Source organism: Ixodes scapularis, unplaced genomic scaffold (genome assembly GCF_016920785.2).
Source record: "Ixodes scapularis isolate PalLabHiFi unplaced genomic scaffold, ASM1692078v2 PGA_scaffold1__304_contigs__length_218370807, whole genome shotgun sequence".
NCBI lineage: Eukaryota > Metazoa > Arthropoda > Arachnida > Ixodida > Ixodidae > Ixodes > Ixodes scapularis.
Genome location: NW_024609846.1, coordinates 203,594,435 through 203,882,792, shown reverse-complemented (window position 1 = coordinate 203,882,792; position 288,358 = coordinate 203,594,435). Strand labels below are relative to the sequence as shown.

Here is a 288,358-nt window from a genome sequence, read left to right as displayed (position 1 = left end):
CCTTGCACGGACCCGCAGACTTGGCGTCTCGTGCTTCAGATTCCGGCTTACCTTCCGTGTTTTGGACACGCAGTTTCGAGACGATGACGGCTACGGCAGCGCTCGCTTCGTCGGCGTCCTCGACACTAATCGCAGTAGCGATGAGAGTGATCGTTACCGAGAGATGCTGGAGTCTGGTCATTTTGATTTCGACCCGCTGGCGACCGCTCCAGCGACGACGACGGCATGGTCACGGACGAACTCGCCATCGTCCGCGACAATCTCGCACGTGCTTGCAGGGTGGAAGGTCAAAGGGCAAGCGAGTGAAAGTGAGAGCAGCATTGGGAGTAGCCGAGCAGCGCGAGAGTGTGCGATGGTAGATTAGCGAGGCGAGCTTGGGAGAGCATGGGGATGCCTAGAATCACAGGACGCACTAGTAAATATGATGATCACGTGGTTTATGGGCAAGGGTGTGACTTACTTAAGCAGTGTTGCCTAGTTGCCAGACCGTAATGATCAACATTCGTAAATCGGTTATTGCAATTAATAGAGATTAAAAATCACGCAACTTCGTATACACACTAAGTCGCGTATGAGCATTTCATTTCAAGAAAAATCTTCCTATTAAATTTTCGTGTTCTAAGGCTTTTTAATGATTTTTAGACGGGTTTGGAATTTATGCTAAGACGGAGGTCTTCGAGCGTTGAAACACGGAGGTAAAACATTTTTTTTTTATTTGTAAATACGGTTCATTTTGGCCGTTATAAGCAAATTAAGATTGCAAAAACAATCAAATCGTTTTAGCTCCGTGGCGTATTACAGCGAAGCTGTTTATGGCTTCGGTTACGTGGATTTTTAGTGTACAGTGACTAAAAACTCCACGCTCGCACCGCCGCTCGCGCACGCCTTCTTCGTATAAAACATTCGAAGGAAATAGCCAAAATCAAGCGTTGACGAACGCGCGTGCAAGGTGCATTTGTTTTTGGCTTTTGCTTTAAAACAGTTACTGCTGCAGACGCCGGCACGTGCGGCACGCATAACACCATTCGCAGCATTCTCCTTGATGCTTGGGTGCCTATTGATAACTAATCTACTGAATAGACCTACAGCTAAGTTAGCTGTAGGTCTATTCAGTAGATTAGTTATCAATAGGCACCATTTTCAAGATCAGTAGACTCTCACGTAAAAAAATGAAGGTTTCTTAAAGATTTGACGCTGTGCGACCCGCGTCGGCCATGTCTACGCTCGCACCGCCCTCTTTTTGTCGTCGTTCCAAGACCTTCCCTGCCTGAATTCCGTTCCTTCCCCTCTCCCGGGGTGGCAGTCCCGTCGCGCGTGTCTACTTTCCGCCAGGTGGCTGTCCCGTCGCGCGTGTCTAGTCTCCTCCGGCCCCTCGGGGCTGGTCTGTGTCGTGTGCTAAACAGCTTCGCTGGTCATCCACCTTGACAGAGTGCAATGGCGCGTGATTTTTATGAACAATTCGTTGAATCGACGGTTGGAGCCAACGTTACCAGAATACTCAGTTGTGGAACTGCTATAGGCGCCTGCTTTGAAAAAGGGGCTTCGATCCGTACTCGAGAAGCGAAATAAACGTGATAGCAACGCCGCCATTTCTCCCGCAGCGGCCACTCCGAGTACTGCACGGTTGCACTTACTGGTTCCGTCAAGTTGCGATATGGCCGCTGGCGCAACCTCGCAGCACCATCTCACAGTAGCTATATAAAGCAACTTTTCGAGTTTTGGCTCATTCGGGTTTCAAGGGTCAGTTTTCCAACTTGGTGTTTTAGTAACGTTGGTTGGAGCGAAGCGGCTGCGGGGTTAGGCTCATGCCTGCCGCGCCAAGGAATAGTAGGCATCGTCCCCATAGCACCTTTGCATGGTTGTGGATTCAGGCTCAGAGAGTGATCGTGGCAACGTCGTGAAATACGGCCCCGCCGCACTGACAAGAGCCTGGCCAAGCTGAGTCCAAGGCGGTCTAGCGCGCACTGCTCCATATATCTCTCCGCTTCCGCTGATCGGTACCCGTACGATGGGTGTCGTCGAAGCAGGGATTCGGATAGGGGTCAGCTGCACCGTAATATGTTCAAAGAATAAGAAAATGATGGGGTCAATAAGTTCAAATAAGTATTTATTTTCGCCCGAATGTCACACGAGTGTCGCCTGAAAAACATCAGAATAGCGCTCCCGTCGAAGTCGCTCGGCAGGAATCCGCCGGCCGGCATTTGGTTATTTTATTTTTAATTTATGTAGTGAATAGTGCAGACCCAAGTGGGTACAGGTAGGAGTTGGGTACAAATCGAGAATGAGAAAGAAACACCATAAAAAACACGGCTAGCTAAACAGAAGTGTCAGGGATCTTGTATAAATACTCTGAATTTTTGTATTATTTGTAAGAGTAGTATTTTTGGATAATTCAACATCATTTTTCAAAGATCGCACCATCACATAATTGCAAGGTGTGATCTAATATGGCCTCCAAGTTTGTCTGCTCTTTGCGCACCTCGTGCTTTTGTTTCCCCCGAACTCAACCAATGGCGTCGCTTCCGATGCGCCATAGACGTATCTTGGAACACTTGCTCGCCGTATAAAACCTGATCCGACCTCGACATTACCTAATATAGTACAATCATCTGCCAAACGACGTAAGTTAACACCTCCATCAATGACTGATGCACTATCATTTATGTATGCTAAAAATAAAAGCGGGCCTAAAATGCTCCCCTGAGGGCAGATCTGGAGAAGCTCTACTCCCGACGGTGACAGATTCCGTTCGATGAGATGAGTGGGCGCCGACCCGGTTAACAAATCCAAGTGGCAGACCAAGTGTTTCCAGATTAAAAGCAGGCCTTGCTAAAATCTAAAGACAGGACGTCAATTTAGTTGCCTTTGTCGAGAGTTTGTGCGAACTCGTGAGTTGTCGTGGCAAGTTGGGTTGTAGTAGATAGGCCCTCACGAAAACATGCTGGAACGGAGTTAGGAAATTCCGATTATCTAGGAGCTGACTAACATGGCCGCAAATATTGTGCTCCCTCAATTTGCATGGCGTGGAAGTTAGCGAAATGGGAAGGTAGTTCTCAAGAGCTAAGCGATTTCCTTTCTTTTTGCACAGGAACTACCGTAGCAGTCCGCCAGAACAAAAGCATGCTTGAAAGATGATTAAAAAAAAATGGGCATAGAAACATGTTTGGAATCTGGTCGGGCCCAATACTAGATTTGGTTTTAGTGATAACAGCATGGACACTATGGAAGGAAAAGATCGAAATAGGGATTTTTCCGTTTATGATGAAACTCTAAGAGAGACTGCATTTTTATCTTCACAATTGTGTCCGTAAAAGAGCGATCCCGGAACTTTTTTCACGGGAGATGTTCTCGCTATTATTTGTGCTACAAAGAATTGCTGATGCCTGTTGTGGCTTACGACCACGGTGCTTACGACAAGAGACAGGACGAGGTGCAGCCGATGTAGCTTCCAGAGCCAAACGGTTTTAATGTCCCGTGCATTCGTTTCGTCTCCCAGGCGCGCGCTCACTTCTTTGCCCGCCGCCTCGCGCTATTTATTGAAACAATACTCAAACACAACACTCCTTCCCCATCAATGTTTTGGCTGAATCACACAAGAATACCTCTCCGGTGGCCTACGTTGTCGTATGCTACTTCGAAGCACTGGTGTGGTCGGTACCGCTGTCTCGGAAAAAGGCTCCATATCGAGGGCAGCAGGCTCTGTCATGTTGTCTCGAGAACCACCGGACGCCCTTCGTGGTGTTGCAGCCGGAGTGTCGACATTTCTTCTCTGTGCAGACGAATCTTCGAAGTGTCTCGGACGGACATCATCCACGTGCACATACCGATGCTGATCTTGCACTATCACGACATAGGTTGATGCACTTACTTTCTTCATAACACGTCCCACCAACCATGCAGGATCTGTCGGACGTGATCCCCGGACGAGGACTTGGTCGCCTTCTTCGAAAGTTCGCCAAGAGCCTCTTCTCATGTCGGCGGCTGTCTTGATTTGTTGCTGGCGATCTTTCATGCGTCTCTCCATTTCAGGATGAAGGAAGCTCAGACGGGTCCTAGGCTTCCAAGAGAGAAACAGCTCGGCTGGAGTTCTGTCGGTCGTACCAGTTGGGGTGTTTCTGTATGCAAACAGGAACTGGTCGACTCGATGTTGCATCGATTTCGGTACACCCGTCCGTTGCTCGTCGATTACCTGCCTCAGGAGGTCCCGCTTGACGGTTTGCACACACCGTTCCGCGCTTCCGTTTGAGGCGGGATGGTACGGAGGACTTTTCGTGTGGCGTACCCCATTCATCGACAGAAACTCTACGAACTCTGTCGCCACAAACTGGGGTCCATTGTCTGTCACTACCTCTTCTGGTAGTCCAAACGCGGCGAAAACACTTCGCAATCTTTCGATAGTACATTTTGTCGTAGTGGAACTCATTAGAAACACCTCTACCCACTTTGAATGAGCATCTACGACAATCAAAAACGAGTTCTGATCCCGGTATGCAAAATCAAGATGCACCCTTTGCCATCTGCGCGTTGGCCAACCCCACGTTAATAATGGAACACGTGGTGGCGCGTTCTGCGTTAGTTGACAAGTACTACAGTTTTTGACAGTGTTTTCGACATCATATGTTATCAAAGGCCACCACACGTGACTACGTGATAGCATTTTCATTCTGGTAATGCCTGGATGTCCCTCGTGCAACAGGGACAACACTTTTTCCCTAAACACTTCGGGAATGATCACTCGATTTCCCCATGTTACACACCCTTGGTCAACCGACAATTCGTGACGGCGCACAAAGTACGGTTGCAATGCCTCATTATCCACATGTGAAGGCCATCCGTTCAGTGTGAAAAACAACACTCTTTTCATCACACTATCCTTTTCAGTTTCTCTCCTAATTTCACGAGCTGACAATGGCACTTCGTCCACCGCCGAAAAGAAACTGACGTAGTCTGAGCTATCGTTCACGTTGGGCAAAGGCAGACGTGACAACGCATCAGCATTCTGAATCTGGCTACCCTTCCGATAAACCCACTTGTAACTGTAGGCAGCAAGTAAGAGAGCCCACCTCTGCATCCTGGCTGCTGACATCGCCGGAATTTGTTTTTCATGACCTAACAGCCCTGCCAACGGCTGGTGATCCGAATAGATGCTGAAATTTCTGCCATACAGATACTTGTGAAACTTTTTCAACCCAAAAACAACTGCTAGGGCCTCTTTTTCAATTTGGGCGTAACCCTTTTCAGCCTTGCTCAGAGTTCGTGATGCATAAGCAATCGGTTTCTCATCATTCCCAACTCTGTGAAAAAGAACCGCTCCCACTCCGTACGCTGAAGCGTCACATACAAGCCCCAATTCCTTTTTTGGGTCATAGAACGTTAAGACGTTTTCATGCGTAAGCCACGCCTTACTTCTGTTGAATGCGTTGTCTTCTGCCCTTGACCAACGCCATTTTGTGCCCTTCTGTAATAAGTCATACAACGGCTTCAGCTCGGTTGACATGTTCAGCACAAACTTGCCATAAAAGTTAATCATGCCCAAGTAGGCGCGCAGTTCTGATTCATTTTTGGGGCATGGGGCCTCCCGTATGGCCTTTACTTTCTCTTCCGATGGTCGAACCCCATGTTGATCTATCACATGTCCCAAATAATGAACAGACGTCTGAAAAAATCTACATTTTTCTTTCTTTAGTCTGATGCCTTGTTGGCTGAACCGTGCCAGCACGCTTTCCACCTTTTTGTAGCAGTCCTCATAAGTTTCGCCCGCTATTAGTACATCGTCTAGATAGCACGCGACATTTCTCAGCCCTTCCAGTACTTTGTCCATGACGGACTGAAAAATTGCAGGAGCACTAGTGATGCCGTAAGGCAATCTCGTGGACTTAAACAAGCCGAGGTGTGTGTTCACAGTGACCAAATCTTGTGACTCCGGATGCAATTCCAGCTGCTGGTAGGCTGTAGACAGATCAAGTACGGTAAAGTACTTACAACCACTCAGTAAAACGAACAAGTCTTCCATGAGCGGGAGAGGGTAGTGATCCGTCCGACAGACTGGGTTTAAGGTCACTTTGTAATCTCCACACAACCGGACCTGTTTGTTTGGTTTAGGTACCACTACCAAAGGTGTCGCCCACTCACTTTGCAACACTGGTACCAATATTCCTTTTGTTACTAATGATTGAATTTCCTGCTCCACAGCTTCTCTTAGCGCATAGGGCACAGGTCGCGGTTTGCAGTAGACAGGGGTGCTTTGTTCCTTCAAAACCAGTTTGACCTGTTGTCCTTTTATCAAACCCACACCTTCTCCAAAAAGTTCAGCGTACTTCTCAAGGAGCCTTGCTTCCTTTTCTTCTCTTACACTGTTTACGCATGACCAGTCTAGCCTCAGCTCTTCTAGCCAGTCTCGACCAAGCAGCAGGGTTACGTTGCCCCCTGTTGCCTTAACTACAATAAGAGGAAGTGTCTTTCTCTGTCCATTGTGCTCGACTGGTACTGACAACTTCCCAGTCACCGTGAGAAAATTCCCCCCATACGTTCTCAATTTAAGGTTGCATGGCTCCTTAGGAATGTTTGCCCAGTATTTCACACACCACGATTCTGGCACTACCGACACGGACGCTCCAGTGTCTATCTGCATTCTTACGAGCTTGTCGGCTACTTTAACATCTACTTCATAGTTACGCCTTCCCGTTTCACACGCGTACACTGTGTAAAGCTGCATATCATCAGCTCCCTCACTTGCGACGTGTTTAACGGAGTCTGTTTTGAACCTACAAACTTTTGCCAGGTGTCCGACCTTTTTACAGACATGACATTTGTACTTGCGGTACTTGCAGGGCTGTCCAGTGTGTACCTGTCCGCAGTAGGAACATGAAGACGTGGTGTCTCCCGTATGCCCGGATGTCTGTTTAGTCGTGGAAGCTCGTGGACCCTTATTTGACTTGCGCCACGGTTCCCTTTTCTGTTGCCGAACCGCATTCACGTCGTCTTCTTCTCGTTGGCTAGACGACCTATGACGGCCTGCAGTAGGCTGAAACGTGATGGTTTCCTTGCGTGCGAGCTCGATGCTTTTAGCAATGTCACACGCGGCACCAAACGTCAACGTCGTCTTCTTCAACAAGTCGGACTGTGTTTTCTTGTCTTTTAATCCCGCGACGAACCTGTCGCGCAAAGCATCATCCAAGAAACTGCCGAACTCGCAAGTCGACGCGAGCCTCTTCAGCTCCACTGAAAAAGTGGCTACCGTCTCCTCTTCCTTTTGGTAGCGACGGTTAAACTTAAACCGCTCTGCTATCACCATCAACCTCGGAGCGTAATGACCTTTCAGAACCGCCACCAACTCCTCCCAGCTTTTCTCTTCTGGTTTGACCGGATGGAGTAAAGTCTTAAGAGTCTTGTACGGTTTCTGGCCAATTGCGGTGACAAAAGCAGAGAGCCTTAGGGCTTCGCTTACCTTTGTAGCCTTTAGGTAGTGTTCGAATCTTTCGACGTAAGATTCAAAATCTTCGTCACCATCTTCCACAAATGGATCGAACCTTCCCAACCCTGCCATGTTCGTTCGTCCTTGCCGTGGCCCGGTGGATTCCTTCTACGATGCCCGTTGCAGTCGTGATGGACGTTCCATACCTCGTCGCCAATTATGTTGTGGCTTACGACCACGGTGCTTACGACAAGAGACAGGACGAGGTGCAGCCGATGTAGCTTCCAGAGCCAAACGGTTTTAATGTCCCGTGCATTCGTTTCGTCTCCCAGGCGCGCGCTCACTTCTTTGCCCGCCGCCTCGCGCTATTTATTGAAACAATACTCAAACACAACAATGCCAAAGCTACAACGCGGGGAACTTCGTCGTTTAAAGAGGCCCAACAAAATGCAAAAATCAATGTCGCTACACAGGCGCTAGAGGTAGTGGAGATCCTTTATGGGATCCCACAAGGTTCAATAAAAAAAAACTGTATTGGATGGGGGATGACTTCATGACATGTTAAAGGAAAGAGAAAAAGAAACCGCCCCCCAAAACTATTTACATACCAACACATTTAAGTTGCTTACGGAAGCCTTTTCCTTTAAGTGCGCAGAGCCCGGTTTCTACCATAGAAAATGTATATAAATATACCCGTGGCAGGACGCATCCTGAAAAGAAGAAAACTCGAACGCGTAAACGCGGGAGTACATCCAAAGTCAAGTAGGCCGTTCAGCCCGGCATGAAGCTCGGCTGCTTTAAAAGGGACGACATCAATAACGGCGGCACATAAACAACCCCAAAACGAAACAGGATGAAAAGAAAGACACAATAGCGGTAACAACAAAAACTTCAACGGCCAGCATGGACATAGACTACGAACGAGTCACAGTACGCGGTCCGTAGGGACGTCCGGGGACCACCGCCGGTAGAGGCTGAGCTGTTTAAAGACCCCTTTACCGCGACGGGAATTAAAACTAATGGCGGGTCACCGACGGGGGTCGGCGAATGGGCCACAGCGAGCGTCTGGGTGAACGTCTACAAGGAGGACAGAATCGACGGGGTGCAGAGGCCAATCCGTGTAGATAGGTACGACATAAAAACTACTACCGCACCACCGCCGTCAAGGATTTTGTTTTTCTCCCTTTTTGCTGCGTTTGTGGCCTGCCTTGTTGCTGCCTCGGCCGCCTTGTTGCCCGACACGAACACGACATTTATACGCTCGACGCAAATAAGATTAGCGGTTCGCCGCAGCAACCTGCCTCAGCGTTCGTGATCGAAGCGGTCAAGAAGTACACCTTCAGAAAAGAGAATCCAAAGAGGAGGATTATCTATATTCGTAAACGCACGTCCCCCCAATAGAATCCTTTCTTTTAGACGTTCGGTTGGTTGCGACTGTCTTTTTCTTTTTTTTCATCGTCTTATTTCTCGATCCCCGCGTATCTCGGAGAAAAGGAACCTGACCTTTGGGTCTTGGGGGACGCGCATACAACCAGGGTCGCTTTCGAACTGGAGATTTTATGAGCATGCCGCCATATTTCAGACTCGTTCAAGTTCGCGTTGTCCATTGCCTTTCTTCATTTCTTTCCGATTTCTGTCTTAAACGGGGAGGTCATATGATACCCGAACTACAGGGCGAGTGTGTTTATGTGCCAGCAGGCAACACTCAAATAACTCAGATCGGTCTATAAGCAGCCTTGTGGCTGGATTCTCTTCTTTTTTTCTTTTATTTTCGTTTTTTTATGTCTAGATCTTCCCGCGGAGGCTCCAGCGTATGTCGCGGGCTGTCTTTTTGGGGGGCTGCTAAGTAGCCCGATATCGTGCCCAGGTCAACGACAAAATAAATCAGAACGAAGGCAGCACAGGCGTCAGCAGGCCGCTAACCCCTGATCCTTAACCTCTCAGAGTAGCATAACAACGAGCCTTCTTTTTTTTTTTTACGTATCCGGCATTGGGATAAATAGACTGCTGTCTGATTCCTCGGTGTGTTATGCTGTGAATTTTCCTGCTGTCAAGATTTACGGGGTGACAACTATACGAATGCTAAAGAATCCCAATGCTATATAGGGCAAACATTGTAAAGGCGTTTTACTTTTAAATTTTAGAGCATACCAGGTGCTACACTTGTGTATAAACATATGTACAAGGCCTTTAAGTTTATTTTGAACAGATAATAAAAAAATTAATAAAATATACATTAATGCGTTTTGTGCATGTGAGATAGGCGGGCTGGGGATATAATACAATGCGCTAATCCTCCCAATAGGTCGTCACATAAACGAAGATCTCGGCATTGAATTTTAGTAGGGGAAAATAAACGAATGGTCTTATTTAGTAATTTTCTGAGCGTCATCAAAATCGCTAATTACAGCTTGCTTAGTAAGTAATATGTTTGTTAGTGATCTCACTAGTCGCATTGATTACTTATGGTTATGAATGGTTATACCCCAGGCGGTATAACTCATGTTCACAAACCGCATTAGTGTAACCTTCCCGGATGCTTTAAAATATATATGTCGGAATTAAAATCAAACGCACTGTATATAAAATACTTTGAAGATCGAGCATTCTATGATGAATAATGTGCTCATTTGTGAACAATCTAACAAAAGCCCCTCCGTTGTAATGCATGTTCAATTCACAAAACACGCGGCAAACTATTTCCAATATCATTAAGCGTGGCACACCTCCTTACCCCGGCTTTAAGAAACGCGCGCTTGCGTTCTTAAAAATAGAAACACTTTATAAAGGGGCTCTTAAACGCTACTAATTCAACAATTAATCATCTGCGTTGCCAGTTACCGAGTTTAAAGAAAAAAGTTTTCTTATAATACATGGTGACTTACCTGAGTTACAGTGGCACTCGTGAGAAAAAACCTGCCAACCCGGAACCAGTTTTTTTTTTTTTTTTTTTTCAATTTTAGAAGCACACGGAACTATATTTCGAAGTGAAGTTTAATACACGGCTGCCATACGGTAAGGTTTCATGTTACTTCCAGTGACTGACATTAAGGGATCAGCGAATCAGATCGCGATCCTGACCACGGGCGTCGCGCGTGCACCGTATACTGCGCCAGGAGTGGCGCCCGCTGATTGGTCATCAGATAGTGCCAGTAGCTGGAATGGACAGATCGTAGCCTCCTCTATACTCACAAAGCCTGGCAGTTCGACGACATAGCGATAGAGTGCCCGGTCGCAGATTTGGAGCGCGAAGATCTGGTAGCACAGAGCGTCAAAGAGCCATTTCTCGCTGAACCTGGACGTCAGCGCATATTTTTTGTAGCGGCGAGGACCCGAAACACGCTTGTCTCGCCCGGGAGAAGTGCGTTTCGGCGTCTCGCCGCAGCGGAGAGCCAGTCACGTGGCTCTTCTCTCATCCGTTGTCTGCCGCTCCACCTTTTCCATTTCGGCGGCCACTTCTCGTGGCGATCTGCCAGGCTTTGTCAGCATATAGGAGGCTATGGCAGAATTTTACCGCGAGCCAGGACTTGAACGACCTGCAAGTTCGTCTGCTCTTTGCTCACCCCGTCCGTTTGTTACCCCCCCCCCCCCCCAAAAAAAAAAAAAAAAAAAACACAAACAAACAAACATTACTTTTGTTTCCCCCCGAGCTCAACCAATGACAGTGGGCGCCTAACTGCCTCGTCATAGCGCCTTCGAAGCGCCTTCTCTGTGTTGCCCTGTGATTGGTGTGCTCCTTCTTGCATTCCGGTGAGGAACATTTATCTATATCTACTTTGGGAAAGCCTTTGCCACGTGCCTCACTGAGGAAACGATGAGTCATATGCACTATCATGTTCCGATAGAAACAAAATTGTCCCTACTCCTTGTTTAGTATAGTGCCGCATAATTTGCCGAATTCACAAAACCAATCGAGTTTATACTAAGGGCGAAAAACGAATTAAAACAACGTGAAGCTGAGTTTCAATCGAGGCTCCCCGCGAGGTCTTTTTCTTACCTCATCTAGTTCCTTGTTTTTTCTTCTTTACACAAAGCAGAGAAGGGGAGAGAGAGAAAGAAAGAGAGCACAGATCGCGAGAGGTCAGCGGCAGTTGAATAAACGCCACTCGGAGGCCTCACTTAGATAAGTCTCAGATTGTAGTTCGTGCTTTATTTAGCGGCGCAGCTGAAGCATGTTGTATCAGCCCATCGAAGCCAATTGGAATACTGCAATTCGCAGCGAGTGTCGCCATTTTCCAATTACGGATGGTCACTCGTAGAAAATAAAATTAGGATCCTATTGTGGTAAGCTGAGTGGTTCTTCCTGCGTGACAAATGATTCTAATTACTTTTATTCTCGGAGCTATGCGGAGAAGCTGTTACAGGGGTGATTTATTGGAATGCACCAGTATGGGGCTTCCTTGAGACGTATATGCACTGTACCGTGTTGCGTTGTTCGAGGATTCCAGCGCTATGGCGATATTTCTCCGGTATAATTATCAAATAAGTTGCTAATAGCGAAGGGAATTAAACAGTTTCAAATAAGCGTAGTGTTTATGCATCTATGTAGACATACTGGTGCACCGCGAATGCGAAGACCTGCAAAAAAATATTCTATCTTAAAAAGAAAAGAAAAAAAAAATGAAACCATGCATGCGCGTGTAAAGAAAAACATATTGGCTAAAGGAAGCTTTTGAAAGAGGCGAGGAAACAAAAGAACATCATAACATTAATGAGACGATAGTAATAAGAAGAAGGAAGGAAGGTGGAAGAGAGAAAAAACGGTTGGAATAACAGGCATCGACGTCTAAAGAGAGGGTGCGGGAAACAAGAGCTCGTGGATGAGGAACGGCTTTCCCGGGAAGCGCGTGTCTAACACGCGACTCCCAGGAACAAGGGAAGGGGAAGTGACACTCCCCTGCCTCGCACCGAGGCGGCCGAAAAAGCCCATCCGTAATTGCCGGGGATTCCGCCCACGCCCAAGACGAAGACCCCCCTCTCCATGCTCTCCGTATACAACAGTGAAGAAGATAAACACGGCGTTTGCCATCCAGTATCTTTGTCTGCTTCCAGTTTAGTCGTTTCTTTTTTCGCTTTTCTTTTTTGCTTTTCTTTATTTACGGCAATATGAAAGGAAGCTCATACGATCTGTGTGTTTTTTTTTTTTTAGTTAGATATTTTTTGACACTTGCTCAACCAATGGGATGATGCTATTCGTACGCCAGCAAGATAATGACTTTTCGAGAAAATAAAAAAAAACATACAAAACAAGAAATAACAGTTTAGTTGAATTTCTCTCTCAGGTTTCTTCGTGATTTTTTTTTTTCCGGAGTTCTTCGCGTTGTTTTTTAGTTCGTATATATGTGTGTGTGTGTGTTGAATTGTTTTTCTTATTTTGTTCGGAACGTTACTATCGTTTTTGGAAGTTTGCCATTTTGCTTTTCTATTTCTTGTGAGAGTAGAATGGAGTGAAATGTTTCCCTAATTATTACGCCAAATCTGGTCAGGAACTTACGTTGACCCTACGAATAAGGTCGATATGCACGGAATGGATTTCCGCGGCATTCTTTTGGGGCTTGGAGCGAACTTTGCAGCTTTTTGTTTAAATTTTCTTCGGTTGTAAACATTAAAATTGAAGATGAAAAGGAGAGGCGAGCCCGGGGACATCAGTGAGCCGAGCTCTGGTGGGAATGATTAGTGGGTAGACCTAAAGAGTTATTGTAATGTAGGCTAGAGGTTCAGCCGGCGCTAGTGCGCTGTTGCGAAGTGGAGCATACATCATCATGCTGAAATTTGACTTCCGGTAATGCGTTTCTATGAGAAAAAGGGAGCGCGTTTTCTCCCTCCCCTCGATTATAGGAGCAAATATCACGAATAAATGAAATGTTCGAAGCTACAGCAAATGTTCGAAGCTACAAGGTAGCTTCGAACATTTCTTAGTCACGCGGACGAATATATTCGGCACTTGCGGCGTAAGAGGCACCATACACAGCTTATCATACGCCAGGTTTTTCTCCACTATCCCCCCTCCACTTTTCTGGTCGCCCAGAATTGTGTTTGCAGTTTTATTTGCCTTTCTAGTAAACGGGCTTGTAATCGCTACCATTGCTCGTGTTGGTGCTTGTGGTGCACGCTATGTTCTCCGGTTAAAAACGAGGGTTCACGCCTGGTGGGCTGTGATTTTTGTTGCATGTATGCTGCGAGTTGCAAACATATACGTATTTGTCTATGTTACCGCGCTATCAATACTTCAATTCTTTAAATATAAATCTTTTCTTTTTCACTTTATATTTTCGAGGAGGCATTTCCCGTTGGCATAGTTTTTAACGATCTTGCTGGGAGACGCCGCGCCCTTTGAAAGTGTGTTTCTCGTTTAAGAGCTCTAGATACTCGAAGAAAGCAACATACAAAGATAAATACACGTGCACGCTAATAGCTTGAAAGCAGAGCGGGCCAAGACCTCTTGGACCCCAAGGCTTCTCTGGCAGTCCCGGCCACTCCCCGAAACCTCTCCTTGCCGTCGTTTTGATGAAGCCGCTGTTATTTCAACGTCGGCTTGGTTCTTTCTGTTTAGGCAGGCTTTCCTTGTTCGAGCCTGCGTTGTTCGCTGCCTCGACAGCCTCTTTAGAAAGAACTTTGTTGCATTTTATGTTTGGCTTCCTCTACTTTTCTAGATTTGTTGTCTGTCGTGGTTGTCAGAGTGAAGCATTATTTGCTGCGCTGGTACGAGCGGCTGCCGTGGGTCACAGTCATGTCAATCTGGTAGTCTTGGGTAGTATCGCGTAGCTAGCCTCGCAATACTGTAATTCGTTATTTGTTTCGGTAACTGGTGACTATAAAGATAAACTAATTACTTTTTTTTTTAAGTGACTGAAACGTAACTGCAAATATATTCTTGTCGGGAAAATGGGGGCCCGTTTTTCTAAGCTTACAGAGGGTTTGAGCTTGTCAAGAGTTTGAACCCGACAACAGAAACAAGAAAATAAAACAAGAAATAAAACAACAAATTTGTCTTCGTTGTAAGACGTTCGCACGAACGGCAAACACTCTTTTTTTCTTTTTCTTTTTTTTTATCGCTCGTGTGAACGCATATGTTTTGTTTCAGATTGTTGCGTGCGATTTTGACACTCCCTGTTCCCCGTTTCCTACCTCCTGGAACCCACCCGCCTCCTCCAAAGACCGACAAAAGCCACTATCAACCTTTCAGAGTCTGACGAGGGGACGACGGCCTCTGTCTTGACACGCGTAACTACGCTTTTTTTTTTTTTTTTAGATTTGATGAGGCAAAGCTTTTGCTTTGCGGCTATTCTCATCGCTTCCCTGGTTAAACTAAGCCAAAAACGACGTTTCTCTCGATCGACTCGCCGTCCTGTGCGCCCTCGGCCCCGTGGTCAACTTTTTTTGTTCTGCATTGCATAAAAGGAATTAAAAGGGAAAATCAGAACACAATTCGGAACGGCTGTTTCTGTTTTGGTTAATTTCTTCCTCCAGCTTTGTGTGATACTAACGGTCGTTTGCATCTTCCAGTCCCAAATTATCTGATCCCCTCCCCTGTAATGGACGTTTCTGTTCGTCTGCATGAGAGAAAGATAAAGAGAGTATGGGAGAGGGAGCGTTGGAAGTAAGAATATAAATAGTTTGATGGAAATTTATCGTAATCACGTACAAATGAAATGTCTTTAGGATTGAGGATGGGCTGGGGCGATACCTTGGTAGCGTTATGGAGGGCATTTTGACCCGATTAACTTCAGTGGAAATAACTTCACCGCCTACTGCAAACACTGCACAAAACAAAAATAGTATGCGGCCGGGAGTCATCCAATCTTCGCGAGCACCTCGGGTGAGTTAATAACCCGCGTTTCTGAACAGTGCCGCTAAGCTGCATCGCATCGCTTTTCTTCGTACACTTCATACGCTCGTATAAAAAAATACGAGTGTATCGTTAAACTAACTTTTTTTTTGCAAAAATATGCGGATAAATATATTGAACTCGATCGAATGGAACAAAGGTTACGAAGTCGCCGAAAGGCAAATCTTCTTGCGGAGATTATTCGCGAAAGATTGAAGGTATTTGACTCGAGAGCCACTGGTTGCGATCACTTATGAACTATTACGCAGACCACCGCAATCACCGGCTATTCCCTAAAGAATCGCAACTCCCGACTTCTGCTCGGTTTCAGTCGGCAGTAACAGCAGCCCTCGTCGCATTGCAGGGCAAGAGAGGAACGGAGTTTTTTTTACGTCAACTTCTTTTTCCCCCGTAATCACGGCCATCTTTCTTCATTCGCCCTTATCTCCCGCGCACACTTTTGTCTGCTCCTTTTCTTTTTTTAGGAGTCTGGTGTTTTCTTTGATCCGTCGCTCCTCTCCGCCCTTCCGTTTTCCAGCCGCATCGCATCCATCACCCGAGCGCGACATTGCAATCAGAGCGGCCGCCGCTGTCCCGCCGAGCTAGGCGGAGCACCCAAGGCCCCCATCGGATCTGGACCGCCGTGCTCCTGTTTTGCTGCGCCTATAATACCGAGACACGCCGGCAACTCAACCTCGTTCGGTACGCGGAGTGACTGACACAGGGTGCACCAGGGGTCACGTGTCGGAGGCACGTGACCCCCACAGCGACGTCGCGAGCCTGACGTTAAGGGGGGTCCCGGAACCTTTGGTCTGGCGATGCCTCTGGCTCACATGCACTGGCGCTACTGCAAAACACTCACTCCCGACTGTACAGTCTCACCAATGAGATGAGGGGCTTTTATCAAATAGGGGAGGGGGGGGGGGGGGGGTGCGCGAGATCTTTGAGTTGCTAGTTTGACTTCCTGTTTTTGCTTCGAGCACGGACTGAACCTCTAACGACCTAAGGTGTTTAAAAATACTACGTTCCCAAATTCTAAAGGGCACGTTTGCGTGGAAGTTTTATTCTATGCGTAAAGTCATTCACATCGCAGGTTAGAGGTAAAGATTTTGCCTAGTTTCTTGAAAGAAAACAGGCCGAGGTCTAGGCTTCAGCATAAAGTTTAAAAAAGTATACAGATATTTTTTACGAGATGCTGACCCTGTAAAATTTCCTGTGGAAATTCAGAAGTAAGACAGCGTACTCATATTGAGCGAGGTCACGGGTGACTATTAAATTGTAAGATGGCCCAGTTGACTATTAGCTCACTGCCAGCTGTCTATACATTGAGAAGAAAGGACGGAGTGCTTGCTACTACGTCGATAGTGGGGGCCTTAAAAACGAATCTCGCTTCCTTGTGTACGCATGCAGTTATCGGGCAGGGCACTTCTTTTAGCCTTCCCGCCCACACACACACGTCAGCTGGCACCTCTGTTTCGAACCTCTCGCGCGTCTCTTTCTTCCAGGCTCGCGGCGGGGCCTACTTGCGAATTCTTCGTTCGGCCCACGAGAGTGGTGCGCACAAAGATGCAATCGTACCAGGATAAAGGTCAGGCGAGAAGTCAGAAACAAAGTCAAAGGCGACGACGAACGCTTCCCATGGAGGTAACGCGTATAAGCCCTCTGATTGCTGCCCACGAACTTTCTTACGTCCAGCCCACGCCTCTTCGCGGGGTCTTTGGTGGCGCCAGGAAACCCGGGCACGGGAACTTCAGAGAAAGAGAAAGAAATACACTCTCGGTATCATTCTGTCAGCCTCAGAAGAAAAAAAAAAAAAACGCTGCAGCGAAGGAAGGATAACTTTCCCGCAATACTCGGAGCAAGCGGTGTTGTGGTGCTGCGCCAGACTTTGGCGCTTGTTTAATTTTTGTTTGTCGCCCTTCCGCAATGCACCCAGCCCGAAAGGTGAAAGGAGAAGTTGCTCGTAACACGCCGGTAAGGTTAAATAACCCGTACGTCCACCGAGCCTGCTTTATAAGCGATGCCGCCTGCCCACGCCATTCGTCTCGGACATTTCCGCACGCTGACGGTGGGCGCCGATGGCGCTTTGCAACAGCTCGGCCCATCTTAGGCTGGAGCCTTCACCAGACTGCTTGTTACAACAGGAAGGGCCGAGAGGCCACATTACAAAACGCCGACTCGGCGTTACTACGCCTCATTCCGCTTCGTATATTCCCGACCAGGGCGCGGCTGGGCACAGCAAACTACTAAATGCATCCCTCGTTCGCCCGCGTACCTTCTTGTACTTTTGCGAGACGCGAAGAGGGTGCCCCCCTCCGTTCTCTTCCAAATTTCTTTTTCTATACTCCATTCGACTTCACAATGAACCAGAGTAGACGCTGTGAGCCATCCCAACCAATCTAACGCTGTGAACGTAACATACGACTAGTTGCCCGCGCGTTGCTGCGCCTTTCCCGAAGGTCAGTGGACACCGCATTGGATTGGGGCTCCGTTGGCTCGTAACGTCCTTTACGCTTCATCTCAAGTTGAAGCGGAGTGTAGCATCCGACCGTTGAGTCGAGCAGACAACAAGGTGCAACTCTCCGTACAGCCGGCAGCGAGCGGCACTGCCCTGCATGTCACGTGCGGGGTGGTGGGTGGGGCTTACACGGGGTCTTTGCAGGAGGGAGCGGCACTGACCCCTGACTTCCGAGGCGTCCTTGCCCCGTTTCCACCCCGCAGCGCTCGTCGACTGACGCCCACTGCTCCTTCTGGTCTCTCTCTCTCTCTCTCGGTCTCGTGTAAGGTCGTCGTTTGCTTGGCTGACGTCCTTGCTCTTTGCTTGTGTTCGTCTGATTGTGGCGCGAGATGCTGTCGGGCTGTACTGCGTTCGCCCCGTAAACTTGTAGTGCGGTGGGAGCTAGGCGCTCACGGTACACATCAACCACCTCCTTTTCACCGCGTGATCCCGCTTCCTGCGCTTAGGTATGGGAGGAAGCGCGACCACGTGGCAGCAGATAGACGTACGGCCGGTTCAACGAGTACGCGGCTTCCACTACACTTTCAGCTTTAGCGGTTAACAGGAGTGTATGCTCGCTGCTGTCGAGTTTTGCCTGCGTGGAAGGCGGATGTCTGCCGAGAGAGAGCCTCTTTTCGCTTATTTTTCTTCGCGAGTTGATTTGTCTGGGGGGAAAGGGGTCCCGACAGTAACGACTCCTTTCCTCGGAACCCGAAGGTGAAAGGTCGCTTCTCGCGGCGAAAATGAAGCGTGACAGGTTGAATGAAAGTGCAAAGATGCGAGCTCTCGCTGGTTTCGATCAGAAAATCCAGCTGTTGTAATCAACGTAATGGTTAGGCCCGAAAAAGGGTGTCTCATTTCTTACCAGACTCGCAGAGGCTGATCCCACTTAACATCGACGTTGTCCGTTCTCATTTCTTTCCTCTTTTGTCTCTACCATTGTGTGTTTTCTCCCTCCGCCTGTCGCAGGTTTCACCGTCACCGTGAGTTTACAGCATCTCGCCTGCACTTTGACTATATGAACTCTGATGATGAATCTTTCATTCGGGCTTTCCGTTCCCCGGATGCCTGATGATAGGAACAAAAGTGAGACGTCTTGAGATAACATGTGCTGCATCTATGACAAGGAAAGCGCGGGACACCGACAGTCTTTGTAGACTTTCGGTGTCCCGCGTTTACAATGAAGACACTACTTGCCTTGAGAGGAGCATAATGCAACTTAGTGCGCATTTGCTTTGTTCTATATGTATATAGCTGGTTGCTTACGCCCTTTATCTCTTTCTGTCCTACTCTCTCTCTATGTACAGGGTGTCACAAAAGAAAATTTACGCGGTCTTTTTTACCGCAAAAATGAACTAGGCATCGCCGAACTCTCATTCTCCGCCCAAAGGTAGAGCTAGAGGTCACAAGCAGATGCCAAAGTTTCAGCCCGATCCGATAACTTAATCAAAAGTTATTAGTGATTTTCTGAAAATTTCAATGGGAAAATGGAGCCCATTTTTGCCCGTTTTCGGTTTCTGGTGCCATAGAGCCTTATGTGTCTGAAAATTCCGTCGGCCGCCATTTTCCCATTGAAATTTTCAGAAAATCACTTATAACTTTTGATTAAGTTATCGGATCGGGCTGAAACTTTGGCATCTGGTTGTGACCTCTAGCGCTACCTTTGGACAGAGAATGAGCGTTCGGCGATGTCTAGTTCATTTTTGCGGTAAAAAAGACCGTGTAAATTTTCTTTTGTGACACCCTGTATATATCTTTGTTTCGCTATTCAGTGACATTTTGTCTGTACTGTTAATTTTGTATATATATTATTTTTTACCGCGTTTACACTGCTGACTTGTAAGGGTGGCGAGGCCCGTCAAGCAGTGGGCGACACTGCTTTTTTCTTGCCACCCTCAGTTTGTATATCAAGCTGAAATAAACGCTGATTGATTGATTGATGTTGTTTCTTCAACTCCTTCTTTTAAACAAGTACTGACCACTGAACGGTTTGAATTTTGTTCGTAGTCTTTTCTAGCGTTCCTCGTCTCGTAAAGTCGGGGACGCAGGAAAGACGGAAACAAGCGCCGCGCGGCTGTTCCCATAGCAACCCATCGCGGCTGCTGTGACGTGGCGGCATTGCGTAGGTTCACGCACGTCACAGCGTCCACGGTTCTTGCTAGAAAAAATGGCTGCGCGGCGCCCATTTTTGATCGTTCTTGTGTCTCCTGTTTAAGTCGATTCAAATCAAACTACTGCCTTTCGGATCTTGCTAGCTTGACGATTCCTGCAAATTTCGTGCTATACGGAAATAATGCGGGGCCGACACAACCGTGTTAATAACAACCGTGCAACAACACGCCACCGTGTTAATAACAAACCCAGAGAAACTTGTCGAAAACGTTGCCGTTCCTTTCAATCTGCTGTAAACAATATCTTAACATCGCTTACATTTCACTCTAGTTAATGATGTTATTGCTGCACTATTTGTGCCCAATTTTGACCCCTGCTACATCTTACTAGATTTAGTCAAAACGGAAGGAATTCCCTGCCACATTACACCGAAAGTCAATTTCACGTAATCAATGCGGAAACTAATAGCTCAGTCGTCGCCGTACTGACAAATCGTTACGGTACGCCTCTGTGAATATTCATAACCTTCGATTATTGCTTCGGATACCGTCCTGTTATATTTTTTCTCATAGAGCACTAACTGTAGTCGAAATTGCCGCAGGTCATCGTACGCGGTCTTCTTCGGGCGGCCTGATTTGCTCCGTTGAGCGCGCTTCTCCCCACACACTGGTGCTCTAGGAAAAAGCCACAATTTTGCAGTGGACATCGTTGTTTTTGATTTCTCGCTTCGCTGTCGCTCCGCTAGAGCGAGGTGAAATGGTGCATGCACAAGGATCAAGTATATATGTGAGAATTCTCGCAGTAAACTTTTCAAAATACGCCCACCTCTTTAACGTATGATATACTGCGATCGACGTCCTGATGCGTGGCGTGTATCAATATTCGTAATTTATTTCAGGATTCGAGGTTAAAGAGCTGGGGCATTGAGTGAAAATCTCTAAACAGCCGTGATTGGGTGTAACTGCACTGCACCTAATCACGTTTAATTTTCACGTTAAATCGCTGGTTTAATTGCCATATCTATACTGCCCTCCAATTAGAGGGAAAAGCCGATGAACTTTAAATTAAAACCGGACGATCTGTAAGAGGAAACACATTGAAGATTAATCTCAGTGAGTTTAACAGAATGTTTAAGACATATTTATCGCCCTCATGTTGATTTAGCATCATCCTAAGATGCTGCTCGTCTAACGCTTTTCAAGCTCAAACAGTATGACACACGCTTCACTATAAGCTAAAATACAAGTCTTCACAGTTGTATTGTAACTGTCGGAATTGGGAGCAAGCATCCAATATTCTATTTCAGCATTAGTTCAGTAAAATTATATTTGTGTTTATTTGATTTTATGCCTCAATGACCATTCACAGATGTTCTTCTGTCCTCCATCATTCCCCAAGTACCTTTAAGAGTGTTTACCGCAATGATATTTGAAAAAAAGAAAAGTAATTACGCCTGTCACAGCTTTCCTGTTTGTGTATCCGGTACTTTTAAGCCTAACTAAATAGCTAGTTGAGTATTTGAGGGAGGATTCAATTTTGCTGTAAAAGCGATGTTAATTAATGGTTAAATGGGAGAGGAAAACAAGGGAACGGTTTTAAGCAAATGTATGCAGGCGAGCTAGTCAGGGAACATTTTAGAGAAAACCCTACGTTAATAAGTAATAAATGAATGTCATTTTATTTCTTCGTGTCACATGGTTTGGGTGATGGTGATTGACAAATATGCTAGTGCTATAATTTTTTTTTTTTTTTTACTTTCTTGAAATACACTTTTGGCTGCTCAAGAGAAGGCTCAAATACAACTCGGACCAATCTCATCACTGCAAACTATGCTCTATTTCTTTTCTGTGTGTTTGCTTTGTTTTTGAGCATTCATGTGAGTGAAGTTTAGTGACGCCATATATATCCCCATCGCGAGTTTTGTGCCGTCGATCGGGTGTCATAAGGAAGCAAATAAAAAAAGGGGTCATTAATGTGTTTTTCTCCGTCAGTTCGTCATCCTCTTTTCGATTAGAATAACGCAGGCGGAACCCTGCGGTGACGTCAGAAAATGGCGATTACAAAACTTCCCGCGTTATTAAACGTATAACAGCATAATCGACCTGTGTGGTACATAGAACAAGGTTTTCCGAGTATTTTGGAAACAAGGACGTAGGCTGCCGAAAATACTTAGTTTACGAAGCTCCAAAAGCATGGCGAGGTAAATAAGTTCAAAAGGCATATCAGAGAGTGAGAAATAGGGGTACATACAGTGTTAGCTGACGTAAAATTTTCACTTAGTTGAAAATGATTCCGCGTGTAAATCTCGAGGGACAGAAATATGCTAAGTTGATGGAAGATGCAGTCGTAATCTTATGTTATCTCGAACTACTTTCCGCCATCGAGTTAAAGAGAGGCGACCAGTTCGCGCTTCCCACTTTTCCCCCCGCTTCCCTCTCTCCCCCGTGTACCCTGTGCAGCGTTTCCTGTTTGCTCCTCCCCCATGGCAAGGAGGATCTTCTGCCTTGCGGAATCTCGAATCTGGTCATCGGCATTCAAAGACGTCTTAGAGGCGCTTTATATACCACGTAATCAATACAATGCGAACTATTTTGGTGGTATTGTTGTTATGAATACCAAAAACAAAACAAAAACCTTGTCACTTTATTTTTTATTTTTTTAATGGAGGGAGGTGTACGTATTCTCTATGTGACGGCTTAACTTATTTTTGTTTTATGTTTTCTTAAGATCGAGGTATCAATATCTCTGTATGATTGGCGTGCGTTAAAAACCTAGATTTACAACTGCAATGGCATCTGTTTGTTGAATACTTATTCAAATATTTTGAAACAATATTTACACGTATGGGGCGAAGGCGGTTTGTGGATATACAAAATTATTTTAAAAAATCAGTGAGCAATTGACACATTGGTTGGCGTGATCCTCCCTAAATTACTTGTTCTTAGAAAACGCATCTTCGTAAGTGCTTTTGTGCTGTCCTTTACTAAAGTTGGCTAAAACGGTGATCCGCGCCAATGTGTAAAGCCATAGCTAACATAATGTTCAGAGCACGGCGGCGATGGCTAGCACGAGTGATGAACAATTTTTCTTATTTTTCCCTCACGACTGAGCGACTGTTATCACAACTTGAACAGCGGAATGTGTGAACCTGGGGCACCAACTTAGGTAACATCGTTTGGAAGTCGTCTCCACCTTGTGTCTGCAAAATGCGAAACTTCACTGATACCATGCTCGCGCTAACAGCGTCGCGCGCAGTACACATTGATCATTAATTAAAAACTTTCCAACAAACCAACAAACTAATTATGGGTTCGTCCACAGCAGGCACCAAACCGCCACCATACGCCAGTATAGTGGTGTATGGTGGCGTATGGTGGCCATACGCCAGTATCAAACAAACTGAGAAATGTCGATCAAACACCTTGTGCTTGATTGTATTTAAATCGCGAATATTACGCCGCCTTATTCGGACCTGTCTGCTCGGTGCATGGTAGCCGTTTTTCTTAAACTCAGTAATACATAATGGCTTTTTCTACATGCCGCTAACGGTCGTTTGCTGTCCAAGTTAATGACCCTAGGTCGTTGCGTTTATTTTTTCGGATGTCTCAAAACAAAAACTGGCCGACGTTCCGTAATCGGTTACTGCCTCCACTTTTAAATTACCTCAGTGACGCTAGACAACCTACCTCTGCCGTTAAACCTGCAAACTCACGCCCTTCTCTCCTTCAAATCGGGAGTCATGAAGATGAAAACCCCGTAACGACGTATGCCCGTGAACGAGAGCTCGTTGAGACACCTTAATGATCCGGCGTTCGTTACAACGCCAGATTTGCAAAATCCTTAAAAACAGTAAGCGCCGAACTTGGCATACGAGTTTGCAAAAAAAGCACGAAATAAAAACAGCAACAACGAGAGGAAAAGAAAATGGGGGGGGGGGGGGGGGGGGGTTCTAAAAAAAACGAGCCGTTTCACGCCTGCAGCCTCCTCGCCAAAGCGCACCCGAGAGCGGGGATGAGAGTTCACCGGCTTCTATAGAAAACTCGGTTTTACGGTGGACCGAGTACGACGCCATGAGCCGTCAAAGCCAACCCAGAGCCTCGCAAGTGTCACATGACCCTCGGCAGAGAAAGAGAGCAGCAAAGTGCCGGGCGTTGCGTAGTCACGTGATACTGCAACAGGGTGGGTAGCTGGACCAGTTAATTCGTATCAATCTCTAGAAAAGATGACACAATCATTCGCGAAAATTGTTCTACATATGCCCAAACCTGACTGCAGATGTATTTTGTATTATACAGGGCAGGAAGAAACCTGACTCAGACTCTGTCCACAGAGTGCTTCTCGTACGATACCAGTGCGACCTCGGCTTTCCCTTGTTCCGTTCAACTTGTCTCTTCCGGCACCTTTTGTATACGCATCACGTGATATGTCCGCAGCGCTCGATTAGCCGGGATGGCTGGTAGGGTTCCCTGCGGTTCATCGCGTAGGAGCGGCGACCCGTCTGAACTACGGCCCCCTCCTCCGGCGTCTCTCCTAACCGAAGTCTCGGCATTAACCCAGATCTGGTTCGTCGAACCCCGCTCGAAGCTCTACGCGTAGCGGGCAGGCCAGAGGAGGCGTTAATGAGAACCCCCAGGCCTCATTAGAGCCTCCGGATTCTTGAGGCATGGCCCAGCGAGATTAACATAAAAATCGTTAAGGGGGTCAAAGTATGCGCCGACCCTTTTGAAATTTGTCTGAGCGCGTATATATCTTGCCAGTTCGCCGCCTCGTGAGCCGTTATAGGTTCCCAGCTCCCGTGCTGCTGAAGAACGTGCCGAAAAACAACAGAAACTATGACAGCAACTGCTGCGCGCGCACAAACAAGACGTCACACGCAGAGAGAAGAAAGAGAGATGGAGGGAGGATCGATGGGGGTGTCTTTTGAAAAGAGTCTCACGCCCGAGGTATTCGAAATATTGCGAGACAATTTGCGGCTCTGGTCCGTTTGCTGCAGTTGACTAAACCGTGAGGAATTTAGCTTCGTCTTTTGGAGATAACACCGTTCATCGTCTGCTAAAAACGACGACTCTGACAACTTGCGGAGTAGCAGGTGCATTTGCATGTCGTCACTACTAGAGGCACTAAATGCTCTACGCTTCCAAGGAACCACACTTCAGCCATCTTGTTGCTTAAAATTATTGTTACCAGTTATCTTAACTTTATCTAGAAACGGAGGAACCTCTAAGATATAAAAGCAGCTCGGCATAGCCTGAGCTTCTTCACACTGTATTTAATTTCGAGAGGTCGCAGTATCGAAGCTTAGCTACCGCCAATAGCGACCTCTCTGCGCTAGACGAGAAAATGGCGGCGTGCACACGACACTCGGGGAATGGAATGTCATGATTAAAACTTAAAACAGCGCAAGGACACGGACAAGAACAAGAAGGTACACGAACAAGGTGCTGACTTACAACTAAAGTTTATTCGTGCTAACATCAAGTATAAATACTGTAACGCCATAACAAACAAACAAAGATAAAATACAAGTAATGGAGGCCACGTGCTTATCCGAAAAGGAATGTTTCTTTTTAGGCACACTGTGACAGCGCATAACGGTGGCTAAGGAGCACGTGGCCTCCATTATTTGTATTTTATCTTTGTTTGTTTGTTATGGCGTTATAGTATTTATACTTGATGTTAGCACGAATAAACTTCAGTTGTAAGTCAGCGCCTTGTTCGTCTACCTTCTTGCTCTTGTCCGTGTCCTTGCGCGGTTTTAATATTTAATCATGAAATATTAACTAGCCCAAATTTCTACGTTAGTCAACTTCATGTAATGTCAATACGCTAAGCGTAGCTTATTAAGTGGCTAAATTACAAATAGCGTTAAGACAAGGACAGACGAAGGAGTGGACAAGGCAGGCGCTAACTCACAACTGACAGTTTTATATACAAGTGGCTCAAGTCATTTCGTCATTTTAAAATTATTGTCATTTGTTTTTGTGAATTGTCTGTCTTGTTAACAAAATGCTCGCCAGTATGCCATGACTGAATATCTTCCAGAAAAATAATTGAGAGGGAAGGAAGGGTTTAACGTTTCACCTCACTTTGAAACATCAGTAGGTTCAGTGTTGCCCTTCCAAACTCTGGTGCTCGCCTACAGTTTAGGATGTGGTGCCGAAAGAAGTACGTTTTACATGCCGTAGGATTTATGGCGACCCGCCTGGAGCTCCGCCGATGAAGCAAATGTTCAAAAGCGCACCTACCATTCGCAGACATCGGCTCGAACTTTCTGTAAACAGAACAGCAGTATGTTGGAACGAGAAGGTTAAGTAACGCATTCGATAAGCGATAAAATAGTGATACGGCTTTGCGAATGACAAGTCGAATAATTCGCCTCAGTTTTGCTGTGTATCATTCACGTCGATGGCTCTCCACCTTCTATTCCAGGATATTTGTCTTGAACTCTCATAGGCCTCTTTCTATCTATAAATTCTCGAGCGATACTATGGACTCTACCGAAGCTACTTTGAATGCATTTTACTCGCACATGTGTCCAGGAAATGTATTAGCAAGTAAACGGCGAAAGAACTTTCTAAACATAGTTATAACTCTTCAAAGGAGTATTATTGAGCATTTTGTAGCTCCCTACTCCCGCCTAAATTACTGACGAGGCAATTTGCCACACTCTTGTGTCCGACAAGCTTCATATGCGACTCCTTTATTACACATATCTAGACTTCCACTTTCTAAGTGCACATCAGATAATTAAAGATCACAACTTTCTATAACTTCAAACATTTAAAAAAAATTATAAAAGCGTAGCCTCCCAAATATTTTTTTATCTAGCGCGTGCCTATTAAGTTTCTGCAGCTGTTAGTTCAATATGCAGCGGTTATCATTGCCGTTGGTCCGATCTAAAGAGAGTTTCTGTAACCCGAATGTTGATGTAGAAGAAATTGTATATTCATGACACCACCTGGAAAAAGCCCCTTAATCATATTATCTACTTCGCTATGGATTGTAACCACGGGAGTTAAACATTGTTCGAGGGAAATGCAAATATCTAGGGAATATTATAGCAGTGTTTGTTTTTGTTGAACTACTTTTTGGTGCTAGAATCGAGTTAGCAATAAAGATTCGACGAGCCTTAAAGCTTTGGTTCTGTCGAGCAATTCATGACGTCGGTATACTTCCTAAAGAATCGGTGGCCCATTGTGTTGATGCGGATTGTAGCCCGGAGCACTTGGAGCGAAAAGTATCATTGCAAACTCCAGGGGGTCCCGGATTCACATCCATGCCCGTCTCAATGTGGATGAGCTTCGTACCTGCATACAGTCGTGTACTTACTACAGCGTGAGGCACGTCACAGACGCCAAAGTATAGAGGTCGCACTGGTCTGGCTAAATTTGTATCTGGGTAATGAACTACTGTCGCCATAGTATGGCAGACCGACCTAACGTTGTCTAGACATATAACGTCTAATCTGCTTCACTCCTTTTCACTCTATCACATATTGCTTAATTGCTGGCACTTTTGAGTTGAAATTAAATAAATTCATCCGATGCGTATATCAAAGCTAACGCAGAAGCGGAAGGCTCCTCAAAATGGGCACTGAGTTTTCCGAACCACCAAGTACGTACCTGCGTCATGCAGAGCGACCCTGCGCGGATACTTGTAGGCCGTGAGAGTACCCAGAACAAAACACAAAGACCTATCGGTGTAGCCGAGAGCATACTCCGCTGCCCCCAAAATAAAGAAACAATATTAAAAAGAGCTTCCATCCACGGCGTGTGGACCTAGTAGACTTCGTAACAGGTAATTACGGTTATAAATATATCTCCGCCGCCCCAAATGGGGCTTTGAGAAAGACGTGATGACGTTATTTGCTTCGAGCACCTGTTCATTTTTATTTTGCGTCTGCCTCGTACATATCGTAGAATACATTTTGATGTTTTGCTTCGTTGCGTTATCTGGCTCGTCTTCTGGCTTCCTTTTTTTACATTCCTTCTTCTTTGCAACATTATTTCGGATAGCTTTCAAAGTTGATACCATTTCAACGCACGACGTATATATATATATATATATTTTAAAGATAGTCGTGCTTTAGGGCTGCCATTCAACGGTTTCTGGCATCAACGACATTAGACGGCCCTCTCCGTTTTAACCTCGTTGTTCGCGTTTCTTTTTTGGTTGTTCCACGCGTCTCTCCTCGCGTGTTTTGTGTGCGTGAGATGGGCGGGGCCCTGGCTCCATCCGAACGGCGCTTCTTTTAAAGCCCTTAGAAGCGAGCGCTTCCCCCACGCGCAGTTTACTTTTACAGACGACCTTGTCGTTTTTACCGTGCGCTCCCTTCAGCGCCCAGGTACCAACTGGGAGGGTCCAGGATGATGATCCGATTGTTTTCCCGCGCGCAAGGCTACGCGCGATTGTTCGCAGCACGAGCAGGAGATAGTAAGCACTGCGACGCCCGCGACCCGCGCAAAAAGAAAATGGTCGTTACAGTTTCGGTCATAAGACGTAGGCAAGAAAAAGAGCGCTCGCGTGGTGTGTACGCTCGGAGCACGAGGGGCAGTAGCGGCTTCGGCGGCGTGCAAAAAGCGCACTCACACCTCTAACCTCTTGAACTTTTCTCCAAATCGGGAATAGAGCGGAACATTGGCCGTCCTATGTTTATCGTTCCCCAAACTTTCTGGCTGATCGCTTGCGCCGCTCTCCTCCGGTTTGCGAGGAACAATGAGATTCGATGCTGCCACACCCCGAAGCTGGCTTCGTTCTGTGCCCCGTTTGTACGCGCGTGCGTTTGCTTCCTTTGGCTGCGCAGCCCCGTCGCAGAAATTGTATTGTATTGTATTGAGACACTGTAAAGCCGAAGTTGATGTTTTGTTTCGTCAAAATGAGGAAGGAATGAAAACACGCGACGGGATGGGGTTAGTACCGCGGTCATCTCCTAGGGGCCGTCCTTGCAGGCGATGCTTCCCCTCCTTTGTTCGTTCTGACCTCTGAGCACGCTCTTAGTAATTCATAAAAACAAAACAAAAAAATAAGCACTGTCAATGCTACTGGCACTAGAATCAGTACGGCCGGGTTCGGACCTGATGTGACGATAAATATTCCTCTTTGACCTGCGAATACACAGGGATACTGCGAAATGCTTTAGGCAGGCTAACTACGATTCACAGTTTTTGCTTGCAAAAAACACGGTCCAGAGCTGCCCCCTTTCTGATTCAACTGGGAAGACTTCATCTTGACCGGCGTCTCGCTGTTCCTGATGGGACTCGTTTGTTGTCGTCTGCTTGTCGCCCAGTCATCGACAGGAATTATTTTGTGCGATTTTAAAAGTTGTCTAAACGAGTCCGAAGGCCTTTAGCGTTTGCAGCGGGCTGTCGGCGACCTTGCTGCCTCCCGAGTGACAACCGTTTTTGGTGGTTTAAAGACTTTAGAAGAGGTGGAAGTTCATTGAAAAGCAAGGATAGTGCTGGGCGATCGCCGACAGCATTCAATAAGAAAACGTCGCCACTATGAGAAACATTTACGCGAAAACAATTGGGTAAGATTTAAGGACATTGAAGCTGCTCTACAGATTGGATCGCAGGCAGTGTAAACAATCCAGCACGATAATCTTATATTACAAAACATTTCATACCGATAGGTGCCTCACGTCTTGACAGTGAGTAAACGAGCCATGTTGAATGAAGCGAAAAAGATGCTGGTCAGATTCGACGGACGCAACGCTATGGTTTTGAGATCCTTATGGGTGAGGAGACCTGGATCTACCAGTTTGATCCGGAAAATAAGCATCAATCAACACTACCGATGTTTCCCGATGAGGATACACCAACAAACGTGAAGCGTTCCTGAAGTGTCGAGCGAAAATGGTAGCGACATTTTTCGGCTGAAATGGCCATGCCGCAACTATTCCTCTGAAAGAAAAGAGGACTGTTACTGCTCGGTGGTACACAGCTGTAGGCCCACCAGAAGGTTTCGGCAAGCTGCAAGAACGGAGGCCAAGGACAGGACTGAGGACGATCCTCTTTCACCGTGACAATCCGTCCGCGCACACCGCCAACATCACCATTCGGTTGCTGGAGTCCACAAGGTTGAACTTATGACTCTCCCGCCTTACAGTTATGACCTGATCTCGAGTGTTCATTTCCTGTTTCCTGCAGTAAAAAATTGCATGCGCGGTAAGAGGTTCTCAAACCAATTGGAAGAAGTGGTTCATGACTACGAGAGTGAGCTTGCAGCACTCGAAGAAAATGAGTGGAAGGAGTGTGTTTTCCATAATGGTTTACTAGAATCCAAGAGCGCATGTAATTTCATTTCGATTATTTTGAAAAATATAATATTCAAAAAAGATTTCGCACTTGTTTTTTTTAATTTTTGTGCTACTTAAAACTTTTGTAATGACCCTTCCGCCTTAGATTTCACTTCACAGAAAAGTAAATTATTAATGTTGTAGTTGATATTAAATTGCATTCTCCAATTTCAACATGATTGTAACCTGAAGACTGGGAAAGAACGGAGTTAAAACCGTGTGCTGTTCATTTTGTTACTTTTGAAACGAAAACTTACTGGTGTGTTCTTCCCTAGCGTCAGTCAGGGTTACCGTCATGGTCAATATATACCAGCCTGCCTGCACTCTGACTGTTTTTTTTTTTTTTTTTTAATAAAATTCTTATATATTCTTATATACTACCGTACCACAAATATTTATTCAGATATGCACCGAGCAACGTCAAAGGTTCGGAAGCAACGCATTTAGGTTGCTTCCGCTCTCTTTGCTGTTTTGGATCTACCCACAGTCGAGTTAGCATGGACTTGTATTTGTGCTTCAAGATGGTAACTACGCTAGAACGTTTTCATACAAATGAAAAGTTCAGTGCTACAGATAAAGTTTGTACTCTGAGAAAAACAGGCATTCGGACATGCTAAAATTGCGAACGACACTGCAGCCATCGTGAGGATTTCGGACGAACCTTTTCGGAGGGGTGGGTTCGTGGCGAGCGTTTGAATTTGAACTCTCAGGTCTCGACGCATTATATTTTCCGTGATTCCGGCAATCTGTTTTCCAGCCATCATGCTAGCCTTACGGAGGAAACTTAGGTGTAACGTACTTTCGGTGAACTTTGTTGTCTAGACCAGTGGTTCTCAAACGGCGGTCAGCGGAGCCCTGCGTCATCAGTCAAGCCATTCAACAAATGTCGCCTTTTTTCAGATCGGGAAGAAAATTTTCAATTTTCGGGTGAGTTTTCTGTGTATATGTTAATAAGAGAAGTCTGATTCACACTAGCCCTTAGTTATATTCATTTCGTTATATCAATACTATATTTAACCAGCACCTTTCCCCTCCCCTCACCACAAACGGGGTCTTTCATCATCTCCGCCGATCCACAAGGGGTCCGCGAAACATCGATGGTTGAAGACCACTGGTCTAGACGTTCCAAGTATAGGACGTCGTCGGCGCTTGTCAGCTTCTAATCTACTCATTTGTTTTAAGTACGTAAAGTACGAAGGAACTGCGGAGGGACGAAATGAACGCGTGATAATGCGAGGAACGCTGCCTCCTTTGTCACCCAGCGAATGGTATGACCGGCGATAAACGCCGCTTAAGCATATGAAGCCGTCTTTTCTTTTTTTTTTTTCATTTTGAATACGAGGTTACCATGTGGCGGTACTATCCTGCCTAGATGATTTGGATTGTGTTTAAGTCACTGAGGCGCGCGGCATGGCAGGTCCCTAGCGTTCTAATATTCCTCCGCAGCCATGCAATGTGCCCGAGCGAAGAACGAATCACAAATCACAAAAAGCTTAGCAAGCCACGCCCTGCGCTTATTAAGCTATCCATGGGAATGTCGTAATAGCCAGACCAGCTTTGACAGCTAGGACTCATAGACTGCTTTTAAGCTTTACTTATGCTGGACGAAAGGACCGCGTAGTTTGTTGAGCTACTGCTTCTATGTAGTCAGAGCCAACTTCCAATACAAGCTACAAGTTTCATGCGAGTTTGATGCTAAGAGGTCGGAAAAGGAACCTTCATGACGGTAAAGCGGGAACTTCTATGGCCGCTGGCAGCTTAAAAAACGCGGGACATGGCTCCATTTCGTACACGATTCTGACTTTTTAGTTCGGTATTCGACGTTCTTATCGACAAATGTCGCAATATGTATTATTTACTGCGAAGCGATCCTAAGATGTGATGCGCGTGACTTATCCGGCTGGGCGCTTGTTAAGCTATCCATGGGAATGTCGTAATAGTGTGAAGTGCGCACAAACTGGGGACCTTCCCCGAGAACAACTTTGGTGGATTATCCGTGACCGGACGTGGGGACACCGTGGCTAATCTTAATCCTCAGCGCGCCCTCAGCTTCCTTACTACGGCACACTCGAGAACTACAGGGAGGAGCTTGAACTTCGTCTGCGGGTGTCTCATGAGCTGGCTCGCGAGGTCTCCTCCATGGCAGCAGAGAGTCGGAAGGGGCAATATGACAAGCGCTCGGCAGATGCCGATTTCGAGGTTGGAGAAAGAGTTTACCTTCGCGTGGAGCAAACCGGTCAGGGCCTGTCCCGAAAACTTGCCCCAAAGTGGAAAGGTCCTTATCGGGTGGTGGAACAGTTGAGCTCAGTTGTCTACCGTTTGAGGTGTAGTAACGGGGGAAGGGGTACATTCACCGTTCACGCCAACAGGTTAAAGAGAATGATGTATGAGGGCCCGTACCCTCAGGCCGACGGAGAAGCGCCGGCGGCCGACCGGCCAAGAACAAGGCAGCTAGATTTTCAGCGGGAACAGCCAACATTACCCGACGAGAGCCCTCCGCGTTCATCAGACCGGGAGTTTTTTGAGGCCGTCGAGGAGTTCGAGCGTGAGCTGCGGCGAGCGCATTTGTCTCAGGAGCAGGGAAGTCCGACGGCGAATCAGACGGAAGGAGCTCCAGAGTCTTTGGAGCAGCCACAGGGTCACGCAGTCGCGATCGATCCGAATGTTTGGGAACTGAGTTATACTCCACAATAGAGAAGTACATGGAGGGTGTCTATGCCCGTTTGCGCATATTCTTCAAGATTCATTACTCGGATGCAGGCATGATAGTTTTATAGAGCATGTTTGTATGTTTAGAGCGTATTTCTTTCTTTTAATGCACCTGACCAAACGTGTTCCTTTTCTTTGGATTCTGAGTCAGACTGGGGACTTTGTGTGTCTCCGCTCTTACAAAAGAAGGGGAAAAACCAGCGAAGCGACGTGCAGTGATGTGTTTTTTTTTTTTTTTGTTGTTGTTGTTACCTGAACAAAAGCTTGACTACACTGTTTAAAAAAAAAAAAAAAAAAAGTGGTGGCGATTGTGAAGTGCGCACAAACTGGGGACCTTCCCCGAGAACAACTTTGGTGGATTATCCGTGACCGGACGTGGGGACACCGTGGCTAATCTTAATCCTCAGCGCGCCCTCCGTTCCAAGGAGACGAGGTATGGGGTCAAGGAGAGGGCTAACTTTCGGCTGTCTGGCGACGCGAGGCTTATTTTTGTCTGGCGCGTTTCCGCGCTTTTTGTGTTGCACGTGCGGATCATCTTCGACGGGTGGCGTCTCCGGGGACTGTAAAAATTGGTGACCCTGACGGGTTTAGAGGTTGGCGTCCGTCAAGGTTCCGGAAGGGGGAAAAGGCTCGAGAACGAGGAGGAGATGAAGAGCGTCACGGAGGTTCCGGAAGGGGAAAAAGGCTCGAGAACGAGGAGGAGATCAAGAGCGTCCCAATCGAGGCCTGCCCCGATTGCCAGGGAGAAAACGAAACGAAGGACTGAAAGGCATCGGCCGTCAGGGCTCGGCGACTGAAGCTTGTCCCGGGACGGACGTCGGCGAGCGACCTGCTGACAAGCAGCCACAGTCAGACCTCACCAGCCCGTGCCTGCTGACAAGGAGCCACAGCCAGACCTCACCAGCCCGTGCCGGGTGACAAGCAGCCACAGTCAGACCTCACCAGCCCGTGCCTGCTGACAAGGAGCCACAGCCAGACCTCACCAGCCCGTGCCGGGTGACAAGCAGCCACAGCCCGACCTCACCAGCCCGTGCCGTGTGACAAGAGGCCACGACACGAGAGAATGACGTGCAACCTGCCAGGTTCCAAGCGCCGGCCCAAGCGGGTGAGCGGACACCTTACGTCCCCAGTCGGACAATAAACGTCCTAATTTAAATCTGAGTCTCGTGGCATTTCTTCTCCTCTCTACCCCAAAAGGGACCCCAAGGGTGGTGTAACCGCTACCTCCGGTAGCGATCATCACAATAGCCAGACCAGCTTTGACAGCTAGGACTCATAGACTGCTTTTAAGCTTTACTTATGCTGGACGAAAGGACCGCGTAGTTTTTTGAGCTACTGCTTCTATGTAGTCAGAGCCAACTTCCAATACAAGCTACAAGTTTCATGCGAGTTTGATGCTAAGATGTCGGAAAAGGAACCTTCATGACGGTAAAGCGGGAACTTCTATGGCCGCTGGCAGCTTAAAAAACGCGGGACATGGCTCCATTTCGTACACGATTCTGACTTTTTAGTTCGGTATTCGACGTTCTTATCGACAAATGTCGCAATATGTATTATTTACTGCGAAGCGATCCTAAGATATGATGCGCGTGACTTATCCGGCTGGGCGCTTGTTAAGCTGTCCCCGAGTATAGTATATGGGCTTCTTGTTTTAAAACCTGCGCGAGCCTTCATCCAGTAAAATCCCTATTTTTGAGTTACGAAGTTACCTTTACAAACTTCGCCACACTGCCGCCGCCATCACTTATACTGAGGAATGTATAGAGCCCACGTGTTGTTGGGCCGAGGATGGGGTGTAAGGAGGACCCTAACAAGACCTACTAACGTCGTTGTAAGCACCCCAAAAACTACGCTTTGCCGAGGAAAAACCCATGGTGGTGCACAGTCCTTCTTTCTTGCTCCCCCACAATCTCCTCGGCGGCACTAGCCGCTCGGTGGTAACTTTCGATGCGGCCGACTCTGCAGCTCTTTCCATCACTCGCTACACTCCCAAATGGCTCTCTAATGCATCCGCCAGGAAATCAAAAAGAATGGAAGAAGGAACAAGCTTCCGGAAGCTCATAATGCAGCGGACCAGACAGTCTTGTCCACACACTTGTTCGGAAGCATGACAGGTACTATACAATCACGGCGGCGCGGCAGAAACAGCATCCGCCGGGCACACGTACACACGCACACACATATTCACTCGAACCTACGAACAAAAACGTGTGCGCGAGGCATAACGCAGGCCCGTAATATACCCTCTCGCGTTGCCGACTCCGGCGGCGTCGGCCCCTCTTGCCCCGATGGGTGGCCCTTTCTCTCCCGGGACTTGTCGCTGCAGGAGCGGGACCCCCTCTCCTGCCGAAAATCGGTGACCATATCTCAGGTAGCTATCGCGCCAGAAAATCGTGAGGCAGCGGCGCAGAAGCCGCGGGTAGCGTAAGCTTTAACCCCGGGCAACCGGTCCCTGATGTGCAGACGTCGTGACCAAGCCGCCACGGGTCAAGATCGAGTCACGACCTTGGCATGGGAAAGGGGAGAGGGGGAAGAGGAGGAGGAGGAACACGATCGTTCCTTGTTCCTCGTTGGAGCTCTGGTGGTTGGTAAGAAGCCATTCGGAAAGACGGGCACCCTTCGTCGATCGCTGTTTGCTATAGAATCGTTGTTTCTGGGTGCACATGACGTGTTCATTGCCTGTGCACTCTGTCACAACGTTGAACTACTGGCGTCAACGCGGTGCTGTAATTCGATGTGACGAGCGCCGCGTTGGTCTATTAAGTCGCACATGAATATCGAACACAAGGATACGGATGAGCATCCGTGTATTGACGCTTAAGTGGAAGGGGGGGGGGGGGGGGGTAGGGGCGGATTGAACGAATCTCAAGTTATTTAGGTTGGGTTGGTAGGCACCCAATATGCCAACATCTTCATAATGGCTTGCAAATATTGAAGAACTAATAAGAAGCGGTACGGGCAGAAAATTGCTCTCGTCCATTCGTTTTTGCTTCAGTTGCGAGACAAGATCGTCCAGTTGCATGTTGCACGGTATGAAACGGGCTAGGATTTTCCGTAAGTGTCAACAAAACGAAGGTTATCCTATCTACGAGCAGGCTGATAAACGAAAATGCTAAAAAATGATCCCTAGTCGAGAGCTCGAAGATGGTTGTCTTTGTTTTTAGCCCTGTTATTGTTTGTATTGTGAAGTGTCACCTAGTATTTAAAGCTTATTTTGAACGTCCGAGTAAAAAGTAGGGAAATAGCAAGGGGTCGCAGTAGGTACGAGGGTCACTACAAGAGTTTCGTGACACGTGTCACTGATCTAAACTATTTTTTACAACTATTACAACTTTTTACAGTATTTCATCTTAGATGTCACAGAACGACCCATCTATCTAAAACTATCCTGGAAATACCGGATGAAGCTCCTGGGTATTATGCACTATATTGAACTACACTTGATAGGCTCATGACGGCATCTTCAGGGGTTGGAAAACCTTGCCCGCGCAGTTTTGTTCTTTTCCATCGAGAACATACTTAACTCGTATGATGTGAGGTCTCGATTGCAGGGCGGATGGATGATCAGTTCCACTGGAGTGTTTTCAAGGAAGTGAGCTTTTATGTTGGCAGATTGGGCTGATGCCTTGTCGTGGTGAAGCTTAATTTCCCTTGAGTCAGGTCTTGGTCGCCTATCCTTTTTTTCTTGAGGATTGCTGACACGTAAAGTCTGGTGTACCATTGTACAGTATTTATGCTTTAGTTTACGAGAGCGACCGTGGTCATGTGTCAGATGGTTGAAAAGAAGGTTGCCACCATTATCTCTTCGACTTGAATTGGCTTCAAGACTTTCAGAAATGGAGTCTCTCCAAAAAAGACCCAAACGATGACTGACATTTTGTTTCAGATTCATGCGGCAGATACAAGTTCACTTGCCCATTACCATGTCGGCTACGCTCCTAGAGTTACAACTTCGGGAACTTTGCGGCATCGTTTAGCATCATTCCACCAGTGATTGCTTCTGAGCTTCTGTTAAATCGTGCGGCACCTAGCAAGATGAAACTTTTCACAAACGAAGATTTTCGCGAAGAATCATCGAAACACATGACACACTAATCTTCAGGGCCTCCTCAATAACAGTGTAACTCAGCTGGATGTCGTGTTTAACGAGTCTCTCCACAGCAGCGAGATTTTCTTCAGTCATCGACGTGGATGGCCTGCCAGAGCGCTTGGTGTCTTTCAAAAAGGTCAAAAAGGTGTGGCCACACCTAAATACACCGAAGCATCAAATAATTTGCTGTGTCTCACAATGCAATATTCACAAAAGCACGGGACAATCGTTCCAATGATTTCGCTTCCTTTCGGAATTTAAAGCTTGATCGCTTGAAAATCCCGTCTCTCGACCTTCTGGCCAGAGCCGAACTAAGGTACGATTCATAATCTGTCGAAGTCCTCACTTGACACCAGGCAGGCTTGTGTTAGCGATAGAGGGATATAATGCTGCAAAGAAAGGGTAAGGCTTCGTGGCTCCACAATGATTTTTGTATCCACCTTTTCTTTTCGCACACATCACAAAACGTTAGTGATCCTCGTATATAATTGCATTGTATAAATATATTTATTTTATTTGGCTCGCATAACCCTCGGCTGCGCAGGCACAATTGCCTACATCATATAGATTTGCACCGCCGCGTCTAGTGAAGACCACGAGAAAATAAACACACACATTACGGCACGACACCGTGTAACAGACATAGTCATTCTGGTCCCGAAGGATGGCATTGGTCGCAAACTGCGAGAAAGGTACAACCTTGTTGCTTATTCTCACGACACATTGACAAACGATGCTCGCTGTAACAGCAGCGAGTACGGCTGGCTGGCGTAAGGCAAACTAACTCACCGAAAGCAATGTTACTTTTCACTCGGATAGAGTGTTTTCGCGAGGAATGGCCCTTGAACGCCTTCCGTAAACAAGCCCTGAAATTGATTACCCTTTCGGACCTATCCTCCGCTTATTGCTCCTACTTTTTGTTGTCTTTCTAAACAAAAAAAAATGTTTAATTGCGTAACTGACCGTTTAGCGCTACCGGCGAGCCCGCTCAATAACTTACCAGTCTGGGCCCCAAGCCGCGCTTTACCCCGGAGTACAAGTTCACAGGGCAGGTTAGTCAGAAAAAAAAAAAGACAGGATGTTCGTGATCAGGCGAACTCTTTCTCTCTGCGAGGAGACAAGTTCCCGGCGCAAATAGAACGTGCTTTGGAGATTCGGAATTCTTACTCTTCCCCGCAGCTCTGGGTTGTATGTAAAAGAAGCAAAGACGCTAGTCGGAAAGCTTCTACAAGACGACTCGGTGACTGCTTACTGCATTTACGTAAAACAAACAGTGATCCTGCAGTGGCAGTGAGTTAAGATATTCGTCGTCATGTAAAGGTCACCCACAGACATGGCTGCAGTCACGTCACCCACAGACATGGCTGCAGTTGTAACCTAAATCTTAAAATATCCGAGTTTTTTTGTTGTTTTTTTTTGCGTCGCCTGTCCTCCGTAATAAGGATTTAAAATTCGAGAAGTACTAGCTGTTCACGGGTTCCATCACCCTGCCGATAAGTGGTATAATTGCTTTGATTTCATGGAGTAGACACTTCTATTCCCGCGTACCCGCCTGTGAAGGCCCATTCACGCGGCAGCGTTTGATTTCAATCGAAAGTTACGGAGGACTGCGTCGAGAATCGACTGTGAGTCATTGCGGCAACCAATTAAGCGACGTCGTCTCCGGAGGTGGCAATCGTACCTTGGCGTAAGTTTCGCAATGTAGTCAAATGTATTTTATAAGCGCTCGCTACTGTACAAACGGGTCTTCAGAAGATCAGAAGACGGACCAAGAAGTCTCATTACTGCGGACACATTACAGCAGCTCAGGAAGCGAGCAGGTAACCAATACTCAATAGACCCTTTCGAATATTGTGCGCCTTTCACTATCATGCGTCTATTATCCGAGGCTGCCATACTTTGGCCATGTACTTTGAGCGCGCATTGTGCGCGAGGCCTGCGCCAGCGCTCGGCGTGAGCTCGGATTTAGTCGCACGCTTCGCGCAGGATGCGATGCATAAAACATGGCGGACGCTATATAGTGTTGCGGGGGGATCGGTATCCGAATGGGGCTCTCTGGAGCACGCCAGCTTGGAGGACGTGGAGCGAAAGCTCGCGCTGCACAACCCAGGGTCATGGGTTCCGTCCCCACCCCTGCCCGTTTCGATCTGGATGAGCATCGCACTCCGCCGTGCGCCCGTGTATCACTACTGCTTGGTGCAAGTTCAATACTCCAGGCTAGCGGTTGTACTGCACTGGCTAAATTGCTCATGTACAGCTGAGAGACAAGTCGCTCGTTGAAGGTAGACTAACATCGAAACTGTGTAAAGATACGAACAATCATTTTTTATAGTGTTGCTTAATAGACTTTTGAAAGGGTCTATTGTAGTTTGCACCTGCGAGCTGCTGAAATAACTAACAGCATGGAGAAGGGCACGAGAAAGTCACTGACATCTTCAGAAATGCAGGGCCTGGTGAGTCTGGAACATCTAATTTTCACCCTTCAGCCAATGGGAGTGCAGCATTACCCGATAAGGATGCCAAAGAACAAATCACCGAGCAAAAATCAATACCATATTGACCATAGAGAAAGCAAATAGAACGAACTTTGTCCCTACCTACCTTTTCTGCCTCCTGCTTTCTTATGCAGTATGTGTTGCTGTTGTTGTTGTTGTTGTTGTTGTTTTTGTGTTGTTTTTTTTTGTGCACCCAGTTTTTTTTGTTTTTTTTTCTCACAATGTTTATGAGGGATAAGATGTGATTGCATAGGTGAGGCCTGCACGCTCGTTGCGATAACAGTTGTTTTTTTTTTGTTTTTTTACCGCTTTTTATCTCCCGATTTCGCAAAAAAATAGCAAATATGCTCTCTTTCGCGCACCTTATCCCATCTTATTTCGCACATTTTATTCTATGACTTAATGAAAGGAGTACATATCGTGCACGCAGTACATTTCAAACCATACGAACCATGAGCAAAGCACGGGCGTTTACCACAATATCACAGCGATGCCACACATACAGCTTTCAATTCTTATCTCTGGCAAAAAAAAAAAAAAAGAAGCAAAGTCACTGGACTGTAGACATGCGCAGCATCCGATGATCGTTACATGAGAGTTACTGCACGTGCTGAGAACGCCTCATAGAAATAAAGATGGAGGCGCGCAAAAGGCGACTGTTGAAATATTCTGCAGCAGAATGTGTGGGTTCTGCGAGCCAAGCGAACGAAGAACGTCTGACACGCCCCAGCGGAGGATTGATGATTGATGTGGACCACCTGGGTATCTTTCCACGTGCAACAGAAAACTCGGTTCCACAGTGCCTTCTCCTCAATCTGGCTCCGTCAGATTGCGGCCGCCTCGACCGGGGTTCGAATCCGCCACCAGGGGTCCGATTTTGGTCGCAGCCAGAGCGAGATCTACTCTGAGTCTCGCGGAGCAGGCGAAGATAGCATTTGTACTCGGTTCGTCTGCTAACGCGAGCGAAGGACACGGTTTGTCTGCTACAAAGCGTCATTCGCAGACGGAAATAAATTAAATAAAACACCGCACGTCATATGATAACAGATTGGGAACTAATACGTTGATCGTCTTCTACAAACCCTGCGCCGCGGCGAAGTGATATCGGACGCAGACTGAAATTGTGATCGTCGGCTATTTCACGTTGAAAAGCATTGACAGCCTTCGCTTAGTTTGCCGTGCACAAGCTGACATCTACCGATAGATGAAGGGACATAGAGAAGGAAGAGGAGAAGCACATCAGGGAACGCGAGACACCTCTCGGTAGTTTTATGTTGGTGAGACGTTCTCGCGCAAATATTGCCCAACTTTAAAATGGCGAACGGGTCAAAAATGTCTCATTGGTTGTTTACGCGCGCGAGCTTTGGCGCCACGCCCAACCAGCAGTCTAAAACGCTCTCGCTCTCGCCTCGACCAAAACCGGACCCAGGTAGCTACCGAGGCGGCTATTTGCGTAATGTCTAAGCACAGCGCGGAAGCATAGCCTCCCATATACTGACAAAGCCTGGCAAGTCCCCACGAGGAGTGGCCGCCGTAATGGAAAAGGTAGAGCGACAGACAACGGATGAGAGACGCATGACTGGCGCCCCGCTGCGGCGAGACGCCGAAACACACTTCTCTCGAGCGAGCAAGTGTGTTTCAGGTCCTCGCCGCTGCAAAAGCTGTGCGCTGACGTCCAGGTTCCCCGAGAAATGGCTCTTTGATGCTCTGGGCTACCAGATCCTCGCACTCCAAATCTGCGACCGGGCACTCTATGGCTCCGTCGTCGAACTGCCAGGCTTTGTGAGTATAGAGGAGGCTATGGCGGAAGAATTGATGGACTTAGAATAAGCTACGTACGAATGCGCTTAATTCCACCGAATGATTCAAATGATTAAAATAATCGTTGAATCATCGAATGATTCGATTAATTAAATTAGCCACATTTCTTAACCAATTTCACCACTATTTTTTCCATACCTGTCACGTGCTACTGCGATGTGCAACGCTGTCTGCTTTATTCGCCATGCAAATTCTATGCGGGACTCTTCTCGCCTATCGGCACTTTCGATCCCCCTTCCTGGCCCACCCGCCGACAGGGTGTCGGAAGGTACACAGATTCTCACCATCACCGCGAAATAAATGTTGGCTACCCCCAAGGTCAGCTCGGACGAGATCGCTCACGAGATGAAGATACAGACACGCGCAGCCACATACATCACGCGTTCGTGCAACCCCCGTAGCTATGTAAAGGTATTATGCCACGTATAACTCACTAGACACCATCGACCGACCTTGAGAATTACGTTTCATCCGCGCCGGCGGCCGATCTGTGGTCGCAGCGATCGTGACCCCGCCGCCAAAGTCACGTTTGGCGACCTTTGGAGCGTGACCCCCGATTCGTGGCGACCTCCGGCTGCCCTTAAGGGTCAACCGTGAGGGCCCGAGCCTCTCTTATTTTCTTTTACGTCGATTCTACTGGGGCTGTTGTACCTATGCGTGTAAAAGAGCTAGAGGGAAGAAAAAAAAGGCTCTGCTGGTCGACGCGAGGCATCACGATTTGCAGAGCTCCCACAATCACGAATTTGTTTCCCTGTTTGTCGGCGCTTTTCGTTCCTGGTTTTTCCGTGTATGTCTTGTTATTTAGGATCTTTTCGCTTGTATCTTTTTTTATCCAAGTTCGTGAAACGGCGTGAGAGATGGATTCAGATGGGGGGATGCTCGAGCTTGCGGTGGCCAAGTTGTCTGCGCCTTGTTTCGTGGGATTAGCGATTGATGGTACTGGGCGTTCCTATCAGGAAAATTATTGAGACCCATTAAAGAAAAAAAGAATTCCTGGAAGTAGAACCTTGTTTCACGCTTTAGATTGGTGCCCCTTGGATAACTTCTCTATGAATTTTTTTTTTTTATATTTTTCTTTATTTACTGACTCCTGGAAGGCCAGCTATACCCACTAATTCAAAATCATGTCTGCGCGCGTCCTGTGATGCAGGGGCAAGTTTTTTTGTTGCTTCTATGTTGTCAGCAGACGTTTTTTTTTGTTTTTTTTATTTGTACCTGGAGATTGTTAATGAATTTTAGTATTCGTGCAATAACATTCGAGCCCATGCAGTGCCTTAATAGGAAGGAATCTGGGCAATTTTAACGTGAATGTATAGCTACCAAAGGTGGCTACTCTGATGTGAATGACTTCCGCATGCTATTACACTGAACGGTGGATTTGTAAGCATTGGAACCATTTGTAGTTTTGTGTATTATACACAAGGTTGTGAAAAGTCTAAGCAGTAGCATGCCGATTATATACGGCCAACGTCCATCATAGCCGCCTGCTGGGGTTGGCAAAGTGCAGGGCACGTTCTGCGATCCAGACGTTGTTATAGTTTGACTATTTTCATTACTAAGGTGACTGAAAAAGAGCTACTACCCGAAGGTTCGCCGACATGCGGATTGTCACAGTCAAAGTCGAGTACAGATGCAGTTCTCATTTCCAGTCCATGTGTTGAATGAGAACGTTTTCGACAAAAATCTGTCTGGTTGGGGAAAGATTAGGTTTAAACGAAAAAGCTCCAACCAAAATGTAAAAAAACAAAAAAAACGGTTCAGCGCGATGTTTCAAAACCTGCTCGGTTTCTTCATCAGAACTAAGAAGAAGATGAAAACTGCGGCTGCTTCTCGCGATTTAGCCACTCCTGATGAAGAAACCGAGCACGTTTTAAAACGTCGGGCTGATCCGTTTTTTTTTGTTTTGTTTTGTTTTTTATTGGAATTTTTTTGTTTAAACGTAATCCATGCGTTGCATTCGACTACCGCCACCAATGGCTAATCCCCATGAATACGTCAACACTGTGATCTCCGTCACCTCGACATCAAATCGTGCTAGAGATACTGAAAGAAATTGTCCTCTTTTATTCTTGAAACTGCACTTCGACGGGCAGGCTCCTGGGTCAGTGCGTTGCGTTGCAAGTACACTTGGGTCACACTGATGGCAATCTGCGTGTACAAAATGAAAAACGTTCCATACCAATTTTGTTACATTAACTGTACAGCGTGTTGGTAAAGTTGACTTGACACAAAAAGAATAAAACTCGGGACAAGGGACGACGAACATATCTCTCAACTCAGAACAGCAATTCGTGTTCTTGCGAGTTGAAAGACATGTTAGTCGTCCCTTGTCCTGAGTTTCTTTTATTCTTTCTTTGTCAAGTGAATAACGATGTACTGCCCCCTTTGTGCGCTTTCTCTATCTTTTTGTTTTCCCATTTTCACAACTTTTCATTTCTGTAAAATTATGCATTGGCCCTAAGAAATATTACTCCAGACTTCTAGAATGAAAGCAATCCGACCTAATGTTCCGCTTGCCGTTCTATTTTTTTTTTTTTGCTGGTGCAGGGACGCAAAGCAGCCAACCTTCGAGCCCTCTGTCCAGAAATTCGGGTACTGGAGCCGAAAACACCGACCGCCTGGACAGCGACATTTCGGACCGACTAAGCAGCAGCATCGCCTCTGGCTCGGAGGAAGAACTCCTTCTCGGTGAGTCAGTTATCTTTCTTCTTCCTTGATGTGGCTGTCATTCGAACGTGTCTGCGATTGCAGTTTCAGCCTTGTTCATATATTTGGGCCCGTTGCGTTTAGAAAAACTCGAACGACAGTGACACCAGGATAAGCGAGAACCGCATGCCTTTGCAACCAGTCCGAAATGTAACTGTGCGAAGCAAGAGGAATGGACCTTCTTTGAGTAACGAGCGTGTTGTCAGGCTGTAAAAAAGCAGCGGATTGATTGGTTCGCCAATTACGTACCTAAAACCTTCGTTTTTAGTTAGCTTTGAACGGAGTTTAAGAGGTACTGGGCTTTTTCTACTATGAGGATAACAGTTCTCATAGAAATCAATTCCTCTTCGCCTGCTTACAGAACATCGCCCTTTTGTTTCTGGCGTGTTTCAGACACGTTCCGAAAGGAGGTGACTCCGCGAGCCCTCGTATTTCCTTGCAACTGGGACCTGATGTCAGACCGGAACGTCTGGTTGATCAAAGCACGTGACGCGGAGCAATCTACGATTCGATAGAGGTGTCCGAATACCGGTGTGAATCTAGTAGCACTGCTTCATTCATAGCTTTAACACTGTAAAGAAAACCGGTTGTCGTGGCTCTGTCTTACACTGTGAATGTTATGAATGATGCAGCGCTATTCAATTCAAACCGGTATTCGCGCACCCCTACGACTCGACAAAAACACGCGACTCATAAAAGGGTTTTTCCAGCTACGCGCCTACACGTACATGTTAAAAAAAACCTGAAGCCTCTACTTTCCCGCGAAGCACTTGGCGGAGTCATCGCTGCCATCTGTAGAAAGAGCTCGGCGAATGACGGGCCTAAACTACGCTTAGACCTTAAAGAAATATGTTTCGGCATTGTCATTCGCTGAGCTGCCTCCGTAAGTTGCGGTGATTGGCTCTCCGAGTGTTGTGCGAAAAAGTAAACGCCCGAGCTTTTTTTTTTTTTTTTTTTTTTTGTGTGTGTGTGTAAGCACGTAAAACGTGATGTTTATTGTCTCAGCGCAGACCTATTTCGTGAGGTCCACATATAACTTGAGTCTTTTCATTCGCCCGGCTTCCTGTATTTGTTTGCAGTAATTGCATCTATCCCAGATGTTTTGGGGGAAAGTAGACGCTCCAAGGTCCTGAGAGTGTCACTGACAGCTTCAGAAACGCAGGGCGTGTCCTGCTGTCATCGTGATTCTGTCTTCGGAGCTCTTATCAGTTGATGTCGCCATGTGATTGGCTGCAAAATGATAATGAGATGTCCGGGACACGTCCTCCGTTTCTTAAGCTCTTAGTGACTATGAGCGACATGTGCGACCAAAAGTGTTACTGTGGTCAAAGTTCGCGATTGGCCGAGCCATAGCTCCCTCTATTATGATTATGCCCACCCAACCGCCGGTTCAGGGCGAGGCACATCCTGCCAATCAGGGCGAGGCGAATCCTGCTCGTGACGTCGCGAAAGGAATCCAGAAAAGGACGCCAGCGAAACACCTCGGCGCAAATAGTCGTCGTTATCTTAATTCGGTGAGATTTTGATAATAGCTGATATGCCTGAAAACTGGTTCAGCGCATCAATAGACGCGGCTAAACTAGTAACCCAAAGTGTCATACAAATATTAGATTTTTATTTGCGAAATTATTGAAATATAAAATCATATTCTGAACGTAGTTTTCTGTTTATAATAAAATGCTTCACTGACTACCTGAAATGTGATGCCAGTTGTAATTTGGACAGCACAGCCTCTTCAAAGAGGGTTACAATAAGTCTCAATAAGTATTCTGAATTGGGATATACGTACTATATAGCATCAAGGCGTCGAGTTGGGCTAGTTAGTTATATATATTGGAGTGGAAAAAACAGCGCAAAAAACGGAAGGCAAGTAGAAGTAAGCACACACACAGGGCTGACTTAGAGCTGAAATTTTACTTCTGACGGAAAATGTAAGTAGTTAATTCGGAATCTTCAAAGAACTGCGGAGTGGCAGATACTGTTCCAGACACGCCTTTCTTAAGCTTCCATTGACTATAGAGCTGCAGAATTCGGGGAGACGGGTCTAGGTGAGGACTTTAAACTTTTAAATCACTAGGTAAACTTTAAAACCACATCGAAAGAAAGGGTAAGGCCAAGAAACACAGCAGCGAAACAAAAGAAGCATGATGCAGCAGCCACCAACGGGAGATCGTCGTCTCGACCCGACTCTCAACCCGTTTTATGAGCTGTAATACGCGAGGGCTTCGCCACGGGGGCCCTTCCCTTTCACGGGGGGCTGGTGGGGAGGTCACGTCGGGGAGGGGACAGGGGTTGGAAGGTCTCGTGTCACGGGGTTAGGGCCTGTGTCGGTCGAGTCCGGCTCGACAGATGGCGGCCGAAGGGGTCACCCGTCGGGGTCAGCGCCGGCGGGAGATTTACAAGCCTGACCTGTGACCCAATTCGAGGGCAAAGAGAGCGGGGGAAGAGGCGGTGCTCGGACGGGATGTGTTGGTGCGCCTTAGTGCCGGTTGTGACCTTTCCATGACTCCTAGGTGACCCTTAGTCTGACCTGTCCCGGAGAGCGTTTGTGTTTTCAATTTTCCGTTTTATTCTCGGAAAGGTCATCGTCAATTCGTCGCGGTCGCCAAAAATAAGGAAGATTCGGATATTTATAAATGGCGGTGTCGTGACTGCGTGTGTGCGTGCGCGTGCGTGTGTTCCGGGGGTTGTCGAACCGCTGCTGCTGCTGCTGCTGCTGCCTGTACCGCCGCTGGTATTCTCTTGTTATGCCCGTTCCTGAAGGCCCTTAGGCACAGTTCCGGACAGCTCGCTCGACAAGGCCTTTCAGAATTCACCTATCGGCGATTGATTGCAAAGTATCCAAGTAGACAATATTGACACAGAAGGCTAATGCGGAAAACCGCACACGATTCCCCGTGTGCCCCGAGGGAAGATGCTTGATAATTCTATGAGCGTTTTTAATAAGTTCGATGTGGTGGTCATTTTTCTCTTTCATTATTTTGGTACCAGTAAACCTTCGAGAGTAGAAAGGTGACGTCATGGTGCTATTTTTGTCCCGAGGCTCTAACTTGTATGCAGTGAAATTGATCGAGTAAAATTAAGAGGCGCTAATATTTCTTGGTTTCGTGTTTTACACTCTATTCTATTTCACAATAGGTGACCGCAGTGGAGGCGACGATTCGATGAAGCCGATCAAGCATAATCAAAAATGAATAGTCATGGCCTTACCTCGGCAAACCTCACTCATGAGGGCCCTCACTCACCCTCATTTTCACAGGTGAGGTGAGGGTGAGTGAGTTTCTGAATCAGGAAAATCCATGAGTATGAGGGTGAGTGAGGGCCGTGAGGGCCGTGAGGGCGGTGAGGGCTGTGAGTGCGTGAGGGCCGTGAGGACGGTGAGGGGTATGAGAGCCATGAGTGCGTGAGGGGCGTGAGGGCGGTGAGTGGCGTGATGGCCATGAGTGCGTGAGGGGTGTGAGGGCGGTGAGGGCCGTGAGTGCGTGAGGGCGGTGAGGGGTATGAGGGCCATGAGTGCGTGAGGGGCGTGAGGACGGTGAATGGCGTGAGGGCCATGAGTGCGTGAGGGGTGTGACGGCGGTGAGGGGTGTAACGGCCATGAGTGCGGGAGGGCAGTGAGTGGCATGAGAGGCGTGAGGGCGGTGAGGGCGGTGAGTGCATGAGGGGTGTGAGGGCCATGAGTGCGTGAGGGGCGTGAGGGCGGTGAGTGCGTGAGGCCCCCTTCAGACGGAGCCTCTTTCTCAGCAACTTTGGTGTTGATGGCAGGTTGTTCTCTAGCTTTCCCTAGATCGACACGAATTGCTGAGATGGGGTCCGGCTGTAAATAATCAAGCAATTCGGAGCAATCCGAAGACGTTTGAAGCGGCAGCATCCAATCAGGGATGCAAAATTTTCACGCGATACCTCGTGCCGGAGATGGTGACACCGAAAGACTTGGGTCTGGTTTGAAATCGATCGTTTTTGGAAATAAACTGTTTCAGAAATGTACATTAGTATTCTCAACGAGATTTAAATGCATAACAACACGTTTATAACCCGTAATTGTGTCTAAATAGTGCAAGCAACATAAAATTTCATGATAATGATGGCAAAGTGCAGCAATTGGTTGCTGCGTGCGATCGCATGCGTCCAGTGTTGCTGGTGTTGCGACGTCCAGTTTCTGGGCGAAATTGTCCCATCTAAAGCTGGCCTGAGTGGCGTGAGGGCCATGAGTGCGTGAGGAGCGTGAGGGCTGTGAGGGCCGCGAGGGCGGTGAGTGCGTGAGGAGCGTGAGGGCGGTGAGTGGCGTGAGGGCCATGAGTGCGTGAGGGCGGTGAGTGCGTGAGGGCGGTGAGTGGCGTGAGGGCGGTGAGTGGCGTGAGGACTAAGTGCGTGAGGGCCGTGAGGGGCGTGAGGGCCATGACTGAGTGAGGGGCGTGAGGACGGTGAGTGGCGTGAGGGCGGCGAGTGGCGTGAGGGCTATGAGTGCGTGAGGGTCGTGAGGGCGGTGAGGGGCGTGAGTGCGTGAGGGCGGTGAGTGGCGTGAGGACTATAAGGGCGGTGAGGGGCGTGAGGGCCATGACTGAGTGAGTGGCGTGAGGGCGGTGAGTGGCGTGAGGGCTATGAGTGCGTGAGGGCCGTGAGGGCGGTGAGGGGTGTGAGGGCCATGAGTGAGTGAGGGGCATGAGGACGGTGAGTGGCGTGAGGGCCCTGAGTGCGTGAGGGCGGTGAGGGGCGGTGAGTGCGTAAGGGGCGTGAGCGCCACGAGTGTGTGAGGGGCGTGAGGTTGAGTGAAGGGCTGAAGGTGAGTGTGACTATGAGGATGAGGGTGAGTGAGGGGCTGAAGGTAAGTGTAGCTGTGAGGGTGAGGGTGAGTGAGGGCCTTAGGTGAGTGTGGCTGTGAGGGTGAGGGTGAGTGAGGGCGACCTAAAATGCCGACCTCTCGTAATGGCGCTCGTCGCCATTTTGCATTTGCTGTCACCGGTTAAACCACTCGCACATGTTTCTGTGTATACAGCCGGAAGTTAGCTGAGAAACAACTGGCGACTTGTCTCCTAGCTGTAGATGAGCACGTTAGCCTGTGCGGTACAGCCGCTGGCCTGGTGTCTTTAACGCGCACCACGCAGTACACGACCGCAGGCCGGTAGGATGCTCATCCAGATTCGAAACGGGCAGGGGTGGGGATTGAGCCCAGGATCTCTGGGTTCTGCAGCACGATCTTCGCTCCGCGTGCTCCGAGCTGCTGTGCGCTAGCCAACTCGGCCACCGACCCCCTTCGCACTCTTTGAACGTGCCGTGATCCTGCGCTTTTGTCTATGCGACGTTCGTTTATCCGGTGATGGAAACCGCACAAAGACGAAGAGCGACTTGGTGTGCATATTTGGAGCCGCTCGATTGTCTCCATCGAATGGTAGCGTGCACCGGAGACGGACTTGGTGCGAAACGGAGCAAGTTGGGATTCGAGTTTACTTAGCATATGGCTTGACGTTTTGCACGATAGAGCAAGACTGCAATACGATCTGGGCTCGGGATGGGGAAGCTGTGGCTTCTTTGCGAGCGCAGAAAAAGTTAAATACTCCGGCAGATTCCTCCAACCCTCAAATAGGATAATCCCCGAATCTAGCAGACTCGCTTTTTCAATGAATAAGGCATCGAATTTTATACCCTAAGAAGATGTTCCTCGTTCTTTCCCCCGATCATGTGTTTCAGCTACTTTTCTATCCAAATGTCGCCTCGTGCTCCACCAAATAGGCGACCACACGATTTAAGTACAAAGCAATTGAAAAAAGACGCTGGGTACTCCTGAAATCAAGTGCCAGAGTTTAATCCTTTTATCGTATAAAGCAATCAGTCCTCGCCAAAACAAAGATCGCTTAGAACTCACCGCGATTACGAACCGAAGCAACACGCTACGGTGACGAGGGTGCCTGGATAAGTCCGAACTTCGTGCATGCGTGAGCGCGGCATAAGCATCGGCTTAAAGATTGGTCTCGTGCTCGCGATTCTTTATCATTTTTTGTTGTTGTTTGGGCTCGTGTTCGCGTGTGTGTCGAGCTGCGTGTTGTCCTTGCCCCCTCGGGATTATTCTTGGTTCAAGGTCGGGTTACGGGACCAGGCTATCTTTCCGGCTTCCCCGTGCCTAATGCCTTCGCGGTCCAGTACGTATTGGAATTCAAATGACGCGGAGATTTTATTCGGGGGTCGTTCGAGTACATGGAGCGAACGGCCTTCGTCCAGAAATGTTGCCATGCTCGAAGAGGATGGTGACAGAGTTCAAGAGTAGGACGCCGAAACTTGTTCGTCCGTGAAGTGAGATTTGCGGCATTTCTTGTCGACGCGGAGGACGTTAGCGTGTATAAATACTTGGCTGAATTATTTGGTTCATGACTGGAACGAGGTTGTAAGAAATTAAGAACGCAGTGCGAAATGAAGAAACCGGAGCAGAGCAGTCTGAAGGCGCGGCTTGCCGAGGAGCTTTCTTTTGAACCTGCTTGTAAGAAACTCTAGTCTCTGAGAGTATGAGGCGGGCCGGGCGCCTCTTTTCGACGCCGTCAGCACACGCACTCGTTGCCTTCCGACCTTCTTTGGCTGCGTATGTACGCACGAGGCCCGCGAGATGTCGAAGCGTGATCATAGCCTCCTACAGTCGGACAAAGCCTGGCAGATCGCCACGAAAGCGGCCGCCCATATGGAAAACATGGGGCAGCAGACAACGGATGAGAGGAGAGCCACGTGATTTGCGCCCCGGTGCGGGGAGACGCCGAAGCACACTTCTTTCGAGCAAACAAGTGTGTTTCGGGTCCTCGCCGCTGCAAAAGCTGTGCGCTGAAGTCCAGGTTCCTCGAGAAATGGCTCTTCGATGCTTGGATCACGCAATGGCGTGATCCAAGGTAGGAATTAAGCTCGCGCTGGAGGAACCCGGGACACCCCTTCCTGTCCTTCTAAGCTTATACCGTTATACTGCTTGCAATGTTTGTACGCCCGCAAACATGCGTGTGCGTCCGTGTTCATTCACGCATCTGTTGTCCGCACCGGGACCTGAGCGGACAAGGTGTAGTGCACACCAATATGTATGCTCAGACCTGTGTGCGTATGTGAGCGCCTGCGTTTTGGGGTGTACTTCTTGGCATCTGCGTGCGCGCATGTCTGTGTACATGTGTTTGTGTGCGCCCATGTCTGTGTGTGTATATGCGCATGCCTGTATGCATGTCTGTGTGTGCGTGTGTGTGTGCGTGTGTGTGCGTGTGTGTGCGCGCGCGTTCGCGCGGTGGTGTGTATGTGTACCATCGGGTTTAAATGAAATGTGAACAGTGACGAAACTTTCAGCCCACTACCGGCGCAGCTCTCAAGAAGGGGTTGTACTTGGCGAGGTTCAAACACATCGGAGTAGGACGCAGGACTTCACATCGTTCGGTTACTGTTCGCATTTCATTCGAACCCGGTGGTACATTACATGACACAGCTAGCTCGAACACGACATTCGCGTTCATTTTTCGTCTATATTACTCATACAGTTCACTCTAATCTACGACCAATTGTACTGCCGTATTTTATTTTATGTCTCACGTGAACACATTGAAGTTCTCGTGACAGTATTTAGCTCTAAGAAAATAATACGGCAAATGAAAAGTCGCTCGTTCATGTTAACTACGTCACTCTCTGTACATGTATGTGTGTTTTGATGTGTGCGACAGTATGCTTGCGTGTCCGTGTTTGTTTGTTCGTGTGTGCACACAGGAATACAAACAAACCTGAGTGTATGCGTCCTTTTCGTTTCTTATGTACACGTGTCCGTGTTTGTACAGTCTGATACCGTGACTTGCACTGAACTAAATAGGCGACAAGATATCCTTTTTTTTTGTATTTTTGTTCTCTATCTCTAAATATCGGATTCGTCGGTCACACCAGGAAAATCTTGCATATTTTCCTTTATTTTTACTTTCTGTCATCCTTGATCTCCGAATACGGAAACATACATTTTTGTAGCTAAATCCCCGTTTATTTTTATTTTTTTTTTGTAATAATATATTGTTTGCATTTCTGAGAGGACGGTTTTGACTGCACCTCAAACCAGAACGAGAAACAACCAAATGCTGCTATTTCGCGTAGAGGAAAACAAACACCAGAGGAGAAAGCTCTTGCATCAGACAAGTCAACTAGTTTCAAAAGCTTTGTTTGGCACATTCAAGAAAAACAACAAATTCAGTGTGAGTCAGATATGTATATTTATACCGCAAAGCTGACAGCGCCCGCAGAATGAACCAGTTGTCACGGCTATAATAATAATAATAATACGAAGAAGAAGAAGAAACCAAAAGGACACTCCATGTAAAAACCATCCGGCCCGTTCGTTTCATTCTTTTAGAAAGAAGCCTCCCATCTCGGCAAACCCCAATCGAAACTAAACTGCGAAAGGAGTTGGGTGAATGGTCTCGGCTCCTCAAACTCCGATCTCGCCACACTGCCCAAAACGACAGACTAGAGACGGACGAAGCGAACCGATATCCGCAGGCTATCATTAGACTTCCCTCGTGGAAAGAAGCCTTTGTCGGACTGCACGAGAGCACATGGTTGAGGTCGCCGCTTTTCGACGCGGAAAGTAGGGCTTTCCAAAGAGTCCGTCCGTCTCTGTGGGCATATATAATACCGTCGCTCAAAGAGCGATGCCAGCCTCGGGATCGCTGTCGAACGCCTTCCTATCATGGATTCGGGCCGTTTGTTAGCTGGACGACCGCAGCTGAAAAGAGAAAAGAAAGTCGGCGGGATGCTGATGCTCTTCGGACGTGGTGGATGCGGCGAACAGCACCGCGATTGCCCGTTTTGAAGAGCGAGCGCGGCATCTGACCTGTTGTCAACTGCCACTGCGCTGATGGCGTGCTTCGCAGGAACCTTTTGCATACGCTTGACGCGCGCTAGCTGGGGGCCACCGAGGAACGTATACCATGACGAAGCGCTTTAGCGCTATTGGCGAGGACTTGCCCTGGCTGTGCCATTTGACGCGGTCCTTTACCCCGACGAAAGTCGTCATGCCTGTCATCCGAGCCCTGTCCCTGACAGCGAAGGTACGCAGAAGAAGAGAAAGAAGCCACGGGACCTTTGGCTTCTGCAGACTTAGAATGCCGTCGCCTTTTCTCTTTTTTTTTTACTCGGTCGGTTACCTACCTCTAACTTGTTTGATGTATGTTTGGGAGACGTTCAGCGCTGCTCTTCCTCTGGTTGGCGTCGGGTATACAAGTAATGGTTCGGGTTTGCGACGTTTGGCAGATCTGATTGCGCCATAGTGGATGTGTTGGATCTGTTCGAATAGACTCCTCAGTGTCTTGTTGTTTCTTCCCCTAGTTGGGATGAAGCGAAGGAAGCTGACAACTTGACCCTTTGATTGGCCCCCAACGTGGCCATTTCGTTTTTGCGATTCATATGTTCCTGCAATGAGTCCGTCTGCGGAAAGACTTTCTTGGTGGGCGGGGTTAGTCACGCAGTTGGTGGCTGTGCGGTTTGCAGTCGTTCGGGTGTGACAACAGGAAGCGAATTTGTGATTAACGTTTCCTCGTTGGAGTTCCAAAGCCGCTCGCAAGCGCGGATCGTGCGTATGTGCCACTTTTTTTGCAGGAAAACAAAAACGTGCCTGCGTTAACGGGATAGAGAAGGTTAGTGCAGCGTTTGGCGAAAAATGGAATGGTATATTCCTATCGTCTGTTGAAGCTACGTAAATGGTATCCTTTCTTTAGAGTAACTTTCAGATGATGTCCACAAAGTCTCGAACAAGGTTAGAACTGCTGACTGGGCTTGTTCATTTTTTTTTTAAATGTTATTTTACGCCTTAAAAAAATTTTAGACATTCACTGTAGGGACTGCTGGTGTTCGGCGCTTTTAAAAAACTGTACTGTGGTAGGCAAGATTCCCAACCAACTCACCAGGAAAATTATAGAAGCAGCAAGCATTGAAAGACGGAATGACAGGAGTGTCAGCAGCCGATCTACAGGGTGATTCAAGGGGACGCCAGGCTCTTTTAATCGACCGCAAAATTCGGTTTCTTAACTTATCGCGCTACGACTTTGTGCAGCGTTGCCCCAGATGGTGCTTTTTTTTTTTTTTTGTAAAATTTGCAAAGAGCGAACTTACCTGAGGAAAAAGTAAAGAAAGAAAAGGGCTTAGCTCCTATGGAAACGCAGCGACGCCACCGGTCTTCAAACAACACGGCGCCGTTTCGCACGGGAGACAAGAGATGGCGCAACGAACGCCGCCATCGAGCGAGCATACGGCGCCGAGAGCCGGCGTCTTTAGCAGACAATCTTTTCGACTCAAAAGCGGCGCGCGTTCCGCAGGCGGTGACAGTCGCAGAAACAAAAACAGGCACGGTAACAACAAGAAACTGAAGTTCCTTGTCTGCTAAAAACGCCGGTTGTCGGCGTCGTATGCCCGTTTGTTGGCGGCAGTTGGCGTCGCGAACGCTTGTGCCATCTCTTGTCTCCCGTGCGAAACGGTGCCGTGTTGTTTGAAGACCGGTGGCGTCGCTGCGTTTCCATAGGAGCTAAGCCTTATATTTCTTTACTTTTTTCCTCGGGTAAGTTCGCTCTTTGCAAATTTCACAAAAAAAAAAAAAAAAACAAGAAAAGCACCATCTTTGGGCAACGCTGCACGAAGTCGTAGCGCGATAGGTTAAGAAACCGAATTTTGCGGCCGACTTAAAGAGCCTGGCGTCTCCTTGAATCACCCGGTATAACTTTCAAAAATAAAACTACAATATTTAGCGAAGAGTTTCTCGGGTAGCAACAGTGAGAATGCTTTAGTATTTTTCAATTTTCAGTTTTAATTTTTGATATCTTATTTTTTTAATTTTTAATATGTTTGTAGGGGAATTTCATCAGTTCAAAAATTTTAAACTTTTGGAATGGCATTTTGTTTTTAGTGTATAGAAATATTCCGAGGGCACCTAAGCAATTCTCATGAGTTGTAAATGCGAAGGCATCACTGGCTCGCTGATGACTGATGCGCCGTTGGTTGAGGTCGCGACGGAAGTACGAAGCTCGGCGCTGTGCGTGAAGAAATCACGTGTGCTCTTATCATCACCATCGCCCTAGCTGCGGGTGCCGGTTGACAACGTTAGACCTCAAAGCCTAACTTTAGGCCTAACGTCAGGCCAGCTCATACCCCCCCCCCCCCCCCTCTCCTTACGTCAAACAGCTGCGCTTACAGGTTGACGACGTTAGACCTCAAAGCGTAAGTATAGCCCAACGTTACTAAAACACTCAGTTGGGAAACTCCCATAGAGACAGCTTTGAAAAAATGGCCCCGATCTGTCTCCGAGCACCGAGCTAATGACGAACACAACGCCACCATTTCTCCCGCAGCGGAGTCACGTGCAGTTCTTCAACTGCACGTGACCTGTAATTTCGCTTTAAGAACAGATACAGACGGTAAAGGGGTGCCACCCCCGTCTCCCCGGCGGGCGCGCCGCGTTCAACTACTGAAGTTAAAATGCACCTAGGGTACCTGAAAGGCCCGCTGAGGCATGGTTGTATGAAAACAATACTAATTGTTCCGCAAAACCCTGCGAACTAAAGATGATAAAAACATCACGCGCCCATCATTTGGTACTAAACTCCAATAAATTTCATACAAAAAGAGTCTTTTCCGTTTGTTTTTACGCAAAAACAGGCTTTCAAAAAGCTCGAGGTGACCATAGTACAGACAAACGAAAAAGAGTGGCGCTGTTGTCGCATTTAGCTCGGTCTCGGTGGACGCCAGCGGCCCAGGTTTCGACGGTGAGTTTCCCAACTGAGTGTTTTAGTAACGTTGGTATAGCCTAACGTTAGGCCTAACGTCGGCCCAGCGCACACTCGCTCTCCCCCCCCCCCCCCCTGTTCCCGCTGCGCCGCCAGCAGTTCGGCTCGCTCCATAGCAACGATGACGCCGTGGCTAGGGGATCACATGAAGCGTCGCAGCCAGGGGAATTTAGGTGCCGTTTATCGCTGCTACAGACAACAATAACGCCGGCTTTACTCAAAAAACGCCATATAGCTCTATGAACCATTTAATGCTTTCGCATTAAAAGGAGTTGTTTATCGTAAGTAAAAAAAGACAACCAATACACACCAAGAGTTGTGAGTCAGCGCTGAGCGACCGTGTAACTTTTTAGTGTGCCTGTGTTTATGACTGTTTCTCTTTTGGTGCACTGTAACGTTAAATGGCTCGAACAAAAGTTCAGTTTGCTGCTGAAGGTTCAAGGCTCGAAGAGCAGACGTGCACGCATTACTAAAAGGAAGTAACTAACAACCGTTACTCGTTTCTCACTCTAAAAGTAACTAAGTACGTTGGTTGTTACTGTGATTCAAAAGCAAAGCATTACTTCAGCTTGAAAGTGACGCGTCATTTTTTTTTTAAATGTGTCCTTTTTATGACGCAGTACCCGCTTTCAATATTTGTAGTCGTTAACAATTCCTAGCTTTTTAACGCGTTCATTCGGGGATACCTTCTGCGCATATTTTGGAGGTCTGTCTAGCAGCAATTCTTGTCATGTAAATTACAGGCGCCACCTTGAGTCAAGACTAAGTTAGGTGCTTGGTCGAAGACGTTTTCTTCCAGAAGTAACTAGACGCTGTTACTCGTCCGTTCAACAAAAAAAAATACCGAAAATAATTTCTGGTTTCTTGTTTTAAAAAGTAATTTTGTGGTTACTTCGTTACTAAAAAAAGTAACTTTATGGTTACTTCGTTAGTAAAAAAGTAACTAGGTACGAGTATTGAGGTACTTGTAAAGCATTAGGGCAAGCTTATTCAAGAGCGGCTCCGTGTCAAATACGGCCACTCAAAATGCTCCGCTCGAGCCACATAGCTAACAAAACTGGTAGGCCATACGCTTTATAGTAACATCTCTCGTTTCAACGAACATCACATAAACTAGCCTACACTATCGACTAACCAAACTGTTTAAAAAAAAGAAAAGAAAAAAAAAAGAGGAAAACTAATATGCTGAGAATACTTTTCTTTCAAAACCTACTTCTTTTATCGCTGTGCATTGTTTTTTTTTTTTTTTCGTGAGCATTATCAGCTTCGATTTTAAGAGTTGTGTCCACTCCACTGCGCATAAAAACTGCGTCCATAAAAAAAAAAGGAAGAAAAAACGTTCAGCCTTTCCACTCTCGTGAAGAAGGAAGACGAGCGGAGCTGTACTCGTACACTGTGTGCTTCTTCTTCGTCGTCGTCTGTTTTTCGCGCTGTTTCCTACGATGAATTCCCACTAACGCGCCCAAATACCCATTCTTCTATTATAGCTGAAAAGGTTGCCGCCATCTACGTGCGACGGCGGAAACCATACCGGTTGTGTGCTTGCCGCCATAGCTTATAGATGGCGGTAGCTGTCCAGGTAGGTTTGTGTCGACATACACGGACACGATTTTGGGGAACCTAGCCCTTAACAGCTCCGCTGCAAAAACATGGAGAAGCAGGAGTCTTTTTGACGCTCTCCAGCAGCTCCCAAAAGATTGCATACACATAAAATGTTCTATACTATATATACAAAACAAAAAGAAGAAGACAGAACGGCGTTTGATGGGAGCGTCATACGTTGTGGTGAGTAGCAAGGCATTTCGCTCAAGCTCTCCTGAAAGCAGTCGGGCCCCACAGCTCAAATCCGGCGCTCTTGGTGCAGAATTCTCCCGTCCACTTATTTTGTGGTAAGTTATTGTATGAATTGTTCTTAAAATTCTTTCATAGATTTATGATTTCTTTTTCCTTTTTTTTCGTTTTGTTGCGTGCTTAGTGTGTTGCCTTTCAGCGCCACTTTGGTTTTGTTCCCCCCTGCTACGATGTCCGCCATCCAGACTTGGAAGTAATCCGTTACAAGTAACGGGATTACTTGTAATTAGTTACTTTTTGAGTAATTTTGTAATTAATCCGTTACTTTTCTAGAAATGTAATTTCTTACGTAATTCCATTACTTTTTTAGTAACGGATTACCACAAGTTACTCGTTACATTATTTTGTTATTTCGATTTTTTTTTTATATTTGAAGCATAATTGTAACAATATGATTTTTGAGTAGCGCCACCGAGTTGGGGCGGAAAGAGGAGGAGGGGGGGGGGGGGCACATAGACTGAACCCAAAAGCTTGTGACGGGATCTCGGTAAAGAAAGAAAGAAGGTGGAAAGAGGGAAACAGAGGGGGGAGTTGACTCTGCTGTCCCCTTAGCACGATAACAAGAGGAGGGCCCCGACGAAAGTAGACAAAGAAAGAAAACGGGAGTTTTCCCACTGCTAAAGAGGTTTCTCAAGACAACCGAAGGGTCGCTTACACGATGCAAAAACATCGCCTTTCGGTCGCCTTTTCTCAAAAAGAGAAGCCCCTTCGGAGCCTCGGGCACTTGATTCGGGGTGGGGCGAAAGAAGAATAGAAGAGTAATGGCCTATAAAAATGTCACATGACACGGATCTCCCAAACCGGAATCGTGGGGTGGGTCTGCTGCGTCTGCTGTTTCTTTTTGCTAAGATCATTATCAAGAAGTTTGTGCGATCCAGTCCCTGCCCGCGCTCCGATTTCAGAAGCGGAAGGACGCGAGTAAAGACATAAGCAACACCCTGTGAATAAGCTCGAAGTTCAACTAATAGCTTTCCTTCGCGTCTTTTTCTTTAAATAAAAACAGTAGCCACTACAACTTCGTGTGCACGGGGGACGGTGGGGAGTCAGCCTCCCCTCCTATTTTTGCTTGTTTGCGTTTTGTGCGGGGGAGGAGTCGAAGTCGCCGTGAGTTCCAAGTACGGGGCTTTACGGGACAAAAGGCCAGATGCCGTCCAGTTCCAAGGACGATTTTAGAACTCCAGTGCCTTCTGATGTTTTTACGTGACATTTTTCTTATATTTTCTTGTTACACGGCAAAAAAAGCATGTCGTTTCCTTCCCGTGTTGGAGACTCTAGTTTTCCAGCTTTCTGGTCAAGTAGAGACAAACACCAGAGCCCTATAGCTCAGCCTACAAGCGAACCTAGTGCCGTCTTGGAGAACGATACTCACAATAGTCACCGCATCCGCTGATGAGTTTTCTGCGATTTTTTTCTGTTTCTCTTGCTTAGCTTTGTTGTTGCTGTTGTTGTTTTTTTTTTTGTCTTTTTTTTTTTTGCAAGAACCTTGCGTTTTTGTCTTCTTAGTAGGGTGTAGCCCTTGCCAATCCTGTCTTTCTCTAAACTCTCTTTTTCTCTTCCTACTTATGTAGGAATGTTTTATCTATATGAATTGTTTTTTTCTGCTGTTAAATATTTTCTACGGAGGTCCCGCCTCTAGCTCGCTGATCCACGGCTAAACATACGCGAGAGGTCCCAGCAGTGAGCATTCAGCATGTCTCTTGCACTGTCGCCATGGCCCTCTTTGGAGGGTCATGGCGACAGTGCGAGAGACATCATGTGACGACAACGCATAATGTAACGGCAACGCCACATTATGAACTGAAAGGCACCAAGGGAACTGCGAATTTAGAGTTTCAGTGCCTACTCTGCCTCCCCGAAAAAGGCGAAGTCCACGAATTCGAACCGACTGAAACACGCAAAGGTAAGCGCTTTTTAATTTTTTTTTTTTTTTTTTTTTTTTGTGGAAACCAGTGATTTAGAAAATAAGATTTTCGTGTAGTTCGTAATGTGGCGTTTGCATCCCCAAATTTACACTCGCAACATTGCCTTTGGTTATTTTTTTCAGCCCGAGTGTATCCGCTGACGTATGGCGTAAAGTACGTTTCGAACAGTTTATAAATATATTGATATTTATTTGAGCTCAGGGGAGCCTCGGCGAGTTGCTGATGGAGTTTACAAAAATTGTATTTTCGCATATCGGCAGCTTATAATACTGCTTCCACGCATACCATTGTGACATGAGCGATATGGGTGTGCAATTTGGTAAAATATTTTATCTTCTAAAACGTACCATACTCGGTTTCCATTTTAAGTGTGAGCGTAGCAGAAGCTATAAAAGCGAGCTCCGGGCTTTCAGTGTCACTGCCAAGCACGCGCGCTCGTGCAGTCCAATCAGGTTGTTCAGGGCCGATCAATTTTCCTCTTTCTCCCGAAAGAGAGGAAAGGTGAACGACCTCAACTTCCAACGCCAACTGCTCTTGATGTGCAATAAATACTAAACACAAAACTTAAATGACTTCTTACATTATTTGATGCTAGTAATATTTGTCTACGCATAGCTAATAAGTTACCTTATTACCGCATACAGGGATAATCTGAAAAATCGCGTTTTTGCATGTATTTCTTAAAGTAATTGAAAAGTAATCGAGTAAAGTAACGAAGTAATTAATCGATTACATTTTAAAGCCAGTAATTTGTAACGGTAATCCTTTACTTTGATGGCCAAGTAATTGTAATTGTAATTAGTTACTTTTTACGAGTAACGGGCACAAGTCTGCCGCCATCTCCCGCTCAAAAAGAAGACTCCAAAAACGTCATGTCTGTTATTCAGTTTGTTTCATTCGTGCAACGATATAGAGCTCCCCTTTCGCCTATAGGAGTCACTCGAAGCACTCCCAACTTGGGGAAGCCGACACACAAACACAACACATAAAATAAACAAAGAAGGAAAAGCTAACCACAAAAAAGAGGCAGACTACTTACAGTGTCTTCCTGGAAAGCACAAACAGCGAAAGAGAGAAGCGCTTTAGAGCCTAAGCTTCCGCGCCCTTTCAGAATGTGAGTACATAACATGAATAACAGCAACAACAAGGCAACAATGCGAGCACCATGAAGACTATACTACAGCGGAAGCATTTACTTTTTTTTTTTTGTTTTGTTATTTAACTACTTGAGAACTAGTGTTAGAGGTTTCAACTATCCGTTGTTTGCTGATTCTGTTCGATGCGCTTTTTGGTTCTTTTTGAGTTTATGGTCGAGTCGATAAGGCTTTCGGCCTAAGCCAGGAATTCAGAAAAACAACGTTTGCAGTTTATTTAGTTTGTTCGTGTATGTGTGTGTTTACACTTCAGCAACCTAATACTTTTAGCGTTTCGTATTGTTACTGGGGCCGCTATAACTTGCCGATAAAAACGCGCTATAAGAAAATGGGCAGAAAATACAATGCGAGGGTAATTTAATCAAATAAAATATAAGCAAGTCGTAAACAACAATAACAACAAACAAGCAAAACATTTGATGGAAAAAACACGAGAACGCCCGGATCTGGTGACGCTGCTTCTCGTAACAACATAAAAAAAGAAGAAAATCTCGACTGACGCTCGCTTCACGGGGGAGTTCGGCGTTGACGTTGACGTATATTTCTGAACACTTTGATGGGTTGAAAAATTCGTTGGAGCGCACGGACAGAGTTCCGAGAAAGATGCCACTCTCTAGCTGCACTACTATTTCCCAATTTATAAATCTGTTGTTTTTTTTTTCAGTCATATACTGAGGAATATATAAAGCATGACTCACCATATATATCCCGCGGCTGAATGAATGTTGTCTGAAGACCGATCCCGAGTTTAGGAGCTAGACTTTTTTCTTCTGTTGTTGTTTTTTTTTCGAAATTTTTGTTGTGGTGTATTCTTTTTTAAACCGTATTTCTTTTTGCTTTTGGTGTTTTTTTTTTCTTTTCTCCGGGGCCCTTTCTGACGCTACGATTTTATTTTACACTTGCGATGAAGTTGTTGGTCGCCCCCAGGAGTGTGTACTGCTGGCGTTCAACGGATGGGCGCAGAGTGAAGTCTTTGAAGCGTACGTCCGCCCGTCAACAACGCCCTCTTTCGACGCGAACACCAACAAGTTCAGAACCGCATCAAAGAGATCAGAAACGGCAGCAGCAACTACAACTTCAACTACAACAACAACAACAACAGCAGTGGCAGCTGCGGGGGGCTCTGATGGACAAAACTTTTGAAGCGGCGGAAACGGTGAAATCGCACTTCCGCAGGAGGCGTAGGATTCCTGAAGCGGCGGTGGATATACGTACACCGCGCCCGTTTGTCGGAACTCGGGAAAGTTTATGGCGTGTCAGAGAGTTACGCGGTGGAACGACGCTTCCAAACGCGGCCAGGTTTGTCACGCTGCCAGGCGCCATCATCGAATTCCGGATATCACCGATGTTTCGAATCGGCGTCGTCTCGTCGATAGGACGGCATTGTTGTAGCGCGACGCCCAACTTACGAGGAGTGGTGGAATATTTTTTTTTTTTTTTTGTGTGCGTTTTGTTTTGTTGGTATTTGTGTATCGATGAATGATCATTTCAAAGATTCAGTGGCTCTGTTTTCTGCTGCGGCCAAACTTTTGTGTGACAGTCGAAATGCCGTTGAAGTATTTTTCTTTCACTTATCTTTGTAGCTGGAAACTTTCCAAAATGCTACAAATAAAATTAAAGTATGTTGAAGCAAAAAAGAGAAAAAAAAAAAAACCAATGCGGAATTCAGTGTTACTTGAGTGACCCGGGAGATAGTCAGGTAAGGGTCTTCGGTACAGATGAGTTTCAACCTAATACTGTCAATCGCATCTCAATTAGATACTCATCACTACAGAACAATGAAGTCAGCGCTTGCTTTCATTGCACCCATTCATCTTCGTGGGAGCCCCCGTTTAAACACGGACCTCCAGCGTCCGCAATGACCCGTCTAGGCTTACCGAGGAGTTGGAGTAAGTCCTGCCGCGTCCCATACCTGTCTGGCTGCCTGGCTGCCACTTCACAGTGCAGCGCTGAAATTAAGGTGCTTAGGGCATTGAGGAGCCGATGGAACAGGATGACCGGCCCAGTATAATGCCTCTTCTTCCATGAGCTATCGTCGTCCTGTGTTTACCTCCGCACAAACTCAGGCACGTCGTGAGCCCGAATAAACGTGTCTTAGCATTCCATCTGTAATGGTAGGCAACACCTACAGTATTGTAAATTTAAGGGAAGTTGCATATTTGAAAATTGCAGTCACTGTATTTTGTCTTGACGTGATGTCGTGAAGTGAGTTTGGCCAACCGAAACCGAAACTTAGTGGCCAGCGGGTTCCCAAGATGCAGTGCGCGGCATTACGGAGTCTAGGATCGCTTCTATTTTGGAAAATGCCTATTCTGTAAAAGCAACGCCGAGGCTACAAGAACGTGTTCCCGTTACCAGGGTTGGGCTGTATATTAAATATGAGTATTTGTGATGCATATTTAAAATACATTGAATTTTTTTTTTCGTATTGAAATTTATATTGAGGTACGCATATGTAAGCAGCATATAAGTTTTTGAAATTTGAATATTCCAAATACATGTAGTTTAAAATCACTTCCAAATATATTTTGGGGTACTGCTCTTCAAAATCAAATGTGATAGCGGGCACTCTTCGCGAATTTAGACATAGGCAAAGAGCATGAACATGCTGCGCTTTGCGTAGAATTAACATGGAAGAAAAACGGATGTGGAGCGCAAGGAACCAATGGGTTGGGTACAAGTATTGAATTTTTGGTTGGGTGATTTAATTTTTTAAACGCGTCCATTTAACGACATGCTTGCAAAGGGTTCGATGCGTCAACTCAGCGTTTTAAATTATTCTTGCACTTAATACATTGTTCTGCGCCTATGAAGTTATGACAAATCAATTTTATCTTTAGAACTGCAACGTTTCTTATAAGCACTCGATTCTTAGCATATATAAACTCCACTCTTTATTTGGTCATAAACTCTTTTTTCTTTTGTCTGGGTTAAATATAATTCTAAGATGTCAGTCTTTGAGAACAAAATGTATTCGAAAATGTATTTGATGATCAAATACGCTCGTTGTATTTCTATCTTTACTTTCCGCTTAAAATGGAATTTGTAATTAAATATATTTTTGTGGAAGTATATTGTATTTCTATTCAAATATATCTGTTCTAAGTATTTTGCCCATTCCTTCTTTGCACTGCACGAGCGGTCGTGCTCCGCTGGGATGTTAAAAGCCGGGAGCTCGCCCTTGTGGCTTCTGATATGCTCGCAGTCAAAGTAAAAGAGAGTACGGAGTTCGTTAAACGCTTTATTGTAAACAACCCTTCCTTTACATTTTAGACTCACGATCTACTTCAAGGGAGAGCTGCCCGAAATTCGTCTCGCGTATTTTCAGTTGGGTGCTTTTTCGGGCGCTCTCTTATCTCGCTAACAGCGTAGTGAGACCTCAAGTATCTTACTGCAGTGGCATAAGAACAGCCACTTGGTACGGGCCGCTTCGTATGCAGTAGCCGCCTGCCATAATGATCCCCATTACAAATGACCCGCAGAATCTATAAGACAAAGGCAGGAGTTACATCATTCAACGCGTTGTGCGCTGCTCGGTTTTCGCAACACCGAAAAGCAACGTCCGCAACGTATACTGCATCGAGCGTGGCATAAATTGCAGCTAGTATGGAGTGTGCCGATCAGGAAAGACCTTAGAGCAATTCGTGGGCAGCGCGTTAAAAAAAAAAAGAAGAAAAAGAAACGGCGCTGGAGAGAAAGAACCAAAAACCGGAATAGCGCCTACAGGTTCACGGAGTTGGGCAAGGCTAACTAACGCGACAACTACTGCTGCGAGACGGCGCGATATCGCGCAGTCAGTTATCCATCACACTTATTGTATACACCCCCCTCGTCGTCGCCGCCGTCGTTCGAGGTGCGCACGAGCTTAGCGCGGCGGGGCAGCGGCGATTGTATCCCCCGAAGAACGACGATTACTCCGAACAACACACTGCCGTTTCTGCAGACCGCCGCTTCGGCAGTGGAGGGGGACTCTATCTGGCCTCGATGCATACAGAGCATTGCACGGGAGACGCTGCGAGGCAAACAATAGTGTGAACGCTCGCACGCGCGCGTGCGAGCTCTCCGAGATTTTTAATTAATTCGCCGGAGAAACAATTACTGCCCGTGCGCTTATGTGCAGGTGGTCGGATCGGGAACGACGGCAGTGTTCTGGCTACTATTGGCTTCGAACGTTTCTAGAAAATGCTTCTTGAATGGTCGGTCCGCTCACGGGATGGAGTCGGGCTTGGGTGCTTCAAAACTTGCACTGAAAACCTACATGCGCGCCGGGGCCCAGAGGCACCTTAACGGGGTTCATCCATTCACCGAAAAGAGAGTTTCCTGAAGCTCGTGCCATACTTTCTCGCTTTCAAAAGTGGACCGTGATCAGCAGAAGCTATACTGGTTACTCGGGAACCTTGTGTGGAACTGTGGGTCACACAGTTTTGTCGGCAACTCTATGTACACTTTCTTTTGTGCGATTTAGTCGCGCGTATTTACATTTCTGTCACTAAATTTCGTGACTTCATCCCTAAAACTCTGGGACACTTATCCCTAGTGCTTCCTTTCAAAGTTCTCAGCAACATGTTGTAAACAATGTTTTCTGCAGAGGGGCATATGTACAACGTAATAGTCTTCTCAGGAATTATAGACGTCAATATTGGAGTTTTAATTAATGCTGGTGAGAAACTCGGTAAAGCTTACTTTTTGTTACTTGGCTCGATTTTTTTTTTTTTTGTACATTGAGTGCCATGGACCACTTTTGGGAGTTATTAAATTTGTCTTCGTACCCCTGTTTCGAAAATGTTTTTCTGACGCTTTGCTGGTTTGTTACGAATGAAGAGACGTGTCTGAAGCAGCGTCATTGCTTTGTACATTTGGCCAGCGACAGTCCTAACTACATAAGACGTCCCTGACATCACGGTTTGAGCTATAGCATGGCGTACTCGGACTTTCACTTAAGTGATGTCCCTATATGGAGGCATTGTCTTTGTTTCATATACGCTTAGAATATTCAAAGGAAACAGCACAAAGACCTAATTTGTCGCCCTGTCTACGCTGCCCAGAACATTTTTTTTTCTAGCTTACTTTTCTAATAAGGGCCAGAAGCTGTCACTATTCTTCCAGTTTCACCTTATAACCTTAAGTGTGCCTTCGTGACGTCGCGTACATAGTTCGCGCATACATATGTAAGCGAGGGTTCTTAGCCGACATCGCAATTAAATGACAAACACACGTGCCTGCATTAGGCCTGAAAGATAATTGTGATAATTGCTGCTGTACATCTTCTCTTAAGTTTTCACGATCGCAACCTTCAAGATGGTCGAGCCAGGAGTGGTTCATTGTTCTCTTGATTTTACCTGACGTCTTCCAGAGAACAATTCATATTGTGATGTGCAATTCACTTCGCCGTGGGGTGCCCCGGCAACTGTTTCAACCGTTTCACTTTACCCTCCTATATACTGACAAAGCCTGGCAGATCGCCACGAGAAGCGGCCGCCGAAATTGAAAAGGTGGAGCGGCAGACAACGGATGAGAGGAGAGCCAGGTGACTGGCTCCCCGCTGCGGCGAGACTCCGAAACATACCTCTCCCGAGCAGACGTCGGCATTTTAGGTCGCCCTCACTCACCCTCACCCTCACAGCCACACTCACCTAAGCCCCTCCCTCACCCTCACCCTCACAGCTACACTCACGTTCAGCCCCTCACTCACCCTCACCCTCTCAGTCACACTCACCTTCAGCCCTTCACTCACCCTCACTGAACCTCACGGCCCTCACGCACTCACCGCCCTCACGGCCCTTACGCCCCTCACCGCCCTCACGGCCCTCACGCCCCTCACTCACTCATGGCCCTCACCGCACTCACGGCCCTCACCGCCCTCACCGCCCTCACGGCCCTCACCACCCTCACCGCCCGGCGCCCTCACGGCCCTCACGCACTCATAGCCCTCACGGCCCTCACTGCCCTCACTGCCCTCACGGCCCTCACGCCACTCACCGCCCTCACGCCACTCACCGCCCTCACGCCACTCACGCACTCATGGCCCTCACGCCACTCAGGCCAGCTTCAAATGGGGCAATTTCGGCCAGAAACTTTACGTCGCAACACCAGCAACACGCGTCGCCCGCGATCACACGCAGCAACCAATTGCTGCAATTTACCATGGTCATCATAAAATTTTATTTTTCTTGCACTATTTAGACACAATTACGCGTTATAAACGTGTTTTTATGCATTTAAATCCCGTTAGGAATACCAATGCACATTTCTGAAACAGTTTATTTCCAAAAAACGATCGATTTCAAACGAGAACCAAGTCTTTCGGTGTCATCATCACCGGCACGAGGTATCACGTAAAAATTTTGCGTCCCTTATTAGATGCAGCCGCTTCAAACGTATTCCAATTACTCCGAGTTGCTTGCTTATTTCGTGCCGGACCCGATCTCAGCAATTCGTGTCGATTATAGGGAAAGCTAGAACAACCCGCCATTAACACCAAAATTGCTGAGAAAGATGCTCGATCTGAAGGGGGCCTCACGCACTCACCGCCCTCACGGCCCTCACACTACCTCATGCACTCACCGCCCTCACGGCCCTCACGCCTCTCATGCCACTCACTGCCCTCACGCCACTCATGGCCCTCACACCCCTCACGCACTCACCGCCCTCGCACCACTCACGCACTCATGGCCCTCACGCCACTCACCGCCCTCACGCCCCTCACACACTCATGGTCCTCACACCACTCATGGCCCTCACGCCACTCACCGCCCTCACGCCCCTCACGCACTCATGGCCCTCATGGCCCTCACGGCCCTCACGGCCCTCACGGCCCTCACGGCCCTCACGGCCCTCACCGCCCTCACCGCCCTCACGGCCCTCACGGCCCTCACGGCCCTCACTCACCCTCACACTCATGAATTTTCCTGGTTCAGAAACTCACTCACCCTCACCTCACCTGTGAAGATGAGGGTGAGTGAGGGTGAGTGAGGGCCCTCATGAGTGAGGTTTGCCGAGGTATGCTCCCGAGCGAACAAGTGTGTTTCGGGTCCTCGCCGCTGCAAAAGCTGTGCGCCGACGTCCAAGTTTTTTGAGAAGTGGCTCTTTGATGCTCTGTGCTACAAGATCCTCTCGCTCCAAATTTGCGACCGGGCACTTTATGACTCCGTCGTCGAACTGCCAGGCTTTGTGCGTATAGAGGAGGGTATGGTTTCACCACTGCTGTATAATCTGTTGCAACTCAAGAACCTAAAGCGCGAAACACATGTACGACGAAACCGTCCGATCCGACGTCCGACCGCGCAATACGACGGTCGGAGGCGAGGGTTTTCAACGCTCTCCGATGCTACGAACACCCTCTCCCCCCAAGGTCATTCCGGCAGTCCGCACGTCGGATCGGAAGGTTTCGTCGTACATGTGTTTCGCGCTTTAGGCGAAGGAAAGGAAGCCTGGGAAGGAGGAAGCAGACGAAACGCTAAAAAGAGAAGGAGGTTTTGCCCTCGCCTCTCCAGCGTTCCGTCTGCTTCATCCTCCCCGGTCTTCCTTTCCCTCGCCCTACCTTCTCGAGTTGCAACGGACTATAGTCTCTGTGGTAACTAGCAGGATGAGAACGGCAGGGCGTGGCCCCATATACACACCACCGCTGTCCATCGGGCTCGATTGTCTCACTGCATAACACGTTGAAGCATGTAGTCTTTTATAAAAGAAACCGTAAAAGCAAAACTGGATGCTGAGTTTGCTCCGAGGCTGACCACACTCCGGGTCGATGACATCAGCCTCCTGCCGGTAGAACTGTACAACATATCATTTTCGCTTGGAATAGCAGAATGCGCAGTGCAGACAACTTAAACCTAAAGTGTAAGGTAAGAAGCACCCACACACATATATATGAATATCCTATCCGTTTTCGTAATATACAATATTTTTTTTTAGGCTTACCAGGTTTGTTTAAAAAGAGTCTTGAAAGCTACACTTGTGTGGTTTGCACAGATGAATTATACGGATAGGGGGACATAATATATGGGGCTAATCGTAACGAACAGTGGGCTAATTAACAGTAATTTGTTAATTAACCCTTTTAATTAGTGAAAATAGACATATGGCTCCATTGAGAAACTTGCTGAGCGTCATCGAGAACCACTAAACGAACTATTTTTTAGAAAGATTACAAGCAGGTGCAGCAGTCTACGGTGTTCTTGAGAAAACGCTCGATTTGGACGCGTTTCTAGGTTTCGGTTTCTTATCGGAGGGCATCTTTGCGACCCCGATCCTGCTCCCGGGTGGTCGCGCGGCACGAATCCCACCACCTCTTCTCCCCCGCAGGATGGGTGAAGTATGGCGCACGTGTGTCGTGCGTATCGGCCGCTGGGGAGCGGGACCGCGAACGCGGAGATGCGCCCCGACAATAAACCGAAACCTAGAAACGCGTCCAAGTAGAGCGTTTTTACGGAACGCCGTAAAATGCTGCCCCTCGCTTGTATCTTTCTAAAAAGAGTTAATATAGTGTTCTTCGATGACGCCCAGTAAGTTTCTAATTGGAACAATATGTCTATTTTTAATAATTAAAAAGTTAGTTAACAACTTTGATTGAGATAACTGACTGATCATTGCGATTAGCCTCCTACATATGTCACCCTGAACGTATAACTCTACCGCACAAAGAGCAGAAGTGTAGCTTTCATGGACATTTTTAAAAAAATGTTAAGCTTAAAAAAAATTCTGCAGAGACACTTAAGACTGCATACGTGTAGGAAGGCGAAAGGGCATTCGTACACGCAGTGCATTCCCACAAGCAGCGCGCCACGTGTTCCTATCGCACACGGCGCTCCGGCGGTGGCATCATGGCTCCTCCACTGCGCAGGCGGGGCGAACCCCGCCGGCCTCACGACGGCTTCCGTGACAAGGCACCTGCGTTGTTTCGCTTTTCGTCTTATTTCCGACGCGCCCGGTTTGACCTTCAGCGACCCTGAGGCTTCCGTGACGAGGCATCTGCGTTGCACTGCTTTTCTTTGTGTTTCATTTCTGAGGAGAGTGCTCGATGACGTTTTTTTATAACCATCTTTCCGGGACAACGCCGCCGCTTTTTTGAGTAATGAAACAACTAAAACTCCGCCCCCCCCCCCCCCCCAAAAAAAAAAAAAAGTTAAGGATGCGAAAAGGACAAAATCGCGATTCGCCATATTTCCCTCTTCGATGGATTCAATAAAGCAGCGCCGAAAATGCATCCTCCTGGTGCTTATCGTCTTTGTGGGTTTGCTTTCTTCGGCTCAACCAATAAGGCACAGGGAATGCGGCGTAATCCTCTCTCTTTTGCACATTATTGGTTGGGCCGGTGGCAGCAGACGCAGAAAAACGACGACCGCCGTGACGATGCACATTTGGCAAAGCATCGCGTTGGCTGCTGTCACATCTAGTGGAAATCGGAGCATAGACACATTGAGGAGGCTGGCCTATGGAGGCGGAAAGCTTCCAAAAGCGGCCTCCGGCTTCGCTCCGGATTCTCTGAGTTGGCTGGCCTGAGCCTGTACTTCACCTGCTCTTCTTCCTACGTTTATGCTGGCGTCCGTTTGTTTTAGACGGATAAATGGGGTCCGGTCGGCCACGATGAAACGCTCGTTGGGCTCGTCTTTTTCGTTAACCCAAGCAGTGGACGTGATTGTGCGCTGCAGTGGTTGGTATTTCTGCGAGGTTTACTCACATTTATTTATCCCCTTTCACCGAGGTTGTGAGGTTGTTACCTTACGCTGGGGAAATGGCATGGTCACTTGCTAAGCGAGGAACAGAAAGGTATCACTTAATTCGCGTGTGAAGACGGGGCCCCCGACTAGTTCAATCGGCGGGAAGCTGGGCACTTCGAAGTGACGTGTTTTAACTTTTGACGTAACAAAAACGAATCTTTTAAGAGACGGCACGAGCTGTATGGTTGCAAATATGACAGTCGTAGGAGAGGACTCACTTCAGTCACTTCAAGTTATTCGGGACCACAAATCCCGAAACTCCGCAACCAGTAAGTTATGGTAGGTTGTCCTTCGTTTCTTTAATCGCTGTTTTAGGTTGCTGCTGCGCCTACCTTCTGGTTAGTAGTATCCGGTTGCCAGACCGAGAACGGAGGATTGCGGCGGAATTTTATTGAAGAACACGGAGCTCTTGTAGTTTCAGATGCCGTTAGATTCGGCATTCGAACTGTGCTTTTAGTCAAACAGTCGGAGCTTATTTCTATAAAATAAACTTTCAACACAACCTGAAATGTAATCTAATAAAGCGCCGCTTTACGGTGCACGTCTGAACGGTGCATGCAGCAGCAGGTGTACTCGTCAGATCGACCCCACTGACAGTAGTTAGACGCACGGTTTAATGACTTTCTATCGTGCTGCTTTTAGCTATCGCACTGAACGTGATTTCGCTGCGTAAATTAAGGTCATGCCGGCCACTCGTAAACTTGGCCACTCCCATGCCCAGATAACTTCCCAATAACCTTCAACCGCAACCTACCTACCGCACTGCAACTCGGAGCGGGTTCCCAATATAGCTTCGACTCGCACGCGCTCCAAAGTGCGTCGTGCATCTTGCTAATAGAAGCAACATCCGCTTTACGATGACTCCACCCGGTTCCCGTTCGGCGTCACACACCGCGGCAGCAACAGCAGCAGATAGCGCTGCTTCCCACACGGCCTCAGCTACCAATAGCCCCGACACCTCGTGTGTGGCACACAACCTGCTGATCCATCCCCGCTGACGCTTATGCCACCAGCCCCGCACGATCCAGTTCGGAGATTTCGAACGCCCGCTTTCCCACAGGAGGGATCCGGCAGCAAGCGCACCGCACGGACGCTGGCAGAAGCCCGAGAAAACAAGCGTCGACGACGAACGGGAGGGGACGCTCCTCGGAGGACCGGTCGGTCGTTAGGCCTAAAAGCCGTCGCGCTCGGTACTTCATTTCCCACGGGACGGCCGGCGATTTGAGGGTCCCATCGCAAGGGCGACCCATGAACTTCCCCCGGTGACCTTGTTTCCTTGGCCGGCCGAGGACCAATGTCAAGTTCGATCGTCGCGTCGTCGAGAGTGTGAACCTCCGCGGGCGCTGAACTTGGGGCCAGGACAGGAATGCAACGGCGGCTCTGCGAAAACCGAACGAGGCAGTCATGAAGGAGGGAGGGCCTCGCTGCCGGCTCTTCTTCGCCCCATTACGCCGCGACCGTGTAATTGGGGACCTCTGCACCGGTAGCGGGTATCTGGAGGTTGACTCGAGAATTGGAGTATAGATGATGAGGTTGCTGGTCTCGTTGTGTGTGTCTGCACGTAAGGGAGAAATGAGCTTTTGAAAGATAAGTGAAGAGGCTCTGTGCGTGGAGCTTTGACAACAATTTAATAATTCAGACTTTATGTAAATAAATAATTCATTCATTCATTCATTCATTCATTTTATTTCATTTTATTATATCTCGAATTAATACGCGATCATTGTCTAAACATATAGACATAAGCTGCGTTTGATTGACCTGCACCGGTGCAGAAAAGTGTAAGGCGGTGTACTTCCGGTCATACCTCAATACACATCCCAGAGGACACTGCCCCACACTTTTCTGCACTGGTGCAGGAGGTGCGGGCACATCGAACGCGGCTATACCCGGGACCTAGAGGTCCCGGGTTCGATACTCGGACCAGGCGGATTTTTTCGGTCGCTCACCGGTCACCTAGCTGTGTTTGGAAATTTGTGTTTGACCTTTGTCCCTCTTGTTCCCCTTCTCCAGGGATTATTTTCGTCATTCTTGTCCAGCTCGCTTGCACCTATGCATTTAATTGCATTAATTATATCATTTACACTTATCAGAATTAGGAGACCACAAAACTTGTGTTAACAAAATACTGAACTTTTTTCTTTATTATTGTTGTTAGGGTTTTGCAGACCCTTAGAGGTTTTGTCTCCATGGGCTTAAGACTCATTATTGCTAGTTTTTGTTTCAGGGAGCAAATACTGTATTTAGCTTTGCTTTGCTCCTTATACTCGTATGTTTGAAGGGTTTCAACAAACCGCACTTATTAACTCGGGGGATTGAAGTTAAATTATAAACGAACGTAATTTTATAGACTGCTTTGTGGCTGATATGAATCATAACAGGTATTTGTTCAGTAGTATCTTCGACTTTTCATAGGCGCAGCCAAAACATTCAAATGTTTTCGCCTTTCTACAATACTCGGAGGCTTTCTTCGAATATAAAGAACCTGTAGTATTATACATTTTCCCAACAGATTTAGTTTTTCTTACAGTCACTACTAGGCAGGAAATTGTTAACGTAACACCACAAGCAGTCGACAATAACATGGCAAACTTCTGGCACCATGTGTTCCTTGACTGGCCAAAGGAATACCCTTTTTGCATTCACCATATTAAAAATATCCAGACAAAAAAAAACAGAAATTGAGATATTATTAGAGTGTAATCTAAACCTAAGGGAAATAGAGTGGAAGGGCGTAAGGGTTAACTATTCTTGTACTTCAAATTTGAAAACTACTCCCTCGGGATTAATTAAGCGCTCCTTCTGTTTCTTCTGACTCACAACGTTATTCGCGACAGATTATGTAAAAAAATTAATAAGAGAAGAATAAAATTAATCGGGACTAATTAGATGTTTGATTTTTCTTGTTATTTGTGTTCCGTCATAGCAATGAAGCGTAGGAATAGAAAAATATTCCAGCCCTCAGACATCCAGGCCACAGACGATTTCATCCACGTCTTCTGCCTTCCGCTCAGTCGTCCAGTCCGCAACCGAAACAGAAGCTGCGCATGCGTGCATCAAAGGGTATGACATGGCAAGAGGAAGAAGTCGATTCGCGCCACTTCCGGCTGCCCTCATGGCCCGACAGGTGGCAGCAAACCACCTGTCGGGGAGCCTTTTTTGTTTCCCCGGTTCCCCGGAAACCGTTTCCCGACTTCCGCTTTTTGACGTCCGGTTTTAACGGGCTCTCAGCGTTGCCCGTAGGTGCCGCTGAAGTCTCGTGGCGTGCGCACGCCACCTCTCTTAGCGCAAGGCTCGTCTGAGAGTTCGAGGAAGGCGGCAATTAGGCAGTTACAGATGCGGCCATTTCCCAAGGAGCAGGGCGAGGAACTGCTGCCGATGCTGAGCAGGTGTGTCGGAACAAAAACCAAGGAGGAAGCAATTATCGCAGCGTAAGAACAGAATGGCAAGAAAGAAGAAAAAAATTCGTGTATGAGTCTAGCTTCATTCGCTGACCCACAAGAAGTAAGCTAATATTTGGCTCCCTTTTCACCAAAATTCTACTTACAAGCTATTTTGGAAGAGTTTACAGGATTCTGCAAATGTCCAGATTTAAGCCGTAGCAAAAGCTGCATCGAAGAGGAAATGGCAAGGTCGGACAAGTAGGACGGAGCAGCTTTTCAGTAAACAAACATTAGATAACTGGCTGAGAGAGAGCAAGATGACATCTCCGAGCGGTGGGTCGTATACTCAACTTGTTCACCTTAGTCGAAACTGTGCATATCTGCGGGCGAAATTCGCTTTCTGCCATGACTCATGAGGGATGTGTTGCCTCCTCCTTTGCGTAATTGTTCGGAAGATTTTTGCGAGAATATAATTATTTCATCTTAAATCGAAAGTACTCAATATAAGCGTCACTTTTGCTTTAAACATCACGCGAAGATTCGGACTAGCAGCAGGCGCTTTGCTCAGAGGCCACGAGAACAAACAGCCAAAAGGAGCTGTTTGTTTTCATGCAAAATAGTTGAATATCCCTTTCTGACTTCCCAATCGATTTCTTTCTCGGTATACGCCTTACAAACTGCTGCTAAATTTACGCTTACATGAGTTTTAGAAAATGTGTCTAACGAAAATATAACAGAAAGAAATCGTTTTCTTTTCGTTTTTTTTTTTCTAATATGCCATTATTTTGGTTAAACTCTGAGGATGAATGTCACGCAGCAAAAATATGTCAGTTTCAATTCAAAGTGCTTGCACTTCCGCTCTTAAACTTCTTCTAGTTTGCACTCATGGCCCACAAGCCACAAACATTTCTCACGAACATGTCAAATATGGAAACAGTTTGTTAGCGTCTTTTTTTTTTTTTTTTGCCTATCATGGAGCGGTTGCAAAACAACATGCTCCTGACTGATCTGAATATCTCAAGATCGCCCAAAAAAGTTTGATGTTCTTTTATGTTGGCCAACCGTATCGGTGGTTCGTGCGAACACTCAGACAATGCAATCGAAGTTCGAATAAAACTCGCTGTGCGATCGTCGATTGAGCAAGAACAACCGTCTTCTGCTAAGTCAGCTTTCCTCTCCCAGGACCAATACTCGTAATAATGAAGAATTCTACGAAACGAAACTTATCTCCAGGTGGTGCACAGTCACATCGCTACAATCACCACACACGTACCATAATTACAGAATTGTTTCCAAGGAGCGGCCGCGACGGTGCTCCCCGCCAGAACAAGGTGCCAAGCCCCAAGAAGGAAACAGACACCTGGCCGCGCTAGAACCAGTTAAAGTCGCAATGCCCATTTCTCTCAATCTCTGCCCTGACCCAAGCAAAATAAATATAATGGAAGGATGTGTCTCTGCGGTGAGAGAACGCCAGTCCTATACGTATTCTGGCTAACACCAAAGAATTGACACCGCTTCGGTTAGAATAGTAATGTGTTTTTCTTGTTGGGCGTACGTGGCCCCTTCGATACGTCTGGACGTTGGCCAAGCGATTGGTTGCTTTGGTTATCTATCGCGTCTGTTATTGATGGTGATTAGTTTGGCGAGAACTCAACAACGAGGGGCTGCTGTATCGTCGGTGTAACAAGGACAGACTAGCTTTGTACTCCACGTAAACGCCAGTGGTGGCTCATTCCGGGTAGTGGCGCCTATCTCTGCGCTATTTTCTTTTTTTTTTTTTGGAGGTGGGGGGGGGGGGGGGGGGGGGGTTCTCTTACACAACCGAAGCTAGCAACACCTGCGGAGGGAGTGGTGGCAGGCGCGTTGAAGCGAGAAATTGTAAATATGACTTTATTACGTAATTTCTTATTCCGTAAGTTGTGAAATCGATGTGTGTTTGTTCAGTTGAATACAATTTTTTCTTTGGTACAAACTTTATAATTGTAGAGCATGCATCGTACACTAATTCTTGAAGTTTGAAATAGCCCGTCGTAAAATTTGGGAACAAACTCCTCTTCAAATAAACATTCATTTGAGCAAATACCAGTTTCTGTGCAGGTTATATGCCGCAGTTGATTTGTCGTCACTTTAAATTGTACCTTTCGATGTTTATGACATATGTCCACACAGGCAGCCGACGAGATATGAACGAGAAAGTGACGGAACTCTGCGGCGTCCTAGCTCGTATTATTGTTCCCATGTGTCTGTGAAATGTGACGGCAAAGCAAGGTTGGAGCTGTACGTACAGCCTTCTAACGCTATACCGCACAAATTTCAAAACGAAGCTATGCGCCGAAAACCTGAGGAAGAGGATGAGACAAGTGCTCGCAGAAACATGATGAGCTCTGATTAGAATGATTAGGGGGTGGGCCTACAGCTATAGCTGTCCTTGTCTCCACTGCGCTTGTCGAACGCGTTTGAATGTGAGAGCCTAACGTCGGACGCTGGTGTTCCGCGTTCTAACGCCTTCGACGAGTGCAAAGGAGACAAGGGCAGCTAGCTTCAAGTCTACCCACTATTCATTCCAACCAGAGCTCAGCCTTCTGGTATCCCCGCGCTTTCTGGTCTCCTCCTCGCCCTTCGTTTCCCTGCTCATTCAATAGAACCAAGGTGAAGATTACTACACTCTGTGAGTGAACACACTACACTCTCTTGCTGTCTCACAATCACACACGCTTGCAGATCAGCGCGTGATCAGCTCCGAACACTTCGCAAGTTCCACAATGGACCAGAGGAAACTAATCGGAATAAACGATAACAACGTATCAACATAATACAAAAAATAAAGTAAACAAAATCAGCAAGGTCGATCTACTCAAAAATTATCTTCATTCTTTCTAACCAGGAAAGGTGGCATACATGTAAACCGAAAACGAACCTTATGATCCGGGACCTCCGAGCGAGCCTCGCTAAACGACGAAAGCGCAGCCATTGCTTCAAACGTACGAGGAACATACACGCATACGACGAACGCTACATGGCAAGGCACGTGGGCGTGTGCAACAGGGATCGTTAAGAAATAGAGGGAGAGGACCTACCTGTCGAATGACCTCGCATCGTTGACACGCCTGCCCGGCGACCTCAAGGTTTCACCTGCGCTCCGCTTATTACAGTGATTAAGAAGGCAAAAGAAGGACTCTCCCGCCAGGCAGACGGACTCAGTCCACCGAGCCTTCTCTTCCTTTACTTCTTCTTTACCGCTGTTGTAGTCTGGGCGGCGATGGCAGCTGGCCAGCACAGCCACAATTAAAGGGACGACCGAACCCATCTGGCCACGCCAATGGATACGCCGTCGTGGGCATATCTGGGCGCACCACACTGCAGCCAAGCCAAGCGAAGCCGAGTGTAGCCAAGCCGAGCCCGTGGAGTGTTTGCCGACAAGGGGGGCATCCGCAGGGCAGCTGACGGCGAAGAAGCGACGACAGAGTTCTAAGTTGCTCAGGAGGATCGAGAGATGTGGCACGGCCGGCTTGACCTCTCGCTGGCCTACCCCCCCTCGTTTTCCTCCCATCGTTCCGCCTCCCGTGCGGTGTGGTGGCGGAAAATTTTGGGGATGGGTCGCCGAGCACGAGACTATAGACCTTGTGGCCGCGGTGACTCTTTTATGCATCATACCCGGAGATATACGTAAACCCTCTTCGTTTGACTATTTTATTTTTTTAATGATAGTTGTGATTTATTACACAGTGTGTCTTGGAGAGTTATTGGATTCTTGTGCGCGTATGCAACAAAAGCGAAGAGGAAGGTTGGGGAGGGCAAGTGCGGTTTGGGGGGGGGGGGGGGGGGGGGGGGGGCTGGGGCTGGGTGGAACATGTTTTATGCATGAGCGTTTGGAAGAGTGCTGCATCTCGGTGCACTCTAGGTCTGTGTTTCATTGGTGGTTGTGGGAGAGAATCTGGCTACATCTGACTTGTGATTTTGTGATAAGACGTGAGCTTTGAACCATTGTAACTATTGCGATTTATCGGCGGGAAGATGATTAAGCCAAAACGTCGAGGCATGGCTGCCCCGCTTTAAAACCATCTAAATACTTCAAAGAACCTGATTTTTCAAGTACTCCTTACCGAAAATCCCGTATAACTTTGTACACTGAACATTGGAGCAGCATCAACTTTGAAATTTGATAAATATTCTCCTGAAGACCTCTTCCTAATGGGCCCGGCTGCATAAAGGCTGCCACAGTGGCTGCTACAGTGAGCCTCTAAACCTATATACTGGACATACTACGTGGGCACCTGTTTTCTAACAAGACATTATTATGGTGATTTTTGACGTGAATGCTACGACTTATAAATTAATCCGCACGTTGAGGAACATGGATTTCGACGGTGAAAGCCTGTTTCCGGTTAAACTGCACTATCTTTACTAAATGCTCGTTGTCTTTGTTGTCGTTTTTTTATTATTATAAAAGTTGCCTGGTATCGTTTTCTATGCTTGGAAAATCAGCAAGGCAAAAAATATCAAGTCCGATGCTTTCATAATCTTAGCACTGTGTTTGTAGGTCTTTTATTTCACACAAGCCCTAGATCTCATAAAATAATGAGTGTTGTTTGGCGCTCTGGGTCCATTAAAAAATTAACTCGACTGATCCCCAGATTCGAACTGACTAATTAATCGAATAATCCGTACCTTATTGGATTCATCTGCAGTCATATTTTAGTTTTTTTAAGTTATTATTCAAACAGACAGTGCCAAAACACGCCATCGTGGTGTTGGTCATGTTTCTGTAGGTTTTCTATCATTGAACCAATCACAAAATAAGGGCCAGTGACTTGCGCTTTTGGCACTGCTTGATTCTTCCCATTAGCTTGTGGCATCGGCCGCGTCTGGACTTGAGCTCAAACGAGGTATTGGCGCAAAGCCATTAATTATTGCACCCATTCTGCTTACCTACAAAATGTTGCCTTTTTTCCCACGAAAACATCCCACTTTAGAAAAACCCCAACGCTCACTCCCTTTGTCACAGTGTTAAAAAAAGCTGTCGCCAAAAAAACGCTGTTACCGTCAATAAATCGCTAATAAGTAACGCAAAAAGAAACGTGGAAAATATTTTAACGGTAACGGTAACGCTTTCCTTTTTATCTTGAGGTAACACAAGTCATGTTTTCCTGAGAGATGACGTCCCTGGCGAACCGTTGCCCGAATCTTTTACCTTGACCGAATATTTGACGTGTCACCAAAGTGTGAATATTTCTTCCAAACGAAGAAAAGCTGGGTTATGCCGTTTTTTCCATAAATGAATGACATTGCCCTCCCCCCCCCCCCCCCCCCCCCCAAATCATCTATGACACATTTTGAGTTAAGCTTTAGGTGCCGTTCAGTGTTGCCAGTATAAAACCTTAAGGCCTCCGTGATATAGCTACCGAACGTTTTGCTGAGTAAATTGCATCGCAGGGTTGGACAGTAATTTGAATATGATTATTTTTAATACTTTCTTGTATTTCTTATTGAATTACATACAGGGAAATGTATTTGTCGATTGTACTTTAATAGGGAAAAAATGTTCAATTTCAAAAACTTGTAGTTCAAATACTGACGAAATACGATTTTGGTCACTGTTCTTCGCGTTCAAAGTCGTTTTTGGCGCTCTTCGTTGCGACAATAAAAAATATTGCGATAATAAATATTAAAACAAAAAATAAGAAAGAGAACAACAAGCTTTAAACGGGGATTGGTATAATCACTTGCTTTTTGGTTTAATGCTCTTATTTTTTAAAGACGTCACATTTACAATGGGCTACTCGAAAATATTCTGTTGCTTGGAATAATCCTTTGAGAGTAAATTCGCACTAAATACATTGTTTGTTTTTTTTCGACGTTGCACTCGCCTATGATAAGCCAAATAACTTTTATTTTTAGAGGCGCAACTTTTTTTGGAGGAACTTGATCTTGGTACATATAAAGTCCACTCTGTATTTGAGCACGTTTTTTTTTTAGCCAGGGTTAAGTTCAAGTTTGATATGTCGAACTATGGGAATAAAATGTACTCGTAAAAGTATTTGAAAATAACTAAATATCCTTCGCTGTATTCGTATAGTGTATTTAAATACTTCCCTGAAAATTGTTATTGGTTGTCCAATTAAATATTTTTTTGCGGAAGTATTCACTATGTTCGCTATTCGTCTTTCGATGCATTTTTGCGAGTATTTATGCTGCATCTCGCCAACGGGTAGTGCTCATACGACCTAGAATAACCGAAGCCCGTCCAATGAGATTTCGACGTCATCCCAGCGAGATGGAGTGCTCACAAACAGATTGAACACGAATGCTGCCTCGGCGCCCGGTGGGGCCTCGTGCCCCAAACGATTCGTCGATGGACGCGCGGCGTCGGGGGACCCAATTGCTCAGTTGGCGTCATCCGACTCCGAGGCTGTTCACGGGCTTCGATTATTCGACGTGGCGTTGGTAATGCCCACTTTACCCCTCATTCTTCGTGACGTTTTGGTAGCTATACTCCTACAGTGCTGGACTCCCGTCATAAAACTCAGATCACGTCTAAGACATTTTAATGAATAGATTCTATATTTACTGCCGTGTCTCGCAATGAAGACTGAAAAACACATTTCTACGAGCAAATATAGATGTCGAACTATGTACCAAAGTAAAAGCGAGGCTGCCAAACGTTTGCGATACAAGAATGCATTTGTATTCCAATTTATATACCACATACCCGTAAATTGAGGCCAACAAACGTATGTAAAGAAAATAACAAGCGTTCTATACTACTTACGCATCAGGTGTCTCGAGTCAGTACCGAAATTCCACCGCATGCCCGAACCCGCACCCCAAGACAATAGACCGATCTCACCAAGCGTTCGGAGCATACGCGAGGCAGCCATAACTTTAGTTCACAGGAGGCAATCGGCAGTGGACGAGACTGTTCGTGCCCTGCACGCGCAGAGCTCCAGCGAGGTTGCCGCCCGTGCTCGATGCATTGCGGCAGCGGTGGCGTAGTCAAACTGGCTGGTGAGATCGGTCTTATAGACCAGCTCGTGGAATACACGGGGTGCTATTATGGAATAAACGATCAATCTCTAATTGCATAGCTCTCTAAAACTTCGATGGTATCGGTGAACATTTTTCTTAATCCTCCCAGGAGCTATACTTGGTGACGTGGAAAACAATTAATAAATCCCTTATAAAAAAAATAAAACACGGCGAAACGTTAATTAAGTCAAAAGGAACTGAAGAATATTGACAATTTAACCCACGGAAGCAGTCACCCGAGAAGCTGGTGGCAGCGATGGCCGACTGCTCATACACAAGCGTCATCCAATCCACGACACATTGTTTCTCTCGGACGTCAGTAGTAATTATTATTGTTGATAAATTGATTCCGTCTGAAACGCCGCCCAGACGATCAGCCGGCCGTTGGAGCCAGCTATATACGTATATGTATAAGAAACTAAAATAGAAATCAAGGGGAAAAAACAAAACAGCCACAACGACGAAAACATGGACGAGGAAGACGCGCGTCTAAAAGGCAAACGCTTAAGACGTGGACGACAAGCGAAGCATCAGAGAGAAAAGAAACATCAACGTAAGCGAAGGGGGACAACGATGCCCTACGAGCGCGGCGCCGGCACAGAGCAGATATCAGCACAGCGATAAACCTGCAGGCAGACTATATATATGTAGCAACCTCTTTTTTTCTAAAACAACGTCTTCATTATTCGCGGCTCCTCCCAGCGGCGATGAATTGCTTAAAAATTGTTCCGCTGGGCAACAGAAGGAGATATATATCTTCACGCGATCGACATTCGTGCGAGAGAATTCTTCATCTAGATTGAGACACGAGTAATTAGCCTGGCTGGCTAGCTAACAGCAATCGCTTCTTCTTCTTCTTTTTTTCTTGAACCCCGTTATAATGTCCCCAAACCGGTTCTATTCCATCATTGCAGTGACAAAATAATAACGGTTCGACGCTTTTGTGTATGCGCGCGCTTGCTGACCCCACTTTCTTTCTTTTCTTTTTTTAACTCCGCGAGCAGCCAACTTTGTGAGTGTGCCTCGGAGCACGGGTAGTATCGAGGATATTCCCGACAGTCACTTTGATTTATCTTGTAACTTGACACAGAAAGAATAAACCAAACTCGGGACAAGGGACGACGAACATATCTTTCATAGATATGTTCGTCGTCCCTTGTCCTTGATTTTTTTTTTTTTTTTTTGTCCAGTCAACTTTGCCAACACGCTTTACAGATACTCATCTGGTACTAGGGACAGTTAGACTATTAGTAGATTGTTTCTTCGCACCGATGAGAACACCCGATACCGGAGTGATCAACTAAAACTAGCGGAGTGGACATTACCTGTCACCATCGCAACACGTTTGTCCTTCCAGGCCCGTGTAAGAGAGCGGTACAACGACACCTGTGACTGGTCTTGGTTGTAACTTTTTACAGCACTCGAGTGGCCTAAAGAGTGCCTCTGTAACTTATAGAAAGCACAAGTATAGACTTGCGAATAGGAGCTCTGGGTTTATCCTGGTTCACGGGAACCTTGCTGCGTTGTCTGGATCGTTTCGACCGGGCATGTGCACACATGCTTGTGTACACTGAACACCGAATACATTTTTCTTTTACGTATGAAAAAGAGAGTGGATGGCCGTAAGAATCATTTTGTCATTCTCGATGCACAAAGTTGTGCCCATTCGAAGCAGCAGGCGATCTAGGCTAGATCTGTTCACATTTACTAAGTCAACGTCTCTGAATTATGGTTAGAATTAATTAGGCTGAGCCTAGCATACGATAGCTTGTTTTGATCCTATTTTTTGAGGGAAATGGCACCAAAAACTAGTGGGTAAACTATTTCTAGATGAACTAAAACCTGGCTAGCTATATATATTTGTTTCCTAAGGGATGCGGAGCATCCGTTTACCCAGTGCACTTGGAGTTCCACAATGCAGTCACCGTAAATATTGCGAACAAGTCCAGTCACTCCGTGTATGTCTTTCTTCGGAAGTAATTTATCGCTATAAAAATAAAAGTCGACACGGTTCCATAATTGCAAAGCAAAAGAGAGATTTCTTCGCAGTGGCAGGTTTGTGGGCAAGGCTTGGAAGGCTGTGAGAGTTTGACGGGTAAGGGAGGTCTGCAGAGGGATTGACTGCACGGACGAGTCTGACGCCACGGGCGAAGCATTCACCCATATCTATTTTATTGACCAAATAACGGCCATTTAGCCAAAAGCTATACATTTCTCCTTTACGGTATTTGAACTTCTTCGTTTTGTTTATGTTACTACCTCATTAGTGGGTCGCGCTACTCAGAGAACGAGTAGTAACCATTAATTATTAGCACATTATACTTTAGTTCCATCGGGCACAGACAGCGCAACGTCTGATTGCGCCGCAGTGTGTTCAAAGCGCGCAGCCGGGGCCGCAGTAGCGACGCTTTAGGATTGACTTTGGGATTGGCAACGTTGGCAAGAGCCGTCAGAATTTCTTTGATGCAGGCTAAATGAAGTGTATCAGTTCGTGAAGTACCGTTATTCTTTCAAAAAGTATTTTTACTTAATAAAAATTTTTTTTAAAAACTTTCAAATGTGCACAAAAAAATAATCAACAAGACGCCTTTTTTCTAACAGCAAAACAACCAAACCGCGCGTTTTTCTTAATTTTTTTTTTTTTTTTGTAGTTGGATTTTGCTTGCGCTTTTTATCAGGCCCGTTTGGGAATCGCCGTTTGGGATGTCAGAACAACGGAACCAGTGCGACGCTTATTTCTGCGATTTGAATCTGCTGCTTTTACCATGTGTGGCTATTCTCATCGGTCCGTTTGATGTCCTCGGGTTTTTGCTTGTTGGTTTTCACATCCGTGCGCTCGATTGAACTCGTCCGCCCGTACCACTGACGTTACTCCGAGAAACTGCGTAGGCCTAGCGAGCCGGACGCGCTTGCCCGGAATGCCGGCAAAAGTTTGAAGCTGGATCGCGGTCAAAAGGTAGAGTTAATTAGATTTCAGGACGACCTCATATATGAGATATATGTACGTTCATGTGATTGCAGTACGCGCCGGCGGCCGTTCCCGCTCGAAACAACAAATGCCAAGCGTCGATTCGTCCAATCAGAAACTGGAAGGCGGGCTCGTGCCAGAGACTTCGACGGGAGCGATATTGTGATCTTTTCCTGCCTACATTTGCGTGACTTTCGGGAGAAAATAAATTCTTATTTAGACCGGTTATCCCCCATCATTTGCTTCTTTTTTGAACATATCACGGTGCTATTAACCCTAGACCCTAACCCCTGCTTCAATTACACCGATTGCATAGATACTCATCAGCGAGAGTGGAAAAAAAATGTGGAGCAGAGCTCGCTGGACCACGCTGGACTCTGTTTGGTCGGGCTCTTCCCAGCGCTGCAGGATCAGCGGCGCCGCGGAATCAGCGCGCCATCCACTACGCATTGTCCATCGTAGTGGGTGATACGGTGCAAGGGGCTATGGCGACTAGTGCCGGGAAATTGGTCGATTAACCTACCCATTAACCGAATAATGCTTTAATCGCGATTAACTTCTTTTGCCAAGATATCAATAAAATCTTGACGGAAAAAAAAATGCAAAGCTTTCGCCGCGCAAACATGAATGTGTGTATACCTTATGAAGGGCAAGCGTTTACGTGGAATTTTTAATCGAGACTAATCTATAAAAGCGATATTTGTAACTTCAGACAGGTACAGAAGGTTTACACTTGTTGCGACCACTTTAGCGTCGGGGAAGCGTTCGTTGTGCACCGCAGAGACTATTGTGAAGATTCATAGAGTCTTCACAATTGCCATAGAGCATCAGCAATCCCATTTACCTCGCGCAGCTGAAGTAAGAATCTGTGGGTGGGAGGGGATTTGAACGATTCTCCACTGTACATCGAAGTTGCTTTATAATCGAAATAGTATACTGCGCCGTTTATCCCATATTCGGCAAAAACCTAAACAAAAAATTTAGAGTCGACGTTTTCTAAAAAGTTTATGCGTGGAAATGAACGAAACGGATCAATCGATTAATGAATCGATTAAAGGGTGGCGACTAATCGGGTTAAAATTTTACAGCGGAGCTGTTAAAGGCTAGTTTCCCCAGGATCGTGTCCGGTACCAAAGAAATGTCGACGCAACACTCTAGTTGCCGCCGTCGCTCATAGATGGCGGTAGCTGTCCAGAGTTGTGTTTGCCGCCGTCGTTCAAAGATCGCGGCAACCTTTCCAGCCTCGGCAACCAGACATCTGGTTGCTGCCGTCGCTCATAGAAGGCGGCAATATTTCTTCGGAGGAAGAAAAGCGGGAACGGAAAGAGCGGCGATGTGCGCAGTAGCGCGAATGGTTCCGCGACCGCCGCGAGGCCGCTATCGCCTAAAGTTCCACTGCGTCGAGCGCTTCAGATTCCCTTGCCAAAGAAGAGCAGATCGCTCGCCTGAAAATTCACGCCGAGAACAGAAGCCACCGCTCCGCTGCTCTTCCTTCTTCATCAGTGTGGGAAGGCTGAAAGTTTTTTAATCGATGCCCAGCCCTAATGGCGAAGATGCGTAGCCGTCTTCGGCGCGGCAGCCACAAACATAGCCCGCAACGAACAGACTTCTTTCAAAAGGCCGAGCCAGCAGCTGTCCGCCATTGTTTGATCTCGTACACTGAGCATTTATTAGACTCGAGGGCTGCGTCCGCGTTCGGCGTCAACTCGGCTCAGCTTGTCTTGAAAACGCGAGGACTCGGATCCAATACGCGCTTCGCGTTTAATGGATGGATGTTAATGGCTATACCCTTTGGAACGGGCGGTAGCTCGCGCCATCTAGCCCAAGTCTAAAAAGCAAGGGCGACCACCAATGTTGCTCGACGGACTTTCGAAGATTGTCTATCGGCCCAACCGGTTCGCTCCAACCTTCCAATCGCTGATTGTTCCCTGATGTGTCACGGAGCGAAAATGTTTCGTTTGTTTCTGTCATTTTAATTTGCTTATAGCTCCCAAAATAATCCGAGTTTCCGGAAAAGAATTTTTCTTTCGTGTTCCTACGTTCGATGAACGCAGTTTAAAAGCAACTTTCGAACCAGTCCAAAAATAATTGGGGGGCACCTTTAGAGAAGCGGTGTATGTCATTTTAGTAAGAAATGCCCAGCCTATTGTGCTTCTTACGCTGATTGATTGGTTGCATTAAGTCGTTGCGTCGGCTGCATCTGGACTTGAGCTGAAACATAGAATAGGGGGGCGCCGTTCCACCCCTTAAATCTGCTCCTGTTTGTTCGTTGAGCGCACACACCTATAGTGGCTGTACCAACGGAAATCCAGTGACACTTTCATTGCGCTTACCTTATATTACCTCCGAAGATCCGCTATAAACAAACCGAGACTGGGTTCAATATTATACTTTACGTCATATCGATGAATACCCCGCCGTCGTGACACTCAACCGATCTTGAGTAACACCGCCCGTGCTTGACTCGCGCTCGTGTCTCGGAAGGTAAACACACCATCGATCCGAACTCTTCCTCGCTCTTCGATACTTCTTTACTTTCCCGAGTTCGAAGGGTCGAAGCGACCACACACAAAGCCTGTCAGGTGTACGAAGAAGAAAAGAACGCGGCTCCCTTGGCTTCTCCAAGCAGACGCATGGTGACTAACAAAACGTCCTGCTACAGGCAGGCAGGGAGAGAGAGAAGGAGCGAAGGAAGGCCCAGCCCAGCCTATCGTCGTGACGATCCCTTCGGACAAGGCGGCGGACGTGCACAAGCAAAACAAACCCATCAGCCCCAGTGATGTGGGAGAGGGAGTGCGGGGAAATTCAGGTAGCCGCAACACCAGTCTTGAGGAGGTCCCCTCGTGGGGTCTCCGACAAAGAAACCGTTGAGGCGGCCACAGCCAACGCCCTTGGCCCTCGGCGAACAATGAAGCAGCCACACAAAGGAAAACGTTCGTTGCTGCGGACACGACAGAAGTAGACTCCAGAGGGACAAGATGGGGGGAATACCAAAGAAAAGAAAAGGACATTTTCTGACGCACACGAGCATCATTCTCGCTCTTGCTGACCCCCACGCTGTACGTTAGGTCCTGGACGCTTGACCCCAATTACATTACTAAATCAAAGGGAAGACAAAAAGAAAAGGGGGGGGGGGGGGTGGGGGTTAGGCGTGACAGCGAACAAAAGGCAAATGGCTGAGAGCAGGAATGCGCGAAGCACCTGACCGACCGTTTTCTTTTTTTTTTTTTTTTTTTTTTTTTTATCTCCCACCACAGTCAAACCGACCTTAAAGAAAGACAAAGCTACGTGGGATCTCTCCTCAAAAAACCGCACACACTACGAGTAATTTCACGCTTTCTACGGTGGAGTCAACCTACTGTAGTTAGATGAACTGACGGGAGAGCAGGGACACCTTCGTGCTTTCGAAGACGAGAGTCGTGGTTCCCTCGCTATTATCGACAGCGTGACCGAGGGACATGTTGCGTTGCCTTCCTTGGATAACTTCATCTGAATGAAGAATACACGCAAGTGCTGCACAAATACACCGCTGACCAGCTTCCTTACAGCGTCACCTCGGTGCATTGCATCCCCTACCGTGCTGCCGTCCAGCCAGTCAACTAGCGAGCTGGAGCTCAGAACCGGGCAGGCCAGCACGTTTCGGCCAGCCAGGCAACTAAGCAAGAGAGCCCTGGATCACGATTTGACATCGGGAGGCGTAATCGCGCCACGGGATCTCACAAAAAAACGTCGTTCGCGCTGTGGCGCCGCCGCGGCAGGAGCTGGCCGACGTCGGTTACGGGTCGCGGAGGTCGCGCGAGAGGTCAAGCGTGCCCGTGGGGTCAGCCTGCCTCCGCCGCCGTGAAGGAACGCCAAGACGACCGTTGCGGCTCCCGGACTGCCCTGCCGTGGTAGTGGTGGTGCTGGGAGCCCTGGAGGTGGCTCTCGCCTGCTTTTTTTTTTTTGCTTCTTAATGGTTTTGCTTTGTTTTGTGCCGCGCATTTTTGTTGTCAGTTCTCGTGATGCTGCTCTCGAACGGATGTTGTTCTTCCCGGGATTGCAAGTGGTTGTTTAGTCAGAGGAGGAGTGCGTGCCTTCTTTCGTTTCTCCCTTTTTTATTTGGTTTGTTCTTTCTCGAAGAGGGGGAGAAGGAGGTGGGGAAACGGTAGACCTGGTTTTCTTGGTGTCCAGCTCGGGGCAGTGAATCACAAGAAAAAGTGGAGGTCCACTTTCGGTGGGAGGAGTTTTGTTTCCGACGGTTTTTTTGCTTCGAGAAGACGAACGCATTCTTGTGGGGGTGAACGGGAACTTCAGTTTGCGTTCGGAGTCGACTCGAAAGAGCTGTGCCTGTGCTAGGGCGAATACGTGGTCGTGTTACCCGGAAAGGTTCTTGCAAAGAAGCGTCAAAATCGAAGAAGGTGGTGAAGCTGCGGTTGATACTCGACAAATCGAAAGAACTAGCGAGATGGTCATCACCGAGAACCACCCTCATCATCATCACCATCTTGTGGAGGATTTCATCTTGTGGGGTTCGTACACCTTGTACCACGAGCTTTTTTATAAGTTATGATTGTAGCATTCTCTCTTGTGTTTCTTGGTATAGTCGCGATTATAAAACGCCTTCGTAAACGTTTTCATGGGGCGGTTCCCGATTACAAAATCTGGATGGCTTGGGAAATCTTAAGCTCTTGCAAGAGGAAAGTAAAAATGAGGGGGCCTTTGTGTCCCACATCTCTTGAGAAGGTAAAAGCTTTGCTGAAGGCTGCCTTTTGTCCTTATGTCTGCATTTTAATACGCACTCTTAAACCGCAGTCCCGCTGCTCATACATCATACAAGATACACAGGGATTCGCAGACAGGATGACAATTATCTGGAGACGCGCCTGCTTGTTTGCTTTATGCATATTTCGAACGTGTCTACAGACAGTTTTTGCATGACCATAGGGACTGTCGTGCAAGGAAGTAATGTCTTCTGCAGACTGTCTTTTAAAGCAGTATGACCGCGGGTTTAGTCATTCTCCTTTGGTTCATCGGTGGTCAAGCAACCTTCTTGTGAAAAAGTTTCAGCTGTACCGCTAATGCTGCAGTACATTTGATTTCGACTTCTAACTAAGGAGATCCGTCGTGCTCGCCGCGGGGGGAGGGGGGGGGGGGGGGGGGGGGGGGCGGGCCGGCGTATTGTGTGTGAAGCCGCGGTCAAACTGCTAACACATTATACAAATCACAATGTGCGGACGCTGTCTAAGGCCGCCCGCGTATAATGGTCCGGTCAAATTGTACCTGGAGATGCTTGAGACATGTTCGCAGGTGTCTGAGATGGCAGCGACGCTTGTCTTCTGAACAATGTATGGTCAGTATGACTGCGGCTTGAGGGGTGTACGAATATCTCTTCTCATGGCTGCGATCGTTTCCTCTCCCTTCGAAACCATAAGGTAGTACACTCAGATATGACAACGCAACACCCGTCTTTTCTGCAGTAAGGCGATGCTAATTAGTACAATATCGCTGGCGCGTATTTCGTCTCTTCCCAGAGCAGACTGGAAACATTCACCGGTACAGGACTGAACATTTCTAAGCCACTTGTGAGAAACAAATTTAAATGAACACGACATAACCTGATTCAACTCCTGTTTTCGGTTGCGCAGCAGGCTCCCCGAGAGTGCGGGTGCGGGCATCGGACGCGTGGCGGCTGTAAATTTCAAAATAGCTTCGAAACGTTCACGTCGGTTTCGCTTTCTGAAGGAGAAAGAGCTGATCAGAGCGAGGGAGCAAAGCATCTGCCAACACTCCGACGATATACTTGCTGACGTGCTTTGCTCACGCAACGCTTCGACGATACATAGCAGGCACGTAGCTAGGGGGGGGGGGGGGGGGGGGAGGAGGCCATGGGGCCCGCCCCCCCCCCCCCCCCCCCCCCCGTAATCTTCCATTTTGCTGGGACCTCCTCACCCCCTCTCCCTCATACAGCATTTTTTCATGGGCGCCCCCCCCCCCCCCCCCCCCCCCCGAACCAAAATTCTGGCTACGTGCCTGATACATAGCGTCTCCCTCCGACGCGCTGATTGGCTCACTGAGGCCATAGCCTTTGACTTTTGTATGATTATTGTGAAACGTGGTATAGTTTCCCCCCTTTTTTTTCCTGAAAGTTCTGCCGCTGAATTCCATTCTAAAAAGCGTTAGATGCGCGAATCGGAAGAGCCGGCACTTCAATCGCCAATACCTCAGGAACACCCGACATTCGAAGCGCTCATCTCGGGCATATCACGTGCGCAGAGAATTCAATTTCGAAACATTGAAATAAGTTCAGCGTAGCGAAACACCGCGGGAAGATAACGTTTACAGTTCGCCAAAGACGCAACAAATAGCCACACCTCCCGCGGTGCGTGCGGTTTCGCGTTTATACGGGCACTTTGAAATGTGGAAATGCCGCCGCACAACTGCAGTGACGACCGTCAAAGTGTTAATTAAGTATGACTCATAGGAGCGTATACGCTAGCAGGCGACCGTCGGCGCGCGCAGCTTGCTCCAAAATGACAAATCTGCCCAGATAATGTGTCGACTTCACGGGCCGGATACTAACGCACCCACGGATAGCGCAGCCGTTGTATGAGGTCAAACTTCGCAGAACAGTGAATAGATAGTATAGCTGGCGCGATAAACTTCCTCTCGTCTGGATAACTCATCATGTAATGTAGTTGCTGTCACCGCCCATAGTGTGAGACGCCTCCCGCATCAAGCAAAACGTTCCCCAATCTGACGTCACTGCCCATTTAAGGCCAACGGTGACGTGACCTCACATACAGGGTGTCCCAGACAACTTACACTTTTACTGGCCATTCAAAGATACTTTTGCTATATAGAGCTATAGCGCGGAGCTTAAGCAATGTAGCAGGCTTAATTTGTTAATTTGCGCATACAAACTGGTGGTGTAAAAAATTTTAAAAAAGTTCATAGTGGCTTATATGTTATCCCTAAGACCTCCTGAAGGCGAAAGTTCATGCTTCAAGAGTTGACACTGTATTTTAGATGACGAATCGTTCCAGATGTGTCGATATATCGAGCTTTTTTCGCTTTTCTACTTTAAATCTGTATTGTCCTTGTCCCTGTGTCTCTTTCGTGCTGCTTTATATTCCTCGTAACATCTAACAGCTCGTCCATCTACCATTCTTGACATTGTCACGGTGTAAGGCGAAGAGACGATAAAAATTCGGCAGAGACACTTAAGACTGCTTGCGTGTAGGAATTCGAAAGCATTCATACCCGCAGCGCATTCCTCCAAGCACGCTCCCCCACTGCGCAGACACGGCGAGCTCCGCCGGCTCCACGGCTTCCGTGACGATACATGTACGTTGCTGTGCTTTTCTTTGTGTTTTATTTCTGAGCGGCGTCCGCTTTGACCTTGAGCGCCCCACGGGCTTCCGTGGCGACGCAGCTGCGTCGTTGTGCTTCTGGCCAATGGGAATTCAGGTGCCGTTTCGCTCAGCCAATCGGGATTTAGGTGCTGTGTTTCGCTGCTACAGACAACGGCTGCAGACAACGCCGGCTTTGCTCCATGGGACAGTTAATGCTTTCGCATTAATAATGAACTGGAAAGAAAGGTTTAATCGGCGAACTTGTGCCAAACAAAATAAAGAACGAGCGTCGAAACAGCAAAAAGGCGAGCGCCGATTTGGCGGCGTAGCAGGAGCCCTGGGGCCCTAATCTGGACACTTGGCGAAGAAGTTTGCGAGGAATCCGGTGGCCGTGATTGGCCGACGCCGCACTTGACATTGGCGCCGGCCCATCAGAGCCACCGGATTTCTCGCCGACGTTTTCGCCAAGTGTCCAGATTAGGGCCTCAGGTGGCTATCGTGAGAGAGAATCATTGAATGAATCGGCAATACGGCGCTCGGCTAGCTCCTCATGTACTATGCTGGTCATCTCGAATATTCGACCGACCAAGAATATTCGGGAACGGGTTAGGGCAAAACTGACTAGGCAAGGCCCATCTGGCCTCATTTTCTTTTACACTCGGGGTAAGTGTGTACGCGAATCTTCTAGATGAACAAAGAAGCGTATCTGCTCGATCATGCAAGCGGCAATATCTACAGTTCCGGATGCCCAGAAAATAGCATACTATTACAAAGCAAAATAAGAGAAGAGGACAGTAGAAAGAATCGAAGATCCAACACTGCAGCTCCATGAGAGATTAGTGCGATTATATGCAATGTTGAGGTAACACGTGACTGATCATGTATAAGCGAAATGGCATTCACTTGTTTTTTTTTTTTTTTTCTTCCTTTCCAAGGCTAGGAACGATCGAATCAGCTCATTTCTCAAACGTGAGGAAATTACCTTTCTGAAGTGCTGACTTGGTCCCACTTCGCCGAGTGGTACCATTTCTTATACCAAAAAGTAATAATGCCTCACGGGTCCTCAAGGAAAATAAATGATGAACAGTATCGTTCGTGTTAGCTTTGTAGACATTCGAGCGCCCGTGGCTTATTGGAGTGTTATTTTGTCGCTTACAATGAAAGAAACACTGTAGGCCTGGTTGTTGCGGCCACCACATTGGTGACATTTCCCCTCTTCTTCATTAATATTGATAGAGCTGTTTTGATGATAATGCAATTAATGCAAAGGTGCAAGCAAGCGAAAAAAACAATAATAATCCATGGAGCAGGGAAGCTCCATCGATTATCCTTTTCCCCTTCTCCAAAAATTATTATCGGTATAAATTGCTTTTACCGCTATTTTTGTTTTAATTCTATTGTTTGTTTGTTTTTTGTTTCTTACTCTTGCCTCTTTACCCCATATTTGGTTAATTCTATTAAATGGAAGCTAAGACGCTCACGATATTAAGACAGCAGCACGTTTGATACCTTGTGGGTATCCGTTATAGTTGTGTTCCCTTAGGAACAGCCGACAATAGTTCCCGTGGATGTCATTTTCAGCCTTCGGGCCTATGGTTTCTTGAAGCGACCAACACGCGAGTGCTGGGTTGTGGAGATACCACGCTGGGCAGTGGATTTGTAAATATTGAAACGGGGTACATAATTGAGGTAATAGCTTCTCTGGACATTGTAAAAACACTATGGATTCTGGTTATATAAATGAGGATATTAGCCGAGCCCCACGTGCTTATTATAAAAGTAGTTCGCTTTGCGCGATGATAGAGACGCATTAAAATGCAGTCGTTGGGAGCAGCGAAAAGATACGCTCAACTGAAACCCATAATCCTAGCGTGCGCATTATGGTCTCTCGCCTTAGCTGCAATCACACGCAACGCACGGGAAGCCTATGTAAGAGCCCTATAGACTCAAAGACCCGCCCCGCAGCCTCGGCCTGACTCACTCAAACGCAAAAGGCCAATGCCATCAATTGGCGAAGGCGTGTACGTCGGCTCTACTGGAAATATTTGGCTCACCACCAAATTGGAGACCTCGGATAGCACGCCAGAAAAGATAAGGAAAAGGTCACTCAGGAAACGGACACCGCGATGATATCGGTGCGATGACCGTGTTCGAAATGCTCGGTGCGGTACACAAGCCCGAGGGGCGAGCAGCCTTCAACCCTGGAGCGCCTTATGCAGCAGTAATGGATGCCAATGGTTCTGACAGGTAAAGGTACCGCCCGCCCCGGCGTGACTTATGGTGTGCCAGCGCGGAAAGCGAGTTTGCCAGCATCGAGCGTAAGTCGGTTGAAACGTACGGATAATGATTAAGAAAAGAATGGATATAAAGCGAGATTCCCATTCCTGGCGAAACCTTTGTTATTCATACTGGTTTTAATTAGCGAAACGCCTGGAGCGTTCCGGTCCAAACGCTCCAGGAGTCGGTGGTAGCGAGAGCCTCGAATCGATTTGTCTGATCAGCCGAAGGCGTGAGAGAAGGTTCTTACTCGTTACTTGTAGCAAATGGACCGACACGTTTTTTTTTTTTTATTAAATATTTGTCACGCTAAAACATTTGTTTGGTGGTGTCAAGGCCCTTTCTCATATGGCGAGCATTCAACCAACATTCTCTAGCAGACATCGCTGGTACCTTTCGTGGTTGCCGTCACTCATGCGGAACCTGTAGATTTCACATTTGGTGAGTGATCTGCACGGCCAGTAAAGCCTCTGTCACACTGCTAATATATCGTAGAAAAGTCGGTGTGCGGACACTTTCTGGTGCGTATTTCTTCCTTGTATGACAGTCCTGTCATATTTGTCATACAATAACTACCCTGGAGACATGTTGGAGGCTATGTATGAAAAAAACATTCTTCGGACATCCGTGAAGCGTATTCGCAGGTAACTCTGTCATCATATCTGTAGCAAACAATGTGTACTTTGTAAGATATATAATTAGTGTAACTCTGACTTAACAGGCGTGAATTGATACACTACATCCGTATCCATTGTCACGAAAACAAGCTAACTCAAAGTGATCATCGGTTTAAGCAGGCGAGACTGAGACAGAAACTCTCCTTTTGTTTTTTTCTACATAGCTCTACCTATTGGACCTGAAGTCAGTAAAATGTATCTCTAGAATGAAATAACTTAGGGAAAACAAAACATAACATCAGTCCTTGCGGTCATCTCTTTCGGATTTTCTATACGAAGATGCCAAAAGGTTACATAATTGAGAAGCCAGTACCAGCTGGCTTACCGGATGTCAGATATTGCACATTCTGCATAAAGTTGGGTGCAAGGGCCGTTTCCACACACAGATTCTTTTTTACGTCTTTTTAAGATGTTTTCCGGCGTCCGAGAAGAACGGAGACTTTCTGCCTATAATCCAACTTGAGGGTAAAAGGTGAACGTCATTAGCTCGGAATTGTCCTTTGGTAGTTGCGAGTTGAATGGATATATACTCTTGGCCTAAACTATTATGCGTAACTTTTTTAATAAGGAGGCATGTAATAGTATTTCTTTTCCTTCTGTATTGTACTTTACGGATTTATGTCTCCGTATCTTCGAAAGCGTTCGCGCGAACAGATTGTTTCTTTCGTCGTGTACCTCGGTGGGAGCTAGAGCTACTATATAAGCTAAGCTTCCGGAACGACATTTCGGAAATCTTGTTTCTTTAAGTAATTCGTTCCAGTTTTCTCAAGCGTTCTTTGAAATTGACGTAACCAGGCTTTTTCGTCCTTCAGAAATGCTAAACGCAGTCCACGAGAGAGCAGAGCGATATTGCTTGAGCTTCCAGGCAATGTCTCTAAAAAGCTCAGAAGGTCGCATCTTCCAAAAACTACCGCCGATTCTTCCCACTCGCATTGGTCAACAAAATAGTGGCGCCCACAAGGCAGTCGGGGAATGAAGTGTCGATATACTCTAACGGCGCGTTCACACTTTCGAATTCGCGGACGATTCTGCGCGGGTGACGAGAGGAATTTGGAGCCGGGTGGCCAAATCCGTTCGCCTGCAGTGGATTTTTTTTTTTTGTGGTATTCGTGGTAAGCATAAAGTATGCGCAAAAAGAGCGTCGTTCAAAAGAGGTCATTCTTCATTTCCCTGGAGGCGTCGCCGCCGATGGTGCTAGGAACACTATTTGTCCGTACCTTCTCGCGTGCGGACGGACAACAGAGAAGAACCGTTTTAGGACGACGCCCTTTCGTAGAGCTTGTCAACTGATAGATCTAAAAACGTTGGTGGAGATCGCATGCTAGGCTTCGTATTTGCAAGTAACGCAACCGTGAATATCCGGTGTATATGAGGCTCTATATTTTCTCGCACGCGCGCGAGCATCTTTGCGAGTGGTCCCAGAGATCGGGGGGTCTGGGAGGGGAGATGGCGCCCGTTCGGCAGCAAAGTCATTGACCAAAAGAGCCAAGCTGACGCGCGAGGTGAGGTTCACACGCCGCCGGAGCACGAACAGCGCCTCCCGCAGAAACGATACATCTCGCGCTGCCACACCCCGGCTTCCTGAAGGACCATTAGACGGAAGAAGGCGGCAGCCTCGCCCGAGTCATCTATTCGCAGCTCCAAAGCTGGCGATTCCACTAGACGGAAAAGACACGAAGAAGAGGAGCGGGGCAGCTATCGCCTATCCAAGCGCGCTGCGTAAACTGGCGCGGCCTGGCGACCGAAATGTGAATTAGAGAAAAACGGTGTGAAATGCGCCGAGTTGGCTGGAGTTGTCAATATTCCCTAGGGCCCGACTGCGGGCGCGACTGGTATGCGCCGTTTTTGCGCATGCAGGTATATTTCCCGTTTAACCTTACGATGTACCCCAACGTAAACCACCGTAAATAATCGCTAGCTCTCAGGGTGTCACGAATCCTTCCGGTTAAACGGGGCAACACGAAGAGCGCCAAGTCACGTGACACTCTCCGAGCTACGGATTGGCTCCGGTAGCTCGCAGCGTCCGCCGTGGTCCATCCTTGAAACTGAGTGCAATGGGCGCGCTTGGAATAACCGAGAGCGGGAAGGGGCTCGTCTTTGGAAGGGTCCGCGACTAATTGAACGAAGCAATCTGGCGATAATAGAGTGAAAGCTGCGATAATAAGCGAATCGTGTAATTCTATATATTTGGGAATCTCAGCGCTGCTTTAGAGTTCGGCAGGTGATCGGAAGGGGGCGTTTATTTATTGAGTGTCCAACCCGCATTCGCCCTGGAGCCCTGGGGCTTGCTCAAATGCCGAACGTTTTCTGTCTGGTTGGTGGAGTGCTGAACGTAAAGGTGCGAACATGCGCGTTCGAAGGATCGAGCGTGTGTACCTTGCATTTGCCGTGATCACCCAAAAATTTACGCGTTCTACTCCAAACAGAAATTCGTAGTGACATTTCATAGTTTTGCGTTTTCCCGAAACTTGGTTCACTGAATCAATACATTGATTCAGGGAACCAAGTTTCATCGGATCTTATTCACTCAGTGATAAAGAGTGATGTCCTCTCGAAACGTGTTGTTGAATGTTATAGTAATAGGAGCTTATAGCAAACCGGTACCGTGGTCACTGAATCACTCGGGCGCGGACATGTAGGAACGCGTTACTATTAAGGAGTTACTTCTACCTAGTTACTTTATTTGGAAACGAATAACGTATTTAGTCACTTTTTTAGAAAAAGAGCGAGTAAGGTACTTAGTTACTTTTAAGGCCAAGTAATGATAAACGGTATTTCATATCGTTTGAGGAATAACGTGCACAATTACGTTTAAACAGCCTCTTTTTTCTTGTAACCTTAGTATGACTCCATTGCGACAGAGGCAGATGGCCTACCCGAAAAACAACTAAACGGTATGACAGAATAGCAACGTGTCTCGACGAACACGTCAGCCGAACTCTACAGTTGGCGATGGCCTTCACCCAGCGAACACAGTAAGGTTCGTTGGTTGAGCCTTCTAGAATCGTGTAGAGACCGAATGTAAACCCGGAGGTGGCCAACACGGGAAGGCACAGAACCCATTGGCAACTTCGAACTTGAGAAGCAGAGAGAACAAAAGGGAGAGGAGAATCCCAGATTCACCAGCCCTTCCTGAAGGACAACACTGCGTTCCTTCGAGCGCATCAGTAAAACAACTCTTCCGCGCCGCCGGGGATTTCTTCTTAAGGAAGCGGGCAAACATAGCCGATGAAAACTGAGAGAGGCAGCTACTGCTTAAAGGCTACCCCGGTGATTTTTCGAGCTGCCCCAACTAAATATATTTCCGGAATCACCGGTCTTTACTCTTTCCGGTATGCTATCTAGTATCGCAAAATTCAGAATAGTTATTCTGAAATCGGCCAGCGAAAATGGTGCCAAAATCCGGAAAGTGGCGGGACGTTAGGGGAAGAAAGGCTTGAAGGGCCGAGTGGCCAGTCTAAAATGGGCGATGCGGAGTGTTTGTTTCGTGCTGCTGCGCGGATACTGGAGCGGGCTTCCAGAGCTTTCATCTGACACCATGAAGCTGCTTGTAATGGAGCAAAGTCTACAGTCCAAAGGGCAAACCCCTGCCTTCCGCTGACGTCACTTTTTCATTGTTGCCAGTAGAGACTTTCACTTTGAAGAACACGGTGAGGACCTTTATTAAAAATAAAATGACTTTGCGAAAAAAAAGTATTTTGGCCCGATATTTTATTACTACTTCAGCGATGTTTGAGGGTGTGTTTACCAAATGTTCAGGCCAATCGGGACTATGAAAAAAAAAACGCCGGAGCACCCCTTTATGTGCAATGACAACTGAAAGGAAAACAAGAGACCATGAAACAAAACCAGTTGTGTATTTAGTCGTCGAAGTAACAAGAAAATAACTCGTTACATTTAAGGTAAAGTAACGCGTTCCTTTTGAGAATGTGTAACGAGTAACGGTATTTAGTTACTTTTGGGGGGGGGGGGGGGGGGGGTAACGTGTACATGTCTGCTTAATCGCGCGCTTAAAGGCACGCGGAACACGGCAACTCTTTACTAAAAGTCCCCAGTATATCGCTCAACCGGTACCTTGGGAACGCACAGCAGTGTAACGAGCTTTTTGAAGGGTAGGAACATGAAAGCATCTCGTCTTGATTAGATTAGGCGAAACTTAATCCACGTATTAATTGGCGTCAAAGCAGACCTGGCATGACTCGCGTATGGCTTTCGACCAGCGTCACCAGCAAGGTTATTGGCGCCACAAAAGCGTCTTTGAAATTCACCGTCAGGCAGCGTGCTCTCGGAGTCTGGCTGGTGCATTTGTCAGCCGTGGAGACTGTAAAACCGGGGTCACACTGCTCATACGTCACACAAAACACATGGTGGTCTCTGCAGGCGTCATGCCAGAAGTATCTGCGGTCACGCCTCAAGCGTATGTTCGAATCGTGTTTACTTCATACAGATGTATGCTTTCGACATGTTTCTAGGCGGTTCTTGTGTGACCAAGGTAACCGTCATACAAGGAAGAAAAATACTCCTCAAACATTGTCTGCCGACTGCGTCTTAAAACCGCCCGAAGGACTGGACGGAACCAGAAATTCAGTGTAAATCTATGTTGCATTCTTATGGACGAAATGGGCAACATCATCTAAAGTTTAAGCATTATCTTTCAGAAATGCTACAAAGAGGCAAGTTTCCCGAATTCCGCGAGTTTGCTCTTTTCAAGGATACCACGGCGCTGCATCCCATTAGTTTTCTTCACGGGCTCGGAGTGACAGGCAGTTAGTTCAACGTGAAGTGGAATGTAGTTTATCCTTCTTCGCATTCTTAAGAGGCGTGCCTTAGGCACAACTGTTCGAGTACCGTACAACATACTTGACGCAGGGGTCATGTATCGGCTCTAAGCCGACGAGCGAGCTGAGGCAGAACAGCCCACACCCGAAGGAATGTACGTTTCTGCCCTGGAGCCGAGTTCCCTATCTGCAGTCTATCGCTACCTCTAGCAGCGCCGTTGAGTCCCGGAGGGCCTATTTTTCGGGCCTAACGAGACTCGGAGGCTAGGCCTAACACGCGCCGGACGTCGCCGCCGTGGCGTCACCACGCACGCGCGGTCTGAGAGAAGGCACCCACCGCGGCCGCCAGGGAGGAGTCCGTGCACTGGGATGGGCACAGGGTTGGGCAAGAGTCCCGCCGGCACGGACCTGCCTAGTAATAATCGACGGCAAAGGGAGGCGGGCCCCACCCGCGGAGCCCGCGCACGCGCCCCCAAATTTCGGGGGGCGCCAGAGCGACCCGAGTCTCCAATTAAGGAAAGCGAGCCTGCCGCGGACGCTTCTCGAGTACGCCTCCGGCCTGCCGCGAGGTCGAGCCCAAGAGGTCACAGTGGTGAGACCCCGGCAGGGTCTGGTCTTGCATCGGACCTTTTATGGTCGCGGCCTCACCTTCTTTGGCTCTCTGCTGAGAGTGGAAACAAAAGCCGCCTGCGTAGCAGACGAATTTACAACGAGAGGCAGGAGTAGTATATGGTAGACAAGGGGCGCCGCAGTCCTCGGAACAAGAGCAGATTTGGGTGTGTCCTAATGGATGGGGAGGGGGGCGCTGCCCTAGCGTGTCTTTGCGTCTGGCGTCCGACGTTCTTTCGGTGTTTATCGGGGGACTCGGACTCCACTCTTGACCTCCGGTGTGGGCGTTTTCCTTGAAGGGAGCAAGGGAAAGGTTACGGTGTGAGGGAGCGGGGGAGAATCGGTCGGCAGGATGAATGATTGCTGCTACACGTAGGTTAGCTTGGCACGTGGTGTTTGAGCAGAATGCGATGATGGCGATTTCTTTGGGTGTGTGTGTTTTCATTATGCTAACAGTCCGAGGTTCGCCTACGCGAGTCTTGAAACTCAGATGTCTATGAATTGAGAATGGGCACACTCGACGCGGAGTTTTGTGATAGCGCAGTTGGCTACTACCAGTGGGAAGATTCCGTGTTTTTTTTTTTTCGGTGAAACATTACTTACACAGCAGACATAACCGTAACGGGTTACTTGTAACGAGTTAATTATTCTTTGTTACTTTTTCCCGGTAGCGAGTAACCTATCTAGTTACTTATCTAAAAAACAAACAAATAACGCACTTAGTTACATACTTTTAAGGCGAAGTAACGAGTAACGGTATTTGTGTACTTTTTGCGAAACAACGTCCATTTAAACAGAATCGCTTTAACTCTAATTTGAGTATGCGTCTATAGCGACAAAGGCAGAACCCAGAAAACAACTAAACAGTATGACAGAAGAGCAACGTTTATCGCTGAGCACGTCAGCCGAACTTTACAGCTTGGAGTGCACTTCACTCAGCGAACTCTACGAAAAAGACGTCAAGGTCGTCTTCTTCTATAGTAGGGTTCGCTGAGTTGGGGCAACGTTTACATGAATGTTACCCGGCTCGTGGTCTACAAGTTGCACAGTATATATGTAATATGTAAGATATTTGTCATTTTTTGATCCCTTCACTAAGCGAAACTCTTGAACTGCCGTGATGAGTTTATACTCCGGATGAGCTCTATTGAGTGACCCCATTATATCGATACTGTTCCCTACTGCAAGCTTAAAAAGGGACGGCCCATCAAAAAAAAAATACTGCCTCTCCCAAAGAAAAACTTTTTTTTTTTTTTTTGAAGGCTGAGTATTGTTAAGAAATCCTGAAAAATGAGCTCTCCGAGGTCTGTGTAACGTGAAAGTGAGACTGAACGTGCGCAGAACCCTAATGCGACGTGACATATTTCATAACCGCGATATTTTATCTGAATTTCCAAAAAGTAATATAGCGCAAAATCGCGATGGCTTTGACAGCGCATGGACTACCCGCGAGCATCGGTGTCGGGTCGCTAGCGGAAGCACGTGCGCTGCTACATTTCTTCTTTGCCTTCAACAAAAAGTAGTTGGCAAAATCTACAGAAACGACGGAATGAATTATTGTTCTGGTATTAGTCACGGCCCCTTCTGCTTGCTGTACCCGTTATTCCTTCGTACTCCGTAATGCAAAACGATTGATATCCAAACGAGATATCACTGATTTCACACTACCGGCTACTCTCCACCAGTTAAGAATGAATTATACTTTACTGGGCTACTGGGCAGTTTTCCCGTTCACGGCGAAGTCGGTTCCCTCTTGTGACAGGTTTGGGTTATGGGCAATGGGTGAATGGCAAAAGACGTGTTTTATCTGGTTAAGAAGCATTAGCGATAACCATTCACTCGGGTTTACAGTTTCATTGCACGGATTCCCGCCGATACGCACCGTTCGTGAAAGGAGGGCGATTGTAAGGCCATTCGTTTAGGTTGCATGGGTCGCGGGAATTGAAAAGAACTCGTTATTCAATTTTGATTTAGTGATACACCTTGGATAGCGCCTCATCAGCGTAATCTTGCAAGACAGATGACTTTTTGGTCTTGATTGTTTTGTTCGAAAGAAAATGCTTTACACAAAATACGATCTTTAATGGATAGGAGAAATCTGAGTTGGCTCGGTACACAGCACATATTTTCGTTTGTTATACGCGAAAAGCATAGCTACATGAATGGTCCAAGAATGCACACGGAGTCGTCTCAGGCAGGCACATAGCCAGAATTTTGTTTCGGGGGGGGGGGGGGGGGGGGGGGGCGCCTACGACAAAATGCTGCATGAGGGGGAGGGGGGAGAGGAGGCCCCAGCAATATAGAAGATTTCGGGGGGAATGTGGGGGATGGGGGGGGGGGGGGGGGGGGCCGGGCCCCATGGGCCCGGCCCCCCCTTCCCCTTTTCATTCTCTGGCTAAGTGCCTGGTCTCAGGTTGGAATGGAAGATCAATTTCCGAACTTCGAAAAACTTCGCTCACACTTTTCTTATCTTAATTCGTGGGATACAGTAAGTAATAATTGCTTAAAGACAATCTCGAAAGTGATACAAAACGTTAGGCCTGCCGCAACATTAAAAAAATATTATTTAGGTAAACATTGGAGATTTAGCTTGACGTCTCATGATGTGCGTATGTAACACAGCCTCACCCTCAGGGTAGAGAAGTTACAGCCGTCTCCACCGAGTCGAGCCCCGTCCATTAGAACCGTTCAACTTGACCAGGGGGCGCGCTGGGGCGATACTAGTGGCGCCGTGCCGTGGCGAAAATTCACCCTAATGTGGTGTTCACTCATCCCGTCGTGCTGCCCGTTGCAATAGTGAGCAGCGCTTTGCAATATGATTGCGGCTTTCTGCTTGTCAAAAAAACAGTATATTTTTTTTAGGGAGCCATATTTTTGCAAAGGAAGGTTGCTTGTGTGCAGACTTGTGCTCGTTACTTGAAAAATGTAATGGATTAATTACAATTACAAATTACTGAGACTGAAATGTTGTAGATTACTGTTACAAATTAATTTCGCTGAAAAGTAACGGTTTCCTTTACTCGTTACAAATTATTTTCAAGGAGCATTTTCCCTACTCTTATCAAGAAGAACTATAAAAACAATTTTAATATTTTAAAAAATGTTCTACAACACACATTTTCATTTCTGATACGTCCGCATTTATGGCAGTTCTTTTAAAAATAAAATATTGTATTTACGAAACATAGAATGTAGGTGCACCCCGTTCACCTGTAAGCGGACAAGGCAGCGAAAGTAGCAACCGCTCCCGCCATCCCCACTTGCTTACGGGGACCGGAAATAATCCCTGGAATGGTGCAGACAACGCGAGTGGTGCGCATGCTCAGTAGCAGCGTCTATCTCCACTAAAGGATCAAGATTTGTCAAGTGCTTCTGGTGATCGGTCATACAAAAAATCGTATTTTCTTTTTGGTTATTTTCCTCTTCGGGATGTTTCTTATTTTTTCGAACTTGCTATCTTTATGCTGCTTAATTGCCTGCTCATATTGTTCCGATTTATGTATCATGCCCATTTTTTTTAAAGTAACCAGCGATTAAAGTAATCCCTTACCAATATTGTAACGAAATTACATTTTAAATTACTGCCGCAAAAAGTAACGTTGCAATTACGAACTTTCTTGAAAAAGTATCGGATTACTTTCCAAGTACGCTTGCCTGCCATGTCTCCGTAGTGGAGGCGGTAATCCAGTGAGAAGAACATTTGTCGACAGCGAAGTACGTCTCGCAAGTTGAAGACAGCGTCGCCTATAACATCCGCTTCAAGATAAATGCTGTTTCTCTTTATGGTTTCGGCCGCTCTTGGAAGTCAGAGCTATTCGGACAAGATGAGGATGCTATACTGCTTAAACCGTATTTTTTGTGTTCAGCTGCACAGTCGCGCACACTTTTTAAGCTCGGTGAAGTGCTCTCGCAAAGTCGGAATTGTTTCCGACTTTGACCTACTGTTTTAACGCAACAGTAGGTCAAGCCCCACGAAAAATCAAACCAGGACGTGAATACGACCACGTCTCCTTTGTCCTGAGGTATTCTGAGCGGGTCGAATAACAAGATAAAATACTCTTACTACACTCCGCGATACCTTGTGGTGTTGGCGCAAATGTAACGCTGCCGTCAGAGCTGTGGAATCGTAATTCACGTTCGTGTGTCAGTAGGCAAGAGCACAAATGATTGCCAGTGCATGGGCCGAAACCGCGCATACCGAAAAGAAGTGAACAAGGTATAGCAAGTCAGCGAGCTACGCACGTTAAAGAGCTGAACCACCGACGTTTCTCATAGACCATCTCCACGGCATTGAAAAGCCTAACAGTTGAAGGCAGCACCTACAGAATGCCCCTTTCTTTTTGTTATTGTTCTTTTAACCTACAAGACTCACAACTCGCGACACTATTAGCTCGAAAACAACAGTCGTGTATTCTTCGCATACCTCGAAACGGTATTGGTGGGCACAAACATTTACCCCTTTGATTAGTGCCCCAAGGGAGCACTTTTCATACCCCTAGTACTCTTTACCAGAATCTCTCGATACTACGAGAAAACACAAACAATTCGTACTCTTGACCAGAACCTCTCGATTCTACACGAAAACAGACTAAAAAATTACAGAAGGACACTTAAACAAGCGGTGCAATGATATTCAGTGGGAATGTTTTTCACTTTACACGAGCTTACTGACACTAGTCTGACACAAGAATACTCGCACTGAACGCCACTGGCCAAGAAACTTCGTTGTTGCTGTGTAATTTCAAGGACAAAAGCGAGCGTTTCCATTCAATCTCTCCTTCGTGACACTTGATGACGTAACTGGAGGATCGCAGTACCTCCCAGTAACGATATTTGAATGCGGCTCATAGATTGGACCCGAGCATTGTGTGGGCACTCGATTTGGGCTCGTGATAATCGATAGCTCGAGAAGCATTCGGGTGGTGGCCCGCGCCCAATCGCTGCAATGACAACAAGAGCCGAAACATAACAATGTCTGGAACTCCGCGCGTGTCCTGCGCTTTGCCAACCTCAGCGCGTGGCTATGATCAACATTGGCGGCATATAATCGGGTCCAGATCGCGTGGCCGCTTAATCTGGCTGCGATTTGAGGGGGTGAACGCTGCTCTTTTTTCTTTTTTTCTGCGACTTTTGGGTGGGGTGAAAAACGAACGCCTGCTTCATGGGTCATTGACGTCAGGGATCCGTTCTATGCGGTATTCGCGCAAAGTGCGAACATCGTTGCATTGGCCCTTTAAGATTGAATGCGCGTAAGAATCTGAAAGCATTCGCACACGCAGTGCATTGCTACAAGCAGCGCGCATCACGGTCCTCTGCAGAGGCCGGCCGGTCTTCGAGGCCTCTCCGGCGGCCACGCGCGCCACCCTCTTCATTTTATTGGCCAGGGGTCGCAGCGTCAGGTAGAGGGCTTCTCTCTGGGGTGGCGTTCCTTGGAACTATTGCGCGTCGCAGCCATTTTAACTACCGTTTCGCCGAAGAATTGAAATTAGGAGCCGTTTTTCGCGGTTGCAAACTTTCGGCTGCGCTCCATGTGACAGTTTTCGGATTAAAAAAGTGGCGATCGCTCGTTCGCTCCAACAGTGTCGCGCGGTGTCCAATCGAAGCAGAGCCGTCCCTGCGTTGAAGGTGTCCTCAGCATGTGCGCTACCGGCTTATATCCCGCGTGAATTAAAGGCGATAATTTTAGCTCCCGTCCGAAAATAGCCGTCGGACAGGTCGCTAACTGTCTCAGCATCGCGCTCTCGCAAGATGTACTGCTACGCGCGCATCGCTTGCGGATGTCCGGAACTCTCGACACTTCGCTTCACCTTACGACGCACCGCGGAGGACGCTACGAGCGATCCGAGCCAACCAAAGGCCGGGTGACCGTCACGTGACCTTAGGAAGAGGACCGGCATTAACTCGCGGGACGCCTAGTCGCGTGCTACGTTCGCAGAGCTGGACTGGTTCGGGGTAGGCTCGTGGCGTGCGCTGCGTTTCATCGCAAACTCGAAGCAGGTATCTCGAGTGACTGCTTTATATCGAAGCTGCCTGCCCGACGCGGCGCTTCGGGGCGACCATCGATGTTTCGTGGGAAAGTTTTTCGGACGGGCTTATGCAAACGAGCGAACGCGGAACCCAGATAAGAAGCGGCCGCGCGTTGCTCGCGTCCCGGCTGCTCCGTCCGCGCACGGCCCCGGCCGTCACATTGATTGCAGGAAGGGAGGCGATCGGACGCCAGATCGCGCTATCGGCCGTGGCCACTCTGGCGCGATCGGGCTTGGGGATTGTTCGAAACACCGCCACGGTGGAATCCCGGACGTCTCGCGGGATTTCGCGGCGATATCGTCCGCACTCCTCTAAACGTTGTTGTTAATTTATGTCGGCACTCGCCGAGGAGACTGTCAATGCCGTGGACACGTAGTACAGTTTCCCACAACGCGAAAGACCCCTTCGTCGAGGCAGTTTATGCGACTGCGCTTCTTACACTTTGGTCAGAGGCTCTTCATTCTTAGAGAGAGGATGATACGAAGATGTATTAATTTCCTGATTCCAGCTAATGTGGGTAACTATAGCGCAGGCGTCTGAAACTGCCTCGTGGAATGGGTCCTTCGTATCGTTGGGGGCTGTACTACTAGCTTTCGTGTACTATACAGTGGTAGGTGGGGGTTTCGTCGTTCTCACGCCTTCGTAACGTCTCGCATGAAAACTGCCCCACTGTGAACTTAATACCCCAATTATCGGTCTTCCGTGCAAGCTTTACCGGCGAACACCCGGTCACTGCGGTCTGTGCACCTGTAGCGCGCGGCTTTGACATGACACCGCTGCGGTGGGGCTGCATGCTTCCGGCACATGCGCAGAAGCTTCAACTCGCACGATTTCTGCGCAGACGCAGTGATCACGGCTCGTGTTCGCGAGCGCGAGATTGTTTTCTAATGAACGTATTGGTCTGTACAGTGAGCTCGGAGAATGAGGAGGGCGAATACATTATTAGACCTCAAAATAAAGTCGAGAAAGCCGCAGTGACACTGCTCATACACTATACAGGCTGTTCGGTGCAAACACGAAGACATTATTATCATTACGCCTCGATCATGTTCGAAACATGTTTTTCATTCGAGTTTCGAACATGCCCGCACATAGTTTGTGTAAGACCAACGTGAGAGGGGACCGTCTTACAAGAAAAAATTACAGACTTTTACGCTCTTCTGTAATGCGAAACTAGAGCGCAGCTCCTGATGTCTTTTCATTGTGCGATATACCGGGGTAGAGGATTTGCAAGCAAAATTTATATGTTAATTGTTTTTTTTTTGTTTTTTTTTGTTTTTAAGGTAGGTCTTCAGGAGAGTACGGTGGGAGACCCATAATGCAACTCGCGCAGTGTTTGTCTTAACGTTAAACGCTTTTTTTGTCAGTTTTCCCGTAAATTTAGCGTCAGTTTTCCCGCTAAATGTAGCGGGGAAACTGAATGCGCATTGATGCATTATGAGACGCGCAGACCTACGCACCAATTCAGTTTTTTGGCCAAATTTACGGGGAATTGAATTGCTGTATAGGTATGTGATGTCCCATATAATGGAAAGCGCGCGGTTACGCCGTCACCGCCATACGCGGAAACGGGCGCCTAAGAGCTGCGCTCTAAAAACACGTCTCATCTGCAGGATGTATATTGTATGATGTATTTACCGCGGATGAATGTAACACCGGGTGTCACGCAAGCACGCCACTTCTTTTTTTAGATGTAAATATATTCTCTGCCATATCATTCGACAAGCTCCATCCATAGATCGCTGTAGCGGAACCTTCCCTCCTAAAGGCGACACCGAGCGCCGGATGCACAGCTGCATCCGATGGATGGGTGCATGCGTAGCACAACCTTTTGAATCGGGCGGGCACCACCGACCAGCCCGCGGAACAAGACCGAACTATACACGCCGACAGTCTGTTATCGCTCTAGTCGCTGACATTTTGTATTGTGGTTCAAGTTTGGCTCTAATGGTTGCATTGAGTTAGCATTTTTTTCCACTGGGTCCACTCTTCGTTCCTGACAACGCGTTATTATCAAAGCGCTTATGTTTGAACGATGAACCGATCCTAAACAGTGCTGCCAGATGGTCCCACCAAAAAACCGCCAAACAGCTGGGAGGTATAGCCCAAATATAGCCAAAGGAATAAAATAAATATAGCCCAAAATAGCCAAGAGTAAAAACAACGATTTTTAAGCCTTTTAGTGACAATTTTCCATACGCGTAAAAAACAACAGGTTACATTCTCTTTTTTAACCCCCAGATGAGCCACTTTTAGTGTACATTAAATCCCTTGATAAAAAAAAAAAAAAAAAAGCTTCAGAAGGATGAAAGTTTGTGAAACAATGACCCATCCTTCGTAGGTTTCCAGAAGTAGAAAACATACATGGACAGCTGTATTGTGAAGCCCGGGAGATATGACCATACAGTAAAAGAACAGAATGCAGAAGCAGAACAGTCAGAACTGAGAATTTCAAACCAGAACCCCCTAGATCTAAGGCTCTTACCAATAACCCACCCGTCTATTTTTCTTTGCGTAGAATATGAGCGTCCCCCGTTCAGGTTCACGCTATTTTTGATCGTGTTTCTTTTCTGAAAGTGGGCGATGCCTAAGAAGTTTCACAATGGGCACCAAAGCTGCGTTTGGAGAGTTCAGTCTACGTCTGGGTAGAAGACGCGCCACCGGGCCTGTGGTAATAGCGCAATCTGTTTGTTTGATTTGTTCCACTGCGCTGTGAGGAGACCGCTTGAACTCTGCTAGCACTACTTATCTGCGCATTGTGAAAACCCCGAAGTTTGTAGAAGTTTGAAGCCATTCTCCTTCCTCTCTCTCCTCTCGACTAGCCAAAAGAGAAATATTTTTTTTTCGAAAATGACTAAAAGTTTGAAAATTAACTAGTCGAACCTCAAAGTTCGACGTCGAACCTGAGGTTCGACAAGAGTTCTCCGCACCCTTAAGAATAGCCCAAAAATAGCCACATAGCCAACCACAAAATTTTGACGCCAACTAGAAAAAAAAATGTAACCCAATTTGGCTATATATAGCCCAATCTGGCAACACTGAATTCCCAAAGGAAAATCATTTCACTCTCTATCGACATCAGACGGATTGAAGCCGTAAAGTGGTGTTCGACTCTCCGACTCATTTCTACGAGCTTGCATAATGCTAGAGCAACTAAATGAGCTGCGCTTAGGGTATCGGCACTCCGTTCCCCGACATTGTTCTGGGCGCCACCATTTTGGGGCTTGTGCAGAGCCGACGCAACTGCCGATCGTCATGATTCAAAACGTGCGACTTCCTCAGCATTAGATTCGGTGTTAGGAGGCTCACGTAACATCGCTTTGCTCTGTCGCGAACTGTATAAACATTTGTGAAGGACGGAAACGCGTTTCCTGTGATTTCAGATCAAGTTTCAGATAACTGGCAGCCATGACTTTAAGCCACAATATGGCCAAGTGTCGTTAGTCTGAAGCGTAGCTTATTTAGTGGCACTACATAATGCTAACTGCAGGACACCGCCCCCTTTCAGAATATCTCGGACTAAAATAGCGAGAAGAAAGAAAACCAAATCTCGTTGAAAGGTTTCTCTGACACATCAAGTATGTGGGACGGGCTACCCGGAAAGGTGTTTAGTCAGCGAGGTCATCTGTACTTTTAGGGTGGTGAACGAAGCACAGGTGTTTGTTCTCTGTTTCAATAATACTTTGACGCTGTTGTACGATTCATAGCCTGGGTATCTTAATATGCACCACGTATTAAATAACAAAATAATTTTCAATACGATTTACTGGCTCCATTTTCTTAGAGGGAGAGAGGGAGGGAAGAAAACCATAGAGCGTTGCTTCACATGGGGGGGTCCCTGACTCCCCTACATACGCATACAGTCATGGCCACGAGCGCTGGGACATTCAGTTTGTTTGCTTAATAAATGAAAGGTTTTTTTTTTTTGTTTTTGTTATTTTCAGAAAAAAAAATTTTTTTTTATTTAGATACGTTCTAGGAGGTTGACGAGATTATAACCATCGAGAATATGTATGTTCTTGATTATGGTGGGCAGTAAATACCAGAAATTTCAAAAATCTTCCACAAACCTATTGCAAAAAAAAAAAGGAAAGTGGATTGGATTTACAAATAAAACGTACAGGTTTCTGACATTCTAGTTAGTACTAATAAATTATATATAACTACCGTCTATGTTTGTTTCGGCGTATATAATAATGTCTGCAGTTTTTAGGTTAAACTAATCTTTTTTTTTACGGCATTTTTCTAAAGGACGAATGTCGAAGACATTTGTCCTTTAGGAAAAGTTTTGTGGCTTTCTCTTCCACTGCGAGAGTTATGAATGACAGGGGTCCATTCCATTCGACCGGGTATTCGCAAGCCCCATAATCTCAGTGATATTTGTTATAGTCTGTGTAGGTGGCAGTGATTTTGATAGCGATCAAAACCGGCATAAAGGAAACTTCGTATCCGCAGTTTCAGCTTGCATTCACCCTGCTGCCAGTTACTGCGTTACATTTTCTTTCGTTCTCGCGTTTTCCGTTTTTGTTTTCCTTGCTTTTTTTTCTTTTGCTTTTTTTCGCTTATTTTTTGTCATTTTCACGCGTCACTCGAATTCTGGAAATTAAAGTATTATGCGCACTAAAAGCGACCACGCCAGAAGCGGACGGGTGCGGCACGTAATATTCATTGCATCTGCCGACACACTGCATAAGTACTTGTGGGAGGGATGACGACGTTCGGAGGAAGAGAGGAGGCCAAAGGTAAGGAGGAACGTGAGGAGGCAGGCCATTCTCAGGGTTTGGGGTGAAAGTCTAAATAATCGCCGGAAATGGTTGTCTTTTTTTATTATTTTTTTTTTTGGGTCATCTGCAGAATAAAAACGCAAAACAGATAAACGTACTCTGTGAGCGGCGAACGACCCTCCTTGAGTTCAGAACACACCCCCACATCTGGTTGTTACCGCAGTACTTGTTTCCCTGTCCGGACGAGCCTCCGGCTAAAACCAACAGATTGATACGCTACCCAACTTACACTTTTCCTCTTGAAGTAACCGTTGCTGCCTCTTTCTTACATAAGGAGAAAATAAGATCGCGGGGCCTTTCGTCGGGGGCAACCGTCAATCATTATCAAATTTGTCCTTTGCTTTTGAGGACTGTTTGAGTCCTTTTACCGAAGCACGCTTTTTTCTGAATCACAGATAAATATAGAAAGACATCATAACGCACATAATTGTATATAAAACAATAAAAATAAATAAACGTAAGGAATACAAGCTTTGTAAGGATTTCTGGGAGTTGGAGATAGACGGTCACGTGATTTGCGGGACGTGACCCGGAGCAGCAGAGAAGCAACGACCACGCAACGAGCTCGAACTGTTGTGGACTGCCGAAAGATTGAACTAGCGGAACCTGGGTGCCGTGAGAGAGAGAGAGAGAGAGAGAACGACTGCACTTGCATGCACTGCTCTTTCACTCCTCCTTTTTCTGTCTCTTTCTGGAAGGAGAGAGTGAATGGATAGGAAAGGGCGTTCTGACCGACCTTGAGCGTGAGGAGTTGTAATTGATGTAGTCGAGAAAACAGATGAGGGAGATACAGTGACGTTACCATGACGACAGAGAGAGAGAGAGGGATTGAAAATTGCTGGGCATTGTTGTGTAGGAGTCTGGACGAAGAAGGGTAGGTGGGAACTGAAGAGAGCCGGCTTCCCAAATTACTACAACAGCGTTTACGCACGAGAAGTATTTCATTGTCTGGGTTCAGCGCGTTTTGCGCCATTTTCTCTCTCTCTCTCTTGAGTTTCCTCTTTAGTGAGTCTGTAAGAAACAACAATGAAGATAGTTTATCCGTGGTCCGGCTTGTTTAATCCTGATTTGGCTGCACGAATTAGAGCGATAACACCTGCATCTCGGCACCTAGGGAGATTAACAAACATTTAAACAGTACACTTTTTTTTTCTCACGGTCGCGACACTTGTGGGCGATTACGGCATTTAATGATTTGCACTCGCGAAAACAGTGCAGACTCCGATGCGTAGGCCTGCATTGAAGTCTTATTATTTTCTATAAGCATGACGATCTGGTCATAAATTGATTCAAAATAGACGAAGCACGATGCTGGACTCGTTTTTGTTTTCCTCCCTATTACGAAACCTTGCGCAGTTCAAGGAATTACAAATTTCCATCATCTGCCATGTTTGTCACATGATCAGCTCAACCCTGAAATTTAAACACTTTACCGGCACGGCGTACACGATACCCGATACTGTTACGCCTTATCTACAAGTTTTCACTAGCATTGGTTAAGCACGACTGCACCTCTTGTCAAACCTAGAGACTCAATAATTCGTAGTATTGCTAATGGATTAAAAACTACGCGAAGAACTGTCGGTCACGTATCTTAAATTTCGTCTCTAATGTTCCTCTTCGTACATAACTCGCAGGTGTCGTTAATGCACCATGCTGTCGGTCATTCCTTCTTGTCCTTACCGAGGTAATTCCGTGGTAAGAAATGCACACTGCAGATGGTACGCGCGCAGCAGCAAGGCCATCGCTAGGGCAGCTGATATGATGTCATGTACTACGTATGATTTCGACACCCGGAAAGCTTCACCCACAGTAAATGTTATTTGGTTTTGTTTCTGTCCAAACATTGGTTTAGCCAGTGGTATCAAAGAACCAACGACCGCCGTTACGACGCAATTTTGCTGCGGATTGATCGGCTTCATCCGACCCTATACCTTTTGGATAGTGCTGCGGGGAAAAGGAGCTTTTAAGAAAATAACCATTCTTCGGAGGTGGTCACCTCTAGCGAGATGCACACCCACGAGAAACCCCCTGGCGTCTCCCGTCGGTGTGCTAAGCGGAAATGACGTCACGATCACCTCCTGACCGTCCCCATCCGGTCCCCCGGAAGTGGGGGCTTGTTTTTTTTCTCACGAGTAAATTCTCTCGGCCCAGGCGCGTCGCTGGTCGTCGCAGCGCGTGGAGACTCCCAGGGTAGGAAGGACGACCCGAAGCGATTGTTTCTCTCCCACAGCGTCCCCCGAGAACAATGGAAACGAGGGGGCGGCGGGGGTCCGGCGAGCGCTCGCGCGTACTGGAGCGAAAAGACGTCCAGGAGGATCTTTAAAGGAAAAAAAAAAAAAAACGAGCCACGTTTACGGAGTTTCGGGCATAAAGCGCACCTCGTTGTGATTGTTGCCGTTTTTTGAGAGAATGGCGTTATCATTGTGTAGGCTTTATTCTTCGTCGTTGCTGGAAAAGGGGAGAGACCGGGGAGGTCATTTTTGGCCGGCGGACTTATCCGGCGGATGTGGGAGACGCCGGGGCTCTCCGCTCGACGTGGCTTAGTTGTTCTGGTTACGCTTGCGCACCCCTGGTTTCCGCTGCCCGCGCACGCGCCCTGCGAAACCGTGTGGGGCTGCGTGACGACGACGTCTCTTGCGTGGGGGGAAGTCGTGGGAAGGGTCTCCCCCTCCGCTGCTCGCTTCTCCTCTTTCTGCAAAAAGCCCACCCCCGAAAACAAAAGGAGAGAAGAAAATACTCCGTAATTTTGGCCAACTTCCTCTTTCGGCTCGGGCCCTTGTTCCTTGGCTCCAGCCTGTTACCGCTGCCACGCAATTCTATATTTTTGTTTTGTTCGGTGTTCATTGTTGCGTCTCTTACGTGAATGGGGGAGTACCCCGCAGTTCGGTCACCGAGCCCCGCTTTATCTGTACGTATATTTATTTTCATTTTTTTTTTGCATGACGTGGTGTCGCGTCGCTACCTGCGTCCGAGCAAGCGGGAAACGTGACTTTGACACGTGACCCTTCGCACGAATTATTATTTTTTCCTTGTATTGTAGGAGCGTGCGTGTAACTGGCGGAACGGAAGCACGGCGCAACTGGTTGACTCTTTCGAATGTTTTATTAATACTTTTTTTTTTTTTCCGGTGTGGGTGGGAAGGGAGCCGAATTAATTGTCGCGGCTACGCTAAGACGCCCACGCCGCCGAGAGTGAGATGAAAGAAGAAAAATATAAAATTAAGGAGGGCAAGGGTGTTGTTGCTGTTTTAAGTTTTAAAGTTGCCTTCCGGCGGATGTAACAGGTCTGGGAAGGTGACGTGATTGACGGAAAGCAAGAAAGAAAGCGGCGTAGTATTTTTCCCTGCTTCTGGAAAATTGGTTTCGGAAGTGCGGGGTCGTGCCGTGTGCGGACTTCCGAACACTGTGCGCAGGTCGAGTTTCTGCGTTTCGGCTGCTTGAACTTTCTGGCTGGGTTGCGCAACTGATGGGCCTGGAGCTTTGAACTCGGAGAGGTAGACACTCTTAACTTTGCGTGTCTCCTACTCATCTGATTCAGGCTGTATATTTTTCAGTATCTACTGTTTGTAGATATTAGAACGTATAATTATAATGATTTGTTTACTCGTAAATTTTATATACCTTCAGAGCGCGAGTCAAAGCTGAGTCACAACAGAAGAAAAAAAGTTATTGCTTTTAATTGCAAAAACACTTGATGGCGAATATTTTTCCTTTTTTTTCTTAGTGGGAATTCAGCTGTGGAGCCGGTTCAACACTTTGGTGGCGCTAGGAATGAAAGGTTTGATAACATTATGTTGAATAATGGAATATTGTTACTCGGTAGGAACCTATATAGACGCATGTAATAATTCCGAATGCTAAATAAGCGCTACGCTCTAGGTGTCTGAAAAGAGAGTGCGTGTTTCCTTTTTTCTGTCAAAATACGGTGGACTTCTGAAGTGTGCACCGAGACATTGATGACGCATGTTAGCAGAATAAAGCTGGAATCGTTCTGTAATTATGATACTTATTATATTCCCGAAAGTGCCTCCGGAACATCCTTCTGATTGCATTTTGTCTCATTAATTATAATTTCCATGGAAAAGAAAATAGTGCTCTGAAGAATCATTACGCTCTTCATTTAATTTAGGGGGGTGGGTGGCCGAGTGGATTATCGCACCTTAGCTCGGAGCACATGTGGCAAAAGCTCGCGCTGCAGAACTCAGGGATCCTGTGCTCAATCCCCAACCCTGTCCGTTTCGATTTAGATGAGCATCCTGCCGGCGTGCAGTCGTGTGCCACTGCCGCGTGGAGCACGTTAAAAACCCCAGGCTAGCAGTTGTACTGCACCAGCTAAGTTTCTCATGTACAGCTGAGACACCAAACACTTATTAAGGCTGTCTAACCACCTGTTGTACAAACATACATAAAACGTAATCATTATTATTTATTCATCACACATTGATTTGAAAAGAAATCACTTGGCCTAGGGCAAAACTCTAAACAACACTAAATTGATGGTCGCGAGCTCGGGCTGCAGAACCCAGGGATTCTGGTTTCGATCCTCTCTCCTGCTCCTTTCGATCTGGGTGAGCATCGTACCGACGGGCGCTCGTGTGATTACTGCTGAGTGAAATACGTGAGGTTAGCAGTCATACACTAGTGGAAAAATGGCTTATGGATAGCAGAAATGCACACCGCCATTGATGGATTACTGTCTAAATTCATGGTGCGTTAAAGGGGCCATGAAACGATATCAGGTTAGAATGTTCATGACTTTGCATAGGCGTACTGGTCCTAGTCTGGCACAACTATACTGGTACAGACCGCCACTGATTCAGAAGCTTCTTTGTCGCGGTGAAATTCCGAGGATAAAAGGAGTCTATTTCTTTCGGTCTTGCCTTCGCAAAGCCTGACGACGTAATTGAGGGATCGAAACCACTCGCCTGACAACAGTCGAGCGCGGCTCATGGATTGGACGCGAGAACTGCGTGAGGGACTCGACTTCGGCTCGTAACAATCAATGCCTCGGCGGACACTCGGGTAGTGGCTCGCGTCCTACCACTGTGTTGATGAGAACAACTGAACTCTAACAATTTATAGAGCTCAACACGCGTTGGCAGCATAGGATAGGCACCAGGCCACGTGGCCTCTTGTCCCGGCTCAGAATGAGTGGGATAAACGATGCTAATATTTCTCGATATTCTTTTTTTCGGCGACTGCCATTTACTAACAAGAACTAAGGCAAGTTTATTCAGTTAGTAACGTTAGAGTGGGATTCTAAGTAGTGTTTAGCGAAAGTAGGAATATCGTTGACATCCAGACATAGGCGAATTCAGAGGAAAACCTGACTGTCGACAGGTGTGTTTCTTTCTTCTCCGGTCACATTGATCATACAAAAACTCTCGGCAGACATCTTCGAAGCTGGTCCGTATTGTTACATTGATGCTCGTTTCATTGAAGCGCATTACGTAGAAAACGTTTCATGGACACACGTTTTGATGAACACACGCTTCGTCGACACTGCGGCGCTTCGCGGAAACTATTACGTGGACAGATGCTCCTATCACGTTTCGTCAAATAAGTGCGTGATAAAATCTAGATGTCTCTAAAGCCTTGAGCGGAATTCGGCAAGGCGTGTTCAATTCAGCCTTTCTTATATGCTTTCACTCCCCCCCCCCCCCCCCCCCGTCCCTTAATAGACCAGGCGAGACGCGAGACGTTTGTCACGAAAACAGTAGGGATGTGTTCGACGATATGTCGCAGCGTACGTTGATGAAACGAACGGGAGAAGCCCTTCGATAAAACGAACTGTCAATGAAACGTCGCATGTCCACGGAACAGCCCGTCGGTGAAAGTTTGTTCAATTAACTGCATCGGGTCGGAGCATGCGTATGTTTGTCACATATGTCTCCGAGCAGACTATAATGGCATGCTCGCTTGATTGTCGCGATATCTGTAGATCTCGCATAATACAACTCAACAGAGTTACGTCAGTTGCATCGAATGATAGTTGACCGATCGTCCCATCGGCGTGCTCCACTCCTGACGCAGACGCCCGCAGTAAGGATGGTGAGCCGATCACCGATCACATAAATAAAATTCGATAAAACTGACATTAACTTTGCCCCGTGACAGGGTATCTTATCGGGCGGCGATGTTAACCCATTTGTTGCTCATTTTATGATGAGATAATTGTCCTGGCCACGCCCTTTGCATATCGTCGCCATTCGACGATAGACGTATCACGCCGAAGCCAGAAGCGGACAAGGGCCGTAAGTGTCTCATAAAGAACGCTAATCTGACAAAGGAATTTTATTACGCGGCGGTCGTGCGGGACTTATCTCCAAAGCAGGAAAATAATCGAGCAACGCCCATGTGAACATGAATCTGGCTTCCTGTCTTTTTTTATGAGTCCTCTCACGTTGTCCGAGCCGAAACATTCGTTTTGTCGTTCTCGAAAGCAAGCGCTGCCGTGGAAGAAAAACGCGTGGTCGTCGGATTACCACCATTCCCGATCACTGACTCACTCGTGCTGGGAAAAAAAAAATTAATAGTAACGGCACGAGGGATTTTTTTTTTTTCTCACTCGTGAGCACGAACAATTGGGCGATAAGGATTACCGTCGAGAGAAATGCGCGTTATCTGAAACGAACATCATTGGTCCCGCTTATCCTATATCAAACTATGGATCGACCGCGTCGCTTCGATTTTATGACCCGATACCTCCGGAAGCTAATTCCGCGGGCACGTTTCCAGAAGGTGTGCACGTCTCTCAAGGTTGTATCGAGGGACACGGAGACAAAGCCGCCGCTTTCCGTTCGAAAAACTTCGTCATGTTTATGCCAAAGTGGTCGATGCAGATCATCGGTAACTCGACAGCAACGGCGTGTACATGTGACGGGAGAGTCATACCTGTTGCACACCACAAATGTTGGCATATTTTTTGTTTTTTTTTTGCTTGCACACATATTGGAATTTTGACATCCAACATTATTAAGGATTAGAAACCAGTTAACTTAAGAGATTCCTGCTTTTAATTTTATTTGTTTTCGTTTTTTTGTACTTTTACAAACATGCGCTCTAACACGAAAACAGCTCATATACGTCGATCGATCAATATGTTGCTCGCTCGGTGGTGAAACCTTAACTTGGAAAATACCCTCTACTGTTTGTCATTTAGTAATATTTCCGATGATGGTATTTCGTGTGTAGGACTTATCCCGATGACGCTGCATTCCCAAAGAAGACTTCCAAGTTCGTCTGCTTCGTGCGCTCGTTTACTCACCAAACGCGACCAGGTGCATTTGTTTCCCCTTCCCCCCCCCCCCCCCGCCCCCCCCCCCCCCCCCCCCCCCCCCGACGTCAACAATGGCGGCACGCAGCTGCCCCGTTATTGCACGTTCCCTGAGTGTCTTCTATTTCGCCCAATGATTGGCTCGCCCCTTATGGCGTCCCGATGCGCCCAAGACGTATCTTGGAACGCTTACCTCGCCGTATAGTCCCCTGACAGCTAAGCAACGTGGCTATTACGATCACGCTTCTTGCATCGTGCTCTTTTATGTTCTTCTCGGTTGATGCCGCAATCCTACACGGAGCGCAAGTTCGTCTGCTTCCTTTGCAGGGGTTGTGGTAACGTCAGAAAAACGTCGAGCTTTGATTGGCTTTGATGGAAAGGACAATGGGTAGGCCTGAATGCTGGATGCCTTGAGCTCTACCCACTATTTTGTTCAATCGGCCATTGAGAGCTCGGCGCTCTGACATCATCGCAACCCCTCTGCAAGAAGCAGACGAATTTGCGCTCCGTATTAGCTGCGGAGCGATCATGCCCCCCCCCCCCCCCCCCATATCTTTTATTACCACAGACAACTGAAGAAACTTAGGGCGTGGCTTCTCTTACGCTCGCGTTTCCTCGCTTCGTTCTTATGGTTGAATGCGCAGTCTGATTGGCCGAATAGCGAGATGTTCTCTAGCCGCCACGCCCCGCATTTCTTAAAATGTCAGGAACGGTAGCGTCACCGACAGCTTAAGAAACGCCTGGCGTTTCTCAAGCTGCCTTTGGTATTCGAGTCACCGAACGTAGAAGGATATATTTATTTCTAATGCTTACGCGATAATCGACTTTCGCTCGTTTTCCTGCACAATAAGATTGGCATTCCGAGTCCCTTATTTAACCATTTTTATGCGCTGAAATGGCGTTCTACCGACAGATCCTGATTTCTTTTAAATCAACTGAGAAATAAGCCGGCGATGGAGATCTCACGCATACACACTTATATAATGCAAAAATAGTACCGTTTTTATTTTGTGTGTGTGTGTGTGTGAACAAAAGTAGAGACAATGTAACGTGCACTAAGCATTTCGATAGTTAATAGTAACTGTAATGCGCTATTATATTTTGAGCGTAAGGAAGGGCGATCGCATGTTCTCGTTATAATCCCCTCAAGTCTTAGCGCACCATGCATGATCCTTGGTAGCCAATCAGGCAGCGGAAAAAGTGCATCGCCACGGCGCGTGCGACGCCTTTCGCTATAAGCTGTTTTAGACGAATCACGCACAAAAGAAAAGTACAGTACGACGGAGCATTCGCCGTTCCTGGTTGCTTTAGCCGGAGATCAAATGTACAAGGACCACAAGGAACGGGACGATACGCTTTGAACGCTGCTTGATTCACTCCCTCGTGGTCCTCTGCGGTCCGGCTTCGAGTGAAATGGAGTTGTCGAGACCGGTTATTACGAAGTCGGTTATAACAAAATAGCGGATATAGCGAAGTGATTTTCGATTCCCGTTGACTTTGCTATAACCGGTCTCGTCGATAGTTGCAAAAACGAATGATAGGCTTCGTTACCTTCTTCTGTAATATTAAATCCATTAAAAAATGAAGCATGCATACATTTCACTCTGGCTTGCGAAATCGCTTCCGTGTTTGTACGTGAGTACACGCAGTCCGGCATAGAATATAACAAATCGGAAGTATTGACCTACGCAAAACTAAATGGATACTATTGATAAGGGTAATGTTTTTTTGTGTTTTTTTTTTTATAACTCGATGTAAAATATACGAGCATAAAGTTTATGCCAGTAAGCATCGAACGAAATTATCCATTTTTACGCGATAATAATAACTCGATTAAATTTCGAGAGACCTCAAAGAACACTGAACGGTCAACCCTCGTGTTTAAAAACGTGCGAATACAAAACAGGCGTGAAGGGAACATCAATGAATTCGGTAATACGGGCGTGCGAGAGGAGAGAAACACAATCTGGTACTCCTAACATTTTAGGGAGTTCAAAAAGCGCCTATACTAACGCCGACAACGATGCTTTTGTGCAAATTGACTGGCGAAGTAAATATCCAAGACGAGTGCCGTAATCCTGCCTTCCGCGAGCTCTATAATGGCCGGATCTCATTGAATCATCCCGAGACAAACATTGTTGCTTATCGCTAAGCTTGCTAACAAGTTCGACCGTTGACTAACTCACAGGGCTCATAGTCATAGAGCATCCAAAAGACACGTTTGGTCGCTCCATAAATTACGAAAATATTTTCCCCGCACTTTGCTTCCTACACCTGCTTGTTTCGGGCATGCAGGCAGACAATATTTGTATGACCAATGGAACGGAACCATTACGCAAGGAAGAAACAAATACTCTCTGCAGATTGCGTTTCGTATGATGTATTAGCGTCTGACCGCGGTTTCAGCTTCCCGTAAACTGCAAGCTTCTAGTAAAACTTGGGTTTGGGCTAGTTGGGCCATTACTGAATAAGAGGTTATATAGGTGACGATGGCGTTAATAAAGAAACAGCTGAGAGTGAAGCGCCTGTCCTGTCGTTCGCGTTTTCTTCGTTATCCCCGTTTGTTCGCGCTTTTTAACCTTTTATACAATCCAAGCTTTTCCATTCGCGATCCGTTTGTTGACGACTTACGTACGGTCTTACGAGTCATCTGTAACACGAGGGGTGGATACAAAAGTCCATTGCTTGCCCTGATTTCTCGCCCCGTAATATAAACTCGCGTTAATTTTGATACATCCGTTCAGTAAAAATAATAATAATAATAATAATAATAAAACATCCTGTGAGTTATTTATAATAACGAGATCTTGTCAATATAGCGGGGTATTGATATTAAGGCGATAGACATTGGAGATACATGGCAATAAAAGTCTGACAAGATGTGACTTGCAATTACTATGCACCAGGCATTTTACTGCCTATTATAGGGACTTCAAGGGCGCGTTTCAAACCTCCAAACTTACAAGAACACTCGCAAAAAAAAAAAAAAAAAAAGGGGGGGGGGGCAAAAGAAAAAAAAAAGAGAGATGTGAAAAGGCAGTATGATTTGTTTGTTATCATTAGCTGCTTGCTCGAGCAACATTCTCTTGTGCGCAGCAAACGAATGCCGCCGTTGAGCGAGTCGCTCAATATTCCTACCTAACGAAAATTAGTCACTCGTAACAATAACTTCGGTATTGGTAACAGCAAATAAAAATCGGTTGTCGATATTTTCTTCTACACACTAACGTACCACGACTCGGCTGGTCGTTGAGGGGCCGGTAAACGTGCGCGGATGAGCACTCCGGGCATAATAATAGCTATCAATTTATTTAAAACATTGTGTTCTTTGTCTATTTGAGGTAGAAGGCGGTGTGCCGGTTGTGATAGGTTTTCCTACCCCCATTATTCAATAAAGCTGCGAGGCACTCTAAGGAGAGGTTCTATGGCGGTCGGTCTGCGAGTCCTTTGGACGAAGTTCACGGCAACGTCCGTAACGCAGCCGAGCACCGGATCCATCAGGTGAATGATTGCGATGCGTGCTCGTGATAGGGATGTGCCTTCTCGCTGGCGCGGCGCCGACGCTGCTCGTCCGAAGCTCGCCTCGTGCCCTCTGCCCATCTGCGTCGTCCGAGAAGCCTATCGCCCGCCGTCATCCACGTAGCGTCGGCAACGCAAAGCCACGCCTTTCTCGCTTCGGGAGCGAGCGCGAGGAAGCAGGCCGAAAGCCGCTGATCAAAGCGGGCCCCCAGCACACAAAAGCCGCCACGGTTAGATGCGAGGACGAGGAGGAACTGGAAAGCGTGCAGCGCGCAGCGCTAAACGAAGAAGAAAAAAAGCGCGCTGGAGGGAGCGGTCAAGGCGAGCGAATTCAAAACCGAAACTCCTCCCCTGCCGCATCGGCTGGGCCGTCCCGCCAGCCCTTTTCGGCGAGCACGCGGGCGCAACACCCCTCAGGTAATGCCCTGCCTGGCCTCCAGATGGCGCCACGGTGTGCGCATGCGCAACGATAGCAGCGCCGCCGCTGCCGCTTCCAGAGCTTCGCGCAGCGGCCGCTCTCCCGTCGTCCCGACTCGCGCGTGCGTAGCAGACGAAAAGAGATCGCGAGCTCGCCCAGCGAAACGTTGCGCGCTGCGTTGTCTCGTTTTAGTTTCGGTTTCGAAACGGAGGAGGCTACCGAGGTGCTGCTCCCCGATGTGTTCGTGTGTCATCTTGTGCCGCTTCGCGCGTCGTGGTTCTTGTGACTGTGCGAGTGAGGAGTGCTGCGGAGGATGCTCAGTGTTGCATGGCTAACATCTCCGCAGATAAACCGGCGAGCACGAGCAGTGGAGCCGGTGGTGGCGGCGGCGGCGTGACGACGGCGAGCCGACGGAAACGCTCGTCGACGGCGTCGCAGCTCCCGGTGAACGGGACGGCGCTGTTGACGCACCCTGCCAACGACATCAAGGTGGAACGGCTGTCGCCGGAGTCCGACACCGCGTCGCCGCAGTCGTCGCCGTCTCCGGCCCGGGTGTTCCCACCGGGCCTGGGGTTCGTGCTCGGGCTGCGGCCGGGCCTGGTGCCGGGGCACCCGTTCCCGCCCGGGGTTACGGCCGCGGCCGCCGCCCAGGCCGCGGTGGACAGACTCACACTCGCCGCGCCGGCGCTCAAGCAGATGGAGATGATGACCAGGAACTACTCGGACTTCATGCGGTCGCTGGCCGCCAAGTACAACAACCCCACTGGACAGGACGGGTGAGTGCTCTCAGCTGGACACTCGCGCTCGGGGTCCATCGATTGGTCGATTTCTTAAGAAATACGAGTTAAACATTCTACGCGTAAAGAAGTAACACTGTTGGCACGAATGTGTATTGTGTGCGTGGCCAAACCTATGTGTTTGAGTTTCACATTCAGTTTTGTACGCTTCAGTAAATAATTTTTGTGAAGGCTCCCCGGTTTACCTCTTTTTCGGTGTTACGCCTCCCTTTTCTTGGTTAAATTTCAGGAGAAAAAGCTATAATGTCTTTCGTGCAAGCTGCCATTCGTCTGCAACAAGCCTAGCATTTCAGTTGTAAACTTGGTGGGATCCAACTTCCGTTGACTCCGAAGCGCCCCGACATATTTTGACCCGACATTCGTTCACGTTCGATGCAGTACCGAGCGCATATATCATAAAATTAGTTCCTTAATATTTGGGGGCACGCAACGGGCAATGTCAGTCTATCTTGTTCATTTTTTCAACTCAAAGCCGCGATGGATATTCTACCAGTCTCGCATGGCCCGTAAAACAGCCCGGCATACTCAGTTTCATGAGAGACACTTGAAAGTGTGTCCATGTTTCCTTTTAAAGAAAATTAGCATGGAAATGCGGATGAAAAATACTTAGTTACCTTCAGGTGTCGACGCTTCGACCATAATCTTGACAATGATGCTGAGCTCACACTATTAGCCTGCCATCTCTATACGTTCACACTGGTTTGAACTGCGTGGAACATGCATTCTTCACAAAGTTTTCCTTGGATGCGTGATCTTGACCTGCTAAGGAAAATCATAGCACAACCCATTTTGTTACCCTAATTACGGATAGTGTGAAATAAAATGATAAAAATCATTCGCTCCTCGTGTCCTCCCGCGCTATTTCTGACGTTAATACTTTGTACACATTGACAGAAAGCGGTATTAACATCATTTCTACCATTACTGCTGCCGCTACTACGAGTAGGAGTAGGAGTACCGCTAGTAATATACATAAACCATTAGCGCAAAGACAACTTTTTTGCTCCGATGTGTTACATTCTTCCAGCACAAGCTTCTAAATTTGATTAAAAACACAAAGACAACTTTTTTGCTCCAACGCGTTACATTCTTGCAGCACAACCTTCTAAATTTGATTCAAAAGTATCCATCAACGGCATTCAGCCTTACCACAGTGATTTTTGAGCTTGTTGCGTAAGAATTATATCGTTCAGACGCTCGTAGTGGCTTACCTGATGGCGGTCTCAGCGTTACCAGGTACGCCTTTTTTGGAGATCACGCCGGATCAACAAAATAGTTGTGTATATATATGTTTCTTAATACTCAATTTAGCTCAGTCTTCATTCGGGGTCGAAAACGAAAGTATCATATGCATTTCGGTTTATGGACGCATAGCTCTTTGGCGCTTCGTTTAGTAACAAAAATACCTTAGCACCTGGACGATGGAGCTGAGGGCCATTTCAGGATCTTGGAAACTTGGTAAAAAGTATTTTCCTGCTCTTTAACGTGATCTTAGCGAGATTAAATGGGCCCTGTTTGACGTGGCAGTGTCTTTCGGTGACGTTCTTGGAGAGCAAAAGCCGGAAAAATAATTCTGCTCACTTAAAGTCCGGCCGTAGGAAATAAAAAAAAAAAATGACAAAGTGCTACCACCGGATGTACCAACCACGTAGAGGAAAAAAGCGCAGGATCGTGGTAAATTCATTCTTCGTGATTGGTTAAGTCGTTGATAGGAAACGCAGAAAGGCGATGAATGCTATGGCGATGCGCTTTTGGTCGCTGCTAGATTGATTCCATCCGATTGTAGCGTCGACGGCGGTCGGACACAAAGTAAAACGCAGCATCGTATCATCCTGGGATTAGCTTTTCCGTCGTGCGGGTGTCATTGAGAAGCGAAAAGATAAGTCGGAATAGTTCCCCAACTTTCATCACCAGACGCCTGCGATTGCTGCGCGCCTGTCTGAGCATCGCTTAATCGCCTTCTGAGACCTGACCCGAGCACTCTTTAAAATCGGTGCTGAGACCGGGCGAGCCTTAAGAATGAACTCCTTGGTGCCATCGCGGTGCCTTTCTCTGCAAAACGGAAAAAAAATGACAACTGAGCGGGCATTGAGGCACCCCTATAGGAACACTAAGGAACACAATTGGATCGACGGACAAGGACGAGTAGAATAGGTGAGCGCGACAGACGCTATGTTTATCCAACTACCCTAATGATTCATTTTGGTGCAGAAGCCAGTATCTAAACCACAGCCTTATGTCATTCGTGACCTACGACGGTCATGTATTCCTCGGGGTTTAGGGAACGACACCTCTATATATTTATTCCTTCGAACGATATTTCTTATGTATTCAGAGAATCGTCGTTCTTGTCTGTATTGCTGCGGTCTTTTATTTACAGCGTTCAACCGTGGTTTAGCTTAAGAGCTATAACCGCGTGTTGAACGATCATTTCTTTCTCACCCTTCTCTCTGTTACCAGCGACACATGTTTTTCATTCTGTATTTTTTCATCGAATGCCCTCTTACACCCACCGTCGTCTTTCTTGGCATAAACAACCGACTGTGTGAACCCCCCCACGCCCCGAAGCAAAAATAATCCAAGTAAGAAAAACAACACCTATGTGTTCCCTCGTGCACTAATTGCTCGGAGCAAACGGCGGCGCCGTCGTCGAGCACTTGCCTTTGGGGGAAACTTATTCCAATCGATTCGACAAAACGGGGCAGAACATCTCTTTCCACTTCGCTCCCTCCTTCCCTCCTTCCGTTTTCGCGCCAGCCTACTCCAGTCCATTTCCAAATCGAACTTGATTATCATGCAGTTCGGCTCACAAAACCTTGATGCCGCAAAAAAAGGCAACAAGAAAACAACAAAACGAGATGTGCACGCTATTTCGAGATAAGCAGGCACACGACGCGACAGTGGCGCACGAACTTCAAAGGGAGGACGAGAGATAGCCGGGGTGGAAAGCGTACGCACAAAACGCGTACGCACGCACGCACAACCCAATATTCGTCCGACCGGGGCCGCCAGCCAATCCATAAAATTCGCATTCGCTCCTTTTTGCCCAGACCTCTCTGCCTGCAGAGCGAGCCTCAGAACAGATGCCGAGTTGGAAAAATCGATTCCAATGACTCGGGTCTTCTTCTTCTCCCTCTCCCCGGTTTTTGTCTCTTTTTTTTTTTCTCAGCTCTTTTCTCGCTTTATCCCAATTCGTCCGCAGCCGTTCCCTACTTGTATTGTTTGTTTTTTTTTTTGTTTTTTTTCGTGTTTTATTTGTTAGGATTTACCGTATTTCACGTACAAGCGCTCAGGCGCATATGCAATTAGGAACTTTTATATATTTCTATCCATGTCGTCACCTCTCGCCCGTTCCAAGTTCGAAGACGATAATAATGATCAGCCCTTCAAAACTGTATCGAGTACCATTTTATGTATTTTTGTATTGTTAAAACATATCTGAGTGTCCGATCCCCCCCCCCCCCCCCCCCTTTTTTTTTTCCGGGGCCCCACAGAAAAAAAGAGCGAAAATTAAAACCGCAGCGTGGTCCGCAAAGTCCAGTTAGCCAAACTTGGCGCACATACTGCACGTTACAACAAGAACGCATCGATCTAGAACCGTAACTGCGCTCTCGCGTGCGAAAAACCATTACCTCGGCGGAGCTGGACGTAAGGATAAAACAGCATCACGCCGCATTCAAATGCTGCACAACCTCCCCTCCGCCCGAAACGCCGAGACCAGACACGGACCCCAGCGCCACCTGTGGGACGAGGCCCCAACTAAAGCGGTAGGCGCGAGATCCGAGAGCGAGGACGGGAGCAGTTTTCCCCGCCCTTCCCGTGTTATCGGAACAACCGTTGTTTCGTCGTATTTATTTATTCTTTTAATAGTCTTTTTTCCCGACAGTTGTCACGTCGCGGTTGCAACCCTAGAAAGAAGAACCCGAGGGGGAGCCTGCGAACAAAGGCAGGCTTTGGACGAGAGCGAAGGGGAGCGCAGCGGAAAAGACACGAGGCAAAGTAAAACAAGTGGTTGACGTCGGGCGCAGTTTCGATTTGCGTTACCAATGGCAACGCCAGACAATTCGCCCCCGGGCTACGAAGGCCCCTTTCTTTTTACTTCGTCGTTTGCTTTCCCGCCTTGGGGCTATACGACAATGCTCCTGTTTACTGCGGCGATAGGTCGGTGCGTGAGTTATGCTGACGTCACTGCCTTTTCCCCATCGATCTCGCGCGTCTCTCTCCTCGGAGGGCCGAGGGATGGAAGCGGGCTCTGCTGAAGTGCGTGGTGGATACCAGGCCCGCAGCGAAGGGTTCTCCGGATTCTGCGGTTCTCCGTTTGCATTGTCAGTTTTGCGCGTTATCTCATGACAGGTTACAAAACGCAGTGGCGTCCTGTTCGCTGCTTCGCGGCTGATTTCGCGTTTTGCTTGTCGGGGAAAGGCTGCGAGCTACAGGGGCTGTACAATTCGCTTTTTAATTACGTTCTGAATGCACGTACTGGTAGTAAGATGCAGTGAAGTTACTTTCCCACTCACGTATCTATCTACATCTAAAGCGTGTTTCACATGCACCGATTTTGGCCCTAGAGCGGCGCGATTTCTGCCGTCGCGGCGCTCGTGCCGCTCAACCGCTGGTGCTGGCCAGAGCGCCGCGACGGCAGAAATCGCGCCGCTCTAGGGCCGAAACCGCTGCATGGGAAACACGCTTCAGGCTCCTCACCAAATTGTTCAAGCCCGCCTAGGCGGGCTGCGATTGCTCACGAAAGGTTTAAGTTATGCATTTAAAATAGCGTACTCACCTTTTATTTGACGCTCCGCTTTCTTAAATATATATATATATATATGTGGAGGCGATTGGGAAGACACCGAGCAGATATTATAGAGTTTTAGCAGAATGTATTCTGCGGAAAGCGGGCCCAGCGTGCGCCTGCTCAGTCCAATGCTTGATATCAGTGAAGGCGCGATCTCCCGTTAGCAAAGCGAAGCAATTAGCGATGTGCGCGGCCAAAAGCGTCGCTGTGGTCAGCATTGCACGATTGGCTAAACCACGGGCATATGAGCACTGTCAGATTGTCAACTTTGGCGGTGTTAGTTTCGGATTGCAATAGCTCCTAGCTTCTACTGTACTTTTTAAACACACCATCGAAGTCGTCGTCGCACCCGATGGTAAGTAGCCAGAATAACAACTGGTGACGTCACGGCGAGGCGAATCCCAGTTGTGACGACACGGAGGGAAACCATAAGAGGGCGCCATCGAAACATCTCGGCGCTAATAGGGAGCATTCACTGGCGGCCATATCTGTGTGCGCGGCTGTTGAGCGCGTGCAAACGGCGAGCTTCCGCAGTTCTTTTGGAGCGAGCATTTAGCACCGTCAGGGTTGCCAGTCTTAGCAAGCTATTACTGTGAGCTCGTTCTGAGCATGCGCTCTAAACATCGCCATCAAATATGGCGTCCAGTGAATACCTCCTATAGAGAGTATTCACTGGACGCCATATTTGTGGGTGCTGTTTAGAGCGCATGTTTAGAACGAGCTCACATCTATAGGCTGCTAAGACCGGCACTCTTGATGGTGCGGATTGCACGTTGCAAAAGAACTGCGGAAGCTCGCCATCAGCACGCGCTCAGCATTCGCGCACACAGCTATGGCCGCCACTGAATACTCCCTATAGTTAAGGCTGATTCACACTGCACCTTTTCCTTGCATTTTCTTAGGCTACGTGCAAGTCACCGAAACATTCGTGTCTCAAATGTCGCCTGCCAGGTTGTTTTTTTGTTTTTTTTTCAACTGGTGGCCACATTTAATATGAAGCACAGATGTTTCGATGACACGTACGTAAGATGTCGTAACGTAACGTAACGTAAGAAAACAGGGTGTGAATTGACCTTAATTGTCCTCTAAAAGCCCCTATGAGCTAAATCGATGCACAATTTAGTGTTCGCCAGTATGTCTTGGAAAGATACGTGTAATTGGACCTAACCAATTTCAAGAGGGTAATCAAGATATAATTACAGTCTTTAGAAATTTCGTTGAAATTAAAAAAAATATAATTATATTTTTTGGTTGCAGTTAGATTCCGTAATTATAGTTACTAGGCACTTTTAGCGTAGCGTGGCCGTACGGAGCGGCATTGGTACACCGTGAGCTCGCGCTGTGTCTTCGAAGCCGGCCGTTCAGCACGCGCCCGGAACCGTGCCATTATCACGTTAGCCCGCGAACGCCCCGCTAAAACTCCGAACAACGGTAACTTGAATATTTTCATCTACTTACTTTACAACTTTACTGCACTCACACTTGGTATGCATTGATTACGAAAGCCCAAACGAAGCACGAGGGTAGCATACGCTGGGTGGAGTATAGCTCCTAAAAAGAGGAATATACTGTAGAGTCGCCGATAGCTTAAAAAGCCCGCAGCCTGTCGTTTGGCGTTTTTATCGGCTATGGCGGACGGAGCGATATTAGCGCGTTTTAGTTTTTGCGTATACGAGCACACGTAAGCAGTGTGCGTTTTCGTTAAGGCTCTTCAACAGATTTGCGTCGACCGCGTTGCGCTGCTTTGCGTCGTGCAGCGCAGCGCCTTCCCATTGGCACGTCGTAAGGGTCGCCATAGCAGCAGCTCGACGCAAGCAGTCTTAACGAAATCAAACGCAGTCAAACTCAACTGTGGGAACGAGCCTTTGGCCTTGCGTGTTCCACATTGCGGGTGTCGAAACTGCGTCTTGGATTTGACTTAAGTTACGACGCACACGCGCAGTGTGGACCACGGACCGCTAACGCAGATGCGTAGCGCTAATGTTTGCTCCTTTCCGGAATACTAAAACTATCTATTCAGATACTCGGTTGACACCGCTTTCTGCTTTTCTTTAATTTGCTCTCGTTAGGGGTAGTGACATATCCTCCTATATTCTGACGAAGCCTGGATATCGCCACGAGAAGCGGCCGCCGAAATGGAAACGGTGGAGCGGCCGACAACGAATGAGACGAGAGCCACGTGACTGGCGCCCCGCTGTGGCGAGACGCCGAAACACACCTCTCCCGAGCGAACAAGCGTGTTTCGGGTCTTCGCCGCTGCAAAAGCTGTGCGCTGACGTCCAGGTTTCCCGAGAAATGGCCCTTTGATGCTCCGTGCTGCCTGATCCTCGCGCTCCAAATCTGCGGCCGGGCACTCTATGCCTCCGTGGTCGAACTGCCAGGCTTTGTGAGTATAGAGGAGGCTACGGTTGTGGATAAAAATAGCACTGTTTAAGCGTTTCTTGGCATTGGTGGGCGTTAAACAAAAAGCAGGCCTCTGGGGGGCGGCTTCTCAGAAAATTCGCGTTCCAGTAATGGCGCCCACGTCGCGCCTCGGGTCTAGTTGACCCTGCTCTAGTCTCAACCCCAGGGTGGTGTCCAAATTGAGACGCTGTAACGATTACCAAAACGTGAAACCCCCCGCCCCCCCCCCCCCCCCCCTTTCCACCCCTTCCTTGCAAAAAATAAATAACTTACAGTATATATTGATAACAAAAAGGCAAAAGAACTGGCTAGCTGGTCGCCTACTACAAAGACGCAATGTTATTAGTTCCCTGTTATTTCAATGTGAGATGTAATGTAGAGTAGTCTCGAGTCTTGAGAAAACCTCAGCAATAATGTACAGGAAGCGGCCGTACATCGGCCACGCGTTGGAAAGTTTGAATCCCAAAAGTACAGTGCGTGTCCCGAAAATTTGTTGACAGTGTTTCTGTCACCGCAAAAATAAACTACGCATCGCCGAACGCTCATTGCCCGACAAAATGTAACCCTAGCGTTCCGAACCAGATGGCAAAGTTTGAGAACAAACCGTTATTGAATTGAAGTTACGTGATTTTGTGAAAATTTCAATGGGAAAATTAGTCCCTTTGCGGTAACTGACGCCATTCAGTTTCACGTATTCAAGGGCTGTGTTAGCCGCCATTTTCCCATTGAAAATGTATATTATATATATATATATATATATATATATATATGTATATATATATATGTATTGTATATATATATATTTCTTTTCCTTATAAGATAACGGTTAGTTTTTAAGCTGTGGCATCCGATGCGGACATCTGTATTTGTACGGAGAATGGGCATTCGGCGATGCGCAGTATAACTTTTTGGTGAAAACGATCCTTTAAAATGTTTTAGTGGACACACTAAAGGCGGTTTTTGGTCCCATTACCTTGATCTTCTTGGCGCATAAAGGTATATTACTAAAGGCTCTGCTACACTCCGAGGTTGAGCGTATGGCGAACGGGGCGTAACGCAGCGCACTCATATGCTTATGGCTCGCAGATATCGAGTAGAACAGATACTTAACTCTCAAGAGGGGCGAAATCTTTACCGTAACTCGTCAGGAAGGACGAGAAAGCGTGACTAAGGGAAGCTGCTCGCCTGAACTTTGGCGGTCACTGACAGTTGAAGAAGCGCAGCAAGTGTCTCGATCGTCTTAGTAGGGCCCCGCATCCAGTAAGATTATAGCCTTCGGTAATAAAAAAAATAATAATACGCCGGAAAACGAATAGCGAAGCAAACGTCGTGAAGATTATAAGCGACTATGGCCTTGGCTGTCAGTGACTTGTGGAGTGTGGCTTTGGGCGCGAGAAGCTCTTTGTTCCCGTCTTCGCGGAAAGGGAGTAAAGCGTAGTCTGGAATTAAGCAATTCAAAACAACGACGAACCCAAGAGCCGAAATTGCTCTTTGAAGCTGGTGCTTCAACACTCCGCCCGTACAAGGTTCCGTCCGTGACGAGTACATAGTTTTGCTATCCTCAAGATGCCGACTGAATTAATAATAGTACCTGCGCGTAAAAATCTCGAAGAACACACAAAAGAAAAAAAATCCCCGAACGACAGTGCCAAGAATACAAGAGAGACACGGTGTTGAACATCTCCGTCTTGACGGAAGGTCACGTGAACGCTCGGCGTTTCATCCGCGTAACTATGCGCGAGCTTTTGTCCCGTTTGTCGCGGTCGCGCGAGGGCAAGCGAGAAGAAGCAAGTTAAAGAATGGCGGCCAATTAGCGCGGGGTGGGCTTACGCCTCGCCACTTAGCGTACGTAACAACGTCAGAGCGCGTTTTGCCCCCCGGTGGGGACCACAACTCTATTGTCTCGCCGAGTCCTTCGTACATTTGGTGGCCTGACCTTACTCTTTTTCTTCTTCTTTTTGTTGGGGGCGACCCTGACGTTTGTTTCAGGGGTTACGGAGGTCAGAAACGTCCGCCATTCGGACTTGTAAATGAGAAGCGTTATTTCCGCAAACTGGCGAGTGCTGCAGGTCGCAGGATGGCGCTAATAAAGACGCGCTTGGCATACCGGCGCCGACTTTAGTACGCGTACGTGAACTTTGGTACGCATATATGGCGAGGGGAGGGCTAAAAAAAGACCGGCTGTGTATACTTGAGGCGTCACGCTGAACTGACTCGAGAGTTTTTGGAACTTGGCCCTGTGTGGCACGAAGGCATCGGTGTGCGAGGGTGCCTGGTTCCTCCATGAGGGATTTGGTTCGAAATTCGGACTATATATCATGAAGGGTTTTTTGTTTTTGGGTTTTATATTTTTCAAAATTCGGAAAGTAAAAATTGGGCGCCTTTTTTCTGGCTGATAATTGGTGAGGAATCGGGTCTTTCTGAAGCCATTAGGAAATCGAGTTCTCCCGAGTCCTATTTTTGAAGGGCAAGTACCTGAAATATCTTATTTACACAAACAAAAGTCAACAAAGCAATGGTGCTCGACCTTACAGTATATTTTCGCCATCTGACTCATTCTGAAGCGAATATATGCAGAAGTAACGCAAATCGAAGAAGTTTGTTACCATCAAACGAGTGATCAAGGAAGCAGCTCTAAAACAAACCCGGAATCGTTCTTTCTTTTCCATGAATTCGGCTGATTTCAAGACCGGTATTCGCGGAGAAATCGGGTTTGACCCGGTTTTCATAAAAAACTGTTCGGGGTCCGAAAATCGCGTAATATGGGGTTTTACCCGAAAACGAAGAGCCCTAATAATATATGCAGTGAATGCCTCGTTAATACGGACTCCTCCGTTCCCTCCCCAAAAGGATCCATAATTTACGAGACAAAAATACGTGAATTTTTCCAGCTTGTCCCCGAAAATGCTGTTCATATAGCCGGGTATCCTATATGCACAAGGTCCATGGTAACCAGACATGACTCTGCATGTTTCACAATGCGTTCATCAATGCATGCATGTTTCACAATGGTGTTGCATCAAGCGTGAACAAGACTCAGATCGAGTACGCGTCCGATCATTCATGTGTGCTATGAGTCCGGAACATTTTCGCAGATTCACGCTGCTGTATATACGGCAAGGGCTCATCAGTGAAGCACCGGTTGAACGGGATTTCGACCGAACGCAGATGCAGCGCGGCATCTTGTGAAGCCCCTCGACGTAAATAGTTATTAATTCACAACGCGAAGAGGTTAATCGGTATAACTGTGTAAGTGGTGATTTGCTACTTCTCGATAAACGAAAAAGGATAGCCTTTAAGGGGAGGGGCTAAGTGGAGAGAGATGGAGTTTGTTTTCTTCCATAAGTAGCGACAAATGGGACAGTGAACGAGGTGCGTGGATCGTGTATACAGTTTTGTGTACGAAGTGGAGACAAGGATGCTCTGAACTGAGCTAGGAAGACGCCATGTTGGTCTCTGATCGCCGTGCGCGTGTCCTGCGCTTTCGCGTAACAATGGTTGTCGATACTCGTGCGAAACGCGAAGCGTGGATTTGATCGAGGGTCGACTAGCGGGTGGTTGTTCCAGGCGAGTCTGAACCTAGTGTCGGTGACTTTTGCTGAACTTTATTTCTTGAAATCCTCTTGTGCACTCGCCATCAATATTTTTCTTCCTCGTTCTTTGTAAAAGGCTGTTGCTACTGCTACCTTGTTTTATGTTCTTCGCTCTTTTCTTTATCTCCCATTTAACTACCGGCTGTTCGTGTTATACTCAAAGAAAATAAATTTAATATTCCTTCTTGTCGCTCAAAAAAGCAAAAAAAAAAAAAAAAAACTGAAGTTGTGTAGTAGTAAAAGTAAACGTCGACTGCCACCTTAGCAGTCTGGTATTCTTTCGCCATAATCCGGTTGGCAGCAAGGAGCAGATACCTGATCGCACCGACTAATAAAAGATGTGTTTTTTTTTTTGTCTTTTTATTGCTTAAAGTTTTGAAATTTTGCAAAGAAGTCAGTGCTTGCTATGTTCGACGTTTCGCTTCTCGCAAAGCACACTGGGTATGTGGGCCGTGAGGGTTCGCAAGTTGATGTTTATGAAGTGTGGGCTCATTTATTCTATGTTTAACGTCAAATAGTCGGTGTATCCAGGTAACCTCGTGCAACTCGATAAGTTTACTAAACACCTCACGTCACTGATACATCTCCTCACGAAACACTAAACAAAGCTTGACACGTAACAGCTGAGTGCTGCGAGGGTACTAAAGAATGACGAAGAAAGGGCGCTGTGACATTGCAAGGAGAATAGAATAAGAACGCGTTGAAGGTTTTAGAGACCATCCTTTTTAGACGGAACACAAACAGATGTTGGAGACAAGAATTTCACGACATTCGCAACGTGCTTGCGTTTCCAAACCAGTAGCTGCATAAGATTCGCGAATAGAGAAACAACTCCGCTAACATTCTTTTCTGTAAAAGCACGCGTAAAAAAAAAAAAAAAAATAGGAAAAAAAAAGATAAGAGTCCAAGGATTGTGTCGCCTCTGCTATGAATCCAGATGTACCGCAGACATCCTTGAAGCCGTTTGTGCTTCAGCGCACGACACAAACCAGCGTCCAAAGACAGACGCAAAAAAATAAAAAAAAAAAGGAAGGAAAGACCGTTTTAAGAGAACATGCAGCCTGCGGAGCACCTGTTCAAATGCATGTTTATTTCATGCTATGTTGTTTTTTCTTTGTTTTTTGTGTTTTTAGATATGCAGCTGCCACTGCTGTGACTTCATACTCGCTGGACCGAACTAGACGGGGCCTTAACGTTATATTTGAATCGTGGTTCCGATCCGTTACTCAAAACATCGCGTGTGCGTACGCGCGCGCGTGTGTGTGTGCGTGCGTGCGTGCGTATCTCCAGCGAGGCTCTCTGTGCGCGACCGTGGCCGTTTGCGGCAGCGCCATCCTATTCCGGCGCCGCCTGCGACAGAAGTCGGCCCACTGTGACAACAATGCAAACAAACAAATGTCGGCTGACGACAATGGATGCGGACGCTAGAATTTCCGGTAGCCGTCCATGACGGCTGTGTTTTAAAAGCTGGGATATTTATATATATTATGTATTTTCCTTGTTTTAAAGTCAATCAGTAGTCTTTTTTTTTTTTTTTTTCATGTTGCTTGATTGTTGTGGTTCGCAGTCTACTCTATCTGCAGCTGGGAGCAACGGTTTCGCTAAGAGAAGGAAATGTGATAAAGAATTCGATAACGATATTACTGCTAAGTTCTAGTAACTTTTATTGGTGAGGATCGAATCATCAAACCAAACTGCAGGAAAGTTTCCTACGTAGTGACAATATTTTGTATAGTCATGATTCCTTCGAATGACTACTTCTCGAGTCGTAAATTTTACAAGCAAAGGAGTCCCTATTTTGAAAAAAATAATAAGTAAATAATCTCGTTTTCGTACGGTACCTTTGTCGGTGTTGAACGGTGCCGGTATCGCCTGTACCGAGTGAATGTAAGTTGTTTTCGCAAGCCCATTAACGCTCCGAGCGCGCGCTCTTCAAAATGCTTTACACTGGGGAATGTTAGTGGACCGCGTTATCGTAGAACCATATTAGTATCAGAATCTTGCAGCGCCACTTCAAAGTGTACTTTCAAAAGCGATTTTCGACAACTTTCTACGGCATTTCGGAAGCACCGACTATTGCGCGCGCACACCTTTGATCGCTGCTCAAGGTGCCGGTAGTTGCGGGCGCCCATAGTTCCGGCATCATTCCCACGGAACGTTGTCACTCAGGCTACCCGAGCGGTTTAGCAGTCTGAGCTCTCGATACTAACACCGTATAAGGAAAACACGATCGGCTAAAATTATTGATTAGGAAGTCACAACCGAACATGTTTTTGTTGAACGTGTTTGTACGTGCAGACGATGTCGTTTCTTCCTATCGCGGACTATTTTCGTATTTCTGCAGGACTGAAAAGCGTTTCCTGCGGTTTTCCATAGTGCTTCAGATATCTGGCAAGCAGTATTTTAATCACCCAGATGGCTCGATTGGCATTACTCTAAAGCGAATCTAGAGCTTGATTCACGTCATGCAGTTTTGCGTACGGTTTCTCAAATTCGTGATTTCGTTCTAATGCGAGGGATAAAAAAAGAAAAACGTGGTGGAGGTTGCGATGCTGGTTGACGTGGCAAGTCTGAAATCGCAGACAAAATATCCCCAGATGAAACATGGCCTTATTTCGTTGCAAGCAGCGGAAGTATTCAGAGCTGGTTAGAAAACATCCTAATCTAAACCCTGAGACACGAAGAAAAGAAATTGAGATTTGGCGTCTTCTTGTCCGTTATTTTATTTCACCGCGTCTCAGGGTTTAGATAATAGTTATTTTCTCGTTCGAGTATTGGCTGTAGCTTGTGCTGTCGTAGAGTAAACGGTGTCCGAAGCTTGCATATGCGAGGTCAGTTCTCAGACAGTCGTCAGACGCGTTAAAAAGAGAGCGAAGAAAGCGTGGTCGTCATCCGGGCACTTCGAGGGGGGTCCCGTGGACTACGAGGAGGCGCGCACGTTACGAGCGCGTGTTGAAGGGGAGCTGCAGGCGAACAGCCCAACCCCGACGAAGCGTTTTGGTGGGGGGGCCCTTTTCGGCCGAGCCGCTCCCGTGCGTTCTTCCAAAGGGTCAAGGCTGCCCCGAACGCGATCCCGGACGCTTGGCCTTTACTGCCGACGAAGCCTCTAATTGGACGGCCGTCGGGTCAGAGCTAGGTGCGCCGTTTCCACCGCCTTCGGAGTTCATGCCCTCGTCGTCTTTCCCGCCGGGCCTTGACGGGCTGCACACCCACGGAACGCTCCCTGCACAGGCGCGCGTTGCCTGTGCGAACCGTCCGCGCTTTGCATAACAGCGCCTGCTCATTTTTTTAAAAATCTTTGTTGTTTCTTTGAGGCTTTTCCAACGACTGACCTTTTCGATGTCGCATGACGCGTACTTACATTTATTCGTATGGAGCAGCTGCGAAATCGGATTGCGATTTCGCAGCGGCGATTTGAGCGCGAGAAACTTATCCACTACGCTTTTCTTCTTTTTTTCCGCTCGAGCGATGCTGCTACTTCGGAATCGCAACTAAATTCGCACCGCGTAAATCAGCCGTCACTTAATTACTGTGCCGTCGGGCGTAGTTCTGTAGTGCGCTCCGTTTATCGGGCCTCATCTACGCTCTCCACGCTTGGACCGTACCCAAGCTCGTATTCTTGTCAACTGCCGCTGTAACGAAAAGTTCGGCTCCTCGCGGGGATTCGCTAATTTGCTCCTTTTTGTGGTGAATTAAGGTATACTTAGGTGCATTTCAGATGAGCTATACATCATTTTTACCAAGACGTACGCAGCATCGTTTCTTTCCTCGACATCCAATGTAATCTTGCAAGAACTATAGTTGGGGTAGTGTACGACCAATGCGCAAAACTGTTTTTCTTTTTCTTCTCTCGGTCTTACAGCGAGCAGAGACGGCTAACCGTCGTGCATTTTAAGACGTGAAATGTTTTCTAACTGTAGTCGCCTCAACCTCCGGCTTAAAAATAAAATACGAATAAGAACATTTATAAGAAACAAAAAAACTTTTGCAAACGTTAGTTTTTGCAGAGTTGGTCTGCAGCCAATCTGGTTTCGCCTGTCGGTCCAGCTGCGTTGTGGCGTCAAGGCGACGCTTCCTCGTCGCGCGTCGAGACGCCTGTCGCTCCAGCTGCGTCGCCCGGTGCGCCCGGAATACCTGTGTCTTAGAACACTGTGACGCCTTAAGCGAATGTGACGTCTATATTGAAAGCATTCCATAATTTTGGCCTAACTCAGTGCCCGAGAAAATGGCCCTAAAGTTTTTTTTTTTATTTTTTTTTTTATTTTGGTTGTTTGTTTGAAGCTTTTCCAAAGACGGGCTTTAATTCAGCGACATAACACGGTGCTGTTATACATGTAAAAGGGAATCGGTCCTCGTACAGGTGTTATAAAAATATCTCCAACAAATCTCTGGTTAAACCGGTTTTTTGCCTAACCACCTGAAAAATTGCTCATCTCATAAAAAATGTCATGAACGTTGCAAGAAGCGGTGCTATGGCGGGGATAGTTTCTCCTCTCGTTTGATCGAAAGTTCGCGTGGACGCAAATTGCAATGTCAGATCAGATCCTTTTATCGCTTTTAAAAAAAAGTGTCCACATGCGCTCCGTTGATATCGCCGCCTCTACGTGATTGACGCTTGTGCCCTGGACGGTTCACCGCTTTGATTGTCTGTCGCACAAACCTGACACGTTGAATGTGTCAGGTGTGTTTGTGATATAGAATTCAACTAATTGAGTGCACAATTTATTGTCAGGTTAAGTTTAATTCACTTGATGCCGAGCCGTAACAGGGCAAGTCGTAGCAGGGCAATTGGTCACGTAGGGGTCTACTGGTCCTAAGCCGGAAGGGGGGATGACATGGAACATATATGTGTGGAAGATAAAGTTTTAAGGACCCCTTTGTTGTACGCCTACGTTTTCTTTTTTTTATATCACTTGCTTTTGTTTTCTAGATTTCCGGGTTGAACCTTGTTTTAAAAGTTCACGATGCTTTATTGAGTTGAAAAGCGTTGAAGACCCTTTTTTGACCGAAGCCTTTTGGTTTCTGTCTGCGATCGGAATTCCCTTTTTTATCCGAGCACTTTCTGGAGTACGTGACTGCTTAGTTTCGATGTTAATTTTATGCGCTTTTGCTATTTAGTGTTTTCTTTTGCATTGTGTTCGGAAAGCTGAGAATGAACTTTTCAAGGTTCCCAAGATTACGTTCGCGAGACCTGTTTGTTATCTACACACAGTTTGTTCTAAAGAGCAATTACTATGAAAATTTCTCCGCTGAGCGCGAATTTCTGTAGTCGCAATGAAAGTCACCAGGACGGAAAGAAGCGGAGAGATGTTAATTTGCGAAGAATTTTTATATACTTTTCACCGAAATTCCTAGTAAAGTGTTTACTGGATATCTCAAGGAGAAAGACCTGAAAAGCTAAAATCACAACTAATTTCTCTAAGCTTCCGCGTGGTTAAGACCACCAATACCTACAAACGCGCTCCAGATCCAACTAAAATCAGCTGTCTCAAGATTTGTTCACAAATGAAGGCTAGCGCAGGTTAGAAGGCATAGTATACTTTCCAGCTCAGTGGGAAATCTACGAAAGTATAGTCACCGTCCATTGCGAAAGTAGAGCATTCCGCCCAGCGCTTTTGCATAAGATACGTAAATAACCAGTGAAGAAAGGACTTGGCTGGTGATTATTCACTTGAGAGCAATAGGCCGGGGTCACACTGCTTTTACACCATACAAAAGACAGTCTGCAAACAGGTTCGAACGCGAATCACCGCGAGACGTGTGCTTCGAATGCCTCAAGGCAATGAGTCCAAGGACAAAACTCGGCACGCGCGCGGCATTCGAACCACGGAGATTACGGTGACTCGTGTTTGCCGACTATATTATGTGTGAGCAGTGTTATCCCCGTCTTTATGCTCGATAAATTACAAACCTCAAGTATGCATTAAACATTTCGCCCATTCGTGCGACGAATTGTCATCGGGACGTACTATCCTATGACGAATTGCCCTCCAATTCAACTGCGACAAATTTTCTTTGGACAAACGGTCCGAATACCGTCCCAGCCTGAAGCGGTTCTTCAGGGAATACGCGTGATAACGTTTTCTAGCTTTCGATGCTTACGTGCCGTATAGAAAAAAGCGGCGAGCGTTGGGATCTCGAGACTGGATCCGGCGTTTATACTAAAGGCCCGTTCACACTCTTGCAACCGAGTACGACCGAGAGAGACCAAACCGGTTTTTAAGCCTCTTGCGATCTCTTAGGACCAGCTCCGCTCAGCGCATCCGGTCTCAAGAAGTCTTTCTCGGTCGTACTCGGTTGCAAGAGTGTGAACGCGCCTTAAGGGCACAGTCGGTGTATCTCTCTACCATACACGCTCCTTTAACCGGTCTCAGATTAGGAATGCGTATCTATCGATCGCACGCGCGGATCTGCCCCCTGAACTACGACCCAGAGCATTGACTGAGAAGGCAAAGCGAAAAGTTTCAGTGCTTCTCAAGTTTACGCTTGGAGCAATAAGCGAGAGCTTCTTGTCACGTGATGAAAATGCCCTCGCTTCTCAGACATTCTAATACCCTTATAGACGATCACCAGCTGGGCATCTGGACGCCGCCATATGTCTCTTCTCGTGCTGGCAATTGCGTGCATTTACAAGCTTGCCAGTGCTACGTTCACGCGCACGCTGCACATGTTTGCACGCGCGGGAAACCAGTCAGGCGCCATGCTTACAATTGTCTATAAGCGAGCCTAATGCAAGCGTACTATTAGAGAAGAGAGCACCAGGTCTGTGTGTGCACTTGTCGGCATAAATACAATAAAAAACACGTTATACAAAAGGGAGAAAAAAGAAACAAGTGACGACGTTATTTCGCCATATACCATTTCGCGACTGGCCCCCTCCTTCTCCGCCACCCTTCAACCTCGCTTCTCAAACTCCTTCAGCCGCATTAATGAAGTTCACGAAGCAACGCTCGCTTCCATTTGTTTATATTTATGCGGGCGTAATTGGACCGAGAGATCGATGCGCGGCGAGATTGATCTCGAACGGACCGAGAGCGATTTCAATCAGGAGAGCGGTATGTGATCAATAATAACCGTCCCAGTTGATATCGCGAAGAAGAAGCAGAACAACTCTAGACTGAAACGAGAAAAATAAAACGATCCAAGGGAAATCGGCCCGTCTAGCCACGACGACGCTCGCAACAAAAAGGAAGTCAACGCGCGCGAGCACGCAACCGGTGGCCGGTCGATCCTGGTTCATTTAGCCGCTGAACAAAAGGAACGCAAAAATGTAGAAGCAGGCCGCGCTCTCCGCGGTCGACTCCGAATCAAATCACGTCCCGAGCGCTACTCCCTGGCGGCGGGGTGATCAATTAAAGCACTCCTTCGCATCCGATTAAAAGCGTCGAGCCCGAGTCCCTCGAACGGCGGCTGGGAGACGCAGTCCCCGCGACCAGGCGTTTCATAAATACGACGACCCCCAGCTGGGCGCCGACTGGCACGAAATCGATTGAACGGGAGCGCCGATGGAGCGCCCTCCCTCGCCGCTCGGCTATGGATGGCTGCGGCGACGGGTTGCCGCCGATAAGCACCTAATGGCCTCCCCCCACTCCAGGAGCGTGGCGTGCACCTCGCCGCAGCGGCACATGGACAATCGCTCGTCACGTCACGCGAGGCTGCGCGCTGTACTTTCCTGGTGACGCGCGGCAGCGTGTTTCGAGACTTCACGCCGCCGCGACAATTGACGGCGAGTCCACCTTGACAGCCAGCCGGTCGCAAATCGGTCTCCCGCCGTAGCCACACACACTCGGGCGCGGACTCTTACGCTTCGCCGAAGGGTCGCCGACTTGCAAACACTGCGCGGGACCCCGTGCAAGACCGACCGACCTGCGCACGGAATGGCAAGGGGTCGGTCGCGCGGGCGAGCAACGCTCCATCGGTTTTTCAAATTCCTTGTTTGGACGACGGACCGGAGAAGAAGGTCTTGTGAGCGCCGAAAATTTTTCCTAACGGGTTCTCGGGGTCCTGCGGTGAACAATGGCGGAGGAAACAAAAAACCAAACAAGAGTCGAACTTCTTCTGCTTCGAGTTGTGCCCTTTTCTTTGTCGTTGTCCGTGAACGGTCGGCTGCGCGCGCAAATTTGTCGGCCGCTGCGGAGATGTCATCGGGCGACATCTGCACACAATGTGAAGCGGCCCTTACTTTGCCTGCCCTGCCTGTCCGGCCCCCGTTGAGGACCGCGGAGGTGTGCCTCACCGGCTTTGCTTATTTGGTGGCCGGCTTGACCTGACCCGGCCTCGCTTGGCTTGGCTTCGCCCGCTTTGTTTGAGTTGGAAGGTGATTTGGGATTTAACTTGTCTCGTCCCGTTTTTTGATTGTCCGCTCCAAACCTAGGGCCGTACGAGACGAAAAAGTATACCGACAATGTTGACTCTGTGCACCGTCTGGGGTTGCGCGATTGAGCTAAGGGCGCCAAGTTTCTTCGGGCTCGCACGCTACGAGGGAGAACACATAATCACCATCGTCGTCATCATCATTATAATCATCATTTCCAAGAAAGGGGGCGGTTGTTCTGTCAGGTCACGTCGAAATAAAAATAAAATAAAAAAAACGTGGATTTGTAAACATTCAATTTGTTACTAAGGTCGTGCGGCCGCACTCTACGATGCGATTGAGGAGAAGAATGACTCGAACCACTGTCTTGGCTTTAGTTATATTTATCTTGCATTCTAGGCACCCACTGACAACTTATTGGCTGCTAAGAACACTGAAGAACTAATCGCGAAGTAGGAGCATATCAAGCCACGCCATTACGCTTCTTTAGCTGTCACTGACTGTAGTAATGACTAGATCTGCCGTATTGTCCGGACTATAGTCCACACCGGGTGTATAGTCCGCGGGTGCAACTTTCGGGTCAAAAATAAAAGTTTTTACTTAGTCCGCACCTGGTGCTGAGTCGACACGAAAATATTCTCAAAGACGGCACACCTTGACAAATGTCTGCTTTCTTAGCTCACAAAGAAGCTTGTATTATACATAAATTATCATTAACATTCTCTTTCATTCACAAAGTCCGTCTCGTCTCGTGATAATCAGCGACATTGAAAAACAAAATTCCTGTATAGTCCGCACGCGTATAGATAGTCCGCACAGCCTAAAATTTCAACTTTTAAAAATGTATAGTACGCAGACTGTAGCCCGGAAAATACGGTACTCGAAATACAACGTTTCAAATTCGCAGCTGGCGTAGACAGAGCGCGTGCAAAGTTCGCACCCTTCACAAAGCCAGGTTACGTCGATGCCGGTGCCGGAACCCATACAGCGAAGCAATCCTCTTCATAGAAAGTGGAGACACCTTACCGGAGCCGAGGTGACAAAAGAAGCGAACAAAGCATAACTGAACCTTTTGCAAACAATGTAGCCTAGAAAGCGAAAGCCCGGCAAGACAACAACGCGGAGGGTCGTGCAACCAGCGTGGAAGGTCAAAGCCAAGAGGGGCGGTGTATCAGGGGGGGGTAGCCAAGCAAGCGAGCGAGGTGACCACGGCGTCTCGCTGGCCCCTAATGCCCTATTGTCCCCGGAGGTGCAGGGATCGGCGCCATCGGCATCGCGCTCTCGCTTGCCCCCCCGTAATGGCGGAGGCCGTGACCAAGCCGTGGAATGTCGTCCGTGAACCTCAAATTACAGAGGGCGGCGCCGCCGGATTCGGTGGCAACTCGGGCAGCGCGAGAGAAGGGCAGCGTCGTCTTCATTCGGTGTGCGTGTAAGCGCGGACGTCACATCTTCACCCCTGGGGTCGTGTCCCTGCCTCCAGGCTTCTAGGCGACGGACGACGCGAGCAGAGACCCCGCAATTAAAAGGGGCTGCGAGCGGACGGTTGAACTTGCATCGATCTTTGTAATTTTTGTCGTGTGCGCGGGGTAGAGCTTGGGCCCCTCCTTGCCCCCCTTCTTCTCCCACTTTCTTTTTTTCTCTCGTACCGTTTGCCGAAAAATGCTGGTTTGAGTTCCAGCCTCCAGCTTTGGGGTGTGTTCGGCAGCGTGGCCTTTTCCCCCGGGGTCGGCTAGGGGATGAAGATGCCTTCTTGGTTTTGTTTGTCCTTTTGGAGGAGAGGGGAAGGGAGGATTACACGAGGAAGCTAAAAATAAATAAAAGGGGGAGGTGGAAGGAACGCAGCTACCGGGCTTTCTTTCTCACGACCTCAGAGGTTAGGCGATCTCACCACCTTCTTTTTTTTTTTATGTACCTGAGGATATAGGGGTTAACCAAGGGCATAACCGGCTTGTGTCATATCCGATTGGGTGCCTGATGTTACTTTAGAGAAATATGGCAGCGAAAGCGCGTTATTTTTTGCGTGCAAAGGGCTCACTTTAATATAAACATTCTGATTAGCGTGCATACATTGTAACTGTCGTTATATTACATCCTATATGATTCGATGCCATATCTATGTCTGGGCACAACAACATGAGGCTGTGGTCAGTAAGGTGTAAGAATGATGAAAAACGGTTATGGTTGTAATTTCATTTAATTAACTAGCAATGTATCTATGAGGAGTACATGTTCTCTGAAACACTCTTTTTGAATATGCTTTCCATGCTCTCAAGCTTATACAGGTAGTGGTTATTTCTGCCTTCTGCTGTAGAGAATTTCGGTTTAGACTTTGTATTGTGAGTAATGATAGCTCTCTAAGAAGACTCACTTTTGAGGAAAAGAAGTTCTCCTCTTTCAGTTTAAAGTTGGAAGAGAGGTGTACCATCTTGTTGAGAGTGTAAAAGTGTACCAGCAATCAAAAAATCAATTAAAACGTTTTCCGCTTTTGTGAAAACCGATATCCGCCTGGAAAATTGAACCTTCGTTGTTTTGGTTTTTGTTATATTTAAAGTCGTTTTGTAGCATGAAGTATTACGGCCTCAAGATATGGCAGATATTTTTTCCCCTTTTCTGGGGCCAGTTGGAGCGTAACTAATGTCGACGCCGACGAAATACCCCGTCGCTTGTCCGATGAACCTGCAGCGAAACAGTCGTACAGATACACGCGTTTTACTGCGCGCATTGGCACGTAATTAGATTGGCCACTCCGAGCTTTCCATTCCGCACAAAGGCTCGAAGTCACCATTTTGAACTGCGCTTTTTTGTTTTTGTCTGTTTTCTGGGCGAAGAGCGCGGTAACGGACTGAGACGACCTCATCCCGGCGCTTCCAGATTACGCTGCTGTGGCAACTCGACAAGTCGTTACCTTCCTCGCAATGCTCAAAAGACTACCAATTACCGCCGGCGGCGTTAAAGAAAATGCAGATTGGCTCGTAAAAATACGCGAAGATCCATCGATGCGCGTTTATGTATACTTCGCGCCAGCAATAAACGTCGAGGTGAATGCGGCAATGCACGTTGAACAGCCGGTTAGCGATTCGTAACAACACGACGACAAGCCACTGACTCTCTCGCTTCATCACGCGCGTAACCACGGTGCGCGTAACCTACCGCCGCATTCCCAGACTCTCTTTTCGCCTCGTGAGAAAAGAAGAAAGCTCGCAGAAGCACCGCGGGGGGTTCGTCATTTCGCGTCGAGTGACGAGCCCTTTAAGTTGGTCGATTACAACTGGGACCCCGGCCGTCGGCGGGAAAGAACGGGGAAGCATCGACTGCTTCTTATTCGTTCTCGTTGCACGTTTCCGACCCTGAGATTGTTTTCTTTTTCTTATTTGCTAGCGCCGAGCGTGAACGCAGTGGGTATACGCGCGGGAATGGGCGACTGTGATGGACGCCGGCGCGCGAGGAGGGCAGCCAGGGTTACACAATCAGTAGCCGACCTTGCCTTTTTCCAATAGCCTTTCTCGTCGGCGCGTTTTGGCCGAGCGCGAGCGCGCGCGCGCAGCGGGGCAATCTAAACCACACCCCTCTTCTGGCCGGGTACGAGTCGTTAAAAAGTCCTCGCCGGCGCAAGAAAAAAAAACGAGCTGCGTGCCTTCTTCTTGCTGGGAGCTCGCGATGGGGGCCGCCTCCAATCGCCATTGGTCATTTGGCTCTAGGCCCCCGAGGTGCACTTTTATCTCTCGCCCATCTGTGTCCTCGCGTCCGGCGTTTTTCGATTTTCTTTCTCTCTACTTCCTCGCACGTTGCGGCCTGTTGTTGTGGCATTGCAGTTTTCTTTTTAACCCGTTCTCGGTATTTGTTGTGCACGGGTTGATTCGATCTGCAAGCATGCAGCCCGTGCTAGTGTGGGTTGTCGCCGTCGGCGTTTTGGATCCGGGCGTAGGTACATTTGGCCTGCCCGTGGACGTTTTGTTTTCCTCTGGAAAGCCAATCCTCGTCTCTAATGGGCAAACCCGAAAAGCACCAACGTTAATTGTTTACTAGAAAGCAGCTAATGTAAATTTCCTGGCTCGCAAAGAAAAAAAAAAGGGTTCTTACACACACATTTGAAGAACCATGCCGAATGAGAGAAAAAAGAGACACGTTTGCGAGAAAGCGAGCTGATTAATCGGAGCTTTAACATCCAAGGTCGTCCACAAGAGTTGGGCCTGTAGGAAGTTGGACTTGGATGGCAATGACACGCTTCCGGCAAGCTATGCCCTTCGGTACACCTGTAGTGCCACTAGACAAACTGCAATAGGTTCTGAACAAGGACACTTAACTGAGCCATCTTGGTGTTAAAATTTTTGAATTAACAGCGCAACTAGCCCACCAGATGATCGTGGCGTTAAAATCACTGTTGCCAGTTCTCTGAAGCCCAATCTGGAGTCGCACGAAACACTTTTGCGTCCTCCAGAAGACGATATCGCGTGAACTTCATCCCATATCCCATCTAAAGCTCAGAAGGCCACATCTTCGAATCGTAACGGTCGCCAGTCGCGACCACTCTGCACTTAAGTCCAATGATGGCGGCGCCCGCCAGGAAGCCGCGAATAGAGTGTCTGCACTCTAAGCGTAACCTTTTCAGTGGCTCCTGGTCGATCCTTGCCACCAGATCCAAATGGTACTGCTGACACGTTAGGATAGCTACCCGCAAGCACCACCCTAGGCATCGTTAAAAACGGTCGAATAAAGTGAGCTGAGTTGTCTGTAGACAACGGACCTTTCTCCACTCTGCGCACGCGTATACTCTCTCCCTAGGCCTATCTTCCCGCTGCCGCCAATTTCAGAGGGCACCGTCCCGCACGACCAACATTGTCAGCGTCTATCTTCGCACGTATTTAATCTATTTTGACACTTTTTTGTTTTCTCTGGTATAGGTAGTATGGAGTATAAAAAGCACCGGAAACCGATACAACGACACGACGCCAATGCCTTCATTTGTAGTTCGCAGACAACTCCCCAGACGGCGCTGCTTACTCTAAAAAGAGAGAGATTTGGAAAGGGGTCATGGTGCCTGGCTTGACTTTTGGAAACGCAGTGCTATGCATGAAATCCGAAGTGCATGCGAGACTAGAAATAAAACAGCGCGGAGTAGGTAGACTGGCTTTGGGGGCACATTGCAAAACGCCAAACCAGGGAGTACAAGGAGACATGGGATGGGCATCATTTGAGAGCAGGGAAGCGGTGAGCAAGGTAGAATTTGAGGATAGGTTGAGGCAAATGGACGGGGAGCAATGGGCACGAAAGGTTTTCAGCTATTTATACATGAGGAGTGTAGACACAAAGTGGAGACAGCGCACTAGGAAATTAAGAGGAAAGTTTTTGGGCTATAGCGAAGATACGGAAGAGCAAGTCTCAGTTAAGAAGAAAGTTAAGGCCACAGAAAGAGATCGGTGGCTAGAGGGAATGCAGACAAAGACGGCTCTGGAAAGCTATAGATTAAACAAAAGAGTTATTGCCAAAGAAAGCATTTATGACAATTCTAGGGGAAGCTCATTGCTGTTTGAGGCAAGAACGGGTGTTCTGCGAACCAGAACATACAGAGTGAAGTACCAGGAAATTGATACAGTGTGCACTGCTTGTGGAGAGGAGGACGAGACGGCTGAGCACTTGATACTCTACTGTAAAGGGCTTCACCCTATGCCTACCGAAGACAACATAGATTTAATAAAGTCATTGGGTTTTAGAGACAGCGAAGGGAGAGTGGATTTCAAGACTGTAGACATTACCAAGCAAAGATTAAGTGAATGGTGGCAGAAATCGAGAGAAAACTAGGTATTTCCTTATCCACCGATGGCAAGGGGGTTTCATAGCCTCACTTTCTTTGCACTGCGGAGTGAATATAGATTTCACATTTAAATATTCTAAGCTTAAATGGTAAAACAAAATGGCTAGGTGGCGTAAGCTACCGCCCGATCCAAAGGGCTCAGCCGTATTCATCCATCCATCCATCCAGACGGAAAAAGTCAATTCCAGGTCTTATCAGCCGGGCAGAAAATGACACGTCTGCTATTGCTCAGAAGAGGGCGGGCTACTGGGCATGCTCGGAAGGCGTTCCACAGTCCAGTAGACAAAGAAGCGTGAAGCGTCTGCGTATGCGCCGACAACAGCGCCATCGCTGCGACGTAACGTCGTTGCCGAGGTTTGCTGCCACTGACAGCCTGGCCTAAAGAACGTTGGGCGTCACATGGGATATTACCGCTCCGTGATTCGTCCATCGCAGTGCTTACTATCTGACCGCCATCTGATTGATTGCGAATCGTTAATAAGATGGACTCACCACGCCCGGCTATTCTTAATCTGTCCCTGCCTGTGAAGACGTACAAGCACATACGCGCAAGCTAGAAGATCATGGCGCCTTCACTGAGCTTGATTGCTTTAGCCGCAGGACTCACACCCGCACGCAAGTATACGACGAACGCCATCACTTGGCATTTTTCGAGCTTTCGGCCCCATGGATTCCTGCAGGCGTTGACTGCGCTCTGACTCCAGGGGAAAACAAGTATCACTTTATCCTTGCGGTAACCGTCGCCGCGCTCTTCTCTCATTGGAACGTGCGCTTCGTGGCGCGTCGGATTTAACTTCGTGTTGCACGCGTTCTGCTACTTGAAACGGCGCCTGCCTGTAGCCTTTGACTTTCCGGAGTTAAAGGTGCAACTGGCGCTCCGGACTCTCGACGCCGTTGCCTTTCTGGGTCGCCAAATTGGTTTTCTCTTTTTTTTCTTTCTATTTTTTGTTTTGTCTAATATGATTTTTATTCGTTCGGCATTCGCATTTGAACTGCGAATTCTGATTTCACCCCGGTCTTCTGGGCTTCGTTTTGTGGATTTTCCCCATTCGTGACTGTGCCGTTCAGCTAACTCGGCAAGCGGAAAGGAAAAAAAAAAAAAAAAGAAATAAAGAGAGAATGTAAAAAGATCGGTGGCTAGATGGGGTTGCGACCGGATCGCCGCCTAATTATTTGAAGCCCCCCCCCCAAAGTCCGAAACGAGCGCGTAATGCCCGGTGGTCTGGAAGGGGCCACGGGAGCATCGAGGAAACGGTTCGGGTGTTGAGAAATGGTCGTTTCGCCTGGCGCGCCAAAGACTTGGGCGATGCTTTCTGCGAGGTTTCCGCTAACCACGCGTGTCTCGTGGTGCTCGTTCACGCACGGGAGGGGAAGAGAGAGGATCCCGCCTTATGTATGCATGACGTGTGTATACATCATTTTAACGAGATCCTCCGGGAGCCCGCAGTGGGAACCCATACGATGTACCTGCTTTTCTGTTCTTCGGTCTATGCGCAGATTGATTCGTATGTTACGGAGAAAATTGAAAACAGTTGAAAATTAAAGCAGTAAAAATGATCAATTGGGGTTTACCTTCGGATAAAATGTTTATATTGAGTCCCGTAATTTACTGATTATATTTGCGCTCATGGCTGATCACGTCCACCATATAACGTGACAGTAATCTCGTCAACTGGCACTGTGTTGCCTTCGCTACCCTTCCGTCTAAACAAAGACTGCGTGGATCTATGCTTCGTCTCACTAAAACCGTGCAGTACAGCCAAAGCTACAAAGGGGAGAGCGTATGCCAACCTGTTCAAAAGGAGGGAAAGGAAAAACCTGAGAGAAGAATCCCCCAATCCTCTTTTCCCTCCTCTTGAACAGGTTGGGATGCACTCTCTCCCCTGTAGCTTTGGCTGTACTGCACGGTTCTAGTGAGACGGAGTATAGAACTACAACTACATAAAATATTAGACACATCTTTCTGATGCGCACTAACACTCGTAAAAGCCCCCCCCTCCCCCTCTTCCTAAAAGAGTATCTCTGCAAAAGCGATATGACAGTACGACCACGCCTGAAGTACCGCTGAGGAATTTATCTATTGCTCATTGCCTCGAGCAAACCAGCTTCGGCCGTAAACGGGTATGCATTAAATTAGATTAAAAAGAAATTTAAAAAAAAGGGGGGAGGGGGAAAGGGAAGGCGCGTGTATGAGAAGAGCAAGGTACAGAAAGAGAGGTATAATCCAATGGCCTGTCAAGCTCGCTGCCGAGAAATTGGTAGTGTTAACGCGCCCAAGCTCCACTACGATGGCACGAAAATGGCGTACAAGTCGACGAGACACTGCTCTCCTCATATCGAGGAAACCTATGCTCCTTTCACCTCTAAGTTGAGGGTGCACCCTCGTGCAGAGCCCGAGGTCAGGTGATGAAAGGGAGGCGCTTCATAGGTTCGGCCGGCTCCTAGCTCCCCACCGCACTGTCAGCTTTTACCGGTGAACAGAGCGAAGATGGCGGCAGGGTACGGCGCTGCGCTGTCCCGATGTTTGCACGGATATGGGACCAAAGGCGACTCTGTCGGCGGCGTCGTCCCACGCTGGGCGCCGCGGGTAACCGCGGCTGCCTTCTGCAAAGGCAAACACGCGTCGCTCACAGACGCACGCAGCGGGAAGCAGCGTCCCCGGCCACGATCAAGTCGGAAGGCTACCGGAAGACCGAACGAAAGTCGGAAAACAAGAGGAAGCTGTTTGTTCCAAGTCGAGTTCATCAAGGTGCGAAAGACGAGGAGCAGGGGAGGCTAACCGACCGGCACCGTGCGAAAGTTCGCGCCGCCGTCAACAGGGGGGGCCACGGCGTTGCGAGGCGGTGCCAGGTGGCGCTCAGCGATCGACGGGCGGTCCGCGAGTGGGCCGCCCGTGGTCGTCGTCGTCAGCAAACCGAACCTCCTCGAACAAAAGAGGCCCACTCATTGAACCCTGAGGTGGTCGAAAACAAACACGATGGCAATAAGTAGTTGTGCAACTTGTCGGGTCTCTTTAAGATATTCGTGTCTTTGCGATTGTTTTTCTGTTTTGTATTTCTTTGTTTCTTTAGTTCTCCTTGGCATGCGCGAAGTAAAAAAAAAATAAAATATGACAATTTTCGAGTCTCTCTGATTGATCGGACACGACAGCGGGAGTTGGCTATATTTTCGACGAACCTTGGGTACACGCGTGCACTATCTCTTCACTCCGTTGACACGTAAGCTGACAGTCCGATGGAAGCTACGTTGTGGCCTGTCGTTCTGAGCTCTGAAGCTGTCGATACCTGCCTATGCGTGAAACTTTGCGCCAGATGTGTTCCTGAAGTCCTGCCTCGCTTACAATAAAGACAACTGTGGCTTCGCATTCGCGATCCCATTCTCAACCACCTCACGCGGTACTTTATTACCTGACGTACTGGAATCAACCACCGTTGAGCCTCTCGCTCGAATTGAAGCCTGCGTCCCACTCATTATCGCTTAGGGCTCCCAGTAAAGGAAATATTTCGATCGAGGTCTTCGGTCGCTCCGTTATACACCTTTTATTTTATTCCGATCTCCGCCAAGAATGCGCAGCCCAACAGATGTCATGCACCGGTCGCAGCACGCGCAAGGTCGCATATTTAATATGCAGTTTTCCTGGGACACCGGCCAAACTAATGCCGAGTCACTGAGGGTCGCATGCTTGACCGTCTTCGCGGAAGAGGGCTACAGCGCAGAACGCCTTCTACATAGCAGTAGACACTACCGCGCAGAAGACGATTATGGGAATCGTCCGAGCTAGTCACACTTTCCCTGACTTCGTTTTGTGTTTAAAAAAACAAACAACAAAACACGATAATCGTTAATTGCGCGCGCTGCGTTTGGTGGGACAGCGGTGGTCGAGCACGCCTGGAAGCCCGCGTCGATGCACGCACGTGCACGCCTGCCTGCCCATTGGTGCGGCGGCGTATACCGTCCGTGACAGTTTCCTCTTTAGGAGCGTTCCATTCGTTCCGCGCGGCTAATATTTCTCCGCGGTCGGCTTCTTCGAGCAGCCTCGGCGAGGATGCGCTCCCAAGCGACACACAAGGCCGGGGAAGGTCGCCCTGCGGAGAATTTCGAATCAGCCGTGCGCCCTCTGTGCGCGTGTACGGCCGCCCCAGACGTGTCCGGGGAAAACGTCCGCCTCCGATGGCGTGTGTGTGGATGTATGCGTGCGATCTCGCGCTGATGTGATGCGGTTGTCCAAATGTGGATGCTGGCACACCGTTGCCCGGGCGGGCGGGCGGGCGCTCTGGAGAGAGAGAGAGCACTTGCTAGCGAGCGTGTACGTGCGGTATTTCGAAATTGTTGTCCTTACGGCCGATGGGTCGGTCAAGACGCGAGACCGAGTTTGAGCAGGAAACAAAACAAGGAACGTGGGTGGATCGGCCGCTACGTCCCCATGTCACGGGTCGCTCGCTACTGCCCGCGTCTCTGCGCTTGGTGTTGTTTTGTTTTGGTTGCGTCTGGTGGCTGTTCTGGACGCACGTGAACGAACTCTGCTCGTGTTTCCCAAATGAAAGACAAGATCAAGGGGAGAAAGAAAGAGAGAGAAAAAAAAAAGGTACGGGAGTACAGTGGCGAATTCGAGATGCTCGGCGGCCGCTTTATTCGGGTCAGTGCGGATGAAGACGGTTATTAAAAATATTCCACGGCATTCGGAGCTACTTTTGTTGCTGCTTTTATTAAATTTCTTCTCGCAAAGGTTCCCTATAGTTTATTTTTGTATCTTTCGTTCTTAATGTTATCTTTCGGCTACCTTAAATGGGGCGATCTTCGCGTGCGCTGGTTGGGTCTTTTTTGATGACCTATTTGGGCGCCGTCCACTTGGTTACATATGCGGTACAGGTAGCTGACGGGGATTAGTATCAGCATTCTGTCACATTAACGCTAGATAGAAACAAATGTGCACCATTCGGTCGGTTATGGAGCACGTATACAGCCGTAACCCCGTCGATCTCTTCGTCCATATGTTTAAACGAGACGTTTTCTGCGGCAATCGTTTTAGTCTAGCCCACCTTTCGTGGCTGTTCGTATTAAAGTGTTTTAGAGAGTGTATTAAAGTGTATATGAGTAAGCGCAAGCGCTGTGCGTTTGAGCGTAGCCTCCTCTCTACTCACAAAGCTTGGCAGTTCGACGACGGAGCCATAGAGTACCCGGTTGCGGATTTGGAGCGCGAGGATCTGGTAGCACAGAGCATCAATGAGCCATTTCTCAAGGAATCTGGACGTCAGCGCACAGCTTTTGCAGCGGCGAGGACCCGAAACACACTTGTTCGCTCGGGAGAAGTCTGTTTCGGCATCTCGCCGCAGCCAGGCGCCAGTCACGTGGCTCTCCTCTCATCCGTTGACTGCCGCTCCACCTTTTCCATTTCGGCGGCCGCTTCTCGTGGCGATCTGCCAGGCTTTGTCAGTATATAGGAGGCTATGGCAATACTAGAACTCGCTATTATTACGTGATTGCGTACAATTGCCTCGCTTACGATGACAGACTCAGTTGTGCGAGACTGCGGCTTCAAGGCGTGGTCACACACTTCCAAGACATCGTGAAAACGACAACCTGTAAACACTGTCTGGGGCTCATGTCTTGCTCCTGTGACAGTCACACTCGTGGGGTACAAAAACTGTCCGCGGACATCCTCGCCGTGTGTGAAAACGCGGTGCAGCGCCAAGCATCTAGTTCGGCGTTGCGTCACATTCCGTGTCGCCGCTGCCTTTGCCGCAAATAGTGGAAGAAAGGGGCGATATTTTATTTTCGATGACGCCCGAACGTTGCCAATGAGGCGCAGCGGTTGAAACATGAAACCTCGGTGACAACTTTATTTTTTTTTTGTAGCCTCAACGCCTGCCATCCGGCAGACATCTGTTCGTGCCCCACAACGCAGCCGTTCCATCGTAGGCGCCAGTTTAACGCTTGTTCAGCAAGGGCAGGGTTGCGTCCGCCATTAAACGAGAGAGCGAGAGAGAGAGAGGGAGAACTTTTTTATTCAAAAACAATTGAGCCCTATGTCCAGGGCGTTCTTTATCGAGTGAAGGGAAATTTCGGACTATACATTTTCGAGCGAATGCAACCGCTGTTTAGTTACAACATAAGGTAATGCGCTTACATACAATTCGTGCAAAAAAAAAAAAAAATTTTTTTGAGGGGGGGGGGGGTTGTTGCATTTTGTTTGATTTGATGTGTTATAGAAACGTAACTAAAAAGTAACGCCGCTACATGTTCAAAGTAACTGTATATGTAACGAGTTACTTTTTGCTTGCGGTAACTGCAACGGTAACATCACTAATTTGTGAAAGATACTGTAAGCGATCACTCCTCGAAAGTAACCTACCGAAGACTACGGTTTGGCATTTCGTACCGTTTCTTGATCTCCTCTTCTTTCGATATCGCCAATCCTTCACAGCGCAGGAAGACGAACTCGTGTTCATTCCGCGCCCTTCTTCGTACCATCTTCTTCCCGGCCCGAGCGGACGCGAGCGATCGCTCGAATGAAGCAGTCCCGGTCTCGGTTCTCACGGCGGACGTAGCGAAGGACCTCGGTGACTATTTAATTCAAACCACTCTTCGCTCGTACACCTTCCCTGATCTATAGAGCGTCCCGCTGGTTCCCGAGAAACCCATCGCTTTTCCGCAGCGGCATTGCGCGTCAGCAAACCGTCCGCACTTTGACCTCTTCCGCCAGCGTGAGCAGAGGAAGAGAAACGGCATCATCGGCGGTACCCGTTCTGATTCATCGTAGACTCCTAGCAGTGGTATCCACGGGGTTTTTCCAATAACCGGAGTACGACGACGCGCCGATTTCCGACTCCCCCGAGTGAGGGTGTGGGCTTTAGGGGGCGACGGGGCTTTCAGCGACCTCTGATGGCCCCAAAAGGTCCGCTTCTCCTCGGCGGGACACGGACCATACATCAGCCTCCCCGCTGAAAACAAGAGACCCGCCCTTCCTTCCTGCGGCTTGGCCCCAGCTGTCCGCTCGTTGCCTTCCACTTTCTCGGGTCCCCTTCCTCTCTCGCGTTCTCGTAACGATCTGTAGTCTTCGTCCACCCCTAAGTGGACAGCGCGGCGAAGGCTACGCATTCGATGGACCAATCGTGGGTCTATCTTTCGCCACGTGATCACGCTGCCGCTCGAACCTATGCTCGGAGAGCGGGGTCCGGTGGTGAAAGGAAGGCGGCCGATTGCTTCGACGATCGCGTTGCTCCACCCCACTGTCAGCTTAGGGGCGATTCAAGTTGCGTCTGTCCGTCGGAAAACCCACACAAACCTCCGCCGTCGCCGTCGCCTCCTCCCCGAGATATCACGGAGAAAGCAGAACAGTGCCACAACAACCGCCACCGCCAGCGCCGCAAGAATCACAACAGCGGAGAGTCTGAGTGAGGGCAGCGGCAGTGAAAACTTTCTTTTTGTCTGCCTTCTCGTTTGGCTGCACCTCGTTGTTAAAGACACAGTTCGATTGCTTGGCCCTGTCTCGTTGTTGTTTTTGTTTCTCTTTCTGCCTGCCTGCTCTTTCTTCTTCTCTGCCCGGTAATAAGAAAGAGGAGCGTGGGAATGCGGCCCGGCCATTCTTCCTGGCTTCTGGACTCCATCTCGGCGTGGTGGCTTGGCTTGGATTGGCTCGCGTTGGGATATCCGGCTATAGACTCGCGGCTCGCCCCTCCTGCGCTATTGATTACGGGGAACCGCTGCTGCCGCAGACGAGACGCGTCGCCCTAACGGACCGACTGCAGGGTTGTAATCGGGGCAAACGTTGCGAAACGAGTGACCCTCTGCACTGCGCGTCTCTCCTGTTCTTTCTGGTCGCGGCGTATCGGGGAAGGGCTCGCAGAGGTTCGACTTTTCTTAATGAGCGGGTGGCGTTTCGCGAAGCCCGTCCGTTTATTAAGCCTAATTGGGGTAACGTCGGGGTACCGAGCGACCGACCAAGAGTGCCGGAAGGGACCGAGGAAGACCGTCCCTTTGATAGGTCCAGCCAGCGGGGTTGATATCCGAGACGGCGCCTTGTTGGACTCTCTTGCATCGATGGTTGACTCCGTCTGTGTTGGTTGTAGTTGTTTCTTCGCGAAAGTAGCTGATGGTTTTCGCGGGACCGACAGGTCACCCATTTCGGGAAAGGCTCTTTCTTTTTTCATTATTATTTCGCCTTACGGTTCTTTGATTGACGATTGCGCGTTGACCCTCTGGTTGCTTCTTTCTCTCTTTCGTCTGGGAATAAACAAAATGGGTTCGTGCCCCCGAGCACCGCGAGGTCAAAGTTGATAGGAGGTTTAAGAAGAAAAAATAGGTAGGCGTGACGTGGAAAGGTTGAAACGCGATGGAATCCATGCATATGATGAGAAAATCGGTTAATTACTTACGTCCTCTCAATGATTGGTAATACGCGACACGCTTTCCGGCTGTTTGCTTTTCTTTAACGTCTGTCGTGCATTCCTTCTCACTCTTTAATCGATTTTTGTTGACGAGCCAATTATCTTTGTTTTTAGTTTTGATTTATTATTATCTTCCTTTAACGAACTCCGGAAAGTACGAAGACATTAACGTTTAGGAAAACGATTATTGGTTCTCTGTCAGTTAAGCTACCACAACTCATGTTTTCCGTATCTTATAATCCAAACACTTGTGGACCGAGCAATTCTGATTCCGCGATGACATTGTGAACGAATAAAATGAACCGTGATCTTCACCTTGTCGTGCTCTCAATGCATGGCTGGCCTCTTGATCTCATCGAAGGAAAGTAATGGTCTTAGTTGACCTCAGGAAAGCGCGGTAGCAAGTCACCTTCATGCTGACCTTATTGAACCTTATTGGTGAGCTCTCCAGCTTGCGATAACCGTCGCTTTGAACGTATGTGAGCCGGTTGCTGCAGCGGTTGTATCGATGGTACACACGTAGAATGAATGAATGGATAAACGCTTGACTCAATCCCGTTTTTCTGTCCCGAGCGAATACCAATTCCTGCACTCTGATGGGGAATTTCCTCGGTGAATTTGGAGCGATACAAAAGAGCCCCATGCTCGCGCCTTTAGTGCGGTTGTTACAAGCGCACTCGCACGCCCAAGGAGATACCCAACAGAAGCGTTCTGAAGCCGCCCGAAATCCAGACAAAACAATTATCCATTAAAAAAAAAAGTATCTGAGTTCACTTTCCTGCAGAATACGGCCACAACCAATCACGGTGAAATCATGTGGATTCCAGTGAATGCCGCGTCTCAAAATACAATTATATCTGAGAAATGTTCACTGCGCACGATGCCTCTTTCGAGTCTAATCTGCGCATATTCATTCTCTGCGATCTTTCTTCTTTTTTTTTTTCCGCCATGTTTTGATATCGTTCGCCGTGAATGGTTTTCGTCATTCTTTTGCCAAAAGTGAATTCGTAATTTTTTTTTTTTGGAGGGAGGGGGGGTGGGGGGGGGGGGGGGGGATTTGCTTGATGTTTGGTATTTCCACCGAAATCAGAAGTTTGAAACGCCAAGCCGGTCTGACATCTGATCCGATGGCGATGCGTCGAGAAAGGTGTCATTGTGGAGGGGAAGATGGTCTGCTTCTTGCAGAGGGGTTGCGATGACGTCAGAACACCAGACTGACCGAAAAAGCGAGTGGGTAGACGTCAAGGCATTGAGGTCTACCCAATCCTTTCGATCAAAGCCAATCAGAGCTCGGCGTCGTTGTGACGTCACCGCAACTCGTCCGCAAGAAGCAGACGACTTGCGCTCCGCATGGGGACTTTTAGTAAACCGTTACCATGTTCCGCGTCCAGCACTACCCGAGCCTTTGAAACATGCTCTTAAGCGCGCGCCCGGGTGATACCGTCGCCGCGGGACGCGCGCTTAAAAGCATATATTGAAGGCTCCGGTTGTGCTGTATCCTGAACACGGTAACGATTAGCTAAAAGTCCCCATTGATGACGCATTGCAGACATGGCGCCAGGAAGATTTACCCTCCGACATGCAACTGCGTTATGCCATCTAACTGGGTGTAAACATTTGCATTAATCCCTTTGCCACTCCTATAGCGCACTGGCTATGTTCGAGTCCGTTCATATAAGCGAATGTCTGTTTTTAAATGCATTTGGAAATGAAGGATTCTTCCCATTCTAGAACTCCCTATTAGAAATGAAACCTCCCTGAACCTTTTGTTTGAGACCTTCGAATTCGGAGAGAAATTTCTTCCGTCTCGGCATATAATATTGAGCAGAAAATGAAATGAATGCGGGATCCTACACTCTAAAAAGACAGCTGTATATCCATTACACCCTTTGTCACATATAATGCACCCGAAAACTTCAGTTCGACGTACAGAGCACTGACCTCGAACTGACGGCCCCAACAACTTTTACGAGAGGACTGACGACAGTGGGAGATAACACATTAAACAGCGTGCACATCAAAGACTACAGACAAAACAAAGACACTTAAGACTGCTAACGTATTAGAATGCGAAAGCATTCGCATATGTAGCGTATTCCTGCAAGCTGCTCACCGCGCTGAGCACGGCCGAGCGACCTTTGCTTAGGCTGCCCGGGCGGGCTCCGAGTCTGGGGCCGGCCGCCACGGCCGCTCTGCAGAGCGCGGCCACCGTCTCCCTACTACCGGCGGCCGGGCCGCTGCGCCATGGACAGGGCTTCTCCGTGGGGTGGCGTTCCTTGGAACTATGCCACGTTCCAGCCAGCCACTAAGAGTTTATTCATCAATTTGCTGCTACGTACTACAGGCTTCGCTCCATGGGACAGGGAATTTAAGTGCCGAATGGCGCGGCTTCAGGAGCTGATATCGTCGATTCGCTTTATTAAACAGTTAATAATAATATTTAAAAAACAAAAAAAAAAAACATTGAGGTTTTGCAGTAGGGCCAAGCAAACCAGCTTACATCCTTTGCAGTCACTCACACGTACTTTGCCCGTTTTAATATTGTTGTACAACTCGGCTATCAAGCCGCTCATGAAAGTTGGTACCGTCAGTTCATATCAGTCCACTGTACGTCGAACTAAAGTTTTGCTGTGTATTATATAGGACATGGGTGCGTATAAGGATATACCCTTTGTTTTCAGTGTGTAGTTTGATCCCGGCGAGTAGTGTCTATAAGTATTCACAAAGGACCTGAGAATTGCGTTCGCGATGAGAAGAAAGTCCAAGATCGCTAGCGACGAATGACGAAAGATGAACTTTGGCTTGGACTGCTCGGACTTCGAAATGAATCCTCTTCGTCTTACGCGTAGTGTCGTTTCTTTTTTCTTTCTTTTTTTTTTTTTTTTCTCAAAGGAACAATTGTACGCAGGTAATATGAAGACACTACGTCAGTCCGCCTGCTAGCGTGCACAAGAAAACGATCCATTTAAAAAGACGGATTGCTATCTTGGGAAAAAGGAAAGGTGGGAGGGTGGAGGCTCAGTTATATTATCTAGTACTTCGGAGGCTTATACAGTATAACCTCAAGCGAATTTTTAACCCTCCTAGAGCTGTCAACACTCATGCTTGAAGGGCACATTTGCATACTTACAAAAGTACTGAGCGATCGTCCCTTTTGTAACCTTGAGCCTGACGTGGTGGTGCGTTTTAAGGGCCATCGAACGTCTTCACGTGAGTGCTTGTCCATTCTTTCAGCGCACACTAGTGACTTGTCTTTCTTTCTCAAAGACACCGCGCTCCATACCTTATACTAAGAAAATAAGGTGACTTCTTTTTACTAGCATAGCCTGAATAGAGACCAGCGAATCTGGCGCGAGATATTCAGATATCCCCCGTCACATTCCCTGTGCGCGCGCAGATATCCCCTGTCGCACGGCGCCTTCGACACGCGCCAAACAGTTCCAAACAACAAAATGGTGGACGAAGTCGCGATAGGTTGTCCTCAGCACCGACTTAGACAAGGGCGCGAACGGTTTGGACAGACGCTGGAATTCATCTGGAGACAAAGCCTTCTGCAGAGTTACGCTCCCGGGTCCCAGGCTAAAAGCGGGAGACATATGTGAGCAACAAACTGAGCGACGCCGCGCCACTGAGCGGCGTACCGCGCGCTGAAAATGGCGGAGTTCTGCGGGGAGAAACTGAGGGGGAGGAGGAGGCGAGAGCATTCAGGACGTCAGAATGCCGAGCTCTGGCTCGAATGAGTAGAGGGTGGACCAAAAGCATAGCCTCCTATATACTGACAAAGCCGAGCAGATCGCCACCAAATGCGGCTTCCGAAATGGAAGAGGCGAAGCGGCAGACAACGGATGAGGGGCGAGCCACGTGACTGGCGCCCCGCTGCGACGAAACGCCAAAACACACTTCTCCTTAACGAGCAAGTGTGTTTGGGGTCCTCGCCGCTGCAAAAGCTGTGCGCTTACGTCAAAGTTCCCCGTATGGCTCCGTGGTCGAACTGCCAGGCTTTCTGAGCATAGAGAAGGCTATAATCCTGACGTCTTCGTTTTCTTTTTTTTTTTTTACCTTTTTGAAATTAGCAAGAGTGCGCGCGCATAGTTCTGATAGGCGCTAAAGATGCGCGGGAGCGGAGATTCCGAGAACCCATTTTATGATGTCACGCTCCGGTGAGGAGAAGCTTCGGTGGTACTTTGAAAATAATTTTGTGCAGCCTCCATGCACCAAATTGAGAAGTAATCGAGATATTCGTGGTCGTAGAGACCAAATTAAGACGATTTGAGTGTTCTTACTCAACACAAAACCAGTTTATTTCTAAAATAATACTACCGTGAAGATACGTTAAAAAAAACTCCTACAAAAATATGGCTTCGACGAATCCCCGTACAAATTTTATGTTTTAGGTTTTTGCTTTAATATAATTATTTACTAGTGCAGAAGCCTTCATGTGCACGGCGTATAACTACACACTTGCAGAACGCTCCTTGTTGCCTGGGTATTGAACGAGGCCTATAGGTTTCAGTGCGCTACAGATTTGATTTTGTCATTTAAATTCTTGGAATGCTCATATTCGGCATCCACCAGACAGTTTATAAAAACAAGATAATGACCGAAATTGCGTGAGTGAATAGTCCGTTGGCAAGACAGAAAAAAGGCTGCTCCGTGTCGTCGTACACCCCCTGATCGTAAACCGAATAATTTTCACGCTGTACAAGTATGGTGTGCCTCAAGCGGACCTTCCGTTGTAAAAGGAGGCGAAAAAATTGGCGCTTGCATGCACGAAGAAAGCTTGAACTTTCACCCAGTGTGCATTGAGCAGGTCACTTTTACCGTGTTAAATTTCCAGGCGGCGCCCTCTTCATGTAAAGAATGAGAGCAAGAACTTACCAAAGTCAAAAATGGGCGCGTTCACAGGCGACCGAGTTAGCGACGCTATTTTCTTGTGACGCCATCTGGCGAGCGGCGCAGCGAGCTGACAACAGATTGTGTCGTCTGCTCGCTAGCACCCGACAACTGAAGCACATCTGAGGTAGTAGCAGGTTATCTTTGAGCCACGGGTGTTGATGTCATAACATATGCACATCTGTCACGCACAGCACATCGACTTTAGAGCGACTAATTACATACCCTCGTTACACGGGCACACTTAACTGCCGTTACGCTAAGTCACACTTGGCACACAATAGTTGCGGACAACATTTTGTGGCTCCGCAGTCGAAGCTGTGGGCGCACGGGCGCTTGAGCTTCTTGAGCACCCATCAAAACAGTGCACGCGTGCGCTCTTCTCTCCTTCTGAAATAGGTGTCCAAGAGTAGAGTGCGGTAACTATGGTGCCGCGTAACGACAGTTAAATGCGAGTTAACTGCGGTTAAAAGTGCCCGGGTAACAGGGGTATTAATGGGCTTTCTTAAAGGCACTGCACTGCCCAATTTCCTTGTGGGCGCCACCATTTAGGTGCTTACTCCAGAGCGTTCGTAATTGCAAAATGCGTCTTCGAGAGCTGTCGAAGTAAGCAAGCTGGAGAGATGCCGTTCTGGTCTGGTACAGACTACTTTAAAGTTCCGGGGGCCAGCAAGATTTTGCAGCAATTTAAGAAACTAGGAATTATGATTTGAAGCACTAATTGATAGTTGAAGTGTCGTTACTCTGAAGCGTAGTAAAGTGGCTCCAGACTGCACTGAAGCCAACTTGCTTAGTCGTCCGACGCAGATTACCGCTTCTTTTTCAGACCTGATATGTATTTCGTTTATTCGTTCATCCGCTTTCTCAAATTGCAAAACTCATCACTAAAAAAAAAAAAGCTAAATTAAGAAAAAAAAAAGAAAAAAAAAAAGAACAGCAACAGCAGTTGTTAGTAGGAAAGCCGCCTTTTTTTTTCTGGAGTTTATATGGTAATATAAATTTGAGAGTCAACCTGGCAAAGGAGGAGAAAGCCCCGAGCGTCAGATAAACTACCATTAAAATTTAAAAGCGAGTGTTCAATGCGAAGGGGCACACCGCCAGCCAGGGGTCAGGTCGCATCTCGAAGTCAAAAGGCCGATAAACACGAGCCGGCGTCGCTCGATGCTTATCCAACTTGAAAGCTTGGACTCATCCCTATCGACCGAACTCTCCCGAGGGTATCTTCCATCAAGCTCGCGTCCCTCCACACATCCGGACCCAGGTTATCAAACTCGCCGCCCGAAGAGACATTCCGGCGTCCCCGAAATTCAAAAGACCGCGCTCTTTTATCTCTCTACGACGATGTCTTGTACGTGTGCACTCTAAAAAAAAAAGGTGTCAAGGGAGAGTAAGTGCCCTAACTTACTCTCCTTTAACTCTATCTGCATGGAAGTTACTCTTTCCCGACCGCTTCTTTCGATGATACTCTTTCGAGAGTAACTGTAACGAGAGTTAGTTTCTCCTCGCGATATCACGGGCTGTCGATAGATGGCGCCGCTATGGGTTCGGCGCAAGTTCGACGCTGTTCGGCGCAGGTATTTTTTTCGTTTTCTCGGGGAAACCTTTTTTTCCTATCCGCTTTTCTTTTTTTTCTTTTTTTTTTTTCTTCTTCTTTTTTCTTTTTTTTTGGGGGGGGGGGGAGGGGGGAGATGGGCAAGGATGTTTTAATAAATGAGTTGGTACAGCCTGCCTTGGCGGGTTTATATTTCAGTATTTATTAACTTAATTATTACCTGCGGCAGGAAGATCATTTGAGCGGGGGACACTCCTTTATCCAAGCAATAGGCAATTAATGTTTTTGCTACACAGATATATTAAACAATAAACATATAGATCAGTGTGTAAACGGGTGTATGAGCGGATGCTGACGCGCGTGTGCGATTATGTTTCGTTACATAAGTGCCTAGGGTTGTTTGTAGCCCAGGGATGTTTTGGGGGCATTGTTATATTTTGGGGGGGTCGTTTCAAGTTACTGCTGAGCCCGACCTCACTGATCGTAGGAACAGGTATATGTATAAAAAAAGTATTTTTTCCACATTCGCATTAAAAGCAAGCAAAGAGGAAAACCTCCCTCCGTGACAGAAGAGGTCGGCTTCGCGCGGTCTATTGCATACGCCACGTGACGACCATTTCATAAAGCGTCGCCCTAAACACGGCGTTCGTTTCGAAGCCATGTATAGGTTCAAAAAACCTATACATGGCGGCAAGCCAGGTTTATGGTACGTGACACTAGGGGCTCCCTTATTTTCACCGCCGTGGAGAAAATAAACGACGGAGCCAGAGCGTTTGGAAAAGTTGTTAGCGATGATTTCCAAACTTGTTATGCGGTCTTTGTTTCGAGTCATTAAATAAACTTGGCTTGACTACTACCTTTTTTTTTCAATATTTACATTTTACTTTCCGAAGCGAGGGAGTCGATTAGTCTTCTGCTCTGTTCAAGAAAAGCTCTGGGGGGTTAAACCTTTAATCCTGCACAGTTTGCTACATCCTTTAACTGTTTTAACCTCACTCTCCGAAGCTCCCTTGACAGGAAGGTTTTCGATATAAGAGAACGTTCAAGATCGCTGCTCTTTTCCGCTGTTCATTTAACAGTTCCTAATGTACAGCGGAAGCACCGTGTAGCATTCCGGATATCGATATTTGTGGTACGGATCTCACTGGCTTTAAATATAGATACATTAGTGTGTATTACAGAAGTCTTATTTCGCTGTCCAACAGAGCCACATTTAAACTGCCATTGACGGGTTCACCTTACGTTCAGTTGATTCTACACAGCAAGCGATAGCTCAATTATTTGGGGGAGAACGTAGACTGCTCTATGTCGCCCTACGATATGTTAAAAAGTATGCTAAGCTTCTTATGTTCAATGTCCCCGAGGTACGAAACACGGACGACAGAAGCTCAGTTAAAATGAATGAGCGAAAATGTCTATATGTTCTTTAACTAGCGGTAGCTTCCTCCATCTAGCATGGCCTTTGAAAAAGCCTGTGTCTAGAGTGCCGTGGTACTCTTGCCAAGCGTTCAAGTGCCCACGTGCGATGGCACTCTAAGCACGCATTGGAGTGCCGTCCGAATGCCCTAAATGGGCTGTACAGAAGACGTGGGTCAGCGCGTCCCGAGAAGCATAGCCTGCCGCATCCGTGAGCTAAAGAAATCCGATTCACAAAAAATATTTCACCATCTGCTTCGGAGGTGAGGGAAGTGTCGCAAGCGGAAATTTAGAGGACCCAGAGGAAATTAAAGAGTAAATAAATTTAGAGGAATTTAGAAGATAAATAAATCTGTCTTTTAGAGACAGCCAAATTTACTTATAAGCTTGGTCTTCGTACCAATCCAGCCAGCTGAAAGTCATGATGTGGAAAGATTGTGAACTTTAATTTGGTCTCCTGTGTTTGTTAGTTACCGAATCGACAACAAACCAGCACCGACCAACCAGCTCTTTTACGACGCAAATATTTTCACAAAAAAACTTAAAAAAAAAAAAAAACTTCGAAAAAACAAATAAATAAACACAAAAAAAGATAGTGTGGAATGGGCATGCTGCGGACACTAAAGTTCGTTAATATTTTTCTCTTATTATTTTTTTTTTTTTTTTTTTTTGTATGGAGCATTAGTGCAAGCTGGGTGCAAGGTGCGCAAGGAACGAGCGAGGCGCCCGTTGAGTCCGGATTCCCTGGATTACCGCCTTCGGAAGCACACGCTGTCCTCAGTTGCCACACAAAGCCTTTAGTCATGGATCGGGGACTTTATCCCCCGTAAGCTGACAGCGCGGTGGAAACTACGTGCTTGTTAGACCGTTTGACTGTCAGTCTCGCACCACGTGATCACCCCTTCTCCGCATATAAACGCGAGGCGAGCGAAATCAAGCGATAGGAGTCAGGCCACTGAATGGTTGGCTAACGCTTAGCTTCACCGCATTGTCAACTTAGAGATGAACGAAATAAGAGCTCACCTCTACAATCAATTTCCGGCCTGTTATCGCCTGACATCACTTTCTGCGCGCGAAACCTCCAACCTTGAAAGCAACAAGATCGTTTTGCCCTCGAGCAAGCTTCCCGGAACTTTAGAACGGATGCCTGCGAACGATGGGGCCTAGGAAGAGTAGCGCTGCCATATATTTTGTTTTTTTTAATTCTGTTTTTGATTTTACGAACGGTTTCGGAATATATGACCGAATACCGTTTTGGCATCTCCACAAAACTAAGATTTAGTGACACTATGAATGTGTCATTGATAGTAGGTATTCCATGCGCAATTATGCATAAATATATAGGACAACGATAATTTATTTGTTCTGTTTGTGAACACGGAAAATACGTAAATGAATGAATTAATATATTTATAAAAGTATCTGTTTCACATTTTTTCTCAAGAAGGTCTTTCTCGCGCGCTTCATGGGTAACAACACAATCATTTAAGTACTGACGTGTGCACTTATATGGCAGAATTTTTTTTTAATTTTTATACAAAAGAACTTTACGTTAATTTGCCTTAATTACTTTTCTCGATTAAATTTTCCCTATAATAAGGGACGTGCTTAAATGCATATATGCTTCTGTGCAACCCTGCTGTCATTGCTGCCAAAGAAAGCAAACATCTTTTTGATAGGACAGGTCAGGAGTGCTTATATTATAAATTTGAAATAAACACCCGTTCCAAAATCACCGGTGCATTTCCAATGAGAGGGGCCGCCATCCCGTGCTCGCCTGGCGTATAAATGATCAGTGACTCGTCATTCGTAATCTATAGATAGTATTTCGGATGAAAACATTATTTCAAAGCAAATGAGGGCGAAATTACTGTCGATGTGCCATAGTGAATCGTTAATTAAACAAGAGTCCCACCTACACCAAATCTATGACGTCGCGCTTAGGCGGTGGTGCAGCCTGTTGAACGGAGCATGGCCGAACGCTTCACACTTCGGAAAATGGGTACATGCAGCGCGTCGTGCGCGGAGCTCTTGTGCGCAAACACGTGCTTGTTTACACGCAATGAGTTGGTGCACACTCGATTCAAAGGTCAAACTGTTCGTGAGAGATTATAAGGCGTGAGGTCGGTCTGCCTTTCAAGATTTGCGACACTGGTTCACGCTGTACATGAGACACGCGTAGCTATACTCTGTTTCATACTTAGCGTGCAACGCTGTGAAAGCTACTGGCGCGAGCGCGTGGCTTCATCTATGGTTTTGTTTGAGCGAGAACGCGTGCAAATGATCAACGAGATCAAGCCCCACGCTCGTGCCAGTAGCTCTGACAACGTTGCACGCTAAGTATGAAACAGAGTGTAGTGCAGCACGACCGCTAACCTGAGGTCGTTAACGTGCATCACGCGCTATACTTAGTTTCACCTCCGAATGAACCGCAGATGCTGTTTCAGTGCTTGTGCACCCGCGAGCGCTCGTGTGCCCGCCGAGGCGTCATCCAAAACAATTAGCTCGCGCTTTTAGCACGTGTGACCAACAATGGTCCATGCTGAGTTGAGACGAAGTATTCCTGGTGTTCATAGCACGTTCTACAGAATGAGCTTGCGCTCCTCGTGCTCCTAGCTCCAACCAGTCAGCGACACGCGCGGGCTAGCGCGTAAACCTCCCTTTGAAACAAAAATTTCTAGCGCAAGCGGTCATTCCGCGAAAACACCTCTGAAGGCTGCACTTTCGTGCCGGTAGCCTTCGCTGTTTAAGGACAAGCCTCGGGCACGTGCAGCATTCGCGCGGAAAATGTATGTTGGTGGTGTTGTAGTATTTTGAAGTGCAGGAGAAAAGCTGGAAGCCACCCGCATCTATTTCACAAGCAGAGTGCTCGCGAAAGTAGCGTAAGTGCTTTTAACGTAAGCTACCACTTTTAGAAACAGATTGTAATTGTGTGAATAATCTTCATTTTTTTTTTCCCAAAAAATTGATTTGTGATAGGAGTGATCTCCGAGAATACGGGTCACCAGTGATACCTGTATAGTGCCATATTGCCGTGATATTTGAGTGCTGTGCTCTTGATGGATCGTGTTCCTTCTTATTATTCCTGTTTTTTTTTTTTTTCTTTTTTTCTTTTTGCAATTTGAGAACTGGACTTTTATGTAGTCGGACGCTGTGTTTCTCTACCTGTGACAATTTGATAGTTTATGTACGAAATTAATCCCTAAAATAATGCCTTCTGCACACCGTAGGTATTTTATAAATAAATAGAACAAATAAATATCCACGGGAAGGGTGCGCTAATAACTGATTGAATAATTTTCGATTAGTCTTTCATAGGTTGGCACTTTACGACAGTTAATCATTCAAATATTAAGCTGAGATCTGTTTTTGTAGTGAAGGCAACGTGGAAACCGTTCGCGAGTTTTAGAGATTCGAAGAGCTATCGCTGTAAAACGCCAAACACTATCCAATGTACTACTTTTTTTTTTCGGACATGTTGGTTTGAATATATTTACTGTGGCGGATGCTTTCAACGCGTGAGCTCTTGTTTAGTGGGGGCATTCCTTCAGTAGTGCACCCGCTCTCTCTTGCCTCGGTATTACGCAAAACATATGATTAATAACCCCTCCAACTAGCAATCCGGAAAATGGGTTTTATCGACGTGTTTTATCCGCTATGGCAATCAGTTTGTTGGAGGATGCTTCATCGACAAAATCGTCTCGGCGGCACCCTGTGCTGTCCCATCGACGGTTTCATCAAAACGAGCGTTGTATCGTTTCATAACATAGCTTGCTTTGTGGTAGCATTTATGGGCGAGCCCTGCGCACTTTACGCGTCCGTAACGGTCCGCCGGTCGGTCGTTTGTAACCATACCATTGGAGCCACCACGTAACCACAGTGGAAATAGCGCTCCATATAATAGTCACAAGGTCACGTGACTATAAAGGCCCGTTCACACTCTTGCAACCGAGTACGACCGAGAGAGACCAGACCGGTTTTTAAGCCTCTTGCGATCTCTTAGGACCAGCTCCGCTGCATCGCATCCGGTCTTAAGAAGTCGCAAAAGGCTTAAAAACCGGTCTGGTCTTTCTCGGTCGTACTCGGTCGCAAGAGTGTGAACGGCGCTTAATCCATGCGGGCGATGTAAACATCCTCACTGATGAATCCATGAATCCCGAACAAGAGCTCTGCCGGACAAAAGCTTTTATGACCCGTGCTAAACCTCAGCACATTTTTTCCAGAGACCCGGATAAAAATACATCATTTTACGACTACACATGTGCAAAGGGTGCATGAAGAATTTTTTTTATTTCATTGCCGATCTTGATATGAGGACCGTATGTTTGTTTCTGGGGGCTGAAAACTGCGATCAGAAATGTCTCGATATGGGCCCATCGGGGCCGCCAAATGGGGCTGCCGATGTCCGCGTCAATGCCTCGCAGTTCTGTCGCGGCCAAATGCATGGGACCTTTCGCTCCAGATTATTATGTTGACTCTATGACCTCGAGAGAAAAGCTTCGTACTCTAACTACGGATTTATGGACTCCATTTCGTGTCCAGTGAAGAACCCCGGTGCGATTGACAGGACAAGAACATATTCTGAAACGTGGTTGTACAAGGACGGCTCTATGACTTTACGGCACTACTGCTGCCACAATAACATGCCGAATGCCTCCAACATGGCACCAAGGCACTGATAGCAGACGATAACGTTGTTTTTGATTCAGAGTTTAGCCGGAAATAACGTCAACTGCAAAACGCAAAAAAAAAAAAAAAAAAAAAAAAACGAGCACAAAGAAGTATGAGTGCACACTCGGAGCGCTACTGGCTACTGAATTTTATTTGGAAAACACGAACATATATACACAGATTATTATACCTCACCCCAAATGAATCTGATTTTCTTGTTTGATGAAACCAGTGACGACGCACTGATGCAACCGTCATCCTTCTTTACACTGATTTTGAATGCCTCGAAAATTTTACCCTCTGTTTTCGGTACCTACTTGCCCGGAATAGGTATTTTATCTAGCAAAAAATCATACGAACGCTTATCACAGTGGACTGCCAAGTTCCACAAAGGAGACCGCTTTACAGAAAGTTCATGCCCTGTGTACGATCTGGAGGTGCACGAAAGCACCCAATGTCAAAAGCCCGTGCCAACTGCCCCACGACTGACACCTCACCCTTTAGCCCCGCCTTTAAAAGGCTAGCTTGATCAGAAGCCCATTACTTGAATCCCGAGATCACATGGCCGGGTCCTCACCGTGACGGCGGAGCATTCTGCTTTTAATTAAGAGACAGCAAGTGTGCACGCGAGCGTGTGTAACGTAATCATGCCGTCATTTGTAGACCCTCAACGTATTAGCTTAAGACATGGAACAATGCTGGTTGAAGCTCGCACAGGGATTCTGCACGTGAGGCTATAATGCTACATCCGTACGATCGCCCACATGTGGTTGGTATTTTAGACTACCGATCTGGCGCAATCCACATGTTTGCGTGCATGTTTTTTTTTTTCGTTTTTTTTTTCTTGTGTGCGCATGTTTTGCTGTTTTGTTTATTTTTGAGCTTCGCTGGTGCTCCAAGGCAACGCGAAAGGGGCTGACGATTTTCTTGAAAATCATATTGCCTCTTTTTTATTCGTTGGGAGACATTTGATTTATCATTCTCTTTTTAATGTTGACATTAGGCTTCAGGCTGAGTTCGGAGCGTCGTGTCTGCCAGACTCCTTTTGTCTTCTAGAGCTGTCATGTCTAAGCAATCTCTACCACATTGGTTTTTTGGATATCCGGCAAGCAGATACCAGCAGAGACAAACGAAAGAATTCGAGCGCCCTTCCCCCGCACGGCGGGGGGGGGAAGGGGGGGGGGGGGGGGTGAGTGAGTGAGTGAAGGAAGGCGCACGCACCGACGGCCTCGAAACCGGAATGCTTACAAGGTCGCTCGGCCTGGTGCAAAACCTCTATCTTTCCCTGGGAAAGGGCGAGAGAGGGTGATGAGAGGACAGTTCCCCACCCGTTTTCCCCACACTGCCCTACACCATCACCAATATCTCCAAATCTCTTTGTAAGCGGACTCGGCGTCCTTGAGGCGGAACTCCCTTCATCCCTAAGCTGATAGTACAGGGCGAGCTAAGCGCCCACCGGACCAGTTACCACCTGCCCCGCTCTCTGCGCGTGGTTGCAGGAGGGAGCGTGATCACGTGATTATGGACAGACGTGCGATTAGTTCACCGGGCACCCCTTAGCTTCCTCTACACTTTCAGCTTAGGAGTGACGGAGCCCAACCCGCAAAACACACACGCTTGAAAAAAAAAAAAAAAAAAGAGAAGAAGGCGTTGAAGCGGCGCGCAGCAAACGCCGTCGAGGCGAGATCTCTTTGCTCTGGCGGCATTTCGCCATCGGAGCGGCGGAGGGAGACGAAAGCCGGTGCACTCAGCTCGCGGACGAACACGTCCGTCACGTGATGTTTACTGGCCGCACCATCGACACCCCTGCGTCGGCTGCGTGCGCTCGCTCGCGCGGGAACCACCACAGGCGGTCCGGATGACAGCTCTTCCATGACTTCGCTGTTGCCGCTATCACCTGTCACCATTCAACCGCACTTAAAAGGTAAGTAGATCATTTTCGCATGCGCCTTTTAGAGGTAATTCAAGTGCAGAAGGAATGAAAGACGCGTAACTTAACGCGATAGCGCGTGTTGTGTCAGGAAACGCGCTCAACCTTGTTGCTTCCGCTTTCCCCACTCAGTCGCACGAGGTCAACGCTTCCTCGCATCAGACTCGACTCGATTGACGTGTGCAGGACAAGGGCTCATTGCCATGGGAGCTTGGTTTGTTCTGGTTTCTTCCGAACACTTCCTGTTCGTACCTTTTCGCTTTCCGGCGCCGTAAGAAGAACAGAAGAAATCAAAAACACTGAACCGCGCTCGTTGAATAATTATAATGGCCGCTCTCGCGTGCTGAAATTTAAGAGAGCATGTCATCTTTTCTTTAGTATATATATATATATATATATATATATATATATATATATATATATATATATATTAAAAAAAAGTTCTTGTCTTAGGCAGTGGTGTCTTCGTTTCACATCGCGCATCCCCGCTCCGCGAGTGCGGCCACCGGACGGCCATGTTACATGTCGAAAAATTGCCTATTTGGAGCGTTGCGGATGCTGGCGGCAGCGGGCTGAAGATACGTGTTCTACTCGTTCGTCGGTATTCGCCGAAGAAGTATAACCCTGTGTAAGCCGTGAGACTTGCCGTTGAGAAGACGTGAAAAGTTTTACGGAAGCGCAGTGCCGAAGGGAAAAGACGCAACTCGTCGAGATCAAGTTTACCGCGCGTTATCAAAGCTTCTTTGGCACGCCGAAGCGCTGCGTCCCTCTGCCTTCGCGCGCTTGGATACCGATCAAGAATCGGCGCCGCGGCAAAGTTTTGAAGGTGTGTCGCGCGTAGATGTCATTGCATCATATATCGGGCACGGAGTTCTGGGTCGTCCAGCTGTTCCGGCGAGTTGCTATGAATAAAGGGGGAAAACAATATGGGGACGGTTGCTCTTATGCACTATTAACCATGGCTATTAACCAAGTTCCATATCTGCTCTAATGAATCACATGGCAGCACAAATAGAGCAACGCTGCGGAGCAAGTTTGGTTTTTGAAGGCAAACCTACAAGACAGCGAGAATTAAAATTTTTGAAGCGCGACCCATACGGTCGTGTGCAGTCCCTTGGCCAATCCCAATTAGGCGAGTCGCGCTCAAACGTCAAGTGCAATAAAGTAGGTTTATAATGAGTCAGCACTGATCATTATAAACCTACTGATGAGCTGTTGTGCACAATATTCTGTAAACCGTCTAACGACGAAAAAAAGACGTGCTGAGTGCGACACAATTTGTGCGAACAAGTGATCGCTGGTTTTTCCAGTTTTTCTCTTTGAAACCAAGGGATGTCATCTAGGTTATTATTGCTACGGAAAGAGCTCATATAATGTAAGCAAAAACATTTTGTGTTCGCTAATACTATTTGGAAGTAAAATGTGCCGATGTCGTGTTCGCGCTAACAATGTCGTGATGTGTACCTTCCTCTCCTCGTTCGTTGCCACTGGACACTGGATCAAGCTCTTTCTGGACCGCTAGTGCCGGAAGTTACAAATACAGCCGTCAGAGTAAAGTAAAACGCTGCTCCAGAAGCACATATGGCTTCATGTACATTGCACTCGCAAAGCACATTTACACATTGATTCCTGATAGTTATCTGAGCATGGGAAGGCACAGAGACACAGCACTTTTTTGGGCCAGGGAAGCTTTGATCACGCCGGTAGACCGGTGAAACTTGCTTTCGACCAGTTATGCCTTTTTCCTGTGGCACTCTGCTGCCGTAAAAATGTCCACGTTTTTTCAACGGCAAGTTTCACGGCTTACACAGGGTTTTAAAGAACTTCTTTGGCAAATGACGACAAACAAGTAGAAAACGTCTTCAGCTCGCTGCTGCCAGCCTCCGCCACGTTCCAAAAACAATTTTTCGACGTGCAAGATGGTTGTTCGGTGGCCGCACTCGCGCTGCAGCGAGGAAGTGGGAATGCATGATCCGGCAATTGTCATAGAGACCAGTGGTTCGTTCGTTTCGCGGTAGGCCTACCGAGGCGAACGACGACCGTGCTTGCGTAACGTACCGCAGGATGGCGCCACCGACATCATTAGATGCTGGCTGGAAGCAGACGAAGACGTGCCACCTGCTTTTGCCACTATGATTTATTAAATACTTTCAGCGGATATGATATGTTACTGCTCGATAATAAATGGGACTGAGGTACACGAACGACTTCTGTCCCACGGTGACCTGAGCAAGCACTCTGCCATAGACGGAAACAATTTAGTCCTTTCATGAAATTAAGGAACCCCAAGTTACTCGCTTATATTTCTCTACGTAAAAGCAACCATTAAAATATGTGCTTGAGCGAAAAGTAGCCACTTTCCGAGAAAAGTTTTCAACATTTACTTTTCCTTTATGGTTGCTTCCCTTTGGCTGGAACGATTATTGATGCCTTGCATGAGAGGGAGTGAGGTGTCAATCATTGTTTCAGTGGCCCCAATTACTTGAGGAACACTCGTAGGATTCTTCCTCGCTGTATTTTTATTTTAAAGGGATGCTGAACCGAAATCTGGATTCCACAAAACACGGCGGCAAAAGCGTGCAACGGGATGCTACAAGCACCAAAACATCACCCATATAGCGATATCTCGACCATATTTTCTAAAAAAGGAGGTGCATTTGACAGATATGTTGACGTCTTGTTTCTCCGAGAAGAGTCGAGAAGGAAAGGGAACGGTCTCGCGTCTTCCCCGCCTCGCCGCCTTGATAGGGCGAAGCGAAGAGAGGGGAAAACCAGATACGTTGACGCCACGTCCCTCGTCGGCCTCACTCAATCTTGACCTCTTTTTCCAAAAATACGGCCGTCAATTCAAAATATCGCCTTACGAGTAGTCTCGTAGGGATTCTAGCGTCCCACCTACAGCTCCTGCATTGTTTTCTGAAATCCAAATTTCGGTTCACCATCCCTTTAAGGAAAAATGCATGTTGCAACGTGTGGTTTATTCGCTCTGTTGAAATAGTTTTATTGCCCTGCAGTTGTCGAAGACTGAACTGATTTAGTAAAGGGATCGAGATTTAAAGGCGTTTTGCGTTTTTACTTTCTATCCCCTTCTATTACAACACTTCCAACAACAATCTTTTTGCTGCAAATATTTGTCTGTGTTTAATCACAGTTAAAATAGTTTTTATGGCATTTTGAGGAACTGCGGGGTTTTCTATAGTACTTGCATCACTTTTTACAAGGTGATGAACCGGAACCACCTGCTCCAAAAGCTGAATTCAGAGGGGGGGGGGGGGGGGGGGGGTCACACTACCACAGCCATGATGGAGCACTCACACATATTTTTGTTGCAGACTATACCTCTGAGCATCGCCAGCAATGACGGGGCCCATGTGCTGGACGGACCATGGGACGCCACTGAACCGATCATTTTTGAGCCAACCACGGGAAACAGCGGCTCCCAAAACCCGTCCTGGTGGATTTCAAGTTAGGAGCATTAGGAGCCTGCAAACATTGGTCGTCAGCTGCGAGGCCTCTACAAAAGCCGTTATCCCATGCCGGTCATTCGGGGCACGCTACCACAGCCGTGATGGAGCACTCAAACATCTTTTTGCTGCAGGTTGGTTATTTGAAAACTTCAGCTTGCTGTCATTCTAGCAACTAATGTCTGCTAGTGGTATTGTGGCCCAGTGATTGCCAAATTTAACATAGCTCTCTCGAAATTTTCTGACAATTATGTTGTAAATTTTTTTTTTTTTTTTAAATTGTACAGTTAATGACAACTAGTTACTTTCCAAACAGAAGTTGCTAGAATTTATTCTTGCCTTTGTTCTATGCTTTCGTAATTGGTTAGACAGCACTAAACTCCGGTACAAGGAAGATTTTGAAAACTAGGGCAACAGAAAGAAAAGACTATTAAAGATAGCCAAAAACTCGAATGTCGAGGCAGCCTGGACCAAATATAACTCGTGGGCCAAACTCTGTATCGAACGTATGCATTTCTTCGAAGGCAAATTTTATAACTGTGACCTGCCTTTAATATTATAGAATAACCAAAAAACGTTTTGGAAACTTATTTTCTCATATCAGTCATCCTGTTCAATACTCTTGATGAACAATGATGGCAGTGTTATTTCGGACGCTGTATGTCCTACGGTTCTGAACAATTGCTTTTAGTCTACTTTTACTGATGGAGATAGTTCCTTCTTACCTTTTGTACCAGATGTCGATTTTAGGTATATGAACACTATTTCTATAACACCGTCTGAAATTGCAATATTGGTGATAACCTCAAAATTTTCAGCTTGGCTGGTGTCGACTCAATTAATACAAAAATTCTAAAAAATACCAAGGGTGTAACCAGCGAATTATTGTCACCAAAAATAGGTGATGAGGCAAAGTAAAACTGAACAAAATGAACGTTTAATGGGGCGAACTTTTCCCAAATTAAAGGGAAATAACAGCACGTCGGAGGCGTTGAATGTCTTCAATGCAACAGGGTCGAGCACAAGCGATAACTGGTTGCATAAGGCCACGCGGGGCTTCTTTTATAGCACTTTCCTTTCTAGAACATTCTGTACTCGAACATTCTGTACTCGAACATTCCGTACTAAAATATAGAATTAACCACGGCCTTCTCAAATTTTCCAGAAGCATCGTCTTGGGAGTAAATAAAAACATCTGCCGGTCCCAAAATTCAAACCCGGGACCTCTGCATGACAGTCGGGCGCGGTGCCCACTGGGCTACCCCTAAGCACGCCGTAATATGCAGTCTACTTTTCCAGCATTCGTCCACTGGTGGCATCCCACTTGAGCGGAAGGTTGGGAAGGTCGTTCCAATCTACAAAAGTGGCGACAGTTACTCTGTGGGAAACTACCGTCTTATATCATTAACCAGCGTTGTATGCAAGTTGTTAGAACCCAATATTTTCTCATGTAGTATCGCATTTCGATTCTACTAACAACTTTTTCTACCAAGGTCAGTACAGGTTTCGTAAAAGATATTCATGCTAGAGGCAGTTGCCGGAGTTCACCCATGATATTCATGTTAATATGAACACTAACTCCCAAATATGATGCCATATTTTTTTATTACTCTAAGGCTTTCGATCATGTATCTCTCTGTCATTTAATATCAAAACTTTCCTCACTGAATCTTGATTCTCTCACTTTATCATGGATTAAAAATTTTCTTTGTGAAAAACAGCTCAAAAGGGAAAAGGACAAAAAGGAAGGACTACATAGGATAAGTGCTGAATAACAACTGATTTTTCATTGGAATATGTAGATGGCACTATGTTCGCACGGGCATAGGGCGCACCGTGGATTTTGCACTTCTTTCTTCTTCATTGCACACTCCACATGCTAACCAAGATCCAGAAAATGAATCTCACTGTTCGTTGGAGTCAGTGAAGGTTGGCTCACTCAAGATGGTCTGTTTTTTATTATGTAATAGGTTTCCTTCATTTCCTTACACATTTGGTCTTGGTGTTTAAACAATACAATGGTGTTGGAGAACTGCGGTTTGCACCCGCAATCGCAACAGTGTACCGCTAAATACTAGTATTAGGTCCCTTGCAATGAGCTTTGGTGTTCTCAGAGTTCGATGTTCAGGCATCGCCCGGTCACCCAGGTATCCTGGTCACCAGATAGAAATCAGAAACATTAAAAGATATATTTTTGTAATTATTGGAACTTTAAATATTCTGAAATGTTTTCTGTATGTCCAGTAACCTATGGGGCCGTCATGTAATGAATACTCTTACTTGCCTATTTTCTGTGTCCCCTTTCAAGTAATTTCATTTGGGTTTACAGCTTTCTTGAATCACACTGGCACCTGCAGTGCACTTACGTGTAACTCATAGTTTGCAGGTATCGGGTGGTTTAGTTCGTCGTTGCATTCTGTTCAGAACCTAACCACATTCCACATTTTTTTGTTTTTCTTTGTTTTCGAGGTTCTATAGTTGTTCATATAGACTTGATTGCTGTGCAAGTTACGAACATTGCCGTCCACTTGAAAGCTGGACGTAACCCACTAATTATTTTTCAAGAAAAAATATACGAACATGTTTTACTCAGTGCTGCATCTTGTGTGCACTTGCTTGAAATTTCTTACTAACACGGTGTTCAAACACCTATCTCTGGGAGGTGCACTTGGCAGTAACCTCTGAAATTAACTTGTGACAGCAGGCTTGATGAAACTCATTGAATGTGGAAATTTCATTTTAAAAGGTATTTTTCGAACTTGCCTTGTTAAAGTGGTTTCATAGCATAAGTCACAAGTTGGTTTCACTGCTTAGTGCCTGCCAGAATGAATCTGAGTTACCTGCACTGCGCTTATGTATAACTCATAGTTTGCTGAAATCGGGAGGTTTAGTTTGTCATTGCATTCTGTTCAGAACCTAATCACATTCCACTTTTTTTTCCAGGTCCTGTAGTTTTCCGTATGGACTTGATTGCTCTGGAAGTTAGAGATTACCTTCCACATAAAAGCTGGACATGGCCCACTAATTTTTTCCCAAGAATAAAGGTATGAACAGGTTTTACTCCGTATTGCATCTTATGTGCACTTGCTTGAAATTTCTTACTAACATAGTGTGTAATTATCTCTGAGAGACACAGTTGGCAGTAACTTTTGAAAGTAACTCATGACAACATGCTTGAAGAAACTCATTGATTGCAGCAATTTTGTCTTCGAAGGCATTTTCGGACTTCCCTTGTTAGTTCGTAGCATAAGTCTCAAGTTGGTTTTGCTGTCTAGTTCTCGCGAGGAGTTAAGCTGAGGCTCTTGCAATGCGCTTACGTGTAACTCATAGTTTGCAGAAATTGGGAAATTTATTCTGCCATCGCACTCTGTTAATAATCTAATCACATTCCATATTTTCTGTTTTGCTTTTCCAGGATCTGTAGTTCTTCATATGGACTTTATTGCTCTGAAAATCAGAGATTGCCTTCTACATAAAAGCTGGAAATGGCCCACTAATTATTTCTTAAAAAAAAAAGGTATGAACATGTTTTACCTAGTACTGTATCTTGTGTGCACTTGCTTCAAATTTCTAACTGTTTAAGCACCTGCTAACCGCTGGGATGCACAGTTGGCGTTAACTCTTGAAAGTAACTTGGGCCCACAACCTAATCACATTTTATGGGCGCTAGATATTTAATTTGAATTGTTCCGGCATCAAAAATTAGTTGGCGTGTTCTCCGTAACTTGCGGCACCAGAAAACTGCAACTCTCAATTACTGAGCTGCACGTCAGGCGTGACAACGGGAATCATTCACACATTAAAAATTAGCTGCCGTGTTGTCCACACCTTGCAGCAACGGCTAGAGCCTGTTGAACTGCTAGATGCAATGATCTAATAAAATGGACGTCTCAGTGAACAATAATTATATTAGTAAAATGCCATATTTATTGTTCACTGAGGCGTCCATTTTGTTAAGTCACTGCAGCTAGCAGTTCAACAGGCTCTGGCCGTTGCTTCAAGGTGTGAACAACACGCCAGCTAATTTAAACGATTCCCGCCGTCGCAAGTTACGGAAAACATGGCAGCTAATTTTTGATGCCGGAACAATTCCCGTATCTGTACCATGCATCACGTACGGTACAGTGACTGAGAGTTACAGTTTTCTGCCATGCTTCTACGGGTCAAGTTACGGGGAAAACCGTAGGGCCTCATTACTCTCATGCACGTAAGACATAGTTAATGCTGTGACCATGATGGAAGACAACGGTAATTGTACCGGCATCAAAAATTAGCTGGCAATTTCTATTAATTTGACGGATTTTGTTTTTATAGTGAATGTACTTTTTGTCAGGATCCGATGAGCTTGGATTGTGTCTAACTCTGGACCGGGAATCTCTGACAAGTCCAGCGTGTAATCCACGGCGAAAGGCCCTGTACAGCGCTATTTGTAAGTGCTTTTTATTCTAATAGTTCATGAAAGACGTTATGATTGGCTACTTTTGTGTTCGAAGTCATGTTTATTTCATTTTTGCTGTTAAAACATGGCTGTCTTCTTGGCGGTAGATGTGTGCTGTAGTAAAGTCCTCCCAGTAGGTCCAAAGCCGAATGCCACAGAGCGTTGAGTTAGTCCTTATTTGCCAAGATTCGGCTTGTTGGGTGCGAGTGGAGTGTCAGTTACGTCACTGCGATATGTGAATGTATTTGCCAGTAATTGTCTTTAGTCGACGATTTCTTTTTATATGACTGATTTATTTTAAATTCTTGATTCATTCAAATGTCATATTCTTTCCTATAACAGGGTATTTATTCGGCTTAAAGGGAAGATGGGGCACTTCTACATTTGAGAAAAAACGCTTGAATTGCGTTCATTTGGCCTTTAGAATAACAGATATCAAAATTATATTTCAATGCGATGCGCCGGAGAGCCATACGAGCAATTTCAAAATAGGACTGAAGCCCCGCCTCCCTAGCCTTGGGCAGCCAAAAGAGCCGTCGATGACGTCACGGACAGCGACAGTCTTTCGCGTTTTTCTCGCGTTTAACAATACTTACGCAGAAAATGGTTTGGGTATTCGGTTTCACGGGGTAAAAATACACTAGAATTCACTTCTAACTCATTTTTTCCAAGAAGCTCCGTAGCTTCCCTTTAATTTAGTAGTACATTTAACGCTAGTGAGCTGAAGAGGAAGGCCAGCGGTTTGATTTTTAACTTGTAAATGATATGGAGGCAATATGGGTACATTTATGACTACATATTTCTGTGCCGCAAATACCGTAAGCCTTAAAACATTTTTTTGTTTGTTTTCAAATCAACATAGAAATATAGGTGTGAACTTAAATGGCGAGGTTGTAATTATCAGTTCTTAAAAACCGGTGAAAGGAAAAAAAATGTTTTTTTTTTTAAATCTGGTTGGGGCGCGTGTCAAAGAAAATTGAAGAGAAAAAATTTTTTTATTTTAGAGAAATATTGATGGCGCGAGGTGCCTTGCAACTAAGTCAATAGTCACCTCCTTTCAACTGCTTTTCTCTTGGCATTCGGGCGTGCGGAGGAGAGGTGGATCGGCTTCGCCTTTACGTTGAGGTGGAAACAACGAATGACCGTCTCGTTGAGGTGGAAAGAGCAAATGACCATTCTGTGATGTCATGGACTTTGCCCGCATAATTTCAAATCAATCTTTTGCCGTCAATATTGCTCTAAAAATTATTTTTATTTTTTTTCGCATAAAATTTAATTTTTTGACACGCACCCCAACCAGATTTGACACCAACCCAACCAAACTGCTTAAAATATTTTTTTTTTTTTCAAAGCCTCTTCAGGTTAGATGAAGGGTTGAGGGTCACTATGATGTTGCAAGGTTAGGCCTAAGCAATTTATGGATTCACATTCCTACTATTTGAAAAAAAAGAAAAAAAGAGCTCTAAATTCGACCTTGCAATGCAATGCATTCAGAGTGGTGCAACCAGTTCATTCACATGCAACGAGAAATTTAGAGCCCACATCTATTGTGCAGCTAGCTGCATGATGAAGTGGCACACATGAACAGCTTGCTGACTATCTAGTAGTGTCGGTTGTGGCGGAGCTTAGGCATGCCACGATGCATTCTTTGTTTTGACATGTGGCACATTTATCAATTATTTTAACTCTTGCGAATCAAAACCTGTGTGTTCTTGGGTTGGGGTACTTTTATATATATATATATTTAAAATTTGTGCATTTTAGTATGTATAATTTTTTTTTTAAGGTTAAAATGTACTTTATGGCAAATTAGCTCCTTGTAGAGTTGAAATTACTTTTAATTAATGGTCTCCCCAAACTAAGATGTTACATGCATTCGCTACCTTTTTTTTTTTTTTTTGTAAAGTTGTAAAATAAACTATAATATACGGCAGTCAGCACTGAACCACCACAATAGATTGTTCACACTAACTAATCTATAAAAACTTGGACGAGTCTACTTGGACAAATCCAGATGTTAAGAAATTGCATTCATCCTACCCTTCGGGAAAGTCTGTATAAATATAGAGCTATGTCTTTTGCCACTGTGGGCAGATGCCAGCTGAATTGCTACCGTTTGGAAGGTGGAGGGGTGATGTGCAGGGAAGCTAAACCCTGTCCCCCTCTCCCATATTGTTTGCTATAATTGTTTCAAATGTCAGGAAAAGGGGGGGGGGCAACTGCCCCCTCCCCTTGCGCCCTTGTCCCGATGCCACTGGCAGGGGGTGCTAGCTTGGGGATGCCATAAATAAATGCAACCACTTACGGCTGCCATTGCATACAAAGGAAAAAATAGAGAGAGAGGGAGAAAGATGTGGATTATTTTTCTTTTAGGTGTTCATGTCAGAAGGGGTACTAATGGTTTTGGATGGTTGCGGCTGAGTGAGCTAGCCATGAGTGCTGCCTAAGTGTTTGGTTCGGACTCTTGTTTAATCGGCAAAAATGCAAGTCCCAGCCAAATATTCAAGTATATTCTATGAATGGCGCCTGGGATTTTCGAAAATGGTCTATTGTCTTGCAAATGAGTGCACTGGTATTAACTAAGGGCACTTCGCAAGCTTACTCTTTTTTAATATTTCTGACTTTACATTTATGCATTCATTCTTCACAGGAGGAGTGGCACGACGGATCGACCTGCCCGGTGATGCGCAGTGATGAAGAGGACTCAAGTGCCATAACTCTGGTGTCGGAGGACCACTTCTTTGAGGTGACGGATATTGTGGCTCGTGCTGTGCTCGTTCTTGCACTGCACTGGGTCCACGACATATCTTACCGTCAAAAAGCAAGCCGGTCACTCGCAGTGATTGGGCACTTCATTGGTTTGAAGTACAAGATAAAGTCCGTCCTGGCTTTGGATCTGATATCAAAGTTAGAAACTTTTAGCCAGAGGGAATTTAGGTGCCAGTATTGGTTTTTTTGCCATGTGCTGAAATTAAAGTCTTGGTTTATTAAGCTTTTTTCTACTGTTTTTATTCTTTCCGTGCTGACTTTTCATGAAGACCTGTAGCCTCTGTACAGGCTCATTATCTATGTGCCGTTCCACATTTCCTATGCAACCATCTTGTAAACATGTACATAGCCGATTTTAGATTTTAGGGCTACTGTTCATTGCAAAATACTTGAGTTGTCCCTAGTTGTATGCAACAACTCCTGCAATAAGGCCAAAAGCATTCCACATTACAGTGAAATCAAGAGAGGTATTGACATTCATAAAATAATTGCAAAAAGAAAAGTACAGTCGTCGCACTTTAACTGGCTAGAAATGCTGATTGCCAGTAGAGGTTTTTTTTCTTTTTTTTACTTTTTTTCCAGCAAACTTTTTATTAACAAACAGCCAAATTTACACTTCTGTTCTTCTAATTTTCTTTTCAGGCGTTTCTGTTACTTTTTACCGGGTTAACTTGCACTCAACAACACAACAAAAACAACATATAAGAGTATAATTGAACGGAGTTTGTGTGACCCCTTCCTGGAGAGTGTGTTTAATTCTTTTATACAGAGTTTAGGCACACGGGGGTGTACTTTACACAATTCTTTGTGGAGAGTAATTGACTCTATTAAAGAGTTAAGCACTCTTCGAAAAGGGGTCACACAAACTGCTCAAGCGTGCTGTTATTTGACATTAACTCTCGCTAGAGAGCATACTTAACTCTTTAGTATGAAGTGTAGGCAACACTTCTAATGGAGTTTTATTTACTCTCCTCAAAATGGTCATCACAACTCTTCCTAGAGAGCATGCTTAATTCTTTAATACAGAGTTTAAGCAACACTTCTAATGGAGTTGTAGTTACTCTGCACAAACAAGTGAAATCAACTCCTCCTGGAGAGTTTTTTTTAACTCTTTACACAGAGTTTAGACAACACTTTTAATGGAGTTCTCATTACTCTACACAAAAAAGTGAAATCAACTCTTCAGGGAGAGTATGTTTAACTCTTAAGTACAGAGTTTAGGCCACACTTCTAATGGAGCTGTAGTTACTCTACACGATGGAGTGAAGGTAACCCTTCCTGGTGAGTACGCGTAACTCTTGAATACAGAGTTGAAGTTACTCTACATGAAGGAGTGAAGGTAACTCTGCCTGGAGAGCCTCCTTAACTCGTTAACAAGGAGTTTAGGCAATACTTTTGATAGAGTTATAGTTACTCTACACAAAGGAGTGATACTAATTCTCGTCAAAGAGTTTAGACAACACTTTTTATGGAGTTATAGTTACTCTACACAAAGGAGTGAAATTAATGCTCACACTTACACATCGAAAGAGTAGTGCTGACTCTGGCAAAAGTATTGGCATGACTCTTTATAGAAGAGTTAAGTGAACACTCGCATGGGAGAGTTAAACTGACTCTCGTCGTTGAAGAGTAACCGTTACTCTCAATAGAGAGTGTGGTTTGCGACAACCCAGATACTCTCCAAAAAGAGTCGAGTCGACACTTGTCGACTCCTTTTTTTTTTAGAGTGTGGTCTCGTATCCGACTCGGTGCTACATGGGCATCGTACGCAAGCAACACGCAAACAGATAAAAACAGGTGCACGCACGCGCACAAACGAAACAGCATACACGTAGCGTCGTAAAAAGAAGAAATCATATTAACAAAAAATTGAAACGGTGATTTTAATAATCCGATGTGAAATGTCGAAGTTATGGAGAGCATAAGTTCGCAGGCACGTCTTCCGTTGGATAAGTAACGAGAAATCTGGAATCCGCGACTTTTCTTCCTTTTTTTTCTTTTTCCCGAAGAAGAGTTTGTCGCGGCTCATTAGTATTACACGCGAACGAGGCCGGCACAGGGCGACAACGGAAGCGGTCTTCGATAAAACGCGAGGGGCTTCGGCGCTTTTTCCCCCTCGCCGCCGCTTGGCCGCCGAAGAGAGCGGCCACCTTTGGCCCCTTCCGTGCTCCTCGGATCTGCGGAAAGGGCTGCCTGCCGCCACCGGGTCCCGTGGGAAGAACGCGCGCCTGCTCCCGCCGCAGCGCGGATCCGAAGAAGGCGCTTTTTTTCGCGGGCGGCGCGAGGTCGCTCGGTCGCTCGCGAGAAGTTTTTCGGTTCCGCCCGATACGATTGCCACGAGTGTGGACGCTAAAACCGCGCAGGGTCGCGTGTGTCGAGGCGTCGAGGGCGGCGCGTATGTTCACCTCAAGCGTCGCCATCGATAGCGCGGACCGGCGTGCCTTCGCGTGCGCTTCGCTGAAGCCGCGCTCACTTTGCTAGTTCATCGTACCAAAGGCAGTCTACAGGCACTTTCTGAGACGTTCCCTGTTTGACGGTCACATTGGGCATACTCTCTACAGACATGTTCAAAGCACACGGACGTATGAAGCAGAGATGTGTGGAACGTGTCTGAAGCGTGTCTGCAGAGGATTCTGTCATCATGGTTGCAACGAACGAGTCGTTTGTATCATGTATAAGCACCACGTAGTCTTATCAGACTGTGTTTTTTTTTTGTAAAAACTTTCTTCTCTTTTTTTTTTTTTTTTTTACGTTGGGGCGTTCGAAGGAGGAGATCCTGCACGAGCTTCTGGCGTTAAAGTGACTATGCCAAGGCGGCACTGTGTTGCCTGCTATTGTTTTTTTTTTCGTATTTTCTCCGTTAGCGCGGGCCGTCGGCATGCGTTACCATGAGGAGTGGCATCACCCCAAATACCATAAGGATATTGAGGCATCCTAGCGCGGGCTCGTGATTGCCCGGGTTGCTTCGATGCCGTCGAGGGCTATGGAGTCCACATTGACCACGAGTGTCGCGATCGATAGTTTTTGGACCAGGGTGCCTCGATGTTCTTTTGTATAGGCGGTTGCCATTCCTCGTTGTTCCCGATGCCGACGACGAGCAGCCACGATAAAACTACGAATACATACCTGGGAACAGAATGTCACCGCGTAGCACAGTCCGTGAGAAGAGCTCCTGCCAATGAGACGCTTTTTGCACCCGCTTTTGAACAAAAGAGAGACAAAAGCTTCGCGACGAAAATGGTCCGATGCAGCCACTTTCAGCAAAGCGCTCATGAATGCACCTTATGGTGCGGACATTTTTTTTCACGCCATGGTCACCAAGAGGATGGGACACAACGGGACGTCTTTCTTAGATGCCCGGCGTCCAGTACCCACCCTTTGTTTTCTGCCGTACTATCACGATCAAGATGAGTGGAAACATCTGGTCCGACTTTTTTCTGCGAGTGAGGCCCTCACAAGGTTTTATTATCTCTCTGTCAAAGTCCCATGTGTGGGACATGAGCTAATGCATTAGTTCGGACCCCAGCTCCCTGAAAAAAGAGGCAGGTACGCTAATAGCCTCCTATATACTGACAAAGCCTGGCAGATTGCCAAGAGACGCGGCCGTCGAAATGGAAAAGGTGGAGCGGCAGACAACGGATGAGAGGAGAGCCACGTGACTGGCGCCCTGCTGCGCAGAGACGCCGAAACACACTTCTCTCGAGCGAATCAGTGTGTTTCGGGTCCTCGCCGCTGCAAAAGCTGCGCGCTGACGTCCAGGTTCCCCGAGAAATGGTTCTTTGATGCTTCGTGCTGCCAGATCCTCGCGCTCAAAAATCTGCGACCGGGCACTCTGTGGCTCTGTCGTCGAACTGCCAGGCTTTGTGAGGGTAGGGGAGGCTATGGTACGCCATAATGGCACGAAGGACTGTTTCAGCTCCTATTATCCCCGATAGTATACATTGGCTGTGCGTGCGAGCCGAGGCTTGCGGGGGAACAAAGGGTTACCGTAGAAGTAGCTCGCACTGGAGGCAACACACAAAAGGCTGATAGTACAGTTGAAAACGAGCGTGTTGGTTAATAGATACAAACTTGAAAGTATAAAACAGAGAGGACGAGGACGGGAACAGGACATCTTTCATTTAGCAACAACATAGAATGGCACAACAATAAAACCGCCCCCCAAGGGTCTCAACGTTCTAAAAGAGGGAAGGGAGATACTAGTTATAAAGGAAGGGACCGCAGTCCTCCCTTTCACCAGTGCTCACTCCAAGTCCGTTAAGCATGGAATAGTAAGGTCACTTTTCAAGTCCTCATTCTCCAAGTCGTGCAAGCATTTCTCGGAAAGTAGCCTTAAGTTGCAGCAGCAGAGGTTAGAAAAAGCAGGCTTTCCTGCTGACCTACTTCGCTCCACCCTTGAGAGGTTCATTATCAAACCACAACTTCCGCAAGTTGTTTCAAAAAAGAAAGGTCGTTTCGCTGTGATCCCCTACATGCACAATTCCGCGCACCGTTTAAGGTCTATCGCGTCCAAGTTTGACACGAGTGTGGTTTTTTCTTGTCGCATGCGCCTCAAACAGATGTGCAAAAAGGTTAATGGGAGCGACAGTCCCCGAGGGTGCAATGTAAAACATGCAAAAAAGTTCGTAGAATGCGAAGAAAGGAAGGTTTATTCGATTCCACTAAGCTGTGGCAGTCAGTACATTGGACAGACTGGGAGATGCGTCAACCACCGACTCAGAGAACATAACTTGGAAGCATCAAAGGCTTCAACTGAGTCGTATCACCCCATTGTCGTTCACAGCCGCACATGCGATGACTGTACACCTCATTTTTCTAATACTAATATACTGGGCGGGCACAATAACAGATTTGGAAGAGAAATCATCGAGTCATTTGCCATGGGGACTGTTAACAACAACATTTCTGCACCGTCACTATCATTGACAAAGACAGAGGTCGAATTTCTAACACCAGAGATGACTAGAATATTGACACCTCGTCGTCACGCTACAGCTTTTTAAACTTTTATATTTATAGTACAATTCCCTTTTCGGACTGCAAACAAGAATAATTCCGCATTATCACTGACAATGACCAAGGTTAATTCTAAGTAATCGAAAATAACTAGATCACTGATGCGCTTTTCAAACTTTTCTTTTAGTGTATTCCCCTTCCTTTATAACTAGTATCTCCCTTCCCTCTTTTAGAACGTTGAGACCCTTGGGGGGCGGTTTTATTGTTGTGCCATTCTATGTTGTTGCTAAATGAAAGATGCCCTGTTCCCGTTCTCGTCCTCTCTGTTTTATACTTTCAAGTTTGTAGGCTGATAGTGCAGCAAGTTCCTTTGACTCGTGGCGCATCCAAGGAGATGTTTCTACGAAGCTGCGAAGTGTCGACAACAGCATGGAGAGACCTCTGGCACCTTCCCACGGCGTTGTGCCCGTTTACGGTAAAGGAGGGCCACAGGTTGAAAAAAAGGTCGTTCTGCTCGAGGCATTTCGTCCGAGGTTTTTATATTGCCCGGTGAAAGCAGATATATGAAGTAGTTGATCGCGATTAACACAACATGTAAGAAAAAAAAAAAAAAAAAAGCTGCGGCGCGAGCCGTTGAACAGGGATAAATATGCGAATCGTTTCGATCGCGTTGTCGAAGGTCGGGGTGTACGTATCAGCAACGCCACTGCCAATTCTTGCAGAGCACGAAGGGCTCGGGGAAAATGAGAACGACGATGGCAGCAGCCGGGGAAGACGGCAGCTGAGTGCGAGTGGCGGGATCTTTTCACGCTCGCCTCTTGAATATTTATAAGTATATAAATATATATATATATATATTCTTTTTTTTTTTTTTTTTTATCTCGGCGAGTCGCGTTGCGTGGCGGGTACTCTGGGGCACGCCCCTTTTCTCTCCGCGCCTCGGGCTATGAAAATTCCGGGTCCGATGGCTATCCCAATAGTTGACCTTCCTTGACCTTCGGCTGGACTTGCGCCAGCAGACAATCTTGAATTTCTCTTTTCCCTAGAGCTTTTTCTTTCTTTTTTTACGCTACATCTTTTTAGTTACTTAAGCACGTTCATGAAGGAAAGGTCACTGTTTCTTTCATTTGTTAACGTTGTGCACTGTGTAACTAACTCCACAGCTGCCCCTAAAAAAGAAATAATAATAATAAAAAAAACTTGCACCTAAAATCGTAAAGCAAATCATGCGTTTCGTTCATTTTTATTTTTCTACAACTGGATTTGTACAACGTTTATGCTTATTTCTTTATTAACTTCGTGAACATCACCTAATAAAAACAGTTTTCGAATGTGATCAGAAATAAAATATTTCCCAATATACTAACATCAAAGCCAGACAACAGTCTTCAAGTGAGATAAATTAAGATCCCGAGTAGTGAATCGGTACGAGCTAATACATTGCTGTCCAAACTTGTCATTCTCAAGATTGTACTCTGGTTTGCTATCAAACTCCGATCACAATACAAATGAAGACGGCGAGACGTTTGCACTCATTTGCTTTACGTTTTACATCAGGGATGCATGCGTCATGCGCCTCTCGCACGTTATTTATTTTCGTCGGTTATTTCGAATTTTATTACATAGGTTCTGCTATAGGAACCAACCCTGGTACGTTATTGCCATCAAAGTTCGACGACCGCCCCGTACCAACACCTGGTAGATATCAAGGCCGAAGCGCTTAATTTTCACGTGATCCACTAGGGGCCAGCGCGGGGCCCTAATTGGACACGACACGAGTGTGCCTTCATCGTTTGGCAGAGACTCGTGTCCAATCAGTGAAAACACAAATTCCTTCCAGGCGCCAACACAACACTCGTGTGGCCTCTTGTTGATGGCGCAAAAAATACAGCACTCCGGCCTTGCTGTCCACGAGGTGCTGCTCGTACCCACTCCCGCACGAACGCTGGAAACTCCTACGCACCTACCGGAAGCAAACGGGCGAAACGAGATGAATGCAGAGAATCTACCCACGGTCCTGTGACGTGACTGCCTGACCCTTTGCCTGACCTCCGGAAGACCTGACCCCCCGTGGCTGACCCCTACGGCGTTGATGCCTTTGTCCTTTCCATCATCACCCTCTCCCTCCAATCCTCCATCGTCGTCGTCGATTTCTGATTACAATACAATGGCGGCTCGCCAAAAGCGCTTTGCCTTGACACCGTCCCTTGGGGTGGAGTCGTGTAGCCGGCGGTTGAGTGGTCGGGGGTTGGTGGCAGGATGATTGCCAAACAATGGGGCGAGGAGGCAAAAGGAGGGGGAATTGGGTGGCTTCGATTACTCACTCCTCCTTCTCCTGGCCGTCTTTTTTTTTCCACTTCTCCTCTCGCACTCTTTTGGATGTTTTCGTTCTCTCGTTTCTTTAAGGCGTCTGTCTACCGTCTTATTTTCTCCGGGGTGGCTCGACGTTGCGTTGCTCTTCGCGAGTGATGTGACGAGTTGGCTACCGGGTCTTCTCAAGCTTCCATCGTGCTTTTTTTGTTTTTTTTCCCCACGGGCGAACAGACAAAGGACAAAACGGTTGAAAGCCTAACTCGATATAGCGACTTGTTTTATTTTGTTTTCCGGCGTGTTTAGTACATGGCATTTTCGGACACCTACTATATCGCTTATAGTCACTGGGCACGACGAGAACGGCGGAGAGGAACTTCCTATCTTCGATGGCGCTTCGGCTTCTCGTGAATTTCGACCTAAAGCACAACAGAAAGGCAAAAAACGCGTTCTAGAGGCCGAGCTTTCGAATGAGACGCCTTGCCGTTCTCGCCCTGTCAATGATCATGCACCTTTGCACAGTTCACAATCACGCAGCCCAGGACGCGCATAAACGGGGGGCTTTCACAAGCCATAGTTTCCTCTATACTCAGAAAGCATTGCAGTTCGACGACGGAGCCACAGAGTGCCCGGTCGCAGATTTGGAGCGCGAGGATCTGGTAGCACAGAGCATCAAAGAGCCATTTCTTGGGGAACCTGGACGTCAGCGCACAGCTTTTGTAGCGGCGAGTACCCGAAACACTCTTCTTCGCTCGGGAGAAGTCTGTTTCGTCATCTCGCCGCAGCGAGGCGCCAGTCACGTGGCTGTCCTTTCATCCGTTCTCTGCCGCTCCAACTTTTCCATTTCGGCGTCCGCGTCTCGTGGCGATCTGCCAGGCTTTGTCCGTTTATATGATGCAATGTTAGTGGTTATACTTTCGTCTCTACAACGATGTGGTCTCTACTCACTGCTCGAGCGCGTTTGAACGCCGAAAGCTGGACGCCAGCGTTCGGCGTTCGAACGCTTAAAATGAGTTAGTAGACACCGGGGCAGCTTGCTTTGTCCACGAATTGTTTGGTTAAACCGACCAAGTTGGCAACCTGAGGCGTTCTAGCAAAGTCCTCGTTTATTTGTGCCATCAAACCTTCGTGAGCTATTTGTTAAATTTATGACAATCTTCACGTCACCAGACAAAAGGTGTAGAACGTTGCATACCCTTCATTTTTGCAGCTACACGCGCTGCTCAGTCGTTCCGGGACTCGAACGCAGATTTAAATTCTGTTTACTGCCTCATCAAAAATCGAGTTAATCAATCCCTTCGCTCTTCGAGTTTATAATCGTGTTTAAAAAGATAATTCCCTGCCGTTTGTAGAGTTTAAATGGCAAAAAGGGAGAACAAAAATATAGCACCAACTTTTACCTTCAAAGTTCTATAAGGCGTGAAATGCATATAGGGAATAGGACAGGGAATTCGCTAGGGAAGGTAATCGGTGTGTTACATGACGCTGATTTCCCCCGTTAAATTTATCGGGGAAATCGGATCCGTGTCTATAGGTCAGAGAACATGAACTGTCCCGCTTAATTTAGCGGGTAACTGAATTTGTGTATAGTCCACGTGACGTCGATTTCCCGCTAAATATAGCGGAGAATCTCAATCGTTGTTTTGGTCACAATATGTTAATTTTTCCGCTAAATGTAGCGAGGAAACTGAGTCGACGTTAGGTCACGTGACGTCATTTTCCCCGCTAAATTTAGCGGAAAATGCATGAACGGTAGGGACGGGCGGACTGAGAAAATTTCGGGATTGTGGTGTAGCGTTGAAAAGTATTTCGTGCTTTTAAAAAAATTGCATTGAAATGATTGCTCTGACTGACAACCTAAAAAGTGCAGGGCGTGGCGATTTCCGATTATCTCCTATTGTCGTTCCAAAGGCAAGAACATCGCGGTGCCCAAAAGAGTACCGAACAACGAATCGGAGAGAAAGAACCATAGTAGTTCACACCCTGCTTAAGCTCTCACTAGCTAGATGTTCTCGAAGACAAAGAGAAACATATGGGAACGGTCCAGGAAGAATAGCGGGCGTTTTTAACGAGTTGAAATTTCCCCACGCAACGCCGCAGGTCCGACACGCGCGCCACGAACTTTTTCATACAACTAAAACTTAGTAAATAAAACAAAACAACAAAAAAAAACGATTAGCTAATTTGTTTTATTAACTGTGAGCGGCCTTCTTTTGTCACGCCGTGCCAATATATCGTTTGTCGAGATATGGTAATATCTCAGTCTTTTAATTTTTGTTGTGATTGGTTTCTACAGTATATCGCTTTCCGAAAAAAAATTAAAAAAAAAAAGAAAATCTGTCTGAAAAGGCAGGCGCCGTCGCCGCTGATCGTGCGCTGATCGTCGAACTTAACATTCCGAGAACGAATGCAATCCTCGTGCCGCGATAATTTAGGTGGAGTTGGACGCACGCAGGATTCACTTCTTCTCGCGAAGGGCGCTGGAGGAGTCCAAGGACGACATCTGGTCACTGGGACCTCCCGCTGTCTGTCGCCGCGCTCACGCAAAGAAAAAAGAAAGGAGGAAAAGAAAAGAATCTAAATTGAATTCCATTAACAGTTGCGGAAGAAAGTACTTGATGGCGTACGCATTTTCTTTGCTGGTCTGCGTTTGTTTTTGTTGTTTTTTTTCATTTAGCGGGCTAATAGGACGTGGCGTTTGTTTTATCGCTGGCGGCGTGCCTTTCGCCTTCATTATTTCACACCGCCTACTTTCGTCGTTGGATCGTTCGGATCTTTCCCCTTATTTCCCGCTATGGTCACCATGTTGAATTCATAGCCTCCTCTATACTGGCAAAGCCTGGCGGTTCGACGACGGAGCCATAGAGTGTACGGTGGCAGATTTGGAGCGCGAGGATCTGGTAGCACAGAGCATCAAAGAGCCATTTCTCAAGGAACCTTGGACGTCAGCGCACAGCTTTTGACGCGGCGATGACCTGAAACACACTTGTTCGCTCGGGAGAAGTGTGTTTCGGCGTCTCGCCGCATCGGGGCGCCAGTCACGTAACTCTCCTCTCATTTGTTGTCTGCCGCTTCACTTTTTCTATTTCGGCGGCCGCATCTCGTGCTGTCTTCACAGCTACATAAAAACAAAACAAAAATCTGTTCCATGAAAGAATAAATTATATCTATGTTAATTTTGGTATTACTCCTTACTGATATTTTTTTTCTACGATTTCCTTCGCTACCGGAATATCCAAGTTTTTAATGCGCATACTTAACTACTCTATTTTCTCTCTTTCACAAGCGTTGACGTTTGTTTTGCAGAAATCGTTGCGCACAAAACTCGGCAAGACTTCGCCTCTGCCTCGAGTTTTTTCAGCCGGTTATTATCAGAAAAAGAAAATCCTACTTCTTTTTCATTCGCGGATAAAAGTTGCCAGTGGCTCGCTTAGGCGCTGCGGCAGGCCCTCGAACGGCTTCTTCTGCTTGACTAGTCGTGCAACAAGAGCCATTATTGCCAAGGCTGCCTTCCTGCCTGCCCGTACGCAATATTCGCTGGACCATGTCGCACTAACACTGCATTCAATATCTTTATTAGATATTTTTTCCCGGAACCGGCTGGCTAGCTCGCCCAAGTTTTTATTTATAGTTACTCCCTAACCCCTTCTTCGCTGGAGGCAGTCCTATTATTTCGTTTTATTGCGCGTAGCGATGCCACGGGCCAACACAATGCACGTAACGTTCAACCTATATATCTAACGCGCGTACACTCCATATCTACGCACGAGTTGGACTTGGAAACTGATTTCAATGTTTCCTTTTGTTATCTCGGTAGCTGACAGTTTTGACTAAGCGCGGTAATAAGAGCGCCTATTGTGTGCAAATGGGAAGCGCGTCGCTGTGTGGGAGACTCAGTAGGAGCGTGGGCGACCGTCCTCGGCAAACCAATTACAATTGATCTTGCCAAGCGTATCGTAAGTCAGGGAACAACCAAGTTCTCTTCTGAAGAGAACATCCATATTCGCAATCGTTCAGCCTCCAGCGCGAATCCCCTAAATTGAAGGGGCCCTGTTGATTCATTGCGGAATCGTTCGCAAAACAAAACACTTCTATTGAATAAAACTGCGAGATATCTACGGAATATACGGGGAAGGTCGGTTCGATGTTGTTGTCCTCACGATCTTGCTTTTTTCCGACCAACATATTCTTTCTTCCTCTTGCGACACGCGTTGCAATTCTAAAACTACCGATAATCCACAACGGGCCCTCTAAGAGAAAACTATGAAGCCGCGGTCATGCACACCACTAATACATCGTACAAAGAGACAGTATGTAGACACTGTCTGAGGTCTTCTTTGCATGAAGGTCCCAAAGGTCAAACTGTCTGCCGACATCTTGGTAGCATTCATGAAGCAAACGTGCTGGGAACCTGATCGAGGTGTTCCCGCAGATACCACGTCCACAAGGAACACTCCGTGTTCTGTACGGTGTACACGACTGCGGCTTACAGGCGAACGGAGCGCCGACCGGCGGCAGATACGAACACTTATAGTGACGTTAGGCTGTCAGCGTTTGACAGAGTGGAGACGTGGGCATCTGCAGACAGGGCTGACTGAAAAAGATCACCCGACTTCTCCCGAAGCTGGTGACTATCGCTCGCATAACTTCGCGTGAAGCACAGTGAAATCTGCCGCAACCATCCTCGTAACCGGGATAACCATTCGGGGCTCGCTCGACAGTATAATGGACGTCGCTCGCGGGGACCGCACAGCCGCGTCGTTTTGTTTCTCGGTCGATCTATTATTCCAACCGCGTCACCAACAAAGAGAGATGGTACTCGGAATAGACCCTTTCCAAAAGTGCGCGCCATCGGTAGCTGCGGTGCCGGTTCATTGAATCCGCCATTGTTTGGGCACCCACTCTGACCATGTATTATTGGAGACAAGGGTCGCGTTGTTACCTTTACAAAAATGATCAATATGTTTCAATAGACCTATCACTAAATTACCCAAGCGTCGAGGAGAATGCAGGGATTGCTGTTCTACGCGCTGCACGTGCTGGCCTCAGCAGTAGTGACTTTTCTAAAGCAAATGCCTAAAACAAATTGCATCTTGCACGCGCGTTCGTCAACGCTTTATTTTGGTTATTTACTTCGAATCTTTTATACGGGAAAGGCGTCCGCATGTGGCACGTGGAAACCAATCCCTGTATTTTCCTTGATGCTTGTGCAATTTAGCAATAGGTATATTGAATTTCTAATGTATTCTTATAGAATACATTAGAATAAGCTGTGCCCTCTTTGCTTGCGTCCTGTTTTTTTTTAGATTTTTTTTTTGTTGTTGTATCTTTTGTTCCCCTAGGAAGTTTATGATGAGGAATGACAAATTTCAGGTTTGCTTCATGATTATTCTACGGCAAAAAAAGTGCCCCAAAAAAGGAAAAGTAATAAAAAAGGAGAAAAAGACGCGAGCTAAGAGAGCGCACTGTTGTTACTGCTTTAAGTATATCCGAAAGCTGATTGCGCTGGTAAGTGTTTGAGTGGAACTTTCGAAAAACGATGAAAAATCTGGGAACGAAACGCAAGAAAAGCTCTTTCGAATCTCCAGTCAGCATATTTACATTTCTTTTTTCGCCCTCCGAGTCATTTTAGGCCTTTTTTTTATCGTTTTCTTTTTTTTTTCTTTTCGAGAAACACGGTTCGCGGTCCGCAGATGACGCAAAGGTCATGCGTGACATTCGTGCGTAATTTCGAAGCGCCTACACGCGCTGGTTTTCCACAAACAACAACCAACGGGCTCCGCTGAAGATAGCAGTCTCACGCGTTACCTTAGGCAACTTGCAGGGAGAAAAGAAGAGACGAAGAAAAAGAGACGACTTTTTGAACGAATCGGCAGACAGTGAGAATGGAGGAGGGCCGGCACAATTGCTTCCCCTAAGGTCAAACAACCGATTCCCAGCCGAGAAACGCCGCCGCCGGTGCCACCTACACGCAAGGTCGGCTTCGCCACTCCGCACGCCCTCTTCCTTCTCGAATGACCTCCGCGAACCCGACCAATCCGAGGGCTTTCTCAGGCACCGCTCAAGGACACGTGGGCTGGAGCTCCCTCGCTGCCGCTGCAAGCGATTCCCAGACCGAAGAAGGTGCGAGAAAAGTCGGGACAAAAAGTAACACGAACACCACAGTCGCAATCATTGCTGGTACTTAAAAAAAAAAAAAAAAAAAAAAAACAGTCCGCGGACACTGTTCGAAGCGTGCTTCTTTCTTGCCTGGCGGTTCCGTCACATTTGGTCGTAAAGAACTCTTTGTACACAAGCTCGACGCGTAGGCGAAGCAAACATGATTCTGACACCATATATATGCAGATAATATCGCATACACGGTGTCTGTACGATGTGTGACCTGGGTTTTAGACATTCTCAACGCTTGCCCGGTGCTACGCTGCCCGGAAGTCCGACTAGTGTGTTTAGCGTCCCGCGCTTCAAACGTAGGTCCTGGGGACAAATGACGTCACCGAAGCCGCAGTGTCGCGCTGTCGAATGCTGCGATCCTGGCGGCTGGCGCAAGAGGTCCCGGTAAACAAAGTAGGAGCAAACGCGAGTGTCGCGGTCGTGGCAGCCTCCCGAATCCGGGACAGCATGACGCTTTTGTGGTTGATATCGAGGGATCACTTTTCCAGACGCGGTAAACAAACCAGTGGGAGACGCCTTCCAGGCACCCTACCAGCACCGTCCTTCGTGTTCTTCGCTCAACTAGAACGTAAACCTCAGAAAGCGGAATAAACGCCAATAAAAAAAGGAATCCACCGCGTTCCACTGGCCGAATTGATAATGCGTTGCTGAAGCGTGTGGCTGAATAGCAATTTTCAACGACTGATGGTATGAAGAAAAACCCTCGAAGTCTTCTTCGGGTTTCTCTAAAATGCACAGTCGCACACTCGTGTTTTTTTTTTTTTTTAAATTCTTTAACATTACATGTGGAACATGATTAATTTTATTCCGGTTTTGTACTTCGTATTTTTCTGAACTGTCTTAGAATGCGAATTATGGTGTGCGCGAAGAAGATTAAAATAATAATATACCATTACACAGTTCAGAGAAGTGTAATGTCAAGTTAATACCTGCTCAAGCTTTTTAACAGTTTAATATTTTGACGGGAATCACTAATTGAACTGGCACTAGTAAAAAGTTTCTGGCTTATTAATGCAGTAATAATAAAGATCTCGTTTGTCAGAAACTGACAATAATAAATAAATATTTCTATATTTTGATTAATTTATAAGACGTATACTTCCTTAAAGGTCATAATCGAAAATAAAATTAAGATGTAATACAAGAGCAACACATGCACGTCTTTCAACAGCAACATACATATGTCCACTTGTAGTTGAAAGATGAGGTCGTGTTGTGTTGCATGTCTATTCTTTCTTCAATCCTGACCCGCACCCACACGCTCTTCGTCCGTATTCTTAAAGGAGTATAAATTTCCCGATATGACATATAGAACTAATATTTCTTTAGTATGCCACACTGAAACAATATACATGAGCACTACAAATTATATTTCGTTCTCTTTAAAAACAACAAATTGGCTACGTCGCTATCTATATATAGTATCAGAAAATGGTCTAACCGAACAAATTAACAAAATAGATGCATATTTTACAACGGTGGACAATGAACCTCAACGAGATATTCCTTAAACTATGTTTAATAGCCTTCCAACATTAGTAAAGAAAAATACAGAACACCTAATAAAAAATAATGTGCTGAAATCCTGTAAAAAAAACGAGCTCCCGCGATTTTTTTTTTTGTTTTTTTGTTTTTGTTTTTGTTCCGCACCGAAATTGAAAAAAAAAAAAAAAAAAAAAAAGCACTTGTTGACCACGGTATACCCCCCGGCTCCGGAACACCCCAAAAATGGCGTCATACTCGTCTGAAAGCCGAAAAAAAAAAAAGAGTAAAAAAAAAAAGTGCGTTAACCCACATCCTTGGGTTACACGAGCCGCCCGCGCCGCGGATATACGAGGGCAATGGTGCGAAACACTTTATATTGCAGCCCTCCTCGCACTCCATTTTCTTCCTTACCTCCCGCGCTTCCTTTTATTTTCTCGCCACCTCCGGTTGGGGTCAGCCCGTCGGTCGGTCGTCGTACAATGTAACGCGTGCCCAATTTGGCAGTCATTACGGGCGGCCGCTCGGAGGCACCCGGAGGTCTCGGCTGTTGCCCGACTCGTCGAAATACCCCGGCATATATAAGACGAGGTACGAGATGAAAGAAACGTCGCTTTTACTTCTTCTCGCTCGCGTCGTTGATTAGAGTTGGCCTACCGCCTTCTTCTTTGGGGTTCTTGTTATGTTTGGCTGGATTTCGGGTGGGCAGCCTCTTGTTTGGCCGCCGCTCGGAGCGTATCCATCGTTTCATCGTCCGGACGACCCGGTCTGCTTGTCGGTCAGACGTAGGTGAGAAGCGAGGGGCGCCGACGGAATGAACCTAAAGGTCAACATCCTGCCTAACCTCCCTGGCGCGTTTATCACAGTCGCGTCGTTTTCGGAACTATTTTATCGGTTTGGTGTACTCGCACTTTGTCTTGATTACACCCGTTGAATTGTTTTTGTAGTACTTCTACGCTTGCGGACTCACTTTTTGGGATTCTGTCTGTGTGTGTCTATTGGTAGGTTGTGCACTCGGTGCACGACCCGCATCTTTACTCAATTTTTCGCATGTATGCCAATGCTTCGCAGTAGAAACATTACTGGAAACTAATGCATTTATTTGCTAAGCTTTTCGGCGCAACAATGAAGCCTGTCTTCTTTTTTTTTTTTTTTTTCAAAGTCGTCATCAGCGCTTTTATAAACCAGAAACATGGGGTTGTTGTTTCTCCACCTATTAATTATTTTGCTTTGCTTACGCCAGCTGTAATTGCCTTCAGTTTGTGTTTTTTTTTTTTTTTTATTTGAGTTTGTGGTCACTTATCTCCATGCCTAATTCTTTTCGCGGTTTCCTTGCTAATCACGTGACTACCTACTGTTTGCAGGTTGTCTGAAGTCGTAGAAATAGACTCCTTGAAACATTAAAACTGTACTCTTGCTTGCAGCTCCTATACAATATTTTCCCGTAATAGGATTATCTTGCGAGAAGGAATGTTTTCGCTGGAATTGTGCATCTCCGAAATCGACCTCTGTATCTGAAGCATGTCGCACACAAGCCGAAACGATTTTTCTCTTCTGTCTTGTCCAGGTTCGGCTTCAGCCCCAGCAATGGTGCCGCGCCCCCGGGCCTGCTTCGAGGGTTCGAGCACCCGTTCCCGTTCAAGGCCGCGGGCACTCCTCCCCTCCCGACTTCTGGCCGCCAAAGCACGGGCAGCAACGCCGTGGCCGTCACGCCGACCTCCAACATCGCCAGTCTCACTGGTGGGGGCCTCGGTCTCGGCAACAACGGCGGCATCGGCAGCGGAAACCACCACAGCGACTCCGACTCCGGGATGGCGACCCCGAACCACGCTTCGACCCACCACGGAACGCCGCACCACACGACGTCGCCCGCCGCGCAGCCCAGGGCGACCCCACCTCTCAAGACGTCCACGTCCTCTCCACCGTCGTCGCAGGAGCCTCATCGTGGAAGCGCGCCCTTCAACCTCTCGGACTTCTCGTCGTCTCAGACCCTGCTGAACCTCGTGAGGACCGCGAGCGCACAGAGCGCCTCCCAACTCGAGACGTACCTCCGCGGCGCCGTCAAGAGACCCCACGAGGGTGAGCAGGCCCGGGCCGACCCGCTGGACCTCTCGGTTGGGACGGCCGTCAAAAGACCGCGGTCCACAGACAGTCCCAGATCTGCCTCCAAGGGGGACGTGGACGGAGCGATGGTGGCGGCGTCGCCGTCCAGGAAACAGGCGACGTCACCGTGGCTGCTGCTGGACGGCAGAGGCTCATCCAAGTCGCCCAAGCTGAGGTGCGGGTCCGTGTGTTCGGACCAGGCGTCGCCCTGTGCCGCAGCCGAAGCGAGTCCCCAGGGTGTGGCCAAGTGGACTGTGGACGAAGTGGTGCACTTTGTCGCGTCCGTCGATTCCTGTCAGGAGTACGCTGAGGTGAGTTGCAACATTCTCATCTTGCTTTTCTGACATGCTTGCGTTTTCGCGATGTCCCTACGGGAAGTTCAGTGGTGCCATGCGTACGCTTTCACCTGTAGTGACTGACAGCATTAGAATGGGAAGGATGTCCTCTGCTTGTCTTGCCTCCAGCGCCAGCTTCCTCCCTTCGATAACACGTCGGTGCCTCGTATTTTCATGCACAGCCAGAGAACGTGTGAAGGCAACGTGCATGTTCTGAAGGTCAGGCATCTAAACAGGCGTCCCGCCGCTTTCGTCCTGCTAGTGATATAGCACGTTCTTTGTGAGAAAAGGAGGGCTTCAAACCTCTGGTGTAAGTTAGCACCGCTAAAGAAGGCAGCCTGTTTTCTTTGCTGATCATCTAATGTGCTCACGACTCTTGCAACTGAGGCTTGCGTGTTCTTACTCAATCGAGACTTGGGCATGTTCGTAAACGTTCAACTAAATCAATCACTCCTCGATCAATGCCTCCAAACAATGAAGTTTGTCGAATCCTAAAAATTTCTAAAGACACAAAAACAAAAAAACAACAACAACACGATATGCGAAAGGGAGAACAGCAAACATCCACGAGGCTTCAGGGCCAGATCGATCGATCCGTCCCTGTCTCAGTAGAGGCATTCCATTTCTCGTCTCGCCCGGTTCTCCTCTACCAACTCACCTCGTTTCCGCTGCCCCGGTATCGGACCTTGATAGAAAACGGTTCGATCAAGAGCGCGCGAATGACCTCTGCACACTTGCCAAGGCCTACAATCCCACCTCCGAAGTAACGGCCGCCGCGATAGCAGCACGCACACACACACCAACGCGAAAGGTCCGGGAGACAACAAAACCCAAACATAAACTGAATTCGCCCCCCTCTTCAGCCAGTCATTCACGCCGCGGTACCACTCGGGTTCCGTCTCTGGCCAATCTCCCCTTGCCGTGCCTTCCCCGAGATCCTCCCCGTCACGGCAGCAGCCGGCCAAGGCGTCGTCGCCACCACGACCCACGGGCCTTTGTCTTTTCCCGTCTTCACGGTCTCGAGGTGCCCCCTTCCAGCGCTAACTCGGAGTCTAAGCGGGCTGTCCCCTCGACAACCCCCACATCAGAAAGAAGGGGGCCAGCCACCCGGAGCGATAAGACAATAAGGAGCCGTCCCATTCTTCGCACTCTCACTTTCGGTTCCATGGCCATCCACGCGAGCCGTGAGCCAGTGACTGGCGAGGGCTGAGCCACGTCATGGGAGTGCGTCCATAAACCTGAGGGGTTTCGGCTCGCTGTGCCGGCTGATTACAAGGGCGGCGACGATGGAAGAAGAGCGACCCGGACCTTGTGGCTCCCCCCGTTCTATCACCGCGTGTGTTCGCGGTGTGTGTGTACGCACGGCGGGCAGGCGGCTCTCCCACACTGGCGGAGGCGGCCGAGGTGGCCTGGCTCGATCAGCTAGCTACTTGCCAATTCCCGAGTTTCGTACGCGACGTGTGAAGAAGTGGAAGTCCGGTCGATCACTATCATTAGGGAACTGACCCCACCTCGTCCCTCGCTTAGATTACTCCCTCGCCTTTATACGGCCACCATTCTTCGTTGGGTCTTTTTACTTTCGGTCGTTCCTCGCGGCTCTGTGATCCTTTTTTCCTTTGTATGTGTATCTTTGGGACGTCTCCAGGCGTGGGCCTTTTGTTCACGGTGCTTCATCGCTCGTTGGCGACAGGGGTGTGTCCGGAGTTTATGCTCTCTCCGTTTGATTTGTTTATTCTAGAGCCGTCGTTGACTTTGAAAACTTCCTGTTCTTTTCTTTCCCGCCGATCTTCTTGAGTGTATTACTTATTTTTTAAGAAACGCGTATGAACGGGTAAGTTCTGTGCTTGGCTACTGCGTCTTCCTTTCGTGGAAATATAGCAACTTAATTGATATATATATATGCAGCAAATTCAACAGTATGTAATGAGTGTTTCGGAAACTCTTCGAAATGGCTATATGACGGGCGAGTCTCATATTCCCTGAAATCAACGAAGCTTTATTCAGAAATAATACTTGAAACTATTTATTACATTTTATTTAGTAATTATAGGCAGTTAATTATGATTTAAGGTAACGTAATCAGGCAGGCCAGATGGTTAAAGTTAGACATTTCTAAAACCCAAGACGGAGGCTACAAAGAGGGGACAAACACAAGACGTCTCAGACGCCTTGTCTTTGTTCGCTTTTTGTAGCCTCTGTCTTGGGTGTTAGAAACGTCTAATCGATTATGATTCATTAGAAATGCAGGCTTCAATGATGCACACTGTACGCCATTCCAATCTTTACAAGTCTTTAGCCCAGCGTGCGATCTCCTCATCCCAGCACGCGCATGTTGGTCGCTTCAGAAAACGAACAAATCGGGCTTCATACGCACGAACACTGAAAATGAAATCGGCCGGGAGCAATACCAACTAGAGGACAAGGCCTTCGCGTTTCCTCCTTTAAATGTCATGACTAGTAGAAACGCAAACATATCGAGGGGCTTTAACTAGTAGATCCCCTCAGCGCCCCCTAGGTGGCCCGGATGAGCACCATCGTCTGCTACATCGTCTGCGACATCGTCCGCTTCATCGTCTGCTCCAGTGGTCATGCGCAGAACGAGCTCACATTAGTAGGCTGCTAAGACGGGCAATCTTGATGGTGTCGCACGGCTCGCTATCAGCTCGCGCTTAGCTCTGGCCGCCGGTGAATGCGACGTAGTTGTGACGTGGCCCTTGCTCTCGTCGAGCTTCAGCCTGTTTGCCGCTTGGGGCGGGTCGGGCGTTTACTAACGAAACGTCATGCGCAGGCCTTGTCTTCTAAGTAGAATTGCCAGGAGCCTTTTTTTTTTCTTAAGGTCTTTACTTTGTTTACACGTAAGCTGAGATTGCAGGCAAAGCTACAAGAGCGAGCGAGCCCGCGCTCCTGGATTTGAGACATGCATTTCAAGCGCGAGCGCTCGCTGTGCGGAAGAAACCTTCAGAGCAGCGACCTCGAGCTCTCGTGCTTGTGGCATTGCCGGCAATCTCAACTTTAAAAAAAAAGAACCATAAAAACAGCTTTAAAAAAAAAGATTTAGGGGTGATTTTCAGTGTATTTTTATATCGTGAATCTGAACATCGCGCTAGTTTTCCCCAAAGATGTAACTAAACGCGAGAAAACACAAAAAAACTTCCGACCAATTGTTAATGTCGTAAAAGGATCTCTCGGTCGCCAAGCGCCTACTGCTCGTGAGGGCAGCGCGTGCAGGCGAAGGGCGGGATCGAAAGTGTCCCTGTGGTCGGCCTACCACGACTGGCGGAATGCTGACTATGGCGTCAGCAAAAGATTTCGCATCGACGGAAATAAGAGTAATCTAAGAACTTGCATTTTGACGGTTTTGGCTGTGTTGCTTTGAGAGCGCAATGTTTTCTAGTTTCCGCCATGCTCATTAAGAACGCCATCGAAGTTGTTGTCAAGGTAATGACGTCACGAGAGGGAACCATAGGAGGGCGCCAACGAAACATCTTGCCGCTAATAGGGACTACCCACAGGCATCAGTCGTGACATCTTTTTCTGACCTTTCTGAAAATAGGAAGAGTGCGCGTGCACAGCTTTGTTGGGCGCTGATGATGCGCCAGAGCGGAGATCCCGAAAACTCCTTTTAGCTCCGGGATGGAGGGGCTTCGGCGGTACTTGAAGAATAGTTTCTGCAGCCTCCGTCCACCAAAATAAAAATAATCTCCATATTTGCGATCCTGGAAGCCAAATGTGGACGATTTAAGTGTTTTTACTAAACTACCAAACTGCTTCAGTTTCTCTTAAGGGTGTACGGAGTATATCGATAACGTCCGTTCTGACCAACACCGTCCTCAATGCGAGTTAGGGTAGATATCGGGTGTCGCTTTCACGCGTATCTATCCTGTAGTTACTGCAACCTTAAGATGCACAGTACACGCCACGTCCCGATTATCTTATCATCACTCTACAACCGATGAGACTGCAGCATCAGTTGATATGAACGCCGAAGAAGGAATAAAGAAGCACGAACATTAAAGTTACGCCTGATGTTTCTTAACTTACCGCCCAACCCTTACGCAGGGCAGCGGCGTTAACGGGCGGTCCCTATCGCCATAGCTCCGTTCTTCCAAGCCGCACCAGACAGCGACGCTGGATCCTTTCTCTCGACTCGCTTTCTCCACCCCGCTGCGCGAAGCGCTCCAGAATTCCCGCGCAGGCGCGCACCTTGCACGCTGCTGCTACCGTTGGGCAAAGCAGCGGCGGCAGTCGAGGTATCTCGTCATTACTTGAGTCCCGATCTTTTCTTCTCGGCCGCAGGGGCGTGCGAGTGCACGGAGGGGCTACCGGGGTCGTGCTCTCGGCCAGACCGCAAGGTTGGGAAAAAGCAGCCAACAAAGCGGGCGTAATTTAAGTTGGAGGAGTTCGTGACGAGGGAGGAGCCCAGTCCCGCTCCCCCCTCATGGCGTCCTGCCCGCGCTCCCGCCAGTCGTGACCGCTAACCGAGTTACACTCTCGGCGGACGGACGCTGCAGCGCTCTCTGCAGCTATCAATGGTCCCATCGGGGAGACCTTGTGGCCTCGCTGCTACCCCACCGGGCTCACCCATGAGCCGCTTCTTCTTCCCCTTCTCCTTCAATGACTGCTTCCTATCACTTTTTAGGTTTTGTTTCGGGATGTATTTGCTCGAGTTAGGCCTGTGCGGAAACTGAACGGGTTGCGATGTTTAGACGGAAACGGCATAGGTCTGACGCTTTTGGTGGGTTGTGCTGGGGCAGAGAAGGTAGCCCTGGCACACTGCTGACCCCTAGCTCTGAGACAGCGATGAGCGGTGGCAAAACAGGAGCCCGAACTTTCCACTGTAAGTCGCGCGTGCACTTCCCTCGTTGCGCCACTGGAGTCACCGAATGAACTACTACTCTTCGGAATAACCACGCATGAGTCGCCTTATGTCGTACATTTGTAGTTGTCTGTTATCCAGTCGCATCCAATTATCTGTTATCTGTAGTTGTCTGTTATCCAATCCAATTGCGGGCCAATCAGCCCACAATTTTGGCTCTGCACGTGCCCATGGATTTACCCTTGTTCGCTAATAGACCCCTTTTAAAAAACCCTGAAGCAGCATTGGCGGTCGCCATTTCTTCGACATGAAGCGTATAATGGCTGAACGCTGACGTACCCCTCGTTTTCCCTACGAGCTTTGGAAAAAAAGGTTTATCGTGCGCAGGACTCTGATCTGAAGTCCTTAAAACATGCCCGGAAGAAAGGGGTATTAGTCTCGCAGTGTCTAAGAACTTCTCAATCTATGCTAGCGACCCTACAAAAGAGTCTCGCGAAAAAGAAAAAAAAAAGTTTTTATGATCGAGATTGCGCTGTTTTGTGACGGTTTTCATACACTGTCACCATAACACTCTTCTTAGGGTACGGACATTCCAGAACCGTACATTTCGTTCGATGATAATAAAAAAAAAATTAAATGCGATGTTGTTGGAACAATAATAATAATGAAAATATTTGTGTGCATACAAAAGTGTGATTTTGGGTGGCGTGCAAGGCTGTGCAGAAAGGTTAGAACCCGCACGCGAGTGCGCCTGCCAGCACGCCACCTAGGATTTGAATTGAAAAAAAAAAAGTGGAGATAAGATGGGAAAAAATAAAATACACGCAACGCATGTACACACATTTGTACACAAGGGCGCAAGCCAAAATGTTTTAAAAGAAAAAGAGGGCGAAATATGGAGTGTAAGATTACTCCGACATATAACTATACGAATATATACAGTCTGCCACACACACACGCACACGCACACATGCGCATGGGCACACACACACACACACACACACACACACACACACACACACACACACACACACACACACACACACACACACACACACACACACACACACACACACACACACACACACACACACACACACACACACACACACAATGTACACCACTGTCATGACGCCTCCTAGTGTAGGTGCTTTGCAACAGAGTTAGACATTGCCACAGATTCAGTTCGGTCCTGGGGAAGCGGCGAACGTAACCTGAGCGGAACGAAGGTATAACCCGTTTTTCTGGGGAAATCATTGAGAGATTCATTCCTTAAGGTGCTACCTGACATCCCTAAACATCGTCATTTAATTTTAATGCACGATAAACAGCATGCGCCTTTGTGGTTCAATTCGATAGAGACTTAGTAAAATGCCGGGTCGATACACCGACTCAATCCAATACAGGAACGCCGGGAGTCGGTAGCATTGTTTCCGCCAGACTGGCGCCCTCCCCAAAAACAGTAAGCATTCCAAGAAAAAATCAAAGCCGTTTACAATTCTCTCTAATGCCCAATTAGAGCGCAGCTCTTGAGGAGGAGGAGGGGAGAGTACGGAGGGAAGGGTATGCCCCTCCTTGTCTCCTGCTGGCCTCCGAATTAGCAGAAAATTTTCGCTAAATTTCCCGCTAAATTTAGCGGGAAATTTGGCGAAAATTTTCTTGCTAAATCTAGCGGGGAAACTCAATTGGTGTTGAGATCACGTGACGTCACATTGGCTCAAGTAACGTTACACGTGACGTCACATTCAATCGCGTGATGTCTCGTACGTGACGTCATGTGACGTCACGTGTGACGTCATTATGGAAAACGTCCCATAATGCAACGCGCGGTTACGCCGACGGCGACGCTGCTGAACCCGGAAATGGGCGCTAAAAGCTACGCTCTAAAAAAAAAAAAACAGCTAATTCTTAAGTTGCGTAACTTGTTCTTCACATTTTTTCTCTAGACTAGCTTTTTATACACGTATATGTAGGATGATAATCAAAGTATTTCGACGGCGCGCTGCGCATTCTTATGCATGCCAGTTTCAAGGAACAAATAAAAGGAATCGTGCGCGGGGAGTGAGGAGGAGGAGGAGGAGGAGGAGGAGGAGGAGGAGGAGGAGGAGGAGGAGGAGGAGGAGGAGGAGGAGAAGAAGGGGGGGTGGTGCGAGCACACGAATGAAGCAAGCAGTAATGTAATCGAGTTCTCTTGGGGCGAAGCAACGAACCAAGCAGCTGTGACATTTTCGTCTGCGTTCTTTTGTCCTCAGCCACCCCCCTTTATCTCTCCCGCGTTGCGTGTTTCCTATGCGACTCCCTTCTTTTACATTGCGCATAATTTGCATGCAGGAACGCGCGCTTTTGGACGACTTCGCGCCAGCCGACTGTGCGACTGTGCCATTCATTTGACTGCTGTCAATTATGTCATAGTTTTTTGTTTTGTTTTTTTAATGAAAAAGACAGGTTTTGTCGACGATCTGCTGAGTAAGCAGGGGTTCTTTCAGCAGTCTCCATTTACCGGAGTTCCGATCTCTCTGCCCTTTCCTCCGAACGTCTCTTGGTTTTACATAGTGACACGAGGGTGTCGTACCCCGAGCCGACTAAATTTGCATCGCCGCTGTTGGTCTCGAATTAACCGGTATACGAGGCAACCTTGAGGTGCCCCTGAAAGGTGAGAGAAAACAAGAGTCCACAGTGTAAATCATCGCAATCGCTTTTTCAGCTTCCTTTCTATTTTTTTTTTCCTAAGCGAGAATTAAAAACAAACGCCGGTGAGATGAGGGCTCTAGAGTTCAAGGACATTTAGAATGAATTGTGGTTTTCCTTGAGGACTGCGAGTTTCATACTCATGTATCGTTTTTTATAGGTATATTATGCAGCCCTCTGGGAGTACCGCGAGATGTGCAAGCATTTTATTAAATGTGTCGGAATGGATATTAATATCGAGCTTCCCGCTTTACTAAAATTTGTTTTAGCTTAACTCAAGATGCAACCGATGGTACGGTCACTGGACCGTCTCTGTTTAGGATTGGTTCATCGATGATTGAACATGCGCAGAAACACGACGAACACCGTGATGGTTGTCTGGACACTGTCTGGTTGGTCCCAACAGCTCATTGCGTCGGCCGCGTCTGGACTTAATGTGCAACAAAACGTAGCTCTATTGCCTATAAATAAAAACATGAAATAAAACAATAAAGCTCGTCGTTTTGTCATTGCAAACGAATCTAACCCTTTGGTTATCGTCCGACTGTTTATGATCTGATTACTTTCAAGTCTAGTTTCTGCTTGCACGCAGTGCCCTCACCTGACGTGGGCGAACTCTGACGTCAAGAGCGTGTTGGTCTATGACTCTATAGAATATGGTGGGGCTATTTTTATTCGCTTCGTCTAACGCTGTCGACGTATGCTTAGTGACGGCTTGAGACACGCAGATGGCGTCCCGACCATTCTATTCTGCAGCCAAGTAGACTGCGGCGTGACGCCGAAACACACTTCTCCCGAGCGAACAAGTGTGTTTTGGATCCTCGCCGCTGCAAAAGTTCTGCGCTGACGTCCACGTTCCCCGAGAAATGCCCCTTTGATGCTCTGTGCTACCAGACCCTTGCGCTCCAAATCTGCGACCGGCCACTCTATGGCTCCGTCGTCGAACGGCCAGGCTTTGTGAGTATAGAGGAGGCTGTGGTCAGTGACTAAAGAATTTTGAACTTGCAGTTCCCAGTACAACGTTCCGATTTGTTCTAATGTTTAGGCGCCGACAGAAGCAGTAATAAACACGCTTATACGTAATTAGTCGAGGGCATTGCGCGAGTGTAAATTTATTTGCTGACCCAGATCGGTGTGAACGAAAACGCCAAAACAAAAGAAGGGATATCTAGATATGTAGACTTTTTCATCTAAGCAGTACACTTCCTGGACGCTCGTAAAACCAAACACCAAGAGGCGCTTTCCTTAAACGGTGGCTATAATTACGTTGAAGCACCCCGTTGATGTGGACAAATCTACGGGCACGTGGAGTCGGTCAACAGTTCCGAGACAAAATCCAGCGATTGTTCAACGAGTCACGGGTGAATTCGCCTGGCTTTTGTGGTCACGGGTGGTACGACGTTCGTGAAGCCTCTGGCCGACCGCCTGAGTGACCTTGACTCGGGAAGATTACCTTTTCGGAATAATAATGACGGGACAAGACGGAAGAAGTCAAATTCGTCGTGCCGTCACGCTTTGTTTTTCTCTTTTATGTTGGGTCCAGGGTTTTACTTTCGTAATTCTCGAACAATCGAGAATGCAAGAAGAATAACGCGACGAATAAGGTCACACGCGGCTGCGGTGGCACAGCTCTAGACATGACGCCACGCAAATCTCGTTTCTGCGCATGCGCAGTGGCCACACGTCGCTTTGGCAAAACGCGGGCGTGTTTGTAAACAGCGGCTTGGCCTATATCGTGGATTGCGTCCACCGTCGGCGCCCGTTGTGGGGGTCTTGCTGCCGAGCGCGTAACTCCCAATACATTTCAAACCGCCGAAGGTTTGTTTTTTCCCCAGCAAGAAGCAGGAATGACGACAAGCACGCTGTGATGACGCCGCGTAGAAGCCACGCATGTACTCCGTTCACCCTTAAGCCGAGCCGCTCCGCCTTCAGTGCGAGCTCGCCAAGGCTTCCGCTGTGCTTCGGTTGCGCGTACCTGGCGCGTTCACACTTGCGTTAGCGAGGGCAGAAAGATGGCGCTGAAGGCGGAGCTTCTAGTCTTAGCATCAGGATGAACGGAGTTTAGTCGCTGACAGGGTAAGAACGGCAGGGAGGAAGTTTCCGTTGTATCTCCTCCAGCGCTCTGCCACTTCCAATAAAGCTTCGGCGTCACTTGAGTCTGGTGCGTGCAGACGCAGTCGAAGCTCGACGAAATGCAACGAGTGCCTGCTGGAGGCGTTCCAAAGAGACGCCCTGCCCTTCCCACCTTGGCAGTGAGCAGCATCATTCCCTAAGTTCCTGTCTTCACCAGTCACGCAATATAGTTTTTTTTTTTTTTTTTTTTTTTTTAGAACGATAGTTGTAATAGGTTTTTCTCACCTCTACGTGCGTTTTAATTAACGTTGTGGTTGTCGTAAGTGGGCGTAGAGCGTATGTATGGTGGCCGTCATCGATGCCGCAAAATGCTTGAACAAAAAAAAAAAAAAAAAAAAAAAATTGCCCATTGTTACGTTTTTTTTTTTTGTTTTTTTTTTTTTTTAGGAATCGAAGCGCTGCGGCCGAAGCAGGCGCATTACCGCCGAACTACGACGTGCCCTCGGCGATCGCCGTTACTGGTGCTTGATGAGCACACGCGAGCGTATGGGTCTCGTGTAGTGCCCGCCAGATGGCTACAGTTGCTGTGACATCGCGATAGAAAATTATTTATTATTCTAAATTAATTCCGAATTAATGACTAGCTGACGCGAGCCATATTATTCATCCAATACCGCCTAAAAGACGTTATCCCGCGTACACTCTAAAAAATGTCTGTAAGTCTAGTTTTACGCACAGCACTCGGAGAGCCAATCACCGCAACTTACGGAGGCAGCTCAGCGAATGACGATGCCGAAACATATGTTTAGACCAAAAAACACAGTCTGAGTTGTGACATTAAGCAATGCAAAACGTCACGCTTGCTTTGCTTAATGTCTCAATTCAGACTGCGTTTCTTGGTCTAAACATATGTTACGGCATCGTCATTCGCTGAGCTGCATCCGTAAGTTGCGCTGATTTGCTCTCCGAGTGGTGTGCGTGAAAGTAGATGCGCAGACTTTTTTTAGAGTGTATTAGGGCATCGTTATAGGGGTGGATCCCTGAGTCGCCCCAGGTGGTAAACGCGCTGAGGCCTGAGGAGTACGGCCTAAAGCATCAGTCGCGTCCGTTTTTGATGCATGTTTGCGTCGCGCTTTTTGTGAGACGCTGAAAAACGCCCTCGCGGCGACGCTGTTCAGTCTCGCCGTTCGTCTCAGGAGTGAGGTGCGTGCTCGTAAGAACCAAACCAAGAGAGTACACCATCTAGAGCGCACGCTGCTTGGACGCGACATCGATATGTGACGACCTGGCCTTGACGTGTCGCAGCTATTGCTGTGATTGTGTTGTAAATTCAAGCAGGACTGCTCATCTTTTTTTTTTTTTTCAATTTTAATGGGGCACGTGTTTGGCGGGAAAGCATTTATGCGGTATATATATATTTGTTCTTCGATGTAAGATAGACGTATTCTCGCTCGGCATTGCAACTTCAGAGACGTCTTCTTCGTACCTAAAATAGTGTTGTGTGGGCCTCGCGTCGCTTACGTCCGTTGCTGCACCAGAGGTCGGGGGAAGTCAGCTCCGCATTCAACCTAAATGGGAACGACTTCGTTTTCCTCGATGCGGGCTTCGTCGTGTCACACACGGCTGCTCTCTGACGGCGGGTCAGTCCGCGAGCGTCGGATTTGAAACGCAATCTTTCTTCGCCATCTTCACGGCCGGGAGAAGAGTAAAATATATATACGAGAGGTCTCTGCTCCGTCGATAGAAGGCGCTACCTGCTCGACGACGGGCCAGTCAACGAGAACAGGAACGGCGGCGCTCGTTTCGAGAGCGGCCTCTGCTTCGGGGCAAGGACGTTTCGGCTCCTCCATTCCGCTCCATGTCTCTCTCTCTCTCCTTCTACTTTCGATTTCTTTTCCTCCTCTTCCTCCTCATCGGCCTCTCTCGCCTATTCTCTTCCCTTCTCAATCCGGAACTCTGGATGCGACTCGAAGTTTTTGGAGCTCCGTCCAGGCATTCGGTGTCTTTGAGATCACAAAGCAGATGGCTCAACGACTTTTTTGCTCGCAAGAATGGAGCTGTTCTTTGACGGCGTTTACAAATATTCACAATGTTTACAACCATTTAGTTCGATACGAGCAATATTAAACCTTTACCCCGAACTTTCGCGCGAGGAAAGTGCAGGCAAGCCCCTTCACCGCGAATCCGGTTATCCACGAGCTGTAGGGAGCTCAGATCTCATACCGCGCTTTCCACCATCCCAGTGAATTACGAATGCAAACGATCCAGCCAGAATTATCTGTCGGGGTTCGACCAAACACACGCTACCCTTCTCGCCAGAAAAAAACCCTACATCTTCCATCTAGATCACGTCATCTGCAACCGCAATCTCCTCGACCCTGCAGCCGTGCGTTTACAAATCTTTCAATTATTTGCCAAGTAAACCTTTCACGCTTGCTGACGAAATGTTTGAAACCTGACGACAGCACGCTGAGTTAACCGAGTGCTACGCACCCTTTTCACCTTAAATCGAATTGCAAAGGATGCTACGAGCCATCGCAGCCAATCCGATTCCACGTGTCACGTGACCTTTGGGAGAGGCGCAGCGACGCGATCGGTGCGTCGCTGGACGCAATCGGGGCATCGCTACGTGATTCCTTCAGAGTATCGGCAGGGACGTGTTTCAGCGTCTGCTGCAGTCCGACGTGGAATAAAAGGAAGTGTATCAATCATCGGCATTTCCGCGATGTTGTAACCGCGGTCCCTCACTTTGGTTGCACACGCGCGAAGCGCGTGTTCTTGCGCACGTGGCCGATGTCGACCCATGATGGTTTCATCCAATGCAACGGCGTACGTTTTCACTGCATCTCAGAGCGACTAGGGTCTGCAAGTAGAATACGTGACGTTGCCCTCGTTGTGCAAGAATAACACGGCACTCATCACCTTTGAGGCGGATATCATCATCTCAATCAGCCGGAATACAAGAAAAAAATAAACAGGGAGAAATTCAGTAATGGGCTTCAAAAGAGTCAAAACTGTTTGCGCACGAAATGAACCCGAAATTATTTTGCCGCCCAAACGTGTCTTCTTAGCTCGTCGCTTCGGACCGACTTCCTTATCGTTCCCTGGCATCATTTCTGCTCCGCTAGCTTCGTGCGGGACTCGCACGCGATCGCGAAGGCTTTAATTGCGGCTCGGGCGTCGCGGGAGATCCGGTCAGTAAAATTTATTGGCTCATTTGAGTCTCTGTAATGCTCGTTCCTGGTACCCTAACTATACACGCTACCGTTGTGGGTAAAGCATCGCGTTTTAGGCACTTTAAAAAATCTTTGCGGCCATCAAGAGCGATCGGGGAGCTGCGCCGTCATCGCTTAAGACCACCTCCGAAAAAAGGACCGTTAGTCATCTCGTGCCGCGGTCACCTTCTTGTGCTTCGTGTGCGCAAGATCTTCTTAATGACCGTTTTTGGAAGTCCGGGCCTTCGATCGGGATTACCGTTATTGATACTGTCTCGTGTTACGAACGAGCACGAAATATGATGAACAGCAATTGGAAACAATTCGACGCTTAAGTGCTGAAAAAAGGGCAGACGTATCAGATCGCGAGAAGACGTGCCGGAAATATTTTAGTTTCTTTTTTTTATTTCGAAATCTTCGCGACAGGTTTTTGGTTTATTTTTGTTTTAGTTTTATTTTATGCGTTCAAACGCAGCTTTGAATACGTAATTATGTTTATTTGCCACGGGGATAGGATGAGCAAGAACGTTAATCTATTGGACTTCTTTGAAAATCCAAGTTATCAAACGTAATGCCGCGCAAAGCATCTTGAGAACCCGTTGGCCACTACGTTTCAGCCTCCATTTGTCAACCTCACTTTATGACATCCTGTCACGACCAAATGCAGTACTTGCATTTTCGAATATGCGACTTTTCTCAAATTTATAATATCATAGGTGTTGCCTACCGAGATATGGATATCATTCTGGGGCACCTTGTTTTCGGGCTCCCGACATGCCTGAGTTTGTGCGCATGTGAACGCGGGACGACAATGGCACACGAAATAAGTATACTTCGCCAGCAGTGATTCTGTTTCGTCATCTCTTCAAATGTCCTAGGCTTCGTAAATTATCCGTGAGCTGGGAGGGCCATAGGCTGTATTCTGGAGTGATAGCCGGCCGTAGTCCTGCTCCTCGCTAAACCTAAGCAGACCCTTAAGGCTGCTGGAGGTCCTTCTTTCAGCGAGGGCTCTCACGGAGATGAATGGGTGCGACTCGAGCGAGTGCTGACTTTATTTTCAGGCAGCGCTAGTTTGTCAACGGGGCGATCGAAACGGAAACCACACCACTCCTCTCCATGACCAAGCGGTTTCCATAGTGCGGCGTGCGCAGCGTTGCGTGCAGCGATCTTTAAAAGTAGTCTATTGCCAATACGTATTTTACTTGGTTCTAGTATTAGGAACAATTTACGTTTATTAAACGTCTTCGTTGTGGACCGACGACGTGTTACATCTAACGTCCTTCGAGCTTTAAAATTATATTTTGCTAATCCAGACGTTTTTTACCGTTTTTATTGTTGACTTAGCGACATAATTCCCTCACCATTTATCAATCTTGATAATGCAACCTTTTTTTGAGGCGCAGTGGCAGAACGCGGCAAGATAGGGTTACCCCCTTCGATTCGTTTTAAGATGTCTCCTTCCCGGTGTTATTACGTCATCGGTTTAGCGATAACAAGGTGATTATTGGGGACTGACAGTCTCCTTCGTTTGTGTACATTTAACTGGCAATGGTCATTCATTCATTCGTTACTAAGTCGCGCTTCTAAGTAATCCTGTAATATCTGCTCAGTGACGATGACGTGATCGCGTTTCCCCACTTGCTGTTATTCCTAAAGCCGCTGTCAGGCCGCTAGCACACCGTCTGTTGACAATGCCTGAGGCGAGTTTATTTCTTGTGTCACGCTCACATCGGCCACACGAGAACTGCCTGCAGACGTGTAGGAAACAATGATGACTCGAACATGGCTGAGGCGTGATCGCAGATCATGTCTGCACCATGTCCTTCGTGTGACGTCCGCTGGGATTCCACTCGAAACCTGTTGCTGTCGGCGTTCCTTTACTATAAACAAGTACTCCTTTTTCTTCGCCGTCTTCCGCTGTCCCTCTCCGCGTTCCCACAGCTCCTTTCACGTTCGCTCGAAATTCAATACCCCCCCACCCCGAACCTTCGGCAGGATCCTCCGTCTCGCACACATTTGCTGCGCTTCGAGCAACAGGCGTGTGTTTACGCGATGGCATCGTCCGTGCATAAAATTTCGACGATAAAATAAGCAACGCGCTGTTCCATCAGATAACGCGCGCGCGAAAAAAAAAAAAAAAAGGAAAAAAAAAATAACAGCAAGAGGCTTCCAGCCGGCGAGACGCTACCTAAGCAGATCTAACCAGACCAGACCCCGGAGTATATTTATATGCCGCACAAACCTCGGGAGGCGCCTCTCTCGGGGTTCCCACAAGTGGTTGGAGCTGTCGGCACGCACGTAGAGCTAACCAAACTTGGTTTCTTCCTCACTTTATTTGCCTGTCTCGGCTCGTCTCGTTTTTTTTTCGTTTCTTTTTTTTTTTCGTTTTTTTTTTTTTTTTTTTTTTTTTGCGTTGTTTAGCTTTCGTGTCTGGCGCTCTTTCCGTCCGCCCGAGGTTAGAGCCGTACGTGCCTCAGCTTTTCAATCGACGTGCCGGAGACAGTGTTTTTGCGGGAGGACAGCATCGCAGGTTCGTCGACCTGTTCACTACCGCGAGTCTTCTGAAAAGAAACATAAAAAAAAAAGAAGTGACGGGAAAGGGGGGGGGGGGGGGCAATGCTCGTCTCGCAGATGGGGTGCATTGCGATGAAACTTTCGTTCGCTTCTTTTGTGGAGATGAAATAGTATAGGGGTGGGTTTGTTTGACCGGGCATCCAGCTTACAAAGAAAGCAAGGTCTTAGTATACTGATTTTCATTTTCGGGAGCACTGCCACTCTGTTTCTTTAAGTCTCTCGTTGCTTTTCGAGGCCTACGAGCGCGATGATACGCGTTCGTAGGCTGCGTCTAAATGGACGCGAGCATAGAGCATCGAATCGATAGGAGTCCGATGGCGCCTACCCAGACCCTTACTCCTTTCTCTCGTACCCAGTCAGAGTGTTCTAATCTTGATCTGATACGGTGTGGTGGAATTCGTACACCAGCAGTCACGAATAATAGTCACGCCTGTGGGACAAGTCGTTCGTTGAATCCAGACTAACTTCGAGGCTCTATAAACAGACCCACAACCATAGCCTCCTCTATACTCACAAAGCCTGGCAGTTCGACGACGGAGCCATAGAGTGCCCGGTCGCAGATTTGGAGCGCGAGGATCTGGTAGCACAGAGCATCAAAGAGCCGTTTCTCGGGGAACCTGGACGTCAGCGCAGAGCTTTTGCAGCGGCAAGGACTCGAAACACACTTGTTCGCTCGGCGCAAGTGTGTTTCGGGCGTCTCGCCGCAGCTGGGCGCCAGTTATGGGGCTCTCTTCTCATCCGTTGTCTGCCACTCCACCTTTTCCATTTCTGCAGCCGCTTCTTGTGGCGATCTGCGAGGCTTTTTCAGTATAGAGGAGGCTCTGGCTCTTCACGCGCACTGCTGTTGCGAGGTTGTCGCACGTGTAGAAAGACTGAAGTTCCCTCGATGCATTGTGGCAGCGGTGGTGCAGTCCAACTGGTTGGTGTAATTGGTCTGTTTAACAACGATCGGTCGGTTAAATACGCAGCCGATGCCGTGATTTGCGAAGAAAGAAATAGCGGTTCGATGTGGAAACAGATAAAGTCAAAACAACGAACAAGTAGGAAGTCAAACGTGGGAAGCGCTGAACCCCTCGATAGCGATTTCGAAACCGCGTCGTCAAACGAACGAAGCACAAAACAAGCGAAAAATCAATAAATAACGCGGAGTTCCCGTCTCTACTAGTTGCCAAGTTATTTCCTCGCACATAGTTTATTTCCAAGATGCGGATTTTTATGTAATCGAAAATAACAGGGTAGGCAGATTGTCGAGTGTACGCTTGCTCGCTGACAAAACGTGAAGCGAACAAAAACGGAAATCCTAGGAGCTTTGGCATTTACGACGAGACTGACTGTGCGGCTCCCGTCCTCTAAATACGAATTCCGGTCTTTAGACGCATATCTAGTTTTATTGTTCGCGCCTTTTTCGTCTTTCTGCCTTCATTTATCTAGCAGATAACCTTTCCAGGGGGCTTTAATGCGATTTGCTTAAGCCCTTTCTCTTAATCTTGTTTTCTGCGTCGTTTAGAGCGGCGTTCTCCTTCGTTTTTCCTAAAATTCCAAAGTCTGCTTCTTCTCTTATTCTTGAAAACGTCAAAATCCTCAATTTAGTAGCAAGCGGTGCTAATCCCGTGGCTTCTTTATTTTTACGGTTCTTCCGCCATGCTTGTTGACGGGTTGGCGGTTACTTCGTTCTTTTTTTTTTTTTTATAATTGCTCCACTTTGAGTCGTTTTTACATTTCCTTGCAAAAGCAAATCGCGCGTTGCGGTTTTAATTAGTACTAAATAATCCGGATTTCGTCTACTTTTCTTTTGCAACTCTCTCGTTGTATAATGTAGTGGTTATGCAGCGTGCAAGGTCGTCTGCTCCTTGCACGCTTCAAACCTTTCTTCGCCCCTCCACCTGTTGGAGCACTTTCTCGCCGTATAGACTAAAGGCCGGTTCTCACATGCAGCGAAGCGCTCATGTAGCGCTACTCACGTGTCGTCGGCTACTTATCGTCTGCCATGAGCAACAGTTTTGACGGTGCGATACAAAGCTGGTGAACGCTACCGTGAGCACGCGCTTAGCGCGAGATCAGCGCTATGCTTGTAGCGCTCCGCTGCATGTGTGAACAGGCCTTAACGCGCTGTTTACCAACAAGTCGGCGCGTGGTGGGGGCACCGCGGGTGCATAGAAACCAGATACGCGTCAAGTGAAGCATCTGCGCATGCGCTATGCCGACAGCAGCACCACCGGATGTGGCGTTAAAGCCAGGTACTGGTGCATAGACCATTCGGTAATTGACTTCCGCGGGCTGTCGTCTTTATCTATTGTGCGTTGGGACTCGCTTCAGCAGCCCACTGGACTTCGCATTTTTGGCCCGCAGTGGCTATACGCGATGAACGGGGGTCTACGCCGCTACAGTTTCTCCGAGTAAATAAAGAGTTCGGCGTCACTTGGCACTTTTGTAGTCTTCGCGTTTGTGTCTGCGTGGCTTTCAGCCTTTGCCTGCGCCCTGGCTTACGTTATTAAGACTGGAAATTTTGCGAAGATGCCGTGATACACTTTCAAATCCGTTATATTTTGCTGGGGTTAGCTGACTTCTCAGTTTGTACCCTTATATTCCTCAATTTAAAATCTGTCTAGTTATCTGTGACGAGGAAAGTTCTAGACCTCTCTGGCTATTATTCTCGATTTTTCCTTGCGCGTTCGAAGTGAAGGGAACATTTATGAGCACGTGTGACCACGGCTTAAAGCCGGGGTGACGCTGCTTATATATCACACAAAAGACAGTATGCAAACAGATTCGAACGCGGGTCGTCACGTGACCCGCGCTTCGAATGAAGCGCGACAACGAGTTGAAGGAGAAACGTGGCGCGCGGCATTCGAACCACGGATATCGCGGTGACTGATGTCGGCAGACTGTCTTTTGTATGGCGCATAATGCCCGTGTCCCACTAGAGCGACAGACAGAGACAAAAGACAGCGAAAAGCCTGAAACCCATGCAGCATGCTCGCGATGGCACCTTTGGCAGGCGTTTAGTCGTTCGGTGCTCGGGAAGTAAGCACGAGCGATTGCAAGTCTGCCAAACGTACCCTCGCGTGCATGATGCTCGTGTTGGAGCATAGCGTCCGTTACTCTACAAAACGTCTCAAATCGCGAAAGACTGTGGTTTGAGGCTTGTGTTTGTCTTCTCTATGTCGCTCTAGTGGGACACGGGTATAGCAGTGTGACCCCGCTTAAAGCGGGGCCACTAAACTCGTGAAAGATAATGTTTAAGCCGAACGTTCTCGAAGCGCGTCGATTGACTTGGGCCAGAAATGTTCCGTGTCATCGTCGCCGCGGGAGTTCATTCGGTGTGCTCTGTAAACTTCAAATCCAACTTTAGGTTTGTCGAGACTTAGGGCTTCAGACCAAGAAACACTGTCCATCAAGAAACACTATGACATCATTAAGCACCAGAGCCGGCCTGATAGAAACAGCGTGTCAGCTGAGACTGTGGGAATGAAAACACTACTAAAGTCAGCTCACGAGCTGAGCGGGACTCGAACCGCCGCTCAGGACACTCGCGCGCCCCAGCCTTTTGCAGTGCTTTCTTTCACCTGCAGTCTCAACTGAGACGCTGTTCCTAGCAAGCCGGCCCAGGACTTCCGAGCACCTCTGGAGAGCCCGCTAAGGCGGCGTTCCATGCAAGCTTCTGTGAACACTTCGTGAGGTCCATCACTAAATCCCCGCAACAAATTCCCGGCGACACACCGCCGTATCTCTTAAAAACCTCGCATCTCCAGGACCCAACCTGGAAGCAGAGATCGATCCTGGAGATAGGCAAGAAAAAAAAAAAAAGATTCGAGGAAAAAGAGCGGAGCAGAGCCCGGTGCCTCGTTGTGCCCCTGCAGCGTAAACCGATCGCATTCTTTCGTCTTCCCCAAATTAGTCACGATTCGAGTACGATCCCTCCGAAGAGGGGGTCAAATTTACGACTAATAAAAGCGGCTACCTGGCGAGCGATCAGTGAACCAACCGGCTGAGGACTGCACACGACGCCTCTCTTTCTCTCTTCTGTTGGTTTTGATGTAGTCACGGCGTGGTGCGGCGGGCGTTCTTGTGCTGGTGGTGGAGGAGCGAGAGCGGGGTAACAAATACGTGTTCTGGAGGACTTCCTCGGGTCCCAAATGTCGGCCTTCGTGATGCGACCTTTCTGAACGGCGCCCCCGGGGATCGGCTCTGCACGGACGTCTTGGGTCGCCTTTTCGGGGATGCTGACAACTGGCTCCTCGATGGAGCTATTTCACATGCCGGCCGATGCTCGGACTTTTCTATTTTTTTTTTTCTTAGCGTTCGCTTTTTATGTAGGGTGATCTGAGCGCTATGCAGGCGTAAAAAAAAGATCATGTAAGAAAATCAACAACAATGCGCATTCACACTTTTTACGAAGGCGATATTTATGTGATGGATTTAGCCTTTTCAAATTTCATAAGGGTAGTTTAAAAAGAAACAGCTTAAACCTATCATTTTTTAATTTTTTTATGCACAGCGAGGAAAACTGTAAAATCGGCCTCGTTGCCGCTGGTACTCACTCCTCCTACTTCTATTCTATCGGTTATCTTGTACTCAATGGAAAGTTTAATTTTCCCGATATTTCTTGATGTGGTGGCCAATTGTTAGCTAGTAATTATCGTCTCAAGATTTGAATTGTCCCAGCACGTTACTCAGCCAACTCGAACAGGTCGAACACGGGCGACTACACTCGAACATCTGCTTTGTGATTCTCGGACGTTTGTTTTTTCATTTAACACCTTTTGGTACTTAGCGATCATAACGTAATCACTTCAACTGTAAAATGCGAGAGTTTGAAGTCAAAACGAAAGTGCCCCCCCCTTCCCCCCCCCCCCCCCCCCTTCCCTACCTACCGAAATTATCCTTTTGCGACCAGGGTAATTATGTAGGTATTTCAGATGAACTAGCCATGGTTTTTACTGATTTTGAAATCTGCGGTTACAAGTTATACATTGACAATATGTGGAAACGTTTTAGACAGTAATTAAGCGCGCTGGTAGGTATCTACGTTTCACATCAATAAGTTACTCACATCAAAAAGCAAACAACAACAACAACAACAACCCTGGTCAAACAAGGAGTTGCTCCGAGTACTGCGAAGGAAACGACGTGCATAGCTTACTAATTACCGTGAATCGCCCCTACGACTGCTGTTCCTACTCAACTAAGTGACCTTAGAAAACTTTACAGACGCAAGCCAAAAATAGCCAAATCACGCTTTTTACGGAACCTTAAAGGCCGACGACCCAGTTCGCGCTTTCCACTTTTCTCCGCTTCCTCCTCTCCCCCTTCTACCCTTTCCACCTTTGCCGGTTTCCTCCTCCCCCATCGTGAGGAGGATCTTCTGCCTTGAAGAATCTCGAGTCTGGTCGCCGGCCTTTAAGCGATCGCTAAAAAGAAGCCTAATCGCGTTTTGGCAGTTAGCGAAAAACTATGAAGAAGACCAAGTTGGTATTCCATCAATACAGGGATCTCGACGGACTCCTCACGATAATCATGATAGACAACTTGTTTCAGCAGCTATTCTCAATCAGTTTCTTCTCTCCCTATTTCTGGGGACGGACCCGCTTTGGCTTCTTCCGCTGTTCTGTCATACGACTTACACGGACTCGTAATTAGATCTGACGGCCTCGTTAAACTTTTACAATCACTTAAAACTGATAAGTTTCCCGGTCATGGTGGAATGCGAAATAGAGTTTAGCTGGAATGCTCAGGTGTGCTCTCTATGCTTTTGTATGTTTTATTAACCAAATTGGCTTTCAGATTGTTGCCTGCCTAACGATGGGAAGAAAGCTCACGTAGTGTCTGTGTATAAAGGTGGGGCCAATAACAAAGTAGAAAATTATAGACATATTTCACTCCTAGCACGTCTTCGAAATTCTCATGCACAGCTTAGGGTGTGGAGCTTTACCATGACCTGACTTTCGTATATTATCAAGACGTTCAGACAGATTGCATTTTCCCAGATTTTGCATTCGACCTTGCGCCACACCAATTTGTACTGAGTAAACTAAAAGCTCACCAATTAACTGATAACGTTCTTGGATGGCTAACTGTCTACTTGAGTTGTAAAACTCAGGCAGTGTTATTGAACGGAAAATCGTATAATTTTATCTGTCACTTCTGGAGTGATTCAGGGATCCGTTTTAAGATCATTTGCATTTCTAATATTTATTAATGACATTATTGTGAACATACCTTCTAGCATACGTTTATATTCTGATGATCGTGTGGTTTATCGTGTAGTAAGGGCTTTAAGTGCGAGGATATACAGATGGATATCAATCGCATAACAAGCTGATGTTTGACATGGGGCTTGAATTTTAATAATTCGAAGTGCCATCTTGTTCGGTTCACTGAAAAGCGGAATCCTCTCACTACTGTATGCCATATTAACCGCCTCCCGATTGGTTTGTCGTTACAAGTAAAATATTTAGGTATCCACTTCTTTGGCAATCTGTCCTCGTAAAAACATATAGGATTCACCTCAGCTCAAGCTAACCAAATGATAGGATTTGTTTAACGAAACCTCGGAAATATTCCTCGTAAAGCGAAAAAAAAAAAAGATCTATGCCTCACTAACATCATGTCCACCCTGAAATATGCCTGCGAACTTTGGGATGCCCACATGCAATATCGCAATACAAATGTAGAGCTAACAGTTTTTTTTTTCAATATCTACAGGCGTAATTATAGTGCGACCGCTTTAAATTATGAACTTAAGTGGCCACCTCTCGAAGCCCGTCGTAGAAATTTTCGTTTAAAACTTCTTCGTAGTATTTGTTACGAGCATTGCGGCATCGACGAAACAAAATATTTATTGCGAGTCCACTTGGTTTCTCACAGGCAGGATCACTCAGCAAAAATTAGGTCGTGCGCATCTCCATTTTTAAATACTCATTTTTTTTCCTCGTAGTACTCACTATTGGAATGAGCTATTCGAGGATCTGGTGTCTAAAGATGTGAACTCGCAGTTTTTCCCATGCTCTCACCAGCTCTTAATGTTTGCGACATATTCATGTTTACTTGCCTTTGCAGAGTGCGTTCTAACTTGTTTGCATGCTTTTCTAAGCTGATTGTGTCTGCATTGTATTCGCCTGAGGCGGCGCGAAACGTATTTTTTTCTTCTTTTTTATGTGTTTTTCGTGTTTTTCGTGTTTTTTTCTTTTTCGTTGTTGTTTTTTGCTCCTCTCCAATTGCAATGCTCCCATGGGTGCGGTATGGTATCTGAAATAAATAAATACATAAATATAATCTGACTTTTTTAACTACGCCTCTTGAGGTGAGAACGAGTTAGACGGTTTTTACAAATTTCCTCAATGCGCATAATGAAAAAAAAAAAAAAATTAGGCTTAACGATTTATCCCGAACTAGATTTATGAAATTCTTCCCCGCCCGCGGAGGCATCTGTATCCGCGATTCAATCTATTCTACCTCCCTTCTATCAATGGGCCGGGATTAACCTCGCCCGACCAAAGTATCCGAATGATACATTCGGAAACTAGTAAATCCAAGGCATGCCAAGGGCCAGGTTTTTTCAGAAAATGCCATACATTTAATTTCTGCCTTCGCGTTTGGTATACCACGCGCTAATCGCGTGGTTAGCGCAGCCAAACACAAGCAAAGAATGTCACTCCGTAGCATTCTGCGGAATGTCCCTTATGCATACAATAGAGTCGACCGTCCCAATTGAGGGAACGGAATCTATTAATGTTCCCCCCAATTCTTTCGCAACGGCGGGAGAAATCTGGTTGCCGACCCATTGCACTTTGGCTCGGAATTTTGGAATGCTTGGCGCTGGTGTGTTGGGTGACAGTACTTAAAAACTCGGACACCGCTTTGCCGAACCTACGAATCGCCCGACCCTGGATACCGTGAAAATGCGGTCCGCGTGTGCCCCCCTTGCACCGTACTTCTGGCCAAGACTCTATACATTTCCAAAGGATCTCCTTCCTTCCTCGGTTCTGTCCGTTTGCTTCAGCCGCGGTTTGTGCCTTCTCGTGCCCCGCTTTCCAATTTCCAATGTTTTCCAATTTCAGAAGTCATGAACCAACTCGCTTGCATCGCCACCTTAATACCGCTTGTCGGCTTTGGAGAAAAAAACAACCCTCCTCTCTTTTCTCACAATTTTCTCTTCTATCCAGGTGTTATCCCTTTCCCCGCTTCCACAATCTAACGATGACCATTCGGCCTTTGGCTGTAACTCCCCACTTTAGTTTTTACTCTTTCGCAAGACTTCTCTCTCTCTCTCTCTCTCTCTCATAAATGCATCCCTCAAAAGACACCTTTGTGAAAAGTCTAATTGCACTCAGTTTATCGGATTATTTATCCGAATTTGTCTCCGCCCGAATGGCGTTTGGCAACACCGTGCACGCCGAGGGCTGTGTTTTAACACACCGCGGCGCTGTTAGAGCGAACGAATCATCGCCGGTTTTCGCTGTTTTTTTTTTTTTTTTTCCCAGCATTGAAATATATCGCAAAACTACTATCGTGGTCGAAAGTGCTCAGTTGGCGTACTAACCTAAGTGGTGAATGCCCGCCTGTAGAAGTAAATTCCGAAAAAGCGCCCAAGTCGTGTTCGCGCTAAGAGTGTCTCAAAATATACGCCACTGTTTCACTTTTTTTTACTGTCTTCTTTTTTTTTTTTTGTGCGAAAATTTTGCACTTTAAGTTGGGATTGGACACGAATTTGAGGAGAAAGGTAATGTTTTATTCTTCGCCGAAACGAATGGGTTGAAGATTATTCGAGGATTTCTATCGTTCTCTTGGAAGAAACTGATGGTATAGATGTACGTTCATAGAACCTCCCGAAAGAGTAGCTTGTACGCGAACACCGCTTTTCCGTCCCTTCTCGTTTTCTTCCTCAAGTTTAATTATCCATACCAACCCGCTCGTTCTGTCCTTACAAGTTTTTGGAGTCCCGGTCTTAGGAAAGATCAGAGGAAGTTTTGGGTATCCGTGACGACAGCTGCCCCTTTCTGAAACCCTGGTGGGTGGCTTTCTTGTACACTTGTGTGAAAGAACATTATTTAGTGTAAAAAAAAAAAAAAGGCTAACAACAGCTTGAGAGTTACGCGATAAGATCAAGATGAAAACAACGAAAACTACCATACGGCTTCATTTAACTAGGAATGTCAATGTAAAACAGTTTCAACGGTTCTTCTGAGTCCTCTTGCCTTTTTTTTTCTCGGCGCTTTTTGATAGTTTGCAGAATTTCGTGGCTGGCCGTCACTTCTAAGTTTTCCATACAACATGCCTACTATAAACGCGGCGAAGCACCACCGTATCTACCCCCCAAAGATCTACGCGTGTTTTTGGGGACCTCAACAACCGAGGAAAACCCAGAAGCCCACCTTTCCTAAAACAATTTACGACAGGTTCAGTGGTCTTTAACGCGCTCCGGGGGTGTCTGCGCAGTAAATCGAACCCAGCGTGCTCCGTTTTCCCTTCGAACTAAAGTACCGGCGCACTCCACTAAACTCACCAAGCGAACCTTCCCTTCACATTCCCCCCTTTCTTCGGGTCCATTGAAAGCCCATCTCGGTCTCCAGGAACGATCCGGCGGACGGTCGTGGGCACGCGAAAACGCCGTCGAAGGCGCAAAACTATCCGAGTTTCGCGTGCCAGCCCACAGTCAGTTGCACGCGACAGCGCGGGCCAAACTATGATGAGATGGAACGACCGAGAAGCAAATAATCTCCCCCACACACGTACAAAAACAAACACAATCTAATGTCAAAGGAAGAGAAAGCAACGGCGCAGAAGAAGAGACGCGTTTCTTCACCGTCCTGACTTGGGATAACCTATGGCACCCGAGCAGGGACCATTTCTCATCTCGCGCTCGCTCCTGAAAGAAGCCGGGCCGCGTCGCCGCGCGGGGAAGGGGAGAAGCAGAAAAAGAGGCTGGGAGTAATGAAGGGGTATAACGCTTTGCGTAAATCCCCAGGGAGGCGGCGATTCGGTTAGGGATTACAGTGATCGGGTCCGTCGCGGTGACTCGCGGTGGAGACCGGGCTGCTGCTCGCGGAAGGGGTAAACAGCAGAAAACGCTCCGTGGCCCCGCGCGATCGCGTATGCGGGCTATCGCTGCCGCGCGAGCTGCTCTATCATTGAGCGATCACACGGGGACGATGCACAAAGGAGGAGAAGGGCGCCTTTGGTAGGAGGCGATGGCTGCGCCAGGTTTCTCGGGGTATTTCGACGACGAGATTGCTGTCATTGGCTTCGGGGGTCGACGCGGGGGCATCGGCATCTTTAGCCCCTCGACGTGATGAATGGCCTTTGTTTTGTTTTTCCATTGGCTCGCTTTACTTCGGTGCCTCGGAGCGGTCGGCCTATGCTGTGTGGTGTGTTGTGTGCGCGCGCGCATTAGTTTACGTCGTGGTTTAAACGGCTTCATCTCACGTAACCGGAGTGGTATACGGCAGTAATGCGCCGTGAACTTCGCGTTATGAGCTCCCGGATGCGCTTGAATGCTTGTTTTGTTTATGGCGCGTTGGTACGCTGGTGCGTACGAAGGACTGTGTCTTATCGTTAAGGAATGTCCAGCCATCTGTGCGATGTTTTTCGAGCTCTATTTAGAGAGCGGATGGATACATGAGATACTAAGACTAAGTTATCGATTTCTGGCTAGGAACAGAAAAAAGAAGGCGCTTGTTGCGATTGTTTAGCACCTGTCTGCCTTTCCCGCTGAACACGGAAGCTCGTTCACAGTGATATAGAGAGGACGCCATGCAAAACGCCCCCCCCCCCCCCCCCCTTTAATGCCCCTGAATAATAAAGGTAGCGACATCTCCCTCTTCCTCTGACGCGGAGACCTTTTATCTTTGTTTTGCTTTTTTACACCCGCGGGTCGATGGTAGCACCGCCTGGATTGGCCCAAGATAGCAGGCGGCATTCTTCAAAGGATGTCGCGACTTTTCTGTATAAAGGGGCTTTATACAGCTTTATACGATGTTTTCACATAAATAGAAGGTTTGGGATGTGGCACCGAGCATGCAAAATGCCGTGCTCGCAATCACATCACAAACTCTATTTCTAGTGAAAAAGTTTTCGCTTTCTCGCCTCGTCATTGGCTGATTGGCTCTCCAGCTACTCTGCGGGAAAGTGGACTCACAGGCATGTTTGAGGGAGAAATATAGCTCGTTATGTAAAACAGACAAAACAAGAGAGACGACGCGAAGTAGGAATGGCAAAGGGCTGATTGTTTCAGGCTGATTACCTAGAGATGTGGACGCGGAAAGCGGATAATTTATTCGCAGATGTCCGATGGTAGTTAGTCGGCCATTATGCCCACTCGGAAGGACAGTCTTCGAGCCAAACCCGCCTCGAATCGCGAGCCCAAAAGACCAGAGCGAAGAGGGAACAGCCGAAAGGCAAGAAAGCGCACGCGAGGCAAACAGAGCGTGTAATCCACCAACAAGGCGGAAGCCTCCACATGGCACGGTCGGTTCCACCGATCCAATTGGAGACGTCCTCGAGCGCAAGCATAAACTCGGAACGAGTGCGCAGCACGCGCTCGTCCGCAGCACGCGCGCGCGCGCGTGCGCGTGCACCGAGGGTAGCTGGAGATTAGCAAAAAGGCGTCCAGTTGAACAGGCCCTCGTCTGGCAGAGGGCGAGCCACCCCACCCCTGCGCCGTATATTCGGAAAGGGCTCAACGGCATCGGGCATGCAGCCCCCTGGCCGCCCGATCCTCCACCGCGGCTTCGAAACTGGGCCGCCCAGCGTCCCTAGGGCGCGGCCGCATCGCTGCAGCCGAGGAAGAGGCCAGGAGACGACAGCAGCGAGGTGCCCGACGAGGAGGACCGGCAAAGAAGGAGAAGAAACACGCTGGTCTAGCTGCTTCCCGTCCAGACGTCATCAATTCAGACGCGGCCTCGTGGGCAATGGACGAATCCCTAATTGCAGCGGCGACTTGCATCGGGAAGTCTCTTCGTTGCTGCTTTCCTGGCGGAGGGTACGAATAAAGAATAGAAGCTTATCGTCCTGTGATGGTCCGTGGGCCCTTACTGACCGAGGGGAGCCGATCTGTATGTTCGCAACAAAAAAACTTTCATCGCTTTCAATTTTTTTTTTTTTTTGTGACAATGTCAGTGTTTTGTATGTGTTGAGGGACAAGAGATGTGAGGGATCTCTGAATAACGGGTACCTCCCTCTCGAAGCTCCACAAACACGAAGCTGTTTCGTGGAGCACAAAATATTTTATTTTCAGGCTGAAACTTTTTCGGAACTAAGTCAGCAGAGAGAAGTACTTGCTGATTGATTCATTCGTTCTTTGGTCTGGTTCATCTCATCCCACTCTCCGTGTCTGCGTGCGAGTATAGTTCATGTGGTCTCGCATCACTAGGCCAGCCGTTGATCTAGACTGCATCTATGAAGTGCATTAGCTCCTTTTCCATTCCGTTCTTAGCTTTTGGATCGTCTCATATGGCGTCTTACTTCGGAGAAACGCGTGTTCCACGGAGTACAAGCTTCATCCTCACGCATGCACTGCTGGAAAAACTACAACTTTTTCATTAGCCTAATTTATTTTCGCTGGTTGTAAGTTCTCAGACAACTTTGTTATGCACATATATCCGTACATGTTTTACCTCGGATCCGAATGCTTCACCTACATGCTACCTTCTCGGGTACATTGGAGTTATCTTTGGACTGTCTGCCTTGGGAATATCGTTGCACGCTGAAGTTTTAGTACTGGTTTTTGACCGAAAGCGTTTCCAGGCATTTTATTTGTACAGAAATAATCAGGTTGCTAAATGTGTGCGTGCTATCACTTCTGTCTCTACGCAAAACAAACCCGAGTAAAAGAAAAAGAAAAAAATACAGGGACGGGAAGGGAGATGTTCTCGTTACCATTTTTATACACGCTTCTGCGAAGGTGTCGCCACTGGGGACACCGTTCTTCTATTTAACCGTCTTCCTCGAAAGATAGCTATATGCCTATCCGTGGAAATCCACCCAAAGGACTACACAAAATAAAAAAGGCGATGAACGTTTTTTGAGTTTTCTTAGACTTTCAGCGGTACAATCCCAAACCTCGACTTTCTCCTGATATTTTCTTTGAATCTCTGTTTCTCGCACCGGCCGCTTTTGTCGCCTTCTCGGCAGGCGCCTCTCTCTCACAATCTCGATCATTCTTCGAGAGAAGAGCTGTTTTTAGAAGGCGAGCCTCGGCTCATTTCTTCTAGGGCAGTTCCTCGATTAACGGATGGAAGAGGGACTCGGGCAGAACACAACCCAAGAGCAGCAACATCATCAAAAAGCCGAGCACATAAACAACTACGGATAAGCGGGGTGGGCAAGAAGAAGAAATATCGAAGAAAAAGGGGAGCATCGAGGGCACGACAATCACGAGGAAAAACTTGGTCGGGTTCCCGGGGCGAAATGCGAACTCCTTGGCGTCGATGATGGGCGCCGCCTCGTCGCTCTCTCGCGACCTTTTTACGCTCGCTGAACTTTCTTGTCCCGGAAATCGCCCGGGGTGCCCGTGAGCGTGCGGGTCCGTGCGCTGCCTGCCCCCTCCCCGTGACACTTTCCTTTTCAGCGTTACAAGGTTCTACACTCTTCGCGGGCGCTTCGTTTTCGGTCCATCGGCGGGTAGGCGCTAAGGAGAGAGTCGATGGGTTCGCTACTTTTCGGATGAAATGGCTATCCAGTCACGTTGGGCCTTGGCGCCTAGATCCACTAAATGTTGTACCCGTGAGAGTAATTAACGACGCTTGAGCAGTCTTCTTGCTTAAAATTGTTGTTGCCAACCTATCTGAACCTTTCTGGGGAACAGCGAGAAACGGTTTCTTGTGTTTCAGAAACGTAACGTGAAAACGGTCCGGGACAGAGCAAAACGACATCTTCTGAGCTTCCGGGCAGCGTATGTGGAAATCGAGAAATCGCGCTTTTGAATTTTAACTATCGCCAATGGCCCCCACCCTGCACTCAGCAAAGTAGATCTTTCGATTGTCAAATGAAAATGCTAAATGAAAAAAAAAAAATGATTACGGCCGAGCCCCCGATCGAGTTATCTTTCTGGCTAGACCGATAAACCGATAAGCAGTGATTTCCTCCCCCCCCCCCCCCCCCCCTTGTTTTTCTGAAGGCACCCCCTTGATTCGCAACGACTTCTCTATTCTCAATGCCCCCACCTAACCACCCTGAAAATGTAGCCACCCCTCCCCCTAATTTCAATTCCTGGGGCCGACAAGTATGGCGACGTCTCAAATTATGCGAGCTGTGTGCGACTGTCTACGAATCGACTGGCTCCAGCCAAGCCAGCAGGGAATTGCGAGGGGAGCGGCGTTTCTTTGCCAACTCGGTCCAAGTGCCTTCTGGTCGCCCAGCCGACGGCGCCAACTGTTTCCGAATGCCAGGTTCCTGACCTCGCCTTTCGGGTTCCGCCAGAAAGAGCTCGCCTCCCACGCGGAGACGGGGAGAAGTGCACGCGAGAGTGGAGGACGGGCAGGCAAGGAGCGAGTGCCTCCGCCGCTATTCGAGACAATAGATCCAAGTCCTTTCCTCTCGTTCCTTCTTTATTTTTTATTTTTATTTTTCTTTATTTTTGGTGCCGGTCGTTTCCTTCCGGCGTTTGTTACGGGGAGTCCCTTTTGTTTTCGTTTTCGCGGAGTCGAGCGAGTGAAAGAAAACGCCGGGAAACGTCCGAAAGTTTCTCGACTTCTGCCTTTGTTCCCCATTCTGGTCTTTGTTCTAAGCAAGCGCAGCCGTCCCTACCCTTCGCACACCTCTGCACCGCGCTCGGCAACCAAGGGCGACCCAAAGTTACGACGTCGCCGGGGAGCGGCGTGGCAGTCGCGAATCTCTGAACTGGAAATGTCTTTCTCCGTTGTCTCCTAACCTGAATACAAATGAGCAAATGCTGTCGTTTTTTGTTTTTGTTTTCTTTTCATGTTGTTGTTTTTTTGTTGTTTTTTTTTGCAGCTTTTTGTTATGTCAATGAAATGTTTTCCTTGAGGTCGGTGCTCAAGGCGCGTGTTGCAGGTATGCGTGTATTTCAGCGTCTGGGCTAACGTTTCTCCGTGCACCATGTTTTATGAGCCACTGACGACTTATTGTCACCCCCGAACATTGTTTATGCGGCAGTAGGTAGACTCTGATCAGTTATATTGGGAACATCAGCATTAGCAGCCGCCACGATGTGAGGCCTTTTCGGCATCTTCACACTACCTGATATGTTATAGTCAGGTACAAGTCAAGAAAACGTCTCCACCCTGCCAGCTTCGATCTGGATGAGCATCGTACGGGCGTGTATGACTACTGCGTGATGCACCTTAAAGAGTCCAGGCTAGTAGTTGAACTGCACCGGCTAAATTTCTCCCCTACAATGGCTAACAATGTCGCCATGATCCGGCACACTAATCTCCCTCTGTAGAAACAACTAACGCCTAATTGCCTTTAAAAATGCCCTCCAAAGCCCCCCCCCCCCCCCCATTTTTCATTACAACGATCCAGTGTACCTCCGCTATGTGCATATAGTTCACTACCAAGGTGGATCTTGCACTGGCGTGAGAGAACTCGCCATAGACTGCTTTTTCTGATTGATTTGCGGGAAATTATAAAGCGGGTGGGGGCGGGTTGGGCTGGCTGTCATATTGTTCACTTGTATTCGACTATAGCGTACTATGCAGGATATGGGAGCTGAGTAATATACCTTTTGCTACATTCCCCAAGCGCCAAGGAGCATGCTGCGAGTGTGGTTATACGCGCCGCCCGTCCAGGCGCCTGCAGCAGTAATTATTCTAAAGCAAAAGCCGAAAACAAATGGCATCTTGCACGCGCCGTCAACGCCTTATTTTGGACATTTACTTTAATCTTTTTTACGGGGAAGGAGAGCGGGTGCGGCGCCTTCCCCGTAAACATTCGCAGCATTTTCCTTGAGGCTTGAGTAATTTAGCGATAGGTCTATTCCACTGTTATATCGTAGAGCGCTCGGGCTATTGAAGGATTACTATAAGGTTTGTCCAAATGTTCGACAGAGACTTTTTGATGACCGAAGTACTTTTTTTTTCTCGTTCAAATTTTCCAAGCGCAATAATAATACCGAAAATTAAAAAAAAGAAAGCCAATGACGTAAAAAGCAGCAGTTTAGTGATGCTTCAGAACGGAGCTTGGACATCGGCAGGCTGACAGGCTAGTGTCGTACCGCTTCACAATAAAAACGGTAATAAAACGAGCCGAATAACAATGCCCGGAAGAGAGGAGATTGGCGGTTTTCTCTCTTTTTCCCCCAAATCTTTTTTTTTTTTTTTTTTTTCATTTGTGTAGCGTCGTTTTTTAGGCAATTCTTATTATTTTTCGTGCTCGGACGAAACGCTCGTTCTCTTTGTGCCCGAACTCCGCGAGCGTTGCCGCATACAAAATCTGCGTATTTTTCGCCGCGTTAAGTACACGGTAGTCAGCGGGAATAGGCCACATAGTTGGGTACGTTATACGGACGGTCGTTTTTGTTATTCCGCGCCATATCTTCTTTACTTATGTAGTTGCGCGTTAATGAAAGTTTTGCGTGACCTTTTTTTTTTTTTTTTTTTTTTTTTTTTGATGGGGGATGGGAAGTGTGGAAACGCCGCGCCGCCTGTAGCACGCTTGTTTTTGTGGTTCACCCGAGACGAGTTTCCCGTGATCGCTTCGCGTATTTACTCACGTTTTCTTTTTGTTCTGGCGTACGTTACGTTTGTGTGTTTCGTTGTCCGTGAGGTCGCTCTTTCAAGCTGCAGCACCGAAATGACCGCCCATTCCGGACGCGTTTTTGGAAGGATGTTCCGGGCTGGCATCCTCCCGTCCATAGACGCGAAAAATCAGAAGTCATATTTGGGTGTATTACGTACCAAACCAAGGACGAGCATCTGGCACGCCCCAGTGGAGGACTGAGGATCAATTTCGACCGCCTGGAGGTCTTTTGACTTGCTGCAACCGAAAGCTCGGTTACGCGGCACCTTCTCCGTAATAAGCCTCCGTCATACTGCGGCGATAGACAGGAAACGTGGCGGCGTATCCCTTCTCAGGAGCCTTAGTATTGTCAAAGTCTTGCGTGTGCGATCGATAGGATCACGCATTGGATAGACTGTCCGAATGACGGCGCTGGGGAACGAGTTCAGCCGTGTGATCTTATTGTATCAGTAAACGCAGTTTGCCGTTCATCGCGCCTGTGGGACCAGACCCTCGCACGTAAGTTTCGTTATACATGCAGCACTTATCTCTAAACTGTCCTTCTTGGAATACTTGAGGCGAGATGTTTTTTTGATAAGACTTCAACGGCCGAACCCCACAAAACAATAGCTTCATTTAAATGCGGCGGGAGGACGCGCCTTCGACGCATCGTTCTGCATATTAAAAAACACATAATCCAGCGCTTCCTTCATTTTCTTGGTAACCCCGTTCCCACGAAGGTTTACACAATGCAGAAACTGATCAGAACATCAGACGACGGCAAACACTCTGCATCCCTTCTTCGCTCCGACGGGTTACTTGTGCCGTCCATCGGCTCTCGGCCGTTCGACATCTACGACGATGATCCCCGATTGTCTGTTACGTGCGGCTCCAGATTTTCAATTGGCTTCCAGATGAAAGCTTTCGGGACCGAGGGGAGGGCAAAAGCAAATGGACCGGCGGCTTGGTCTCTAATTGTCTCGATTGTCTGGCCACCGCGACGGTTGTTTACACAAAAGAGGTCAGCCTTTTCCCACGAGCCCGCCGCGGAACCGTGCACGCCCTTTCTTGCCCACTGGGGGTGTCGGAGAGAAACCTGGACCGCTCGCGCGGAATCGAAACTTCGCCCGGACCGACGCGGAAACTCGTTAGCGCCGCTGCTGTTTTTTTTTTTTTTTTTGTTTTTTTTTTTGCTGTCAGTCACTTTGTCTCTTTTTTGTGCAAGGCTGTTCTGTGTACGTTTTCCCAAGGTCTTCGTTTCCACCGTAAGTACGCCATCACTATTGCAACTCCGAAGACGCTAATTGGATATCGCAGCTGAATTTCATCTCCGATAGGAAACTTTCGCAAAACAAGGTGGCACTGGGATGCTTCTGCGTTTTTGCTCATCGGTGTCCGCTAGAATACAAATTAGAAAACATGTTTGTCTTTTGTACAAGTTACCTTTGGACCCTTAAACGCTTTCTCAGTTTCTGTAAAAAAATAAATAAATAAATAAATCAACCTTTAAAGGTGTTTCTTTTTTTTTTTTTTCCTGCGTTCGTTTGCACGGTCTCATTTCCAAGGCTTTTGCTCGTAATGACGCGAAGAAAAATCTTCAGGACACTCTCAAGTTCGACTCTTTTCTTCTTCAACAGAGAGTGCTCGTAACCCAGAGTTTTCCCCTTCTCTTTTTTACATCTTCCAGCAAAACTGGGGGAACTCACACATGCACGACGGAACTTACTTTCCACTTTGTATATTACGCTCCCTCTTGGTTTTGTCGGCTTTCTCCGGGCTTTCTTTTTTGCATCCTATGAATTGGTTACGGTCGTCAGGCAAATGTCACCGAGCCAGAAGCGCAGTTCAGCGCAAGCCTGCCACTCAAGTTGGCGGCGACACTCGCTTCCCGCTCCCCTGCCGCGACTTGTCACCTGTTTCCTCGCCTGTCGGGTCGCGAAGGAACCGACGTGGACATCAGGCTGCTTCTCCTCTCACGCGCATCGACTTGTTTTCTCCGCAAGGCTTGCTTCTTGACATCGGAAGAGCGGGCTTATTTTACGAGGAACGAAAGTAAGCAGACGAGCTGGTTTTTTCTTTGTTTCTCAGGGTGTAGAGCTGGCTGCTTCGTTGGTGCCTCGTTCTAATTATCTTCCAACCATATTTAGCGAAGGCGAGGGGTCGACGAGAAGTTTCAAAATTCGAGTGATCGCCTTCATTATTCCGCTAAGCAACTTTACACACGGCGAGTCGAGGCGATATGCTGAATTAAACGTATATCGTTCGGCACTTGGGTTAAGGTCACTATACTTGATACGGGGTAGCAGTTCTATATGCCGTTAAATCTACCGTTCTTTTCGCGTAGTCTAAGGGCAACGTTCTCACTACCTAAAATCGCGAAATGACGGTTCGAGGTCAAATGAAACTAAGCTAAATGTGGCTCTCTGTTTTCAAACCCGTCGCCATCAGGGCAGATCTCGAACCGCAGGAGTTACTCAACCCCCCCTCCCCCCCCCCCGTTCCCCCCCTTTTTTTTTTTGGCCCCCCTGGACATATACAGACATAGAGACAAAGACACGAACGGAATTCAGCGCCCGGAATGGGACATTAAAAGGAAAAAAAAACAAAAAAAACGTTAACTTGGCAGTTAACAATAGAAATGTAAAATACGCCCGTGCGTCGCTCCAGAGTTCCCACAGCCGCCGGAGAAAGGGGCGAGAGGGAGGGGGGGGGGGGAAGGCATTTAAAACACGAGGAGGTTAGACCACGTCCGACAAAACGAAACGTCCTCCCGGCACGCAGCTTCGGCAGAGGCGGCTTTTGCAGCTTCCTTGCCCCCTCCCTGCACTGACTCCTCGGCCGACCTCAACCCTGACCTTTGGGTGGCGGCGCTCCACGCCGCTTTCGCGCAGCATTCGGCGGTCCACAGAAGCTTTCTCTCCTCGCTCAACGGGAAGGAGAGGCCAGAAGGCGCCACGCGGGTTGACGGGTTGCCAGAGGAGGAAAGAGAAGAGGCCGCAACATCTGACCTCCGACCTCTCTTCCCCTCCCGCCTTCCTCCACTGAATATTTTCGTGGTTTTATGTTTTTGTCATGTACACATCTTCTTGGACTTCTTCTCAGACCATTTGCTCGGGGTCCTTTGCCTCCGCGCCGTGTGTAAAGATACACAGACAGACGGGATCGCGGCTCCTACGCTCATCGTCGGCCGTTGGCTCTCGGCCCAACAGCAGCGGCGGTAGCCTCGGCGGATGAATGATAGATGCGAGTCGTGCCGGTGGGTCACGAGCCGCCGGGTCACGAGTCACGATCGGCGGGGAGGACTGCTTCCTCGGACGCCGGTAGCGAGGAGGCCTCGGCTACTGGCGTCCTCTTGGCGCTCGGGCAGATCGTGCCGGTGGCAGGGGGAGAGCCGACGGAGCAGCACAGTAGCTTCCTTTCTCCCTCCTCGGTTACCCTGTCAGCTTTCACCTCCCTCCTCGCATCTCCTAATAAATCGGAGGACATACGAAGGAAAAAGAAGAGAAAGGACTTGGGATGAGACGGTTAAGGTGGAAAAAGATGCGGCGCCACCATGTCGCCCCTGTTTCGGTGTCTTTTTTCTCCCTCGCTTCCTGAATCTGTCCAGCCATACGTCGCATTCTGCAACATAGTGCTTCCTTCGCATCCACGCCACTCGTTCGAGAGAGTGTTGAGTGGTTGGCGAAGGTTTTTTGGTGGTGTAGCGATGGAAAGGTGCGTTGTTCCCAGATTAGCGTAGGATTTGGTAGTGAGAAAAGCGTCTGGCTCGGGAGTTCACCGCTCTAATCTCCACAGTTGTATTTTTCCTGACATCTCGAAGAGCGACTAGCTTGCCAAAGAATTCGCGATCACCAATGGTGAACTCTGGCGTAATTCTCTCGTGCGTGCACTCTTGAAAGGACCCTTTTCTTCGGCCCGTCTTTCGTGCTGACAAGAGGCGATATATATAGACCCGTTTTTTTTTTTCTTTTACGCTTCGGGGTTTACTCTTTCTTCGCGGCAATCACAAAAGGGTAGCCACGGCGAGCTATTATATTCCAGCCCTTTTTTTTTTCTTTCTTCGCACTCTATTCTCCCGTTGTCGAAACCTTTTGTCATTAGTTTCTCTTCGCTTGTGAGGCAACAGCGACGAGCGCGTCTGCATGCTTCAGAGTCCGTCGTCTCTTCCACACGACCGTTGATGGTGGTGTGCGATCATGACCAGGGAAAGATGGACGAACGCAAAAGGATTGAACCGGGAAGAGGGGGGGCTTCGAAGTACCAGACCAAGAAACTTGCGTCGCAAGCACAAACGTTCCAAGAAAGGAAGAGGAAGGCGGAAAGGGGGGGGGGGGGGATTTTGGAAACTTTGATCTCTGGATTAGAGAGCCGGATATAAAGAAGAAAAAAAAAAGTTCTTTGTGTCTAGAACACGAAGCGCGCAACAGAGTGGCATAGGCGCGGAGTGTAGGTATTCTATTCGCGCTTTTTTCCCAAGTAAGGCGGCGGTAGAATCGCTTGTCGGCGTCGGCGTGTGTGTGTTTTTTTTTTGTGTGTGTGTTTTTTTCTTTTTGAGGTGGGCAACGCAGTTAAGCTACCGGTTGTCGGCTACGGTCCTCAAAAACTGGAAGCAGTTGCGCGAGTAAAGCCCGCGTTGCCCCGAAAATATAATTCGAGGGAAGCAAAATATATAGAAGACAAATATGAAGGGACGGAGGAAGGCTCATAGTTTTCCGTTGCCTGGTTGGCTTCTTCTGGCCGTTCTGTTGTTTGCTTTTGTATCCCACTGCCTTTGTCCGGTCCAGGGTGGGCGGGTCGTGCGATCCTCGGCTGGCCGAACAATGGATCCGGCGTCTCGGTCGACTGGATGAGAGGTTTCCCTAAAAACGGAGGACCCCCGTCTTTTCGAAATGCTAGCGGAGGATGACGATCGTCGGTGGACCCGGCATCACTTGGGGCAGACGAGGCGGTGCCGCCGCTGATATCGTCGGCGTACTTGACGCTGCGGGCTCTATGCCGATGACTGTCATTAGGATTGCGCCGAGAGGCGTCGCTCTATGGCGGGGGACTGCGGCTTTCGTGACGGCACTGCGGTGTCGGCTCGGCTCGAGGTTTCGCTCGCTGCCTCTCATTGTCTTGCTTGCCGAAGGGAGCACGATGAGTCTCCGAATGTTTTCTAACAAGTGGATGAGCTCGAGAAAACGGGTGTCGGCCGAGGACCATCGAGGGTGCCAACCGGAAGGAGGACAGGCTTCCTCGTTGTCACTACGTCAAGCAGAAAGCATGTACACGCAAAAAAAGAAAAGAAAAAAAAAACATCTGAATTTAAAACGGCAAACAATTCACTGCTCAGCTACAGCATCGTGAGGACGTTTCCAGATAAAATAGTCGACAGAAAACCCACTCGCGAGCCTTATTTCTTATCACGTGATTTTGACGCTTGTTTCAACAAGAAAACCACAAAACAAATGTCAAAACCACGGGATAGATGATAAGCACGTAGCCCGCATGCGTTTCGCGATAAAGATTCCGGTTGCATAAGCTGCCGTGGCAAAGGCAGAATACGAAGTGTAGAGTGACGTCACTCGCCCCGCTAACAATGCGAAGCACGGAGCGCTCCCCGCATGCGATTCTCGGTAAAGACTGCAGTAGCGTAAGCTGGCGTGGCAACGGGAGCGTTGCCGCGCCAGTCTTTCCTATGTAAAAAGCAGTTTTGGTGCAGTGCATCTACTTTCTTTCGTCAATCATTTGGTATAGACCCTTTTGCTGTTTGCCAATATGAACTTTCGCTTGCGGGACAAGCGACTTCCGGTCGCACCGTCTTTGCAAGCCTGTTGAGCTTGCTTATGTCGCCAGTGATAGAAAGCTTAAGTGCTACACGAGACAACAAAGATGGAGATTTAACGAGGGCCTTCGACAGTATAATATTACGCCTTGGAGGGGGCAAGTTGGTTTACAAGAATACTCGAAACATTTTAACAGATCTCGCACTCCTTCGTTCTTTTACCGTTCACCTGGAGAATTGTTGGTGAAACGTTTCATCTACATTTCAAGCAGCGGCGTTAAGGTTGCTTTTGTTTATTCGTTTTATGAACCGGAAGTTCTCTTGGACGTCAAAGACTGGAGCAGCACCTGGCGGTGTTTGCCATGAAAAGGGTCTAGAGTGCTGTGGGTAATGGTTGCAGGTAGCCACAGCCTCGCTGTCCAACGACCTTCCCAGCGTGGAATAAAGCCTTAACTTTTAGGAGTATGGGAGCCTTTGTTGTAGCAGCTTGCTGCAAGTCTTGTATATATTTTTTATTGCCTGATTATTTATTGTGATTTCCAGCAGCTATCCATTACCACAGTGATCGATGTTTGCGCACTAAGTGTCTTTTTTTTGTCTTCTTTTTATATTTAAGCGTCACATATTAGCCTGCTTCTTATCTCCCTCCCCGTCAAGTGCAGTGAAGCAGAAGTCCAAAAGAGCTTGCTCTTGCTAGTATGCAGCTGCACTTGGTCGCGATTGTTGGTGTTATAATTTATCGCGGGTAAGATGAAATAAAATAGATAAACATGATTACCTATACTTTGGTGATGAAAACGTTTCGGAACCCCTGATAATCATTCAACACGTTTTTGACAATGGGGTGGTGGCGCCATCTGTTGACCAAATTGTATAACTCTCATCGCCCGCTCGCGGCACCGATGAGGTGAACTCCATTGTGCGAATATGCTGCGAAAGACCGACAAATATTGCCCGACGGGTTTTGCGTTGCGCGTGTCATCCACACAGTGACTGCTACGTAAAGCGGGTTTCACATGCAGCGATTTTGGCCCTAAAGCGGCGCGATTTCTGCCGTCGCGGCGCTCGTGCCGCGGAATTGCTGGTGCTGGTCGGAGCGCCGCGACGGCAGAAATCGCGCCGCTCTAGGGCCAAAACCGCTGCATGTGAACTAGGCTTTACGCGCAAAGCGAATGTGCGGTCGGGCGAAGTTCGTCATTTATCGCCGCATGATTTGCTCCGTGGAGTTGAACAATCGAAATCCGAATTGTTTTGATCGGTAAAAGATTTCTCTTTCGAAGCTAGGCAGATTCGCCGGTACCGCAAACGACAGTCCTGAAGTAGAGGTCCCATACCAGCCGCTCAGCCAGCGACTCCCGCGATACGACGCCATGTTGAGAACCGTAAGCACAGAGTGCTTACGGTTCTCTGTGCAACAGTTCTTTTTTTCATTCAACGTGTTTGCAGCTTTTTAGAAGCCACAAAAAATGGGTGTCGTATTTCTTTATATTTTTACTATTGAATGTGGGCCTTCGGTGACGTACGACTTTGATTATATTTGGTGTGTGTGCTAAAACCATAGAAAACGGCACGTGACCACAGAGAAGAGAGTGAGCGGGACTCAAACCAGCCAGTTCTCGATCGGCGGGTTTTGGGTGGAAAGAAAACGAACGTCGAGCCGCAAATTGTGTTCTGGGTAGTTGGGCTCTCGTACGTCATGTACAAATAAAAACCTTGGCGAGAAAACTGATTGGACCATGTTCTCTCAGGTCAAGCCGCGTAAAGCGCGCTTTAAATCAATCCAGGGGATTCCAGGTATCGCGTTTCTCTCGCACGAGCTTGCTGGGCCTCGCGAGGCGTTGCGTATTTGGACACTCACACAACACCGTCGTAAAAAAAAAAAAAAAGAACAAAAAAGTGGTGATGGCGGTTTTTGGTTTATCTTGACGAGGTGTTCGGTACGCGGAAATGTCAGGGAGCGCCTGAGGAGAGTGGGCAGCATGACTGACTGCAGAGAATGCAGAGGTATACGGTGTCGTGTTCGCGTGGCTTAACCATCGCATCTAGCAACGGAGGCGGTCTGCTGCCAGGGGTAGAAGATAAATAAGGATTTCACGACGCCTTTCAGATTAGACATCGCGTGACATAAGAGGAATTCGAACCGCGCGTTGCTCGGGCACGCACAAAGCATTTTCTACGTTCCTGACGTGGCTAACGACGAGAAAGTCGATACGGACATGAAGGGACTGGAGGAAGCGTTCTGAGAAATTTAGTGGTGGGCTTTCTCTCGACTACTGGATGGGTGGGTGGGTGTTCCAGATTTTGTCGTCGCGTCGTCTCTTAACGGTTATTAATCGCCACGATTTATCGGTGCTTGGAGTTACGGTCGCTGACAGGAGTAGGACGGCATAAAGGACCCTCACTGTCTTGCCTCCAGCGCCAGCTTCCTCGCTTCGATAAGGCTTCGGGGTCTCGTGAGTCTGGCGCATGCACGCTTAGCGAAAGAGCGACGAAAAACGGGCGAAAGTGCAACGAAGGCCGGGCAGTCGAAGGAGACACCGTGCTGTTCTCGCCTTGTTTATGACATAGGCGATTGCAAGCAAGGCCACTGGCTGCCGCCATGTCTCTGCTCGTGCGGACCAGCCCGTGCTATTTCAGACTTACCAATGTTTTGTTCACGCGCAAGCTGCACGTGCTTGCTCGCGTGGGGCAGCAGTCTGGGCAGCATGCTTGCAATTGCCTATAGTGTCAAACGCTTAGTAGCTTCGCAGAAGAAGTGCACTGTCTATTTAATGTAATAAATATATATTTATCGCAAAGAGACGAAACGCATGATACCAACATAACAAATGAGGCATTGTGTCTTTCGCAGAAGTTCTTATTTCTTCAGAGCCGTTGTGAGTCTAAAATTGACGCGAGTTTTCCTCAAACACAATATACTAGGGAACCTTGCCATCGTGTAGCAACTGCAACAATACCGCGTGCGCGCGCGCGTGAGTGCGCGCACGCACGCACGCACGCACGCACGCACGCACGCAGGGATCAGCGAACTAGGTTTGTCCACGAAGCGATTTTTTTGTCATCCGCTTTAACGCTGCCGCTCTTGGTGACCTCTGCCCGTAAATAAACAAGGACATATTCAAGCTTGTTAAGAAGAGGGGTGATGTCGGACAGTCAAGTAAAAGCACTGCCATAATATACGAATGCGTCCAAATAAAAAAAAAAAAGAGTAATCTTTTATTATGGCACTGAGGAGAGGAACTCTCTCGGGAGAGTATTTAACGGCGGATGCAATGATTTTCGTACTTCGCGCAAATACCGCTTAAAACGGATTCCTGACGCTAATGACCTGTGAAACACCCCATCGAGTGCGCACACAGTGCTCGGGCCCTATTTATGAGCCGCATTCAAATATCGTCAATTTAGGGGGGGGGGGGGGGGGGGGAAGGTACTTCGATACCCCAGTTAAGTCATCAAGTTTTGCAAAGGAGAGATTTAACGAAAACGCTCGCTTTTGTCATCGATATTACACCACAACAAAGGGGTTTCTTGGCCAGTGGCGTTGCGTACGAGTACCCTTGAGTCCCACTAGTGTCTGTAAGCACGCGTGTAAAGTGAAAATTATTTCAAATGCATATCGTGGCACCCCCCGTGTAAATGTTTGAAGGGACGTAGTTTTTGCTTGTTTACCTTTCCGTTCGTGATGTGTTCCTTTTTTCTTTTTGTTTTGCGGCCTTTTTTACGTGTTGCATTTGTGTCACTGTCTAAACAGCGCCATGCGCATTCGGAATCGATACAAAGTGGACATGCCTCTTTCGGAGTAAATAGAAAAACACAATGAACAAAACCTTACCCTCGATATGCTAGACAGACTGTCATTCAGGCCTGGTACGTCCAGAAACTGCAGTGACAGTAGGTCCTCTTAGCACCTAGTTTGGGCGCGCGGGGATTGATTATGCCTTGATTTATAAAAGCATACGCGTTGGGAAAATGGGAAAGCACGTTACGTGCCTCATTCGGTGATGTATGAAATAGAAGCTTTCTAATTGATGATTCTTCCACGTTTGTGTTCTATAAAGCTGAGTACTAATTTAACTCAAGACGCCTCCCAATATCATTGTTCGAACTAGCAAAGGGTTTAGAGAATGACTTCCGTTGTGCTTTCGGTTTATACCAGAGAGAAATCAACCTTCTTGCAGAGATTTGAATCGCATATTAAAATGGGAATTGTGAAATATCCTCATTAATATTAACACGATTTACAGCAGCGTGACTTCTGTATCGCAAAGCACGAACGTAAATCGGAATTTTCACGTGCCTTCCTGAAATCTGGTAACAATAAAAACGTCCTAAAGTATTTTTTTTCCAGTCCTGCAATTGACCGATACACTTAGTCTGAAACTCCAAATACCTCATCGCGGGGTAACGCCACGTTATTCATTGCAGGAGTCAGGGGGGAGCAAGCTCCATGCGCGCTCCGCTCCTGGCCCACAGGTTCCCCAAATACAACGCGCGCGGTGACGGCTTTATGAAAATAGTCTATTGATGTCGCGGACCATTCCCTTCGTAGCACCAGACATGCACTACGCGCATGTTCTTATTTGCCGTTCAGCCTCAGGCAGTATAGTCGGCATTCCAGGATGTAACGTGTCGCTTGTGTTCTTGTGCACAGAAATTCCGGGAGCAGTCCATCGACGGGACGAGTCTGCCTCTGCTGACCGAGGACCACTTGACCGTCTACATGGGAATGCGCCTGGGACCCGCACTCAAGCTGAGGACGAGCCTGGCAAAGCTGACCGGGCGGTGCACGGTGTGCATGCACTGTATCCACTGCCACGGTGAAGACAACGACCGGAGGTCCACTTCGTCGGCGTCCTCGACACCCGCCACGGGCGGTTCGACGGGATGCGCTCCATTGCCGGCGTCCAGCACACCGCCAATGGTTCCACCGGCGGCGACACCACCTGCTACCGTCTCCGCCAGCTCACCGGCTACGAGCAAGTGAACCTTCTGGGCTCACCGTACAAGTGCTACGGCAACAGTGCGCGTGAACGTACCTTCTTCTGAAGATGTACTTCTGGAGATGTCCTCTTCGTGATGTCACCCGAGAGATGTCCCTTGGCTTGTCTTCAGGCGGAAAAGCAAACTCTTCAATCAGTGCTCAACAGTTAGAATGCAAGTCCTGCTTGGATTTCAGTGGACGCCTTGGAAAAAGGACGCCAACAAAGAAGAGGTCTGCATCGTCAAATCATACGAGGTGTTTCTGCGAGCGTCTCTTGTCGAAAGAGGGATGTGCAAGGATCATCGAGAACGGGAACTGATACTCTACAGTGTCGGCAGTGCGAATGAGTGACGGTGGTCGGCGATGACGTTAGAGGTACTTCGATGAAACTGTCTACAATTCCATGGACTTCGCACGACACCTGCGGACTGTCACAGTGTTGGTTCGCTCAACGCCTTTTTTATGTCGTGTTAGTCGTCGAGCCGCCAGACTTAAAACAGACTGTTTTGAAGAGGGCGGTGTCCCAACTCGACAATGGACAAACGAGGCGCTTAATTTATTGACGGTGTGAACGTGGTGGGATGAACTACCATGCTGCTGGACGTCCCAGAATCTTCCGTAGCGGACAAGATGTGGCAGACGTCAAACGGCCTTTTGTTGTCGATTCTTTTGTCTTGATTTGTATATGCGGTACGTTCTGTCGGCCGTCAAGCTGTCACTCTCCTTTAGCAACGATGATGATGGCGAGGGCTGGCGTCCGCGACAAGCGAAGAAGTGATCGAACGACATCAAACAGTAAAACGTAATTAACACGTGATGGGGAGCCGTGGTTAATATACGGGGACGATGTCGGATGATCGGTGGCGTGCAGTGAGCGCGCATGACTAGGTCGTTTGCGTCGAGTCAAGAGTTGAGAAAGCACATCGTCATCTCTTTTCTCCGTTTCTCATTGTCCCACTGGACCCCTGTCGAACTTTTCAAACGACCACAACGCGATGGAAAACCGTTTCGACAGTGGTCCGGAGGGAAAACTCTAGTTTGGCATTTACAGCCTCAAATGCCGTTTCACTTTCTAGTGGGCGCCAGAGGTGCGTCCACCCGAAGCCCAGTGAATGTTGCGGGCGAAAACGCGACCTCGGATATTTTCACCCCATTCCAGATGTACTTGTCGTTCGGTTTTTCCAAGCTACTTCAAGTTTGTTCGTTTCTGAGTCAGTGAAGTATTGATTTGAGTTTCGTTTTCTTTTCTTTCTTTACGAGTGAAACAAAAGTACTCGGCTCCGAACTGTTCCAAATGTGCACGACATTGTAACAAGCAATCGATTCCTTTTATTTCCTTCGGGTTTTCTTTTCTCTTTTGTGTGTGTGCGTGTGCATGTGTGCGATTGTGCGTGTGTGTATGCGCATGCGTGTATGCGCGTGCGTGAGAGCGTCACTCATGGTGGTTGACTCGTTTGTTGTTATTTTTTTCGCCTGTGGTCGGACTCCGAATGTTTCGGGTCTGCTTTTCGCTTGGGTGTTTTTCTTTATTTGGTTCAAATATTTTTGTACGTAGTCTACAAATAGCTCTGGTATTGTCTTTTTTTTCAAGTTTGCTCTCTCGTAGGGTTGTTACATTTCTTCCATTTCTGTGTGATCTTTCCGCGTTTGGTGATCTCATTCTAGTCGTACCCAATGACGAAATGGAAAGAAAAACAATGTCCCTCAAATATAACTATGACGCTTCGTGAACGAAGCCACAAAGACAAAGTGGGCCTTCATGCTCTTGAGCACTGGCCAAATCCGAACATCCGGCGTGCTAACCACACTCTGTAGCCGGCGTCACGTGATGTGAGCAGTCGCATCTGATTGGTGGTCAAACGTGTCTTCTACTACGTCACGGGACTCACCAAGTGAACCAACTGCCAATCAAAATGGGACTGCTTGCATCTCGTACCACGGGGCGCAAGATCACACTGTCTTTGTTGGTTTCGATACGTCTGTTGAATATATCGTTATGCTCGAGCATTTCCGCGGTACATAATTAAACCCCATCTTGTAATTAAAAAAAAAAAAGAAAGAAAAGGCAGACGACAAAATAAAGGAAGTTTGATTCAACTACTGAGAACGGCAAACAGCCGCAGCATTCAGGAGTTGGTTATGCGGATGTGGATATTATCTTGCTCACCTGAACGAGGAGCGTAGAACCGCTAGACGGAGTCTTTATATAACGCGACACGATAAATGGCTATACATACGAACGATGGCAGAAAGCCCCCGAGTAATATATATTTATTTTATATCCGTATTCTCGTCGATTCGTTGGCGCAGTCTTGTCGTTTCTCGAGGGACGAGACAAGGCGAGAAGCTGCGGCGGTCGGGTGATATAAACGTTACAAAGCGGTATTCCGCACGTTACGGAGAGGATGATTGAGTATGCATAGTATTTTGATTTTTTTTGTGTTTTTGTTTCGCGCGGTGTGTTTTTCCCTTTTATTCATTGTTTTAGTTTCTTCGTTTTGACTGTGTAAAAATCTGTCGAATGTTTAAAAAATGTATGTAGGGTATTTGTTATTTTGACGTTGAACTGATCTTCCAGACGTTTGGTTCTTACGTTCTACTCGTGGAAACAACAAACACTTAAATATGGCAGCGGTGCAGCGAGCGTCGTTACTTGAATAAAACAAACAACAAAACAATTAGTTTTCCAGCGCCCTGAACAGAGTATGATCACTCTCTAGTTTTCTGGTCTGGAAAAAGAAAAACATCATTAATGATAATGATTTGTAGGCTCTAGATGTATTCATGGTTTATTTCACAGTTTGCAAGATTTTCACACGCTTTATTCGGGACAAAAACTATTCCAGATATAAATTTACAGGGACATTTCAATAACATAGTTATCAATCATATCTGGGATATAGAACCAAAAAAGAAAAGAAACCCACGTTTCTTATAATATCATACAGGAAAAGAGAAGTTCCCAAGGAACGTTTAAGAAAAAATAACAAAAAAATATATATTTGCGGTGTGTTTTTGCAGTTACTTTTTCGACAATCACTACCGACAGCGCGCGACCCAACTCAGAAATACGACGGAACTCCGGGGGCAGCGGCGAACGACACCAGTGGCCGAATCCCGTGTCTGTATTAACGTCATTCTCCTGAAACAAATCTGCTCCTAGCACCGCAGTATTCACTCGTCGTGTGTTTTTTTGGTTTTGAGTGTATGACGCCGCCATCTTGTTGTACTATGTTTTCTTTTTTTTTCTTGCGTGAATACGGCGACCTGAGTTTGGTGCGTGTGTGTTCTTTCTCTATCCATCGCGGCAATATGTCCACAAGGCCTCCCTGGTTTTCCTCGAAACAAACGCAAGTGAAACATGAAAGAGAGAGAGAGAGAGAAAGAGAAAAATGTGAAGTTTAATATATTGAGTACCTCTATTTAAGAATACCAGGACGGTAGGTTTCGTTTGCGGACTCTGTACATACCGATGTATATGGGATGTAAAATCAAGATGCAAAATATAAAGCGTCGTCTACCCGTGAGTTTTGTGCCTGTCCTTACTTTCTGAAGCTGCGGCCACACTCCTGATGCGCCATAAAAAACAGAGTCAGCATCTGTAGTTCCTTCCTAGCATGGTGGTCCTGACACAGAAGCGCAGACGCCCATTCTCCCTTTTTCACTTCCTGGAAGTCAAGGATATGCAGGTACAGTCGGCCGCAAAATTTTGCGGGACGTGGGAGCGCCAGCCAAACTGCCTTGCCGCGCCGTCTCGTGGCCTGCTGCCTGGTGTCAAGACCAGCGCATTGCGCATGCGCGGCCTTTCATACTAGGAGGATTGTCCTGTTCACTGGCTTTCGTCCGACGCGCTCTCGATTACTGCGACCGGCGCAAGATGCCGCTTCGCAACCGCTGTGCAGCGAGTCTGCTTCAGCCGGCGCGACGGGCAGCCAAGCTCGCTTGAACCCTCTTCGCGTCGCGGTGCACTTTCTAAGGGCCCTAAACTCGTCAAACACAAAGTATGAGCCGAAAGTTCGCGGAGCGCGCCCATTGGACGTCGGCGCAAAAAGCGCGAAGTCATTGTCGTGATGAGCCCATCGGTGCGCTCCGTCAACTTCGGCCCCAACTTTGTGCATGACGAGTTTAGAAGCCCAGATAACATTTCGCTGGAATGCTACCGTAGGTAGCATATACAGGAACTCTATGCATAGCGGTTGCGAAGCGGCACCTTGCGCCGGTCGCAGTAATCGGGAGCGCGTCGGACGGAAGCCAGGGAACAGGACAAGCCTCCTAGTATGAAAGACCGCGCATGCGCAATGCGCGGGTCTTGACACCAGGCAGCGGGCCACGAGACGGCGCGGCAATGCAGTTTGGCTGGCGCTCCCATGTCCCGCAAAATTTTGCGGCCGACTGTACGTCTGTGTTGTTTATTTTCATTACTGCCTGCATATGAGACACAGTTCCGCAAATATATTAATCAGCAACGGCCCAGCCCTTCTTTTGATTCGTTCGCCGACATCCGTGAAAGATGAGGCTTCGGTAGGAATAAGGAGGTCGAACAACCGGCGACGGAAGGGCTAACGAACCCCGGAAAGAAACGACAGAACAATTCAATGCCCTTTTTCTGACGCCGAGGTCGGCGAAAAAAGGCTCAAGGTACACCTAAGCACTTCTTATGAGCTGTGAATGCGAAAGCATGGATGTCCTTGCGCGTGTCCTCGTGAAGTTGCCGCGCCTCGCTAGCATTGACCTTACCGCCGCGTAATCGGCTGCAGGAATCGGCTGCTGGCTCGGTAGGGATGCGGGGAAACATGGCGGTGCCCCGGTGAGTGAGCGCCGCTCGCTTTGAAACCAATATGTCGTAGCTGCAATATCGGGCGCGTTAGTCAGCAACGAATGGCGCAGGAGGCTTTTGCTTTGCCTTACCTCACTTAAATCGCAAAGCATGAGCAATGACCTCGCCGAATTTTTTAGATAGTCTTTCGATTCCGGCCATTCCTAAGCCTAAATGAACGCGATAATTGTCGGCATGACAATGTCTTTGCAAAGTGGACTGCCTTGACTCAATCGGCCGGGTATTGATAGCACACAAAAGCAGACAGCGTCCCAATAGACCTTTTACTAAATTTCGCAAGCACCGAGGTGAATGCTACAAGTGTAGTTACACGCGTTGCACGTGCTGGCGTCTGCAGTAGTAATTGTTCTAACGCAAAAAAGTCTAAAACAAATTTTGCCTTGCATGCGCGTTCGTCAAAGCCTTATTATGATTATTTGCATCAAATTTTTATAAGAGGAAGGCCAGCGCAAGCGGACCGTAGAATTACACTTCCAGCGTTCTCCTTGATGCTTGGGTAATTTAGAAAAGGGTCTATCGGGACGCTGTCTGCTTTTGTGTGCTATCAATACCCGGCCGATTTAGTCACGGCAATCCACTTTCCAAAGACGTTGTCATGCCGACAATTATCGCGTTCATTTAGGCTTAGGAATGGCCAGAATCGAAAAACTATCTAAAAAATGCGGCGAGGTCATTGCTCATGCGTTGCGATTTAAGTGAGGTAAGACAAAGCGAAAGCCTCCTGCACCATTCATTGCTGATTAACGCGCCCGATATTGCAGCTACAACGACATACTAGTTCCCAAGCGAGCGGCGCTCTCTCACTGGAGCACCGCCATGTTTCCCCGCAACCCTACCGATCCAGTCACGTGATTTTAAAAAGTCCCTCTCCCAGGTACTGCGGCTAACTTTAGCCGCGGTTAGCGCTTCGAGCAAACGGGCCCTGAAATGTCATTTGATTGGCTATGGAGGCCCCTAGCCTTCTACTGCAAATCAACACAAGGCGAAACGTAGTACTTTGCTTAAAAAACGCTGGAGTGTGTTACAGGTTGTCTGCACCAGTAGCATACATCTTGTGTTCGATTGTGAGACAGGTGACACGTCATTTTCGGGCAGACAGATAAGCTTTTATTTGTACAAACTTCACAGACCACAATAATCGCTAGTTTTCATTACAAGCCCAGTTGTCCATGACGGCATGGGACCTGTTTTGCAACTGGGGCTGTCTCTTGCTTATTTAGGACTGCAACTGCAGTTCCGACAGGAACAAGAAAATTTGGAATCGCTGAAACTTGGCGCTACTTGGCGGCAATAGTTCTTTAGGCCTTGCATAACGAATAATAAACATACAAATAAGTACCGTTATATAAAGAGAAATGACACCTGCATGACGCCAGACCACAAAGTTCTCTCCACTTGCGTGACAGCCCTCTCATAAAACTGGGCAAGAATCTCAGCACGCGGCACCTTGTGAAATGGCGGTACGGTTTAATTGGGTCCATTTTGTTGTTTACATGAAGCAGTATTGCACTTGTGCAAACAAACATCTTGCTTGTTTTCAAACCTCTTTCTTGTTTTGAAACATCTTGTGGATCTGTAGTTTCCCTAAAAGACAAGGAAACAAATTAGCAAAATTACCTCAATTCAGCTGGCCTAAAGGGTTACCAACAGAGCATTTTTACAGGAACAGAATTACAAGGGTTTAGCCACAGGAAAAAAAAATATTTCCGGGTCTTGAATTCCGACTTATTCCTGCTCAAAAACCACAAAACAAGAATTGGGTCGTTATGTATGCCCTCACTTTTCTTACTGAATATACCAAATATTTATTAAGTAGTCTTCCGTCTAAGGCACATATTTTCAATGAAGAGCGGCGGAATCTTCGAAAAGGCGATTTTTGTGACAACTAATGGAGAACAAACTAGTTCCTCCATAGAAAATTTGAGGACTACGCAGAATCACTCCCCACAGTTGCGGAAAGGAACCCCCCCCCCCCCCCCCCCCCCCTTCACGACGAGGAAGAGTGACTCCCGGCAACTCCGGTGGAGTGTCGAAATGCTGGTACTTGAACTCCGGTTGTGCATTTCCATTTTTTTTTCAGCCAACGTGTACATGTTGTACAGCAGCAGCAAAAAAAAAAAAAAAAAAAAAAAAGGAGACACCGAGACACCATGTTTTGGCTTGCCGCTTAAAAAATGGAATACTATTTTTGTGGGGTGGAAGTTGTTGAATTATTCGAATCGCATACAGAGTGATGTTTTTGACATCGGTAGAGCAATGGCCTGGTGCTGTCTGATGGTGAAAAGAACATAAAAGAAAAACAGAAGTGATAAGGAAGTACAAAATCATTGTAACACTTCCAGCGAGACAGAAATAGTTTCACAAGTTTTAAGCGACAATGAATTGAGCACTAACATATAGGCTTACACAATGTACACTTTATCAGTCCTCTCCTTGGCGTGGCGCAACTACGACCGTGTAGTATTTTTGACGTCCTTTAGGGTAACTGTCTTCGCTTCGCTTGGTTTGGTTTGAGTAAGCTAAGCTGCAAAGTAGACGAGGATTGTAAAGATTACCACAAAAAGCACTTTCCCAAATCTGTATGCATATATGTGTTCACAAAGTCCGATGGATGCTTGTGATATGCGAAGCAAACAGATAACTGATTTTTATACAGGTGTTTTAATTACTCGGCAGATTAAGAAGTCATACCACAATATATAAAATTTGAGCTATGTCATTAGGATTCGTTGAAGCTATATATTTTCTGAACCTATTTGTCTCTCACTTTCTTACCTTCTCTACTTGGTTTCTCACTGAAAACCAATGTCTAAAATGTACGAGTAAAAATGTTTAATCAAAAATATAAAAAGAGAGCGCGCAGAAATCACGTCAATTAGGTCACTACCATTTTCCTGCTTTGCAGGAGAACTTTCCGATTGTGAGAACTTTAAAAAAAAGTTTTATGTGTAGTTAGAACCGTAAAAACTGCGTCTTAGTGCATGTAGGCAGCCTATGGAGGTTTCCTGTCACAAGTAATATAATGTTTTATAAATATTTCTGCCATAGGGCCGCTATAACATAAACGTATGTTGTGGAGTGTCATCAAAAATTTCTGGATCCGATACATACCGCACATCACCTTATAAAACTGTAGTGTGGAGAACGCCCTCTTCTTCTTGGTGCCATACCACGTAAAAGCCGCCCCCACCTCGTGGCTCAGCATCTTGTGGAGAATCCGGCAATTGTTCTCCCTGGGGGTATCACCCCCAATTGTTTGCATGTACCTCTTCTGAAATAAAGCACTATCAGAGATGCCAGACGTCAGCTTAAACTTCGCTTTTCAATTCTGAAAACCCATTAAGCACTGAAAGAACTTGTTACGACAATATGAGCAATTCACTCGAAGACATAAGTACACATTGATTTCAAAAGCAGCCTTCTATGCTCATGCAAGGCAACGCACGAGCATAGAATCACTAACAAATTGGCTTCAAACCAAGAGCATGAGCACTTACTTTGTCTCAAAATGGTTTCCCCATATAGAGACTTATGACACTGAACAAGTGTGCTTTCATTTTCGCACATGTGATAGCCAGAACTGGACAATTTTTTAAGTGCAATACCTTCCATATGCACCATAAATAGCAAGACAAAATGACTAAAATAGCTATAATATCTCGTTATTGAGTTACAAAAAAATACCAAAAATACATGTTTTTCCAGTACCAAATTTCACTGCGAATCATATATTATTATGCACTATGAAGTCCTGTATTCTGGGTGACAGTTATTGGATAGTTTTAGTGTATTGTACAATAAACTTTCAGTAGTTCGAGCAAAGTCAATGCAACCTCTCAGCCAATTTGATTGTGTTGAAAAGTTTTGGGGCACACATACATGTCCTTTACCGCGTTTGTTTTAGCCTTCAGATTATTCAAGCTAATTTCGCAGTCCCATTGAAGTCGAATTAACAAAGGGCTACCATGCTCGTAATGTGATCGTGAGCTTTCTTCCTTTGCGGAAACCACTCAAATACTCAAGTTTTTCTAACACCAAAGTGAGTCGTCAGGCCGGGGAATATGGCCGACTTTCTGCTCAGCCATTTTTTAATAGCCATAGCGTACTTTAATGCATCACTGGATTGAAAATATTAAATGTTATTTTAATAAGCCATGTCAATGAATATTACTCTGAAATCCGCGCACACCCGCAGGAAAGTTTTCTCATGTCCTACAATAGTATGAGAGCAAAGTGATTTTGAGGCATGTTCTTACCAGCTGAATTCGCTTTTTCGTAGAGCTTTCCAGCTCCTCCTCGAAAGCCATCAATTCTTCGGTGGATTTGATGCGAGGAAGGACAACAGTTTCAGTCGCAAACCCCTCCGGCCGGCGCTGCCCTTCAATGATCAACGCTAGCTTTCAGACAGTTCTTGCTGGCTGTGCTTTATAATGTGCAGGAGCTTCAACAGTTGCATCTTGAATCCTAGAATGAGTGCAGACAAATGTTTTATCTAGACTGGCATTGATAATCATAGGCGCACACTAGAACAAGAACATTTTGGAGTCCTATATAAAGAAAAGTGTATTATCACCTTTGTTTTGCTGGCTGGAAGTTGATGCCATCGGAAAGGTTTGATCCTCGTTGCCGTTTGTCAAGAGGGTGATGTCCTGCTTAAGAGCTTAAGCAGATTTCAAATCGATACTAAAGAATGTCACAAAAGTTAAAGCAAACTTTCTATCCTGCAATGCATCCAGTCAGATGGGTCGGAGCACCGCCTCTGCCCCCCCCCCCCCCCAATCCCCCCAAATAAGAAAAAAAGAAAAAAAAACTGCATATACTTTCTCCAGACTGAGGCTTAACAAATCCGACTACTTTTCAACTATAACCTGAACAAAATGCTAATGTAATATCAGTAGCATGCACTCCATCTTGCCGGCCACCAAGATAGTGGAGCATAAGAAAACACATTTTGCGCAAAGATACGTAGCAAAGTTTCGATCATTCCAAATGATCCCACATTTAGGAACTCATACCTGTCGCACGTATTCTGTTGATCAGCGAAACCCTGAACAAAACAAAAACATGTTCTGGACTGCAATCAACCTTTTCGCTTTCACTTACCCTCTCTTTCACCATCTTTATGTCACGTAGGAGCACATACGAGGTTCGTGCAACGTGGCATTTGGTCTTTTGGCCACGGAAAGAAAATGTGACCATATAGTCTGTCCAAGTGGACTGCAAGTGAACTTGAATACATCACCAAGGTGTTACAAATATTATTCTCGCGAAATAACATTGTACATTCCATTACCAAGTACAAACTGGCTGTCATCATCGCGCGAGCTTGGTGAAGGCCTCCATGGCCGTGGCGAAGTCCTCCGTGGCGAGGTCCTCCGTGGCGAGGTCATCCGTGGCGAGGTCCTCCGTGGGGAGAAGCTCCGTGGTGAGAGGCTCTGAGGTATGGATCTCCGGCGTGAGGGCTCGCTCCCTAAATGGGTAGAGCAGCAGCCCGTTACAGAAAGCAAGTTAATTTTTAATAAAGTAGTCTGCAGACAGGGTGTGAGGCGCATTCGCCTGTATGGCGGTCCTGTCTCAGCGCACTGAAATTGTGTGCGCGTCGGGCATGTTTGAATACAATTTGCATGTGCGGTGTGACAGGACAGTCATATAAGAGGTGACTGCAACTCCGACCTTGCTTGCGGACTGTGTTGAGCGTGATGTTTAAGCAATGTTATCCCGGCTTAAAAGGTTTTAACGCTCTTTGGCACTCTCTCTGAAAATAAAAAAAGCCCAGTGACATCACTGTTCCAAATACATTAGCACAAAGATGAGAAACTGCTAATTACCATGTTTTGCCCAAAGATACGTAGCAAAGTTTCGATCATTCCAAATGATCCCACATTTAGGATCTCATACCTGTCGCACGTATTCTGTTGATCAGCCAAACCCTGAACAAAACAAAAACATGTTCTGGACTGCAATCAACCTTTTTCCTTTCACTTACCCTCTCTTTCACCATTTTTATGTCACGTAGGAGCACATACGAGGTTCGTGCAACGTGGCATTTGGTCTTTTGGCCACCGAAAGAAAATGTGACCATATAGTCTGTCCAAGTGGACTGCAAGTGAACTTGAATACATCACCAAGGTATTACAAATATTATTCTCGCGAAATAACATTGTACATTCCATTACCAAGTACAAACTGGCTGTCATCATCGCGCGAGCTTGGTGAAGGCCTCCATGGCCGTGGCGAAGTCCTCCGTGGCGAGGTCATCCGTGGCGAGGTCCTCCGTGGGGAGAAGCTCCGTGGTGAGAGGCTCTGAGGTATGGATCTCCGGCGTGAGGGCTCGCTCCCTAAATTGTTAGAGCAGCAGCCCGTTACAGAAAGCAAGGTAATTTTTAATAAAGTAGTCTGCAGACAGGGTGTGAGGCGCATTCGCCTGTATGGCGGTCCTGTCTCAGCGCACAGAAATTGTGTGCGCGTCGGGCATGTTTGAATACAATTTGCATGTGCGGTGTGACAGGACAGTCATATAAGAGGTGACTGCAACTCCGACCTTGCGTGCGGACTGTGTTGAGCGTGATGTTTAAGCAATGTGATCCCGGCTTAAAAGGTTTTAACGCTCTTTGGTACTCTCTCTGAAAAAAAAAGCCCAGTGACATCACTGTTCCAAATACATTAGCACAGAGATAAGAAACTGCTAATTACCATGTGCCTGCTGGCTTGAGTGTTCAGAGGAGCGTGCACATCTCCATGTAAGTGACTCACTTTCACAGGAAATGGAATGGATGTCCGGAAAAGTGTTATTCTAATGCACTACCTAGGTGTGAAAAGACACTCAAACACTGCATAGAGTGCCCCTTGATCAAGTCTATACGTGTGTTGCAAGTTTTTTTAATATAACCATAACATTGCACAGGACGTTTGCACTTAGAAAAGGGCATACCATGGTTCTTTCTACAGCCGTAGCACTAGATAAGTGCCGTGGAACAACTCCTTAATACTTATTGCCTAAGATTAAAAGGTCTAAGTTACCATGTTCCCGTTGGCTGGACCACTTGGGCGATCTCGACTGCCTGCTGCTTGAGCACTCAACCGCTTGTGAGGCAAAACGGCTGCCTGCAAAAAAAAAAAAAAAAAAGGCCCATTTTAAGGAGTGCACTAGATAACATCCAGCAACCGTAAGCAGAAAAGAACACTTGGGAAATGAAAAAAAAAGAAAATATTTGACAGACCACATACCAATCAAGTGGTGTTTTTATTTCACGAGCATTGCATTTTAGATCGAATGCTCAATGAAACCACGAAAAAAAAAAGGTTTCAGGCACAGCTCCAAGATATCATGTTGGAATTTTTAATGCCATGCAACTCTTGACTTGACCACTCATGTGATTCGGATTGCCTTTTCTGTGAGGACTCGCCTCCAAATGAGACAGGACCAGCTGCCTGCATAAAAATAAAAGGCTCACATGTTGCTACAAGCACATAAGAAATTTTAAATGCAGTCCAAATGTATCCCACAAGGAAAGTCAGCAGAGCAAGAGTGCATTTACTTACCATGCGCCAATTGTCTGAGTTACTTGCGTGATCTTGAATACCTCCGAGGTAATTGGTCCCTTTTAAAGGTTGGTCGGCCCCCTAGATAAAAATGTGAACAGAGAGTGTTAAAAATGTAATAACGTAAATGATAACAAAAATTGCAACAAAATCAGATGTAATTTAAAAGCATTGGCTCGAAGTAGTACTAGTTCATTAGCTTCACTGTTATTAAAAGGGCTGCTCAAGGAATTCATTGTGCGACCTTGAATGTGCCGTAAGGCTATTCACACATTTTGCAAATTACTTACTTTTATTTCCTCGCCCCGGTCCTGTTACGATGTGGGGAGGAGTTGGCGGTTTCGGAGGAACGTAATTCTTTTTTTTTCTCGGCTTCAGAATCACTAGACGGTAGCCTCCTAGCTATTTTCCTCTTTCCACGTCCTAATTCTCGGTAACTACACAAGTCAGATGCCTCTTCAGCGATGCCAAGCTTCTGCCTTGTTTTTTCGTAAGTGCCTGTAATAATCAATGCTTGATATAAACCATCTCACAATTTAGATTAACCAGACCACTTAACTTACCATACCATCCGAAAGAAACAAACTGGAGTCTTTTCCAGCCTGGCTCCGGCAGTCTGCCTTCTACAGTCATTGCTTGAAGCTTTTTGCCGTTTGTTTCATTCGGTCAAGAACAAAAAGTGCCCTCCACTCAGTTTGCGTGGACAACAGCCACCGAGTCATCCACAAGAAAATGAGCTACACCAAGTTTTTCGTCATATAGTTGAAAAAAGAAAAATAATAGTCAGCTGATGGACCCAACTTTGTCTACGTACAAGAGAAGCGAGAAAGAGGACAACGGAAATGCAGATGGACTAAAGCAAAAACTGCTTGTTTCCCTTTGAAAGGTATCCGCCAACATATCTGGACAACGCTGGAGAGTGGCCACGAGCTAGTGCTAGAAAGATTAGTGGCAAGAACTATGCCGAGCATCGAGGAAGGACAAGGGTAAATGTACAAGTCTGATGTTTCTCTAAACTGCTTGCCGATCACTCGCGCCTCACCAGACGCTGAAGAGAAAGCGAAGTTCTGAACACAAATTATGCTGCCGTCAGCCAGCATACAAGTGTTGTTATTCATCCGTGTCCTCATGCAGAACTTGTGGGGAAGATTTACAGCTTTATACTGAGCATCAGTGCAGTCAAGAGGCAGTGGCCCAACACCATGTTTAAGGAAGAAGTGCCTTTCATTATTCAGATCCTTCGGTGTTTACACACTTCGGCGCTTCATGACACGGCTGTACAGCTGCTCCAACGGCCTCTTTGGCTTCCTCAGTAGCGCTTTCAGCGATCCCATGAAGTTTTCAAATGGAAATGCGCTAAATAAATATAGTGGCCCATGAGCTGGCACATCGTTCGCCAAGTGGATGAGGTTATGAACGTTGCGGGAAACTCCATATTTTCCATACAGTTCGGTGTATGTTTTTGACAAAATGAACTAGCAACTGCTCAGCATAGTCCACAAACTCATGGCAGTATTTAGGAGTACAGAGCACTATGACAGCCGTGTGGAGAACCATGAAGTTGAAAAAAATGGTTCAGGAACCTTTCCATGAAGCAGAGCTGAGCCTGTATGCAGCACAAGTAGTCGAGATTCAACCGCCTTCCAGCGATCCAAATCTACAAGACTCTTGGGCTTTCGAGCGAAATTTGAGCATATATGGCGCTGAATTTCGAGGTTAGCCAAAGATATGGCGTCTCGCACCGCAGTGCCCTGGCGAAACCTGCTGTGCCCTTTAAGCCATCATCTCAGCAGCTTGTGGACGGCACACAAGATGCATGAAGTCCAGGGGACTTGCATGACCAAATCAATGGGCAGCTCTTTCAGCTCTGTTCCCTGTACATGGTGCTCCTCTTGAGCGCAATCCCGAAAACTCTGATTTGTCCTGAGCTTCGCATCAAGCTGTGGAAAGCACATTCTACCGTTAATGAACCCCCTTCTGTTTCACACCGTGTGCAGCTGAAATAGCTACTGTGGCCTTTGATCCCAAGGACATACAACTTTGCAGGAGCGTCACAAAGGACTGCCGGACGTTTCACCCTTATGTGTCTTCCTTTCAGGACAACACCTACCCTTTGCACTTCGTTGATGTCCAACACAGCAGGCCGAAGAAAAGCCTCTGAACACACTGCTTTTGACCTTTTATGATAGACGCCAATTGGAAATACATCACATTCCCCACAGTTCGTGACCTGGCATTGGATGGGCCGGAACTGTTTGCGCGTACTTTTTGTGAGGGGCAGGCCATCAATGTTATTATTGATACCGATGCTGTCTGGTACGACGTGCAGATGCTTTAAGGTATCTTCCAGGCCTTCCTTTAAGCCGAAGTGGCAGTACTTTCTTGCCCTATGACCTCTACATGCGCCTTTCTTGGTGTTTGAAATAACAACCTCGCACTCCCGGGAATGGAAGCAAAACAAGGATGTGTGCGCAAGATTTTAAGTAGGCCAGTTACAGCGCGAGGAGAAACGGATTTTTCGATAAACCATGCCCTGAATTGTTCCTCAATCGGCGCGCTGGTACCTTCGCCCCTAGAGGCATCACAGTCGGAACTGCCCAAGCCGTCGTGGCTCACAGTTTGAGATTCTTGACGCCCGGGAACAATATCTGGTATCGGTGTCGCCGAACTGGCGCATTCATCCAACGAGCGGTCCCGCTCCGGGGAGGATTCGATCGGTGGCTGATCCGCTTGCCAATCACCACCTGTCGCTTCGCTTTGCCTTTTCTCCCCGCCCGCATAGTCCAACAAGACGCTATCTAAGTCTAGGCGAGCTGCCTTGGTAATGCGTCTGTAGAACATAGATTTTGGACGCTTGTGCATCTCAAAACCAACAACTCACGAGTCACGGAGATAGAAAAAGAAATTAGACAACAACCTATAGGAGTACCGCCCTATTCAAATTCCGCGAACAATGATTGTGACAAAAGCACTGCTAAGGCTGGAATACACTACATGGATTTAAATGAAAACTGCACAACACAATAGAACCATTCAAAACAAAGGATTACCCTAGATTTCCATGGCGCCGCTCATGTGAGGACTAACAGGCGTCGGAGACGTCGCGCACTGAGTAGGTACAGGAATGCTCCGAAAACTAGAGCTAAACTTAGCAAAAAGTATAAATACGAAACAAAATACTAAAAAGAAAAAAATCTTTTGTGCAAGATGTGCCAACAAAGCGTGACGAGCGTGACAACTAACCGCAACTGAGAAGCGCGCGCGAGAAAAAGGCGGGTGGCTTTGGATTGATTTGCATTGTGGATTTCTGTAATATATGTATCGGATTGTTCTGGCTACCGAAGGTTTTTCAGTTGCTTTTTCCTCCATCTTTTTGTAAAAGATCTGCTGAAGGATAAACAAAGAAAAACTTCACTTACGAAAAAAGGAAAAAAGAAAAAAGGAAGAGGGTATTTAAAAAAAAAATTATAACCGTATTTTCTTTTCTGGTCCGTCCACAGCTTAAGCGGCTGGCCGTCCGCTTTTCTGAAACAGCTGCAGCGAGATTTGAAATCAAGGTATAGGAATTCTGCCCCAGATGATATTTTCTGGAGAGTCTTTTTTTTTTTTCTCTTTTAAAGTTTTTAAGGATTGTCCGGAGAAGGCTATCACTGGGATGTCCCAGTGGGTAGATTTCGGGATCCTCCGCTGTTGCTTCCATGAGGGGTGTCCGCGGAACAACCCAGTAGGTAAATTTCGGTATCATGCAGAGAGGGATATTTCCCGGGGATATCCGAAGGACAGCAGGTTTCTACATTGCCCTGTCAGGCGCTTTTTTTGACATCCCGGGGATATTGTGTGTGGTATGGATTAGCAACTTCTGATTTTAATAAACGAACCTAATTTTGTTTCCACTCAGCTACAAACACATATAAGTCGCATCTCTAAAAGTTTGCAATCTGCCAAGGAGTCGAGAAACTGAGGGAGAGGAGGAGACAGGAGCGCGCGGAGGTGTCAGAACGCGGAGCTCTGATTGGACGGATTAGTGGGTAGACCTAAATCTAGCAGCCTTCGTCTCTACTGCACTTGTCGAACGCGTTACAACGCGGACGCGTTGTGACGCGTTACAACGGCAAAGGCTGCTAGCTTTAAGTGTACCAACTAATGATTCGAGCAAGAGCTCGGCGTTCTGACCACTTATTTCTATTGTAGTAGACTGGGCCATAGATCGGGAGCCCCTCGGTGGCAGCACCGGCGACCATTGGTTGACACGGGCAATACAGGCAAGTCTATGGGAGAAACAGACAGAAGTAGGAATATTAAAGCTTCTACGCGCCGCTCGAAGGCGAGTATTTTATAATGTGCTGCGATCACTGCTTCGGGTGTTTTGAAATTGAGACTGCATTTTTCAAGCGTTCAAATGACGGATTAAAAAAGAAAAAAATGCCGGAGCACCACCGATTGTTCCGGCGTCGCGCGTTTCAGTCGCTAAATAAATGACACGTTCAACAAATTAACGACACTCTCCAATTTTAGTTTGTCACAGGAGCCCTCACTCTAGTTCAAAGCAATAGCTTGCAGCTGAAGTACTCTGTACAAGCCCTTTAAGCGATGCGAATGTTCCGAGCAAAGGCCTTCGCACTTGTCGTCTGCGAAGCTCCGTTGACTTCGAGATCACGAACGACTCCAGCTTGACTTTCGGCAACCCTTGTTTCATTAAACCGCATCACAGTTTACGCCCACCAAAAACGCAGCCCTGGAACCTCAGTCAGAAAACATTTTTTTAAAATACATTGGTATTTATACGCTTTTGATATTTGAGCCCCGAATATGAACTGTCATTCCCGGAAAACACCGGTAAAAGTTTCACCTCCGAGAACAGCCTGCTAATGTAAAAAGCTGCAGTTTTCCCCGTTTCTCGGATAGAGTCCCATGCATCAGCTGGTAACAAGTGATAACGGCTGTCGGTGGTGCCGCTCAACCCAAGCAGGACAAGCCTCGATCCGCGATCTAGCTAAATACAATGAATACCACTGGTTCTGACGTCCTGCGCGCTTTTGTCTCCTCCTTTCCCTCAGCTTCTCGGCGCATAGTTGTTTGCAATATATAAATTTGGTTCTTGCTTCTTTTTTTTACGAATTATATTTGATTAAAATTGTAGCTTGAATCAGTGCGTGTATAAATAGAAAAAATTTTCGCAATCAGCTATTATTTCTGAAAACAAAATGAAGCATAGAAAACTGCTTGGCAGTTGTATTACAGTGTACTAGAATACGGGGTGGGGTGGTGTTGGGACGGGAGCAGCTCGCGTGAGGCGTGTGGTGTAGATCACAATAGGTGTCGACACCCGCGCATCCGGAGTATAGGGTCAGTATGGTGGTGGTTGTGCGCGTGCACCGCGTGCGCGCGCACATGCGGACTGCAGCGATTTTCGGCTGCCTTGTCGATTACAGCGCCGCAATCATTGTTTCCACACGCAGCCTCAGACGTTCCCATTGTCGAGTCGCGCCGGTCCAAACACTGAAGCGCATTCTCGTACACTGTGGTTGCATTGCACGTGAAACGTTCCGGTGTCTCGGTACTTTGGTGACGCTAGGTGAGGCTTGCTAGGCTCGTTCGGCGCGTTAGGCTCTGGCTGTTTTGCGTTGGTCTTAACGCGGGGCATGTACACTCGATAGCAATTCTAGGAATACATAAACCAACAATAATCGCGGTCTAAAGAAAACAATAAAACAACAACAATTAGCATAGACTTTGGGTGTGACGTCATACCTGGCTCAGCCAATCAGCATCAAGATAATCGGCGGCTTCACAAAGTTTCCAGACACCCCCCCCCCCCTCAAAAAAAAATAAAATAAATAAAACGAGGCAAAGAATGATTTATGTTAGCATAAAAATGACCAGACTGTTGTTGATTACAAGTTATAACTTATAGCGCTTGCAGGGCCTCACAATTCAGTATACGATTCGGTATCAATTTGAATACTGAAGGCAAATTATCAATACTGTAAAAAAGGATTATAATTAGTAAAGGCGTCCGACGACTTCAGTTTTAGCCAGTACTATTATTCACGAGATTTCTCGAGGGCGCCTACTTTCAGTTTTTATTCATACCCGTGACGTCATAACCAATATAGCCAGTAGCGAACGACAAGTCTGATGTGCGTAAAAACTTGTGTGCATTCTCGTAGACCCTTGTCGTGAATGCGTTATGTGTAGGGTTCCACGTTTTCGGGATTGACTTTTATTTGAAGTCTGGTGTTTTTCGATGTCTTCTTTTCAGAATCGGTGTTTTTTTTAATGTTTATTCGATGAGAAAGGCGGTACTCACCGACTTTCTCATTGAATAAAAGGAGTCGCCTTGAAATATGGGGTGAATGCCGTTTTCTCAGCCCGCAACAAAGTGAGAAGGATTGTCACCGCAATAATGCGAGGTCGAGTGTGTTTGAAGAAAAGGCAGTGGATCGTGTGGGCATTTTCAAAAGCTGCGAGAGGTTCAAGTCGGGGCACGCGTCGATAAGTCGGGGCAAGCGTCGAGCAACCAGTAAACTGTGAAGACGGTACAGAGTGCATCGTCAAATCCAGAAACGAAACGGTTTTTCAAGTCGGGTGTTATGTAAACCACTCCAAGAACCACTTGGCTAAACTTGTTTCTTAAGTAAAACCCTACGCTTCCAAAACTAGCTTTTAATAATATAGGTGCATTGATTGTGTTTTTTCTAACAGCAACCATTATCCAACCTCCCCTACGTTGCTGTCTTTCGTGACGAAATATAATAAAAGAAGTCAACTTAAAACATAGCTTAGTTAGTCACTCTGTCATTTAAACACGTTTCGGTGTGAGCAACATTGTCAGCAGAGTAAGACTATACTATAGAGTAGATATCTTCGCGTTTTAATAGCACGCTCCGAATAGTGGTGTACAATAAATTTAAGGATTTTATTTCTGTAAGAGACGAAGGAACATGGGTACATGAGGGTTAACAATCTACGAAGTAATGAACACCAAGAATTTAGGCAAAGCGTCTGGCGTTGGCGAAAAATGAACACTTCATAGTTCAAGCTTATTGGTGGTATCCAGTGTTACAGCAGGTCGAGCACCACTGTCCTAAACACACACCTCTTCATTCTCAAAAAGTTTATTCAAACGCAAGCGTACTTTGTCACCAACCTTTTCTACCATTGTAGACCACTGGAGCATATTTTTGTGTTTGGTTCTAACCTCCCCCGTGTAGTCACTGTTTATGAGCGCCCTACGTCCGCTAGGAGCCGCTACTGATCGCCCAGCGAACAGCGCCTCGCGCGGCCGTTTTTCAGTCACCTTAGGGAAAGCGGTAGAGCTCCTGTGTCGCTCCCGCTGCTCCCGCGCTTTCACCAATGTGGTAGCCGAAGCAGGAATGTGGACCTTGCAACACCCACCGGTGTACCACTGCAGTCGAGCTACGACTGCCGAGGTCGCTTCCTGATGAATACGCGCGACGCCGCCGCGAGAGGCGCGCGTATCGGCACTGAGCTAGATCTGCAGGGTACCCATACTAAACCCAGTGCCCTTCAGTTTGAAACCCTCTGAGTCAACGCTTCCATTTTATTGTTCCTTTAAACTTTCGCTATTATCGCCGCCTCTTCTTAGCGGTCGAAAAAGGGCAAACTTGATGCCGCACTGGAATTACTATCAACATTTTCACCCATTCTAGATTCACAATATTTCCTTATCAACTTCGCGGAATCAATCTATCTTTCTCCTTCATCCGTTTCTTTGATGGCAAAAAAAGATAAGGTTGTCTATTCACGACCTGTTTTCTAAATCGTCAACTTTCGCTGGAAGATGGGACACGACGTCGTCAGGATGCGCCTCATTCGCGGGCTGTGCACCCTTTGAACTCGTACACGCATGATTACTTTCTAACGCCGAAAATCTTTCTTCAAGTGACTTTTTTTTTTTTGCCAGATCAGAGTTTTTCTAATCGTCCTCGAGGTTCTTAATACTGCTCAGCATTATCGCCTGACCGATGCCCAACTTTTGAACAATGGTAAGAACCTCCGTCAGCTGTTCCCTCTGTGATTTTGACATTGGACCGGGACACTATATAAGTGAAAAGACTTTAAGTGTGCAGGCGAGCTGGTGCTAGCTAATTATGTTGTTCAGAAAAGAAAATAAACTTTTTGTCAAAGGAACAGGCACAGAAATAAACGTCTCAATCATAAATATTTCTCATATATTCCAATAACCTGTCGTTAACGCATCTCGAGGTTGGTCCCACGTACCTGAACTCGCATGCTAACGGTATCGTTTACACCACACTCGCTACGCAAAGAACTTAAGGTTGCCGATGAGTCTTAGACAACTTTTATGGTTTGAGGGAAATAGCGTCCACCTGTTCATTTTGAGATCTAAGGAGAATACTGCTTCTACACCAAACTTGCGGAAACCTTTAGGTTTTAAGAAATCGCGTGGAAATACGGGATCACTGCTATCTTCTTGCTTGTTTGTTCCTGCTGCTGACGGCCATTGTTAAACTTAAATTCCAATCGACTTCTTATGATTTCCTCTTGATATCCTGCAGCTTCTAGCCTCATCCATTGTTCCTTCACCGCATTGCCCATAAAATGAGTGCGCGATTTCCGCAACACGATTTTTATTGGTGATTCAACAACCCCTGATTTTATTGATTTAGCGTGACAAATATTTCTATTTAACACCAGTTTTGCGGGTTTTCTCCCATACTCCAAGCAAAGACTTTGTTCTACATGCATGCGTAAATAAAAAAAATAGAAATTACAGGATCCAATCTTCAGGTTGTTCCACTGTAAACGTAAGCTCTGGGGCTGCTGTTCTTATGATCAATTCCAAACCCCGACTAAAATATTTTTTTCCTTTTCTGCACTATAGTCTCAGGCGTTAAAAGACAGGACAATACATGGGACCGGGACTAAGGAGTACGACGCTTTCAGCAGAAATAGATTATTGGAACGAAAACATTTCGCATATTTAAAATAGGTAACCTGAAGCAAAACACCCCGTTACTATAGCATGCCGGCCGTGTCGCGCGCCAGCGTCGAAGTGGCAGATGAGTCATTTTGTAGAAGATGATCCCGCGACGGAAAGGGAAACGTCCCTTGGCGATCGACCAAATGAAAGCGCACAAGAGGGATCACCACTGGATTTTGCTGATCAGAAGATCGCGAAGAGCCACTCTAAAGTCAGAGCCGTTCTGCTTCCACTGCTTCGCAAGACAAGGCGCAGGAGTTGACGATCAAGCTTTGTGAAGATATTGCTAGGAAGAGCAGCACGTGAAGCATAACGCCCCGTGAGTATGGCATGCTGGCCGTTTCGCGCCATCGTTATTTAGGAATAATAACTACGCAGAATTTCTTTGGCAATGCTTTATATGCTTATGCATAGCTTGCAGTTGGCAGTAGCACTCGTATTCTTTCGTACTTAGTTCCAGAACCTTTGCGCCCAATTGCCAGGATTGTAATATCCAACAGCTTTCGTGACGTCACAAGAGCAACAGCTTTTGTGACATCAATTGTTGTCACTTCGGTACCACTTTCAAAAAATTGGTGGAATAGGATGCTAAACACACAAGTCAGGGACGCGTTTCACGCGCCATAGCTAACGCCACAACGCCATTGTATAGTGAACAAGGATTGGGACTTTAGAATTAAGGCAGAGGGAGCTGTAAGTTATAGAGCATAAGAGCTGGTGTATACCCCGTTGTGACGCTTCAATGATTATTTATAATGATTATGTTGCAACGGGGCATAGCGTTAATGTACTACGAGCGACGTCTCCGGATACGTGAGAAAATAGACGTGGAGCTGGTCCGTGGAGGAACCACGTCAAGGTTTGCTCCAGCCTTTGTAACCGACTTCACCTCAAGTTTGCAAGATGCAGACGCCTTCGCATTATGTCATGAGAGGAAGATACAAGCACTCCAGCGTAAAAGGACAACAAGGGACAACGAGTGGTGCATCAAGTCAACGATTTGGTGTTGCGCGGTCGAACAATACTTTGAGTGATAGAAAAATAATACCAGCCATGCTGGCAGTGCGAAGGTCTAAACCGTATGTGATCATGCGGAGAGACGGGTGCGAGGAATATTGCCGCCAAGAGACCCAGATTGAGTGGGCGAGCAGCGGGTTTCGCCCATGCGGACCAGCTGATTACATAACTACGCAGGCTGAATTTTAACCCTCTCTTCAATTTGTAATGGGAGGCGATTATTAAAATGCGAAGCAGCCGGCCCACCGGCGGCTTATGCGTCCGGTGGTGAATAAAGAACGGGCGCAGCGATGAGATTCCTGCGTTCAACGCTTGATGGAGTAGGAACAGTGTGAACTGCGACAATACGCCGAGGGATCATGAACCCCTGGAAGCTCGACAGCTCACACGATTACCACAAGCTCCTTTTTTCATTTCATTTCATTTCGTTTATTATGTCTCTCTGGGCCCGAATTCATTACAGAGAGGAGTGGGGCACACTAAATAGAACAAGGCAAATAACAATGAAAAGGCAAAAACTACACAAAATAACTACTAAACATCATTTAACAGGTTAGTAATGGCACTGTACATGGAATGAAACAAAGATCAATGAAAAGGGAAACAATACACAAACTTACTACTAAACATCATGTACAGGTTAGTAAGGGCAATCTTCAATTTATCTGAGGCAGTGATTGTGACAATGGCTACGGGAAGGCGGTTCCAGTCAATCGAGGTTTGAGGCGAAAAAGAGTCATTAAAGGTAGATGTGCTGCAATGAGGGATACCAACTTTTAATTGACGATCGCTGCGTGATGATATGTAAAATGGTTCAGAAAATAGTGCTTGGCGGAGAGTAGGGTTAGAGTGACAAGTCTTATGGAACAGGCATAGGGGGGATATCTTTCGACGAAGAGAAAGAGTGGGCAAGGATAGAGATGCTTTCATTAAAGTGGTGCTAGCTGTGCGGTGATAGTTAGAAAGTATGAAACGGGCGGAGCGGTTTTGAATAGATTCTACGGCAGATGCAAGGGTTATACCAGGGTTCCAGATTGAGGCGGCATAATCAAGTTTAGGGCGAATTAAGGTTTTATAAATGAGAAGCTTTAATGAAAAAGGGGCAAGAAAAAAGTTTATTTTGATGTATAATAATAATTGATTAGCATTTTTCGTGGCATAGTCAACATGAATATTCAGGGACAGATCATTTGAAATGTGAACACCAAGGTATTTGTAGGAGGACACAGGAAGGAGGGTAAAGTTATTGATGGAGTAGGAAGGGCAAATGTTAATTTGACGAGAGGCACACATGGATTTACACTTAGAGATATTAAGTTCCATAAGCCAGTCGTTGCACCCTTGGGTTACATTGTTAATATCGGTTTGAAGAGCAGAGATGTCAGAGTCATTAATGACTTCTTTGTAAATAACACAGTCGTCAGTAAAAAGGCTAAAAGAAGAGGAGACACGGGTAGGAAGATCATTAATATATACAAGAAATAGTAGTGGGCCGAGTACAGAACCTTGTGGCACACCGGAGTTGACAGGCGACTATGGAAAATTAGTTCCGTTGGCATGGACAAACTGTAGGCGTCTATCCAAGCGGCGAGAATGTATGGGCAGACGTTAAGGCTACTAAGCTTATGAAGAAGGGCGTGAGGAACTTTGTCAAAAGCTTTGGTAAAAACAATGAATATAAGGTCAGTTCTGGAACCCTGGTCAAGTGTGACATGGAGATTATGAGTAAAAGTAAGAAGTTGGGTTTTGCACGAGTAAAACTTCCGAAAACCATGTTGTGATGCGTTAGAGAAAGAGTTAGAATCCAGACAGTTTGCAAGTTGAGAGTAAATTACGTGTTCAAGGTTTTTGCATGGCATACTCGTTATGGAGATGGGACGGTAGTTAGATGGATTTTGTTTATTGCCACCTTTGTGTACAGAAACCACCTCCCCACCTTCCAATCCAACGGCAAGACACCATGTTGAAGTGACTGAGAAAAAATCTCGGATAAGATAATGCTGGAATACATTTTAGTGTTTTTAAAAAATGTTGTGTTAATGTTATCAGTACCTACCGCAGAAGACATTTTTAGGTTATCAATATTCTTAGCAATTCCTTCACTATCTACAACAACAGGATACATAGGCAAGAATTCACAAGCTGTAAATATAGGAAAACAAGAACTAACTGGAATAGAGAAAGATTTAGTAAACACTTCATTTAAAACCAAAAAAATACTGATCATTGCATAATTCATCTCCTTCAGCATTCCTTAACGTTATATTGGCAAAGAAAGAGGGATTAATAACCTTCCGAAATTGAGGCGGGTTATATAACAACAAGGAGGGTAACGTATCATTAAAATAATGGGATTTTGCATCTAGAAGTGCCTTTTTATAGACACCAGCTGCAGTACGGTGCACTGACCATCGCTGTTCGTTGTCTGATAGCTTTGCAGCACAAAATATTATTTTTTCTTGTTTGCTAGCCTTTTTTAAAAAACACGTTATACGAAGGCGATTCAAGAGAGGATGAAATAATGCGAAGTGGCACGTGCGCTTTCATGAGGTACGCAACTTGTTCCTTAAATAAACACCAGTTATTCTCAACTGAGCGCTCATCAAAACAATCCAAGTAAGAATCAAGAAAAAGACAAAGGTTCCTATTAACGGAATCAAAATCAGCTCGTGCATAACCAGAAATTCGCTTAATTTTTTTGACCTAAAGCATGTAGGTAGATCTAAGGAAAAATGCAATAAGGAATGATCACTAAGACCTGGCAAATGAGTTAACGAAGATAAGAGCTCAGGCGATGTTGTTAAGATGAGGTCTAAAACAGAAGAGGTCGAAGCAGCAATACGCGTAGGTTGGGTAACCATTTGTGAGAGATTAAAATCAATAGACAAGTTTACGAATTCCTTGCACTCAGACGAGAAAGAACTAAGATGAGTAGAAACATCGGACCTAACTATGGAAGGATAATTAAAATCGCCCAAAAGAATGATTGGAGCATTTGTAAAGCGAACCATGACTGTGTTGATTGCATCGTGAAGTTTAGAAACAAAAGTGTCACTTCTAGGGGTAGGCGATAACACGCGTCTAAAATCTATTTCTTGTTTTTTTAAGTTGAGACCAACCCACACTAGCTCCAATTAAGATACCACGTTGATATGAAATGACGGTATGTTTTCCGATACCGCAATCAATACGCCGCCACCGCTTCTTTCAGTCCTGTCATGACGGTATATATGAAATTATTTCTGAAAAAAATAAAATCTCGCTGTTATGTATCTTGCCTGATAAACAGGTCTCAGTAAGAACAACAACGTCAGCATTAGAAGAATCAATAATAGAAGATAAGTGATCGTTTTTGTTCATGACACTTCTAGTAAAAATAACTTCTTAGTAAAAATAACAGGAATACTATTAGTAGAAGTGATAACATCACAGCTTCCACCCCTCGCTGCATGTTATTGCGGAGTTTGATTGGGATCAGAGGCATTATGTGGAGGCAAATTATAGTGTAGTAGAGAAGTTGAACGAGAGTTAGAAGCTCCGGTATTATGTTCAAATGAAGTGTGCTCCTTCTCCAGGGAGTTCAATTAAATAACAAAGTCAGAGGCAGGTGCATAGACATAGCACTTGTTTACAGTGAGTAACTTGTCAAACCGCAGTTTAAAAGACTGTCCCCCTGTCCTCACAAACTGGAGCAGTTTACGCCAAGCGAGAGGCACCGAAGGGATAAATTCTTCACTTATTGAGAACTTGGCGCCCTTGAATTTATAGGCATTTGAAAGTACCGCCTCTTTGTTTTTGTAAAAAGCCATTTTAACAATAACTGGGCGACACCGTTGCTGATTAAACTGGCCAAGGCGATGAGCTCTTTCGATACATGAAGCGGGAAGTTGTAAACCTAATCTTTCGAAGAATACGTCGAGGACAGCCTTCTTGGATTGTACCGCTACAGCTCACGCCCTCGGTGGAGCGTGAGCTGTAGCTTTTTTTTTATTTTAAATTATTTTAAATTTTAAATTATTTAAAAAAATTATTTTTAAATAATAATATGTAGTGATCATAACTAATAGCTTTGGAGCTAGTAAGAAAACCCTTTCTCCGGCACGCGAAACGTTTTCGGGTGCAGCCAGCATTCCGGCTATCCTCAATGCACCCCCGTAACTAATAACACGGTGTCGGATAACAGGTTATTAAAGTCAGGACTGTGTTATCACCAATATTAAGAGAAAGTAAAAAAAAAACGTTTTTAATATCTCTTTCAATGTAATCTCGGATCTTATCGTCTGCAATAGCTTTATGACAATCAACACAGTAATTAACTTTCCTGAGCTACACAATAAATGTAGCAGCCTCTAAACACAATTGCGAACAAGACCGGCGTTTCGGGCGTATTCAAGCACGAAGACATGTATGCGGAATTTTTTCTTTACAGAACTTCAGGCTACAATCTGAACAAACAAGCGTAGAGGTGAATCGTGACAGGTATCAGCTCGCTTTCAATATAATATTGGCTTCAGGATTAGCGACCGTGGCTAAAGGCCCCTTCACACTCTTGCGACCTCTTAGAACCGGGTGCCTTGGAACCTCTTAACCTTTCTTACAACGAGAGGACACACTGGTGCCATCTTTTGGGTATAGCAGTGTAAACTTGGCGGTCCGGCATATTTTCTACTTCTCTCGCGCATTATCCTTTCTTTCTTGGCTCAAAAAACTTTTGCCAATGTTATAAACAAGCCTTTCTTAGAGGTATTAAACACATCTGACCTCGGAAATCTCGCGAAATCTTCGCTCTTGTGAAATGGAGTTCCAGGGTCACCGCATAGATGGCGCCAGGGTGCCAGTATGCTCTGTTTCCTAAGAAATTTTAAGAGGTATCAACAGGTCTCGTCTCTCTCGGTCGTACTCGGTTGCAAGAGTGTGAAAGGCCTTAAGACGAGCGCAGTGAAAATATCAGCTTCTGCGTTCGGGCGTACCGCCGTAGCACCCGTTTTCCTCCCTCACGTGACAACAAAACGCCACCCGTATATCGGTGCCCCGCAGTCTTCACGGCAACAGCCGAGGCGAGCGGGACAAAACTGCTTCCTCTCTCGTCACGCCGCCACGAAGCAGTGACCAGAGGCTATAGACCACATCAAGCCACAACGAAGCAAGGAGCCGAAGAGTGCGAATAAATCCATCGGCACTTTTTCCCCCTTTCCCGTCACTCGTAAATAGAACCAGCCGTACGAGATAACAGCGCCGCTACATAGCGAGCGTCGACTGAACTTGCGCGAAAACGAACAATGAAGTCACATGACCCACCCTTCCTCGACGACACTCCCAAAACCCCGATTGAACCCATGTCCCCTACGCCTAGCCGCTCCTGAGCGAAGGTCTGCAAATCAAATGAGCACAGGTCTCATAGCGCAATACCAGTTTTTGCCATCCCGATGGATGAACCACAAAGGCAGTAGTGGATGCAAACCCTTGCGAAGGACAGTGTTGAGTCCCAACACTCAAGGGGGGCCTGAATATCGTGATGCTCATACATATATTCCTCCGCAGTTTTTATAACTGCATCGCCCTACGATACGACCGCTTACGTTGTGGTGCAATGGCAAGTTACCGGAACGATCGTGGTTCATGGGCCGTATGAGGACTATGTGAAGAAGTCAATATCTGACTGCAAGTCACAGGAAATTTAGCCTTTCGTACGAATCGTTATAACTAGATTTACTAAATGAGCTGAGCTATCATGTTTTCTCTTCTCGTTTTACTGTCCTCTGCCGCTGCCGCGGAGGGGCGTGGATTCAGTGCAACGTCTGAGCAGTCTTTCTGGGTGACGCTGGCATGAAATCGCCTACTTTTTGTGATATTGGTGAGTTTGGAGTAGGATTAAAACGAGTCAAGTCTTCTTAATCAAATCCAAAACTTCTTCAGCTTACCTTTAGGGAGGCCGTGTCGCAGAAAACCCGGCGTCGGTGGCATGCCGTTAGAATCTTGATTGGTCGATAGGGTCACGATGCCACAGCTACAGGACCTTGCGCGGGAATTTCAGACAATCCACAACGCTCACAGGAAACGTCACGTAGCTCGGGGAATGAAAGTGATGAAAAACATGGCATGTAATGCGAATCAAAGGTTGCCACATGTTTGGAATGATTTCACTTTTTAAAATATTTCATTTGCCTTAAAAATAATTTGAAGAGTTTTAGGCGCGATTCGAACCCACGACCCTTCTGTTACGATCCAGACAGGCTCCTCACTTGGCCACGCAAAGCACACTTGCCCGGCGAACGAGAAGGCGATGTGAACGGGGACCGACAACGCTATCGCGTTCCACTTTTAAAGGCGAAGCTTAAGCCTCCTCCAAGACTTTACATAACTTATTCAAACGCGGCTTAGAAAATAGTCGTCCGCACCTTTTACTTTCGAGCATGTGCAAGACCTTTGCCTAGAGTCTGGGTGCAGATTTTACATTCCAAATTTAACAAGAAAAAATTAAAAAAAAAGAATCTCGCACGCCAGTGAGGAGGCAAAGTTAACTTTCATTTTGTTACTTTTTATTCAACAGAGCTAGCAGGACAGCCTGCAACTAAGCCTGCAACGGGATTGCGAATTTCATTATTGTTTGTAACAAATCAGTTTGTCGTCTTGACGTCGTCATTACGTTTTTATCTTACAATTCTGAAAAAGTCAATTCGACTAAATCTTAGCTTGAACTGTTGCTTGAGTCACACGCTATTTATTTACACCGCATTTATAAGCACTGCCATCGAGACCAGCAGAAACATGAAGAGCTTTGCAACATCAGTATTCAAGATCTGTCGGTAGGACTTATAATATTCGATATTTGTTTTGCACGTGTTCTTGTTACACCTATCTCCCCTAAACAGAACTACAAGTTTATTGTCTGACCAGTAACTTCTCATCTTGTTTTGCTCATTGGTCAGATCAAATATTCTGTGGCAATGTACTGATATATTCAGGTCAGGTATCTCTTAAACAGAGTCACTGACAGCAGAAAGGGAGAAGTCCTCCAGGCCCCTCTTGAGAGACCAAGACATTCGAAGCATGCTGTTCCAACAGTTTTTGCCTGAAGCACCACTTGTCTACTTCAAGAATCACCACTTGCAGAACCACTGAAAAAGAAGGCAAGAAAAACCACCGAGAAGTAGACGCTGTCATCTAAAGAACCCATAAACCAAACGTAAGACACTAAAATTTTAAAGTTCTGGCACCTTATGAGAGCAACAAATGTGTGACGCTCGCGGACATCGATAAAGCCCTTGACAGTGCTCCGCAGCTGAAGTACACTGTCAGTATGACGCCCACGATGATTATGTCAGTGCATTGGTACGGAATAGAAACAACAAATCCTTCTCCATCGACGTTTTGATGACGAGCTCTATGGAGAAGGTGAAAGTGCTGGTTTACCTGATTAAAAACATCAGAAAGTTTGGCGCATCACGATCACCCTTAGGCAGGGCCGCAAAGAAAGGTACAGTTTTAACACTCATCTTGGCCTCACTAGATGGCCTTAGGAAAAGCGATGAGGTTCAGGACGGCGCAGATGCACTGGAATTTCTATGTGAACAAGTGATGTGCTGCTCAGAAGGAAGTCAAATATCTCATTTTTACAAGCCTCATGTATACAATTTTATTATACGCGTACATGTTTATAAAAAAGTACTTCACGTATAATGCTTCCTCATGCTTCTACAATCAGAAGGCTGTATTCTTACCGGCAGCTGGATTCTTGTGCAGAGCAAGAGGATGAAGAGCTGCTTGCCTACATAAAACACAAAAAAAACAAGAAACAAAGCTGTTCTCGCGATAATGTTCCTGCCGCTTCGTTTGTGAAATTAATGCCCGGTTAAAACATTTGCGACAGTTGCATTCGAAGTAACTAGAACGACAGCAACGACAAAGTCACCAAGGAAACAGTTTATTGTACGCAAAATGGCAAGCAGTGCAAGTAGTACCTTCGAGAAGCAATCGTAAGTCAAGGTTGTACCAGTGTATGTGTCGTTGTGGACGTTTTGGTCGCTGTGGACGCAACCGACGTAAATGTCTCACCCTGCCACGACATCAAGCTGTAGCTTAACGCTGCGCTAGTGCTGAAACATTTTGATTGCAGGCGCGTACAAACTGCGTAAAACGGAACAGCAATTATTAGTAAACGACGCCCAATTACCCGATACAAATGCGAACGATCACCAACTGCTGCGAAGTACTGCCGGTCATGTTTCTGCCTATTTTATAACATGTCAAGTCGTGTTCCTAGATTTCGCTGGATGTAGAGTACCTAGTCCTAGTATACTATGTTAAGGAAGACATACTGCGAAGCCATGTCGGCCAAAAAGAAACGAAAAACAAGCGGTGCATACCGTGTTGTAGAACTGGTCGTGACATATCCGTCGGTAGCACTAAGACGGGAGCCGCAAGCTTCAAGTAGATTATGTTGCTTCCAGAACAAATCCTACACATGATCAAGAACCGAGTCGGCCGTTTTCCCACTAAATGAGCAGCCCATAATACATACTCCCGGAAACAGCTATGGGCAACTGTAAAAGATGAAAGAAACCCCGAAGATAAAGTATAGCTTAAGTATGATAAACTGGTTATTTATCAAGAAGTGAATATATGGGATGACGTAAACTGTGGAAGGTGTCAGCTTACAGGCTCTGGGATTGATGACTACGTGAACGAGGTACGAAATGATCTTGCTATCACTTTCCGGCCAGAAAGAGGTAAGGTCGGTGACAAGCTATGAAAAAAAAAAAAACTCACGAAAGACTGTCTTGTGCCAAAACTGTTTCGGGGGACCATGATCCAGATAGTTCAGATGGATAAGCCTATTTCACCCGTGCTCGTAAAAATTAGGCGACGACATCGTCTAACTCGCAGACGCTGCCAGAGCGTCATAGCTACGTGCAAGGAGCCGTAACAAACATGTTCCTTTTAATGCGAAACCATTATACGCCCCTTTACGGGAATATTCAGCGTCGTCGGCGACGTGACCGAGCGATAGTACCAAAAATGGCCGACGGCGCCAAGTGTAAAAAGACGTGAATAATGCTCGGTTTAACGTCGAATTTCGCTGGGAGGTTCCTGTAAACAAAGAAAATCAATGGCTTCAGAAATAACATTTTGTACATTTCGGGCTGGTTGGGAATCGAACCCGGCCTTCCGGAGTGCGAGATGAGCACGCTTCCTAGATGCCACGGCGACTCCACGGTTCTGGCTGACTAAAGATGTACCTAGTGCGTGCGTCATTGCTCATGCCACGTCGCAGCCATCCTGCTGCAACGTACTTCACCGACCACAAGGCAATGGTCCTCTCAATCGACCTCATCCCACCACCGCCGACACCGCCGACACCAACGCAACCGTTACGACACGAAGATTACACGCCAGACATGTATCCTTCTGATGGCGAAGACATTGTCGGAACCGAATAGGACGTAATCACGACAGACCTACCATTGGACATAGAGGATCGCATAGCTTGAAATAAATTTAATCGTTGTGCAGCAAAATGGTCTGAATGCTTCCCGTCTGTGACCAACGTATGCAGAAACACTCGCACCGAATCATCAGAAAATAAACAAACTTTCATAGATTTTTAAAACATCACGCGAGAAGATTTCACCAAAGGGATTGTAATACTTTCGCGTTCCCACACGTAAGCAGTCTTAAGTGTCTCTGCCGAATTTTTTTTTTCAATCTGTTTCAGTTATTTTTATTAACGTAAGAAGTGTTAGGAATAACCGAGATCAGCTTAACTCTGTTGGAAGTTCAACGAACGCAGACTTAATTTTTCTCACGGAAGCAAAGCTCAGTAATCATGTCCAAAGCTCTGAAATTTTCCAAGCTGATAAACATATAATGTATTTCGTTTTGATAGAGACGATAGACATAAGGGCGGCACACTCATAGCCGTATCACAGAACACACCTACATTATGCGTAAGATGCTGCTTCCGATCTAAAAATGCTGTGGATTTGTATTACTTTACATAACACAATAATTTTACTGGGTGTTTCCTGCCGCCGCCCAAACAGCGCAGTGACATTTATTGATAGTTTGCAGAATGTTATGAATTATATTGATTGTCAATGTTCTATTTCCCCTATTTTATTTCTTAGGAGATTTTAATTTCCCTGGTGGTTTGACCCACCTTCTTTTGTTCAACCTGTTTCAACTCAGTGTCAACAATTTTTAGATCTGTATGCGTGTTTTAACCTTACACAGCTGGTAACGAAACCAACAAGGTACACCACCGACACAGCGAACAGACTTTATTTAACTCTATCGACACACCCAAAACTTCTATCTTCTCTTACGTAACTTCCACGGTTTAGCTCATTGTTAAATTTTGATCTCAAAGTTGCTCCCGCACTGAATATTAAAACGTCAAGCTTAGTTTTGACGATACCAAAGCCAGTTTTGATCTTATTAACCAAAAACTGTGCAGGTATTTGGACATGTACCTGCTACAACTTGATCAAAGACGTGCGCGAAAAAACTGGAGATTGTTTTGTTTAAAAGTGAACCAAATGATTGATGCGCATGAACCCGTCAGGCGTATTCAATCTGATGCTAAAGCAAATTGGTACAAGGAGACCCGAAACGACGTTCCATTAAAAAAAAAACGCGACTTTTTCGTTTAGCTAAATGACGTAACACGATTGATCGGTGGGAGGCATACCCGAGCTGAATCTGACGTCAAAAATATATTTTTTTAAGATCACTGTACCGAGCATATCGTTAAATGACTCTAAGAAAGTTTGGAAGTCTTAATATGAATGAGGGCGGCTCAGTTTTCCTTAACGATGAATCTGGCGCGCTAATCTCGCCGGCAGAGTATCCATCAGTGTTTAATAATGTTTTTTCAAATAGTTTTTTTGTAAGTAATGGAAATGAATTTTATGATATTCTACGTTGTGAGCTTAGCCGTATGTCTTCCACTGCTATGGAGCCTACTGGAATTGCAAAGCTAACTGATTCTCTTAAGGTATCATCGTCATGTAGAAGTGATAATATTACCTCAACATTTCTAAAACAGACTAAATTCAACTCATGGTTTTTTTTGTCCACACTTTTCTAGCAATCGCTTGAGTGTGGCACGCTCCTAATAGAATGGAAAACTGCGAAGGCGATTTTACTGCATAAGTCCGGTAACAAGCATTCCTCTTTAAATTATCGACCCAATTTAGCAGCAAGTATTCCCTGTAAAATCATGAAGCTCATACTCTACTTTCATATCTCTAATTACATAGAATCAAAATTTTTTTGCGCCCCTGCTCAACATAGTTTTCGTTGCTCATTTTCTTGTGAAACGCAGCTGCTTCATTTCACACATTTTTTGCATGCTATACTAGACAAAACCATCAGGCTGACTGCATTTTCTCGATTTTTTAAAAGCGTTTGACAAGGTCAATTGTAAGTTACTAAGGCCTAAACTTTCCTCATTAAACGTAGATTTCAATTTGTTGACCTGGCTGGATTGCTTTCTTACCAATGCCTCTCAATATTTTAATTTAAGTGGCAATAATTCTTCCCTGACCGGTGTGTTATCGGGCGTACCTCAAGGTTCGGTTTTAGGCCCGCTTGATTTACCAAGTTGTGCTTCTTCAATGCATTTGTTATCGGATGGTAGTGTAATTTACGGGAAAGTTAACGATGATGATGATTATCAGCACCTTTTGCAATCTGATTTAAATAATATTACTCTTTGGTGCAAAAAATGGCGTGTTGAACTAAACGCTAACAAATGCAAACTAATGCGAGATTTCCGGCCAGGCGCGCGCCCTTCATAATATACACTGACCGACATTTAACTTGAATCAGTGAACTCATAAGGTTATCGAGATGTTACTGTATCGTCGACTTTAACCTGGAAGCCTCATATTAATACAATAATTACCAACGCTAACCGCATGCTAGGATACCTACGACGGAACTTTAGAACGGCTCCAGTTAACTTGAAACTTCTTCGTTATAACACTGTTGTACGGTCAAAATTATAATACGCAGCCTCCATTTGGGATTCTAACCACGCCGTTCTATATGAAGCTCTTGAACTAGTTAAAAATAACTCCGTTTGTTTCGTTCTGTCTAATTATAATCCAACTGACAACGTATAATTTAATGAAGTACAGTTTGCTGTTACCCTGTTTGTCGTTGCGTAGAAAGTTTTTTCGAATTTTCCTTTTTCATAAAGTTTATCAGTTATTACGAGACCATTTCTTTACATTGCCTGGCTATGACTCTTCCCGTGTGGGCCGTGAGAATAAACTTGAATTAACACGTTGCCAAACGAACACCTTTTTTTGTTCATTTCTCCCGCATACATCAAACGACCGGAACCACCTTCCAGCAGATATCGCAACTATAGCCGATTATTCTTTTTTTGCCAATCTCGGATTACATTTCTGTTTCATGAGCCGACATGATTCATTTGATTTTGTTTACTTTGTTCGTAACAGATGCTGCTTTCATCTTTTGTCAATCAAAGTGTATTTTTAATGTTTGTATTTCTCGCCGCATCTTTGTTTTCGTCGTCTTCTTTGTTTGCTTTACCACTCACCTGTACAATGCTTCGGCGCTTGAGGGTATCTTAAATAAATAAATAAATATTTAAATAAATGAATAAATTTCGGAGCGCGGAGAAAAGTAAACGTGAAACAAATAACAGACCGAATTTCGTGCTGCTAGTTTCGTTTTGATCGATGTGACGTAGCTGTGACGTAGCCCCTACTCTCGACATGTTTCGGGGTGTTTGCCGCATGAGGCGTGTCGGGAATCCACTAACCACGACGTCATACTCAGGCCTTCTCTTCTAGGTCGCATTGGCAGAACACATCATGTGGGTGGTTTCTTATGTGGCAGACCACTCGACCACTATGCAGACAATATTTCCAGTTGTTTAGGGTACATTTAAACATTATTCGCCGGTGTGCGCTTAGACCTTTAGTTGTGTTTATGTTTTATGTCTTTTGTTAACCTTCGTTTATCACAATCTTTCTCGGCCGAGACTTTGCGCGTTGCTCCTCAAATGTGCAACGACGCTTCATTTCGGTCATATTTCCAGCCTTTTCGTCCTGGATCGGGCTAGCGCATTTGCATTTTTGTGGTCAAACCGAGGATGCGCTTTTTCGCATGTCGCTTGGCGATCGTACCGATCGTATCCGTACCGATCGGAGATGTGAAACGGTTCCCTTAAACACTGTAGTGTTTGAAAACGTTATCTTATTCAAAACTCAGAATTGATTATCTGAAAATTTCAATTGGAAAATATTGCCGACTCTCAGTAGCTTGCGCCAATCAGCCTCGTGTATTTCTGGACTTTGTTGGCCAATATTTTTCTATAGAATATTTCCCAAAATCACTAATAACGTCTGAATAAAATGATAACTTTCTTTCTGAAAGAAATAGCATATGGTTCCGACCATATGCCAATTGAAAATAATATACCTGAGCGTTCAGAAATACGTAATTTTTTCTTTGATAGAGAACATTGTAAATTTGCTTTCGATTGCACTGTGTATCACAAAAAGAAAAGAACTTGAGATTGACTTGGTATTCCAGGATGACCCGACATTTTTAACTATGAAGATGCTGGATGCTTGAGATACGCCACTAAAAAGGTTCACTCCTCGAAATCGCATTTGTGTTTTTCTTTTTTTGTGTGTGTTCAGGAACACAATTGGACATCTTACAGAATATGATGAATTCTTCTCTATGGGAAAAGGGCTATGCGCTTGCTCTCAAATGATACACTACCATTTTATTTTCATTATTTCGCACTCTCCTTTATTTTGTCTTCGTTTTCCCCTTGCCTTCCCCTTGTACAACCTAGCCAACCGGAACGCACTTCGAAATTCAAGCTCTTAGTTTTCCAATTCCCGTTGTTCTTTTCCGTCACTTTGCCAGTTGCGAGACTAAAATGTTTGAGCCTACTTTGGCATCAAATGCCAGTTGCTTCCCATTGGGTAGGTCCGGTAGAGCTGGTGCTAGATAACCTGTACTAAAAGACGAGTATTCGATGGATGACTTCATAAAACCTCTTCCAAATGTCGGTTGGTGTGACTTTCTGCAGTCACAAAAGCAGCGTCGGGCCGGTTTAGAGGTGAGAACTGAGACGCTCGAAACCTGACGAAGCACGTGTCATGATGGCTGGTTTTCCTTTATTTTCTAGGCATTGTTTAACGCTATCAACGCGCTAACCTTGAGCACACCTAATATATGTAAGCACATTCCACAACCAAAGCCACTTCTCTGGAAGAAACGAATGCCCATATTGGCCTGGTTCAGGTATAATATTTTTATTGAGATTACTCAGAGAAAGCATATTGGGTGTAAAATCCGATTGTAGACATTCTAAGTTTTGTTTTTGACAATTCTGCAAAGATCCATAGTTTAAGAGAGTAATTAAAGTCCGAAGGGGCTTCGGCTACTTTTAGAGCTCTTCAGAAAAACGCCTTGCATCGATAATGTTCTTCCTAAGCGTCTTCAAGCATAAATATAAACTTCTTGGCCTATCCGATGTGAATGCGAGCACATGCGGTAGGTAAACTTGCGGACGTTTCATTTTATTGCAACAGCACACGCTTGCCCACATCACCAGAGTCATAAAGTAAAATCGAGCCTTTTTTTACCTTTCTGTCATCTTCAACACGAAATGGGTTCAATTAAAAAAAGCTTAAAATAGATCGGTACTTTTAATTATGATTCCAAACAGAGCTGTCTAGCCAAAGCCTGGTAATAAAATAACATAACCGAGCAATTAGACAACGCTTTAGCTAACACTGTTTTTTTTTTTGTGCAAAAACTCTGCATTGGTAACGTCTAGAAGCTCTCGCTTGAGGGCGCTTCGAGGTCACGTAAATTTAAGCGCTGGATATTCCATTCTGTTCCAACTTACACATATACCACCACTGAGGGATCGAGCCAATCGCTTTCCTATTGGTTGCCGGCAATGCGAGGGTATTCTTGGCTCGTGAGTTGTGACGCATCCCAGATGGGCGACTTTGGCCTGCGTGAGGTCCTGGAGTCAGGACGAGGGTTCATCTCGATGCTTGCGATCATGACCAAATACAATCAGTTGGAAACGATACGCTCGATGGGGAGAAACGGACGTAAACAGGCGGGCTGAATAGGAAACATCATAATCTAAACCCATAAACAAAAAGGAACGAAAAAAATGAAAGCCGTTTACAACTCCCTGTAACTCCGAATTAGAGCGCAGCTCTTGAGGGAGGGAAGGGTACTGAGGGGGCTGGGTCATGTGACCTCGGGAGGGGAGGAGAGGGGGAGCACGTAACCTCGAAGAGGGGGGTCACATGACCCCCTCCCCCCCCCCTCTCCCCCGAGGTCCTCCCGAAGGAACCCGAGGTCTCCCCGAGGTCCTCCCGAGGTCCTCGGGGGGGGGGGGGGGGATTGCGGTTACGCCGACGCCGCTCAAGCCGGAAACGGGCGCCTAAGAGATGCGCTCTAAAAAAAGAACGACACCACAGACACTTTGAGTGGTTTACGGCTGTGTTGTTCGTCCAAGTTAACGTTTCGATGTTACCCTTACTTCCCGTCGATGGAACTCGTTAATGGGAACTTTTTGCCAATCGTGGAAAGCCAGCCACAGTGACGCATTTTGCCCCGTACGTCGGTGATGGTTCTCGGCGACACGCCGCATTTTTGAGAACGCACAACCTGCGACATACCGCCGTTTTTGTCGACACGCCGCCGTTGTTGAGCCAAGACCGTCCCATCACGCACCATCCTGAGTCTGGTTGCGGAGTAAATAAGATTAATTATCCAGCGCTTCATAGTAAGCTAAATTTTATAAAGAGGCTTTAGCGCAAGCAGGTTTCGTACATTATACCGCGATCGGATTATAATCTACTGAAGCTGGTACCTCAGCTTGGTCGTACTGATATCCAGGAGTTCATACAGGAATTGAGGCATCGTACTGGGCTTACCGTAACGATCTACTGAATCTCTCCAATATCCAGGTGTTTTCGCTATAAAACAAGAATGCGCTGGAACACATCTCAAGAGGAAGAAACGAGGAAAATCCAAAAACTATGGGCAATCCCGGAAAACGCCGAGCTGTGATTTTCCATATATTTCTTCAGATGGTGATCAGTGGCCGAGTGGGCTAGCACACACCAGCTCGGAGCACATGGAGGGAAAGCTCGCGCTGCAGAACCCAAGATTCTGGGTTCGATCCGCACCCCTGCCCGTTTCGATCTGGATGAGCATCGTACCGGCATTACGCGGTCGTGTATCACTACTGCGTTATACACGTTAAAGTCCCCAGGCTAGCGGTTGTGCTGCACTGGCTAAATTGCTCCTCTACAGCTGGGAGAATCGTCGCCCGTTTAGGCAAACTAAGTTCTAGGCTGTATAAACATACGCACAACCCAATTGTTTCTTCAGATGAGCTCAAACTAGAAGAAAAAAAGACGAAAAAGCTAAAGCTAAAAATAAGTGTGAATCTAATTATCGGAAACGTTACGTACCCCAAAACCATCTAATTTCTTTTTATTAAGAAACTCTATTCTACATCCATCGCTCAAGTGGCCCAACCTTAAACAAAACCCCCACAGCCTCTCCACCAACCCCTTTATTTTTCAGCATGCAGCGTATTTCTTAGGTTCGCCAGCCTTCGGGTCGTTTAACACGAGACTGCTCTCGTTTGGCGAACCGTGCATCTTCGTCCGAGGCTGCCACGGCCTCTAAGTGCGGCTGCTGCCGTGGGTTCGGTTCATGCACCGCGCGTGCTCGCATGCACAAACTGACGACCACCAGCCTTTCTTTCTCTTTTCGTTTTTCTTCTTCGGAATCGCGCAATTTCTGTTGCAGCGTGAAGGCGCTCCCTTCGCTGCCCGACTTGAGGGAGAGGTCGGAGGTCTTGCCCAGCAGGTGGTCGATAATTCATTTCAGGGAAGGCCCTAACGCTGCGAGCAGGCTCCTCCAATTTTCGTCGCAGATTGCGACTAGCCGTGTTTATATATATATCTATCTAAACGCATGCGGCTGGCCGCCGCCCAAATAACTCGCAAACTCCGAAACCGCTCCTCATCGTGGATCCGATGCCTTGCCTCCGCCAGCCCTCCTCTCTCGGCTTCGCCTTGCTCTCTCTCTTCCTGCGCTTGTGCTTCGCCTTCATTCAAGGTGGGAGCAACTCTGGAACGTACTTGTCCATTTAGGGAGTAGGCCTGGGCCACCGAAGCGTCTATAGGCGTGCACGAGAGACATGTTTTTTATGGTGTTTGGCTCGTAATGAAGGTGAGTGTCCGTGCCGGCTACGCACGCACTTGTATTTTCACTGAACCCAGAGTAGCGGCGGCTTCTGCTTCTTCGTGGGCTATTTCTTGTTTTCCTTCCCTGTGCGAAGGTGCGGCAGGGGCGGCGTCTCGGGTCACGGATAGTTAGTGCCTCGTTCGTGGCAGGGTCAGAGTCTGCAGCCCAGCATCGAAGTAGGAAAAGTAACGACGCTGTAACAAAAAAGAAAAAGAGAAACAAGAAAAATAAAGTTGAGGTACGGTGCTTGCGAAGCGCAATTATTCAGACTCAAACAACGATAGCACGAGGCAGACCAATTAAAAACTGGACAGGTGATCAAAGACTAACTTTTTTTTTTTTACCTGAGCAATGTGGAACCGATTGGTCCGGAGTTAGGAAGACGTGTTTCGGAACCTAGCAAAGCTTATCTATCTGAATGAATGTTTTATATTGAAGTTTTTATCGGCTGTCTAAAACATTCGACTCGAGAAGGATTAACCAACGTTATACTGATTAAAGCACTGTGATTTTTTTTTAATAAGTAGTTGGGCAGCATCTTTTTATAATACGATAGCATCTAGAAGTTACACTCCGCGGAAAATATGCACGGCGAATCCAAGACAACAACAGCCCATTTGATCACAGTTGGGCCTCTAAGCTGTACTTTAAGATCAGACGCCAAACGAGAAGACAGTTAGAAAAGAAAAAACGAAACAAAAAACAATGTCAAACAACCTGTTGAACCTTCGTCACCCCTCTGACAGCTTGCCCATCCATCTACTCAAGAGAAAAAAAAGCTTTCACCGACAGAAAAGAGCGTCAAGACCCACTCAGAATTCGCTTTCACCAGCCCTATTACATCACGTGTCACAACAGTCCTCCCTTCTCGGAGCTACACCCGGCTGCTATCCAGCTCATCCCAAGGTTGCCTCCGCTGCCCAACCCTCAAAGCGTCAGGCGCACACACAGACACACGCACATGCAAGAACTCAACTCCCCTCTTAAGGCCATCGCGAGCGTGCCATCTGAGCAGCCGACAAAGGCAACTCACACTACAAAGATCTCTCGCCTATCAGCTTGAATATCAAACAGTCTCCCTCTCTTTCACCCATCCTGCCCATTACAACCGGCAGAGCCGTTATTACCTGCTCAGGCAGCCACAATCTCGCGCGGTGCTCCATTTTGTCCTGAAAGAAACAAAACAGCAAGTAAAAAATCAAAAAGCCAAAAACGTCTGGAAGACGAAGAGGACTGTACCAGGCAGAAAAAGAACCGAGGTAGCAGACTTGAAGCCCGCGCCATGACCTGGGCGACCTCCTCTTCGCCAACGGAGGAACACACCCTACTGGCCAAGACCGTCCGACGGTTCCTGCCTCCTAGATGCCACGGAGGTCGAGCTCGCATGCAGGGGAAGCAGAAGCAGCGTCAGCCGCTGCAGCCGCCCGTGGAAAGCGAAAGGTGGACGCTCCAAGACTGGCCACCGCCGAGCGAGGAAGGCGGGCAGAGCTCCCTGGGTGCGGCCTGCATCGGTGGTGTGGTAGTACGTTCTTGTGGATTGCGGCGGTGGTGGCGTCTTGCGCTGGCCGAGCAAGAGGCCCAGCCCGTGCTTACAACAGGTCGGGGTCCTTGTGTGTTGTTCTTTTGTGTCGGCGCCGCGAATCGAGACTTGCCATTAGATCTACCATGAATATACATGAATCGGGGCCGACTTGGTTTTCGGTCGAGCGCAGCGAAGTATACTCCTGGGGTCTCCGTGGACAGCGGAGGTTGGTGGGAGGAAGGGGTCACGTGGTGCCCGGGTCGGTCCTGGTGCACGCGGCGGATAGCTGATGGTGTCCGCGAACGGGATTCATCGGTCATTGTTGTATATGACGGCACTCGTGGGCGTGGTCCGTGTTGTTAAAAATGTGCGGGTATTCAATGATCGCAACTAGCTTGAACAGCGTTCCCGAGTACACACTATCAAAACTAAAGCCACTGAATAAGCCACGCTTAGAGTATCGACGCTGTATTTTCCGACTGCCCTTTGGGTGCAGCCATTTTATTGTTGAGTGCAAAACAGGCGCAAATGGCGATAGTGGTCATTTAAAAAAATGCATGACGCATCCTGGGCTTTAGACATGCCGTCAGGGAGTTCAGGCGATACTGTTTTGTGCTCTGTCGCGAACTGCTTTAACATACCTGGGCGACAGAACAGTGTTTCCTGAGATTTCAGATCATGCTTAAGATAACCGAAAACAAGGAGTTAATTCAACAAAAAGGCTGATTTTGTCATTACCCGGAGCTCATTTAGTGACTCTAGTCGAAACGTGACCGGTTGACTGAAACTTTCTTTTGCTTCCTTTGTTTTACTTTTTCGTTAGCAATGATAAAGAGTGTCTTCTAGGTGTACGGTTGTAAACAATGCACGCTGAAACGACCGAGTGACGACCGAAAAAGATTGGTGGCGCTATCCCGACGTGAAAAATCTCACTAGCAATGATAGGTAGGACGCAGGTGACATTGCACTGTTATGCTATTTGCAGCCTGATTATGATTGAGAACTACGTGGCTTGCTGTGCACGTGCTTCTACTGTTTTTTTTTAACCAATTATCACGAGACACTTGAAAATGATTTGACTGGCGCAGAGACCACGCACCCAGATGATGAAGGCGACAGGCGGGGGTAGGTGGTTGCAAAAAGTAAAGGCGAGTCACAACGAAGAGCTTCCAAGCGCGGGAAAGAAAAAGGCTCACAGCAGTGGCCATCTCTGGCTCACATAGCGCATGACGTCTCTAGTTGCTAGTTCAACTTTTCGCGCCAAGGCGTCGACACCGGCATCCTTCCGTCGACGCTCGATCGTTCCAGCTTGCATCGTGCCAGACTGTACCTCCAGCGCGCAGTCAAAACAATGCACGCATATCCGGCAAAATGTATATGGGTGATTTCATCTCAACTCAGGCACGGATTTAGGGTCGAATTTTTAATTTTGACGGAAAAAATATATGTTTTGGGGCAATTCCTATAATAAAAGAAGACGCAAACGGTTATTTCGTCGGATTTTTTGTTCTCAAGTTATGGACCGTTGAAGCGGTCAAGGTGGAAATTGATGTTTTTCCAGCCTATCGGAGGTGCCATATTTCACTCCATCCCTTTTCCCTACTTTTTACGCTACATCAATATAACTTTTTGGGAACACTCTAGACATGGGCTTTTTCATGCTAATTAAGCGTCTAGGTCATAACATTCTTAATGAATTTTTTTTATTTGTCAAACCGCCTCTCTGTGACGATATTTGACGAAGTTCAGCAAGCTGTGCTGTGTGACCTAATCAACATAGTTTTATGATCTTTATATCACCGTAAAGCACCAATTATGCTCTTTCTTTTGAGTATAATTTCTATATTTCGCCACAAGTATATAATGCGCTACATGTGCCTGAAAAACGAATATTTCGAAAAACTAGCAAATTTGGAGTCGATTTTCTAAAAAACCCCACTTTTTATTTTTTAAATGTTTTATTTACAGTCAGTTAATATAGTAGTCTATCAGGAACTACCAACAGAAATTGTAATATATTGTTTGTATGGCCGCTATTAAGACTCGAATCTCGTGCTATGAGCGTTTTGAACGGGACTTCGCACAGGCGCTTTGCTGAGCAGAATTTTGGCCAATGTAAAGTTTTCTATTTAATGTTAGTACTTACCACAATATCTGAGCGTAAAAGCAAGTGAAGTAACAATATTTGTCCTTACAATATTCATTTACTTGGCACTGGGGTGATTTGAAAGGTGTGTCAGCTTCGCCTTATGTATTGACGGAGAAGTACGTAACATCTAAACTCACGGACAAACTTAAGTCAATCATGTCGTATTACACCTGAGACTGCGGTGGAAGAAATCGGAAGAACTTTCAGTAGAAGGAACAGACACAGAGAACGTCTCAAACTCAGGTGTAATATGACATGATTAGCTACCACCAGCTCGCCTGCACTCACACCGTCTTTAAACTTAAGTCACGAGGGAAAAGTCTAAGTAACCTGGCATGAATCACTGCAAATAGAAATGAAACCTAAACACATGACTAACGCATCTGAAGCCTTACACGCCACGAAATGCTCGTCCTTACACGCCACGAAATGCTCGTTATTTTACGAAAGAGCCCGTATGTGCACAAAATAGACCGTACTTCCTAAGCGTCAGATACTAAATCGCACATATGTATATGTACTGCATATCTGTTTGACATAAGAAAATATGACAATTACATATAAAGTTCGGAATTTTAAACTCAAGATGCGACACGTAACCAGAGAAGGGAAGTAATATTTCATGTTGTAGCCTAAACATGTTCATTTCATAAAATATATCAAAATGTGTTGACCAAATGTCTCATATACTGCTAATTAACATAAAATACACTCAAAGTTAATACAAATATAAACTTTAAAACGAATTGAACACCGCCGAATTCCGTCTGGTTTACGGATAGACGACGCAGTACCTTTCCAATACTACACGGCGCTGCTCACACAAAAACAGTGATAAACACCTGGGATAGGGATAGTCATCTTTCGACGTAGCACATTTCGAGACAAGAGGTTGATGCGATTCTGAGCCAGTTTTCGCTTTGTCCAAATTGCAGTCAGTTCAGTGTCAAAGTCTATGGCGCGTCGTCTGATCACACAGCGCGCACTCACAGGGAAACAAGAATGAACACACTGTTGAAACGGTCCGGCCTTTTCACGGTCCCACCATTTAGCTCTGTCTATTCTGGAATTTGGTAAACTCTTTCTAGGACCACATCACCTCCCCCTTCCCCCATTGCTTTGCTCCACACATGAGAAGATTGGATGCCTTTCGATGGGGTTACCTTCTCCCACCCCTTCCTTTTAAGCTCCCGATAACGGGACAGCTCCTCTTGGTCGATGAAGAGAAGCGTTACCCCCTTGATTTTCTGGCCGAGGGCTTCAACGAACGTACGCGCGTTAGTTATGGAGCTCAGCTCAGTTGTTTTCAAGTTATGTAGGGACGCATGATGCTTCAGCACACCACCCACTCCATCGCTTTTGCCGTGCCCTGACGCCGAGTAGATCCACCTGCTGACAACAAACTTCTTCTGAAATTCGTGTAATTGGTGCCGATTTTTGAAATGGCTTGGAGCGCCGTCCGAAACATAGATTAGCTCCAAAAAAACGGGCAAAAGTTCCTCGAGCCTGTCTTCAATCATTGTGAGCGCAAAGAGCGCGTGTGCAGAATCATGACAGGTATCGTCACTCACGACGCCGAAACTTAGTGTTCCCTTCGTGGTCGTCGCAACACAGGTGAAGATGGTCACCATCTTGGTTTTCCAGTGGTATCCCTGCACTGCACGTTGGAGCACAATACTCCAGTTTTCGGCGAACTCAAAGTGGAGGACTACGACACGTGGCTTCACATTTGCTTTTTCAAGCCATATTGCTCTCTGTTGTGAGCGCCGAATATAATAGTGGGGTATGTATTTCTTCGTCCACTTGTTGAGTTCGTTAAGAAAAGCAGTGGCCTCCAAATGTTTTTTCACCAACTCGCCACCAGATTCCCACAGTGCCAACTCCAGTTAATCTTCAGCGCTCATCCCTAGCATCTTGGGGGATATGTCCATCCGGTTCGAACAGGCTTCACACCTCAGCAAGAAGCAGTTTTGGGAAGGATTTTCACAAAGAAAAATTTTCTGGACGTCTTCAAAGGTCATGGTCTTCCCCGCCGCATTTGACAGAGATGTCAGACAGAGTATGAAGTTGGCGCAGCATACACACACACACTCTTCGTGTACAGGGTGTTTCTTAACCCACTTGGACCGAAGAGAATAAAATTTTGCTAGGCCCATTTTTGACTCGGGATTGGCCACCTTGAATTCTTTGTAGGTTTCCTTAATAGATCTCGTCATAAATCGCTTCGTGACGAAGACTTCCTGACCATCAATAAAAAGCCTTAGGACATCCTTCTTGTTCGGGCTTTGTCTTGAGCAGTCTTTCGCATCTGATGTGTAGTAAGTGATGTGTAGTAAGTAAGCGGGCGCGAAGCGGGCGCGAAGCGGGCGCGTCCGCCTCAATTTTTACGATTTGTCGGAGTCATGCGTTTTGTAGTGTCCTGTTTGGACACCCCTTTAGAAGGACGAGGAGGAGCTTGGAGAGACAGAGGGGGGCTTGCGACGTAAACTCTAACCTCGAAACGCCTGTTCTCCCGACAATCAGGGTTTCCGTGTCGGTCGCCTCCAAAGGCATAATCCTTAGAGGCTCCAGGACCCCGACAAAGATAGAGGCGGTAGCCCCGTGATGTTCAAGATAAAGTATTCTATACACGCCGCCTGAAGGGGTGTCCAAACAGGACACTACAAAACGCACGACTCCGACAAATTGTGAAAATTGAAGCGGGCGCGAAGCGGGCGCGTCCGCTTCAATTTTCACGATTTGTCGGAGTCGTGCGTTTTGTAGTGTCCTGTTTGGACACCCCTTGACTGGCGTGGCATCTGTAAAATTTCGGAGCCGAAAGCAAAAGGCCTCAGAGGACTTCTCTAACGATCTGCATTCCCCCGTATTGGGGGAAAAAGATGCGCTCGCACTTGTGAATACGGACTTCTAAGTAACTTTTTTTTAAGTGCACTACTCAAAAGTTTTTTTAATGTTTATGGTTGGATATTAGGTAACTGCTAGCGATAAATAGAAAACCTTATATAGGCCAAAATTCTGCTCAGCAGAGCGCCTGTGCAGGTCCCGTTCAAAACGCTCATAGCACGAGATTCGAGTCTTAATAGCGGCCATACAAACAATATATTACAATTTCTGCCGGTAGTTCCTGATAGACTACTATATTAACTAACTGTAAATAAAAAATGAAAAAAATAAAAAGTGGGTTTTTTTAGAAAATCGACTTAAAACTTGCTAGTTTTTCGAAATATTCGTTTTTCAGGCACATGCAGCGCATTATATACTTGTAGCAAAATATTGAAATTATACTCAAAAGAAAGAGCATAATTGGTGCTTTACGGTGATATAAAGATCATAAAACTATGTTGATTAGGTCACACAGCACAGCTTGCTGAACTTCGTCAAATATCGTCACAGAGAGGCGGTTTGACAAATAAAAAAAAATTCATTAAGAATGTTATGACCTAGACGCTTAATTAGCATGAAAAATCCCATGTCTAGAGTGTTCCCAAAAAGTTATATTGATGTAGCGTAAAAAGTAGGGAAAAGGGATGGAGTGAAATATGGCACCTCCGATAGGCTGGAAAAACATCAATTTCCACCTTGACCGCTTCAACGGTCCATAACTTGCGAACAAAAAATCCGACGAAATAACCGTTTGCGTCTTCTTTTATTATAGGAATTGCCCCAAAACATATATTTTTTTCGTCAAAATTAAAAATTAGACCCTAAATCCGTGCCTGAGTTGAGATGAAATCACCCATATACTTATGGTGCCCATAGCATGCGGGGCAGCTGGTGCAGAATTTCGCCAGCCTCTCAGAGCCAGAGGTTGACGACATCGGAGGGCACGTTGTAGTTGTGTTGAGCGACAAAATGTGAAGGGGTTAAATGCAAGTATTTACGCGAAAACTGTTGTGATATGAATGAAGTATCTAATTGTTTCGTATGCGTCAGAAACAGCAGCCTAAAGATGACCAGTGTAAATCGAGGATTGGTAACCATTGTTATCCCTAGACTAATGAAAGCCAACTTGAACCTGTGAGATATTGTTTCAACAAACTTTATTCAACTGCGAAAAATAGCGGTATGTGTTGGCATATAAATAAACAAGAACATCTCCACCTAATAAAAAGAAAGCACAAAAAATGCCCATCGGCAGAGCTTGTTTTCCTATGTGAGCTGTCCTCGAAAGTAGCATCGTTACAACAATATTTACATTCCGCGAGA

At 46.9% G+C, this 288,358-nt stretch overlaps 1 protein-coding gene across 1 annotated transcript; it reads left to right on the top strand.

Annotated features, from left to right (window-relative positions):
• Positions 1 to 121,505: 121,505 nt before the first annotated feature.
• Positions 121,506 to 244,358, top strand: LOC8037417 (mucin-1). Its single transcript, XM_040221626.3, has 3 exons — positions 121,506 to 122,231; positions 197,173 to 198,019; positions 240,502 to 244,358. Exons 1-3 carry the CDS (start codon positions 121,783 to 121,785, stop codon positions 240,832 to 240,834), a joined length of 1,629 nt encoding a protein of 542 aa, XP_040077560.1. The 5' UTR covers positions 121,506 to 121,782; the 3' UTR covers positions 240,835 to 244,358.
• Positions 244,359 to 288,358: the final 44,000 nt, after the last annotated feature.

Excerpts from the sequence above, each read along its gene's own strand:
- LOC8037417 (XM_040221626.3), top strand. The coding sequence starts at position 121,783 with ATGGCTAACATCTCCGCAGATAAACCGGCGAGCACGAGCAGTGGAGCC. Across the intron at positions 122,232-197,172 it reads AACCCCACTGGACAGGACGG|GTTCGGCTTCAGCCCCAGCA; the intron begins GTGAGTGCTCTC and ends TGTCTTGTCCAG. Across the intron at positions 198,020-240,501 it reads CCTGTCAGGAGTACGCTGAG|AAATTCCGGGAGCAGTCCAT; the intron begins GTGAGTTGCAAC and ends TCTTGTGCACAG.